General features: G+C 38.1%; 2 protein-coding genes and 1 pseudogene across 5 annotated transcripts; all 3 read left to right on the forward strand.

Annotated features, from left to right (window-relative positions):
• Positions 1–34732: 34732 nt before the first annotated feature.
• Positions 34733–226412, forward strand: MAP4K3 (mitogen-activated protein kinase kinase kinase kinase 3; the record flags this gene model as incomplete). Of its 3 annotated transcripts, none has more annotated exons than XM_079721504.1 (34): positions 34733–35047; positions 98282–98339; positions 129871–129961; positions 141565–141629; positions 151332–151387; positions 151977–152024; positions 155046–155088; positions 156615–156687; positions 167626–167757; positions 167952–168014; positions 168100–168181; positions 168283–168393; positions 173162–173240; positions 177635–177693; positions 178971–179033; positions 187197–187255; positions 192923–192961; positions 193205–193258; positions 196059–196101; positions 197310–197469; positions 198335–198447; positions 201457–201498; positions 203840–203924; positions 205334–205413; positions 210455–210515; positions 210599–210716; positions 212478–212536; positions 213538–213641; positions 217632–217803; positions 219651–219719; positions 219798–219890; positions 223042–223112; positions 225601–225656; positions 226325–226412. In XM_079721504.1, the coding sequence occupies exons 1-34, from the start codon at positions 34952–34954 to the stop codon at positions 226410–226412; spliced, it is 2685 nt and encodes an 894-aa protein (XP_079577630.1). In that variant the 5' UTR covers positions 34733–34951. The 3 variants fall into 3 exon arrangements, with proteins under 3 accessions (XP_079577630.1, XP_079577632.1, XP_079577631.1); XM_079721506.1 differs by lacking the exon at positions 178971–179033 and adding an exon at positions 188814–188846; XM_079721505.1 differs by lacking the exon at positions 178971–179033.
• Positions 226413–247182: 20770 nt separating this feature from the next.
• Positions 247183–247854, forward strand: LOC307064483 (rho-related GTP-binding protein RhoQ-like; annotated as a pseudogene). Its single transcript has one exon. The product of its transcript is annotated as a rho-related GTP-binding protein RhoQ-like (transcript).
• Positions 247855–248140: 286 nt separating this feature from the next.
• Positions 248141–279817, forward strand: CDKL4 (cyclin dependent kinase like 4; the record flags this gene model as incomplete). The annotated part of the gene is given in 12 exon segments (XM_079721078.1): positions 248141–248235; positions 248821–249044; positions 252457–252578; positions 263891–263963; positions 270387–270467; positions 270471–270477; positions 271589–271786; positions 273257–273339; positions 275046–275102; positions 277403–277537; positions 279717–279756; positions 279759–279817. Coding segments are annotated over 11 exon segments (1023 nt in total). The 5' UTR covers positions 248141–248235; positions 248821–248876.
• Positions 279818–288358: the final 8541 nt, after the last annotated feature.

The following is a 288358-nucleotide window of genomic DNA, read 5'->3' on the forward strand; positions in this document are numbered from 1 at the left end:
CTCTTCATTTGTTTGGTCTGGTGTGTTTTTTACCTTGCTTCTTCATCTGCTGTGTATTTCTCTGCCTTCTCATTTTGCTTACTGTATTTGGGGTCTCCTTTTTGCAGGTTGCAGGTTCACAGTTTCTCTTGTTTTTGGTGTCTGCCCCCAGTGGGTGAGGTTGGTTCAGTGGGTTGTGTAGGCTTCCTGGTGCCTGTGGTCTGGTGGTTGGGGCTGGATCTTGTCTTTCTGTTGGGAAGGGCCGCATCTGGCAGCGTGTTTTGGGGTGTCTGTGAACTTAGTATGATTTTAGGTAGCCTCTCTGCTAATGGGTGGGGTTGTGTTCCTGTCTTGCTAGCTGTTTGGCATGGGGCGTCCAGCACTGGAGCTTGCTGGCCATTGGGTGGAGCTGGGTCTTAGTGTCTAGATGGAGATCTCTCGCCAATTGACATTACGTGGGGCCAGGAGGTCTCTGGTGGTCCAGTGTCCTGAACTCGGCTCTCCCACCTCGGAGGCTCAGGCCTGACACCAGGGCAGAGCACCAAGACCCTGTCAGCCACACGGCCAGATATGTGGGGATTTTCTTGCCTTTTGGGAAGTCTGAGGTCTTCTGCTAGCGTTCAGTAGGTGTTCTGTAGGAGTTGTTCCACATGTAGATGTATTTTTGATGTATTTGTGGGTAGGAAGGTGATTTCTATGTCTTACTCCTCCACCATCTTGCATCCCCCTACAATAGGAGACTCCACTGACGCTGCCAACCTCTGCAAGAGCTAGAGGTGCAGAGGCATTTTTTCAGAGGGTTCGCAGCTTGCCTTTTTTCTTTTCTTTTCCTTCGTGCTTCGTCTAGTTTCACTTGTTCACAGGGTGCTTCATGCAGAGGCCTCACACCCAGCACTTCAGATCAGAGTGCCTAGGGAGAAATGGCTGCACTGTCACCTCAGCTCGGCAGGCCAGGCCATGTTTGGAAGCACTGCCCCAGACACTGCAACTCAAGATGGCAGTGGAAGGCCATGCTCAGCCTGCCCATTTGTATATGGCCATTTAAGGAGCAAATATCCCTCCCTGCCAGGTGAGGGAACGGAATGGGTAGTGGGGAAAAGAAGGGAATCCAAATTACTCTGATTCACTACATCCTAGAGATACCCAGACAAGGTTGCTATATGTCTTAGTTCATTCAACTTGCTATAACAGAATACCATAGACTGGGTGGATTATAAACAACAGAAATTTATTTCTCACCGTTCTGGAGGTTGGAAAGTCCAAGACAAGGTGCCAGTACATTTCAGTGTCTGGTGAGAGCCCACTTCCTGGTTCACAGATGGCAGTCTTCTCATTGTGTCCTCACTTGGGGTAAGGGGCAAGAGAGCTCTCTGGGGTCTCTTTTATAAGGGCACTAATTCCACCTTCATGACCTAATCACCTCCCAAAGTCTCACCCCCCATATACCATCACATTGGGGATTAGGTTCCAACATAAGAATTTTGGGGGGACACAAAGTCTATTGCAACATACTTGAAAGCGTAAAAGAGGCTTACTTTCTTCCTAGGCTCCTCATTACTAATCCAAAGGTCAAAACCAGTAAGTACATTACTTATTGTGTTAAGACTGCATTGTAGTTTAATCTTGGTTCAAAGAGAATGCAACAGACTGATGTTTTAACGTCAGAATGGTAGCAAGAAAATCTGGTGCCAAATATGAGAGTTTATTATAATCAGAAGTAGGATGGGAAGCAAAGAATTAACAGGAACATAAGTAACACATACGCCCCTAAATTTTCAGTTATCTCATGATGAGTATATTTGTTGAAAGCAGTATTTCAGGAGGGCTACACCATATTTCAGGGCTATGTTAAGTAACAGAGTGAAGAGGAAGAGAAAGGAAATAGAATCTTATCAAGAAGGAAATGAGTCAAACAAAAGCAAAAAAGAAATCTCTAGAATACTTTTGAAGTAAATTTATTTAGAAACCTCAGAGTCCCTTAAGCCTTTGGGGAGGAGAACCATTAGTCTAGGAGACCCATTAATCTAGGTCCCTTAAACCTTTGGGGAGGAGAACCATAATCCGGTTTATCATTTACAGTTCTGAAACTTGGCCAAGTTCAGTGAGAACCACAGGATTGTGTGTGTGTGTGTGTGTGTGTGTGTGTATATATGTAGTATTACTGGAACATCAACTTGTCATTGAAAAAAACAACAAATTTCAATGGAACAAGAAAAAGATGATGTAAAATCAAATACTACAACATTCAGAAATCAATTTATTTCTAAATCAAAATGTTTCTAGCTCCAGCTGGAGATTATTACCTGTCCCAAGAATATTATTTAGACAATGAAAGTTGAGCCCAAAGATACAACTCACATTATTGGTAGGGGTTTGTGAAGTGGCTTACAGAAATAAAATTAAACAAATATTCTACCTATAGCGAGAGTAAGTTACACATACTGGATTCTGTTTACCAGGCAATTGTTATTGTCCTAATTTACTGCTTGATTCTTAACTCTTCATTTCAAAAACAATAGTGGCTTATCTAACAAAATTCTATTCATTCCCTCATGCTATAATTGTAGAAATTTTTCCCTCTTGAATTCCACTAAATTCCATGAATTATCATTAAATTAGTAGATTAAATTTTGTGGAGACCTTCTTTATTGAAATGTTTTTTTCATCCAATTCTGCCACTTGTTAACTCAAAATTCCATTATCCTTATTCCCACCTCCCCTAATTCTAGTCGTATCTATAGATCCCTAACACTAGGCAAGTGCTACCTCAAGCTAACACATCCCGTATAAAATTCATATAAAGGAAGGGACCTCCAGACCCTCTCTCCCTGTCTTACATTATTTCAAAAGTACCACTCAAGGCTCAATGGTACACATTTATTAAGGCCACTAGCGATTTTTTTTTTAATTTTTAAAGAGATCATCGAACATTCGAGTTGATTATACTTGAACTGCAGAATCATGGAGTTATAGGCAACAGCCCTCTCTTTTTACCTCAGAGGTTAAACGACTTGTATAACACAGGTCAGTAAATACAAGGCTTGCACCAGAACTCAGGTCTCACTCCCAGGTGAGTAATCCTGAGTGTGTGTACTATAAGATAAACACAAGTAACAGTGTCGGGTTCTTTACTGAAGGGAAAATGAGAATCAGCACTCTAAAATACCATTCAGCTCCATAAGTTTCCAGGCTATTCCAGTTCTGTTCTAAATGAGTAGGAATTTGTAGATTTTATAAAGAGAGCCAAATTTTCAAATAAGGGAATAAGACAAATGCAGCCGCATAGGAGGTATGTGTGCTAAAAACAGAATATGCCTCTCCTTATCTCAGAAACACTTCATATACATTTTCTTAACTTGAGCAAGTCAAGCTAAATTTGATTAAGCACATTTCTACATATCTCATGAGCCTACCACTAGTACAGAAGAGAGTGGAAACCAAAAGAAATGCCACATATTTCATGGTGTGATTCAGTTTCTTTCCAAATGACACTTCCTTTGAAAAGGCATAGATTTGAAATCTCCCTTTTGGAAAATGCTTCTTTTCAATTTTCAAATATAATTGTGATGTAATTGATCTAATCTGCATTTCAAAGCTTCTAGAGCTGAGCTTACTACCAAAACTAAGCATGAGATCTCCTTTTATGGACCAAAATAAAGAACAGTGTATTGAATTATTAGATACGCTTTTGTTCTTTTCTTCAAATATTTGCATTAATTATTCAGGCCTTGTATGGATGGAGCTTTGAAATATTTCATTATTTAAGGTTCATACTTATTAAATCCTGTAGGATGTACTTTTCCTGTGAAAGTGCACATTCAGTTCAGTTATTATTTCTTCAGTAGAGAGTGTATACAGAGCAGAGTCTCAGGTGATAGAGGAGATACAAAGATAAGCAAGACAATCTTTGGAGATTTTACCCACAGGGGGAATACAAAGCTATAAAATACTTATAAACCACAAGTTATAGAGTTTATAAAGAGAAAGAAATACCTTCCAGCCAGGGGCTACAGGAAAAACTTCAGAGAGCATCTGGCATGTCAAATGGGCCCTGAAAGACTGACAGGAATTTCACAAGTAGGAGAGCCATGAAATGACGGGGCTGAGATCTCCATTTGACTCATGCTCTCAGTTTCATCTATGAAACCCCTTTTAGATATGGTAACCCATGCAGTCATCTTCCCAGCCATGATGCTAGCTCCTCTGGTCTAAACCTTGATTTGGTCCCCTACCAGGCAAACACATTCTGACGATCCCAGGAGCCCCTTTTTTCCTGAGGGCTGCGCCTGCATTCCTTCTCCACAGATACTCCCCCATTCAGCAATTCTGGTCACAAGCAGCCCTAAAGAAGCAGTGCAGAGCAGCAATCACAATCTCATCAGAACCCTTAATACATAGCCATTGCTTCTCTCCCTTAAATCCTGCTTAGCAAAAGATGCAATCCAAACAGCTACAAATGCGGCCATGTTACCCCACGCCCACTTCCAATGCATCCATGATCCCCCAAAAAGTAGTCCTTAACTTGGTGTGGAAAGCTTTTCTGTCCAGCTTCATTTATCTCCATTCTCCCTGGCTCACAGTGACTCTTTGTAGACCCCAACACACACACACACACACACACACACACACACACACTCACTCACTCACTCACAGGCACCATGTTATACTTCGGTTTGCTTATGCTTCCCGTTCTGTCTGGAATACAAGCCTCTCTTCCCCGGGTTGTCAAAATAGGTTGTCCTACTCATCCTTTAAGTCTCAGCTCAAGTGAATTTTTTTCTGTTGATAGTGTCTTGCTCTTTCTAATAGAAAAATTTAGCCTTTCTGGACTGAACCCACAGTGTGTGTGATCAATACAATACAACAGTCTTGATGTTTTGTCCATACAGTAAAGGATTCTTCCTCCTCATTAGGGGTAAGGTGGCAGGGAAGAAAGGTATGAATATTTATAAGTTAGGTCTTTTCTGGAAGGGAGTTTCCAGAATCATAAACTTTGACACAAACTCATCAAAATTCTGCCACTTTCAACTATCCTGCTTTGTTAGGAAAACATTGAAATGGTCTAAAAGAGGAATGATAGGGGCTCACAGCACATGTGTGAACAGTGCAATGGCAAGAAAGAGGAAATTTAAGGCAAGAGGATCAATAGAATGTGTAATTAACCGGCTCTAGAGAAAATAGGAGGAATCAAGGATGGGTATGACTTTAACCCTTAGAAACTAGGAGATGGAATTGGGAAGATTCAAAAAGGGAAGAAATTTGATGGAACAGCAAGACATCAAGTGGAACTACAACAGGCAGATGGATAGCTATAGAACGCAGGCAGAAAAAGTCCTGGGGTAAAGATAGGGACTCCATTTTAGAGATTACTGAAGACGTGAGAATGTGTAAGGGTAAAAGAGAGAGTGAAACCAGAGGTCAAAGGCCTTGGGGACATCTACAGTTACAAAATGAGGGGAGGAAGTGAAAGCAGCTTAAAAAAAGGAAGAGTCAGGGCTTCCCTGGTGGCGCAGTGGTTAAGAATCCACCTGCCAATGCAGGGGACACGTGTTCCAGCCCTGGTCCAGGAAGATCCCACATGCCGTGGAGCAAGTAAGCCCGTGCGCCACAACTACTGAGCCTGCGCCCTAGAGCCCGCGAGCCACAACTACTGAGCCTGCATGCCGCAACTACTGAAGCCTGCGTGCCTAGAGCCCAAGCTCTGCAACAAGAGAAGCCACTGCGATGAGAGGCCCACGCACCACAACGAGGAATGGCCCCCGCTCGCCGCAACCAGAGAACACCTGCGTGCAGCAATGAAGACCCAACAACGAAGACCCAATGCAGCCAAAAGTAAAATAAATAAATAAACTTAAAAAAAAAAAAGGAAGAGTCAGAAGAGGTAGTGAACCAGGACAGTGGAGCACTGTATTAGCCAAAGACAGAGAGGGGTAAAAGGAAGAGCGATTAACATTGCTGGATGCTGCAGAGGAGTGAAGAAAAATGAGGACTGAAGGAAAAAGCCATTTAATTCGGTGACTGAGTAATCACAGTGGTGACCTCAGAGAGAGCAGTTTCTCAGAGAAAGGTGGGATGGGAGGAAGCTAGATCCTGAACAGTAGACAGAGCAAATGGGAGTGGACTTACAGTGCTCTGAGGACCACTCTAATCCAAAATGATAGTGATAACAGATGAAATATAAAATAGGAGAGATGTCAGACATGTTTACACTCAAAAACACCTCTGCTGCCCAGAAATGGAATGGAAATAATACAGTAAGTGGCCTAGAGCTGTAGACCTGCAGGATTCGGCCAAAAGCCAACAGAGGCATTCAGGAACTGGACTCATGCAGGGTATTAAGGGCTAAACATCTCCCATGTGAGGCACCTGAAATCAAGGGCCGGACAGGGCTACCCCCTTGAAAGCAGCTGCCTAGGGCTACGGACTTGAACAAATTGACATACCTAGGGAGGGTGGAAGCGTAAGGCATAGTGTCACAGCCAGAATTTGATTCTGGAGAAGGGATTGGATCTACAATGCTATAGGATAAGATCAAGGTCTGGCCTGGGAGTCCCAGGAACTAGATGGAGAAACCACAAAACTACTAAACAGGGAGGCTTCCCTGGTGGCGCAGTGGTTGAGAGTCCGCCTGCCGATGCAGGGGACACGGGTTCGTGCCCCAGTCCGGGAAGATCCCACATGCCGCGGAGCGGCTAGGCCCGTGAGCCATGGCCGCTGAGCCTGCGCGTCCGGAGCCTGTGCTCTGCAACGGGAGAGACCACAACAGTGAGAGGCCCGCGTACCGCAAAAAAAAAAAACCACAAAAACTACTAAACAGGGAAGGTTGAATTTGGAGGGACATAGGAAGGAAGAGAGGCAGGAAGGAAGGGAGGGAGGGAGGAAACTAATGCTAAGAAAGCAAGCCAAAAATAGAAGCAACAACATGGAGAAGAATTCACACCAGACAAAAAATGGAGGGGAAGGTTATAAGACCAAAGAAAAGAAATCAGAGGTTTAAATATTGAAAATATTGAAAGAGGCTTAAATATGGTAGTGGACAGCTCCTGTTTTCACTCTACCCAGCATCTATTTCCCCTTCTTTTGATAATGGCATTCCAATTTTCCTTAGAGAACCAGTCTTACTTTCTGTCTATATGCATATTCTAACACACTGACTGAAATGATTGGTTCAGAGATGAGCATGTGACCAAATCAACGAATCAAAACCATCCTAGAATTTTTGCAGGTAGCAACAGGTAAACACTAAAAAGGAAGTTCTGGCTTTTGCTGAGAGAATATATGATGTAAGCCATCTTGGCACCACAGGGATATACTGACTAGAAAATGGGGCCAAGACAGAGGGAAGTACACTAGAGGGACAGAGAAAGCAAGACCAAGATCTAATGATATTATTTGATAACCTGGATCCAGACACACTGGCTTCTTATTAGTTAAGTGAGCCCATAAGTTTCCCTTTTTTGGTTAAGTTAATTTGAATTAGATTTCTGTTATTCTTACCTAAAAGAATCCTGACAAAACAAATGAAGAGACGTAGTGGTTTCTATTTCCAGATAATATGATCAGTTACCTAGAAACCCAAGAAAATTAGCTGAAAAACTATTAGAACCAATGATGCAACATCAATAAGCAAAAAAAAAAAAAAAAGTCAGTAGACCAATTATTTTAAAAATAGAAAGTGTGATAAGGAGAAAAAAATAGGTTCCATTCACAACAGCGACAAAAACCAGAAAATAGCCACCAAAAAAACTAATAAGATATGTGCCAGAACTACAAGAAAAAGCTATGAAACCTAGATAAAGACCTGAATAGGAGGACTTAATGTTGTCAAGATAACAGTTGTCCCCAAATTATCCATAAATTCAATAGATTTCCAACAGAACAAAAATTGATCAAGAACTCAATGGAAAAAAAAAAAGAAAGCCCAGAAATGGGCCCATGTTTATAGGAATTTAGTATGTTATAAAGGTAGTATTTCAAAACAATAAGGGAAAGAATGGACTCTTCAATAAGTGATGTTAAAACAATTGGCTATTATTAGGAAAACAATTAAGTGACTTTTTTTTTTTTTTTACCTCACATTATTAAAATAAACTCTAGATAGATTTGGGTGAAAAAAACAAAGATATTATCAAACTATTAAAAGAAAATATATAGAAGACCATGTTTCTGATCTTGGGGGTAGGAAAATCTCCTGAAACAATATACAAAATGCAAAAGCCATAAAGAAAAGTATTGAAAAGGTTAAGAAACTTCACTTTGTCAAAACTTTAAATCTGTTCAACAAAAGAAACCATAAATGAGATTAAAATTCTAGTGATACACTGGGTGAGATCATGGTAACATATATAGCAAAGGACTTACTCTTACAGATCCTTAAAAAAAAGACAAACAAAATAGAAAATGGACAAAAAATATGAACAGGCAATTCACAAAAGAGGAAACGTGAATGGCAAACATTTGAAAAGATGCTCAGTCTCACCGTTTTAGGGGGAAATGCAAATGAAAGCATGAGGATACCATTTTCCACAGTTAACTGGCATTAAGTAAGAAAGATTGATATCAAGCACTGACAAGCATATTGGAGTTGAGGTACTTTCTTAAACCACTGCTGGGAATATAAACTGGGCAAGCCTATTTGGAGAACACATTGGGCAGTAGCCCTTCCACCTGTAGATGCATCAATCCTTTCACTCTGCAGTCTCACACCTTGGTATCTACTCTACAGAAATACTTGCATGGGTGCAAGAAGGAAAGTGGTAAGAGGTTGTTCACTGAAGTACTATCTGTAGTAGTGAAAACCTAGAGCAACCTAAATAATCATCAAAAGAGGGACAGTTAGATAAATAGCGATTTATCTGAGTTATGTAAGAGTATGCAGCAGTCAAAAAGAATTAAAACACACGGACACAGAAAAATCTCCAAGAGGCATGGCTAAATTAAAAAAAAAAAAAGGAAAAAAAAGCAAGTTGGAGAACAATCCACACTGTATGATACCATTCAGGTCAAAGCAAAATTCTCTCTCTTTCTAATTCTGTGTGTGTGTGTATACACACATATGTATCTAAATATATAATATACAGATAAATAATACAGGTATTTAAATATCTGAAAAGATGAAACGATACAGTCCAAAGTGAAATCTGTGTTGGCAGAAAGTAGAAACCTGAAATGGAGGTGAGAGGAGAGGTAGGAAGAAACATTCTTTATTTACCTGTAATGTGGGATTTTTTTTTTTTTTTAATAAAGGTGTCACATTTTATTTATTTATTTATTATCTTTGGCTGTGTTGGGTCTTCGTTTCTGTGTGAGGGCTTTCTCTAGTTGTGGCGAGTGGGGTCCACTCTTCATTGCGGTGCGCAGGCCTCTCACTGTTGTGGCCTCTCCTGTTGCGGAGCACAGGCTCCAGACGCGCAGGCTCAGTAGTTGTGGCTCACGGGTCCAGTTGCTCCGTGGCATGTGGGATCCTCCCAGACCAGGGCTCGAACCCGCGTCCCCTGCACTAGCAGGCAGACGCTCAACCACTGAGCCACCAGGGAAGCCCCCTTTTTTTTTTTTAAGATCCCTTGTAGCTCTATGAATGCAGGTCTTCACTCTGTTTAGGAAAAGACCCTCCCCTTTCTAAAGGCCTGCTCCAGATCAGGCACCTGCGCCTCTGCACTGCATTCCTGATGAAGCTGTGACTCAGCCCAGTGTGCCCCAAGCCAGGCCGGGGTGCAGAGATTCTGTGCTTCAGTCCTGGGTCAACATTCACTCAGACCGACCATGGGTAAATCAGTTCAGTTTCTTTCTCACCACCAGCTCAGTTTGGAAGCAGGTACCTCACCATGTGGTGAGAACAAGGGTGCAAGCAAATCGCCACTCTACAAGCTTCCTCCCCCCCATTCTCTCAGTGCCTCTGGCCTTGGCAGTGGGGAGGTGGAGATTTCAGGGAAAATGTCCGGGGACTTTGTGCACTGCTCACAGCAAAAGGGCAAGCTGAGAATACCATGGCTGGAAATTCTTTAGTGCAGTCAAGTGTTCCTCGCCCATTTGGTTGACTACATGCAATTTTTCTTGTACTTTTTTGGTAGTTGTAGGGCAGACAAAATAGCCCTTCACCACGAATAAAGCCCTTGGAGAGACGATTTACAGACCACAAAGACAGATTGAACTGGGAAGGGGGACCCAAATGCTGTGAACAATCTCCTTAGGAGAATGCCATAAAAAAAAACCCTACTTAACGGTCAGGGGTATCCTAAAAGGAGAGGAAGTCAGCATGTATGATAAAACAGCTGTGTAAATTACACAGCTTCCAGGGTACTACTAACCACATCATGCTACTTCCTAAACACTGGATTCCTTTCTCCGTCTCCTCCTCTACCCCAAAATAATCTAAAGCAATCTTACAACAATTACTAAACTAGGGGAAAGGCAAACCACTCTGGGAAGGAAAAAATAGCAGCTGCTCTACATATCTTTTTCAGAGTTTGGCTAGGATTGTTGAAGCTATCTGTCATTTTCCTTTCTTCGTGGCTGCCTTGACAGCCCTTCAGGATTTCAGCTGGTTCCAAGCACCTCTCAATAAAGATCATTCCAGAGAAGTTTCATATTCCTAAGATTCCTTACATCTCTCTGTCTTTAATTTAGGAAATGAGGTTGAAAAAGATGAAAAACAGCCCAGATTTCACCATTTTCTATGCAAGGTTCTTGCAAAGCAAGCTGTGCCTCCCTTTCCAACAAGGACGGAGAGAGGCAGCTCTGATTGGGAAGTAGGCGGTAAGGCCTTTGGAGCAGCAGTAGGACTATGTGTCTTTGGAAAAGGCCCCAGCAGGCCCAAAGGCTGCTTGAAAACTTTTTGTAAAGGAGGGGAAGAAAAAACAAAAAAAGCAGACTTTGGTGCACTCAGCCATTCAAAAAGCCTGTGTCTGCACCATGGACTTCATTCATTCACCAAATGTTTATCGTGCACCTATGCGGTGCCAGGCTCTGTTCTAGATGCTGAGAGTACAGCAGTGAAGACAATCAAGTGTCTGATCCCTGTAGGGAGTTTCTGTGTGAGTGGGGATGGGGCTGATCTATGAAGAGAGCTCCAGAAAGCCCTCTCCCCTGTTTCCTCCCAGCTGGGTGCATGCTGGCCCCTCCCTCCTTTGGGTTCTGGAGTCAGCTTCCTTCTGCTGCGTCCTTGGTTTATTATTCCCTTCACCTTTCCCCTTGATAATCACTGTCCCTTTGTAAACATCAAAGCAGGACCAGGGAGCTGATAAAAGTGAGGCCTGTGACTCATAGGAGGATGTTTTTCTCTTTCTCATTTATGCAACTCTCTTCTCAGGAGAACCTTTTTGTTATGAAACTAGCTTGCCTCCTCTTTTTGAGAGATTCCTCATTTCAGCTCTGATTGTCAAAATCTACTCTCAACTTTCCACTGGTGTTACAACTCGCCTACCACTCACCGGGGCCCTCGGAGTACCCTGGCAATCATTTCTTGTTTCCCTATGCAGCTTTTTTGGTTGTTGTTGTTTTCATCCTTCATTTAGACTATTTCCCCCAAATCTCCATACTCCTCAGAGTTCCCTACCCATAGCCCACCCCAACCTCCCTGCTCACCCAGTAAGCTTCAACAGATGACAGTGCCTGTACTTCACAGAGAACACAGAAACCAACAGAAAAGAACTCCCTCCATTTCCAGTCACCTGCTATAGACTGAATGTTTGTGTTCCCCCAAAACTCATATGCTGAAAGCTAATCACCAGTGTGATGGTATCTGGAGGTGGAGTCTTCGGGAGGTGATTAGGTCATGAGGATGGAGCTGTCATAACTGGGATTAGTGTCCTAAAAGAGGTCCCAGAGAGCTCTCCTGCCCTCTTCCCTATGTAAGGACACAGTGAGGACCAGGAAGGGGGCTTTCACCAGTCACTGAACATGCTGGCACCTTGATCTTGGACTTCCCAACCTCTAGAATGGTTAGAAATAAAATTCTGTTGTTTGTAATCCACCCAGTCTGTGGTATTCTGTTGCAGCAGCCTGAAAGGACTAAGACACTAACTATGAAGTCATCAGCACCTGCACACATTTTTTGCACCCCTGCACAAAGAAACGGTGTCCTGCCATTTAAGGTGAACCCCTGCACCGGAGCTTAGGACCACCCCATTTAACTTTCTCAGGGAGAGCACCCCATCAGTTATCCCTTCTTCACCTCGCCCTCCATTCCTTCCCCTCTGCCAGATCCTTTCCTCCAGCCTAACACAAAGCCCCTAGCCTTTGTTTCTATAAACTAAAAGCAGATCCAGAAACCAGCCAAGGATGACTATAAACAATAAAAAGAACCAGGACAGGGACTTCCCTGGTAGCACAGTGGTTAAGAATCCGCCTGCCAATGCAGGGGACATGGGTTCGATCCCTGGTCCGGGAAGATTCCACATGCTGCAGAGCAACTAAGCCCGTGCGCCACAACTACTGAACCTGTGCTCTAGAGCCCGTGAGCCACAACTACTGAGCCCACGTGCCACAGCTACTGGAGCCTGCTCTGCAACAAGAGAAGTCCCCGAAATGACAAGCCCACACACCATAGTGAAGAGTAGCCCCTGCTCACCGCAACTAGAGAAAGCCCGCACACGGCAACGAAGACCCAATGCAGCCAAAAATTAATTAATTAAAAAAAAAAAAAAAAAAAGAACCAAGACAGGATCTACATAAAGATACTGTTAACTGACTGTTGGATCTTTTGAAATCATCCTTTACTTCTCTCATGTTTTCTCTCATATTCTACTTTTTGGGATATTTATGAGCTCTACCTTCTAACCCTTCCAGTGAAACTTTTATTTTGCCAATCAATCATATTTTCATTCCCAAGACTTCCTCATATTTCTGATCATTCTTTTTATCGCATCCTTGCTCTTGTTTTAGGTAGGTAATATCTTCTCAAGTTTCTGAAAGCGCTAGAGACTGCTGGGTTTTTTAAAAATAAATTTACTTCTGTTCCCTAAATTATTTCTCTGTCAGCCTTGTGAGATCCTCATCATTACTAGGCATATACTGATGAGCATACACATTACATTGCTACTCCAGGTCACACTCCTGAACTCCAGATATTTATCTTTAATTGCCTAATGAAAAACTCTACCTTGACATCCTAAAGGCACCTCAAACTGAACTCATATTTTCCTCCAAATAAAAGTTTTTTCTTTCATCTCACTACATGGCACTACCATCCACTGTTACCTGAATGAGAAACCTAGGAGTAATTCTTGACTGGCCCTATTTTTCCTCACCTATATCCAATACATTAATTCCTGGTGATTCTATCTCTTTAATATCACTCAATGGTATCCTAATGTTTTCTACTTTGTTGAACACACATAGGTGGTGTTAATTCCTGGCATCTCTCCATGCCATTTAACCACTCTGTCTCAGGGAAGGTGGACTGACCCATGATTTATCTGGGTGTGTTAGTTCTGAGCCACTCTTCATCCTCTTGGCTGCTAGTTATAGGGGACAGACATTCTAATCTTCCAGGTATAGCGTTCTCCAGAGGTGTCACAGGTTGGGTTCACTGGGAAGCAGGTTCTGAGATAGATATTAGTGTGCAGGAGGTAGTGCTTCTGGAATCAATACTTGGGGAAGGAAAGGGAAGGGAAGAAAAAAAACAGGAAGGGAAAAAAAAGGATAGGATGGGAACAGGAACAGGAAGGGAAGAGAAAGGAGCAAGATTGGGCAAAGGGAGAAGTTTAGCTGAGAGTCAGTCTCAATAGAGGCCTCAGCTAACCTTGGGGGAGCTCCAAAGCTCGGATGACCTTTCAAAGTTGTCTCAAATTGGGGGTGGGGGACCAAAGCTTTGTATTCCTCACTGATCAGTCATTGGATGCCGGCCACCCCAAGGAGACATAACTGGGCTAGTGGGTTTTTTTAGCCAAGGCCCTCCCTAAAAACAGCTGCTAGCTGAGGGCAGAAGCAGCACTCCAGGCAGCCAGAGGAATAAGTCCTTTATCTCTGAAGAGGGATCCAGGTGGCACACCTCAACATTCAACTCAGAGAAGCCTGCCCTCATCTGGGGGTTTACTTAGCATCTCATCTGGCTCTCACACTAAGCTAAGACCTCTATGGTAGTTTTTTTTTCAGCAATAAATGGCAGGTTTTGGAGTCCATCTGCCTATATATATATTTTGTTTTAAATAAATTTATTTATTTATTTTTGGCTGCGTTGGGTCTTCGTTGCTGCGTGTGGGCTTTCTCTAGTTGCGGTGAGCGGGGGCTACGCTTCGTGGCGGTGCACGGGCTTCTCATTACGGTGGCTTCTCTTGCTGCGGAGCATGGGCTCTAGGTGCGCAGGTTTCAGCAGTTGTGGAACGCAGGCTCAGTAGTTGTGGCTCATGGGCTCTAGAGCACAGGCTCAGTAGCTGTGGTGCACGGGCTTAGTTGCTCCGTGGTATGTGGGATCTTCCTGGACCAGGGATCAAACCCGTGTCGCCTGCATTGGCAGGTAGATTCTTAACCACTGAGCCACCAGGGGAGTCTCTATCTGCCTATCTTTTGTTTTCTTGCTTCATTTTCTCAGAGACCTAGGCTGAAACAAGGGATGCTATTTAAACCTAAGATAATTCTCAGTACTCTTCCTGCTACTCGCTGGGATAAGGCCAGTCTCAAAGCCTTCCTAGACTACAGCTGTTTGCTATCTGGCCATCCTATCTCCATTGTTACCCCTCTCCAATTCTTTCTCCACACTTTAGCCAAAGGGAAATTCCAAAAGCACAAATCTGATCAGCTCACCCCTGCTTTCCCTTTGCCTTCGGAGATAAAGTCTAACCTTCTTAATGAGGCTGAGAAGGCCAACAAGATTTAATTTGAGCTCCCTTGTCTGGTCTGATTCTCTTAACACTCCCTTATCCCTCAGCTCTGTATTCGATGCTCCAGCAAGAGAAAAGTACTTGTAGTCTCCACCAGCAACCCAATGGTTTCTTGACTCTGTGCTTTTAAAATATTTCCTCAGATTAAAATGTATTGAACTGCTTCCTTGTCCATCTCTCTCATTTGAATATGAGCATCTTAGGAACAGAGACATTTCCTTGTTCTTACACTAGGTACTCAATAAATATTAAATGAAAGTGTGAATATATCTGGAAAGGATTTATGGCCTGTTACATGCTTATTTATTAGCAAGGGCCACTGAACATGGAAAAATGTTCAACCTTGCTATTAAAATGGTGCTCTGAAACAAGGAGATACAATTTTTCACTTAGGAATTGGCAGAGCTACTAACAATAATATTTGAGGCTAGCAAGGGTACGGTGAAATGAGCACTCTGATACACTGCGAATATCCGAAAAGCATTCTGGCAATATATGACAAGTCTTAAGATGCTTAAGCCATGTACCCTAATAATTGCACATCTAGAAATCTATCCTGTGTAACCAGAGAGAGAAGTAAAATTTATGTGCAAAGGTATTCCTCACTGTATGTTTTCCTATTATGCTTGCACTCTTAAATTGTCCATATATTCTAAATTGGGTCTGTTACAATTTAAAGATCAGCAAAACGTTAGTAAAATGCTGACAAGGTTAAAGTTGGGAGCCAGCCTACAGGACAGCCTAATGATTCTTGCCTCCTGATATTCACACGCTGTGTGGTTCCCTCTCACATTGTCCCAGAAGTAGTGTCATCACTTCTGCCACGCAACTTTCATGATAAGGTTATAAAAGACTCTACAGCATCCAAGTTAGCCTTTCTCTCAGATCACATGCTCTTGGGGAAAGCCAGCTGCCATGTCTCTCTCTATGGGGAGACACACGTGGCAAGATGTTGAGGCCTCATTTTTTTTTTTTTTGGCCGCACTGTGTAGTTTGTGGGATCTTAGTTCCCTGACCAGGGATTGAACCCGGGCCCCCTGCAGTGGAGTCCTAACCACTGGACTGCCAGGGAAGTCCCCATTGTGGCCTCTTGATAAAACCACATGAGTAAACTTGGAAGCAGACCCCCCAGCCTAAGTCAAGCCTTCAGGTGACTGCAGCCCCAGCTGCCACTTGACTGCAAGCTTATGAGAGACCCTGAGCCAGAACCACATGGTTAAGCTCCACCTGCATTCCTGGTCTAGAGAAGCTATGAGATAACAAATGTGTACTGTTTTTTTTTTGTTTTTTTTTTTTTTGTTTTTTTTTTTTTTTGGGTACGCGGGCCTCTCACTGTTGTGGCCTCTCCCGTTGTGGAGCACAGGCTCCGGACGCGCAGGCTCAGCGGCCATGGCTCACGGGCACAGCTCCTCCACAGCATGTGGGATCTTCCCGGACCGGGACACGAACCCCTGTCCCCTGCATCGGCAGGCGGACTCTCATCCACTGCACCACCAGGGAAGCCCAACAAATGTGTACTGTTTTAAGCTGCTGAATTTTGAGTAGGATGATCAACTGTCCAGGTTTCACCAGGACTGAGAGGTTTCCTGGGATATGGGACTTTCAGTGCTAAAACCAGGGAGGTCCTGGGCAAACTGGGACAGTTGGTTACACTAGTATTTTTATTTATTTATTTATTTATTTTATTTGCGGTACGCGGGCCTCTCTGTTGTGGCCTCTCCCGTTGCGGAGCACAGGCTCCCCGACGCGCAGGCTCAGCAGCCATTGCTCAGGGGCCGTGGCTCAGGGGCCCAGCCGCTCCACGGCATGTGGGATCTTCCCGGACCGGGGCACTAACCCGTGTCCCCTGCATCGGCAGGCGGACTCTCAACCACTGCACCACCAGGGAAATCCCCACTAGTATTTTTAAATACAACTTTATTCAGATATAATTCACATACCATAAGTCGCCTATTGAAAGTTCAACGGTTTTAGTATATTTGGAGTTGTGCAACCATCACCGTAATCCAATTTTAGAACCTTATAAAGAAATCCTGAAAAAAAGCAATCCTGTACTCTTTAGCTATCATCCCCCAGTCTCCCAACTCCCCCCAGACCTAGGCAACCACTAATCTACTTTCTGCTTCTAGACATCCTACTTTTGAATAATTTATTATACAGCAGTAGATAATTACTATAGGGTTATGGATAATGGGATAAAGGATGCTTGCTTTTGCATTAGTCTCTTACCTTACACTTTACTGAATTTTGCAAATTTTTTACAATAAGCATATTTTCATTTAATATAAGAGAAAAAGTAGTAGTATTCTGATTTACTGAAAATATGATGTATGATTTCATGGAACTGTTGTTTGGGCCCACCCAGTATCCTTCTACTCCCTGTTCTTCTAGTAACAACACTACTCCTCTTCCTTAAAGAAGAGCCTTTCTCCAATTCCAGGTTGTTCTGATTTGGTTGACAATCAAAGGACAAGGTGGATACTTGACTCAGGCCAGAATAATCAGATTTTCTCTCCCAATAATTTAAATCTTGAGTAGAGGCACAGGGGGAAAGAAGGTATTTAAAACTAGTCATCAGGAGGCAGAATCCTAGAGAATTTGTTGGGGAACTTCTGTTTCTGAAATCTCTGTAACCTTCTTGGTTCCTCTTCTTTCCTCTTGAGTATTCAGTAATTCCTTCAATTCTGTAAGTTACTCCTGTATGACTCCGTAAGTCTCTTTTTTATTTAAGCTAGTTTCTGTTGCTTGCAACAAAAGAACTCTAACTGATCCAAATAATAGAAAAAATATTTCTGTTGCGCTGGGGCCGGGCGGGGGGAGGGTGGCGGTTATCCCCTCCCCCCCAAATATCCATAAATCTATCACTCCAACAGAAAAGTTTTTTATTTTTTCATATTACCTATTGGTTCATTTTCACATAGTTAGAATCATGGTGTACCCATCATCTTATATTTTTCTACCTAACACTGTACCTGCAAAAATTTTTAGTGTTTCTACAAAGTCTATTCATCATTTTAAATGTATGTTATTATCTTGTACTGGTATATAATAATTTATTAAATCTTGATCCACTGGTTGGATATTTGGGTTGATTTTAGCTAGCAGACATATATTTAAAATGAACATTTTCACAGCAAGCTTTGTGCTTCTGTTGAATTATTTATTTCCTTAGGATAAATTTACAAAATTGAAAAATGGATCTGCTATGGCGTTATCCTTGTTCCTTTCATGCATTTGATGTGTTGCTTTGTAAAGTGAAAGGTGCTTTTGTACAAGTAATTTTCTATTTTGAATGTTTAGATTTCCATTTATAAGATATTCGTAGATTGGGCAAATTCAGATAAATAGAATTTACTTAGTTCAAAATCTACATTATGACAGTTATACAAGTATTCATGTGATTGTAACTATTTAAATACACCTTTTATTGAATATTACATAAATAAAAATGGCACAGATCATAAGGGTAGAATCTCAATGAATTTTCACAAAGTGAACACACCCATATATAACCAGTACGAAGATCAAAAAGGGCTACTGTCACTCTAGAAGCTCCCTTATGCTCCCACCCAATTATAACCTTCTGTCAGATAACCACAATCCTGATGTCTATTACCATAATTTAGTCTCTTCTGTTTTTGAACTTTAAATAAATGCAGCCTTTTGTGTATGGTTTCCTTCACTCAACATTATGTTTATAAGCTTCATCCATGTGTAGCAGTAGTTCATTCATTTTCATTCTGTATAGTATTGCATTGTGCAGATACACATCATTTATCTACTGTTGAATGGATACTTGGGTTGTTTGCAAATTTTGGTTCCTACAAATAGGACTAAAATTGTTGGGTCATGGGTTATGCACATATTCAGCTTTCTTAGAAACTGCCAAATAGTTTCCCAAAGTGGTACCAATTTATATTCTCACCAGCTGTGTAGGAGAGTTCCAGCTGCTTCACATCTTCTGATTTTGTGCTTTTTCACATGTTTGTTGGGCACTTGGATATTCCCTTTTTTGAAGTACCTGTTCAAATCTTTGACCAATTTTGGGGGGGGTCGACTTTATTGAGATATGATTTCCATACAATGAAATTCACCAATTTTAAGAGTACAAGTCTATGAATTTTACAATGTATTCTATAATGTAATCATCATCATACTCATGATATAGTTCCCTTTTGTCCTTTGAAGTCAATTTCTTTCTCCCACCCCATGACTAGCAACACTGATGTGTGTCCTGTCACTATACCTTTGTCTTTACTATAATTTCATATAAGTGGAATCATACTGAAAGGAATCTTTTGTGTCTGGCTTCTTTCACTGAGAATAATGTTTTTGAAATTCTATCCATGTCATTTTATGTATCAGTAGTTCATCAGGGTTTTTTTTAAAGTGCTAAATAGTATTCCATTGTATAGATATGCCACAGTTTGTTTATCCATTCACCTGTTGATGGGACGTTTTGTTGTTTCCAGATTTGGGCCATTGTGAATAAAGTTGTGATGAACATTCAAGTATATATGTTTGTGAATACACGTTTTCATTTCTCTTAGGTAGATATATCAGAGTGCGATTGCTGGTCCTATGGTAAATATATGTTTACCTTTATAAAAAAACATCCAATTTTTCCAAAATGACCATATCATTTACATTCCTACCAGAAGTATATCAGTGTTACAGTTGCTCCACGTCTTTGCCAACACTTGGTACTGTCAGTGTTGTTAATGTTAACCCTTCTAGTCGGTGTGTACTGGTATCTCATTGTGGTTTTAATTCCATTTCCTCGATAACTGAGCATCTTTTCAGATGCTTATTGCCGTTCATAAAATATTTATTCAAATCTTTTGCCCATGTCATAAATTGAGTTCTTCTACTTTAGTTATGAGTTCTTACTGAACTGTAAGCATTCTTTTGAATTCTTGACACAAGTCCTTTATCAGGTATGTTTAATAAATATTGTCTTCCAATATGTGGTTTGAATTTTCATTTTCATAACAGTGACTGTACTTTTCTATAAGTTTAAACTTATTTCAAAATAAAAGACTACCAAAAAGAGAAGAAATTACTAGTTTGCTAAGAGTTTTAAATCATGAATGGATATTGAATTTTATGAAATTCCTTTTCCGTATCTATAAGGATGATCATATACATTTTATTTTATTTATTTTTATTTATTATTTTAGATTTTATTTATTTATTTATTTATTTTTGGCCGCGTTGGGTCTTTGTTGCTGTGTGGGTTTTCTCTAGTTGCAGCAAGCAGGGGTTACTCTTTGTTGAGGTGCACAGGCTTCTCATTGAAGTGGCTTCTCTAGTTGCGGAGCGTGGGCTCTAGGCGTGCAGGCTTCAATAGTTGCAGCACACAGGCTCGGTAGTTGTGGTGCATGAGCTTAGTTGCTCCGCAGCACGTGGGATCTTCCCTGACCAAGGATCGAACCCATGTATCCTGCACTGGCAGGCGGATTCTTAACCACTGCACCACCAGGGGAGTCCCTACATTTTATTTTATTAATTTGGTAAATAATAAGACTACCAATGTTAAACCAACCTTTAATGCTTGAAAGAAACATACATTTTATATATTATATATTACTGGATTTGTTTTGCTGATATTTAGAATTTTTTTCATCTCTGATAAGAGAGAGACTGGTCTACAGTTTTCTTTTCTTATAATGACCTTAGGTTTGGGGATCAACATTTTATTGGCCTCATAAAATGAAGGTATTTTTGTATTCTCTGAAAGAGTCTGTGCACTATCGTTTTCATTTCTTCCTTAAATATTTGGAAGAATTTAATGGTGAAGTCATAAGAATCTGGAGATTTAGTGTGTGAAGATTTTTAATCACTATTCAGTTTCTTTAGTAGATATAGAACTATTCAGGTGTTCTTCTTTCTTTCTTTCTTTTTTTATTTTTTGGTGTCACTTTTTATATGTTGGGTTGTCTAGAAATTTCCCATTTCATCTAAATTTTCAAACTTACTGACTTTAAGCTGTCTAAAATAGTTTTACTTCAAGTTTGTGGTATCTGTAGGATTCACAGTGATGTCCCCCTTTTCAAGCCTGATAGAGAATATGTATCCTATTTGGGGTTTTTTGTTTCTGCTTTGTATGTGTGACCAGTCTTGCTAGGGATTGGTCAGTTTTACTATTTCTTTTCATTGACTCTTCTCTACTGTACATTTTTTTCATTAATTTTTTTCTCTTCACTTTACTATTCCTTTCTTTATACTTTTACTATTCCTTTCTTTATACTTTCTTCAGGTTTAATTGTTCTTTTCTAGGTTTTTGAGATGGATACTTAGGTAATTCTTGTTTAACACTATAAATTTCAGCCTTTAAAATTATAAATTTCTCACTAAACACAGTTTTAGCTGCATCTCAAAAATTTTTATGTCATATTTTCATCATGATTTAGTTCAAAACATTTTCTAATTTCTACTGTGATTTTTTTTCTTTGACTGATGAATTACTTAGAAATACATTGCTTAGGTTGTATGTGTTGGGGAATTTTGCAGTTGTTGGGTGCAATATTCCATATATATCCATCATGTCAATTTTGTAAGTCATGTTGTTTAAATGTTTTGTTTCCTGTTCTATCAGTTCCTGAGAGACGTGTTAAAAGCTCCTACTGTGATTGTAGATTTGTCTATTTCTCCTTGAAATTTTGGCAGTTTTTTTTTGCTTTATGTATTTTGTAGTATATTGTTAATTGTGTGCAAAATTAGAATTGTTTTATCTTCTAGATGGGTTAATATTTTTATTATTGTTAAATATCACACTTTATTTCTAATAATGCTTCTATCTTTAAAGTCTACCTTATATGTTATTTATAGCTATACAAGCTTTCTTTGGGCTAGTGTTTGCATAAAATGTCTTTCTATTCTTTTACTTTTAACTATTCTGTGTCATAATTTTAGATTATTACTCTTGTATCTTTTGTACAAAGCACATATATTTTTAAAACCAGTATGACAATCTTTGTTCTTTTTTTTTTTTTTGCCGTACGCGGGCCTCTCACTGTTGTGGCCTCTCCCGTTGCGGAGCACAGGCTCCGGATACGCAGGCTTAGCAGCCATGGCTCACGGGTCCAGCCGCTCCGCGGTATGTGGGATCTTCCCAGACCAGGGCACGAACCCATGTCCCCTGCATCGGCAGGCGGCCTCTCAACCACTGTGCCACCAGGGAAGCCTCACTACTATTTTTTAAATAAATGTATTTATTTATTTTTGGCTGTGTTGGGTCTTCGTTGTTGTACGCGGGCTTTCTCTAGTTGCGGCAAGCAGGGTCTACTCTTTGTTGCAGTGTGCAGGCTTCTCATTGTGGTGGCTTCTCTTGTTGAGGAGCACGGGCTCTAGGCACATGGGCTTCAGTAGTTGTGGCTTGTGGGCTCTAGAGTGCAGGCTCAGTAGTTGTGGCACAGGGGCTTAGTTGCTCCGCGTCATGTGGGATCTTCCCGGACCAGAGCTCGAACCTGTGTCCCCTGCCGTGGCAGGCAGATTCTTAACCACTGCGCCACGGGGGAAGTCCATACTTTTACTACTTCTGAGATAACATATCATTGCTGGCATCCCCATGGAGGTCTAAACCATTCTGATCTGTTATTTGGAAGTGAACATGGGTCTTCACCATTTATGGAAACTGACTCTTGTCTGGTTCTCTCCTCCTTCTGGGCTCAGGAGATCCAAACTCTCCTGAAGTCAAGCCATTCCCATTTTCTTAGAACCCTTCTCCTTCCCGATAACTGAGTCTTCTGTCTCCCAAAGACTTTAGAAAATCACCACATTTTAACCTTCCCTCTAGAGAAGAGAAGGGAAAAGTACTCCTTGTCTTTTCATGGCAAGCCCAGAGACAAGAAAACAAGATGTGATTTCTTAATCAACTGCCACACCTATTAATATTATTTCGATTTTGTGGCCTTGACTTAGAATGTAACCATAATCAATCACACTATTTCCATGGGAAATCAATTCCAAGTTATAAACACTTTTCTTTTCTTTTAGGGAACTTTGAGAACCCAATATATTCATTAGATATATTCTCTTTATAAGAGCATTTTTCTTGCTTCTCTTTAAGGAAAGGAAAAATTGCAGAGAGCAATGATAAGATTCATCATTAATATAAAAATACTCTGGTCACTGCTTTAAGGCTTTGCTTCAGCATTAATGCCCACAAATGATGTGAACATGAGGGAATATATTATCTCTTACCAAACGGCAAGATATTTTCTTCGCCAGGACACAAATGACATAGAGATAGAGATGTTAATCATTTTAAAGATATAACCTCCCTGAGGTACACTGTAGAGTTAAGAATACCATCATAAATACAGATGTAGGTAAGGTTTAATTTAAGGAACTGTATTTTGGGTATTGTAGCACTTAGGCCAAAGAACCATGAGATAGTGGCCTGGTTTAATAAAACATTACAAAGGTCCATTAGGAAAACTCACCAGGGAAAAAATGGGGGTAGTTCTGAAATAGACCATAGGAGCTGCTGCTTCTGCTAAAAGTAACTACACTGATTCCTAAATTTATCTCATTCTGTGATAACCGACTTTTCATTCTGAGGAGAGACAACGTAGTCCAGACCTCTTACCATTTCCTGTGCTTATCAGCTTTCATCCTGGGCCTAGTATAGACTAACCTTTCACTCTGAGGTGTCAGGTGAGGTGGTTGCCTCAGATACAAGCACTTTTTACCAGATAGACTAAGGGTAAATTGAACTCAAAGTAATTTTTTTTTCTCCAAAATCCTTCCCTGATTCCATAGGTGGAAAACCTTTTGTTTTTTAGTTTCATCGGACCACCATTCCCATGTCTAGTCCAATAAATACTGGAATGAAGGCAGAATGATAACAAGGTACATTTGCGTGTGATTATGCAACATATCATGAGAGGAAATATTTTTTCAAAATAATTTGTAGGGGCTTCCCTGGTGGCGCATTGGTTACGAGTCTGCCTGCCAATGCAAGGGACACAAGTTTGAGCCCTGGTCTGGGAAGATCTCACATGTCACGGAGCACCTAAGCCCGTGAGTCACAACTACTGAGCCTGCGCTCTAGAGTCTGCGAGCCACAACTACTGAGCCCGCGAGCCACAACTACTGAAGCCCACGCACCTAGAGCCCGTGGTCTGCAACAAGAGAAGCCACCACAGTGAGAAGCTCACACACCGCAATGAAGGAGTAGTCCCCACTCGCTGCAACTAGAGAAAACCCGCGTAGTAACAAAGACCCAATGCAGCCAAAAATAAGTAACTTTATATAAAAAAATAATTTGTAAGTTTGGCCTAGGATTGTCTGAAAACTGGAAATAACTATAAAACAATTCAGTAGTCATAAAACGAATTTTTAAAACCTGCTTTTCCCAAAAGAGATTATCCACATTTAATCATTCAAGAGCTGATTATCCAGAATGTGTAATATACAAACCCGTTATTTCTTCTTTTCCCTTCTGCTGCCTGATTTTTGGTCATTTCACAGCTCATTGGTATTCTCTCTCTTGGAAAATAAAGGCAAATATAGCACAAACTAGTATTTTCAACTTTCTATGTAAAGGTTTTGTAGGAAGGGTTATGGTTTATATATCACTTTTCTTTAATAAGTATCTGGTTAGGCTCTACTGGGCACTGGTGAAGAATTAAAGACATTTAAGACATCGTCCCTGCTCTTAAGGCTCTTACAATTGGAGAAACAAGGTTTATGTATAAAGTCAAATATTAATGCAAGACAATGTATATTTAAACAACAATATGAAAGAATCTGGTCATAAATACATAGTGTACAAGAGAGCTTTATAGATCTATCATGGTTTTGAAAAGGGAGAGCAATAGTTTGAACTGACAAGATGGTCACAGAAATTCTCAGTAAGGTAGTGAGACTTGAGCTAGGTATCAAAGACTGGATGGAATCTTAGCATGGGCAAAAGAAAAAAATAGAAAATTCTGCACAAAGTAAAAAACACAAGAAAATCCCAGAATTCCAGGGTTCAAGGCCCACAGATATTTTTAAATGGAATATTCCAAGCATACAGAGTATAGAAAATAATATAACAACTTCTTTTGTCTTTCCCGCCCAGCTTTGTCACATATTTACTTTTTGCCACATTTGCTTTAGATCCACGTCTTTGTTTTTGTTTTTAAATACAGATTTGGCTAAAGGCTTCTACATACTCGTTATCATTATCCTGCTTTCTCAGTAGAGGTAACAACTATCCTGAATTTGGTAATTTATCATAACCACAAATATTTTAAAATGTTATTACAAATGGAAATATGCAGTATTGTTTGATGTGTTTAAAGTTATGTAAACAGTAGCATACTTTATGTATCTTCTGCCACTTGGTTTTATTCACTCAATATTCTATTAGTTGAGATTTATGCATATTCTAATTCTAGTTTTAGTTCATTTAACTATAATATTGTATTCCACTGTGTGATCAGACACCAATTTATTTATCCATTCTCAGGTTGATGAACATTTAGGTTGTTTCCAATTATTTTCCTGTTTTAGATAATGCTTCAATGAACAGTCATTTACATGTCTCTTTATGCATTTGAGGGAGAGTTTCATTTATACATGTAGAAATGGAATTGTTAGATTGTAAGATTGTAAGGGCATCTTTAGCTTTGATAATGAAAAATTGCCTTCCAACGTGGTTGCACCCGTTTATTCTCCTCCCCACAGTATACGAGATTTCCCATTTCTTCCTTACCTTTGCAACTCTGATGACTACATCATAGGCATGGAACTGGAGAGTAGCCCGGAGTCAGTTCTTGCTATAAACTAGCACTCTGTGTAGGTGATGCTCAGCTTTGGATCACACCATGAACCTGCCCAGCCCCAGCTAAGACGGGATATCAAACCTCTGGGAGAGAACTGGAGAAGAGCAAAGAAAGGACTGGTTGAGTGGCTGAGGATTGGGAGCACATTTTATTCATTTTTGCAACCCCAATATCTAATATAACCTGAAACTCAGTAATCAAAGCTCAGTAGGTGTTCAACTGACTGAAACTAATTATAAACCCTGATCTGTTTCTGATTTTCACTCCTCTAAGCTTCAATTTCCCCATCTGTAAACTAAGGACGATAATAAATGAAGGAGTCTTTCCAAAGATAAAATGAGACATAAATATGAAAATATTTATAAATGCTAAAAAGTAATGCAAATTAAGTTATAAAAGATTTCAAAGCTGCTTCTGTGTCGTGACTTCTTACATGTAACCAGATAATATTTTAGCAGTTTGAAAGTATTGGCAAATTTCTCATTGGCGTTCTTCTTTTAACCTTAATTAATCCTGGGATTCCCACCTACCTCAGACTCTGCTCAGGATTACATATAAAGATACACTGTAATCTTAAAAAGGTATTCCAATCCTTACTGGCAGCCCTCAAAGAGCACCTATGAGGAACCCATTCATGGTTACAGAGCCACGCTTGAGTTCCATTCTATTCTCTCTAGTCCTAAAACACAAACTCTTTCTCTAGGACCCAGTTTATTGGGCTCTTGGTTATTTTCTCCCTTCTCTCTTTCTTCCAACACCTGAAAGGTTGATTTAGCTCCTTTCTGGCTAAATTATTCCCCTTGTCTTCCTGCTTCCCCACCATCACGTCTCCACTATCCTTTCCTTAAATTCCACATCACAAATATAGCAAGCAAAGACAGGCTGGAAAACACTGCCTGGGGAAGAATGGATACATATTCATATCTTAATAAATTATCCCACAGCATAAATTCTTATTATGGAAGTTACATTATTTTCACTTTAAATGTTTAAAAAACAAGGCCCAGAAACATTTTCTATTCCTTTTAAGTGGCCTTCATTAAAAAAAAAAAAAAAGATTGCTCACCATTGCTCTACACTCTCAGACTGTCACTTAGAGATCTCAATATTCTACCGTCTTTATTTGTATGACTTAAATTTACACGTGATGATCTAATTTCCTCTTGTACTTTCTAACTCTGTCACTATCTTTGCAATGGCTGCTCCTTAATGCCCTAATGCCCTTAATATGCCTAAAAGTGAGCTCACATTCATTCCAAATCTAGCTTCCCCCCGAGACTTCCATATTTCCACTGGCATTTTAAGAAGCATATTTCTTGGCCAGGTGCGGTATATCAGAAGAAGAGAATGGGGCCAGAGAGACTAATTAAGAGGCTTGTACCCCGTAGCAAAAACCAGACTGCACTCAGATTTGCAGACATGGTGTTTTGGATCTATTTGGAAGGACCAAAGGGGGCTCTCTTTAGATCAGAGGTAAGCCCTAAATATTGGCATCAGCAGTGTAAGAGTGTTATACTTTCAGGTATTGAAAGTTCATACAAACATTTTCAGATATTGATGCCCACTTAATGGTATTGATGTTGAGACAGAGAGAGAATGCCTGTACAGCTCCACACTTATGCTTGAAAAGGACTATTCACAAATTTCATATAAGAGCTTAGCCATTTGTAAATGAAATACAAAGCAGTGGGGAAATTTTCATGAGTTTCCTTCCTTTTATTCCTTTTACAATGAGAATAATTATTCCATCAACACGTTTAAACTATTTCTGATGGCATCGGGTACTCAGCTGGGAAAGTTTATACTACCAGATGAGTCCTAATTTAAACATAATTTAAAAAAAAGTATCTTAAGTAACCCAGATGATCAGATTCCAGACTGAAGCTTTGGCTCTAATGCTGAGAAGAGGCCCTGATGCAGTTGGGCTTTGCCATGAGCTCAGACCCAGGATGACCTATTTCCTGGGGCAGAGATCTGGGTCAGTTTAAGAAATGAGTCACCTTCACATCTGCCTTGAGCTATGAGCAGAGGGTAAGGAATAACGAAAAACTCCTGGCACATGTTATTTCAATTACTTAACTGGGCTTTTATTTCTGTTGTTATTTTTGTTTTTGCTTTGCCTGTTTTGATCAAGAAAAACTCCAGTCCAGGTTTAAACCAAATTCACGGATTTTTTTCTCCAAAGAGATGAACTTTTTAGATCTATGAGCAGATTGCTTTCCTAGAGGTTTTGTCGAGAGCAGGGGCTAGACTCCTCCTAAGGGAGTAATAGCGACTAGAATAAAGCTTCTAAAGAACAGGCCAGTAGGATAGCACTCTGGGCAGTAATCTACCCTGGAAACACAGTGTATGTAACTGCATTTGTTCTGGGTCAACTCGATCCAATCTGGCCCAACAGTGGCCTCACTCTGTATTTGGGAACTAGGGGACAGGGCAATACCCTTTAACTGAGGGCACCTAAGGGGAATTTTAGGCTAGATGTTATATGAAAGGGAACCAGGGAAACACTGTGCTCTGACCTATCAGGGGATAAAAGGTGAATATAACCAGGATTTTTATCGGTAGATTATCTCAGCATCTCTTGATCTCTCACCCAGACTGTATTCAGCCTGCCCCTCTTTACAATCCTTTAGCATTTTGTCTATGTTTCACAGAGCCTACACCCATCAAGGATTAGTTGGGTCTAAAAAGATAACAATTCCCTACAGTGCAGGCCCAAGAGCACCCCCTTGAAATCCTGGCTTCTCAAGAAGATAGGAGGTTCTTGTCTATCGAGACAAGGTTCTTGTCTAACTTGCCTTTGCAAGATCTCACCTGATAGCAACACTATGCCCTGTTTTGTTGGTGTGTTTTATCTGCTTGGTGATGAGAAGATGCTATTTGATCGGATAAACTGTTAGCAGGAATTTTACAGTAGGATCTATGAGATCAGGTTCTTGTCCCTGGCACTTTATGGCAATGGGGGTTCAAGAACACCTCTGATGATCTGATTCAGAGGGGAGCAAATATGTTTTTTGGAGATGTTACTTGATGGAGACTCAGGGGCCAGTTGTAGTTGAGGATTATATAATTATAGATTATAATCTGATCCCCTGGAGTTGGGCAGCACGGTGGCCCTGAGTTTGTTGCAACTATAAAAAGCTGAATCAAAGTTTGGGCTACGATATAGTGTTGAGATAATAGGTAGTTATAGTCTTCCTGTAGTCAATACTGACCAGACTGCATGTGGCATATACTGAGCTCAATGCTTAGTGCCAGAGTTTAGAAAGATATTAATACATTACATGTGTCTATATGAGGGGGGTCCAGATGAAATGTATGAAGATCATGATGTATGAGAAAGGCTGAAGGGGATCTGGGAGAATATAACTAAGAGGACACACACTAGCAGGAGAGGAACTATGAACATCAATAGTTAGGTCAGCACTGACCGCCATGATGACAAATCTAATGATACTTTTATATCTCCCTCCTCAGTCTCTCTTTGGCAGTTAACACACTTGATCATTCTCTTCTTAAAATTCCCTCCTTCTTTGCTTCATTGATACTAATTGTACTAATTCTGTAGATGGTAAAATTGAATTAGAAGTGCAAGAGACTTATCTGTGGAAATACCTGGAAGGATGAAGAGGAATGGAGGAGTAAGCGGGACGAGTCTCAGACTGCAGAGCAGCTCTGAGAAAGGATCAGTGAGGCCAATGAGGAGCTCAGAGCAAAGACTGCTCATTAGACGATACTGCATTACATATTCTCCCATCTTGTCTCCAGTCTTGCCATCTGCCTTCAATTCATTCTCCACCTGCAGCTAGCAGAACGTTTCTAAGGCACAAGTAAGATCATGCCACTCCTGTGCTGATAACCCATCAATAGCCCCCTTGTGTTCTCAAAAATCCAAATTATTTAACACAATTTACATGCCCCTTAATAGACTGGTCCCTGTTTACCACTCTAGCCTCATCTGTTGTTCACCCCAAACAGAACTACTTTCACTTCTTTGAATGTAAACTTTCTACCCTCAGTATGGAATATACCTTCTTGCCTGGCTAATTCTCTAACTTGTCTTTTAAGTCTCAGCTTAGAGTTTCCTTACTCTGCGAAGACTTCCATAACCTGCAAAGACTAGATTTGTTGCCCTCTTATGTGATCCCGGAAACTACATAATAAAGGGCAGGTGGAATCTTGGTTGTGCATCTACAGAGGGCAGTGAAATATCACTTGGGTGCTAAATATTGGAAATGTAATAAAAGGGACAATGTTTATATATCAGGACTTCTCTCAGGGAATATGCTACATGAAAGATAAAGGAATTCTATGATAAATAGTTTGGTGTGCGTGATAGTTTTCCAAAGGGACATGATAGGCAAACATTTTCAATCTAGTCACTACCTTCACCCTCCAGCCCAACCCTAGGCATTTGGAAATGTTGTTGATGTCAGTATGGCTGGGAGCAGTACTGATGGCGGGGCAGGGATGATATAATGCTTGGGGAGTCCCATGCAAGCAAGGATTACCCAAAATGCTAATGAAACCTCCACTGAGAAACACTGTGCTAGGACATATGCAAGTCTGGAAGCAGAGCTGAATTGCTCAGAATAACAGAGAGGAAGCTGAGAGCTGACACCTGAGGACTTCCATCTCCACCCACTCCCCATGCAGGGTTCCACCTCACCTGTAAATAAATGTTGAGTACATGCTTTCAAAAATATCCATTTACTATCTTAAAAAAATTAAGAAATTCATTTAAAGAAATTAAAAATATATATAGGTTGAAAAAGAACCAAATTATTAGCCCGAGTGGCATCTAGTATCTTCTTCTTGCTTTGCTTCTCTGCACCTCAGTACTTATCTCACTGTCAAGAAATTATCTGAGAACTTGTCTGTAGCCCCCACTTGAGTTCAGGGACCTATTGCATTGCCAGAACCTAATATATGTTTGGCACCTAACAGATGCTCAACAAACATTTCTGAACTATGGCTCTCCAAATTTAAAAATTAGCCCCGAAATTTTTTCTAAGTTTCAACCCTAATTTTTATTAGTGATAAATGTAAAATTTATCACTTATTTCACATTTCTATTTGAGCACCTCCAATTTAACAGATACAAAACAGAATCATCTATTTTGACCCAGTGTTATAACCCTCCCCCAAATAACCCCAGTTCCTCTTACTATGGCAAATGCTATTACCTTTTTGGGATCTTCCCAATTGTCTGAGCCAGAAACCTGCTTGTCATCCATGTCACTGTCCGCTTCCTCACCGTCCAATTATTTCCTAGTTTCCTTCCCTTTTCTCCATCCTAGGCCTCCCTGGCCTTAATTCAAGGTCTCTTATGTTATTGCATTTGCTTCCTAAATCATATCTCCAACCCCATCCTCATGACTGTCAGCCTTTAAAACATTCTAAAATGTACTCAAAATAACAGTAATTAATACTTTGTGGGATTACTGTGGCACCAGGTACCGCTGACTTTTACAGGTATTTTCTTTTCGACTCTTCATAATAGCCCCAGTTTGAAATAACTTCCCAAGGTTGTTCAGTAAGGAGACAGAGACAAGACCTGAACCCAGGTAGCCAGGCGCAGAGCTGTGTTAGGCTAGGTTATATAACCTCCTGGAACTTTCTGCCATATTGTTTCACAGACAAGTTTGAGTCTGATTCTTCTGCCCTGGCAGATGGCCTGGTTGTAATGAGTCTTTTCTGAGTGAAGTTTGGCTCAGTATTCCTTTCCCAGAGCTGGTGGTATACTGAAAATGTGAATGGTGGCTATATGGTCAATAAACCAAATAAGTGGATCCAGTGGGTTATTAGACAAGAGGTCCTGAGGATGAAACTGAAAGCTGGGGTGGAGAGCAAGGAATTTCTAAGCTGCAGATGCACGAGGGATGGGCTAACAGAAGGGTGGTCTGGATATGGTGGCAACTGCTACTGTCCATCTTAGCCTTATGTGCTCCCTACTGTGTGATGCTTACATGGCTGGATGCTTTAAGGATCTGGGGCTAAGTGGCCAGCCTGGAGTGTACCACCTCCCCCGTTTGTCTGGCAAACTCTTGACATATTTTTCAAAATTTACTTTAGCATCATTCCTACATCTTTCTGTCTACATTTCGGTCCCTCCTTTGTTCTTCTCACACTGTTTTGTGAGGCTGCAAATTCCTTGAGGTCAGGGACCCTGGTTTTTCCTCTTTATGCTCTACACCACTAGAATCTAATAATCACTGACTCCAATTTTTTTTTTTTTTTTTTTTTTTTTTTTTTTTTTGTGGTACGCGGGCCTCTCACTGTTGTGGCCTCTCCCGTTGCGGAGCACAGGCTCCGGATGCACAGGCTCAGCAGCCATGGCTCACGGGCCCAGCCGCTCCGCGGTATATGGGATCCTCCCAGACCGGGGCACGAACCCGTATCCCCTGCATCGGCAGGCGGACTCTCAACCACTGCGCCACCAGGGAGGCCCACTGACTCCAATTGAGTAACAGGGAGGCAGATTTTGGCTTAGCATAAGAGAAATTTTTTAAAGTATACTTTAACTACAGACTAGTGGCTAAGAGCTTGGCCTTTGTGTCTTACTACCTCTATTCAAATTTCAGCTTTCTGTATTACCTTGAGCAGCTTAATCTGTCTGTGCCTCAAAAAATGGAGATAATAATATCTATGTCATCAAGTTGTTGTGAGAATTAAATGAGATAATACATGGAAAGTACTTGGCTCAGTTCCTGGCACCCTGTAAGCACTTGGTAATTTTAGATATTTTTTATTATTGTTATTATTCACTAGCACTATCTTATCCTGAAGCAGGGTCCTTCAGAAGCAGTGAGTTCCCTTCTACTGAAGGTATTCAAGCAGCAGTAAGTCCAGGAGAGATGCCATAGAAGCAGTTTAGGACTTCTAAGGATGCTTCTAATCATAGAAGAGGGAAGTTATTTCTCTGATTCAAAGAAAGTGTGATCATTAGTGTTACTTCTAGTGAAGCTGAGGAGTGTTAGAATAGAAAAAAGACATCAGATTTGGCTGTATGTATGTATTACAAACAGCAAAATATTTTATTCTTTGTTGATTGCAAAAGCCCTTTTATGTTGTAACCCATACGGCAAATCAGGCCCTTACATGCAAATCCATGTCTTTTCAAAAGGACTAGCTTGGCCTTGCCAAAATGGAACAAACAAAACTTTAAAGACTGTTTCAGCCCTACTGAAATGTCTTTTCCCTTTGAAAGAAGTCTATTAGTGATGCAAATGCAAAGTTATCTGCACAGATGATAATCCTCGCAAACAAAACAGTGAAACCATTAGAACTTTCTTGTGCAGCATTCAATCCTGAGAATTTGGCTTTCCAGCATTAAAAAGGCAGAAAAAGAGAGCAGAACTGGTTCCTATTTGAGATAGTTTATTAGGTCTGCTTATCTGAACCCTGGGCTAATTATCCTCGTGTTTGGCTTAAGGAGGCCAAACAATTCTCCAAAAGTGGACAGGCTGAAGGAAGGCTTGCCTCTGGGCAAGTGCCTTAAACAGGCAAAAAACAGGGTCCTTAGCCATGGAATAATATTTATAGTCAGGAGTTTAATTCTCAAGATACCAGAGTCTTTTAAGGTCGATACATCTAGAAGAAACCCAATGATAAGCATTCATAGGGCAGCAGTGTAAGTAATATGCTCCTAGTACTGATGCTTTAAAATAATTAAAAACTAGATAATTGAAGGTCTACTTGTATAGGTGAAGAGATGGTCATTTTCCAACATCTTTTAGTCAACAGATAGGGCAAACAACTTCTTTGAGAATTTAGTAAACATGCAATCTGACTGTAGGCAAAGAGATGGAAAAGATAAAAATGTACGAGGCAGTTAACTGTAAATAGTTCGCTTGACTATTATTTGATTATACTTATTTTATATTTAACAAGTTTGATAAGACCTAGTTTTTCGGGGAGCCACGAGGCCTTAGGGAATATTATCGGTCAGAAGGTGTGGTGCCTAAGGGTACTAGAAAACAGCTTCTGAAGCAAAAATCCAAAGCGGTATTGCCGAAGTGGCCATCACCTACCTACTTGATTAAAGCTTTTGGAAATGCCTAGTGGGCAGTTTATTGAGAACAGAAAATTAGCCCTACATACCCAGAGGCTTTCTTGGACAGATAATAAGATTTGAAGCTGGTGTCCACACACATGGGATGCAAGGCTTGCAATCTGGGTCTGAAGCAGGGTGGGGCTTTGGGTAGTTAAGCTGTAGAGCTTGCGGACCATCACAGGTTGACATTTCAGATATGGGAACGGATCTCGTCCACGCTCCACCCTTCACCCCCACCCCACCTCTCCTTTGCAAGGTTGCTAGACAGCTTGCTGGTCCCCTCCCCCATCTTTGATAATCCAGACGCCTCTGGTGAAGGTCAAGCACTGCTTTAGTTCTGGCCTCTGGCTGCCTCCCACGCCCTCCACGCGGAAGGGCTGGCGGCCGTTTGGCGTGTTTTTCCTCCAGAGCTTCCCACGGCCTACCCACTCCACACGCCTCCCTGGCCGCCCTCCTGACCTGTCCTTTTTTGCACCCTGGCAGGTCAACTCCAAGGGCCCGAGTGTCAGGGGTCGCAGCAAGCACAGCTCACTTTTTTCAGGGGATTTCCTCAGGACAACAACCCCTTCCCCGCAATCCCAGAAAGTCTGTGGGACTCGTCTGTGCCCTATGTATAGTTGCTTCTAAAAAAAAGTTCGGGACACGGGCCGTCTTGCAAATTAAAACTATACTACCTGCTTAGGATGGGGACCTGATGCGGCGACGTCAGACTTTGTCGCTGGGGAAATGAGAAGCGAATAGGAGCTCCTTTCTGCCTGCCCCCCCTCCGCGGTCCCGGGGGCAGGCGAGCCTTTGCTGGCACGGCACAGCGGCGGTCGCACGCGGGTTCCCCGTGCGGGGAAGCCGCGGCCGTTTTCGCCGAGTAGGGCCCGGGGGCCGGGCCTCGTCAGGCAAGCGCGCGGAGCCGGAGCGCGCACGGGGAGGGCCGCGCGCGGGGCCGGAGAGCGCTCCCTCCGTGCTCGCGGCTGCGCAGTCGGGCGGGAGCCGGGAAAGGGGAGGAGGGTGGAGGAGCCGGAGTAAGGGGAGGGGGAGGAGCGGCGAAGGCGGAAGCCATGTTGGAGTTTCACCCCGAGCGAGGGGCTGCGAGCGTCGTCGGCTCCGTGTGGGTGTGACCCGGGTTCGGCGCCGCGGCGGGCTGCGGGGGGCGGGGACGGTTAGGCCGGTCGTCGTCGTCCGCGGCGGCGGCCGCAGCGTGGAGCCGGGCGATTGTGACCGCCGGGGGAGCAGGGGGCCCGCCGCGGCTCCCACTCTCCGTGTGGCCCCCTGAGCGCCCCCCCTCCCCTGCCCGGGAGGGAGGCGGGGGGCACCCGGGGCCCGCCATGAACCCCTGCTTCGATCTGTCCCGCCGGAACCCTCAGGAGGACTTCGAGCTGATTCAGCGCATCGGCAGCGGCACCTACGGCGACGTCTACAAGGTGAGGGCGAGGGGCCGCGCGCCGCTGAGGCTGTGGGGCGCTGACCCGCCGCGGGGAGGGCGAGGGGCGCCGGCGAGTCGGGGCGCCCGAGTCTGCGCTGCCAGTCGGCGGGAGTCGCTGGCGCCCGGGAGCGGTGGGCGAGGAGGAGCGGCGGGTGCCCAGGGCTCCGCGACCGTGCAGAGAACAAAGGGCCAAATGTTTAATCCCGAGACCTCCGGGTCCTTACCTGAGCCTCCCCCGGACGCGCATTTCCCGGGAAGCGCTGAACGGCGGCGGCAACTCCGCTCCTCACCGCGCGGAGAGGGTCTGCGCGTTTGTTGCATTGGCAGGGTCAGTGCGACGAGCCGGACAGCAGGGGTTTGGCTTATGTCAAACCTGCATGCTCTCCACGGACCTGGGATTGTTCGCGGTGGGTTGGCAAATGCTGCCCACCAGACCCGGCGATAGTCATTTCACTGGGCAGCGTCCATCGACAGCCCCTCAACCTTTAGCCTCCTAGCATCCGCATACCAGTTTCTTTTAATTTTCCAAGTAATGACTTTCTTTTGTAAAAGAGATCTGGTTAGCATGACTTCTTTCTTCCTTCCTCCGTTCCTCCCTTCCTCTCTCCCTTTCTTTCTCCCTTTCTCTCTCTTTCTTTCTTTCTTCCCCTCCCCTCCCTTCTTTCCTTCTTCTTTTCTTTCGAAAGAGCAACTTTTTCTCCAACTCGAATTGGACTGTGATGCCTTATTAAACTGTTTTTGTCAGGGACACATAGGATTCAGCTTTTTTTTTTTATATGTAAGTGAATTGAATACTTAGGAAGGGTACTGGTTTGGCAAGGTTAGAATTCAAAGCCCATTAGTAGCATAGCATTCCTGTTGTAGAGGGACCACTTCTAAATGTGGCAGATAAATCATGCTTCTCTGGCCAGCTCAACTCTTGGCCTCACAGAGACTGCCAAGAAGAGCAGGCTTGTGCCAAATGTGGCAGCAGTCTTGATTTGGTTGTGTATCTTCTTACTGGTAACTGAAGTGGAACTCTACCTGTTTCACATAACACCTGAGGATGCACAAAGAAACTTAACTTTACTTTGGAAAGTTGAGTCTTAAGTTTATTTTGCCCACCTTTAAGCAGTAGGTTTTTACTTTTACTTCACTTGTAATGCATATGGTAACTTAGATATTTAATACAGTGCAGCCAGTATTCTGCATTAGTCTTGTTTTGTGGATGATTTGCTTTCCATCATCAGTTATATCACCACTTTTCTCCATAGACAACACAGGTGTCTATGTTGTCACCTATGTGACACACCTACTGTGTATAAGGTACTGTGCATCTATCTAAGCACTTGGGTTGTAGCACTGAAAGAGAGACATGTTCCCAAGTCTTACTCGTTTATATTTTTTGGACAAGAACAACATTAAACAACCATTTAAATAATTATTTTATTGATTTTCTTCGTGCTGCAGAGAGGAGAGGATTAGGATTAGGGTTAGGAGAGCGTATAACAGGAGGACTTCATCTCCTCTGGGGAGTCAGAGGCAATGAGGAGAGGGAATTATGCCAGATAGAGGAAGCATGATCTGTGCAGGCTTGGAGGCCCCAAGGAGCAGGGTGAGGATTTGAAAGAAGGCCTATGTGGCCTCAGTAGCCAGAGAGGGAGGATGACCCTAGATCATGCAGGCCTCTTTGGTCTTGTAAGGAGGTGGGACTTCTCTTTAGGACAGTAAGGAGCCATTGCAGGGTTTTAAGTAGGAGAGTGAAATTAGACTTGGATTTTTACAAGCTTTCAAGCTTTACCTACTGCAGTGTGGGGAGTGGAGATGGGGGGCAGAGGTAAAGAGCAGTTAGGAGGCCATTGTAAGCATAACCATTACGGTATTGTGCTTGGAATTTGTAGTGATTGTGAAAGTTGAAGTGAGTGAATCCAGGTAGCTTAGAGTTGGTTAAGGGAGTCTGGTTAGGGCTTCTCTGATGGCACAATGGTTAAGAATCCACCTGCCAATGCAGGGGACACAGGTTCGAGCCCTGGTCTGGGAAGATCCCACATGCTGGGGAGCAACTAAGCCCATGCGCCACAGCTACTAAGCCTGCGCTCTAGAACCCGCGAGCCACAGCTACTGAGCCCACGAGCCACAACTACTGAAGCCCGCGCACCACAACTACTGAAGCCCACGTGCCTAGAGCCCGTGCTCCTCAACAAGAGAAGCCACCGCAATGAGAAGCCTGTGCACTGCAGCAAAGAGTAGCCCCCGCTCACCACAACTAGAGAAAGCCTGCGCACAGCAACGAAGACCCAACACAGCCCAAAAAAAAAAAAAAAAAATAATAAATAAATAATTTTTTAAAAAAGGGAGTCTAGTTATATTGAGATGAAAAGTTAACTGAACCTTTGCTAATGTATCAGGCTTAGGTGGCAGTGTAGACAGTTCTTTTTCAGTTCTTTACAAGAATAATTGGCCATGTATTTACTATATTTAGAAAAAACAGCTGGTAGTTAAGCCACATGATTAAAACGTAAAAAAATTAGGCCTGTAATTTCCTAAGGACATCTAAGTGCAGTGCAGGTATAAGTTGATTAATCTTGTCATCTGTTTAAAATAATGATAATGGAAACTAACATTTATAGAGTGCTTATTACTTGCCAGGCAGTGCTCGAAGACTTCTCCATGTATTACCTCAATCCTTACAATAGCCCAATGATAGAGATGCTGTTATTAACTCCATTTTGCATCAAAAGAAACTAAGGCACAGGGAAGTTACAGTAACTTGCCAAAGTTCGTAGGTGGCAAAGCCAGAATGTGAACCAGTTTGCTCTAGCTACTGTGTCCTTAACCAGCATATGGGCAGATAATGTATTATCGAATTTCCAGTGGAGAAACGGAGGCACACACTTAGTTTAGCATGTTAATTGCAGCCACACTCTGAGGTAGAGTGGATCTTTAAGTAGTAGTTAGAATACCTGACTCCTGCTGTGCAGCCAGGCCTCACTGTTTTTGTAGAGTCTGCCAAGTGGACATCAGATAATAGATGCTTGATCCCTGCCTGCCAGACTCTTCTAATATCAGGGGCCCAAAGCAGAGAAACTCTGTGTGGTTTTTGGCATCATATCCTGTTTGCTGAATGACCCAAAGCTTAAACTATTTGTATTTTTGTCTGTACATAGTCATGTTCATGCTATAAAGATAACAAATTTTTTTGTATTTTGCTGTTTTCGATTTTCATTATTTATACAAATGGTGTTGATTAGAGAGTAGTGCCTTAAAGAATTTTTTTCAAAAGCCAGTACATATAATTTGCTCCTTAATTTGTCAGTATTTAGGTGCTAAAAATGGAATGATCCGATTAAGTAAGTAAGTTAGAGGCCTAATTATTTATAGTCATTCTTAGAAGGTTGGTGTTTTAAGTGATTTTTATTTTGAAAACTATATCCTATGCAGTGTAATAATATGCTTATTATATTTAAGGTGGCATGGTTTAGTTAAAAAGTACTGAGCTAGGATGTGGAAGATCTAGAATTTATTAGCTCTTTGGCCTTATAAAATCACTTAGCCTCTCAGAGCTGTTTTGTTGTGAAGGTATTATTACCATCATATGCCCTTCTGTTTATGCTGTTGACTTGTTTCACTCAACAAATACGTTTTAATTTTTTTGAGGCCAAAAAAATGCAAATATACATTTCCTCTGCACTGTCTTAAAGTACATGAAAATATAGTTTAAAAAGAAAAGGCTGGGCTTCCCCGGTGGCGCAGTGGTTGAGAGCCCACCTGCCGATGCAGGGGACACGGGTTCGTGCCTCCGTCCGGGAGGATCCCACATGCCGCGGAGCGGCTGGGCCCGTGAGCCATGGCCGCTGAGCCTGCACGTCCGGAGCCTGTGCTCCACGACGGGAGAGACCACAACAGTGAGAGGCCCGTGTACCGCAAAAAAAAAAAAAAAAAAAAAGAAAGAAAGAAAAAAAAAGAAAAGACTTACATACTTTTAAATGTCCTGTAACTCTGGGCTTTATCTGTCAGATGAACTATCTGTAGCAGGAGTTACTCAGGGACTTGGGAGTTGACAGCTAGAAAGGGCTCTGTGGTTGAGCCTCAGGGGGCCCATGAAACCCTTGGAAATTTATAGGCTTAATGTTGTATGTGTGTGTGTTTTTCTGGAGAGATGGCTTTTGGTATTTATTACATTCTCAGAGAGTTCCATGATCCCAAAAAAGAAGAGAATGAATGATCTATAGGTTTGTCACTTGAAAGCGATTACTTGGAGAAGTTAGGTCTTTGTATACCATATCACATTATCAACATTTATCAACATTAGTATGATTTTCACATGCATTATGCTATTTTTTCTCAGGCAGTTTTCCAGTTTAATTTGTATTATTCCTACCCTTAGAGTCTTCATTTACGGATGTTTTTCTAGATTTATTGCTAGAGAGACAATACTAAAGCTAGAGATAGGGTAAGGCAGGGTTGTTTTGAAGTATTGGTCTTCACGTGTTTCTCAGGGAGTATCTCATCTGGTCTTGTGGTGTTAGCTTTGTCCCTGTGAATGACTCCCAGATGCCTCCAGCTTGTGCCTTCTGAGTTTTAGCCCATTATCTCCAGCTGACAAATGGAGGCAATGTCAAAAGCCCCAGTAGAGTCAGTTTGTTAAGGCTTGAAGCCTTGGAATCATCTTTTACTTCCAGACTGGACTTCATAAGCATTTTCCAAACTGTGACCAGGGGACTTCCCCGTCAGTCCAGTGGTTAGGACTCTGCACTTCCAATGCCGGGGGCACGGGTTCGATCCCTGGTCGGGGAACTAAGAAGATCCTGCATGCTGTGGGATGCAGCCAAACAAGCAAACAAACAAAAAACTGTGACCAGGATGCTCCAGGGAAAGCAGTACTATGAGTGTATCAGAGACCGAGAAGTCCTATGGTAAAGAAACCTGGTAAACTTTGCTTAACCCAGCAAACTCCAAAGTTACTTGATGATGGGATTCTTCTCTGTAATACCAATTGCTTGTCCTTAGAACTGGTGTCTTGTAGAACATGCTTTGGAAATGTTGATATTGATTTTATCTGTGTGTGTTTGGAAGCCATTCCCTCTGAAGCAGAGGCTGTAATGTGGCTAAGCTCCAAGGTAGCATTCACATGGTGATCTATGTAGAGAGACTCTGAAAGCTGCCAGGAGAAAAATTGAAGGTTGGATAGTGAAATCAGGAAATTAATTTGTATGTTCAAGTATTCAGTGAATTATGTGTTGACTTGTTTGTAACTCTGCGTCTCTCATGGTATTCCGATTAATATCATCAAACACTAATTCTTTCATCATAGTCAGGATTTATAAGAACTTTTCTGGAAAACTCAGTTCTGAAACCTCGCCTCCTATGAGGGACGTGAAGACCTTAAGCATTTAGAAAAGAACAGCTGAAGGAAAATAAAACGTGTATCCAGATTGTGCCCATTTTTACTTTCATGGAGGACAGAGTCTAGAGGGACCAGAGGAAGTGGTCCTAAACTTCAGAATGATTGTTTGAGTATTTAAGGTAAATTAAAGTAGAGTTTCCTCGTATCAGTAGTTATTTGAGGTGGAAAATGACAGTGGAACAGATTGTGGGATAATTTCTGTAGGTACAAACAGCTTACCTGACTTTGATATGGACCTGATTCCCTAAAGGAGGTACTTACCTCCAAGATTTGATTTGTATGTATATTTACTTGTGAAACAACATCTAATTATTTTGTATTGAGAATGAATAGTTAGTCATTCTCTCATGAGAGTCCATTTAACATTCATCCTACACTGAATAGCTGTAATATGAAAGGAAAGGTCCCAGGGACTGTGTGTGGAGTAGGAAAAATGACAAGACTTGGTACTTTATTTACAGGGACATAAATTGTGAACCTACTTTTAGCTATCATAATTTGAGATCAAAACTGTGTTGATTTCCTCTTTTCTAGCACATTAAATCTCTTATTGGCTGAGAGATTGTCTTGACACTCCATAATCTAGACAACTGACTTCTCTGTAGCACAGCACAGTGATTTTTTTTTAAACATCTTTATTGGAGTATAATTGCTTTACAATGGTATGTTAGTTTCTGCTTTATAACAAAGTGAATCAGGTATACATATACATATATCCCCATATCTCCTCCCTCTTGAGTCTCCCTCCCACCCTCCCTATCCCACCGCTCTAAGGTGGTCACAGAGCACGGAGCTGATCTCCCTGTGCTATGCGGCTGCTTCCCAGTAGCTATCTATTTTACATTTGGTAGTATATATTCAGCATAGTGATTTAAGACCAGGCTCTGGAGGCAGACTGCCTAGTTTCACCACCCACTAGCCAATTACCTAATCCTTCCCTCTGTGCCTCAGTTTCCTCAGTTGTAAAATGGAGATGCTTAGAAAAGTACTTGGGGGACTTCCCTGGTGGTCCAGTGGGTAAGACTCTGCACTCCCAATGCAGCGGGCCCGGGTTTGATCCCTGGTCAGAGAACTACATCCCGCATGCGTGCTGCAACTAAGAGTCTGCGTGCTGCAACTAAGAAGCCCGCGTGCCACAACTAAGACCTGGCACAGCCAAAATAAATAAATAAATAATAAAGAAAGAAATATTTAAAAAAAGTACTTGGGACAGTGCCTGTCACATAATACTCAGTAATAGTTAATTGTCGGCAATACTGTTTATTATTATGTATTTCTCCTGCTCCTGTCTTCCTAACCTACTCTGCTCCTCGTGCTGCTGCCTCAGTGGTTTTACACTTGCTGTCTGTGCTTGTAACCCCCCCCATATCTGTATGGTTTGTTTCTTCATTTCCCTCAGGTCTCAGCTCAAATGTCACCTTTTAATGTGCCTGTTCCTTATCATCCTATAAAAAACAGCTCCTCCCCACTTCTGTCTTTACCAGGTATGGATCCAGATTTTGTAGGCCCTGAACTTTATACAGTAATTTGGGTACCCTCGTTGATAAAACAAATAAATTAGAATAAAAAGTTTGGTGTGAAAGTGAATAATTATTTAGAGTTAGAAAAGATGTCCCAACAAAATGCTGTAACCTTAGAGTCAGGTCCCTTTCTTCTGAGGTCTCTTTAGGCATTTGATCAAAAATGCTGTCATGTAGTGCTTCTTGATAGCCACCGGGCTTCTCTTCCCCACCAACAACATTCTACGTGTCCCAGTAACTTTCATCCCTCATAGAGGCCCCGGGGAAGTGAGGAGGCCTGAACTGTAAGTTTTATTAGCTTTATAAAAAATTCAGCTTTGCCTCTTACTCTCCCTAATTTTCATTGTGGCATGTATCACCTTATATTTATTTGTTTATTGCTTTTCTTTCCCCGCTAGAGTGTAAGTCCAGGAAGCTGGTGGTTTTGTTTTGTTCATGGCTGTATCCCCAGAACATAGAAAAGTGCCTAACACATATTTAGACTCTCAGTAAATATTTGTGGAATGAATGAATGAACTGGCATGAGAGGAACAAACCGTGTGCTACTACCTAAGTTTAGAGGAAGGAAATCATTATTTCTGGTTGGGAGAAATCATAGCAGGTTTTAAAGTGGAGATGACATTGGGCTTGACCTAGATCTCTGGCCATAGTGGGTATAGAATGAATTAAACATTGTGGTTTATTATTAGACCTAATCTAAATCAGTGGGTTTAATGTATCTTCTGCATAATAAGCAATGTTCATAACTTACATACATATGAGAATACTCTGTCATTTTAAAGTAAAGACATTTAGAGACTAGTGAATATATATAGCTATTACATACTGGTTTTTGTTTTTTGAAAATATGATTAAATTGGACTTCTAATCAGGAAGAGGACTTTGTTCACCAATACCAAAAGGCCTTAGATTTGAGATATGAAATCATGTTTGTTTTCTACTTTTGTTTTTTACAGTTTTTTTGGTTCTGGAAGATGCCATGTTTCAGAGTTCCAGCTGCCTTGACATGAGATTTTAGGTTTGGATTTCTAATGTGACAGTGTATCACCTCCCTTAGTCCTTAAAGTCTATTGGAAAAATCTTAGGTTTGACCGTAAATTTAGGTATGTCCAAAGAAGACATTTATTTAGTTTGTTTAAACTCTTCTTAGAAACTTGAGGTGGTAAGAAAATTCTTTCTGTATAAATCATCCACCTTCTGCTCAAAGAATCTTCTCCTCATGGCCTATAGACTAAAGTACACACCTTTTTTAAAAATTGAAGTATAGTTTCTGTACAATATTATATTAGTTACAGGTATACAATATAGTGATTCAAAATTTTTAAAGATTATACTCCATTGGTAGTTTAAGCCTGACGTTCAAGGCATTGTCCTATTTGCTCTCTGGGCCGTTACGATGAGAAAGTTTAGATTGGAGGAGGCAGGGCGAGAGGAGGAAAGCAGAGGAAGGAATAGGGGCTGGGGGTGCTTTCCAGGTGAGCGTTTAACCACAGGAGTAAAGGGTTAGAGACTGAAAGGGAGGATTAAGTAACATGGAGACTTGTGTTGGGGAGCATGGAGAAGTAAAATTTGCTAGATAAGGCAGGGCCAATTTATGAAGTTCTTGGAAGCCAGGTAAAATTGTGTAGATAGGAAGTGACAGGATGTTGGGAACGCTAAGGCTTTTGTACAAGAAATAATAATGTTGAAAGTGCCCAGGATTATTCTGGCAATCGTAATGAGAGTGGATCAGAGAGGAAGGACAGAAATATCTGTAAAATAGAGTCTGTTTCAGAATCCTTTTGTACTCTTAAAAATTATTGAGAACACCAAAGTTGTTTATGTTAATTATATCTATTGCTATTGACTATATTAGCAATTATACCTGAGAAATTTTTTAAAATATTAATTTATTAAAAAGAATAATAAACCTATTACATGTTAACATAAATGACATTTTCATGAAAAATAACTGTTTTCCAAACAAAAATTGAGTGAAGGGAGTGGGATTGTTGTACATTTTGCAAATCTCTTTAATATTTGGTTAAATAGAATACAGCTGTTTCTCAGATGTGTTTTTCATTCATCCTATTGGGATATTTTGTTTTGGTTGACATGTGAAGAAAATCTGGTCTCTCACATGTATTTATTTGGAAAAGGAGAATATTTTAACAGCCTTTTCAGGTAATTGTGGGTATTTTCCTCTTATACATCTCCACAACTTGACAATTAAACATTAGTTGTGGAGAGAAGATGGCGGAAGAGTAAGAGAGAGAAGATGGTGGAGGAGTAAGACGCGGAGGTCACCTTCCTCCCCACAGATACATCAGAAATACATCTACACGTGGAACTGCTCCTATAGAACACCCACTGAATGCTGGCAGAAGACCTCAGACCTACCGAAAGGCAAGAAACTCCCCACGTACCTGGGTAGGGCAAAAGAAAAAAGAATAAACAAAGACAAAAGAATAGGGACGGGACCTGCACCAGTGGGAGGGAGCCGTGTAGGAGGAAAGGCTTCCACACACTAGGAAGCCCCTTCACTGGGGGAGAGACAGGGTGGTGGGGAAGAAGCTTCGGAGCCGCGGAGGAGAGCGCAGCAACAGGGGTGCGGAGGGCAAAGCGGAGAGATTCCCGCACAGAGGATCGGTGCCGACCAGCACTCACCAGCCCGAGAGGCTTGTCTGCTCCCCAGCCGCGGCGGGCGGGGGCGGGGAGCTGAGGCTCGGGCTTCGGTCGGATCGCAGGGAGAGGACTGGGGTTGACGGCGTGAACACAGCCTGAAGGGGGCTAGTGCGCCACGGCTAGCCGGGAGGAAGTCCAGGATAAAGTCTGGACCTGCCGAAGAGGCAAGAGACTTTTTCTTGCCTCTTTGTTTCCTGGGGAGCGAGGAGAGGGGATTAAGAGCACTGCTTAAAGGAGCTCCAGAGATGGGCGTGAGCCGCGGCTAACAGTGCGGACCCCAGAGACGGGCATGAGACGCTAAGGCTGCTGCTGCTGCCACCAAGAAGCCTGTGTGCAAGCACAGGTCACTATCCACACCTCCCCTCCCGGGAGCCTGTGCAGCCCGCCACTACCAGGGTCCTATGATCCAGGGACAACTTCCCCGGGAGAACACACGGCGCACATCAGGCTGGTGGCCTCTGCCACCACAGGCTCGCCCCGCATCCGTACCCCTCCCTCTCCCTGGCCTGACTGAGCCAGAGCCGCCAAATCAGCTGCTCCTTTAACCTCATCCTGTCTGAGTGAAGAACAGACGCTTTCAGGTGACCTACACGCAGAGGCGGGGCCAAATCCAAAGTCGAACCTCAGGAACTGTGCGAACAAAGAAGAGAAAGGGAAATTTCTCCCAGCAGCCTCAGAAGCAGCAGATTAAAGCTCCACCATCAACGTGATGTACCCTGCATCTGTGGAATACCTGAATAGGTAACGAATTATCCCAAATTGAGGAGGTGGACTTTGGGAGCAAGATATATTATTTTTTCCCCTTTTCCTCTTTTTGTGAGTGTGTATGTGTATGCTTCTGTGTGAGATTTTGTCTGTATAGCTTTGCTTTCACCATTTGTCCTAGGGTTCTGTCCGTCCGTTTTTTTCTTTTTTTACTTAAAAAAATTTTTTTCTTAATAATTATTTTTTATTTTAATAACTTTATTTTATTTTATCTTACTTTATTTTATTTTATCCTCTTTCTTTCTTTCTATTTTTTCTCCCTTTTATTCTGAACCGTATGGATGAAAGGCTCTTGGTGCTCCAGCCAGGCGTCAAGGCTGTGCCTCTGAGGTGGGAGAGCCAACTTCAGGACACTGGTCCACAAGAGACTTCCCAGCTCCACGTAATATCAAACAGTGAAAATCTCCCAGAGATCTCCATCTCAACACCAAGACCCAGCTCCACTCAACGACCAGCAAGCTACAGTGCTGGACACCCTATGCCAAACAACTAGCAAGACAGGAACACAGCCCAATCCAAGAGAGGCTGCCTAAAATCATAATAAGGCCACAGACACCCCAAAACACACCACCAGACGAGGACCTGACCACCAGAAAGACAAGATCCAGCCTCATCCACCAGAACACAGGCACTAACCCCCTCCACCAGGAAGCCTACACAACCCACTGAACCAACCTTAGCCACTGGAGACAGACACCAAAAACAACGGGAACTACGAACCTGCAGCCTGCAAAAAGGAGGCCCCAAACACAGTAAGATAAGCAAAATGACAAGACAGAAAAACACACAGCAGATGAAGGAGCAAGGTAAAAACCCACCAGACCTAACAAATGAAGAGGAAATAGGCAGTCTACCTGAAAAAGAATTCAGTATAATGATAGTAAAGATGATCCAAAATCCTGGAAATAGAATAGAGAAAATGCAAGAAACATTTAACAAGGACCTAGAAGAACTAAAGAGGAAAGAAGCAACGATGAACAACACAATAAATGAAATGAAAAATACTCTAGATGGGATCAATAGCAGAATAACTGAGGCAGAAGAACAGATAAGTGACGTGGAAGATAAAATAATGGAAATAACTACTGCAGAGCAGAATAAAGAAAAAAGAATGAAAAGAACTGAGGGCAGTCTCAGAGACATCTGGGACAACATTAAATGCACCAACATTTGAATTATAGGGGTCCCAGAAGAAGAAGAGGAAAAGAAAGGGACTGAGAAAATATTTGAAGAGATTATAGTTGAAAACTTCCCTAATATGGGAGAGGAAATAGTTAATCAAGTCCAGGAAGCACAGAGAGTCCCATACTGGATAAATCCAAGGAGAAACAACGCCAAGACACATATTAATCAAACTATCAAATATTAAATACAAAGAAAATATATTAAAAGCAGCAAGGGAAAGACAACAAATAACACACAAGAGAATCCCCACTAGGTTAAGAGCTGATCTTTCAGCAGAAACTCTGCAAACCAGAAGGGAGTGGCAGGACATATTTAAAGTGATGAAGGAGAAAAACCTACAACCAAGATTACTCTACCCAGCAAGGATCTCATTCAGATTTGACGGAGAAATTTAAACCTTTACAGACAAGCAAAAGCTGAGAGAGCTCAGCACCACCAAACCAGCTTTACAACAAATGCTAAAGGAACTTCTTTAGGCAAGAAACACAAGAGAAGGAAAAGACCTACAATAACAAACCCAAAACAATTAAGAAAATGGGAATAGGAACATACATATCGATAATTACCTTAAATGTAAATGGATTAAATGCTCCCACCAAAAGACACAGATTGGCTGAATGGACACACAAAAAAGACCCGTATATATGCTGTCTAAAAGAGACCCACTTCAGACCTAGGGACACATACAGACTGAAAGTGAGGGGATGGAAAAAGATATTCCTTGCAAATGGAAATCAAAAGAAAGCTGGAGTAGCAATTCTCATATCAGACAAAATAGAGTTTAAAATAAAGACTACTAGAAGAGACAAAGAAGGACACTACATAATGATCAAGGGATCGATCCAAGAAGAAGATATAACAATTGTAAATATTTATGCACCCAGCATAGGAGTACCTCAATACATAAGGCAAATAGTAACAGCCATAAAAGGGGAAATCAACAGTAACACAATCATACTAGGGGACTTTAACATCCCACTTTCACCAATGGACAGATCAGCCAAAATGAAAATAAATATGGAAACACAAGCTTTAAATGATACATTAAATAAGATGGACTTAATTAATATTTATAGGACATTCCATCCAAAAACAACAGAATACACATTTTTCTCAAGTGCTCATGGAACATTCTCCAGGATAGATCATATCTTGGGTCACAAATCAAGCCCTGGTAAATTTAAGAAAATTGAAATCGTATCAAGTATCTTTTCCGACCACAACGCCATGAGACTAGATATCAATTACAGGAAGAGATCTGTAAAAAATACAAACACATGGAGGCTAAACAATACACTACTTAATAACGAAGTGGTCACTGAAGAAATCAAGAGGAAATTAAAAAATACTTAGAAACAAATGACAATGGAGATACGATGACCCAAAACCTATGGGATGCAGCAAAAGCACTTGTAAGAGGGAAGTTTATAGCAATACAATCCTACCTTAAGAACCAGGAAACATCTCAAATAAACAACCTAACCTTGCACTTAAAGCAATTAGAGAAAGAAGAAGAAAAAAAAACCCAAAGTTAGCAGAAGGAAAGAAATCATAAAGATCAGATCAGAAATAAATGAAAGAAACAATAGCAAAGATCAATAAAACTAAAAGCTGGTTCTTTGAGAAGATAAACCATTAGCCAGACTCATCAAGAAAAAAAGGGAGAAGACTGAAATCAATAGAATTAGAAATGAAAAAGAAGTAACAACTGACACTGCAGAAACACCAAAGGATCATTAGAGACTACTACAGGCAGCTGTATGCCAATAAAATGGACAACCTGGAAGAAATGGACAGTCTTAGAAATGCACAACCTGCCGAGACTGAACCAGGAAGAAATAGAAAATATGAACAGACCAATCACAAGCACTGAAATTGGAACTGTGATTAAAAATCTTCCAAGAAACAAAAGCCCAGGACCAGATGGCTTCAAAGGTGAATTCTTTCAAACATTTAGAGAAGAGCTAACACCTATCCTTCTCAAACTCTTCCAAAATATACCAGAGGAAGGAACACTCCCAAACTCATTCTACGAGGCCACTATCATTCTGATACCAAAACCAGACAAAGATGTCACAAAGAAAGAAAACTACAGGCCAATATCACTGATGAACATAGATGCAAAAATCCTCAACAAAATACTAGCAAACAGAATCCAACAGCACATTAAAAGGATCATACACCATGATCAAATGGGGTTTATTCCAGGAATGCAAGGATTCTTCAATATATGCAAATCAATCAATGTGATACACCATATTAACAAATTGAAGGAGAAAAACCATATGATCATCTCAATAGATGCACAGAAAGCTTTCGACAAAATTCAACACCCATTTATGATAAACACCCTGCAGAAAATGGGCATAGAGGGAACTTTCCTCAACATAATAAAGGCCGTATATGACAAACCCACAGCCAACATCATCCTCAATGGTGAAAAACTGAAAGCATTTCCACTAAGATCAGGAACAAGACAAGGTTGCCCACTCTCACCACTCTTATTCAACATAGTTTTGGAAGTTTTAGCAACAGCAATCAGAGAAGAAAAAGAAATAAAAGGAATCCAAATTGGAAAAGAAGTAAAGCTGTCACTGTTTGCTGATGACATGGTATTATACATAGAGAATCCTAAAGATTCTACCAGAAAACTACTAGAGCTAATCATTGAATTTGGTAAAGTAGCAGGATGCAAAATTAATGCACAGAAATCTCTGGCATTCCTATACACTAATGATGAAAAGGCTGAAAGTGAAATAAAGAAACCACTCTCATTTACCATTGCCAGAAAAAGAATAAAATATCTAGGAATCAACCTACCTAAGGAGACAAAAGACCTGTATGCAGAAAATTATAAGACACTGATGAAAGAAATTAAAGATGATACAAATAGATGGAGAGATATACCATGTTCTTGGATTGGAAGAATCAACATTATGAAAATGACTCTACTACCCAAAGCAATCTACAGATTCAATGCAATCCCTATCAAACTACCACTGGCACTTTTTATAGAACTAGAACAAAAAAATTTCACAATTTGTATGAAACACAAAAGACCCCAAATAACCAAAGCAATCTAGAGGATGAAAAATGGAGCTGGAGGAATCAGGCTCCCTGACTTCAGACTCTACTACAAAGCTATAGTAATCAAGACAGTATGGTACTGGCACAAAAACAGAAATATAGATCAATGGAACAGGATAGAAAGCCCAGAGATAAACCCATGCACATATGGTCACCTTATCTTTGATAAAGGATGCAAGAATATACAGTGGAGAAAAGACAGTCTCTTCAATAAGTGGTGCTAGGAAAACTGGACAGGTACATGTAAAAGTATGAAATTGGAACACTCCTAACACCATACACAAAAATAAGCTCAAAATGGATTAAAGACCTAAATGTAAGGCCAGACACTATCAAACTCTTAGAGGAAAACATAGGAAGAACATTCTTTGACATAAATCACAGCAAGATCCTTTTTGACCCACCTCCTAGAGAAATTAGAGTAAAAACAAAAGTAAACAAATGGAACCTAATGAAACTTCAAAGCTTTTGCACAGGAAAGGAAACCATAAACAAGACCAAAAGACAACCCTCAGAATGGGAGAAAATATTTGCAAATGAAACAACTGACAAAGGATTAATCTCCAAAATTTACAAGCAGCTTTTGCAGCTCAATAACAAAAAAACAAACAACCCAATCCAAAAATGGAAAGAAGACCTAAATAGACATTTCTCCAAAGAAGACATACAGATTGCCAACAAACACGTGTAAGAATGCTCAACATCATTAATCATTAGAGAAATGCAAATCAAAACTACAATGAGGGGCTTCCCTGGTGGCACAGTGGTTGGGAGTCCGCCTGCCGATGCAGGGAGCATGGGTTCGTGCCCCAGTCCGGGAGGATCCCACATGCAGCGGAGCAGCTGGGCTCATGAGCCATGGCCGCTGAGCCTGTGCGTCCGGAGCCTGTGCTCCACAACGGGAGAGGCCACAACAGTGAGAGACCCGCGTACCGCAAAAAAAAAAAAAAAAAAAAAAAAAAACCTACAATGAGATGATATCTCACACTGGTCAAAATGGCCATAATCAAAAAATCTAGAAACAATAAATGCTGGAGAGGGCGTGGAGAAAAGGGAACACTCTTGCACTGTTGGTGGGAATGTAAATTGATACAGCCACTATGGAGAACAGTATGGAGGTTCCTTAAAAAACTATAGATGGAACTACCATATGACCCAGCAATCCCACTACTGGGCATATACCCTGAGAAAACCATAATTCAAAAAGAGTCATGTACCAAAATGTTCATTGCAGCTCTATTTACAATAGCCAGGACATGGAAGCAACCTAAGTGTCCATTGACAGATGAATGGATAAAGAAGATGTGGCACATACATACAATGGAATGTTACTCAGCCATAAAGAGAAAAGAAATTGAGTTATTTGTAGTGAGGTTGATGGACCTAGAGTCTGTCATACAGAGTGAAGTAAGTCAGAAAGAGAAAAACAAATACCGTATGCTAACACATATATATGGAATGTAAGAAAGAAAGAAAAAAAAAGGTCATGAAGAACCTAGGGCTAAGACGGGAATAAAGACAGACCTACTAGAGAATGGACTTTAGGATATGGGGAGGGGAAAGGATAAGCTGTGTCAAAGTGAGAGAGTGGCATGGACTTATATACACTACCAAATGTAAAATAGATAGCTAGTGGGAAGTAGCCGCATAGCACAGGGAGATCAGCTCAGTGGTTTGTGACCACCTAGAGGTGTGGGATAGGGAGGGTGGGAGGGAGGGAGACGCAAGAAGGAAGAGAGATGGGAACATATGTATATGTATAACTGATTCACTTTGTTATAAAGCAGAAACTAACACACCATTGTAAAGCAATTATACTCCAATAAAGATGTTAAAAAAAAAAAAAGTTAGCTGCAATGTAGAATCCAAGACCTACCAGTATGGTAAAACACTTATTATTGGTCTGTGACTTAAAATGGATCATTTTTACCCACGTGTGATTTTTTTTAACATCATACATTGGTCATTTGGAAAATATGGATTCATGATGTTATCCAGATCTTCCCAACGTTGCCATGTTTCATTACACAATATTGTAAATCATCACTCACCTCATCAGAAAAGTCTTAAAGTATTGATGGTAGATACAAGTTTTCCAAGATTCAGATTTCTCTTTGAAAGTGCTAAATGCATCACATGCAGCAAATACTGTTGTTTTTCATTGAACTGACAGGTTCATTTAGTTTATTTTCAAGAAAATGTCAGATACCTAACCATGAATAATCATGGTTTGTCAGCTGTTCTCTCAAGTAAAAACAGTGTTCTGTGGAAAAAGTGGCTTGTTCGGTTTGCAGCTCAATCACCAGTGCTGTTCTCTGAGATAAACCAGTGGACGTTTATGCATTTCATCGAATAGAATATTAAAATGATAAGTATTTAAGGGTCAAGATTTAATAAAATTAATAATGTTTATGCTTCAATAAGGGCATTCTTAAGTGAAACTGGCTTTTATTTTTTCCCAGCGAGTGCCTGGCAGTGAAGAATACACTTGACTACTATACGTTGTGGGTCTGCTGCCTTGATTTGTGCTAAGGCACCAGCCGTTTTACCACCATTGCTTTTGTATTATTAGTACAAATGTCAACACAGTGAAAGGGGGCCAATAAAATTTCAGTATTATTATGAAAATAGTTTTGACTTTTCAGACCCTCAGAAAGGAATGCCAGGGACCTCCACAGTTCTCCTCCACAGAACTGTGCTAGAAGATTATGTGGAGTAAGCTAAGGGTAAGGTAAGTGGTGATGGATCAGACAAGGCAAACAGTAGTGAAGAACAGAAAGGAACAACAGATAGGTGATAAGCATCTTGGAGAGAAATTCGACAAGGCTTTGTGGAGAAATACAGGGATGGAGAGAGATGATTCAGAGAGGACTTAACAATTTTAAGCCTGATTGAGGAGCACGTAGTTGGTGCTTTATAAATACTTGTTTAAATCAATTAATAGTGGGAGAATGGCATCAGTTACAAAGACAGTAAAGTTGAGAAGGGGGAGCTCTGATGGAGTTTGGATTTTCTGTTAGAAAATAGGTATCTGTGAGGGTTTTTTTTTTTTTTTCATTATTTTCTTACTGTGGTTACTCTGAAGAAACAGTAGTAATAATTACTTCCCTTCATTTTTCTGTGGAGAATAACAATTCTTTAACAGTGTCTTTAGGACTAATAGAGGCTGATAAGAGCCAGAACCTTTCTCCCAGCTCTTACTGAGGGATTACCAGGAGGACGTGCAAAACATGTCCTCCTACTGAAGAAAAATGCTACAGATTGGGAGGGTAATTGGTATAGGGGATTAGTGAACGGAACAGTAAAATATGAGCTAGCTATTTTTATTCTGGCATAAATTTGAAAAGTGTTTTGTATTCTGATTATAACATGTACATTTTTAAAAGAAAAAATAGACAATAAGAAAACTATAAGAAAATAATTAAAATGATGAGTAATCTTACTCCCAAGAGGTGGATACTCTTAGTATTTTGATGTTTCTTTGTAGACAGATATTTTAGAACACTTGTATGTTGTTGCATATTTTAAAAATTAAATTATGGCTTACTTAGAGTGAATGCATAGATCTTAAATCTTTCAGTTTGACAAGTATGCAGCTGTGCAACCCATGCCTTTATTAAGGTAGAACATTTCCTTAACCTCAGAAAGTTCTTTTATATCCATTCCCAGTCATGCTGTCCACCCTCTTCCCCCCAGCCGTTGGAATCACTGTTCTGATTTCTATCACTATAAAAGCTCTTCTAGGGCGTGATATAAATGAATCACGAATGGATTACCTTGGCACCTGTGACAAAAATCAGTTGACAGTACATGTGTAGGTATATTGCACTCTGTCTTGTCCTGTTGAGCTGTTTGGCTATGTTTTCAGCAATACCTCAGTCTTGCTTACTGTAGCCTCATAGAAAGAAAGCCTTGAAATCAGGTAGTGAGTCCTACAACTTTATTCTGCTTTTTCAAAATTGTTTTGTCTATTCTAGGTCCTTTATTTTTACCATACACATTTTAGAATCAGCATTTCAGTTACATGAAAAAGCCTTCCAAGATCTTACTTTTTATTTAAAGTAATTAAAAACTCATAGGAAGTTGCAAAAAAAGTACAAAGAGGTCACATGGACCCAACACCCAGCTTCCCCCAGTGGTGATATTTTTGCCTAACTGTAGTGCATTATCAAAGCCAGGAGATTGATTGACACAGTGCAGTTAACTAGAGCTTAGTCAGATTTCATCACTTTTTGCATGCACTCATTTTTTTCATGCCTGTGTGCATAATTTTGTGACATTTTATCATGTATATAACCTACTGGGATTTTATTGGGATTATGTGGGATCTGTAGCTCGATTTGTGGAAAATTGAGATCTTAACAGTTTTGAGTCCTTTGATCTGTGAATACAGTATCTCTCTACATTTATTTAGCTCTTCTTTAACTTATTAATGTTTTGCCTTTTTTTTCTTTTTAACTTATAAATTTCATCCTTCGCCTTTTCTACTAATATTGTAGTAAAAGATAACTATTATGTAATACTTCTTCAAAGTGGTACAGTAATTGTAATGTGAGGCACATTTTCAGTTTTTATTAAAATCTTCACTGTACTAGTGGTGTCTGACTTCCTTTGATTTAACCTTGAACATTTTTAGCCCTGAGCATATGGACTCTTTAAAGTTGGCAAAATGAAAACAGGGGAAATGACTATTTAAAAAGGTATCCACTTCAACTATATTATCTAAAGATTAAAACAAAGTCCTTAGAACCTGATTTGTTTTTATGTATGAGATGTATCTGTTTATTGGTGCATATTTTGCAAAAATTAATATTTTTTGTGCTTATTAAAGGAAAATAACTTAAAGTTTTCTACGTCCTTAAGTGAAAAATAAACAACATTGTGCTTGATTGTTTAGGAGATCCTAAAGAATTTCGTTCTGATCTTGAGGAGCTTATGATCTGATTTGAGGAAACAAAATATGCCTAAATGGAACATCTAAAGAACATTTATAAGGCAGTATTTTAACAATTAAAAGAGCAATCACATGTTTTAAATACTGCAGAAATTCAATTTTAAGGGAAAGGTGTGTTGGTGTTAATTTGATAAAGATTTTCTGGAAGAGTGAATCTGATCTGGGAATCAAAGAAATAATTGGGTTTTCATTTGTAGAGAACATTTCATTTATAGAGAACCTTTCATTTGTGCGGGAAGCCATTCCAAAAGAATAGATATGGATAAAAATACAGCTGTGGGACAGAAGTGGGCAAAGAGATACTAGACATTCTGACTAAAGCAAGGGTCCACATTTTTGAGATGTGATAGATAATGTTTCAAATATCCAAGATACAAACAAATGCTTGGAGAACGTGCAACTCATTTGATTTACAGTATAATATTTTCCAGATTCATTAGGGCCACTCTTGTCTTTCTGATCTTCTTGTGTCACTATTTGGATGGTATAAGTAAGTTTTATTTCCCCCCTTTCCCCTCTGTTGGGTTAAAAGTTATACATTTCATTTTTATACTTTTGGTGTCAAATTTCAATATGCATAATAAACTAATACATCTCTCTCTGTTCCCTTTCTGGTCACTACATGGACTTGGGAATGATTCAGTTCAATTACCACTTTCCTATTTTGTGGTGTTGTCTGTTATTTTGGTTCTATATTGCTTTCTTGTCTCCCAGATGAGTGTTTATTATCATTGTTTTATACATACAGTGTTGTTTTACGGTCACCCATATGTGTTTTCAATTTCTTTGCTCACCATTGTTTCTTGGCATCTTGCTCCATCATTCTGGCTTCAGTTTTCTTCTTCCTGGTGAGCATTATTTGGTAGGGTTCTTCCTCCCTCCCTCCCTCCCTCCCTCCTTTTGACTGTGTAAAGGTAAACTCAGTCTCTTTTTTTCAAAAATGTCTTTTTCGTCTTAACCTTTAAATCATAATTTAGTGTAGTGTAACTAAGTTGACAGTTATTTTCTCTCAGAACTTTGAAGATATTCTGTTGTTGATGCTAAGAAGTCTGTTGTCAATTTAATTGTTCCTTGTAGCTAGCTAATCAGTGTTTTCTTTCTAATTGTCTTTTAAGATTTTTTTTCTTTGACTCTGGTGTCCTTCAGTTTTACATTGATGTTTCTAGATATGGATTTAAATAAAAATATTTGTTGTTTTTCTTTCATCTAAAGAGTAACTTGTTTCATCAGTCCTGGAAAATTCTAAGCTGGCATGTCTTCGACTATTATTTCTTTCCTATCCCTCTGTTGTTCTTTCTTTAGAACTCCTATTGTATACTTTTCCTTCTGTTTCTTCATGTCTCATAATGTCATGACTTTTTCAGCTCTGTATTCTGTCTTGTATTATGGTTCATATCTTCAGTATCTTCAATTATATCTATGTCTCATCTGCTATTCAAAATATCTGTTGCTTTAAAAAAATAATTTGAACTCACAGGAAAAGATAGAAGAATAATATAAAGAACTCTTATATACCCTTTTCCAAATTCACCAGTGGTTAACACTTTGCCACATTTGCTTTATCATTTTTTTCTTCTCTCTCTCTCTCTCTCTCTCTCTCTCTCCCCACACACACACATATTGTTTTTCTCTGAACCATTTGAAAGTAAATTACAGACATCATGCTCCTTTACCCATACACAACTCAATGTATATTTCTCAAAATAAATATTTTCACTTAAATAAAACCATTGTACAGTTATCAGAGACTTGTAATATTAATATAATAATATTATCTAATCTATAGACCTTATTCAGATTTCTATCAATGGTCTTAATAATGTCCATAAGAGCATTTTTTCCTCCTAGTTCAGAAACTAATCCAGGATCATAGATTGCTTTTAGTTTTCAATCTCTTTTCATCTAGAATAATTTTTTAGCCTTTCTTTGCTTTTCTAGACACTGATATTTCTGATGAGTATGTGTCATTTATTTTGTAGAATGTCCTTCATTTTCAGAGTGTCTGGTGTTTCCTTTTGGTTAAATTCAGGTGACACATTTTGGGCAGAAAAGTATGTAAGTGATGATGTGTACTCAGTGAATCATATCAGGAGGCACATGATGTTGATTTGTCCCATTATTAATGTTAGTTTTGATCACTTGGTTAACTTGGATCTGCCAAATTTCTTCACTATAAAGTTGCTATTTTTTTTCCTTTTGTAATTATTATAATAAGTAATTTGTGGGGAGATACTCTGAGACTATATAATATCTCCTTCCTCACCTAACTTACACCCATTAGTTTTAGCATCCATTGATGAGTCTTACTTGAATTATTAACTATGATGTTTGCAAAATAGTGGTTTTCTAACTCCATTAATTTCTTCTATATTTATTGGTTGGCATTCTGTTGTGATGAAGAGCTTTTACTTCTTGATTTATTTATTTTTGGACTCTCGGATTCTTATTTTATTCATTGGGTTCCAGTTAATCACTGTCACCTGTTTTGATGGTCAAACTATTTAAGCTTTAGTTAGCTAGGTTCTGTCTTAGCTCAGGCTGCCAAAACAAAATTCTATAGACTGGGTGGCTTAAACGACAGAAATTTACTTTCTCACAGTTCTGGAGACTAGAAGTCTAGGATCGAGGTGTGCCAACACGATTGGTTTCTGACGTGGGCTCTCTTTCTGGTTTATAGATGGCACTCATCTGCTTTCTTACTGTGTGCTCACATGGCAGAGAGGGAATGAAGCTCTCTTGTGTCTCTTCTTTTAGGGCACTAATGCCATATGAGGGTCCCTACCCCCATGACCTCATCTAAACCTAACTATCTCCCCAGGGCCCTGTCTCCAAACACCATCACCGTGGGATTAGGGTTTCAACACATGAATTGAGGAGAGGGGCGGACACAGTTCAGTCCATAGCAGATTCAGTTGCTTTTTAAATTTTAATAATTATATTTCAGGAAATTATATTTCTTTTTCAAGTCTGTATTCTTTTTGCATAGTTTCTTGTTTTTAGAGTTTTGACCCTTTTTTATAACTTTTGATTATTTTAACATACTTATTAGCATTCTCTTTCAAATTACAATTCTGTCTTTTCAAATTGGCGGGGATGTTAATCTTTCTGTGTGTTGGTTTGTTGTGTTTTCTGACTCTCACTTGTGGATTTTTATTTTAATTTTGAATTCATCTGAAATTTCTCCAAGAATCTTTTGTGGCTTAAATTATGGGAGTGTCCTTCCAAAACACTTTTGCTTTCGCTCCTATCAGGAACCTCATGAGTCTCATTGGTCTGGGACTAATCTTTATGTTAAGTGCTCAGTTTGGAATTCCCCACACCTCATGGGTAATGCAGATTTGAACCCCAGACCCAAACGAGTAGCAGGCTCTTGGTTTTGAATTCTTTAAGGGGCTTTGTTCTTTCCTCCCTGCTTTAAGCATCTGTGTACAGAGGTTTTTGTGTGGACATAACTTTTTAGCTCTTGGGTAAATACCAAGGAGTGCAGTTGCTGGATTGTGTGGTGAGACTATGTTTAGCTTTGTAAAAACCTGTCAAACTTTCTTCCAGAGCGGCTGTACTGTTTTGCATTCCCACCAGCAGTGAATACTGTTCCTGTTGCTCCACAGCCCTGTCAGCATTTGTGTTGTCTGTCTTTTGGATTTTGGCTATTTTTAATAGGTGTGTAGTGATTATCTTGTTTAATTTGCAGTTCCCTAGTGACGTTGATCATCTTTCCGTGTGCTTTTTTGTCATCTGTTTATCTCATTTGGTGAGTTGTCTGTTCAGATCTTTTGTCCTTTTTAAAATTGGATTGCTTGTCTTCTTACAGTTGAGTTTTAAGGGTTCTTTGTATATTTTAGATACAAATCCTGTATCAGATACATGTTTTGCAGTTATTTTCTCCCATCTGTGGCTTGTCTTTTCATTCTCTTAACAGTGTCTTTAGCAGAGCAGAAGTTTTTAATTTAGTGAAGTCCAGCTTATTGATTATTTCCTTCATTGATCATGCCTTTGGTGTTATCTAAAAACCCATTGCCAAACCCAAACCAAGGTCACCTAGGTATTCTCTTCTAGAACTTTTTTAGTTTTGCATTTGACATTTAGATCTATGATCTATTTGAGTTGATTTTTGTGAGAGGTGTTAAGATCTGTGTCTAGATTTTTTTTTTTTTTTTTTGCATGTGGATATCCAGTTGTTCCAGTACCATTTGTTGAAAAGATCATCCCTTTTCCATCTAATTGCCATTGTTCCTTTGTCAAAGATCACTTGACTGTATTTGTATGGGTCTATTTCTGGGTTCTTGTGTTAGTTTGCTGGGCTGGCAAAACAAAGTATCACAGACTGGATGGCTTAAACAACAGAAACTTATTTTCTCGTAGTTCCTAGTTCTGGAGGCTAGAAGTCTGAGATCAGGGTGTCAGCAGGGTTAGTTTCTTCTGAGGTCTTTCTCCTTGTCTCATAAATGGCTGTCTTCTCCTGCTGTCTTTGCATGGTCTTCCCCCTGGAACTGTCTGTGTTCAAACAAGTGTAGTTTGAGATTATTATTAAAGAGTGGTAATTTGGAGTCAGATATAGCATAGAACTAAGGGAAGTAAGGACTGGGAGTCCATTGAGTCTAGTTAGGAGGACGTACTTGCTGTCTATAGAGTTGTTTTCTGGAGTGGTTGGAATGGTTGGCAAAGTATCCTGTTTACAAGTGATTCAGAAGGTAAGAGGAGGTGGTGACATCTTCTATAGTCTCTTGTTGAGGAGGTTGATCCTGTTACTTCCTCCTAGTATCGTATCATTTATATCCTTCTCTTAGTGTGTTCCCCAGGAGGACTTGTTGAGCATCTCTGCTGAGCTCTGTACCATGGCTGATGCAGATGATGTGAGCCCTCTTGTCAAGGAGGTGGCAGACTAGGTATGGGCATAGTTCTAAGTAATTTAATTACAGCATTAACTTGAAGCATTCTTTGATTTATGTATTGAGTTATGTGATTCTTGATAGACGTTCAGAAGATCAGAAAATGGTTACAGTCCATGGCCAAACAGAAAAGGCTTTTTAGAAGAAACAGAATGAAAGCTGGTCTTTAAAATGTGATTTAGATTTAAATTGGTGAAGTGGAACGACATTGTAGTTGAGGTGAATATTGGAAAATGAAGACCTGCTAGGGGCAGGAGTAAGTAAGAAGGGATCATGCAGGAAACAGGTCAGACTGCATCAGATGATTTGTATTGGAGAATAATGGAGAATATTGAATATTAATAACAACAATAATTATAATAATAGCAAATAGTGTTTATGGAGTACTTACTGTGTACTAGGCATGCCCCTATGTAAACAATGCCTAAACAATCCAAGGGTGAATGGTAATGATGTGAATGAGATTAATGACAGGGGAAGTTTTGGGCATAGGTGGCCTGGAGAGATGGGAAACTTGAGTAGAGTTAGATTTTGGACAGATCGATTGAGAGAATATATTTAAGTAGAAAGGTGTTGTCCCATTACCCTCCCCATCCCCATCCCTACCCCCACCCCCTGCAGCGGTAGACTAGCAGATTTGAAGGGACCAGTGGGGACATGTGGTAAAGAAGGAAAGAGTGCACGTGAGAATAAGAATTCTTCAGTGACGGGAGCCAAGAGAAGGGACGTCTTTTGCCTGGAGTTTTCAAATGAAGAAGAGCTCTCAGCTGACTTCCTCCTCACCTTTAATGTCTAAGGAATTCAAAGAATTCAAGATTCATGGTTTCAGTCTTTCTTTTGAGGTGTCATATTTGAGTGAGTGAGTGAAATATGCCATGAAAGACCTATGCTGTAAGTACACATGTATGTGAAAGTTATGGTCTTGAGGAAAAGGTCTGGTATTACAAGTTACTGAATATGTTCTAGTTGAAGCAGTTAAGAATAATGGAGAGATAGTAAGAGATTACCCACCATTGTTGTTATCAGAGTTTTCTTTCAACACCTGTGCCTCCTTAAAATCCTTTTTTGGGTTCCTGTATTCCTTTCAGTGCCTCAGGAATTGGTGACTTATGATCTCCCGCTGTCCCTACACAGGAAGATTCACACTTCTCTCCCTCCATGTCATCCTTAGGAGGTGACAGAGTTGATGGAGAGAAGAGAAACATTGAAGGTACCAAGTGATAGGAAGCCCAGATGGACATGGTCGTTGTTAAGACTTGCTCATCTTTCCCTTCTCTGCTTCTTGCTGCGTCTATCCCCACCCCTTGCTCCTTCACCCTTTCTCCCTTTAATGAAAACTCAAACCCCAAACCTTTAAAGAGGGTTGAGTAGAGACTATAAAGCTTTTTGCAGAAACAGGCCACACACACAGTTATGTTTACTTTTTGTATGTCATTCAATTTGAACAGTAATAGGTCAGTCAGTCACTGTCATTTCTATTTCATAATCATTATGTTGACATTTTTCTTGGGGGTCTCATGTTTCTAGTTAGTGCTGTGGTGTTCATTCGCTAACACTACTGGAGTCTGCTAATCATATAAGATGTTTTGATTTGGAACGTAGACTTTTTTTCTTCAGTAAGCTGTGGTTACATGAGGCTTGACACACTTTTTTCTTTTAAAAACCAAAATTGAAGGTTACTGTTAATTACTGGGCAGAGTTGCTATTTTTACAAAAGGTTTGTATTGTTTGTGTTGAGATTTCCTTAGCTGCTTCTATCACATTATAATATAGTATTTGAATTAAAATTTAAAGAACATTTCTATAACATAACCTATATTGTTTTATAATAAGTGATCATATAAAAGGTGTGAAATTTAAATCTGTTTTATAAGATTTCAGACAAAGTGCTTTAAAAGTATAATTTAACTTATTTTGGTGGGTTTTAGAAAAGTCTGGAAACCAACTTTACTTTATACGGCAGTAAAGGGGGTCTGGGTTTTCTAGCAACATTGTTTGCAGAAATTATTCATTTACCTGATATGATCAACTGTTTTAGGAGACAAATACCTTTTTGTTTATCTGGCCAAGGTTTAAACTCACCTTTTTAAATTCATACCATTTAAAAAATTTAGTTTATTTTTTAATTCTTTGATAATTGAGATTAAAAAAACTTATTTTAGAATATTTTTAGATTTATAAAAAGTCACAAAAATAGTAGAGAGTTTCTGTAAACTCCTCACCCAGTCTCCCCTTTTGTTAACATCTCACATGACCATGGTACATTTGTCACAACTAAGGAACCAACTTTGGTACGTCGCTATTAACTGAACACCACCTTTTATTTGGATTTCACTGTTTTTTCCCTGACTTCTCTTCTCTGTGCCAGGATCCCATTCAGAATAGCACGTTAGATTTTCTCATCATGTTTCACAGACTTTGTGATGACCTTAATAGTTTTGAGGAGTGCTGATCAGGTATTCTGTAGTGTGTTTCTCCATTTAGGTTTGTCTAATGTTTTTCTCATGGTTAGACTGGGGTATGAATTTTGGGGAGGATGAAGTATCCACGCTATTAATTTGACTTTCCCTGGCGATGTTAACCTTGATCACCTGGCCGTGGTGATGTTTTCTGGGTTTCTCCACTATAAAATTACTTTGTCCCACCTTTCCATGTTGTGCTGTCTGAAAGCAAATCACTAAACACAGCCCCACACTTAGTGGGTGTCAAGTTAAGCTTCATCTTTTTGAGAAAGGGAGTAGCTTCATAAATTACTTGGAGCTTTTCTGTATGGAGATTTGTATCTTTGCCCCTCAGTTATTTTATATCAGTATGGATTTATCAATATTTATTTTATATCCTGGGTTATAATCCAATACTCAGATTGCTCAAATTGTTCCAGCTTGGCCATTGAGAGCTCTTTCACATTATCTCCTATATCCCTTTGATATGTCCCCATCATTTTGTTTTGAACACTTCCTTACTCTCTGGCAGTATAAGATATCTCAGGCTCATCATGTATATTCCCTTCCCCAGCCTTAGGATCAGCCATTTCTCCAAGGACCCCAGGTTCCTTTTATTGGAGAGTAGTATAAGAAACCAAGATTTGGGCTCTGAGTGTGCTTGTTCTTACTGGTGTGTCACTTCTTCTAGGACCTCTCAGTAGATGGATCTAGGAAATATATATATCTATATATAATGTAGAGTTAATATATAAAATATGTATTAATAATATATATTTATAACATATGTTGTATATAAGTATATGTATTACTGGTTCATGTATACATACATATCTATAGTTTTTTCTGTATTTATATAACTGTATCCATTTTAAGCTAAAGGTGAATTTGTACTGATGTCTTTGAATCTAATCCAGTCCCACATGGTTCATTCTAGCCTTCCCCAATGCTATCTGTAGCCTTCTTCTCTAATAGTAAGAAACCTGGCTCCCACCATCCGCCATCCATTTATGTTTTTGTTCAATTTTAGTATATCTGTACAGCTTTTGAGGAATTGTCACAACTGTGTTTTACAAGTTTTCAAACCAAACTGTTCTCATACTTTAAGTTGCTCATTTACTCTTTGAAGTAATAATTATTATATATCATGTGCTAAGCATTTTTCTATGAACTTTTACCTATAATAACCAGTTTTAATCTTAATCCATACTATGATGTGGGATCTTTAATTATCCCTATTTTACAGATGAGAGTAGAGGGACACAGAGAGCTTTAGTGATTTGCCCTAGAGTTCCCAGCTGGTAAGCGGCAGAGCAGCAGTTGAACACACAGTCCGCCTGTGGAGTCTGTGCACTCAGCTACACTGCCAGAATTAGGTGTGTGAAAACACAGAGCTATACATCTGTTGTGTTGGTTTCTACTTTTTTAAAAATAATATTTTTTTTGCCAAGGAAGGAGGATTGGAAGTGATTCAGTGATATCAGAAAAACCCCGAAGTATCTCACTGGACGTGAGAGGGGACGGTGGTTAGAAAAGAGTACATTTCCTTAAAAAGGCAGCCATGCAGTGGGACTGTATATTTACTAAAGGAGAAGGTTTGTTATCCTCTGGTTAGTTGAAATTGAGTTTCTGAGGAAAGTAGTTTACGCTTTTGAAAATGTTCTGGCGTGAAACATGGACAGCTCCCCCTTCTCCGCCCCAAACCTTGCACCATTGTTGCCAGAGTATTATTTCTTCCTTCTAGTAGAAGCTCGTGGTTCTCACCCTCTCCAAATATGTCCCTTGCACAGAGGGGAAAGGAGTGGGTCAGAACTGCAGTTAGCAAAGGTGTTTAGCTGGCCACTGATCAAGTCAAGAACCCAATCAATTGAAGGGATTTCTTTATTAAAAGACCAGAAGCATTTGGGCTTCCCTGGTGGCGCAGTGGTTGAGAGTCCGCCTGCCGATGCTAGGAGACACGGGTTCGTGCCCCGGTCCGCGAAGATCCCACATGCCGCGGAGCGGCTGGGCCCGTGAGCCATGGCTGCTGAGCCTGCGCGTCCGGAGCCTGTGCTCTGCAGCGGGAAAGGCCACAACAGTGAGAGGCCCGTGTACCGCAAAAAAAAAAAAAAAGAAAAAAAAAAGACCAGAAACATCAAATCTGTTCTATTTCACCAGAGCCTGTTTAGCTTTCGGTTTCATTGGTCAGCTTATATAGAAAAGCTTAGTTATTCTGGAGCTTTATTTTCAGACACTGCCGTCCACCCTCCTCGCTCCCTTCTCCCAACCCCAGCTTTTGACTTAAAATTTTTTAATGGCTTTATTGAGATTAAATTCACATACCATACAACTCACCCCTTAAAAGTGTGCAATTCAGTGAGTTGTACAATGATCTGACTTAAATTTGAGTTTTAAAATCAGAGACAAGATAGAGATAGAATTTATTCTTCCGAATTTATATATTTTATATAATATTTTATATAATTCATAATTCTGTTTTTACATTAAGTACTGTTAAGGCACACCAAAGGTGACTATTCTTGCCTAACTTTGTTAACTTTTAAGGATTGGAGAGACATTAAAAGCCATTAGAAACTATCAGAATGTGGCTTTGTTTAGTCCTCTTTGAAATAATGTACATAATTGCCTTGTTTTCATCATAATTCCATTTTCCTTTCTTTACTGGCTGTCTCCTTTTCTCCCACTCAGTTTTAAAGGGCATTCAATCCTGTAAACGTGTTTCAGCTAAGTCATAATTAAGCTGAAGCTAGATTCTGTTTATTACTTGTCTACCAGTAGATGCAAAGGGAAGAGGTCTGAAAATTCCCATTTCTTTAGTGTGGAACATGTTAAATTTCTCTTGTTGCTTAAGAAAAGTCAGATCAGTTAGCATAGCAAATCTGAAGGAAACTTTAATCATTAATTCTGATGCTTGTTCAGGTGGGCAACGTGCTTTTAAAATGACGACCATACATTTGGAACTGTTTGAGAACCGTATCTTTTCAAAAAGCACCTTACTTCCTAGAAGGAGTTTGGACTTTACAAGTACCAGCTGTCATTTCACAGAAAAGAGAACCTGATTGTGAACCACACCCAAGTTGTGGGCCATTGCCCCTGGCTTGTAGAATCGCTTATAGACTCTTGAACTTCATAGTTCTTCCCAAGATTGTTGGTGACATTAGTTAGGATTCTATATGAATTTGGTGGTTTCATTTCAAATAAATGAATTACCATTTATGTAATGAATTACCATTTACATGATATTTGGTTTTCATACAACATTCAAAGTATTAGATTAGTACATACTCTTTTTTTGTTGTTGTTTTTTTGCGGTACCTGGGCCTCTCACTGTTGTGGCCTCTCCCGTTGCGGAGTACAGGCTCCGGACGCGCAGGCTCAGCGGCCGTGGCTGACGGGCCTAGCCGCTCCGTGGTATGTGGCATCTTCCCGGACCGGGGCAGGAACCCGTGTCCCCTGCATCAGCAAGTGGACTCTCAACCACTGTGCCACCAGGGAAGCCCTGGTACATACTCTTAAAAGAATTGAGGCACAGTAGGCAGTGTAGGAAGTAGAGATCTGCAAGCAGGTGGCAGTGAAGGTGGGGCGTGGGGGCAATTTCTCAAAAACATTACTGACAAATTTTCTTAAGAAAACGTATTCTTCTGAAAAGTTTGCCTCATATTGTAAGTAGCGATTTTGAATTACTGCTTGCCTCTCATTTCCCCCAGAATGATATGTAAAAACTATTTAATAGAAGATTTTAATGTAAAATTCTAAAATTCCCATACACTGGGATTTGACAGTAAGGTATTAATGTTAAGAGCAGGATTTTCTTTTTCTGTTTCTTTTTCTCTATTTTTCTTTTTCTTTTCTGCATCTGGGCACCACTAATGTTTAGAGAATATTGGTGCCTCTCTTTGCTTCTTGTTTTTGGCTTCTGATGCAGAGGTTGGGGTGTATGTTTCTGGTTTCCAGACTTGTCTGTTTCTGTAAAGATTAGCAACACGTAGCTTGTTGTAAATGTATCAAGAGAGAAAGGAACAAAATCATATTTAACTGTGACAGAAAGTTTTAATGCTGACCATGAGAGTCGCGTTGTTTGGCTTGCAGATACTCCTCGAGCTGCTCTTCTTTTGGGGTCACCTTGGGAAAGTATAATGGGAGAGTGTGAATAACTGTGTGTGCTGTTAATTTAAAGATGCAGAAACTGATATGAGGGGGAAAGGAATGATGTGCTTTGGGAATGTATCAGAGTCTTGTATGTACTCTGTAAGAAGCAGGAGATTAAAGCCCCCATGAGTGGCGAAGTGATCCAAAGCCGGGCTTTCCCAGGAACTTCTTAGTCAGCGTGTATGTGGTGCAGCCTGGACATCTTAATCCAAGAACTCTCCAGGTAGCTCTGGGAAAGACAGTTGAGAGCAGACTCCTTTGTCTGGTGGCACAGTGTGCCTGCCTCTACCTGGTCTTGCCTTTCTTATGAATTTTTCTGATTGTGTTCTCTTCTGTTTAGTCCCTGTTCCTGACACCTGCACATCTACCATGTTTGCTGTTCCATGTGCAGCAAATGGATTCTTGCGGTTAATCTCAGTCTTTGTAGTTACTGGCTATGACCCACTTTTGGCTGTTAGTCTTCGGTTTCATGTATTTTGTGGTTGTGCTTGTTTTTATCACCAATACCAGTATCTGACCGCTGACTATCCCCAGTGCGTCCTCCAGGCTGCTCTGGAGTTATCAGATTTCTGCCCTGACCTGGGCCCCATCCTCCAGGTGTGAGGATAATGGTGGAGAGACATTGAAGAGAACCTTGGTTCCGCTCCTAGCTCCTGCAATACTTAGATAAATGATTGTGGTTCAGTTACTTAACTACTCAGGACTGTCGTCTTCTCATCTCTTGCTAAGTCCTCTTTAGCGTGTGTTGGAACTTGGTCGTTCCTGTCATTCATTATCTTCTGGTCCGAGGACATTACCTTGGCTCTTTCACTGCCACTGTGTCCTCTTTGATGAATTCCTTTATATCCTGGGTAAAACTGAACATCGGGATACAGTTTCTCCTTTTGCTAAGAAAAAACCATATAATCCTTTGTTGGGTCTCCCCACTGGTAAATTTAGGGAGGTAGACAGGAGTTAGTTACGTGTGATAGACAACGAGAAGATGCAGGAATCTTTGGCCGTGCGGCACCACTTGCGGGATCTCAAGTTCCCTGACGGGGGATCGAACCTGGGCCATGGCAGTGACTGCGCTGAATCCTAGCCACTAGACCACCAGGGAACTCCCAAGAAATCTTAAAAACTGTTGAAATAGCAGTTTAGTATCAGACAAGTAGATACTGCCTGGTTAGATGGCCACATAGTTAGGAAGTTAGCCTCTTGAACTGGTGAGTTGGATTTGATTTTAAGCTCTGCTAGTTTTTTAGCTTTATGACCTTGGACACTTAATTTATCTTCGTTATACCTGGTTTCATTTGTTAGATGAAAATGATGAAATAGTACTTACCTCAAAAGGTTATTGTGAGGTTTAAATAAAGCATTTAAATCTTAGTATTTGTTCCTATTACTTATTATGTAAATTTGAGCCTGTATTCATGGGTCTGTTTAGCAGAGCCCTTCTTAGTATTTCCAGGGGTTTTTTGGGTTTGTTTTTATTTTAGTATCAGCCTGTCTCAGTCATACTGTCTCTGTCACATCATCCAGGTTTTGTTTGTTTGCTTTTCCTCCTACATAGGACTAATCAGTCTGATTTTTTTTTTTTTTTTTGCTTGCTTGTTTATTTCCCACAGCTGGAATGTAAGCTCTGTGGGATCAGGGACCTTCTCTGTCTTCTTCATTGTTATATCTCCAACTTCTAGTGTAGTCCCAGGAACAGTAGAAGCTCAGAGGAAGACATTAATTGCTACAGTTACCTGTTCAGTGTATCGCTGCGGGGAGATGGCAGTGACTGCAGCTAGGAATTGCAGGCATTTCGCCTCCTCTAGAGCTATTTTGTCATCTTTTTTCCAAGTCCCTGACCTTCTGGCCATCAGCTGACTTTGCCTCTGGAAGTATGTTCTCCTCTGACATGATTCTTACCTCATTTGGTGCATTAGTGTAGTTTCCCCAAATTTCTTTTCTGGAACATTAGATTCTTAAAGTGATCCTTAATTAAAGGATTAAAGATTCTGTGATCAAATGAATTTGGGCAACACTGCTATTCCCTTCCTCCACATGGAGATTCACATTATATATTGGCGTATTAAAGACTCTGAAAAGTCCCATGATAGATGTACTTTTAAACTTTGATCAATTATTTTCCTAAATTAATTGATCCTAAATGTAAACACATTAATTTCTTAATTTTTTTACTTAATGACTATAATATCCCAATTCCACAGAACACACTGGGAAATGCAGGGCTAGCCTACTTCTAAAGGCCTGCTTTACCCTCTCTCAGTTCCTTCCTATGTAAAATTATAAGGCCAGGAAAATTAAAATGAAGTGCCTTAAGGTATTCATTGTTATAAAACATTTAAACAACCTTCTTTAGCCACCATGTGAATATGGTAACCAATATTGTTGGAATCTGAAGGTGTTATGTCTCCCTATCTGCAGACCTCCAAATTTTTTCAGTGCTAGTAGTCCCAGTTGTCCTTTCCTTTAGATTTGTTTTTTCGACTCGAGAAGACTTCTGTGCCCATGTGTAGAACAGAGATACCTGACATACCTAGAACAAAGTGAATGATGAGCCCTTGACAGATAAAAGTTCACTGGTTCCATCCACTTTCTCACCAATCTCACATGGTCATCCAGGGGAATGGACTTTCAGAATTTTAACATTATAGTTTTACCATTTAACAAAGACACTAAGCATGTGCTAACAGTAGCTTTGTGTCCCAACACCTAGCACCATACCTGGCATGTATTTGGCTCCCAGTAAATATTTAGTGACTGAACCAGACACTGAAATCATACACCACTCTTTCCTCGTTCTCATGTAGTGAAATGGAGACACTGGTTAGAGAGGGAATATGAATTGGTGCACTCAATCTGGAATATGCATCACAAGTTTACAGTATAATTTAAGAAGGAAAAATGTAAGCAAAACACCTGCATTTATACCAGAAGTAAGGGAGTCAAACTTACTGTCTCTCTGTACTGTGGTTTCAAGTTGGATCTCAAATAACAGCCTTTGCTAAAAATAGAGGTCAAGAAGATTTTCTTCTTAGATGTAGATGTCCATTTATTTCCCAGTCCTCTTAGGAAATCTACTCTCAATTTAAGGCATAAAATTATATGGAGTATATCTTGCTTTAAAAAATTACTGTTTAGGGGCTTCCCTGGTGGTACAGTGGTTAAGAATCTGCCTGCCAATGCAGGGGACACGGGTTGGACCTCTGGTCCGGGAAGATCCCACCTGCTGCGGAGCAACTTAGCCCGTGCGCCACAACTCTCTAGAGCCCGTGAGCCACGACTACTGAGCCCCCGTGCTACAACTACTGCAGCCTGCGCGCCTAGAGCCCGTGCTCTGCAATAAGAGAAGCCACCGCAATGAGAAGCCCGCGCACCATAACAAAGAGTAGCCCCTGCTCACCACAACTAGAGAAAGGCTGCACACAGCAATGAAGACCCAACACAGCCAAAAATACATAAATAAAATAAATAAATTTAAAAAAAATTACTGTTTAATTACTGTCTTATATTTAAGAGAATGTTGGCTTCTGTCCATTTTTGTATAACTTTAAGTAAAACAGTATAATGACATAAAAATATAACATAAAAACATAAAACATAAAAATAAAAAACATAAAAAACATAAAAATCTGTTCTTTTAAACACATTATTTCTAAAAGGTGAATGCCTATGTGAATGATATGGTGTGGTCATATTTCATTTGAATGAAAAAATAATATAGAAAAGCATTGCCAGAACATCAGTGTCATATATGATATATATATATCTATATCTTTAATGTCATTATTTCATATAGCCTTTTATATATTTCAAATGGCTATTCCATACACTTTGGTTTAATTGCTAGAATAAGAAAGTTTCATTTTTGAGAAGCTAGAAAGAGTTTCAAAAGTTAGAAAAATGTTATTGTGTTTTATATTATTAAAAGTACTAGTTTATGATATTTACCCAGTCGAAAGTCTTAAAAAAATAATCCTTTAAATATTATTTTCATTATTAAGTAATGAAATTAACGTTTACCTCTTGAAGACAAATTCTGGTTTTCTTCACACATTGTTTGTTTGTTCCAAAATCAAATAATAAGATTTTTGGCTATTACAATTAAATGGCTATAGTGGTTTTCAGTAGAGTTTGTTATTACAATGTGTGGGCATAGAATCAAAATTTATATAGATACGAAGTTTTACAAACACTTCTAAGATTTTTTTAATAATACCACTTGGCTTTATGATTATATTACTCTTAATTTTCTAGAACTGTGAAATTCCGTTATTAAAATGTGTGCAAGTTGTTGCATGATTACAGGGCACTCAGAATTCTTTATTCCAGCTATTTGTGGTATGTCCTGCCAATCCAGCGAGGGTTCTTCTGCTTCTCTTACCTTAAAGCAGTGACATGTCCCTGAACTGCAAATCAGCCTTGTTGTTAAGACAGATCAGCAGCCTCTCCTCCAATATTCTAAATTACTGTCCTCCCACCCAGACCTAGATGTAATAGAAACCAAAAAGAGATCAACCAAAGTTATTTCTCTTGATGTAATCAGGAAAAAAAGGGCGAATGTTGGACATAAACAGTATTTTGTGGAGAGAAGTTTTTTCAAAGTACATTTAACAGTTGGAATCTCTTTCTGCTATTTTCAGTGCATTGTTGGAATTGGCACTTAGAAGCTATCCGCTTAAGCATTATTGACCCTCATAAAGCTGTTTCTTCCCTTAACCACACTGTCCTTATCTTAGGGCCTGTGAATTAGAGGTCTGTCTTTACATTTATTATAGTACTAGGTAAATAGGCATTTATATAGACTCTAACATAATCAGTGATTGCATGTGGAATATGGATAATGATTTTGTTTCTTTCTGCCCACAGTGTTAAATTACTGTCTTCCTTGGTTTTTAACTCTGAATTTATCTCAGTGTCTACTATATTTTACTTTTTCCTCTGATTTCTGCTCTCTGCACATTGAATTTTTTCTGGAGAAGTTTACAAACTGGCTGTTTATACTGAAGCATTGAATACAACTTCAAGTAGATTTTTGTTGAGATTCCCATCCAGTACCTATTTTCATATCTTCAGTTGTGCTTACTCAAGATTCTACATTTGGTTTTTAAAAATTAAATAGAAATTCAACTAATTGTACATGTATTGTGCACTTATTATGTATAAGCACTACCCTACTAGGTCCTGGGTATAAAAATATAATTAAGACAGTACAAGAGCTCACAGCCTTAACAAGGAAGACAGACATACAAATAAGCATAACAACAGTATGATTTTATTTTAGCAGTAAATTTTAAGTTCTGTAGTGTGGTATGAATACAGATTCTGTGTAAGGATACCAAGAAAAGTTACAGTGTGGAAACGACCTTTAAGGGTTTTTTTTTTTCCTTTTTAAAAAATGCTTTATGGAGGTGTAATTGACATACAGTAAACTGCACATATTTAAATTGTATGATTTGGTAAGTTTTGACATATGTATATACCCATGAAGCCATCACAGCAATCAAAATATTTAATAAACATATCCATAATCCTCGAAAGTTTCTTTGTGCCCCCGTGTAATCTTTCTTGCCCCTCACGTTTCTTGCCCCTAACTAGTCTCCAGGCAACCACTGATCTGCTGTCAGTTTAGATTAGTTTGCAGTTTCTAGAATTTTATATACATGGAATCATAGAGTATATAGTATTTTGTCCAGCTTCTTTTTTTTTTTTTTTTTTTTTGCGGTACGCGGGCCTATCACTGTTGTGGCCTCTCCCGTTGCGGAGCACAGGCTCCGGACGAGCAGGCTCAGCAGCCATGGCTCACGGGCCCAGCCGCTCTGCGGCCTGTAGGATCTTCCTGGACCGGGGCACGGACCCATGTCCCCTGCATTGGCAGGTGGACTCTGAACCACTGCACCACCAGGGAAGCCCCCAGCTTCTTTTACTTACCTTCATTATTGTGAAATTTATCCATGTTGTTGAGTGTGTCAGTATTCCTTTTTATTGCTGAGTATTGTTTCACTGTAGGGATAGAAGACAATTTGTTGGGGCTGCCCTGATGGTGCAGTGGTTAAGAATCCACCTGCCAATGCAGGGGACACGGGTTTGAGCCCTGCTCTGGGAAGATCCCACATGCCGTGGAGCAACTAAGCCCGTGAGCCACAACTACTGAGCCCATGCCCCGCAACTACTGAACCCCGTGCGCCTAGAGCCCGTGTTCTGCAACAAGAGAAGCCACCGCAATGAGAAGCCCGCACACCACAGTGAAGAGTAGCCCCCACTCTCCTCAACTAGAGAAAGCCCACGCGTAGCAGCGAAGACCCAAACACAGCCCAAAATAAATAAATTAAATAAATAAATTTGAAAAAAGATAAGATATTTTTTAAAAAAAGACAGTTTGTTTATTCATTCATGGTTCTTATTCATGCTCTTTTTATTTTATTTTAGAAATATTTGCCAAACTCAAGGTCACTAAGCATATCTCTTATGATTTCTTCCAAAGAATTTTTTGAAATAGTTTTTCAACTTCGTTGAGGTATAGCTTACAAACCATAAAAATTACCCAGGACTGTATGCAATTGTGCAGCTATCTCTACAATCTAATTTAGAAGGCTTCCCTCGCCCCTGAAGGTTTCTTTATGTGCCTTTGATCTCAATTCAGTTTGATTATGATGTGCTTTAATGTTTTTCTGCATGTTTCTTGTGCTGGGAGTTAATTAAGGTTTCTTGGATCTGTGGATTTATAGTTTTCATCAAATTTGGGGGAAATTTGACCATTATTAAAAAATTTTTTCTGATGACCTAGGCTGCTTGAAGTTGTCCCACAGCTAACTGATACTCTGATCATTTTATTCCAGTCTTTTTTCTCTATTTCATTTTGCATAGTTTATATTTGCTATTTTTTCGAGTTCATTAATCTTTTTGTCCATGGTGTCTAATCTGCTGTTATTTCTAGCCAGTATATGTTTTACCTCAGTTATGTTAGTTTTCATCTTTTAGCATGATTTGTGTCTTCTTCATATTCCATGTTTGTAGTTATCTTGCTCAATCTTTGCTTTGTTTAACATACGGAATTTAGTTATACTGTTTTATTTCTTTTTGTGCTTTACTATCCTAATAAATTTTTATTTATTATCTTATTATATAATATTATTCTTTATTATTTTCTTGACTCTGTTTTTTATCCATTTTCCTTCTCATTTTACAGGCTGTATTTTCCTACTTCTTTATGTGCTTAGTAATTTTTACTGGATTCTAGACATTGTGAATTTTGCCTCAAGTGTGTAAGATGTTTTTGTGTTCTTATTAGTGTTCTTGAGCTTTGTTGTGTGTTGCAGTGAAGTTACTTTGGAAAAAGATCCTTTTGAGGTTTGTTTCCAAGCTGAGTTAGGTGGGAACAGCAGCAGCCTGTAGCTTAGGGCTAATTTTTCCCAATACTGGAGTAATATCTTTCTGAGTACTTTTACCCACTGCCTCTCAAATTATGAGGTTTTCTGCTAGTGGGAACATGAGCTATTCTGCCCCTTAATGAGCTTTGGGAGTTGTTCTTTTTCCTCCTTTCTGGTGGTTCTGTTTTAGGCCTGATGCACTGGGGATCAGTACTGAGCTGAAAACTTAAGATGCAGATGGACTCTCTACAGATCTCTGAAGCGGTCTCTCTGTGCAGTTCTCGGGTACTTGTCCTATGAATTCTAGCTGCCTTGGTTTTCCCATGTTCCCATCTCCATCTCCTCAACTCAGGGAGACCATCAGACTCCATCTGGATTCCCCCTCCCTGCACTGAGGCATGAAAATTATCTCTAGGCTATAAGCTGGGACAGTTGTAGAGCTCTGTAGGGTTTTGTTTTTCTGTTTTCAGGAAACACTGTAGTTTATTGTCTGATGTTCATTGTCTAAAAACCATTGTTTAAGATTTTACTTTTTTAGTTTTTTCAGAGGGAAGGGTAAAACTGGTCCTGGCTACTCTGTCTTGGCCAGGTACCATACTTTTGGAAGCTAAAAAACCACTTCATTACTCATTCGTTAAAGGAGGAATTACAATAAAAATTAACAGTAATCTTGTCAGTGAAACATTGTCAGAACTATGGATGGATAAAGCAGGATAGATAGATAATTTGCAGTTGCTAATTTATTTATTAAAAAACGAGAGAGAAAAAAAAAAATAAGCATTCACCCCAGGAATTAGAAAAAGAGCAAAGTCATAGGCGCTGGAAGACATGTAAACAAAAAGGAGGGACGGAAATTAAATAGAAAAACAAGAGTAAGGGGAGGGGGCCAACTGACCAGTAAAACCTAAAGCCGGATGTTTGAAAAGACATGTAAACATGACAGGTTTCTGACAAGACACCTAAGAAATGGAAGAGAAGGCATACACAGCATTCATTGATTGATTAGTATTGAGGAAACAAAGAGGGCGTACCGACTAATCTAGCAGATGTTTTTATTTATTTATTTATTTATTTTTGCTGTGCTGGGTCTTCGTTTCTGTGCAAGGGCTCTCTCCAGTTGCGGTAAGCGGGGGCCACTCCCCATCGCGGTGCACGGGCCTCTCACTGTCGCGGCCTCTCTTGTTGCGGAGCACAAGCTCCAGATGCGCAGGCTCAGTAGTTGTGGCTCACGGGCCTAGTTGCTCCGCGGCATGTGGTATCCTCCCAGACCAGGGCTCGAACCTGTGTCCCCTGCATTGGCAGGCAGATTCTCAACCACTGCGCCACCAGGGAAGCCCCTAGCAGATGTTTTAAAACTCATAAGGAAATACTGTGAGCAATTTATGCTGATAAAAGTAAAGGCCTGCTAGATGCATAAGACAGAGTCCAGGCTGGAGATAATCACAGTATTCCAGAGAAGAGATGCTGGTGGCCAGAAGCCTAGGGCACTAGGATTGGAAATGGAGCAGTAGAAAGATTCATTCAGCAGACATTTATAATCCTGTGAGTGGAGAGGTGGAGAGTGTCAGAGAAGAGTTAAGGTGTTGGGTTATAGGATCCTGTCTTGGATGGTATTGTACAATATCATTACACCTGAGGAATAGCAAAAATTGGGGGGGTGTTGAATTTGAGGTATATGAGGGACAAGTGGCATTGTCTTGTTGGTTATATGGGTCTTGAACTTTGAAGAGGGGTCTGGGTAAATTGTCTGCTTATGTTGCCACCGGATTGGGTTCTTGTTTCTAAACTCACCAGCTTGTTTTTGTTTTTGTGAACATGCCTTTAAAAGTTCCCAGAAATATAAAATACCTTTTTTATCAGATTAAACCCTCCTCCATATAAGTATTATTTACCCAGTTAGATCTTAGATACAAGAACAAAGATCCTACTTAGAGCAGTCTCTTCTAATAAACACTGAAACGTATGCCTGTAACAGGAGCCCTTACATTTTTGGCACAGTTCTATATATGTACTCAGATTACTCTAAGTGATGTGGCTGTGACTTAGACTCTGATTCTCTGGAAGTCATTGCCAGGCTTATCTGACCCTGATCCTAGGCAGCTGGGGCAGCCTTTACTAGACTATAGTCCTTTCATTTTACCTTTCATTTCACTAATTGGTCCCTAAAATACTTTTTAAATGAGCCACTTTCACTTATGCTAGTGAAGTGCTCAGTGTAGACTTTTCTTTCCTCTCTTTCTGGTCCTAAACAAAACTCCCAACCACCCCAAAGATGGAAGCAAGATGGTTTCCATCTTCTTTTTTGTTCTCTTTGGTAGAAGAGACTGACAGATATTGGAAGTGGCCTTTCCTTATGCTTTCATTCCTTCACTGGTTTGAAGGCTACAGTTTACCGCCTCCACCCTGCCAGTTGTAGCATCATCCCTGCCTGACCTGCACTGAGCTGGCTGTTATTAAAACCTTTATCTATACTGTCACAAGTATTTACTGCCTGTCCCAAGCGTTTGCTGTTACTGCTGACTTCTTGTTGACATGTAAAGAGCAACTGTGTCTCTGACCAGGCGAACAGTGTGCTTTTGGCCACAGAGTGCAACGTGAATATTCAAAGTGCAAGACGTGCTCTGAATTTAATAGATTGCTTTGAAATTTGCTATGAGCATACAGACAAGTGTGAGCGTGTTTGTGATTCTGATGTTTCACACGGTGATTAGTACTGCTGTCATTTTAGTTATTCCTTTAAATATCACTCAGAAGAAGGGCTTACACAATGCTCCAATAAATTTTTTTGACCAAACATTAACCAAGTCACCAGTTTCTTTTTATCTCTTTATTTCAAACGTAATTGTTAACTTGTAATATTTTGAATAGGGAATATATTTATTTACAGGGTTCAAAATCAAAATGCTATTTTTAAAAATGTATAGGGGCTTCCCTGGTGGTGCAGTGGTTAAGAATCCGCCTGCCAATGCAGGGGACACGGGTTCGAGCCCTGGTCCGGGAAGATCACACATGCCACGGAGCAACTAAGCCCGTGTGCCACAACTACTGAGCCCGCGCTCCTGGAGCCCGTGCTCTGCAACAAGAGAAGCCTCCGCAATGAGAAGCCCGCTCACCGCAACGAAGAGTAGCCCCTGCTCGCCGCAACTAGAGAAAGCCCGCGCGCAGCAACGAAGACCCAATGCAGCCAAAAATAAATAAATAAAATAAATAAATTTATTTAAAAAAAGACTAAAATATAATGAAAACAAAGCAGTGTTATTAAATTCCAGCTCTGTAGTATTGCCTGTGAAAGCAGAGGCCAAAATCACCTCTCTTTAAAAAAAAATAAAATAAAAGGATGTACCCTGAGAAGTCTTGCTCCTCCCCCTCCCTATCTACCACTTCTCCCTAGCCCATTACATGTAACTATTTTTACAAATTTCTATTTATTCTTTCCAACTTCCTTTATGCAAACAGCTAATTCAAATATATATTCTTGTTTTCCTCCTCCTTTTACTCAAAAGGTAACATACTGATATTTTTCACTTTGTTGTTCTGTTTTTCATTTTTACACCTTGGAGCTTTCTCCATATTAATACAATAAGATCTTCCTTTTTTTTTTTTTGACTGCATAGTATTCAGTTGTGTATATGCCATAGTCTATTCAACTAGTCCTCTGTTGCTGAGCCCTTGAATGTGTTCAATCTTTTGCTATTACAAACAGTTTTGTAGTGAATTACCTTGTTCATGTGTTATTTCATATGTGTGTAGGTGTCTTGTTTAGATTCCTAGAAATGTGTTTGCTAGATGAAAGGGTAAATGTATCGGTGATTTTGGTAAGTATTATTATAGTCCTTTCATAAGGGTTGTACGTTTGCATTTACACCAGCAGTGCCTAAAGATCCTTGGAGCACCTGATTCTCCACAGCTTGATGAGAAAGTGGTTGGACTTAGATCAGATTTTGCCTCTGATAAGAAGTGCTGTCTCATTTCTGTTTTCATGAGTTAGGTTAAGGATTTCATGTTTATGTTACCTTATTTGTATTTCTTTTTTAATGTAATCTGTCCATTTTTCTATCAGATTGTTTCTCTGTTTCTGAAAACTATATTGGTCTATTTCTGGACTTTCTGTTTTGTCCCATTGGTCTGTCCATTCATTTGCCACTTCTACACTGTTTTAACTCTTGAGGCTTTAAAAAATATGCTTTAATATCTGTTAGAGTCATTTGCTCATCTTTTTTAGAGTTTTCTTGGTAATTATTGCTTATTCGTTTTTCAATAATTAGTGCAGTATAATTAGTGAAAACCCGATGGTTGACTGTATGTAATGATTGACAAAGTAAACCAAAGCCAGTATCATCAGTAATGGAAAAAGCTACTTACTACGGCCTGGTTAAAACAATTATGAGTTTAAAATGTGTGTGGAAGAGTGAGGGGAGTTGTGTGGTAAAGTCTACTTTTTATGTACTTGTTTTAGATTTGTCAACAGCAAGTTATTAGTTTCCACTCTTAATTTCTGCAGTATTTTTCACACGTTGAGAGCCCGGTGCAGATGAGTTTATTGCACATTATGATATTAGTACTTCATTATGAGTTGGTATTATTTCTTGAATGGAAACAATGGCATCAGCTTTTTTTTTTTTAATGAGTGTCAGAATGCTAGAAAGTTGATTAATTTCAACAGTGTATGGCTGAACTACTAGTATTGTGTCTGCTCTTAATATTAACTCAGTTGGACTTCCCTGGTGGTCCAGTGGTTAAGACTCTGCTTCCAATGCAGGGGATGCGGGTTCTATCCCTGCTCGGGGAACTAAGATCTCACATGCCATGTGGCATGGCCAAAAATTTAAAACAAAACAACAACAACAAATAATCCACTGACTCAAATGATAGATTCTGGTTGCTGTCACAGTGGAATCAGTGCTTTGTTTTTTCCTTCAGATTATTAAGAATTAGGAAATAAAAATGTTTTTTATTTTTGTGTGTTTGTACTTTAAAGGTACAAAATTTTGGTCAAAAAACATGTTTTACACATAATATCAGATCACAGTTGTATCATTAGGGAATCCCTCCCCGACTTCCTTAGTATCTAAAGAAGATTCTCTTCCATTTATTCTCACAGCACACACATCACGATTTCCAGTCCTGCATCTGTTTTTCTTCCATGTTAGACTATCTTCCCCTAAGAGCTCATTGTAAAGAACGTCTTGCACAGAGCTTGACACTCTGTATTTGTTAAGTGAAGCAGTTGATGCATTTTTAAGCTTTCTCTAATGTTTTCCTCAAAAATGAAATCTAGGCACAAGTGACATTCACAATTGAATCTTTAATTTTTATGTCAGGCAATTGAAAGTGTATATGGTGTCTGCATAATGAATATTCATTTTCAAAGAATCTTTTCTGAGTAACATTCCTGGTTATGGGTAACTTGGTGATTAAAAGCATAGCTTTTTGGAATCAAGACAGCCTGGGTTCAAATTTGTTAACTTATCTGAGTGCTAGTTATGTCATTTATAAAGTAGATTTAATAATGGTGACTACCTCATAGGGTCATTGTGGAATAAGTGAGCTTTACACATAAAGCTCTGACACAATGCCTGGCACATAGTAAGTGCTTGGTAAGATGCCGTTCTTTAGTGTTTACTGCTGGTATGGTATCATCATCCTCATGATGTTCTGAGCAGTACTACCATAATTCATATGTTGAATCAGGGACAAAACATTCCCAGGTAGGAAAAGTGTAAAATTACATAAAACGAATATCCTGCTGAGTTAGGATGCTAAAAATATACCATTGGTATGAGTTAATATTTTATTAAAGATATCCCCTCCGCCAAAAAAAAAAACCCTTTTGGGAACAAAAAACCCACCTTGTTCAAGCATCATTAGCTTGTTCTAAGCAGATGTACTTTTTGAAGGTTGTAGGATATTTTATAATCATCAAAGATTGATTATCCTTTTTGAGCTCCTCTGATATTATTAACACACATAAAAGAGGTTACTGGTTTTCATCTGCTTCACACTAGCAATTGTTACTAGAGTGGAAGTTGGCAAAAAGCGTTTTAAGAGCCTGGTATCTGCATTGCAAAACTGTTGAAGAGATAGACCATGATCTGAAATGAGTACGTTGACAAAGTAACATAATCCTTCTGTCAGTCTCATGAGTTGTTTTTTGCCTTATAATAGTTAATCTTTAAGTATGCTTACTTTGAAATGCCAAGATTACTAACTGGAAAATACACGTAGATTACTAACTGGAAAATACACGTGGTTTAGCAAAGTTGCATTTCTTCATATAAATCTTTGCCTTTTCAGTTAGAAGCCTTAGGGACATTCTCTCATGTTTTCATGGAAAACCATAAAACTAAAATCTTTGTGCTTTTATTTGTCACTATGCGTGATATGGTACCACTTAAAGCCTTCAGAGACTGAGAATCTGCCAGTACTCTGAATAATTTCGCTTAAATTGTAGCTGAATTGCATCCTCAGTTTCTTGTGTGCAATTCTTTATGTTGTATATAGATTGTTGTGGTGCTTTTAAAAGTTATTAGCACAACTTTTTTACACTTCTGCTTTTCTTTTTCTGTTCTTAATCATATTTAAAAAAAAAATTTAAAAAGTATGGGGCTTCCCTGGTGGCGTAGTGGTTGGGAGTCTGCCTGCCGATGCAGGGGACACGGGTTCGTGCCCTGGTCCGGGAAGATCCCACATGCCTCGGATCGGCTGGGCCCGTGAGCCATGGCCGCTTAGCCTGCGCGTCCGGAGCCTGTGCTCCGCAACAGGAGAGGCCACAGCAGTGAGAGGCCCGTGTACCGCAAAAAAAAAAAAAAAAGTAAAAAATACTGAGAGTCCCTTCCTTTCACCTCCTCCTTCCTGTTACCTATATGTAACCATGGGTTACTGGTATGCGTACATTTGTAGAGCTTTTCTATATGTATGTGAACTGTCTGTGTGTATGTCTGTGTATGTGTATGCTGCATTCTCATACATGTAGTTTTATTTTTAATACTGTATTATCATGCAACTTGTTCTTCTAATTCAACACCATGTTATGGACATCTCATTATGTCAGTACATAAGGCTTTACTTCTGTGGTGTTTCATAGTATGAATTTACTATAATTTTATTTGATCATTTTCCTAATAATGGACATTTAGGTTTTTAGTTTTATTAATATTGCTGCAGCAATCATTAATATACACATATCTTTGTACATTTTTTAGAATATTTGTGGAACAATTGTTAGAAGTGAAATTGTCAGGTCAAAGGGTTTGTGTTTTTAAATGGTGATATTAAAAATTGTTCCTTTAAAAATTATTTCTCCAGTATATACCCCCATCCTGAATATGTGGGAATGTCCATTTTCCTCACGTTTTTTCCATCCTTTCATGTCCTTCATTCATGTCATTCATTCATTTGAAGTTTTCCAAACTGATATGCCAAAATAATGTATTAAAGGTGTTAATTTACATTCTTTGATATTTACTGAGGTTGATAACTTCTTAATAATATTTATTGTTTAGATTTCGTCTATAAATTGCTATTTAGTATCTTCTTTTGTCCATTTTCTACTTAATTATTTTACCATGTAGAATTCTTAATTTGTATGTGGTCAAGTATATTGCTATTTTTCTCTGTGACTTCTGGGTTCATGTTATGTTTGAGAGGCCCTCACTCCCCGATTATCAAAATGCACTCTTCTTCTCTAGTATTTCAGTAAGTTTTTTTAAAATTCATTTTTGGCTGCGTTGGTTCTTCACTCCTGCGCGCGGGCTTTCTCCAGTTGTGGCAAGTGGGGGCTCCTCTTTGTTGTGGTGAGCGGGCTTCTCATTGCGGTGGCTTCTCTTTGTTGCAGAGCATGGGCTCCAGGCGTGTGGGCTTCAGTAGTTGTGGCACACGGGCTCAGTAGTTGTGGTGCACGGGCTTAGTTGCTCTGCGGCATGTGGGATCTTCCTGGACCAGGGCTTGAACCCATGTGCCCTGCATTGAGAGGTGGATTCTTAACCACTGCGCCACCAAGGAAGCCCCTATTTCAATACTTTTGCTTTTTATGGTTAAGTCTTAAAATATCCGAATTTATTTTTGAGTATAACATGAAATAGGAGTTTAACTTTTTTTTTCCCAACTGAATAGACAGTTGTTCTAAAAATGTTTTTCATCAGTGATTTAAATTGCTATCTTTATCATATTGTAAATTTGTTCCATTGATCTGTTTGCTTATTCCTGTGCCAGAAATACACTTTTCTAAATACTGTACCTTTTAGTATATGTTTTAATACTTGGTAAAGCAGTTTATCCTCTTCACTAATCTTTGAAAAATTTTCCTTGGTTAATCACACATTTTCACTTCGAGATGTGTTTAGAGTTTGTGTAATGGGATGTCACGCCCTTAAGCTATTTGTGAATGTAAGACTTTTAGGCTCAGGTACTCTGCACTTATACAGCAAGGCTTTGATCATATTTATTCTCTGACTTATTTCCCATGTCTGTTATCACTGGCTGTTACTGCCTCTTACCCTTTCTGTTTACCATTCCATTCTCTTTTAGTTGCTTACCAGTACATCCACTCGATTTGGGTTCTTTGCTTCTGCTTTTCAGCTTTTGTATGGAGCATCTAACCTAAGCTTCTCTACATCTCACTGGCCAATCAGCAAACAAACCATCATAGTACATCTGGTTATGATCTTAGGTTTCTTAATTCTCAGCCCTTTCATTATTGCTGACTACTTAGAGCACACTTCACAAATGCCAAACAAACCTTCTTTAAAAAAAAATCATGCTTTTGGAGCTATTTCATTTGCTCAGATTTGCAGGAAGTCTGTTCTAATAACTGAGATATTATTAGATAGTCATATGGTAGCGTGTTTCTGTCATGCACAATTTGAGATAACATACTTACTTGTTTTGCTACCCTTGCCCTAACTTTTCGGCTAAGTCCTTAAATGTTGTATTAGGATATAACAGGCCAGTGTAATCAGACCAAGTTTGTAATTAACTGGTACGATTAACTACACAGTCTCTACTGTTGGATAACAGCTTCATGTAAGTTTGTCTTTCCAAACCAGATAATTTTAAAAGATTTAAAGTATTTTATCTAATTATTTGGTTTGCACAAATGTTATCTAACTAGACACCTATGAAGCTCCTACTTGATTTTAAGTGCTTTCTTAAAGAAATTGGAATTAACCGTTTTTCCTAAATTCACCTAGTATAGTCCATTTAAAGCATATAGATTTTTCAGTATTTTCCCAGTTTATCCAAATTTTATCCACTGAGTTGAGACAGTGGAAGACAAAACTACTGACTAATCCTCACAACTACAATGAGGTCGTTTACCTCACTTATTATCTTCATTTTGCAGATGAGGAAACTGTAGAAGGTTAAAGAACTTGCTCAATGTCATATAGGCTGCTAAATGTGTTATGTATGTATTCATAATAAATGATGGAGCTGGATCCAACCTCGTAGAACATACCAAGAACCACGATGCTGTATTGCCTTTGTATATATTTGTTTGCAGTTTAGTGGATTCAAATTCCATCTGACTCAGGAACATCCCTTTCTGGACTTTGGGAGGAGGATATATAACTGGCTAAGGGTGTCAGAAACTCATTGTCCAGTTTCCTTACTTTAGCCCTTGCAGACCTCTGTGAGATTATCATGGGAAACCACAAGCTGTCCCGCCAGAATGCGGTACCTGAAAATAATATTCATCAGTACTGGCGAGATCAGTTTCAGTTATTGTCAACAATCTGGGTTTCTAGCCGCTGCCATGCCTGTCTCTGTTTGGTCTTGTCTTTGGCCTCATAATTACATTCTCCCTGTCTTAGTCTCTGAACTGGTCTTCTTTTTTCTGTAATCTGCTCTTACATTTCTTTTTCGTGTCCATCTGGCCAAGCTCTTTTTGAGGATATGCTGTCTTCATACTTGGCAGCCTGCGTGAGCTCAGGTCCAGCTTTGTTAGAGAGGAGCAGGCCTGCTCCATTATGGTCCTTTCTTGGAGGACTGTCTTAGACACCCCTGGATTGACAGTGCAGCAGAAATCATAGCTATTTATTCCTGAAAATACTGCTTAAGCAAATAAAATGTGGGTCTTGTTAATTTTGGCTCTGGACAACCACAAACTGGAAAACATGGAATAAAGTAGAATTTTAACCATTTCTGTCCACTCCCGTTAAATTACTTTAGTTCAGGCAGTCATTGTTTCAGGCCTGCTCTAACACCGTGTCCTTAGAGATTGTCCTGCCTTCTCTTGGCCCCTCTTTTCAGTTTATCCCCTGAGATCACCAAAGTATAATTGAAGTAAAAGCCTAGCAAGAACAGAAGCAAATGAGATGAGGTTGGAGGGTTCGGGGAACAGAGGAGGAATGTGAAAAAAGTGGTGTATTCATATTGGTCATTCTCCTGTAATAATAGATGGATTTTTAGTGAAAGGAGGAATAATAGTAGAAAAAATTTTATATAATATGATAACAGAAAAAATGTTTCTAATATCATTGATAAGAGTGCTTTGTGAAAGTAACATTCATAGATTTCATGAAGCTAAGTTAGTCTATTTGTCTTGTAAATATATTTAAGTTTGGAATTTTGTGTCAGGCAAAAAGCATATGTATGTTTTACTAATAGCACTGTTTTTAGTGAAAGATATAAATCTAGCCCTCAAATGCAGGCACATTTTCCAGTAATTTGTTTACTCATCCCAGATCTAAACAGAATTTTAAATTTAAATTTAAAAGATGAAGTTGGCTTTTCCATTTTTTTTTCATGGATAGATTCTGATTATTGCAGGCAAAAATGGGGTTCTCAAATGGATAAGTGCTAGGTTTCATGACTGATGTATTTGAAGGATATATTCTTTTGTAAGATAAAAATTATCTTAACATATTTAAAAATAAACAGAAGGCTGCTAATGAGACAAAGATTTTATTGGGTAGAATATTTTGTGTCTTTTTATAATTAATCTGTACCACCAAATATCTGAATAAATAAATATTCAGTTTATTTGACATAATATTTGCCACCAGTCAGTTTTCATGGTTTTATTTTTTTATTCACTGTATTTGTAGGTGAATCCCTCAGTGATTTAATGAAAACGCATTTTCTAACAAGCTCACTTATTTTAGCCCAGAGCAAACTAGGAGGTAGGCATACCCTAAGCGACACACTGACAGTAAGGAGTAACCTTCGACAATCTGATGAGACAGGAGGAAACCGAAACCCTTCAGATTCAACAAGCAGAGCAGTCAGATTTATTTGGAGAAGTGCATCTTAAACCTTGGTGTGTATGTACACCTTTGAGATATCTGATGGAAGCTGTGGACTTTCTTCCCAGAAAGATGCATAAACATGTATCCGGTTACATTCAGTGTCAGGGGATTCTTGGGTTCCCTGAAGCCCATCCTTGGGCCCCACGGTAAGAATCCATGATTTAGTAAATGAGCAAATAGCTTTACATACCTCTGTAGCCTTTAAGAGCATCACTGTATGACGGTTTATGGATAATTGACAATACTAAGTTTACAGAAAATGTTAAAATTTGTGCCACCCTCTTAATAAATATACAATATTTCTTCTTTGAATTAAAAAATTTACATTCTCCACTTAACGTTTATCCCATTATCTGGAAACCTCAGTCTTCATTCCTTAGGGGTACTGGTTAGTGAGGTGGTATTCTGTATTTGCATAAAATAAGCTACATTTTAGCATTTTAGTAATTGATGTCCCAGAGCCTTTTGGTGTTAGTGAGATTATGAGCATCTCTTCCCAAGCCAGTGTTCAGAGATGTCAGGTTGGTAGCTTGTGATCGCCTCGGTGGGAATGTTTACAGTGCTGAAATATGTACTGCCAGGCAAGGCTTGCTCTGCCTCTATCCCCCACTCTGGTTTTTAAACATATACTACATGCAGTTGATTTCAGTTACTCATTCAGCGAACATTTTTTGAGGGCCTTTTGTGTCCCAGATACTGTTCTAGGTACCAAGGATACGGCAGGGAATAAAAAGCATTTACTTAAATGAATATAGTTTTCTAAATCTTAAATTCCCAAATGAAGACAGGGAAGTATTGGGAGTTCCTTAATCAGATCATGGAGGGAAATGTGGAGTCAAACAAAAGTAAATGGATGTCCTTGCTGTAGATCTTCAGAATCTTTTAATGTGCTCTTGTTCATTGTTATGCTCTACGAAGAAAATATAGTATGTACTATTTTCAATACTTACTTCACCAAGGAACTCTTCTTTTTTTTTTCCCAGAACATATCTAACATCTTTTAGAAATATGTTCTGCTGCTCCATGGCAGACACATCCCAGATGTTAGGAATTGATGTATGAAGGGCCTTTACCCAAGGGGTGTAGATCAGAGTGTGGCCAGGATTTCTGAAGACAGACCTTCTCACCATCTGGTTTATGGGCGGTCCATTTGTAGGTTGTAGATTGAATTATTTTACTGATGGTGTCCTGAACCATTCTATTGTATTTTCATTTCCAGTATTTAAATGAAAAAGCATCTTATATAATGAGAAAGCACTGTGCCACTTATATTGTTACTAATTTTAGAAAAATGCTTTCCCTTCTACTCTGCAGTTTCTGATTTGGGGACACCTAACGGTATGTGTATGTGAACTTCTGCCCCCACCTACTCCCTGCTGCTAGATTTCTCCTCAGCACTGGGTATCGCTTGCTCCAGATCCTCTTCCTATATGGGGGTCTCTGAAACCCCATTCATCTTCCACTTCACCCTCACTAGGCTGTAGTGTTTCTCAGCAGTGTGGTTGATGGACAGTTGCATCACAGTCACCTGTGTGGTTATTAAAATCATAGGTTCCTGGGTCTCACCTCAGAACCTGTTGATTCAGAATCTGTTATATATGGAGCCCAGGAATCTGTGGTTTCAAGTACATCTGCAGGTGATTGTTATTGAATTAATTCCCATGTTGAATTGGAAATCCGTTTTTGGCCAGTGTATATAGTGTTTCTCAGTTGTAGGTGCTCTTGGCATTTTGGCCAGGACTGTGTCACTGTGTGGCACACAGCAGGCACAGCAGGACATTTAAAATCCTTGGCTCCCACCTGTCAAATGCCATTGTCATCCCCAGGTACTGGTACGACCCAGAATGCCTTCACACATTTCCAAAGACTTCTTCTTCTACCGTATGGAGGTAGTATCCTCCTTAATTAAGAATCACTGCTATATACTACTTTCATTACTCTAGAAGTTACTCTTAATAATTATATACATATATCTAACCTAAGACCCTAAATTACTAACTCTGCACTTCCCAAGCAACACGAGGCCCTTAGAACACTTTAATGTCGATCACACCTCATTTACATGCCATTTTGTTCAATATTTGAATTCCAGCTTTTTAAAAATTACATAAATTAGACATTATTATTATTATTGCCCTGTATAGTCATCAATATTTGTTTATATTGACCCAAGATTGCCATTTTATTTGATTTTTACTCCTTGCATTTTAGACTTTCCTTCTGAGTCTTTTTTTTTTTAATCTTGAAATATACTTTAGAAGAATGTATTGCATGCTTTTTGGTGGTAAGCTTGGTTTTTGTTTGGCAAATAATATGTTTTTGGGAATGATGTTTTTACCTGGGAATATAATTCTAGATTGACTTAATTTCTCTTAGCACAGTATTCTGATTTTTATTGTTTCTCCGAGAAGTCTAATTTATTGTTCCTTTGTAGATAATCTGACTCCTTTTCTCTGACTGGTTTTAAATATCACCTCTTTGTCTTTGGTTTTGCAGCTTCATATGATGTGTCTGGATGTAGATTTCTTTTTTAATTATCCTCCTTATGGCTTGTTGTCTCCTGAATCTGAGGTCTTATGTCTTCTATCTATTCTGGAAAATTTTCAGCCGCTGTCTCTTGAAATATCGCTTCTCTCCATTTTTTTCTGTTCTTTTCTTTTGAAACTTTAATTAGATGTATGTTCATCTCTCTTTCATGACATGTCTTTATGAGATGAGATGATTTTAAAATGTCTCTTAATCTCTCACATCTTCTGTCTTTGTCTCTTTTTGCTGTTTCAGATCTGTCATTTGGTTTACTAATTCTGTCTTTGTGTCTGCTCCAATTAGGTTTTTAATCTCAAGAATTATATTTTTTATTTCCAGAAATTCTGTTAGGTTCTTTTTTTCCTATCTTTCAAGTCATTTTTGTTAGCCTCTTGTTTCTGGTCCATGTATTTAATACTTTCCTTTAGTCCTGTAAACTTTTAAAGCATACTTAACTGTAATTTTATATTATGTATCTGTTAATTCCAAAATTTGAACTTCCTGCAAATTTAATTCTGTTGTTTATAACTTTTGCTGCTCTTGTAGTTTGTTTCCTTGTGGTTTGATAATTTTGTTTTAATTTCATATTTGGCTAAAGTAATTTAGGAATCTCCTGGGGCATGGATTGAGGGTGCATTTCTCTACAGAAAATTTGCTTCTCTTTCTGTCAGGTGCCTTTCATTACCACCAACCCAGAAACAGCTTAAATTCATTTCTCGGCTTGAGGTTCCTGGTCCTTGCAAGAAGCGTAGATTTATACTCAACTAAGAATAGGCTGTAATTATGAATTTGAATTTTCAGGGAACCCCCCTTCATTCTAGTGATTCAAGCAGTTGTTTTTTTATTCAATCATTTTGTCAATGGACAGACACCCCCTTCCTCCCCTCCGTTCACTGAGAGGTGTGGCCGTTCAGGGGCATTGTTGGTTTTATGCAGTGGTCTCAATTCCAGCTTTCACTACATCCAATAAAAATCAAAGTTTAAGTCTCTAGAGTCTAAGTTTAAGCTAAGGTCGTGCGTGGCTTTAGCTCTTGCTTACCACTCTGATTTCCTTCATTAAATGCATTCAACAGATACTTTTTGAGCGAATGACTGTTTTCTCTTTGTTTTCACTTCCTGTGGATTTCTTTCCTTGTGTGTCCAGCAGTGCATTTAAAAGAGTACTTGTTCTATCTTATCTGCCATATCTAGGTATTTGTAATGGGAAGGACTTTTATATATAGTCTTACATATTTCCAAAAGCAAAACCTCAGGTGATTTTTATACATACTGGAGTTTGAGCACCTTTGGGTTAGAGATGCTGCTTCCATCACTTCTGTAGTGGGAAGTGGGAATGTGGTTACATGGTCCCTTATGTTTTCCCAAACTTGATACCACTATTAAGTTTTATCCATATTATTAGTTCATTTGATATTTGTGGTCTGCCAATTACCATTTAAAAGTGTTATTGAGGGGGCTTCCCTGGTGGCGCAGTGGTTGAGAGTCCGCCTGCCGATGCAGGGGACACGGGTTCGTGCCCCAGTCTGGGAGGATCCCACATGCCGCGGAGCGGCTGGGCCCGTGAGCCATGGCTGCTGAGCCTGCGCGTCCGGAGCCTGTGCTCCGCAACGGGAGAGGCCACAACAGTGAGAGGCCCGCGTACCGCAAAAAAAAAAAAAAAAAAAAAAAAAAAAAGTGTTATTGATATGGAACAAGTCCAACTTGAATTCCAAACAACTTAAAAAATAAACTTTGAAATATAACTTGTTGCTGTTTGTCTTTTATCAGTCATAGATTATTTTCCATGTCTATATACAATCATTAGCTGTTAAGTGCATCTTTTTTAAAAGTTAGTATGGTAGTCTCAATCTGTTTTTTTCTTTTTTGAAATTAGCATCATACAGTCCTAGAAATTTAGATCTTTAATCATCTGTTTTTAAGAAACAAAGAGCCATTCAAGTTAATTCAAGAAAAGAGAGGCTATTGTGAAGATACATGTGATAGGGAACTGGAAAGCTGTCAGGAACTCAAGGCAGCTTTGGAGATACGTTTCTTTCTCATGGTCTCTTATTTTTTTCTGTGCATTTGTTCTGTTCTCTGCTCTTTATTGTCTGTCTCCTCACTGTATCTTTCCTGTTTCTTCAAATCTTTATTTGCCCAAGGTCCTACTTGCTAAGACAGTGGCACAACTTTATGGCATCATTTACACACTGGGTTATATTGCATGGTGGTTCAAACTTCTTAGAGCTGTGATGTCTAATACAGTTGTCACTGGCCACACACTGCTTTTAAAATCAAAATGTGTAGGATCTATGTGCTGAAAATACATAATATGTAGGATCTATATGCTGATAATGTTTGTATAAAACATTCATGAAGGATATCAGAGAAAACCTAAATAGAGGGTAGGGTTCATGGACTGAAAGATTCTGAATAGTAAAGGTGTCAGCTCTCCACAAATTGATCTATAATTACAATCAGAATCTCAGCAGGTTTTTTAAAAATTAAATATAGACAAGGCGATTCTAAAATTTCTGTGAAAAGGCAGAGGGCCTAGAATAGCTAAAGGAACTTCGAAAAAGAAAAATAAAGTTGGAGGAATCACAATATCTCATTTTTAAGACGTAACTGTAAAGCTGTAGTAATCAGGACTGTGTGTGGTATGGGTAGGGAATAGACACAAGATCTATGGATCAACATAGAATCCAGAAATAGACCCACACAAATATGGCCAATTGATTTTAACAAAGATGAAAGGCAATTCAATGGAAGAAAGTCTTTTCAACAAATAGTATTGGAAGAGTTGGACATATACATGCAAAAAACAAAAAAAGGGAGGAACACTGACCTAAACTTCACAAAACAAAATTAACTTAAACAAAAATTAACTCAAAATATATCATAAATCTAAATGTAAAGCTTCTTCTTTTAGAAGAAAGCATAGGGAAAAATCTTTATGACTTGAGGTTAAGTAAGGTCTTGGACATGATACCAAAAGCATAATTCAGAAAAGAAAACAGTTGATAAATTGGACTTCATCAAAGGTAAAAACTTTTGCTCAGTGTGTTAGTTTGCTAGGTCTGCCATAGCAAAATACCACAGACTGGGTGGCGTAAACAATTGAAATTTTATTTTCTCACAGTTCTGGAGACTGGAAGTCCAAGATTAAGGTGTTGTTAGGGTTGGTGTCTCCTGAGGCCTCTTCTTGGGTTGTAGGTGGTTGCCTTCTTGCTGTGTTCTCACATGGCCTTTTCTCTGTGCACACACAACTCTGGTCCCTTCCTCTTATAAGAACACTGGTCCTGTTGGATTAGAGCCCATCCGTATGGCTTCATTTAACCTTAATTACCTCTTTAAAGGCCGTGTCTCCAAATGCAGTTACATTCTAAGGTACTGGGGCTTAGGACTTCAATGCACGGATTTCCAGGGCACACAATTCAGTCCATAATGCTCTGCAAAAGACACTGTTAAGAGAATGAAAAGACAAGATACAGACTGGGAAAAAATATTTGCAAATCATATGCCTGAAAAAGAACTTGTATCTAGAATATATAAAGAACTCTCAAAACTCAACAATAAGAAAATAAGCATCCCAATTAAAACATGGACAAAAGATAGAAGACACTTCACCAAAGGATGGCAAATAAGCACATGAATAGATGTTCAATGTCATTAGCCATTAGGGAAATGCAGACTAAAACTACCATAAGATACCATCACCTACCTGTTAGAAATGGCTAAAAAGTACAATCCCAACTTCTAGCAAGGACGTTCTGGAAGAACTGGAGCTCTCATACATTGCTGCTGGAAGTGAACAATGGTACAGCCACTCTAGAAAGAACTGGACAGTTTCTTTAAAGATTATACATATACCTACGATATGGCCCAGTCCCTCTCCAAGGTATTTTTATAATCTCTACATAGATGTTTATAGCAGCTCAATTCACATTTACCTAAAACTGAAAACATCCAATATGTCCTTCCAATGGTAGTGAATAAACTGTGGTATGTCCATACAATGGAATACTGTGTAACAATAAAAAGGAATAAACTAATGATACATGCAGCAACTTGGTGAAAGAAAATAGTCTCAAAAAGATATATGATGATTTAATTTACATGAAATTCTTGAAAAGACGAAACTAGGGGCAAAGAACAAATCAGTAGTTGCCAGAGGTTGGGCTGAAGGGAGAATGTAACTTTCAAGGGAGGTTTTGCAGTGATGGAACTTTTCTGTTTCCAGATGGTTGTTAACTCATTTTATGCAAATCTATGCATGTGTTAAAACTACTAGAACTGTATTTTTAAAAGTTGATTGTTTTCCAGTTAAAGCTAAACGAGTCTTGGGGATGTAATGTACAGCATGGTGACTATAGTTAACAGTACTGTACTGTATATTTGAAAGATGCTAAGAGAATAGATCTTAAAAGTTCTCATCACAAGAAAAAATTTGTAGCTATGTGTGGTGATGGATGTTAACTTATTGTGGTAATCATTTAGTAATATACACGTATATCAAATCATTATGTTGTACACCTAAAACTAATACAATGTTATATGTCAATTATATCTCAAATTTTTAAATATTTAAATATCTCAAAAACATTTAAAGCCTTTCCAATTTAAATATTGCATACACAAATAATTAAATACAGTTCAGTTCTTCAGTTGTATTAGCCACATTTCAGTTGATCAGTAGCTCCATGTGGCATGGGGCTACAGTAGTGGACAGCACAGGTATAGAACATATCCATTAATGCAGAAGGTTCTATTGGATAGTGCTGTTTTAGAGTGGGGGTCTGCCAGTTTTTTCTGTAAAGGGCCAGATAGTAAATACTTCAGGTTTTGTGGGCCACATGGTCTCTATCTCAGCTGCTCAACTCTACTGTTGTATTGTGAAAGCAGCCATAGACAATACTTAACCAGATGAACGTGGCTGTGTTTCGGTAAAACTTCATTTACAAAAACAGGCACGTTTGCTGACCCCTATTTTCGAGAATCTGATTGGCCTATTTCCTTTCTCATGTCAGCTCACGGTTTATTGGTAGAGTGACCTTATAATTTACCATCCAAGTTAAATAAAATTTTAATTATAAATTTGAGAGTGAAAGTGGGCATTGTTAATAATTCTGCTAGGACAGTTGGCATAACCCACAAATGTCCTGGGCAAACCAGGAATGTACATCACCCTGGCTATCAGTCTTCCTATGAAGTGGTTGCCTTTGTAGTAGGCTCATACCTAGTCCAAGAAACTGTGGAAAAGCAAACAAAACTATTCCTTCAGCAGGGGCTGTGGGTTAGCCATTTTTCTCTGAAATGAGTATTTATATGGGAGGCACCCTGAGGTTTGGCCGGCCCAGTACACTCAAAATAGCCTGTTTTCTGTCGCTGTGCCTTTGTTCATGCTTTTCTTTCTATGCCCTCTTTCCCATCCCTCTTCTGTGTTTGTTGTAATCCAGCCCATCTCTCAAACCTCTGCTTAAGTGGTATCTCCTTCATAAAGCCATCCCTGTAACACCCCTTTCAGACTTAAAAGTTGGTACTTATATTTTATAAAATTCACATGGCACAGTGCCTTGGACCAGGTGCCCAGACCTGGCTGAGCACCAGAAGCAGCACTTCAGTAGCTTTAAATACAGATTCCTGTGTCTCATCCTAAATCTGTTGATTCAAAAATCAGTGGCAGTGTTTTTATTGTTTTGTTTTTAAACTCCTCATATGATTCTTGTATAACCAGCCAGCTGGTTCAGTATTTGGAATCTGTTAATTTAGAGTTAAAATATTTGATGTAAACATTGGCTTTCAGAATTAGAAGGAACCTTCTTAGAAATAGTCTTTTTTCACTTTCTTATTTTTAAATTGGGGGGAGAAGACACAAGGAAAGTACTTGCTCAGATCCCATGGCTTGTTACTGGCAGAGCCAGCACTAAACTTTGCATTTTTTCACTCCCATTTCAGAACCTTTCTTCATATTCACGTTGGACAGCCCCTTCTGAATAGTAAGCTTTGAATACCAGAAGGTGCTTGGTATATCGTAGATGATCAGATTTGTTACTGATAGTTAGTTAACTCACTTTATTTAACACATAGCACTTTTTTTTTTTGGCTGCTTAATGATCCATTCTTGATTATGTTGTTTACTCCCATTCCCTCACTCAAGGAATACTTTTCTGATAGTTGGAGATAACTCAGCAGTTTGCATGAAATCATCTCAGAAAACCCTTTTCCCAAATTAATGCTAATATGAATGGCTTCTAAAAGGCTGACTGAATCAAACTGAATTTTGGGACAGCTTTGAAATGTAATAGTTTCCAAGAGCTCCTCTAAAATTGAGATCAGCTCTAGATCTGCAGGATTTTTCTCACCAGGTCCACTCCCATTTGAGAAAGGTTACTGAGGATCTGTGGGAGTGTGTGTGTGTGGGGGGGGGCGGTGCCTAAACTTGAGAGGGAATCAGGAAAATTCTTGTGGGAAGTGATAATAACCTAAGTTGAGCTTTAAAAGACATCTAGAAGTTAGGCCAGGGGAGGGAGTTAGGGAAAGCGTTTGTCTAGGCATTAAGTGCCAAAGGGCAAAAAGTGTGGATAGCATTGGAGATGGCCAGTTGTTTAGTTTGGCTAGAGCATAAAGTGCAAATTAAGGAATGACTGGAAATATAGACAGGGGCCAGGTAGTGAATGGTTTTACAGTTAAAATGTATTTCACAATTGGCTATCCACATGCAAAGGAGTGAAATTTGAGCCCTGCCTGACACCATATAAAAAGTCACTCAAAATGGATCAGAGACCTAAATGGAAGACCTAAACTGTAAAACTCTTAGAAAATAACATAGGGAAAAAAATCTTTGTGACCTTGGGTTCCAGGCAGTGGTTTTTCAGCTATAATACTCAAAGCACAAGTAACTAAAAATAGGTAAGTCGGACTTCATCAAAATTTAAAAGTTTTGTGCTTCAAAGAACACCATCAAGAAAACGAAGACAGCTCAGAGTGGGATTAAATCTTTGCAAGTCATGTAACCAATAAGAGACATATCAAGATTAATAAAGAACTCTTACAAGTCAGCAATAAAATTGACAATTAAAAATGAGCAAAGAATTGGATACACATTTTTCCAAAGAAATTCAAATGACAAACCAGCATATGAAAAGATGCTCAAGATTGTTAGCCATTAGTGAGTTTTAAGTCAAACCACAAAGAGATAGTACTTCACATTCACTAAGGAAACAAAAATTAAAAAGCCAGGTAATAATAAATATTGGCATGGATGTAGAGAAATTGGAATCCTCATACATTGCTGGCGATAATATAAAATGGTGCAGCCACTTTGGAAAAAAGTTTGACAGTTCTTCAAAAAGCTAATCATACAGTTACCGTGTGATTCAGCAATTCCACTATTAGGTCTGTATCCAACAGACTTGAAAACATAGGTCCACACAGTGTTCATAAAAGCATTGTTCATAATAGCCCAAAATGGAAACACTGCAAATATCCTTCAGCTGATAAAAGGGTAAACAAATGTGGAATTGCCATGCAATGAAATATTGTTCAGCAACAAAAGGAATAAAGTACTGATATGTGCTGCAACATGGATGAACCTGAAAACCTTATGCTCAGTGAAAGAAGCTAGTCACAAGGGACTACATTTTGTATGATTACATTTATATGAACTATCCAGAATAGTCAAATCAATAGAGACAGAAAGTAGACCAGTACTAGTTGTCAGGGTCTGGGAGGGGGAGGAGTAGGGGAGTGCCTGCTAATGGGTCTGGGGGTTTCTTTCTGGAGCGATGAAAATGTTTCAAATTTAGGGAGGAATAATGGTTACATAATTACGTGAATATACTAGAAACCGCTGCAGTTTACATATTAAAAGGGTGAACCTTATGGTGTGTGAATTATATCCCAATAAAGCTGTTATAAAAAGTGCTGTATTTAGTAAGTAATTTAAATTCTCTGATAGGGAATTTGAATTTGTGCCTTTAAAGCAATGGTGTGTACTCCTGAAGAGTTTTAAACTCAAGAACAACGTGATCTGAACATCACTTTCAGAGCATGTTAGGATGGTGGTCAAATCAATGATGTGGCAGAAGACTGGGTCTGGAAGCTGAGAAATACGTATCCTCAGTTTTCTGCCCTGGGCAGATCTGTAAATTTTAGGTTACTGATACTGATTTAGAAATTTCTAACTTTATACACGGTAATATTTTATAATATTTACCTTGCTCTCATTTTTATCCTAATCAGTTTCTCTAGGTGATTGAAAAAAGAATAGCAGGTACAGAGTATTAGAGTTAATATTGATTTTTAAATTTACCTGTGTGTAACCTTGGCTGCTGTGAGTTTAGAGACAGCAAAATATGACTTATTTTAGCCAGAGGACGAAGATTCTTGATGAGCCATAATGCTTTGAACACCTTCCATTAATAAACGTAAGGATTTTGATGGGGAAAAAGCTCAGAAATTCAGGTTTACTGAGGGTTTTTTATTATTCTTCTTCCCTTTTTGTGAATTATCTTGTCTGTCAAATAAGTTACATATTGGAGAATTCCAATATTTTAAAACTTTTTATCCTTTAGAAAATCCTAGACTGAATCAAATTTTGAAAAATTGTATTCATAAGTCAAGCCTATAGTAAATAATTGACTTTAGTAAACTAATTATCACTAGTTTACTGTCATAGTTTTTCTGTTAAATATGTGCTGGTGTAACCATTGATAAGTCTATTTTTAGAAGAGTACATTGTGTACTGCAGCCATTTTGGACACTTTGTGTAACTTGTGTTGTCAGTAGAGATCGTGCCCTCTTGTGGTAAGCTGGGAACAGAGTTTCAGCTGTAAAAGTAATCACCCTAGCTTTCTTTGAGTTCATATTTTTTGCTAGTGCATACTCTGAGTTTATTTTCAATAAACAGAAAACAAAACTATAGCAAGATTTTTAAATGGAGAATTGAGAATTGGAGAGGGTAGTGTGTTTTGTCTTATTTTATTTGGAGAAGTGCTAAAAAGGTGTGGGTTAACGGACAGAGTATCAAGGAGGAGCCTAACAGGGAAGAGATATCTCAGTGTGAGGAAAGGCAACGCGTTCTGAGAGTGTTTGAGAAGATGTATGACTAACGTTGATGGGATATCCTGAATATTTTACAGGTACACTCTGCCTCATCCTCCTTAGAAAATGCTCCCAGAATTTCTATTCCGTGTGTGTGTGTGTGTGTGTGTGTACGTGTGTGTACCTTCTCATCCTAGGGAAGGGAATAGATACTTATGTGGCACTATTTGAACTGTCTGTCTCATATAATGGAAATTAAGTTTAGTTTGAAATAAATGTTGAAATCTGTTTTGAACTGCCTGTAATAAGTTGGCATCCTAAGTGTTTATTAGTCATGGGGATTTTTTTTCAAAAGGAATGAATTTTCCCTGAAAATTTTATTTTATTTTATTTTATTTTATTTATTTATTTTTTTTGCGTTACGTGGGCCTCTCTCTGTTGTGGCTTCTCCCGTTGCGGAGCACAGGCTCTGGACACGCAGGCTCAGCAGCCATGGCTCACGGGTCCAGCCGCTTCACGGCATGTGGGATCTTCCCAGATCAGGGCACGAACCTGTGTCCCCTGCATCGGCAGGCGGACTCTCTACAACTGCGCCACGAGGGAAGCCCTGAAAATTTTATTTTAATGTTTTCTTAATTTATATTTTTTAATACCTTTGTTCTTCTTTGAGTTTAAAGGTTAAATTTTACATTTCAGCAGTGACTGTGTCCCATATATATCTTCTTAGAAACTGATTTTTTTTTTTTTAATGCTCCAGTATTCTTAGAAGGATTCCGATGTTAATGCTGTTATCATCCCTTGTGGGTGATTCACTGATCTTTACCAATCCATTAATAAGAAGTGTTACAACTAAGTATTATTCTCATCACATGAATGAATTTTTCTGTGATCAGGGAATTGCATATATTGGTCTTCATTGGTTGATATGAAAATCAGTTTATTAAGTTTCAGTTCATAGTTTAAAATATTATTTTGAATATTCTGATTCAGTTATAAAACATTTTAAATTGACAAAAATAACTGCCATTTTTATACAAATTGAAAAGATAATTTCTGCGTATTTATACATAATTACAGCTGTAAACACCAACAATCTAATATTATGGATTGATATTTTAATGATTTTTATTTTTAATATGTGGCTTATAAAAATATATTTGGTTTGTATTAACTGCACTTATTTCATTGTACTATCAGGTGTGTTTAAACAGATGCAGGGAGGTTGTTTTTACAGTTAAAAATGGTGCTTGCTTTTCATATTAAGAAGTTTTTTTTTTTTTTTTTTTTTTTTTTTTTTTGCGGTATGTGGGCCTCTCACTGTTGTGGCCTCTCCCGTTGCGGAGCACAGGCTCCGGACGCGCAGGCCCAACGGCCATGGCTCACGGGCCCAGCCGCTCCGCGGCATGTGGGATTTTCCCAGACCGGGGCACGAACCCGTGTCCCCTGCATCGGCAGGCGGACTCTCAACCACTGCGCCACCAGGGAAGCCCCATATTATGAAGTTTTTAAATTTACAAGTTTAAAGCTAGTTAATTCAAAATTTTAACAAACCTTTGAATGAATGGCAATAGAATGTAATGCTTAAAAAAGCTCAGACTCTTAAGAGTTAGACTGCCTGGGTTAGAATCCCAGCCAGCACTGTCACTTACTAGCTAGATGGCCTTGGCAAGTTCTTTAACTTCTTGGTGCTTCAGATTCCTCATCTGCAACACGGGAATAATATTAGTACCTACCTCATAAGATTGTTGTAAGGATTAAAAGAATTAATATAAAAACACTTAGAATAGTGCCTGATGTATATTAAGGTCTGTGCTTCTGTTACCAATATTATTATCACCATTATTAAATTTATACATAGATTAATGTTGAAATTCATTTTGAAGGATATACTGTTTGTTTTGTAAATATAAATCACTTTTGCAGTTCTTGCTTTAAAAAACTTTTCTGAATAATTGAAAATAAATAAAAGCTAAAATGACATCTTATGAAGTTTTTATGAAAGCTTTTTTCACAATTATCTTTTCTTCTCTTTTAGGCACGGAATGTTAACACCGGTGAATTGGCAGCAATTAAAGTAATAAAATTGGAACCAGGTAAATTCATTGAAATTTGGTGTTTCTTATTGCTCTCAGCCACTGGATAGCTTTCAGGCTTGTTTTAATGATGTTTGGTCAACCTTCTCTTGTTGTTCCCAACGTCTGGCAAATAGGCCTGGTGTCTCCTCTTTCCTTCACCTCTTTGAGACCTGTAGACGTGTTGCCCAGTTCTTCCCTGAAAAGTAACTAATAATTGCGGGAGGGAGGGGAGCTCCTGAGGAGACTTTGTTCCTTCTGGATGCAGTTGAGCTCCCTTGTCACACATCGTTAGTGGTGTATTTCCAGGTTAACACTGTCCAGTGATGAGGGGCAGTGTGACTCAGTGGAAAGAATGGGACTGAAATTTGGTGGTTGTAGTCCAGCTCTTCGTGTCCCACTCTCTTGCTCTGTGAACTTGGGCAGGTAACTTAAGCTCTGACTCTCAGTTTCCTCAATAAACGTAGCTCTCACATTTCACAGGTCGTTAATATTGTAATAGCTACCTTCCACCTTTGTAGTTTGTCAAGCCCATAGGACTGCTCCATATTTTTCGTCTGCTTCAACTGTATTCTATCCCTGAATTCCCCCCCACTTCCTGCAAAACCCATGTCTTTCTGAACTAACTACATACCCTTCCCTCTTTTTCTCCCTCCCACCGTAAGTAAGTGTACTAGTGTCTAGACTGAGTTCCATGTTGATGATAGTGCCTTTCTGAGGGTGCCTTTCAGTATGGGCACAAATACATCCAGTAATTTTTCTTTTTTTCAAGTGTAGGCAACTTTTTCTATGAAAGTTGAGATAGTAAAATATATTAGGCTTTTTGGGCCACAGGTAGTCTCTGTATACAGTCTCTCTCTCCTTTCATCCTCCTAAACTATAAAAACCATTTTTTGCTGAAAAACCATTCTTAGCAAACCTGCGCCTGTAGTTTGCCCACCCCTGATTTAGATCATCAGTAGACTTTTTAGAAGTGCTATTAAGATGAAGTTTGAAGGATGTGTTGACTGACTGTGATCAAACCACACTCAAATATAATGAATTAAAAAAATACTTTTTAAGTTACAGGTATTTACAGATTTTTTATATTCTAATTATATTCTAGCATCACATGACAAAGCTTTTTCTGTTCTCTGAATCTCCTGTTGTTTAGTGGAAATTTGAAATTGACAAAATCTGAGGTTAAGAAAGAAATGAAAGGTTTGACATTTGAAGCAGGGCCTCCATTTTTAATCATCAAAAAGTGGCTATGTTATTGATGAGGTAGTCTCTAACTGGTAGCAGTATGTACATACATCATTCCCTCAAATCAGTTTAGTGCCTCCTCTTTCAGGAAGCCTTCCTCCCCTGACCCCTGCCCTAAGATGACTCCTGCAGGAATAGCTCTGGAATAGCACTTACCACAGCTGTGCTTCCAGAGTTGCCTTTCTTTGTTCCTAAGTTTTAATCGAATTTATGTCCACAGCACTCAACTTAGCGTCAGTGCATAGTACACATTCAGGACATCTTAAAATTTCCTTTAAAAAATTAGGAACTTAAAATCTTATTGTTCATCAAGTCATTTGTTTACTGATTAGTGAATTTTTTGTGTTATGTTCATCTTGAACACTGCCTTGTATATATAGATCATTGTAATAAAAGAAAACACAATTAAATAAAAAGAAAAAAGCTTATTCCTATTCTGCCACTCAGATAACAAGAGTTACTACCATATATGTTATTAGATATACACTTAAATTTAGTTTACATTGGATTCCCAACTTGTGTGTTCATAGAAGTCACCTGAATTTTTTTCTTTGGTTGCGTGTGTGGCTTGCAGGATCTTAGTTCCCTGACCAGGGATTGAGCCCAGGCCCCCTGCAGTGGAACCCAGAGTCCTAACCATTGGACCGCCAAGGAATTCCCCCTGAATTTTTCTGTTTAATTTCTTTGTTTTAATTTGTTTATATCCTGTGAGAGATGTTTAACTTGTTGGTGAGCTTGAAGTATATGGCATAGTGGTTAAGTGCACAGACTCCAAAGCCAGACCACTTTGATTCCAGTCTGGCTTGACTACATTGCTTAAGCTTTTTGGATGGACCTCTGTTTCCTCATCCCTAAAATGGGGATAATAATAGTAACTTTCTCTTAAGGTTGTTGTAAGGATTAAATAAGCTAATATATCTAAAGCACTTTAAAAGTTTCTTAATTTGCCATAATGACGTAGCAATTCCACTCTTGTGTATCTACCCACACAGCAACTTTCACACACAAATGTTCACAGCAGTGTTATTCATAGTAGACAGAAGCTGGAAACAACCTAACTGCCCATCAACTGGTAAATGAATAGACAAAATGTGTCCATACAATGGAATACTATTCAGCAATAAAAAGAAACAAACTGTTGATACATGCTGTGACTTAAATGAACCTTGAAAACATATAAAGTGAAAGAAGCCAGACAAAAGAGACTACATATTATATGATTCCATTTATGTGAAATGTTTAGAAAAGGCAAATCTATGGAGTCAGAAAGTGGATTCGTGGGCTGGTGTATATGGCAGGAGAATTAATAGTTAATGGGCATGAGGGATCTTATTGGGTAATGGAAATATTCTAAAACTGATTTATAGTGAACTTACTTGGTGAATTTACTAAAAAAAAATCATTGAATTATGCACTTGATATGGATGAATTATATGATTTTAAAATATGCCTTAATACAGTTATAAAAAATAACCACAATACCATTGTAGTCTCTTACAATATTAATAATAGCTTCTTAATAACAAATAAGTTTCACACATTGTAATTAGTTGATGTGTCTCAAATTTCTTTTATATCCATAGTTTGTGCCTTCATCTCTGTTTGTCTTTTTCCTTGCCTTTTGTTTGTTTGTTTGAAGAAACTTGGTTATTTGTCCTGTAGGATTTTCCCTCAGTCGGGGTTTTGCCAGCTGCCCCCCTGTAGGATCATTTAGTGTGTTCTTCTTCACAGAAGAAGTGGTTAGTGGTTAGTTCTAGAAGACTGGTAAGATTCAGGTTTGATTTGTCACGTGGTGGAAGAGGACAGCTTTGTTGGTGGTGTTATGTTCTCATTTTTCTAAATTACAATTCTGATATCCAGTCTTTAACATTTTGAAAAACAGAAACTAAATCTGAAATAGTCAAGTGTAGTGGGAATGATTTTAAGAACTTGCATCCAAAGTTGTTTTTTTCCCCCCCTTTTTCTTTATAACTGATATCCAGTTTGAACCTGAAGCTAGATGAAAACTTCTTTGGACATTTGGACAAAATTGTTTACTTAAGTGTGAATTTGGTCTAAGTATCTCACTGGGGCTTCTAATCTTATTCCTGTGGCTTTAATTTAGATTTGATTTTCTCAGTTGTTCTTTGATTAAGCATCAGTCTATAACATTTTTTAACTTAAATTGCAAAGACAATGTTTGATCACTGTAATAAAAGTTTAAAAAATACAATTAAACAAGAAGAAGAAGCTAAACATCATTCATCATTCTGCCACCTATATAAACACTTGACTTTTAGTGATTTTCTCCAGACTTTTTTGTGTATTTATGTACAGGCATACCTAGTTTTATTGGGCTTCACTTTACTGTGCTTCACAAATACTGTGTTTTTTACAAATTGAAGGTTTATGGTGATCCTGCATTGAGCAAGTCTGTTGGCACCACTTTTCCGGTAGCTTTTGCTCACTTTATGTCACTGTGTCACATTTTGGCAATTCTCATAATTCAAACATTTTCATTATTAGTATAACTTGTTATGGTCATCTGTGATCAGTGATGTTAATGGCAAAAAGATTACGACTTGCCGAAGGCTCAGATGATAGTTAGCATTTTTTAGCAATAAAGTATTTTTAAATTAAGGTATGTACTTTTTTTTTTTAGATATAATGCTATTGCTTAATAGACTACAGTTAGTGTAAACATAACTTTCATATGTACTGGGAAACCAAGAAATTAGTGTGACTTGCTTTATTGCAGTCTTCTGGAACTAAACCCACAACATCTCTGAGGTATGCCTGTACAAACACCTAACATATATACTGCACACACAGAGACACACACACTTACCTACGCAGACCACAAAGGGCTGGGCAGAGTTCAGAGATGGATAAGAATGTACTGAGATCAGCTTGATTTGCATGCTTACTGCTGAACCGGTAAACAAGCATTGCAAAGGATAAGTAAGAGAAGAATACCATGAGTGGGCACAGCTCCCCAGTGCTTCCCCAGGTCCTCAGAGGTGACCCAGACTGATAGTCCGTGCAGTGAGTGATTTGTCGACCACAAAACACCTGGCTTGCTGCCATTTATGCTATCAGGCTTGTGGAGGGACATCATCAATACTCAGCGAGTGGTGTAACTCCTCTTAGAAAAGGCAGTTATTTGTTGCGACACTGTTCAGTAGTTTTGTGTTCCATTTCTTACCATGTCCTCAGATCTGTAGCTGGCCTGGCCATTGCCTACCAAAGATGCAAACACACGTATATGTACATGAGTGTGTTTTATCCATAAATGGGTTTATTTTTTACATTTTCTTTTCATTTGAAAAGCATTTCATGAATTTTTTCTATGTTAGTATTTCTACACCGCCATTTTTTAGTTGACTGCATAGTATTCAGCAATATAAATTATAGCTGTTTAATCGGTCTCTAATGATTATAACACTTAAGTTTTTACAATTATAAACCACATACCTCTATTTATTATGTATCATGTACCTATGAGGACATCTTTTGTCCTTGTACATATGATTATTTTGTCATGATAAGTTAATTAGCTGGTCAGAGGATATGTACATATTTAAGAGTTTTGACATATACTAGGGATTATGCCTGACATTTCCAGGGTTTGATTTTTTTGTTTTTTGGTTTTTTTTCTATACCTTTGCCCACAAAAGGGTATCATTATAATAAAACCTTTACTATTGATCAAAAACTGATGTCTTACTGTTAATTAACATTTCTCTGTCTTCCAGTGATTGGGTATCTTTTTTCCCCATATACTTCTTGGCCTTTTATTTTTATTTTATGAAGAGCTTGTTTGTGTCAGTCATTTAACAAATATTTATTCATTGTCTGCTACGTGCCAGGCATTGGTCTAGGTGCTGGGCAAATAGTGGTAAATAAGGCAGACTCTTACCCTTGAGAAGCTTATATTTTAGTTCCAAGTGACAGTAAACATGTAAACAGATAAGATAATTCATGAACTAAAATAAGGTAATGTTGAAAGTGGCCCGAGGCTACTTTAGCCAGTGTGGTTAAGGGAGACCTTCAGAGCAGGTGGCATTTGGGTTGAGACTTGAATGATGATAAGACAATAGTCATGTGACAGTCTTGTGGGGAGAGCATTCTAGGTGGTCAAGGGCAAGTACAGTGACTCTGAGACAAGAATGAGTGCTGCAAGGCTGAGGACAGAGAGAAGGTCTTTATGGCTGGATCATTGTGAGCCAGTGGGAACAGGGTGTGGAAGGGGGCTGGAAAGCTAGTCAGGGACTAGATTATAGATGGCCTTGGGCACTGTGGTAAGGAGGTTAGGTTTTACTTGAAGCTCAGTGGAAAGCTTTTGGAGGATTTTTGGGCTGAGCAACTGGGTGATACTTTAGGTACTGTTTACTGACATGGGGAAGACTTGAAGTGTGGATGGAATCAGTAATCCTCTATTTATTATGTATGTTTTAGGTATCTGCTAGATATCTAGTTGGAGATGTTGAATAGGCAGTTTGACACACGCATCTGGAGCTTTAGAAGTTAGGTTACACATACAGATTTGAGGGTCCTCAGCATGTAGGTCGTCCATGAAGCCGTGGAAGTAGATGAGGTTACCTGAGAAGAAAGGAGAGATAGAGAAGGATGGCCCAGGTTGTAACCCTGGGTGATTTCGATACTAGAGGTCCGCTAGAGGAGGAGGTCCCAGCAAAGAAAACTTGAGAACAGGTAACAAATTAGGTAGGAGAAATATCTGCTGAGGGTTTTGTCAGTGAAGCCTTAGAAGAAAGTCTTTCAGGCAGGAGGGAGACTAAACTGTGTCAGATGATGCTGAGAGATGTGGAGTAAGATGAGGATTGAGAATTGGGCATTGGTTTTGATGACTGATAAATCAGATTAGTGGTTAAGGAGAGAATGAGAGGAAAGGAAGTGAAGATAGCAAGAAAGATTCTCCTCTCAAGGCCTTTGGCTGAAAAGGTTAGCAGAGAAATGGGGCATTAGCTGGAGTGGGACCTGGAGTTTATGGAAGGCTTTTCTAGACTACATGATACTCAGTTATGTTTTGTGCCAGTGCAGTGAGAATAAACCAGTAGAGAAGAAGAAATAGATGTTGCAGAAGCTAATGCAGATAACTCTAGGAATAAAGTCTGAGAAAATGAAAAGAGACAGGATCCAAGGCATAAGTCTAAGAGCAAGGAGACTTGATTCATTTTAACAGGAGATAAGGCAGAGGATGAGTATATAAGCAGGTAGGAGGAAGGAATTGATAGTGGAAAGATTGGTTATTACCTGATTGTGCCCATTTTCCTTTTGAACTATAGGACGCAGTTGTCAAAGCTTTATGCTGTGAAAGGCTTGCCAATCCCACTATTTATTTATACGTATGTGTATATTTTATATACACATATAAACTTTTGACTTTCGTTGTACTTTTTTTTTTTTAACACTTAGATCTTAGATCCATGTAGAATTAGTTTGATGTATGATGTGAAGTAAAAATCGAACTTAATTTTTTTTTTCTCAAATAGTTAAATCTAGCTCTTTGGTATAATTGATTCTGTTCCCGGGCTTCCCTGGTGGCGCAGTGGTTGAGAATCTGCCTGCCAATGCAGGGGACACGGGTTCGAGCCCTGGTCTGGGAAGATCCCACATGCCGCTGAGCGGCTGGGCCCGTGAGCCACAACTACTGAGCCTGCGCATCTGGAGCCTGTGCTCCGCAACAAGAGAGGCCGCGATAGTGAGAGGCCCGCGCACCGCGATGAAGAGTGGCCCCTACTTGCCACAACTAGAGAAAGCCCTCGCACAGAAATGAACACCCAACACAGCAAAAATTAATTAATAATTGGTTCTGTTCTGGGCTTTTTGTTTTAATTTAAGGAATTGCCTATTTATTTTGTTGCCAATACCACACTGAAGCTAGCCTTTAAAATAATACTTGTTCCTGAGGTAGGTTGTTGCAAAGAATATTTTTTATAGAACCTGATGAAGATTAACATAATGATTGATAATGACATATTGTTTGGATATCAGAGATAGATACAATAATGTAAGATATTCAATGACATTGGAAAATAAAGGATTCCATAAAGGTGAGTTTTCTAAAATCCTCTTTAAATTGCAAAAATTGTTCTAACCATTGTGTTTGTAAATATTTCTCAAATGCATTTCACCTCAAATAAAATACTGAGAGTAGTGTAGTTATCATAATGTAACCAATAGTTATAAGTTGTCCTCAGCAGCTCATGACAAAGAGAAATGTTGTGGTGCCTCTCAGAAAAAGGCTCTAAATGACAGTGACTGAACGACAATGCCGTTTCCGCCTCTCTCCGTGTCACTAGTTGCTTTTTTTTGGCCACGCTGAGCAGCTTGTGGAGTCCTGACCACTGGACCACCAGGGAATTCCCTAGTTGCTTCTCTTTAGGTCGGTAAACATTTACTGACATACGTTAAGATAAATGGTAAGGCACGTTTCTTGATTTTGAAGTCTAGCCCTTTATGTCTGCCTCCTGTGTCTGTTGTACTGTTGGCCAGGAGATTGGACAATCAGATTTGTTAGAATTGCATCTAATGAAAAAGTGAATATACTGTGAGCTTATCAGAAGAACTTTCCTTTGAACTTTGAGTCATCTTTCTTACCTTCTCAAGGTACTTTTTGTCCATACCTGGTTCTCATTTATGTACTGAAAAGTTAAAGTTACTAAGTAAGTGCTTAGTTTGAAACCTAATCGTTTCTGCGATGGGTAGTGGAAGTCAAAGAGAGAGCATACAGCGTAGTGGTTAAGAATGTGGACTTTGGACCCAGAGTGCTTTGATTAAAATTGAGACTCCATCATAGTAAACTGAGTGACCTTGGCAGATTATTAACCTCTCTACCTAGTTTTCCTTTCTGCAAAGTAGGGGCAGTAATAGTTCCTACCTCATAGGGTTGTTGTAAAAATTAAGTAGTTTAATGTGTTTGAAGTACTTAAAATAGCTGTAATTTTTATTAATAGGGACTTAAAATTGTTATAAATACATTGATGTATTGTGCAATTAAAATGAATAAAATTAATAAGCTATTGTGTTTTCTTGTTCTAGAAAACAAATGGAACAACTGATTTCTTATACTGTCTACTGACTTAATCCTCTCTCTTACTATCCACTCCCCCACTTCTCCCCGCAGTACACATACATACACTCTTACACATGCCATAGAGCTGCTAGAGATACTGAACGTGCTTTGGGTGTTAGACTTTTCTTTGTGATACTCTGGGGGCTGTGGAATGAGGCAAGCTTATATACTTATTTCCTTAAACTTACCTTCTTTCAGTTACTACTCATGTACAGTGAAATAAAGTTCAGGAATTGCCTTTTTTGAACTTAAATATTATGTCTACAGTAGACTATAAAATCCTCGATGGAGGAGGCTTTGTCTCTTAATTATAACCTTGAGACATTGTACAGCTGTACATAAATGAATATTGTATATGATAAACTAAAACATCCAGAATGATTTTTTTATGTGAAAACATTTTTTTAATGTTCAAAAAACCCCACAACTTACCAGTTCTGTTCCTAGAGTTCTTATACTTTGTGGAACAAAGCAACTTTCTAACCTTTTGAGCATACCCATCCTACTTGCTGGAGAAAATGGAGAAAAATATTTATTATTTGTAAGATAAAATCAATCTCCAGGTAAACAAATTAACCCTTTTTGTATGTTTAGTTCGAATCTTTGATATATACATATTTAGTCTTAAAAGTCTATAGGTGTCATGTATATAACTAACATTAATAGGCTCTGAGGTACTGACAGGTCCTTTTAAAATTAAAAACTAGGGGAAACACAGCTATCATATTGAGTTTGCTTTCTATGTCAGAGGCGGTACAGGGGAGAATTTGGCAGCAGAATTCCAACGGGTCCAGAAATCAGTAGAAAATAATGATGATGTGCAGAACTTGGCTTAACAGGAATCCACTTTCTTTTTTTAAATTAATTAATTTATTTTTAGCTGTGTTGGGTCTTCGTTGCTATGCGCAGGCTTTCTCTAGCTGCAGCAAGCAGGGGCTACTCTTCATTGCGGTGCGCGGGCTTCTCATTGCGGTGGCTTCTCTTGTTGTGGTTCATGGGCTCTAGAGCACAGGCTCAGTAGTTGCGGCGCATGGACTTAGTTGCTCCGCAGCATGTGGGATCTTCCCGGACCAGGGCTCAAACCTGTCCCCTGCATTGGCAGGCGGGTTCTTAACCACTGCACCAGCAGGGAGGTCCCAGGAATCCACTTTCTTATTAGTGTTTTTCCAGATGGTAGAATTGTTTTTCTTAAATTCACATATCCACATAACAACTGCAACAGCAACACTAATGGTGATAAAAGTCACAGCAGCCACTTTTTGGATACTTGCTTAGGACAGTGTGCCAGACCCTGTACTAAGCTCTTCATATGCATTGTCTTAGTTAATCCTCACAGTAACAAACGCTGTGCAGTAGGTATGGTATTATCATCCCCATCTCACAGGATAGAAGCACAGAAAGATTAAGTAATTTGCCTAGGGCTGTATGACAGAGGAGCAAATTTAAATCCAGGTTTATGTCTCCCTAGAGCCTGTGCTATTATGTATGTTGCCTTACAGATGCTTCCTGGAATTTTTAGAATAATTCCCAGTTCTCCAGCAATATTTTTTGAAAGTTCGCCTCTCTACTATAGAGCTCATTATTCATTTATTTTCAATGTTAAATCAAATTTTAAGTTTTTATAGTTTTTTAAAATTTATTTATTTATTATTTTTGGCTGCATTGGGTCTTTGTTGCTGCGTGCGGGCTTTCTCTAGTTGTGGCGAGCGGGGGCTACTCTTCGTTGTGGTGCGCGGGCTTCTCATTGCAGTGGCTTCTCTTGTTGTGGAGCACGGGCTCTAGTCGTGCGGGCTTCAGTAGTTGTGGCGTGCGGGCTTCAGTAGTTGTGGCTCGCGGGCTCTAGAGCGCAGGCTCAGTGGTTGTGGCGCATGGGCTTAGTTGCTCCGTGGCATGTGGGATCTTCCCGGACCAGGGCTCGAACCCGTGTCCCCTGAATTGGCAGGGGGATTCTTAACCACTGTGCCACCAGGGAAGCCCTATAGTTTTTATTTAACATAATTTCAGACTTTAGGGGAAAAGTTGAAGGAATAGTACAAAGAATTTCAATATTTCATCAAGATTTCTCAATATTAATATTTTCTACATTTGCTTTATCTTTCCTTATCTTATCCACTTAAAGATACCCTCTTCCCCTGAATACTTGAATGTGTATTTCGTTAGAGCAATGAAATGTTATTCATTGCCTTACATAACAGTACAATCATCAAAATCAGGAAATTAATGCTGCTACAGGGCTGTTATTTAATCCACAGACCTTATTCAGATTTTGTCAGTTGCCCCAATAATACCTTTTTAGGAAAAAGAAAATCTGGGATAATGTGTTGCATTCAGTTTCCAGGTCTCTTCAGTTTTGTTTGTTTGTTTTTTAATCTGAAAGAGTTCCTGAGCCTTTGTTTTGAATGCTAGGTCTGTTTATTGCTACTGATGCATAGTTTCTAGTAGGTTGTCTTAAGGGATAGAGCCAGGAAATAGATGTATGTATGCACACATAAATATGTACATACCCACACACCTCTCCCTTCCCTACCCCCCATCTATCTTTATTGAAAACTATGACTTCATGCTTATACCTCCAATACCAGTCTAACACCATAAAGTTCATTCTCTCTTTTCTTTCCATATGTGTAACTTCCTTCTCCAACAGAGGGAAACCTGGTTTCCATTATCGGTAGTATATTTACTTACTTGCTTAATCCTTGAACATAAAAGTAATTTCAGAATTGTTAACCTATGCCTCTGAGAACTCAGCTACTAACTGGAGGTCATTGTTTAGAATATTTATCTCTAGGTTGAGGACGTATAGTGTTCTAAAATCTGGTTCTCCTTGTCTCTCTCCCTTTCAAAATTGCTTATGTTATTCTGTTGAAGTTTGTATGGTGTATTAGTTTCCAGGCTGCCATAACAAAGTAGCACAAACTAGGTGGCTTGAAACAACAGAAATTTATCCTCTAACAGTTATGGAGGCTACAAGTTGGAAATCAAGGCGTCAGCAGAGTTGGTTCTTTCTGAGAACCCTGAAAAATATGTTCCCTGCCTCTCTAGCTTCTGGTGATGGTCTGCAACCCTTGGCATTCCTTGGCTTATAGGTGGTTCCAGTCTCTGCCTCCGTCATCACAGAGCAGGCACCCTGTGTCCAAATTTCCCCTTCATATGAGAACACCAGTCCTAGAGACTACCATAAAGGCCTCATCTTACCATGATTACAGCAAGACCCTGTTTCCAGATAGGATCACATTCACAAGTACTGGAGGTTCAGTTCACCATATCTTTTGAGGGGACACATTTCAACCCATGATACATGACCAGCTTATTTGTTTCTGTTTGTATTCATTTTGGGGATGCCTCCTTCATCTTTGATTTTATTTCTTTTAGAGTATTCTTTTAAGTATGTGCAACTTGAACATGATTCAGGGAAGTGTCATTCTTCTATCTTTTTTTATCCTATTCCCACTCATCTGCTGTTGATAACCACTACTTTTGGTCTCAGGTTTATCCTTTCCATGTTTTGTTTTGTTTACCCAAATGAGCAGATACATGAATTTTTCTTATTTTCTCTTCTTTTCTTTTACAAAAGGTAGCATACTATAGCTATCCCTTTGAATTTTGCCCTTTTCACTTAACAGTCTGTCTGGGAAATCATTCCACATTAATTCTGACTCTGCATAATACTCCATCATATGAATCAGTCACTGTTCTGTGTGTGAGCCTCTAGGTTGGTTCCAATACGTTACATTTACAAATAACGCTGCTTGTAAAATTTATGTCATCCATATTGATAAATGCTACAAAACGGTGAACCTCGGAAACATTATGCTAAATGAAAGAAACCAAACACAATAGGTCACATACTGTGTATTTCCATTTATGTGAAATATACAGCATAAGTAAATCCGTAGAGACAGAAAGCAGATTTGTTGTTGCCAGAGGCTCTGGGGAGAGGGGGATGGGAGGTGACTGCTTAGTGGGTATGGGGTCACCTTTGGAGGTGATGTTTTAAAATTAGATAGAGGTGATGGTGGCACAACATTGTGAACGTACTAAATGCCACTGAACTGTATACTTTGTTACATGGATTTCACCTCAGCAAAAAGTATATATTATCCATATAATTTAAACAGCCTTTTGTTTTTCTTGCTGATTTGGTGCTGTTGACATTTCGGCCACTGGATACTCAGTGCATCTTTAAACGCCTCCCACAAAGAACAGACCCTGAAGTTTATCATTTTAATGACAGTGTGTGTAAAGTATACACTGTCTGTTCACACCTTTTTTTGGTTGCCCCGTCAGAGTTAATTTACCTCCTCTGTCTTTCACTTTACAGAGTTATGTTTTGTTTTTCTGTTACACTGGAGAAAGTTGAAGTCTGATGATGCTGGCGCTAAAGTATCTGTGTGGGAAAATGGGGGGCATGTTCCAGGATGGGAGTGGGTCATAAAGGATATAAGCCAGAAAGATACTTAGGGCCAGATTGTGTACCATGATACCTTCTATTTCATGCCAGAATATCTAGAGCTGTGGGTCATTGAAGGTTATTAGAGAGAAGACTAATATTTAGTCTGTGTTTTAAAAGATAACAGGCAGTAATGTGGCGAATGTACTGAAATGTAAGTCAGTACTGGAAACAGGAAGACCAGTGAAGAGGTATATTGAGAAGGGTATTAGGAAAAGAATGTGTATGTGTGTATAACTGAGTCAATTTGCTGTACAGCAGAGATTGGCACAGCACTGTAAATCAACTCTACCTCAATTAAAAAAAATTGTTTTTAAAGAAGGGTATTAGGGTTCAGGTTAACTGCTATAACAAAGAAACGCAAAAATAAAGTGACCTAAACAAGATAGACATTTATTTCTCTCTCACGGAATAGTTCTGAGGTGAGTCCGAGTTGGTAGTTCAGTTCTGTTCCACGAGGTCATTCAGGGATACATGTTCCTTCCATTTTATGCCATCACCCAGTAGAGCACTTGTTCATCTGCTTACGTGAGGTTAGGTCACTGGTATGTCCATCCTTAGCTTGCTGGAAGAGAGACAGGTATTTTAAGGCAAGCAGCTTTTCTTTTAAGGAAGTGAGGTTGGAAGTCACATACGCATTTTTGTGCTAGAACTTAACTTCCATGGCCACACAAATGCAAGAGAGGCTGGGAAATGGGGTCTTTAGCTAGGCAGCTACATGTCCAAGAAGAAGGAAAGAATGGCCACTGGAGGCACAAATAGTAGTCTACCCCAGGAGGCAATTTGAGTATTATTATGAGGATTTGAACCAGGATAGTTATAATAGGGCTAGAATTGAGATGTGTTTAGGAAGTAGACTGAAGAGAAAGAATATATTTCCATTCATCTGAGACATCTTGATTATGAGGTATTTAGAGATTGTGTAGTTGTGTACAGTTGTTAGTTTGATCTACAGGTCTGGAGCTCAGGAGAGAGGTCTTGGCTGAAGGGGTGGATTTGGAAATCATTGGTGTTTGGTAGTAGTTGCAGTTGGAGAATTTCAAAAAGAGAGGGGGTCTCTAGTACCAAATATTGCTGATACGTCAGGTAGAATGAGAATTGATAAGAGGCCTTTGATTTGGCTCTTAGAATGACATGGACCTTTGCAAGAGTAATCTCAGCAGAGTCATGGAGTGAAAAATAGATTGTAGTGGGCTGAGGAATGAATGGAAATCATGAAAAGGAAGCAAAGCTCAGACTGTTTTTTGAAGAAATTTGACTGTGAAAGTGGGAACTGGTTTAATATAGGAGGAGCAAGGCTAAGGGAAGGTTCTTCACTTTTTAAAAAAAATTAATTTATTTTATTTTTGGCTGCATTGGGTCTTCATTGCTAAGCATGGGCTTTCTCTAGTTGCAGGGAGCGGGGGCTACTCTTCGTTGCAGTGCACGAGCTTCTCATTTCAATGGCTTCTCGTTGTGGAGGAGGGGCTCTAGGCTTGCGGGCTTCAGTAGTTGCAGCACTTGGGCTCAGTAGTTGCGGCACTTGGGCCCTAGAGTCCATGGGCTTCAGTAGTTGTGGCTCGTGGGCTCTAGAGCGCAGGCTAAGTAGTCGTGGTGCAGGGGCTTACTTGCTCCGCAGTATGTGGGACCTTCCCAGACCAGGGCTCGAACCTGTGTCCCCTGCATTGGCAGGTGGATTCTTAACCACTGTGCTACCAGGGAAGTCCAGGTTTTTCACTTTGAGGTAAGTTTGAGCATGTTTGTAGGCTGAGAGGAAAATGTGAGTGGTGATAGAATAAAGGTATCAAAGACAATATAAATGATGGAGCAAGGTTCTGAGAGGGCTTGGAAGGAGATAGGATCAGGAGGTACCTCTTTTGAAAAGAAAGAAAGTACCTCTTTGGGGATCACACCTTTGTAAAGGGCCAATAGTGGGCACAAAAAAAGATCAGTTTTAAGGTTGAGGAGAAGGTAGTGAAAGAAGATCTTTACATTAGGGTCTCCATTTTCTCAGATGTAGGAAGCTAGGTCCATAGCTGTGAGTGAAGTGGAGGTGGATAGGTATGATATCTGAGGAATAATGGAAATGACTTTTTACTGTTGTTTTAAGAGCCATTGTAGGAAATAGAAGAAACTGACTAGTTAACAGTGGTGGGACTGTTATGCAGTGTTATATACCTAATTGAAGTTAGAAATCAACCATTTTTATTATGCCCATTGACATAGCTATGCTACTATTCAAAAGCTGTTGCTAGAACATTACCTAAAAACAATATGTAATTAATTTTCACCTATTAGAAGATCTTTTCTCTAGAAATTAGAGTTATGGGGAAATTAGTATTAAGAGAATTAGACAAGGTACTACCCCAGGGTAGGTAAACTTGTCTCTATTTTATTTTAATTAATTAATTAATTAATTAATTAATTTTGGCTGCGTTGGGTCTTCGTTGCTGCGCGCAGGCTTTCTCTAGTTGCGGCGGGCGGGGGCCACTCCTTGCTGCGATGCGCGGGCCTCTCATTGCGGTGGCCTCTCCTGCTGTGGAGCACGGGCTCTACGCATGCAGGCTCAGTAGTTGTGGCACGTGGGCTTAGCAGTTGTGGCTCGCGGGCTCCAGAGCACAGGCTCAGCAGTTGTAGTGCACAGGCCTGGTTGCTCCACTGCATGTGAGATCCTCCCTGCCCAGGGCTCGAAACCGTGTCTCTATTTTAAAAACTGCTCATTAGTGCATTTTCTGCCCTGTTACATGAATTATCCATCCATGTTACCTTTTCCCCAAAGTCTCAGAGGATAACAAGCATATATTCGTAAATTTATCTTCAGCCTTCCTCATAAAGTGGGTAAAAAAACAAACCTGAGAAATGCTAAACAGTTGTTTAATGAAAGATAGAAAAGAGAAAAGCAGTACCCAGATATGTCACTTGATGATCTCATCCGCCTGCAGAAAGTCTTCTTGATTCCCAATGTGTAATGCAAACCATTGACTTCTGGCATTTTACTTAAAATGCTGTTAATATAAGTTTAATATTTATTGCACTCCAATAATATACCACTATAGAAGCAAGTCCAATTTCCATTTAAGACTATTGCTTCTAACAAGGCTTACATTTTCTTGATGTTTTATGAATTACATTGTAGTCCCAGAGATCTTAACCATAAAATATTAGCCTACACTTGTTATCTCATATTTTTTATGATAGCCATTCTAACAGCTGTGAGGTGATATCTCATTGTGGTTTGATTTCTGTTACCCTGGTGACTAGCGATGTTGAGCACCTTTTCATACACCTTTTGGCCATTTGTGTGTCTTTCTCAGAAAAATGTCTATTTAGTTCCTCTGCCCATTTTAAAATCAGATTGTTTGGGGGTTTTTTGCCATTAACTTCTGTGAGTTTTTTAATATTTTCTTTGGATATTAACCTCTTATCAGATGTATGATTTTCAGATATTTTCTCTCATTCTGTAGGTTGCCTTTTCATTTTCTTGATGGTCCCCTTTGCTATACAGAAGCTTTTTAGTTTTTTATCATAAAAAAGGCAAGAGATAAGTGTTGGTGAGGATGTGGAGAACGGGAAACCCTTGTGCACTGTTGGTGGGAAAGTAAATTGGTATAGCCACTGTGGAAAACACTATAAAAATTCCTTAGAAATTAAAAACAGGGCTGCCAAATGATCCAGCAATCCCACTTCTGGGTATATATCCAAAGGATATGAAAGGATATCAAAGAGAGATCTGTACTCCTATGCTCATTGTTCACAATAGCCAAGATATATAAACAACCTAAGTGTCTGTGGATCAATGGATAAAGAAGATGTGGTGTATTTATATATACAATGGAATATTATTCAGCCAAGAGAAAGAAGGAAATCCTGCCATTTGCAACAGAATGCATGGACTTTGAGGGCATTATGCTAATTGAAATAAGCTAAAACATTAAATGAGTACATGAACTTCACTGAGGTAGGATATGTTTCTTTAAAACCAGTGTATCTGCCCAGATTGGATATCTTTTGTGGAGAAATTGCTGCATAATAAACAAACCAAAAGATAAATCATCAAGTAACCTCTTTTCTGAAGAGCATAATGTAATCAGTTTAATTAGCAAGCTGTTATTTACACTCTGACATAAAGTGGAGACAGGAAACTCAAATAACAAGAAAGTAAGAATCTGGCCATTTATCAGGCTGGAATAGCAGACACAGATAAAACCTCAAACTTAACAGGAAACCGTATTTCTCACAAGAATGATAGAGCTGTAAAGTGTCATAACAAACCCTGTCTTTGAATGACTATGGCTTGCCTACTCACTGAAAAACTTTGCTCTGGAAAATCAGACTATCAGAAACTTCACGTGTGTAATTATAGCAGCAAGAGTAAAACATCCCATTCTTGCCTAGAGAATTTGCCTGGAGAATCTAAGTGTTTTTGACATAGAGTAGCAGTCTTGATTTACAACCGAAACACACAGCTTCAGATAAGGGGTTTCTAGGCACAGCATCCACATCTATCTTAACTTTGTAGTTCCTAAGGAAAGAGGGCCTTGGCTCACTTTGCAGTCTAGTTCCTTTACACACAGCTCTGCTTTGCTCTAAGCCTATCTAAACACTGCTTCATGTAAATTTCACGTATACTTTACTCTTTCCCAAATCTTTTTTTTTGAACTTTATTTTATTTTTATACAGCAGGTGGTTCTTATTAGTTATCTATTTTATACACATCAGTGTATACATGTCAATCCCAACCTCCCAATTCATCCCACACACCCACCCCCCACCCCGCTTTTCCCCCTTGGTGTCCATATGTTTGTTCTCTACAACTGTGTCTCTATTTCTGCCTTGCAAACTGGTTCATCTGTACCATTTTTCTAGATTCCACATAGATGCATTAATATGTGATATTTGTTTTTCTCTTTCTGACTTACTTCACTCTGTATGACAGTCTCTAGATCCATCCATGTCTCTACAAATGACCCAATTTTGTTCCTTTTTATGGCTGAGTAATATTCCATTGTATATATGTACCACATCTTTTTTTTTTTTTTTTTTGCAGTACGCGGGCCTCTCTCTGTTGTGGCCTCTCCCGTTGCGGAGCACAGGCTCAGGACGCGCAGGCCCAGCGGCCATGGCTCACGGGCCCGCCGCTCCGCGGCATGTGGGATCTTCCTGGACCAGTGCACGAACCCGTGTCCCCTGCCTCGGCAGGCGGACTCTCAACCACTGCGCCACCAGGGAAGCCCCCACATCTTCTTTATCCATTTGTCTGTTGATGGGCATTTAGGTTGCTTCCATGACCTGGCTATTGTAAATAGTGCTGCAATGAACATTGGTGTGCATGTGTCTTTTTGAATTATAGTTTTCTCTGGGTATTTGCCCAGTATTGGTATTGCTGGGTCATATGGTAGTTCTATTTTTAGTTTTTTAAGGAACCTCCATACTGTTGTCCATAGTGGCTGTATCAACTTACATTCCCACCAACAATGCAAGAGGGTTCCTTTTCTCCACACCCTCTCCAGCATTTGTTGTTTGTAGATTTTCTGATGATGCCCTTTCTAACTGTTGTGAGGTGATACCTCATTGTAGTTTTGATTTGCATTTCTCTAATAATTAGTGATGTTGAGCAGCTTTTCATGTGCTTCTTGGCCATCTGTATGTCTTCTTTGGAGAAATGTCTGTTTAGGTCTTCTGCCCATTTTTTGATTGGGTTGTTTGTTTTTTTGATATTGAGCTACATAAGCTGTTTATATATTTTGGAGATTAATCCTTTGTCCCTTAGTTTGTTTGCAAATATTTTCTCCCATTCTGAGAGTTGTCTTTTCGTCTTGTTTATAGTTTCCTTTGCTGTGCAAAAGCTTTTAAGTTTCATTAGATCCCATTTGTTTATTTTTGTTTTTATTTCCATTACTCTAGGAGGTGGGTCAGAAAAGATCTTGCTGTGATTCATGTCAAACAGTGCTCTTCTATGCTTTCCTCTAAGAGTTTTATAGTGTCTGGCCTTACATTTCGGTCTTTAATCCATTTTGAGTTTATTTTTGTGTATGGTGTTAGAGTGTTCTAATTTCACTCTTTTACATGTAGCTGTCCAGTTTTCCCAGCATCACTTATTGAAGAGACTGTCTTTTCTCCATTGTATATCCTTGCCTCCTTTATCATAGATTAGTTGACCATAGGTGCGTGCATTTATCTCTGAGCTTTCTATCCTGCTCGATTGATCTGTATTTCTGTTTTTGAGCCAGTATCATATTGTCTTGATGACTGTAGCTTTGTAGTATAGTCTGACGTCAGGGAGTCTGATTCCTCCAGCTCCATTTTTTTTTTTTTTTTTTTTCCTCAAGATTGCTTTTGCTCTTCAGGGTCTTTTGTGTCTCCGTACAAATTTTAAGATTTTTTTGTTCTAGTTCCATAAAAAATGCCATTGGTAATTTGATAGGGATTGCGTTGAATCTGTAGACTGCCTTGGATAGTATAGTCATTTTCACAATATTGATTCTTCCAATCCAAGAACATGGTATATCTCTCCATCTGTTTGTGTCATCATTGATTTCCTTTATCAGTGTCTTAAGGTTTTCTGAGTACAGGTCTTTTACGTCTTTAGGTAGGTTTGTTCCTAGGTATTTTACTCTTTTTGTTGCAATGGTAAAGGGGATTGTTTCCTTAATTTCTCTTTCTGATCTTTCATCATTAGTGTATAGGAATGCAAGAGATTTCTGTGCATTAATTTTGTATCCTGCAACTTTACCAAATTCATTAGCTCTGGTAGTTTTTTGGTGGCATCTTTAGGATTTTCTGTGTATAATATCATGTCATTTGCAAACAGTGACAGTTCTACTTCTTCTTTTCCAATTCGTATTCCTTTTATTTCTTTTTCTTCTTTGATTACTGTGGCTAGGACTTCCAAAACTATGTTGAATAAGAGAGGGAAGAGTGGACATCCTTGTCTTGTTCCTGATTTTAGAGGAAATGCTTTCAGTTTTTCACCATTGAGAATGATGTTTGCTGTGGGTTTGTCGTATATCGCCTTTATTATGTTGAGGTAGGTTCCCACTGTTCTCACTTTCTGCAAAGTTTTTATCATAAATGGGTGTTGAATTTTGTCAAAAGCTTTTTCTGTATCTTTTGAGATGATCATATGGGTTTTATCCTTCAATTTGTTAATATGGTGTATCACATTGATTGATTTGTATATATTGAAGAATCCTTGCATCCCTGGGATAAATCCCACTTGATCATGGTGTATGATCCTTTTAATGTGTTGTTGGATTCTGTTTGCTAGTATTTTGTTGAGGATTTTTGCACCTGTACTCATCAGCGATATTGGTCTGTAATTTTCTCTTTTTTGTTGTATCTTTGTCTGGTCTTGGTATCTGGGTGATGGTGGCCTCATAAAATGAGTTTGGGAGTGTTCCTTCCTTTGCAGTTTTTTGGAAGAGTGTGAGAAGGATGGATGTTAGCTCTTCTGTAAATATTTGATAGAATTCACCTGTGAAGCCATCTGGTCCTGGACTTTTGTTTGTTGGAAGATTTTTAATCACAGTTTCAATTTCAGTGCTTGTGATTGGTCTGTTTATATTTTCTATTTCTTCCTGGTTCAGTCTTGGAAGGTTGTGCTTTTCTAAGAATTTGTCCCTTTCTTCCAGGTTGTCCATTTTATTGGCATAGAGTTGCTTGTAATAGTCTCTTACGATGCTTTGTATTTCTGCAGGATCTGTTGTAACTTCTCCCTTTTCATTTCTAATTTTATTGATTTGAGTCCTCTCCCTCTTTTTCTTGATGAGTCTGGCTAAAGGTTTATCAATTTTGATTATCTTAAAGTACCATGTTTTAGTTTCATTGATCTTTTCTACTGTTTTCTTTGTTTCTATTTCATTTATTTCTGCTCTGGTGTTTATGATTTCTTTCCTTCTACTAACTTTGGGTTTTGTTTGTTCTTCTTTCTCTAGTTCCTTTAGGTGTAAGGTTAGATTGTTTATTTGAGTTTTTTCTTATTTCTTCCGGTAGGATTGTATTGCTATAAACTTCCCTCTTAGAACTGCTTTTGCTGCATCCCATAGGTTTTGGGTCATCGTGTTTTCATTGTCATTTGTCTCTAGGTATTTTTTGATTTCTTCTTTGATTTCTTGCGTGATCTCTAGGTTACTTAGTAGCATATTGTTTAGCCTCCATGTGTTTGTGTTTTTTACGTTTTTTTCCCTGTAATTCATTTCTAATCTCATAGTGTTGTGGTTGGAAAAGATGCTTGGTACGATTTCCATTTTCTTAAATTTACCGAGGCTTGATTTGTGACCCAAGATGTGATCTATCTTGGAGAATGTTCCGTGTGCACTTGAGAAGAAAGTGTAATCTGCTGTTTTCGGATGGAATGTCCTATTGATATCAATTAAATCTATCTGGTCTGTTGTGTCATTTAAAGCTAGTGTTTCGTTATTAATTTTCTGTCTGGATGATCTGTCCATTGGTGTGTTACTGTCGATTTCCACTTTTATAGCTGTTAGCATTTGCCTTATGTATTGAGGTGCTCCTATGTTGGGTGCATATATATTTATAATTGTTGTATTTTCTTCTTGGAATGATCCCTTGATCATTATGGAGTGTCCTTGTCTCTTGTAACATTCTCTATTTTAAAGTCTATTTTATCAGATATGAATGTTTCTACTCTAGCTTTCTTTTGATTTCTACTTGCATGGAATATCCTTTTCCATCCCCTCACTTTCAGTCTGTATGTGTCCCTAAGTCAGAAATGGGACTCTTTTAGACAGCCTATATACGGGTCTTGTTTTTGTATCCATTCAGTGAGCCTTTGTCTTTTGGTTGGAGCATTTAATCCATTCACATTTAAGGTAATTATCAATATGTATGTTCCTATTACCATTTTCTTAATTGTTTTGGGTTTGTTTTTGTAGGCCCTTTTCTTCTCTTATGTTTCCCCCTTAGAGAAGTTCCTTTAGGTTTTGTTGTAAAGCTGGTTTGGTGGTGCTGAATTCTCTTAGCTTTTGCTTGTTTGTTAAGCTCTTGATTTCTCTGTCGAATCTGAATGAGATCCTTCCCTGGTAGAGTAATCCTGGTTGTAGGTTCTTCCATTTCATCACTTTAAATATATCGTGCCACTCCCTTCTGGCTTGTAGAGTTTCTGCTGCGAGATCAGCTGTTAGCCTTATGGGAGTTCCCTTGTATGTTATTTGTCGTTTTTCCCTTGTTACTTTCAATAATTTTTCTTTGTCTTTAATTTTTGGCAGTTTGATTACTATGTGTCTTGGTGTGTTTCTCCTTGGGTTTATCCTGCCTGGGACTCTCTGTACTTCCTGGGCTTGGGTGGCTATTTCCTTTCCCATGTTAGGGAAGTTTTCGACTATAATCTGTTCAAATAATTTCTCGGGTTCTTTCTCTCTCTCTTCTCCATCTGGGGCCCCTGTAATGCAAATGTTGTTGCGTTTAATGTCCCAGAGGTCTGTTAGGCTGTCTTCGTTTCTTTTCATTCTTGTTTTGTTCTGTTCCGTGGCAGTGAATTCCCCTGTTCTGTCTTCCAGGTCACTTATCCGTTCTTCTGCCTCAGTTATTCTGCTATTGATTCCTTCTAGTGTATTTTTCATTTCTGTTATCATATTGTTCATCTCTGTTTGTTTGTTCTTTAATTCTTCTAGGTGTTTGTTAAACATTTCTTGCATCTTCTCAATCTTTGCCTCCATTTTTTTTTTGAGTTCCTGGATCATTGTCATGTCATTACTCTGAATTCTTTTTCTGGAAGCTTCCCTATCTCCACTTCATTTAATTGTTTTTCTGAGGTTTTATCTTGTTCCTTCATCTGGAACATAGTCCTCTGCCTTTTCATTTTGTGTAGCTTTCTGTGAATGTGGTTTTCATTCCACAGGTTGCAGGATTTTAGTTCTTCTTGCTTCTGCTGTCTACCCTCTGGTGGATGAGGCTATGTAAGAGGCTTGTGCAAACTTCCTGATGGGAGGGACTGGTTGTGGGTTGAGCTGGGTGTTGCTCTGGTGGGCAGAGCTCAGGAAAACTTTAATCCATTTGTCTGCTGCTGGGTGGGGCTGAGTTCCCTCCCTGTTGGTTGTTTGGCCTGAGGCGAGCCAGCACTGGAGGCTACAGGCTGTTTGTTGGAGCTAATGGCGGACTCTGGGAGGGTTCATGCCAAGGAGTACTTTCCAAAACTTTTGCTGCCAGTGTCCTTGTCCCCACAGTGAGCCACAGCCACCCCCTGCCTCTGCAGGAGACCCTCCAACACTAGCAAGTAGGTCTGGTTCAGTCTCCTGTGGGGTCACTGTTCCTACCCCTGTGTTCTGATACGCACTCTACTTTGTGTGTGCCCTCCAAGAGTGGAGTCTCTGTTTCCCCCAGTCCTGCAATCAAATCCTGCTAGCCTTCAAAATCTGATTCTCTGGGAATTCCTCATCCCGTTGTTGGACCCCCAGGTTGGGAAGCCTGATGTGGGGCTCAGAACCTTCACTCCAGTGGGTGGACTTCTGTGGTATAAGTGTTCTCCAGTCTGTGAGTCACCCACCCAGCAGTTATGGGATTTGATTTTATTGTGATTGCACCCCTCCTGCCATCTCACTGTGGCTTCTCCTTTGTCTTTGGATGTGGGGTACCTTTTTTGGTGAGTTCCAGTGTCTTCCTGTCGATGATTGTTCAGCAGTTAGTTGTGATTCCAGTGCTCTCACAACAGGAAGTGAGCGCACATCCTTTTACTCCTCCATCTTGAACCAATCTCTTTCCCAAATGTTATAACTATCTTTTCCTGTGTTTTGTGAGACGGCCCAAGATTCCCCTGGTGTACAGTCTTCCTTGTCGCAGTGGGTCAGTAAACCTACTCTTGTCAGACTGCAGGCTTGTTCCTATGGTTTTTAGTCTGATGGGGCTAGCCCACTGCCAACTCTTGAGACTTAACTTCAAAAGAAAATTAAAATGGATCCAGATGAGAGCTTGTGGCAGAGCTTGGTAATAGAACTCACAGACAGTTACTTTCAGACTTCACTTTCAAGTTCTTATGTTGTCTTTTTTTTTTCTTTTTGAGCTTTAAAGTCAGAATTTTAGAGCCATAAGGTACTTTTTAGGTCATCTATATAGATGGTTGTCAGATTTTTATAGCTGTCAAAAATTTTGGCATAGAAAACTACCTGGTGGCAGGGAAGTATTATTTGAACCATCTCTTCAGCCTAACGCTCACGTTTCATATTGCAGGAAAGTAGGCACAGCATTTGTAATTTACCCGAAGCCACACATCTTATTTGTGGGTCTGATTCCTCTCTTGACCTGTTGTTCTTTAGTTTTTCACACTAAAGAAATAGTATTTAATTAAAGTTACTTGTAATTACTCATTTGTGGTATTGTTTATAGCTCTGGTTATTAAAGTAGAATACAAATGCAGACAGATAACACTGATTAATTAGGTAGCACCTCATGGGAGCACCTCTTCTAAGTGGGGAAGCTCATTCCTCTTCCAACACAATGAAAAATACTGAGATTGATGAGCAGGGAAATTCGTAGTGAGAAAATACGTTATTATGTTTTGTTTCCACAAGAGCAATGTTTATTAAATTGTAGAGCAACATTTTAAAAGTGCGACTAGGTACCAGTAAGACTCCATCCCACAACCTTTTCATGGATCTCTAAAGTTAAATGTTGTGAACCTTCTTTCCTGTCAGCCTCTGACGTGAGTTTTTTCTGTCCTGAGAGGTAGGAGAGTGCTTTCTCTCCCTTCGTCTTGCGTCACAGACTGGCCAGGCACCAGGGACGTGAGTTATCTTCTCCCTTTCCTCTCTCCCTGAGAGCGCTACTACATCCCTTGCCACCAGTTGTTTATTCCTTGCCATGTGTTTATTGCCATCATGAAGATAGTCATTGTTACATCATTCGTGATAGTTACTTTTCAAAGGTTGATCATGGATTGCTTAGCCACGCTTTAACTACTAGAGCCATATTATGTCATAGTCAGCTTGAGGCTGACTATACTGGACAGATCAGATATTTACACATTGCAAGGGAATAGTGCTCAAAAATAAAAAAGACTTTTACTTAGTATGTCTGCCGTTTCTTCCTCCTTCCTAACCCTGTGTCACTTCAGTGATTCAGCTTTATGAATATTTATTTAATACTCAATTTACTGAGAATAGAAGATACATAGACATGGTTCTTGCCTTCAGGGAGCTTGTTACCCAATGTGAAACCCAACCAGAGTGCTTGTCTAAGCAGCCTAACTGTAGGGATTTACCCGTTGAGCAGAGTGTGTGTATATAATTAGTGGTGCTGGCAATAAGGAATGGTGGTGGCTGCAACTAGAAAAACTTTGTCAGTTCACAGGTCTCTGAATAGCTAGCTTTGGCTATTTACTTGTGAAATACTCTAGATAGGGACTATCTAGGCAAGATGGCATGTGAAACAACACTAATAGGACAGAGGAGTTAATATCTCCTGATTCACTTGGTAGGTCCCGTTGAGGTTGTGAGGTTCATTTCACTTGGGGTAATTAAGAAAGGAACAGTTCAGCTGAGTCTTTAAGGCTGGCTGGGATTTGGCTGGCAGTATAAGAGAATGGAGAGTAAGTATTTCATATGAGGATAATGTGAAAGCAAAGGTGGTATTGACTTACTAGGCCTGTTTGGAAAATAGTAGTCTCATTTAACTACAGTGGTTATGCTCTGTTTGGGCATAGTAGGAAATAAGATGTGAAAAGCAGATTGATTATAGTTTATGGAGAACCATAAATGTTATACCCTAGAGATTTAGATTCTACCTTGTGGATGATGGGATTTTTAAAAATAGGTTAGTAACGTGGTCAGCGTACACAGGACAGATTGGAAAAGAGAGACCCTCGTGGTAAGAAGACTTGTTCCTGTTACGGCATCCACAATTGAGTAATATGGAAGGCAGGGATGGACAGGATTTTAGAGTGAAAGAATAGAACTTAAAATGTGACTGATAGGTGACAGGGGACAGGGATAAGTTTTATTCGGTTGTGCTTTATGCCTACATGACCTCAAGAACAGATCAAGAATAACTATAAAACTTTATTTTAAAATCAAGTCTTGGGGACTTCCTTGGTGGTACAGTGGATAAGACTCCATGCTCCCAATGCAGCGGGACCGGGTTCAATCCCTGGTCAGGGAACTAGATCCCACATGCATGCCACAACTAAGGAGCCTGTGAGCTGCAAGTAAGGAGCCCGCGAGCCAAAACTAAGGAGCCCGTCAGCCGTAACTAAGGAGCCCGCCTGCCGCAACTAAGACCCAGTGCAACCAAATAAATAAATAAATATTTGCAAAAATAAATTAAAAAAATAAAACAAAATCAAGCCTTGTGAGTGAGAACCACCAGAACATCCAAGAGCTTGAAGCATCTCAAAATTAGAGCTATCCCTGAATAATAGACTGTTGCTCTCGTTGGTAAGCCTGGTAAAGATAGAAGTTTTACCCGTGTGTCTTGTTCACTTGGTTTAAAATCTGTGCCATGCTTTATTTTTCCTTTTTTCTGTTCTTACTCCAGAAACATTTTTGAGCCTACTACAGACCTACTTTACATACAGAGACTCTAGCTGTGTTGCTGTAATTTTTAATAGAGTAGGCCGACTCATACTGGGAATTCACTTCTGAGTTATGGGTACCTGCCTTATTTTGGATCTTCCATTAGAGCTACATAGATAAACCTGGCTCTCAAAAGAAGAGCTGGATCCAGGTAAGAGAAAAGGAGACCTATCAAGCTAGTCAGGAATCTCAGATTAAGCCATTCTTCCCTCACTACCTGGAGACCATCTGTTCCCACTGGGGAATGTTTTCTCAAATATACCTTTAACATGAGAAGGCGGTGAAATTTGGTTCTCTGAGGATGAAAAAAATCTTAATGTATGAATCACAGATATACATACAGTACATAAACAGATATACAGAATACCTGTGGCATGAAATTTCACAGGGAGAGGTCATTGGGAAAACAAGGTTTATAAACATTGCATTAGGGTAGGACTTTTTTGAGAGTGGGAATCATGTTGTCTTTAAAACAAAAACTAAACCTAATCATCTGATAGAAACTACTTTGGGTATACCAAGCTGGATATATTGATATTTTACTGCTTAGTTTCGGTAAGGGAATTTCTTTTTGATCCTGTTGAACCCACGTTCAAAGTTGATTCATAACTACTTATGCAAGTATAAATGATACTTATCTTAAGCATCGTTAATCATGAATACTAACTAAAAGACAGCCAAATAAATAGGCTGTAAGTTATGTTAAAAAACAAAATTCAACTGAGTAAATTTGTAGATCTAATTAATTGGATTATTTTTTTAAAGAAACTGCCACTTTTTAAAATATTTATTTATTTTTTTGGCTGTGTCAGGTCTCAGTTGCAGCATGCAGGATCTTTTGTTGCAGCGCTTGGGCTTCTCTAGTTGTGGTGTGCGAGTTTTCTCTCTCTAGTTGTGGCGCCAGTTCCAGGGCGCGTGGGCTCTGTCATTTGTGGCACGTGGGCTCTTTCTTTGAGGCGCTCAAGCTCAGTAGTTGTGCCTATGGGCTTAGTTGCCCTGGGGCATGTGAGATCTTAGTTCCCCGACCCGGGATCAAACCCATGTCCCCTGCATTGGAAGGCGGATTCTCTACCACTGGACCACCAGGGAAGTGCCCCCATCTAACTGGCCTTATTCAGTGATTCATGAGTCAGGCAGCATCCCATCTAGCAAGTGGCATGGCCCTCCTAGGAGTTGTACAAAATGGAAGGTTTTTATAGGAAGAAGGGTGGGGCAGGGGACCTTTAGCAAAATGTCCTGTGGCCAGAGAGACAAGTCGGAAAGGAAGAAATAAAATTATCTCTTGTTTGCAGATGATATGACCTTACATGTAGACAATCCTAATAAGTCCAGAAGAAAACTGTTAGAATAAATGAATTCAGCAAAGTTGCAGGATACAAAATCAACATATAAAAATCAGTTGTGTTTATGTACACAAGCAATGAATAATCAGAAAAGGAAATTAAGAAAACCTCAATTACAATCTCATAAAAGATGACTTTCTTTCTTTGGGTGACTCAGGGACCCAGACTGCTTGCATTTTCTGGGACCTCACAGTGTCATGTAGCCTACTAATGGGAAAAGGAAGGGTAGGAAAATGACACATTAGTTTTGCTCACATTCCATTGGCAAGAACTGTTCTCTTGGGCACATGATGTTGACTGGGAAATGTCGTCTATTGACGGGATAATTGCCTCTCACCAGTAACTTCCACACTATGGAAGGGAGAGCACAGATTATTTGTGAATGGCTAGCCAGCTCTGCCACAGTGATGATGTTATAGTAATCATGTATTAGTTTCCTGTGGCTATGTTAACAAGTTCTACAAACTTGGTGACTTGAAACAGCACAAATTTATTCTCTTAAAGTACTGGAATTTAGAAGTCCAAAGTGTGTTTCACTGGGTCAAGATCAAAGTCTTAGCAGGGCTGCCTTCCTCTGAATACTCTAAGGGAGAATCAGTTTCCTTGCCTTTTCTAGCTTCTAGAGTTGCATTCCTTGCATTCGTTCATTCTTAGCCTCTTCCTCCGTCCTCAAAGCCAGCACCGTAGCATCTTGCTCCTTGTCTTCTTATAGTCAAGTCTCCCTCTGCCTCTTCTTATAAGGACACTTGAGATTACATTAAGGGCCCACCCAGATAATTCACGATAATCTCCCCATCACAAGATCCTTAACTTAATCATACTTGCACGCTGCTTTTTGCCATGTATGGTAACGTTCACAGGTTTCAGAGGTTAGGACCTGGCCATCTTTGGGGCCATTATTCGGCCTACTACAGATAGTTAACATTTATTGAACACTTAGTATTGTGTCATGTTTATTCTGAGAACGTTGCATGTGTAAGTCTGTATTTTTCTGCCTGTCTACTTGATTTATTCATGATCTGCTCTACTTGTAGCCTTGCTTATTTTTCTCAGTTAGGTTTTGTTTTTATTTTTGCCATCCTTTGGAAGATGTATTCTTCACTTTAATGTCAAAAATTTTACCGAAAACTCATAGACTCTCAGAATTGGAAAGAATTTTTCAAAATTATCTTGTCTAACCATCCCATTGGGGGGGGCTGTTAATTTATCCTTTAGAATGTATTTCTCTTGAACTTTGAAGAAAGTCCTTTAACTCTGTTAGGCTCCTTTGGATTAATTAATGTATTAAACTGCTTTCTTTTTTCCTACCCAAATCTACCTTTTTTCAGTTACCTTTAAAAATCAAATTGTGGAATTTTTCTTTGGAATTTTTCCCCACAAAAATACTGAATTTAATTTGGCCATTGTCATAATCACATGGAGGTGACTTAATAAGACAAAAAGGATGCACTTTGGATCAAGAACATTTCCTAGGAAAGACGTAGTTGAAGGCTTAAAAAGCCATTCATAGATTTTAGTGAAACCACAGGAGTAGCAAACAATGTATAAAACATGCTAATAACTGGATGAAATTAAACCAAAAGCAGATGCTCCTGATTTAGAGTCATCATGTAGTAGAATTATGTGCTATAATTATGATTATGCTATTATTATGATTCATTCAGGTAACAGCTTCATTGGTTGCATATTAGGTGCTAGGGATACAGAAATGATGAAGGTATCATCCTGTCCTAGACGATGTAACATTCCAGTGAGGACATAGACATGAAGACATTGATGCACTGATGCTTACAGGTATAATAGAAACCACAACTCAAGGTGGCTTAAACAGTATAAGGAGTTTATTGGTCATGAACAGGTATATCTGAAAATTACCAGGCAGATGAGGCTTCCTGTAGTAGCTCAATTACACTGGTCATGTGCCTTCCTCCTTCCCCCCTTTTCATGTTTCTTCTCAGTGTTTTCCGCAGATCAGTGTTATTCTAAAGCTGGCTGCCTTGGAGCTTGTGTGACGACTAACAACTTCAGGGCTGCTCTAGAAAGAGAGCTGCTGTCCTCTACCTATTAAACTAGTCCTAGAGTTCAGGCTGACTGTATTAACTTTGATCTCATGTAACCCAGTCACTGAATTGGGGAAAAGTATAATCGAAAGGCAGGTGAAAAGCAAAATTTAGAACTTTGAAAGTATTTCGTATATCCCTGAAAATTGGAGTTCGTCTCATTATGGCTTTATTATGTTTATCTTGGATTCTTCTTAATATACTGAATCAGAAATTCTTACTGGTGGGAAGTAAACCCAGAAGATCCTAGTTCAGTGATTTTCTTTTGAGATTTTGAAGGCATAAAAATTTTCTATTCTCCCTTTGGAGAACTTTGACTTTGTACTCATTTCATTGCAGAAATTACGAGTCTGACATACTGTCTCTTCTCTACGACTTCTTCCCTTGTCACTGGGGCAGTAAGGTTGGTTTTGATATTGAGTTCAGATGGTTCATGGTTAGGCTACTTTCAAGCCTCAGTTACATTTACAGTAGGAAAATGCCAGGCCAGAAGTGTCAGGGCTTGCCATAACAACCTCATATTTATGATTTAAACTTTAGTTTGGGAAACCTATTTTTGATTTTGCCACTAATATACATTTAATCAGGCTATTCATAGTATATAATGCTTTAAAAACTGAATTCGTAATACAAAGCTGCTTTGATTTCAATGTAAGCACTTCCACGTGTTCTCTTTCTGCTTGGTCTCTGGTTTACCACATTTGCATTCATGGCAGTTCTGTCTCTTTCCATGACAAATATTCATTCAGGAACCAGGAACATGTGTGACACTGTTATAGGATTGCCAGATCTTATTTTGAAGAATTTGGGCAGGGAGGGAGTAGAAGGAGAGAGATACTTGCTTGTAGTCTGACCAGACTTAAATACAATCCCATTCTACATCCCAACACAGCTGGAGCGAGGCACTCGAATACAGGATAGGCCTGTGGGGGAGGGGCCTTCTGGTAAACCAGTACTGCTAGAGTAAGGCCTCTCAGCTCTACCAAGAGAGCTGTGGAGGTACATTTGATAGTCTTGGTGTATAAGGGTTCCTGCCCTAACTTAAAAAAGAATTGCTTCCTTGTGCAAAATTATATTAAATGTTGGGACTTCCCTGGTGACGCAGTGGTTAAGAATTCGCCTGCCAATGCAGGGGACACGGGTTCACGGAGCAACTAAGCCCGTGCACCACAACTACTGAGCCTGCTCTCTAGAGCCCGCGAGCCACAACTGCTGAGCCTGCGTGACACAACTACTGAAGCCCACGCACCTAGAGCCTGTGCTCCACATCAAGAGAAGCCACCGCAAGGAGAAGCCCGCACACAGCAACGAAGAGTTGCCCCTGCTCGCCACAACTAGAGAAAGCCCACACGCAGCAACGAAGACCCAACGCAGCCAAAAATAAATAAATAAATAAAATTATATTGAATGTTATTTGCTAAGAAAGGGAAAACAGAATGTATTTCTAGTGTATTATATGATGATTATATCCAAGGCATAATTGTAATAATAGCAAATGCTTATCTAGTGCTTACTCTGTGTCAGATACCGTTCTAAGCATTTTACATACATTAGCCCACCTAACCCTTACAATAGCCATATGAGATAGATTATTATTAGTTTTATCCCTATTTTACAGAGGAAGAAATTGGCACAGAGAGGTCAAGTAACTTGCCCAAGTTCACACAGCTTAGTAAGGGACAGAGTTGGGATTTGAATCCAACATAGTCTGGGACCAGAGTTCATACTTTTTAATTATTGTACTTTACTTTCTGTCAAGATAGGACTGAAATTGTCATTAAAAATAATATCAATAACATTATTTTTTATGTTTTGAAACAAATCGACATTTTGAAATTTACCTACTAAATATTCAACTTGCTTATTTTTTATTCTAGGAGAAGACTTTGCAGTTGTGCAGCAAGAAATTATTATGATGAAAGACTGTAAGCACCCAAATATTGTTGCTTATTTTGGAAGCTATCTCAGGTACATTGTTTGTTTCCCTTATGAAAAGCAGTAATGATTTCCATCACCTAATACATTTAATAAAATTAAGTTAGCTCTAATACCATGTTTTGTAGTTTTCTTCATGCTTTGAAAATAAGATATTTTCATATGAATGGAATTTTTATTTATGACCTCTTTATGTTAATTCTGTAACCAATACCATAGTCCATGATTTGTCTGTTATACTCTTGGGAATTCTGGGTGTAGTTTCAATGAGGAAGCTGGCAAGTAAAAACTGACTTTTATGATTAGTCTTCCTGTGGTAGACCAGAGCTCTAAATACGCCAATCTGTTGCCCCTTTCTTCCAGTCTTGGGTGAATTTACAAAGTATATCTGTTGTTTTTAGAACCTTTAGAACCTTTTTTTTTCTTTTGTGCTTCTAGCCTCAAAGTATTGCATCATCCCTTCCCTTCATTTTATCCAGAGGACTAGGAATTATAATTATTTTACTAACTTCTTATTTTCCCAGGTCCTAAAGTGAACTTAGAAAGACTGAATTTGCCGCCCCTTGTTTTGGTTTGGCAGGACCAAGCCAGGTTCCCCAGGTCATATTCCATAGGGGATGACCTCAAGGCCAAATCTTGTGTTTCCATTCACTTCTGTACGCAGTTGAGTTGAGCACTGTGACCTAGTTGTTTCCAAGCTTCCTTCCAAAGGGGAAGGATTAGAGAATGTTTTCTTAGGTACTTAAAAAACTCTTCTGTTTGGTTCCCATATACTGTAGGGTAAGAATAAGGATGTATCTTATTACAGCTCCCATTCTGTCTGTGAGCCAAGTACAAAACACTTCTTTTCTGATGCAGGCACAGCATATGGAAAAGACGGGGCACTTCTGCCCTCTCTTCCTTCCAGCTTGTGAAAGGCCAGGGGGACCAGCTCTTCTTGATTCTGACCGCTCTTGGATAGCTTTGATTGCCCACCTTCATCGAGGTCAAAGGGTGGGTTTAATGGGGACTTTAGTTCACGTAGGGACAGGTGCTACCCCGAGGTCAGTGGCTGTTAAACATTTTGAATGGGTTCTTTAACAGCCAGTTTAAAACTGCTTCAATGGTGGGTGGTTCAGACAACAGCCTAACAACAGTTTCTGCATCAGTTTTTATCTTATGGACAGACCCAGCACAGGCAGTTACTCCGTCAGCTCAAAGAAGTCTCTTACAATCATTTAACTCATAATACAAATAACTGATTTCTGCCAACACATGTAAATTGTCACTTCAAAACAATTTGTTTCACTGTTATTGGTCCTAACAAAATGATCCTACTTAGACTCATCTGGAAGAAGCATTACAAAGTTTTCTTCCCCCAAGAGCAAACAGATATTTTTTTAAGAGTTTTTGTGTTTCCCCAGGGACATTGAACTGAGAATTTCTCAAACATGGTCTGAGTCTTCCAGAAGTATGGGACCATCCAAAGCCTAACCTGTTATTCCAGGAGAGCCCCACCCACTTACATGGCAACCTTGGTGTGGTGAAATGCACATGATCTTTTTGCCACAGAGACAATAGCATAGTTGGTGGTTTAGAGCTTGAGTTCTGGAGTCAGGTTGGTTGGGTTGGTTGAGTCCTGACTCCATCACTTACTAACTCTGTGACTTATGGCAAATTACTTAACCACTCTGTGCCTCCATTTCCTCATCTATAAAATAAGGATAATAATAATAGATACATGACGTGATAACTACAAGGGTAATTGGTAAATACAAGTAAAGTGTTAAGAACAAGGGTTAGCATAATAAATGCTCAATAAATGTTAACTTGTATTACTACTACTATTGCTATGATTACTATTACTGTTAACTGTTTTTTAAATACCATCAGGTTAGTGCCTAATTTGATCTTTTCAACAACGCTCTTAGGAATATTACTCTGTGGTAAATATTATTTCCATTTTACTAATAAGGTGTTTGAGAGTTTCACATCGAGTATTTAGTTCACAGTCTCATTTCAAGTTATTGACAGAGGAGGGTCCTAGTTCTTTCTGTGGTATTGTGCTTATGGATCACATGACTTTTGACTTGGCCTTTCTACTTCCTTATCAAAAAAGCTGACCAAATAAACTTCCAGTACTTCACACCCACCCACCCCACCCACCCAAAACTCAAAAAGTAACACTAAGCTAAACTGGACATTTGACTTTCTGGGTTACTTAGGCAAGAGCCTTCCCACACAGGTTAGGCAGCAAAACGTTTGATCTTGTTACCGGAATACAGAATTCCTTTTGGGTTTGTATTCATTTTTGTTGAGACTTGGGGCAAAATAGCACAACTCTGTAGTAACACACTCTTTAACCTTAACCACGAGACATGCTACAAGAGAGCCAATTTGAGGTTATGCCTAACAAAAATTGTACTTACTTTTAGATGTCAGGAACCATGTATTCTGACTGTATATTGAATATCCTTTTTTTAAAAGTAAACCTTTTAAATTGAAGCATAGTATACATACAGAACAGTGTGCAAATTTCTGTTTTGTGTGTAACTCGATGGTTTTTTTTAGAGGATACTTTTATTTTAATCTAAGTATAAGAATACAGAGAGCAAAACTGCCCAGAAACCATAGTGAAACAGACAAAATTAGGGTCTTTTTTTTTTAATAAAACGTGCTCATTTGGAGTTGTATCATCTGATATAGGAAAACTGATTTAAATATATAATTTTATTCTGTAACGTGTAGTTGATGAAAGTGATACGAAAGCAAATGGTAGTATAATGTGGAACAGCGGTTAATCCTCTCTTTCTTTAGCTCTTTTCTTCTATAGAAATTCTTCCCTGCTTCACTAATTAAAGTCTAGACTCAGGCAAATTTGGACTATGGGATAATGATTAGCCTTGTGGGGTGTTAGAGCTAGAAGGGACTAAGAGGTCTTGTCACTTAGCCCACTTTTTTTTTTTTGCTGATAGAAGAGAGACTGCTGGATAAATGACTTCTTTAGGTTATCCAGCTACTCATTGTTGGTGCTGGGATTTAAACCTGGCTCTGCAGGTACCTAGCCAGCAGTCTTTTTAGTGTACATATTACTTAGTCCGGAAATGGCAGATTTAGTCTCAAAGGGAACATGGTTTCTTGGCTTCTTTCTCATTACTGAATGATTTTTCAGAAGGCAAGGAGCTTGTTAGTTTGAACTTGATACAAACCCCCTAAAATATATACTGTTCTTATTGACCTTCTTCCTTCTATCTTGTTGCCATTATAGCCTATTATAACAAATTTGGACAAAAAAATTGAGTAAACTGAAGTAACGTGGTTTGACCATTAATAAATTTCCCTTCCAGGAAATCAGACTTAACCCTATGAATTTACTAAATAGATGACCAGCAAATAATTAAGTTCAGAAGCGTATTTTATAACAGGGTTATAGTGAGCTATGCTCACTTCCCAAAGAAATATTGAGACTGAGCTCCTATAAAACAGAAGCCTAATACTCTTGATGGGGCCTTCCTTACTTGCTCTTCAATATCATTAAAAGCCTGTGTTTATTAAGTGCCTAATTACACACACTGTACAACAAGAACTGGATAGAGAAAACTGTTCTCTGAGAGTTTAGAATTTAAAGTAAATAGTCCTGGTTTGGTATATATTTTTATCTGTGTATTTCTGTGTGTATATTCATAAAACAACAGATTTAAATCACCATAGACCTATTCTTTATTCTCAGTAGAGCTAAACTATTGCTTCTTTTAAGCAAAGAATGATCTTAACTTCAGATTCTTCTAAGCATTCCTTAACCCAGCATATCCTTTAAGAATAAGTTAAGAAAATTGGAACATTCCTTTCTAGTTTGAACTCATAATGCTCAGCTTTGAATAACAGCAAATGATCCTCAAAAGATAAGCTGTCAGAAGATCAGATCCATACACTGAAAACACTTTTATTTAGATCAGATATTTTAAACCCTTGAAATCCAGAGTAGTAGTTTAGATGAACATGATTTAACTCATAGTAATAATATATTTATAAATCATCACCACTCACAAAGTGTTTTTACATTATTTCTTAGGATGTCTAGAGTGCTGTATTGATTTCTGGAGATGTTAAGATAGCTAAAACAGTCCTTGCCTTTAAGGAGCTTACTATTGAATAGAAAAAATAGACATGAGCAAATAATTGCAATGCTAGGTGCAGTAATCATTTTGACCTAAGATATAAAGTGATAAAGATGGTAGTATATCTGATTTTGTCAAAGGGAATCAGAGAGAGCTCTTTGAATGATGTTATTCCCAAATACTGGGTGTTAAAAGATTAGTATGCATTTACTGTGATGTGTATATGTATGTAGAAAATTGTAATTTCTGACAAAGGAAATGGATGCATGAAAAAATCATGAAGTGTTCAGGAGATAGCTAATAATCTCATATTAGAGTTTAAGGGGAAAGGGTGTAGTTCAGCAGGTTAAGGCTGTGGACATTTAGGCAAAAAAGAAACCTTTTATGCCTTAATTAGGACCTATATGTATTGAGCATACTTGTTGGAAGGTTTTAACACAGAGGTAGTATATTCTATGGGGGGATGGACTTGGGGTGTAGGGTATTGAGACAAGGAGTCAGTTAATTTTATACGGTACATTTATTACAGTAATCCAAGAAAGAGATGGTAGTCTCTTGAGTTACATAGAAACTGGAAGAAATTTTCTTTTCTAGAGCCAGAGACAGGACTTGCCAGGGAAACCACAGAATCTTAACTGAAAATGCGTTTTTGAAAGCTCACACTATGAAAATAAAAATTACAGGGCTTCCCTGGTGGCGCAGTGGTTGAGAGTCCGCCTGCCGATGCAGGGGACACGGGTTCGTGCCCCAGTCCGGGAAGATCCCACATGCCGTGGAGCGGCTGGGCCCGTGAGCCATGGCTGCTGAGCCTGCGCGTCTGGAGCCTGTGCTCTGCAACGGGAGAGGCCACAAGAGTGAGAGGCCCGCGTACCACAAAAAAAAAAAAAAAAAAGAAAGAAAATAAAAATTACAGTTAAGTCACTTTAATTTATACCCAGCTACTGTCTTTTTTTTAAAAAAGGAAACTTAATTTTGGCATATGTTAGATTTACATAAAAGTTGCAAAGATAGTACAAAGAGTTCTCACAGCTTTCCCTGGTATTAACATCTTACATAACCCTGGGACATTTGTCAAAACTAAGAAATTAACACTGGTACAATAATATTAGCTAAACTAAGATACTGCATTTGGATTTTACCAGTTTTTCACTAATGGTCCTCTTTAAGTAACAAATTTGGTGGAACTACCTTATGAGATACTTCTTTATACCAGTATTGCTGGGGTATTTCTACAGAACATTTGTTCAGAGGGATGCTGATATGTGAAAAAATGGGTCTATGGAAAAAATAATTTGGGGATGTAGTGAACTAAACAAAATTAGAGAAGTTGCATTTCTTCTTTCTCTTCACTTTCCCTCTCCCCTCTGCTCTGGTATCTTTCCCCCTTCGTCCTCTTTTCCATTCTCCCCTTCCCAACTTTCCATCCCCTTTCTTCCCCTCTTTCTAATCTTCCTCCTCCTTTTCCCACCTTTTCTTCCCTCTCCACACTTCCTCCTTCCCTTTCTCCTTCTATTCTGTGCCCCACTCCCACCCCACAGGATTTCTCAGAGACCTTAAAATACCAGTGGCATTGTTAATTTCCAAGAGAAGAGAAGACTACAGTATATGACATTTCTAAAACTGATTTAACTGTGCAGTGGTTTCTTTGGGGGAACATACTTCACATAGGACTGCTGTCCAGTGACCCGTTCTTTGTCAAATACTATGCCAAACTGGAAGTGTTAAGTATAATTATAGAGAAATAGGTCACCTTGTATCCTCTGAATACATAGCTACCCCTCATTGTTAAAGGGGAAGAAGGTGGATGGGTTACGTATAACTTTTTGGAATGCGGTCGTTTTTGCCTATTTGTTTAAAAATGAACCAAAACATTTTAAATTCAGCACACATTAACATGAGCTATCCTAAATTAAAACATCTAGCAATTATTAAACTTTTCATTTTTCACATTGACAGTTGAGGTTACAGTTGAATTATTTTGCTGAATGTGATGGAGTAGCCATTGGCAAGTGCTTTGGTCAACAAGATAACCTACAGTAAAGTACAGGGTACTGCAGTGTGGGGCATGGCTAGGCATCCTGTCCCAGGGGGAATGACTGGTATGCTAGTTTCTAGCAGACATTTGAGAGCTGTTTATCCTTGGTGATCATGTTCATATTTTATTTTTCTTTTTAAATCATGTTATATTTGGGCAAAATATATAAATAATTATACTTAGTTCAGTGTGGGAAGATTAAAAGGTGTGTTTTAGAAATGATAAGCTCTTTAATTTAATGAAATAGTTATTAGAATGTTAGTTCCTATATGCTCTAGTAAACATTGAACTAGAAGATGAAAATAGTGAACTTTTCCCCCCTCTACTTATTTTTCTATTCCTTGTCAGATAGAAAGATAGTTTTACAGAATAAGAAAGAAGAATTCTAAGGATTTGTTGAGCCAGAGAATTAATAGTGATACATTGTATATTTACCTCAGTGATTAATTTTTTTTTTTTTTTTTTTTTTTTTTTTTTTTTTTTTTTTTTTTTTTGTGGTACGCGGGCCTCTCACTGTTGTGGCCTCTCCCGTTGCGGAGCACAGGCTCCGGATGCGCAGGTTCAGCAGCCATGGCTCACGGGCCCAGCCGCTCCGCGGCATATGGGATCCTCCCAGACCGGGGCACGAACCCGTATCCCCTGCATCGGCAGGCGGACTCTCAACCACTGCGCCACCAGGGAGGCCCCTCAGTGATTAATTTTATTTTAGTTCAAATACCCAGGGACAAAGATTTTGTAATTTATTGGCCTGCATCAAATGGACTGATTCGGTTCAAGTCCTTTCCCGTTAGGCAGATGGCTTGGTGAGTGACCAAAAGCAAGTGCAGATTTACCATCACAAGAGAGACATTCTTAGAACAGATGGAAGTCATTTTTCTAATAGACTCTGAATATTCAGGCATTTTTGATAAGAGCAGACTTAACTAAATAGAATGTTGTAAAGGTAAAGTGTTTTAGGCATCTTAAAAGGTAAAGTGTTAAATATATAATGATGATTTTTTTTCTCAGTCTGTAAGTTGGAAAGTCATTTTACATAGAGTGAACAGAAAATTGTGTTTTTAAGCAAGGTGGGAAAGGGGGTAGACCAGCGTCAAGTAGTGGATGGTATCATACTGACATGTACAAGAAAGCAGAGAACTCAGTTCCTGCATCCATTTTCTTTACAAAGGAGAATTGTTTTCACGCTGGGAAGGGTAGGAAAATAATGCTTAATAAAAGCATTATTAAGAAGGAATTGAAGTACAGATAGGTGAGTAGATAATTATAGAGCACCAGACACTTTAAATGAATGTAAGCCTTTTAGATTTATAGAAATTATATCTCATTACTATACTGAAAATATAGCAGACATGATTGTCATCCACTGTCGGTGAGTGTCTTGACAAATAGGAAGGGTGTCAATAGATTAGTGATCAGCATTGACCAATTTGCAAAGGAAAGGAAAAGGTGATGTCTAGAAAATACAGACCGTTAAACTTGATGTCAGTCACCTGTCCCCAGCAAACATCTAAGGTAATTTTTTTTTTTTTTTTTTTGCGGTGCGCGGGCCTCTCACTGTTGTGGCCTCTCCCGTTGCGGAGCACAGGCTCCGGCCGCGCAGGCTCAGCGGCCATGGCTCGGGCCCAGCCGCTCCACGGCATGTGGGATCTTCCCGGACCGGGGCACGAACCTGTGTCCCCTGGATCGGCAGGCGGACTCTCAACCACTGCGCCACCAGGGAAGCCCTAAGATAAATTATTAATGACATAATCAGTGAGCGCTTATAGGAAGGAAGTGGTGATTAGCATAACTTTAGTAAGAAGTCAAATCAATCCCATCTCTCTTCTATTTTTTTTCTTAAAAAAAAGAAAAAGGCAAGTTTACTTAATTACACCTTCACTGAGTTCCAGGAGCAGTTTAAGGTGCCTCACATAAATAAAACACAACAAGACAAAATATAACAAAAGGAGTAGAAAACAGCTTACGTTTATTGGGCGTATAGTCCAGGTCCTTTACTAAGCAGTTTACATGTTTTTTCATTTTATCCTGAGTAGACCCCAAAACAACTCAGCCAGTTTCTGTGAGATGTGAGAATTCCCTGCCGCCTGTTGCTTAAGCCCTTGAGGCAGGAATTATATATGAAAGTTTCGTGTGCAGCAGATGTGAAAATATTTTAGAGCAGTAGTTCTCAAGCACTTCATTCTTAGAACCCCTTTTCTTTTACACTCTTAAAAATGATTGAGTACCCCCAAAGAGCTTTGGTTTGTGTGGGTTATATCTATTGATATTTACTATATTAGATATTAAAATTGAGAAACATTTGAAACAAGAATACATAAGCACATATTCCAGTAGCTGTCAGAGGGATGACATCATCATCACACTTCCTGCTCCTGTAGCGTCTGGAAAACTCCACTGTAATTTCAAGACAGAGTGCAAAGGGCAAATAATTTTTAGTGTTGTTATGAAAATGAGTTTGACTTTGCTGACCCCCTGAAAGGATCTCCAGGACTTTCAGAGGCCCCCAGACTGCACTTTGAGAACAATTGTTCTAGAGGAAGGACTCAGTCTAGAGAGATCAGGCTATGAAATCCTGCATTACACATATTAAATTGGAGTCTAAGCATCACTTCAAAGAATATTGGTTGATAGACTTGCCAGAGTTTTATACCTCAGTTTAAGCAAAGGCACAGAGAGGTGCCAAATGGTCATTCTGAGCAGTCTACATAGTTAGAGTGCCATTCATGTCACCAGTGGAAAAATTACTCCTAATGTTCCTTAAGCTCATTAGTAAACTCAGTAGTGCAGGTCCACATAGTTTATATGCAAAGCTCTTGCTCCTGATTAGGGGCTTTCTAACCAACGACTTCTGGAGCATGGGGTAGGAGGGGTGTATTTACACTTAGAAATAGTGTCACAATAGTGTCCCCAATTATTTTAAGTAAAATAATTGGAGAGCTAATAAGATGCATGTGAAAGCTTCTTTTTTTTTTTCTTTTAAGGATGAAATTTAACAAATAAGGACAAGGTCCTGTGCATAGTTTCAGTGAACCAGATATACAAATAGGGAGCTAGAAAGGAAACTCACCTGACCACTTTTATGTAAAAAAAGATCTAGAGGTTTTAGTTAACTTCAAACTGCAAACCAGCAGTTGAATGCAGTTGCTAAGACGCTGAAGTTAATAAGAAATAGAAGTGCTCATATGAAGACATAATTGTTCGATTCTCAGGGGGATTTAGATTTCTCCCTGTGTAACAGTCACCAGTCATAAATGCCTTCATCGTTTTGGATGAGACCATGCATCTGCCAGCCCCAGGCATCCATTCTGAGAGTTATTCAAACCAGGCCACTGGGCAACTAGGTCATACTTTACCATCAGCTGCCATGCCTCAGTTTCATTGGTATGTGGACCACCTGTGAATTTCAGGTCCTGATTTCTTTCTCTGGGCTTCACTATCTCCAGCTTTGCCTCTAGAATCATGGTACTTTTTACTCTGTACTCTTTTAAGTTTGCTGACCGTCACACTGACAGGTTGTGTTCCCTTGATATATGGTGCATGGTCCATCACACCCAACCAAGTCAGCTCACCTCTCAGCTCTGCTTAATCACACCACCACTGCCATATGTGGTCCAATCCTGATAACAGCTCCACTTGTTAATGCACTGTCATGCAGTATTCAGACTAGTACTTGATTCTGGGTGCTGCATTTTAAGAGACATTGACAAACTAGAGACTATCCAGATGAAAGTAACTAAACTGAGGAGTATACAAACCATCCATTGTTTTACAGTATGACCTCAGCCTATTCTAGCTTCACTTCCTGCCATTCTCTCTTCAGGTAGCCTGAGTTCAACTCACACTAAATCACCCACAGTCTCTAAAATGTGGCATCAAATTTTCATTCTTTTGCACAGGCCCTTTCCCTGTCTCTTAGTGGTGAATTCCTACTTTAACTTCAAGACCCAGCTCAAATGTTATTTCTTTCCTTAAAATTTCCATTGACTTTCCTAATTATTTTTACCTCTGGGTTCTCACAGAACTTTATACATGCCTGGATTGTACATTAATCAAACTATAATACAGTCCAAGGGTCAGCAAACCTTTTCTGTAAATGACCATATAGTAAATATTTTAGGCTTTGTGGACTTTGTATGTTTCTCTCTGTCACAGTTGCTCACCTCTGCTGTTTTAGTACAAAAACAGACATAGATAGTATGTAAATGAATGAGTGTGACTGTATTCCAATATAACTTTACATGGACACTAAAATTTGAATTTCACAGAATTGTCACATGTCAAGAAATAATATTCTTCTTTTGAAAACCCTCCCTAACCATTTAAAAATATGAAAACCATGGGCTTCCCTGATGGCGCAGTGGTTGACAGTCTGCCTGCTGGCGTGGGGGACGAGTGTTTGTGCCCCGGTCCGGGAGGATCCCACATGCCGCGGAGTGGCTGGGCCCGTGAGCCATGGCCACTGAGCCTGCACGTCCGGAGCCTGTGCTCTGCAACGGGAGAGGCCGCGGCAGTGGGAGGCCCGGTACCGCAAAAAAAATAAATAAATAAAAATATGAAAACCATTCATAGTCCCTGGGCTATACAAAATCAGGCGACAGGCTAGATTTGGCCCACTGGCCATAATTTGCTGACCCTGGATCTAATCTGTTTGTTTATTATTTCAATTACTCATGTATTCATTCATTTATGAAATAAATATTCATTTACTGGTATCCTTCTAGGCACTGTGAATGCAGTGGTAAGAGACACCAACATATTATTAAGGCAGAATCTTTCTTCTGTGTTAGACTGAGCTTGCTGAGTTCAGAGACTTTCTATTCCATCTCTGCCCCCCAAGAATAGTACATTTCCTGTTACATTTTGAGATGAAGTAATGAATGATTCAACAAAGGAATAAGCGATTATGGCTTTGCTAATTATTTCTCCTGTGACTATGTGGTTATGCTGTCTTATAATGTGAATGTGAAAGAGAAATGCTACTAAAGACAAGTGAGTGATAAATTTTTAACAAAGGTTATTTTGGAAAGATCTTTGTTGAGTCTAGATATGAGGGTAAAGTTTACATTTTGTCTGTTTTGTCAATGAGAAGAGCTACCAAAGTGATATACTTTGAGATGTATTGGCTATTCTCTGATGAATCTTCTCTATGTAATTTTTGGTATGAACCCTTTAATTAACATTTAACTTTTATAATGCAGTCATAGGGTAGATGGATAAACTGTGAGGGAGGGGACTTTTTAACTAAAGGGACATTTTCTCTCATTTGGATGTGCCAAATGACATCTATACATCCTACAAATCGTGTATTTTAAGGATTAAAACCTTGGGTTGAGTTATAATAACACATTATGTTAAGTAATTCGTTTACTCATAGATATTAGCTTTTCTCTTAGCACATTGCATTTATGTGGTTTTTCAAGGTATTGGCATACGACCTTAAAATACTTGTTACTTCAAATAACTTTAATGATGAAAATGTGATAATGCATATTTTCTTTTTATAGGCGAGATAAACTTTGGATTTGCATGGAGTTTTGTGGAGGTGGTTCTTTACAGGATATTTATCATGGTAAGACCAAAGTATATGTGAAAGAGATTAAGTAGAATTTCTTAAAATATAGTTATTTACTATGTTAAACATTAATGTTGTTTTGAGAAAAGTGTGTTTTATCATTATGCTATTTGGATACATAAGGAAATTTAAGATATATACAGACGAAAGGAGCATTCACTTTATAAGTTGAGAAATTACACGCAGTTGAATTATTTGCTAATTCTAAAGAAGGCATATTATATATAGTTAGTTCAGTTGGAATAGGAAACAGGAAAGGATAGATTTTCTGGAACTGTTTTAGAAGGCTTAATGAAGAAAGTGGGCTTTAAATTGGTCTTTAAAAGATAGGTAAACCATGGATACAAAGAAGAGACACAAGTATACTCCAGGAGTTGAAACAGCAGCACAGTGATGGGAAGGTGTGACATGTTAGATCACTCTCACTGGTCTGTCTGGGGTGTATTTGGAGAGTGTGGTCAGATCTAGAGAGCCTTGAAAGCCGGAAGGAGGGACTTCCCTGGTGGTCCAGTGGTTAAGACTCCACACTTCCACTGCAAGGGGCACAGGTTGGATCCGTGGTTGGGGAACTAGGATACTGCATGCCAGGCCACATGGCCAAAAGAAAGCCAGAAGGAAAAACATGGGAACATTTCTGCTTCATGAAAAGTTATTTCTGAGACTTCCCTGGTGGCACAGTGGTTAAGAATCAACCTGCCATTGCAGTGGACATGGGTTTGAGCCCTGGTCTGGGAAGATCCCACACGCTGCAGATCACCTAAGCCCAGCTGCCACAACTACTGAGCCCACGTGCCACAACTATTGAAGCCCACATTTGTAGAGCCCATGCTCTGCAACAAGGTAAACCACTGCACTGTGAAGCCCGTGCACCACAACAAAGGGTAAGCCCCGCTCGCCACAACTAGAGAAAGCCCACACACAGCAACAAAGACCCAACACAGGCAATCAATCAATCAATCAATCAATAAAAAAAATAAAACAATGTTTCAAATGTATTTAAAAAAAAAGTGAAGGGCAGACAGCAGAAGCAAGAAGAACTACAGTCCTGCAGCCTGCAGAACAAAAACCACAATCACAGAAAGACAGACAAAATTAAAAGGCAGAGGACTATGTCCAAGATGAAGGAACAGTATAAAACCCCAGAAAAACAATTAAATGAAGTGGAGATAGTCAACCTTCCAGAAAAAGAATTCAGAATAATGACAGTGACGATGATCCAGGACCTCAGAAAAAGAATGGACAAAGATCGAGAAGATGCAAGAAATGTTTAACAAACCCTAGAAGAATTAAAGAACCAACAGACAGAAATGAACAATAAAATAACTGAAATGAAAAATACACTAGAAGAAATCAGTAGCAGAATAACTCAGGCTGAAGAACGGATAAGTGACCTGGAAGACAGAATGGTGGAAATCACTACCGTGGAACAGAATAAAGAAAAAAGAATGATAAGAAATGAAGACAGCCTAAGAGACCTCTGGGACAACATTAAATGCACCAACAATCACATTATAGGGGCCCCAGAAGGAGAAGAGAGAGAGAAAGGACCTGAGAAAATATTTCAAAAGGTTATAGTCAGAAACTTCTCATGGGAAAGGAAATAGCCACCCAAGCCCAGGAAGCTCAGAGAGTCCCAGACAGGATAAGCCCAAGGAGAAGCACACAGAGACACATTGTAATCAAACTGACAAAAATTATTAAAAGCAACAAGGGAAAAACAACAAATAACATACAAGGGAACTCCCATAAGGTTAACAGCTGATTTCTCAGCAGAAACTCTACAAGCCAGAGGGAATGGCACGATATATTTAAAGTGATAAAAGTGAAGAACCTACAAACAAGAATACTCTACCCAGCAAGGTTCTCATTCAGATTTGACAGAGAAATCAGAAGCTTTACAAACAAGAAAAAGCTAAGAGAATTCAGCACCACCAAACCAGCTCTACATGAAATCCTAAAGGAACTTCTCTAAGTGGGAAACACAAGAGAAGAAAAGGACCTACAAAAACAATTAAGAAAAAGGTAATAGGAACATACATATTGATAATTACCTTAAATGTGAATGGATTAAATGCTCCAACCAAAAGACACAGGCTCGCTGAATGGATATAAAAACAAGACCTGTATATATGCTGTCTAAAAGAGACCCACTAAAGACTTAGGGACACATACAGACTGAAAGTGAGGGGATGGAAAAACATATTCCATGCAAGTGGAAATCAAAAGAAAGCTAGAGTAGCAATACTCATATCAGATGAAATAGACTTTAAAATAGAGAATGTTACAAGAGACAAGGAAGGACACTCCATAATGACCAAGGGATCAATCCAAGAAGAAGATGCAACAATTATAAATATATGTGCACCCAAAATAGGAGCACCTCAGTACATAAGGCAAATGCTAACAGCTATAAAAGAGGAAATTGACAGTAACACAGTAATAGTGGAGTTCTTAACACCTCACACCAATGGACAGATCATCCAGACAGAAAATTAATAGGGAAACAAAAGCTTTAAATGACACAGTAGACCACATAGATTTAATTGATATTTATAGGACATTCCATCCCAAAACAGCAGATCACACTTTCTTCTCAAGTGCACATGGAACATTCTCCAAGATAGATCACATCTTGGGTCACAAATCCAGCCTCGGTAAATTTTAAAAAATTGAAATCATATCAAGCATCTTTTCCGACCACAACACTATGAGATTAAAAATCAATTACAGGGAAAAAAAACATAAAAAACATAAACACATGGAGGCTAAATAATATACTACTAAATAACCAGGAAATCACTGAAGAAATCAAAGAGGAAATCAAAAAATACCTAGAGACAAATGACAATGAAAATATGATGATCCAAAACCTATGGGATGCAGCAAAAGCAGTTCTAAGAGGGAAATTTATAGCAGTACAATCCACCTCAAGAAAAAAGAAAAATCTCAAACAGTCTAACCTTACACCTAAAGGAACTAGAGAAAGAAGAACAAACAAAACCCAAAGTTAGTAGAAGGAAAGAAATCATAAAGATCAGAGTAGAAATAAATGAAATAGAAACAAAACAGTAGCAAAGATCAATGAAACTAAAACCTGGTTCTTTGAGAAGATAATCAAAATTGATAAACCTTTAGCCAGACTCATCAAGAAAAAGAGGGAGAGGACTCAAATCAATAAAATTAGAAATGAAAAAGGAGAAGTTACAACAGACCCCGTAGAAATACAAAGCATCGTTAAGAGACTATTACAAGCAACTCTATGCCAATAAAATGGACAACCTGGAAGAAAGGGACAAATTCTTAGAAAAGCACAACCTTCCAAAACTGAACCAGGAAGAAATAGAAAATATAAACAGACCAGTCACAAGCACTGAAATTGAAACTGTGATTAAAAATCTTCCAAGAAACAAAAGTCCAGGACCAGATGGTTTCAGAGGTGAATTCTGTCAAACATGTAGAGAAGAGCTAACACCCATCCTCCTCAGACTCTTTCAAAATATTGCAGAGGACGAACACTCCCAAACTCATTCTACAAGGCCACCATCACTCTGATACTAAAACCAGACGAAGATACTACAAAAAAGAGCAAATTACAGACCAGTATCACTGATGAATATAGATGCAAAAATCCTCAACAAAGTACTAGCAAACAAAATCCAACAACACATTAAAAGGATCATACACCATGATCAAGTGGGATTTATCCCAGGGATGCAAGGTTTCTTCAGTATACACAAATCAGTCAATGTGATACACCACATTAACAGATTGAAGAATAAAAACCATCTGATCATCTCAATAGATGCAGAAAAAACTTTTGACAAAATTTTACACACATTTATGATTAAAACTCTCCAGAGGGCTTCCCTGGTGGCTCAGTGGTTAAGAATCTGCCTGCCAATGCAGGGGACACGGGTTTGAGCCCTGGTCCAGGAAGATCCCACATGCCATGGAGCAACTAAGCCCGTGTGCCATAACTACTGAGCCTGCGCACCACAAGTACTGAAGCCCACGTACCACAACTACTGAAGCCCACGCACCTAGAGCCCGTGCTCCACAACAAGAGAAGCCACCACAACAAGAAGCCCGCACACCACAGCAAAGAGTAGCCCTGGCTCACCACAACTAGAGAAAGCCCACGTGCAGCAGTGAAGACCCAGTGCAGCCAAAAACAAATAAATAAGTGAATTTATTTAAAAAAAAAAAAAACTCTCCAGAAAATGGGCATAGAGGGAACCTACCTCAACATAACAAAGGCCATATATGACAGACCCACAACAAACATCATTCTCAGTGGTGAAAAACTGAAAGCATTTACTTTAAAATCAGGAACAAGACAGGAATGTCCACTCTCACCACTCTTATTCAGCAGTTTTGGAAGTCCTAGCCACAGTAATCAGAAGAAAAATAAAAGGAATTCGACTTGGAAAAGAAGTAAAACTGTCACTGTTTGCAGATGACATGGTACTATACATAGAAAATGCTAAAGATGACACCAGAAAACTACTAGAGCTAATGAATGATTTTGGTAAAGTTACAGGATACAAAATTAATGCACAGAAATCTCTTGCATTCCTGTACACTAACAACGAAAGATCAGAAAGAGAAATTTAGGAAACAATCCCATTGACCACTGCAGCAAAAAGAATAAAATACCTAGGAATAAACCTACCTAAGGAGGTAAAAGACCTGTACTCAGAAAACTTAAGACACTGATGAAAGAAATCAAAAATAACACAAACAGATGCAGAGATATACCATGTTCTTGGATTGGAAGAATCAATATTGTGAAAATGACTATACTACCCATAGCAGTCTACAGATTCAGTGCAATCCCTATCAAATTACCAATGGCATTTTTTATGGAACTAGAACAAAAAATCTTAAAATTTGTATGGAGACACAAAAGACCCCAAATAGCCAAAGCAATCTTGAGAAAAAAATAACAGAACTGGGGCTTCCCTGGTGGCGCAGTGGTTGAGAGTCCGCCTGCCGATGCAGGGGACGCGGGTTCATGCCACGGTTTGGGAAGATCCCACGTGCCGCAGAGCGGCTAGGCCCATGAGCCATGGCTGCTGAGCCTGCGCGTCTGGAGCCTGTGCTCAACCACGGGAGAAGCCACAACAGTGAGAGGCCCGCGTACCTCAAAAAAAAAAAAAAAAAGACGGAGCTGGAGGAATCAGACTCCCTGACTTCAGACTATACTACAAAGCTACAGTAATCAAGATAGTATGGTACTGGCACAAAAACAGAAATATAGATCAGTGAAACATGATAGAAAGCCCAGAGATGAACCCACACACCTACGGTCAACTAATCTATGACAAAGGAGGCAAGAAAAAAAACTATTTTCTGAGAATATATTTTTTTAGGTGTGTGGCTATTCTTCATATTTGAGAAAATTTTCCTTTTTATTAATGACATTTTGATTTCAAAGATTTAGTGAAAATTGAGAAATATTTGTCATCATTTTGCATTGCAGAACATACATGGTATTTCTGGAAGCTTGTTATAAATTCAAAAAGCTATTTTCCCCTTTTTTTGTCTTCATTTGGACTGATTTCTCTACTATTGTTTCCACACTTACTGATTTAATTTCCTTCTTCCTGAAGTTTTTTTCAGCTAGGCCTCTAGTGGTAAACTCTCAGTCATTGATCCTCATTCTCAAATGATAGTTTAAGTGGACATAGGCACATTTTCTCCGTTGACAGGTATTTTTGTTAGCGTTTCAAAGATGCTGCACTATTGTCTTCTAGTTTCTGTAGTTGTTGGTACCTTCTGCTGACTTGATCCTTTACAGGTAATCTTCCTTTCTTTGTAATTGCTTTTAAGATTTTTCTCTTTATTTCTGGTGCTTCTAGTATCTAAATGTAGATTTACTTTTCCTGCTTGGGACTTGAAGTGCTTACGTCCAAGATTTTAGTTCTTTTATCAAGTCTGACAATGATCAATTATTATCCCTTCAAATATTTTCTCCTTCAGGTTCTCTGATCTCTCCTTCTAGAATTTCAGTTTGATGTACATTAGCTCTCCATGTCTCTTAAAGTGAGCTTCATTTTTCCACTTTTTAATCCCTCAGAGCACTGAGGGTACTCATAACCATCTTCCAGTTCACTGATTGTACACCTAATTTGGTGACCATATTTTTCATTTCTAGAAATTATTTGGTTCTATTTCACATCTCTTTCCATTTTTTGTCTTATTCTTTCCTTGTAATTTTTCATCCCTTCTTCTATATCTTTAGTTTATTTAAGCATACTTATTTTTTAGTCTTAGATTGTTTGGTAATCCCATCAGATATACATGATTGGTCTTAGGTGTCTGATTCTGTTTTCTTCATTAAGAAGCAAGAAAGCCAATTTAGTTACAGAGATAGGTTGTCATGATTGTTATTCCATTTCAACCCTCTGATGGAAGTAACATAGTAATATGAATCTGTTAGTACTGATTTGTTTATATAGCAACTGGGTCAGTGGAAGAAATAATTTCGTATTAACTTGGATGCTCTCAAACATGCATGCTGAGAATATACAGGCTTATATGCAGCCCCAAACCCTGTCTTTCTCTGTATGCACACCTTTGATTGCACCCAGGTTTCTACCAGATAACCTCCTCATGGCAACGTATACTCCTCTTTGGCTGTAGTCTACACTGCTGTCTACTTGCATCGCCATATAAAACATATACCTCCATTTCTCCCTGTGCGTGTCTCTTTCCTCCTCTCCTCTCTCTATTTCATCATGTTGTCATTCTATGGGGAGTAGAATAAATATCCTGGATTACCTTATTTGGTGAAAGACAAGTTCTACTTTTCTAATTACCACAGTGCTTGTGGGTTTTTGTTTCTTTGCTGGTGTATACAAACCAAATTTGATCCATCATGCAAAATTTTTTTGATTAAAGCCTCCTTTCTAAAATTATTTCCACTTATTTATAAAGTACCATTAAGCCAAATTTTATATTTTCTCTTATGTCCTTAATTCCATCATTTACTCCAAATTGTTTTAAATTTAACTCTCCTGAAAGGAGAACTATATTAGTTATCTATTGCTGTATAACAATGATCTTAAAATTTGTCATCTTAAAACAAACATTTATTATCTCAGTTACTAAGGGTCAAGAATTCAAGAATGGCTTAATTGGGTGATTTCCCTTGCAGGACAGGGCAAAACATGCATAAGACATTTGGTCCATGCCAAAAATCCTTGAAATTTTGTCCTGTCCAGAATGTCCATGAGCGTATTTGGTTCATGCCACATGGTTTTGGACAGGACCAGATATCAAGGATCTTTTGGCACGGACCCAATGTCTTATGGACATTTTGGGCAGGACCAAATATGAACAAATATCAAGAGCCTTTTGCTGGGACCAAAAGTCTTAGGGAGGTTTGGGGCAGGACCAAATGTCTGAAAACTGGATGATTCTAGCTCGTGGTCACTCATGAGGGTGCAGTCAAGCTCTTGGCTGGAACTATAGTCATCTGAAGGCTTGACTAAGGTTGGAGGATTTGCTTTCAAGATGATTCACTTACATGGCTCTTGGCAGGAGGTCTCAATTCCTTGCCACAAGGATCTCGCTATAGGACAGCTTGAGTGTCTTCACAGGATGGCAGCTGGCTTCTCCCAGAGGAAATGATGCCAGAGAGCAAGGAGGAAGCCATAAAACCTTTTATGATGTAGTCTCAGGATTTGCATTCTGTTACTACCACCACAATTTTTTCTTTAGAAGCAAGTCATTTCTGTCCAGCCCACACTCAGGAAGGGAATTAAGTTCCAGCTCTTGAGGGGGATGTATTAGAGAATTCATGGACATATTTTGACCACAAGGGTGAGGGCAGCAGGGCAACTTTTGACTTTACATTTTTTCATGAGTTCCTTCTCCTCTCCTTTTGTTTACTTTTTCTTTGAGAACTAACATTAGAACCTTTTGTTGTTCCAACATAATAGATTTTTTGTCTCTATTTTTCACTGAACATTTTTCTTTCTGTTTAATATTGTCCTTTAACAACTTTATGCATTCTGTTATATCATTTATGGTGATTTTTTTTTTCTCATTTGTTTCATAATTTTGAGATCATCTTCAGGGGGAATTCTGTATGGCTTTTGAGAGTGTGTCCTTCCGACAGTGTTGAATTTTTTTTTCCCTGGGACCCCAGTGACCTCATTGTTTTCTATATATATTTGAACCCTAAACCTGAGTGAAGAAGAGGCCTTTTAAATTCTAAGAGGAAACATTTTTTCTCTTGTCCACATCCCAGGCCGTGACACACAAATCCCTAGTCATCTCCTGGTGCTAGTCCACTATTTTTTGAGGATTCTGGTTTTATGTGGGTGTTTGTTTTAACTCTTCCTCTGCAGAGCTATAACCTTTTCTTCTGTGCCCATGTAGGGGATAAAACTAAAGCCCTAGCTTACTAAGATTGGCCTTCCCCTAAGAGACAACTAGACTATTTGTCGTTTTTACCATTCTGTTTTTCATTTTCGTTTTTGCGTTTGGCTTCTGGACAAGTCTCTTACTGTTTATGAGCTTAGCTAGGCATTTAAAAGATTATTTAAAATTCTTTTTCCTGGTGTTACTTTCAGGGTTTTCAGGTTATCTTATTTGCTGTATTGTGGGAACACACATCTCAAGAAGGCCTGTCTTACTGGATGAGAGTAGGCTTACAAGCCACAGAAGTTAGTTACTATATGGTTTATCCTCATTTAAACTTAGCCTTGTCCCCAAAAGAATCTAAGTGAAACAGATTTCTCTCTTCCACAATTGTAAAATACAAGTACTCTGAACCACGCATTTTTACAAAGCTGTTAAGTTTAGGTAAATGGGAGATCACTGTCTAGCACGTGATTTCATGGTTGGAATTTGATTCAGTTTCTAGAATAGTTTTTCCCTCCTAACTTACTTCTTTATTCTAAAGTGATTTAATAGTGAGAAAGAGAAAACTATTTAAATGTTTTTCATAGTCGAAAGATGTGCCCAAAGGAAATATTCAAATATTATATGATTAAGCTATGTATATTGATATGGAAAGATGTCCATGATAAATGAAAAGGCAAGTTTCAGAATTGTATGTGTGATATGATTCCATTTATGTTTATGTGTTTGTGCACTACATACCTGTACTATATAAAACATCTATGCATTAAGTCATCTGGTAGACTATAGGCCAAACTATTGGTATTGTTTATTATTGAGTAATACTGGTTTAGATAAGGAAAAAACCTGTCTCTGTTGATTGGAATTTTTTATATTGAACATGTATTAATTTTATATCTATAAAGCTAATAATTTTAGGGAAAAAGTATTGATTTTTAACCTTGTCAATAATACATGTTACATGTCAGTTTTTTTAAAAAGCTTTAATAAAAACTAGCTAAATGTCTTGGCCATGCTTTCTTTCTTTTAACATTTAAGAGGTAATCAGGTGTAAAAATGAAAATGTAATTAATTTCAGTGACTATTTCAATGTTTTATTCATTCCACAAACATTTACTGAGTAGCTTTTCCATGCCAGGCACTGTTCTAAACACTGGGGATACAATGAACAAATCAGATTTTTAAAAATTCCTGCCCTCATGGAGCTTACTTTTTAGTAGAATTTAAGTATATTAAGTCTATTGCTTAGTGGAACTTGTAAACTTTGTTTCTTATTGAAAAACATATTTGACTAATTTTATTAACATTAATTTTCTCCTCTTATAGTAACGGGACCTCTGTCAGAACTGCAAATTGCATATGTTAGCAGAGAAACACTACAGGTAAATTCAATGTTAATTAAAAAGTAATGTTCTTTATTAAACTAAATGTTTAATTATTGTGCATTACCTGTTAAGCAGAGTAAGGATTTAAATATTCTAGTTTGGTAAACTCTTGAATTTAATACATTTCAAAGTTGTGTAGTAAACTCAAATTATATTTGCAAATAAACACGTTAAAGCTTCAGTGTCATAATGTACCTCCTAAAATTTAAGCACTATGGACTTGTTATTTATTTTTATATTCCTCTTAATACCAAAGAAAGGCTTGAAAATTAAGCATTCTTATGGGATTGAAACTCATTCTGATACTAATTGGATATTTACTTTTAAAACGTTATTTCAAACTATTTGCAGAGTTTAGTGAAAATTATTTCTCTCAGGAAAATTAGTGGTTCAAACTGAGCTCTTCCTCTCATTTTCTCAGTTCTTTTATCTTTTCGGATACTCTGGTAAAATAAAGTGATTATCACTAGTGCTTTCTGTAATGAGTAAATAAATAAGTCAGAATACTACTCATTGATGACTTTAAATCCCAAAGTGTGTTCTGTAGTAAAGTCTTGTTAATTTTTCTTTTTTCTTGAAACTCCAGGGATTATACTATCTTCACAGTAAAGGAAAAATGCACAGGGATATAAAGGTATATATCATATGTTTACCTAATGGCCCTCTCTTAATTTTTAAATATTCTGACCCCAAACTGTTGAGCAAAATTATATCAGTTATTCTATTTGATGAATTTGTTGTCTTAATATGTTACTATAATAAAATTGAGTGATACTTTGAAGGGTTTATTCATTTTTTTGTAGCAGCTCTATTGAGATACAGTTCACATACAATAAAATTCACCCTTTTAAAGTGTACAATTGTGGATTCATGTTTTAATAACACATTTTAGCTTATTTGTAGTTAGTTATTTATAAAATGTAAATTAGGTCCATAGCTTCCATTAAGTTACAGTCTTTAGGAAGTTTCATGCTTTGAATATTGTAGTAAACTTTGGCAATCTTAAGGAGCTGTCATTAATAATGGATAAAAATGGATAAACTAAGCCTTGACCTTTTCTGCTGGTCTTTAACTGGCAGAGGAGAGCAGGTACACGGGGCATGCCGTGGTAAACCACTCCTATCGTAGGACTCTGAGGTTATTTCCAAAGATACTGCCGTCTTCCCAGCCTGGATATTTTCTCTGTTCGTTTATTTTTTCTTTTCTTTTCTTCTTCCTCATTCATCTTACCTCCATCTTTTTCTTTCCCCCTTTTGTTTTCTCTAACATAAAGGTTCTAACTCTTTTTTGCGGGGTATGTGGGTGTGGGAATCATGTGCTCTTTGAGTCTCTGATGAAAGCCATGGACTCTCTCCTCCAAAAATGCTCTTATGCACATGCCTTCAAATTTTGCATGAAATTTCACTGGACTCTCAGATCACCTGCTGAGATCCTCTACTTTAAGTATTGTTCATAAACCACTTAAAAGACATAAGCAAAGAGCCTTGGATTCAAAGGTGGGAGAGATCCTAAGAAGATAAATGTATCAAGAAAGATTCTGTGTCATTGGCACTTAAATGATCTAGAAGGATTGATAGATTTTTGTCAGAAATGGAAGTTGGAGTGCCTTCTAAGCAGAAGGAACAGTGTGAGCAAAGATACGGAGGTCAGAAAGTGTGGGGTCATTTTAGGGGGTATAAAGGCTGCACCATATAATTGAAGAGAAGAGAATGTAGGAGAGAGGAGATAGTGTTGGCCAGGAGGTTTGGTGCTCCATTATGCAAGAACTCGTGTGCTGGACTTCAGAGTTTGGGCCTAATTGGATAGATTCTAGCCATCACCACTATTTCTACCCTGTCTAAGCCACCATTATATTATATCTCACCTGGACTTCTGGAATAGCCTTCTAACTGGTATCCCTGCTCCCATTCTTGAGTGATCCTACAGTCAGTTCTCTACCTCACACCAAAGTGACCTTTGTAAATCAGATCTTGTCACTCTCCTGCTTATAAACCACCGTTGGCTTCCCATCATACTCAGTACAGTATTCAGATGTTTTTACTGTGGCCATTAAGGTTATGCATGATCTGGCCCCTGCTTTCCTCTCCGACCTCATCTCATACTCTTCTTCGTTGTACTCATTCTGTTCTAGGCACACTAAACTTGGAGTTCCTGGAATATGTTGAGTTCATTCTGGTTCCAGGACTTTGTATTTGCTGTTACCTCTTTCTGGAATGTTCTTCTAGATTTTGGCATGACTCTGCACCCTCTCTTCAACTAGATCTCTGCTTAAATATCCCTGCCTTAGGGAGGCCTTCCCTTCCTGCTTTATCTTCAGAGTGCTTATCTCTACCTGGCTTTGAATCATTTATTGGTTCATTCATTCATTCATCTGTGTGTGTGTGTGTGTGTGTGTGTGTGTGTGTGTGTGTTCGTTTTTAGATTTTCTTTCTCTCCTGCTTAGATGTAAACTCCTTGAGAGCTGGAACTTTTTCATTACTATAACCCCAGAGCTTGAAGTAGCATCTGGTTACTAGTAGTCTGTCAGAGAGGGATGAATGGACACCTAGATGGATGGATGGAAGAATGCATCATAAGTGCAGGTGACATGATGTAAACTGTAATTTAGAAAAATTAATCTGGAGCTGGAGAAAGACCAAACTGAAGACTCTGGCAGAAGTCTAGATAGCTAGGGCCTAATTCAAGTTGAAATCCCTATTCTAGTTTCTTTTTCCTTTTTCTCATTTCTCCCATTACTCCTTAGAGTTGCAGTAATATCAAGGGGTGCAGGTTTGGGTTATTTCTTCCTCTTTTGGGGGCTGGAAGGGGTTTCCTAGTATTTGTTACCCCGAACTTATATTTACAAAATTGATTGCATCCTGAACCATAGCGGATTACTTTTGCTTCCTCATTTAAAAGTTGCCCAAAGGCGGGGCAGGGGTGGGGAGCCTGTAGTACCTTTGAGAGGCAGTATTTCTACCTCCTCCAAAAGCTCTCAGTTTTTTGAAGATGAAGTCGTTATTATCACCTTCTTCTTTGAGCTTAGGTCAAGAAGCTAAAGTGGATAAAAATGCTGCTAGGTCATGCAAACGGGTGACATTTTAATTCTGTGGGACTGTGCCTAGTTGTTTATGTACTGAATGGCCCCAAACTCTGGGCAGAGACACATTAGGATGGACAGCCCCACAGACTAAGTAGTCAGGTTCAGTCTTACACATTAGCATCGGTTCAACTGATGTTAAGTACCTAGAAAGGGAGATGTGTTTTGGTGGTTTTGGACAGGAAACGGCAATGAAGTTTAACATGTAATTCAAGGAACTGAATAATGCCATTGTAAGGTAACAGTTTAGTATAGTGACAGCACTTGATCAGTAAGAAAATAGCATTCAGATTAAAACTAATATGTCACTTTCATAATAACATTCATATTATTTTAATAGCAGCTTTTTGCAAGGCAGAACATTTTGTAGGGATAGTCAAATTGCCTAAAAAGTGGACAGTAAATTTTCCTATGAATGTAATGGTTTAACATTTTAATTGGGCCTACTATAAATCGTTAGTATTTCTAGGGTTAAGCCTGCCACTTGTGATTATTTTAAATATATATGTTTAAACTTTTATATGTGCTTTCTGATAAAATGTTTCCTACTTTAACTAAAATGTTCTCACTTTGAAGGGAGCTAACATTCTATTAACGGATAATGGTCATGTGAAATTAGGTAAGTAAATTTGAATTTCGTCACTTGCACAAATTTATTCCAAAACATAGTAAGTTTATGTTTTCCTCTATAGGGCTAGGTTTCCCCTCCCTCAGCAGCATCTATATATCTTTAGGTGGAAATCTCACTGCAGGACATGACATATGTAATCTCTCTGTATCTATTTCTTCTTCTCTTAAGTGGGGATAAAGTCTATCCTTCACATGGGACAGATTCATTATAAAGATACAGTGAAATAATATCCCTAAAAAATTCTTTCACCTCTAACCCTAGAAGTGGGACTTCTAGTAAGAAATCTATACGAGATTACCTTGTGACCAAAAAATAAGACAAACAAACAAAAGCCAAAAACTCAATAATGCAAAAAATCCTACCTGCTTATACAAGCTTTTAAAATAAAACACTGTATTAGTTATATAAGAATGTAATTTAGATGCTGAATCGTGCTTTATTTGAAACTGTAACTTTTGATTGTCAAGTTATTAAAACAGTTCAATACCTAAATAATAACTTAATCTGAAAGTTTAAGACAGGAAACATGTACAGTATAGTAACTTTATAAACAAAGTTATGTCTGTTAGGTATTAAATGAAGTATTTAATAACAAATATGAAACAATTATTTTGAACTACATATCACTATAAAATCAAAATTCAAGCAAATATTTATCTTCTAAAAATATGATTAAACTATTTTGACCTATAGCCTATAATAGAGACTAATCAGATTTAAAAGTATCATAATTTACATATAATAAAATTTTCCTAAGCTACCTCTAAATATGAGAAAAGCAGTTATCTAACTATTGATGGCTTAGTGAACAGTTTCCATCTGCAATTTAAAATTTGTGTCAATATTATGTGCCTTACTCAAAGACATCCTATATATAATATGTCTTAGTTTATAAAGATTTAGAAATCATCATTAAAAAACTAGAAAATATTAGAACTCAATATACTTAAAAAATAGCAACATAAAAATAAACTGACATAAAAATAAATTTCTTGACAGTGATTGTTATTGGTATTAGAATATATTGCTAAGGTAAGATTTTTGGGAATATTTTGTTTGTCTTTTCACGGTAGATAGATTTACCAATAGAGATTTTGTTTTTTTTAATGTCAGTTGTTATGTGTATGGCAGGAAGTGAATGCAATGTATTCCTACTTAAGGTCCCTTCCAGTGATTTTCCTTGAATTTCAGGTCCTGGGAATTAGAAATTATAACATTAAATCTGGCAGGTTAGATTCTCTCAGTTGTCTCTTTCTCATCAAAATTATTTGATCTTGACTTTTGTTGTCATTTGATTCGTGTGGGGATGTATGGGAATCCATTTAGCTGTCATACGCACTATTTTGTGATATTTTAATGCTAGTCCATTAGAGTTACAAATTTTAATGTGATGTTTGAGAATATCTCATTTCTGTGAAATTAATTTAATGGAAATAATTATTAAAAATTTCTCATGTTACTTTTAAATAATTTTACTTTATTTTATTTTCTAAACGTGTCTCTTTTTTTAATAGCTGATTTTGGAGTGTCTGCTCAGATAACAGCTACAATTGCTAAACGGAAGTCTTTCATTGGTACACCATATTGGTAATTGTATTTTAATTGATAATTTAACTTTTTGTTTTTCTATCATTATTGTATGCAGCGTTTATTAAAAAAATAGACTGAATGGTCAAAATTATTAGGACTAAAACAGATTAAGGAGGTCAGCAACAGGCTAAGTAATTTAGGCATATACACTTTTGGATGAATTACAATACATAGCCATAGAATATTCTACCATACTATTTTTTATTATGTGGAAAGGGCTTTAAAGATTGATATACTTTTAGAAACCTTGATATAGTTCCAGTTTTGCCCAAAAAAAAACCCAACTCTTGGTCCTACACATATTACATGTATTTTCACAGATTAGTCTGTATTCTGACGAATTTTTCAACATTATCTTATTCACAGTATTCCCTAGCTCAAAACTTTTTGACATATCTTGGTTGCACACAAGATCAAGTACATATTTCTTGGCATTTGGAGTCTTCCAGTGTCTGGCCTCTGTCTGCCTCATTAACTTTATTTTTTTTAAATTAATTTTATTTATTTATTTATTTTTGGCTGTGTTGGGTCTTCGTTGCTGCACACAGGCTTTCTCTAGTTGCTGCGAGTGGGGGCTACTCTTCGTTGTGGTCCATGGGCTTCTCATTGCGGTGGCTTCTCTTGTTGCAGAGCACAGGCTCTAGGCACGGGCTTCAGTAGTTGTGGCGCGCGGGCTTAGTTGCTTTGCGTCATGTGGGATCCTCTCAGACTAGGGATCAAACCCGTGTCCCCTGCATTGGCAGATGGATTCTTAACCACTGCACCACCAGGCAAGTCCCTGCCTCATTAACTTTAAGTTCTACTAGTTGCCTCCACAGACCTTCCTCTCTAGCCATATTTGTCTTCTGGGTGTTCTTTGATCATTCTATACAAACTATCTTATTCATTCATTTATTTGTTCAATAAATGTTTTTACCACTTACTATGTGCCAGATATACTGTTAGTCATTGTGCATATAGTGGTGGATAGGTATAGAGCTTTTTTGCTCACATGATTCCCTTGAAGTAACGGCACTCTGGAAATCTTAATATTCTTCAGCTTAAGTGCTACCATTCCTCCCCCAATGCCCTCCTGATCTGCCTCCTCAGCAGTGGGATAGCACTAATCTGGATGACTTCTTTTCATATTTAAGATATGATGTATACCATTTTTAATATTTGCCTTTTTATCAAACAGGTACATACTTTAAAAGTCAAATAGTGCTAAAGAGACTGATAAATTCTTCTAGTTGTGTCTTCTGCCATCTGTAGCATTATTATTTATAGGCTTTGTGTTACAATAGGTGAAGATTTTATTAATAGTTCTCTTCATTCATCATTCAGTCTTCTTATCCTTTCATTGTACTTGCTGAGTCACTTATTATACTACTATTACACTTACTGTCTTTAAAATTTTTTCTTATGTCTAATAATTTCTTCATTTTTTATTTGCTTAGTTTGTATTTTTTATCCCTGGCCAAGACTTCCATACCTCCCCATATTCTGCAATCTGAAAGATGCCTCTATGTAATTTTCCAAGCCATAAATAGTCCTGATTTTGGGAGATTTTTTTTGCTTTGTTTTAATTTGTTTTGTTTTGTTTTTATTAAAGTTAAGTCTTCCTGGGGTCCTCCTCCATCCTATTCCAATCTGAAATGTTTATTTTCTAGGTTTTTTCCATAGCTTCGCCTTGGGAATTCATTTCCTGGAATCCAAGTCTTCTTCCTTCTTCATAAATTTCTCCCTCTCTCACGTTTTGATAACTTCCTGAGAAATTTGAGGGATAAAAATTTTTGAGACTCTGCATGTCTAGCCTCACACACACACGACTGATAATTTGGATGAATATGGCATTCTAGGTTGGAATTTTTGAAGCATTGCTCTAGTGTCTTTTCTCTGATGTTGATGGAAACTGATGCCATTATGACACATGATTTTTATTTCTAACATCTTTATTGGAGTATAATCGCTTTACAGTGTTCTGTTAGTTTCTGCTGTATAACAAAGTGAATCAGCTATACATATACATGTATCCCCATATCCCCTCCCTCTTGCATCTCCCTCCCACCCCTCTAGGTGGTCACAAAGCACCAAGCTGATCTCCCTGTGCTATGCAGCTGCTTCCCACTAGCTGTCTATTTTACATTTGGTAGTGTACACATGTCAGTGGTACTCTCTCACTTCGTCCCAGCTACCCTTCCCCCTCCCCGTTTCCTCAAGTCCATTCTCTACGTCTGCGTCTTTATTCCTATCCTGCCCCTAGGTTCATCAGAACCATTTTGTTTTTTTAGATTCCATGTATATGTGTTAGCGTACAGTATTTGTTTTTCTCTTTCTGACTTACTTCACTCTGTAGAACAGACTGTAGGTCCATCCACCTCACTACAAATAGTTCAGTTTTGTTTCTTTTTATGGCTGAGTAATATTCCATTGTATATATGTGTCACATCTTCTTTATCCATTCATCTGTCGATGGACACTTAGATTGCTTCCATGTCCTGGCTATTGTAAATAGTGTTGCAGTGAACATTGTGATACATGTCTCTTTTTGAGTTATGGTTTTCTCAGGGTATATGCCCAGTAGTGGGATTGCTGGGTCGTATGGTAGTTCTATTTGTAGTTTTTTAAGGAACCTCCATACTGTTCTCCATATCAGTGGCTGTATCAATTTACATTCCCACCAACAGTGCAAGAGGGTTCCCTTTTCTCCACACCCTCTCCAGCATTTATTGTTCGTAGATTTTTTCATGATGGCCATTCTGACAGGTGTGAGGTGATACCTCATTGTAGTTTTGATTTCCATTTCTCATGATTACTGACGTTGAGCATCCTTTCATATGTTTGTTGGCAATCTGTATGTCTTCTTTGGAGAAATGTCTGTTTAGGTCTTCTGCCCATTTTTGGATTGGGTTGTTTGTTTTTTGACATTGAGCTTCATGAGCTGCTTGTATATTTTGGAGATTAATCCTTTGTCAGTTGCTTCATTTGCAAATATTTTCTCCCATTCTGCAGGTTGTCTTCTCGTCTTTTTTATGGTTTCCTTTGCTATGCAAAAGCTTTTAAGTTTCATTAGGTTCTGTTTGTTTATTTTTATTTCCATTTCTCTAAGAGGTGGGTCAGAAAGGATCTTGCTGTGATTTATGTCATGGAGTGTTCTGCCTATGTCTTCCTCTTAAGAGTTTTATAGTGTCCGGTCTTACATTTAGTTCTTTCATCCATTTTGAGTTTATTTTTGTGTACGGTGTTAGGGAGTGTTCTAATTTCATTCTTTTACATGTAGCTGTCCAGTTTTCCCAGCAACACTTATTGAAGTGGCTGTCTTTTCTCCATTGTATACCCTTGCCTCCTGTGTCATAGATTAGTTGACCGTAGGTGCATGGGTTTATCTCTGGGCTTTCTATCCTGTTCCATTGGTCTATATTTCTGTTTTTGTGCCAGTACCATACTGTCTTGATTACTGTAGCTTTGTAGTATATAGTCTGAAGTTAGGGAGCCTGATTCCTCCAGCTCCATTTTTCTTTCTCAGGATTGCTCTGGCTATTCGGGGTCTTTTGTGTGTCCATACAAATTGTGAAATTTTTTTGTTCTAGTTCTGTGAAAAATGCCATTAGCAGTTTGATAAGGATTGATTTGAATCTGTAGATTGCTTTGAATAGTATAGTCATTTTCACAATGTTGATTCTTACAATCCAAGAACATGGTATATCTCTCCATCTGTTTTTATCATCTTTAATTTCTTTCATCATTGTCTTATAGCTTTCTGCATACAGGTCTTTTGTCTCCTTAGGTAGGTTTATTCCTAGGTATTTGATTCTTTTTGTTGCAATGGTAAATGAGAATGTTTCCTTAATTTCTCTTTCAGATTTTTCATCATTAGTATATAGAAATGCAAAAGATTTCTGTGTATTAATTGTGTGTCCTGCTACTTTACCAAATTCATGGACGCTATCTGGTAGTTTTCTGGTAGCATCTTTAGGATTCTCTATGTATAGTATCATGTCATCTGCAAAGTGACCGTTTTACTTCTTCTTTTCTGATTTGGATTCCTTTTATTTCTTTTTCTTCTCTGATTGCTGTGGCTAAAACTTCCAAAACTATGTTGAATAATAGTGGTGAGAGTGGGCAACCTTGTCTTCTTCCTGATCTTCGTGGAAATGGTTTCAGTTTTTCAGCATTGAGAATGATGTTGGCTGTGGGTTTGTCATATATGGCCTTTATTATGATAAGGTAAGTTCCCTCTGTGTCTACTTTCTGGAGAGTTTTTATCATAAATGGGTGTTGAATTTTGTCAAAAGCTTTTTCTGCATCTATTGAGATGATCATATGGTTTTTATCCTTCAGTTTGTTAATATGGTGTATCACATTGATTGATTTGTGTATGTTGAAGAATCCTTGCATTCCTAGGATAAACCCCACTTGATCATGGTGTATGATCCTTTTAATGTGCTGTTGGATTCTGTTTGCTAGTATTTTGTTGAGGATTTTTGCATCTGCGTTTATCAGTGATATTGGCCTGTAGTTTTCTTTATTTGTGGCATCTTGTCTGCTTTTGGTATCAGGGTGATGGTGGCCTCATAGAAGAGTTAGGGAGTGTTCCTCCCTCTGCTATATTTGGAAGAGTTTGAGAAGGATGGGTGTTACTCTTCTGTAAATGTTTGATAGAATTTGCCTGTGAAGGGTTCTGGTCCTGGGCTTTTGTTTGTTGGAAGATTTTTAATCACAGTTTCAATTTCAGTGCTTGTGATTGGTCTGTTGATATTTTCTATCTCTTCCTGGTTCAGTCTCAGAAGGATGTGAGTTTCTAAGGATTTGTCCATTTCTTCCAGGTTGTCCATTTTATTGGCATATAGTTGCTTGTAGTAATCTCTCATGATCTTTTGTATTTCTGCAGTGTCAGTTGTTACTTCTCCATTTCATTTGTAATTCTATTGATTTCAGTCTTCTCCCTTTTTTTGTTGATGAGTCTGGCTAATGGTTTATCAATTTTGTTTATCTTCTCAAAAACCAGCTTTTGTTTTTATTGATCTTTGCTATCGTTTCCTTCATTTCTTTTTCATTTATTTCTGGTCTTTATGATTTCTTTCCTTCTGCTAACTTTGGAGTTTTTTTGTTCTTCTTTCTCTAGTTGCTTTAGGTGTAAGATTAGGTTGTTTATTTGAGATTTTTCTTGTTTCTTGAGGTAGGATTGTATTGCTATAAATTTCCCTCTTAGAACTGCTTTTGCTGCATTCCATAAGTTTTGGGTTGTTGTGTTTTCATTGTCATTTGTTTCTAGGTATTTTTTGATTCCCTCTTTGTTTTCTTCAGTGATCTCTTGGTTATTTAGTAGCATATTGTTTAGTCTCCATGTTTTTGTATTTTTTACAGTTTTTTCCCTGTTATTTCTGTCTAGTCTCATAGCGTTGTGGTTGGAAAAGATACTTGATACCATTTCAATTTTCTTAAATTTACCAAGGCTTGATTTGTGACCCAAGATATGATCTATCCTGCAGAATGTTCCATGAGCACTTGAGAAGAAAGTATATTCTGTTGTTTTTGGATGGATAGTCCTATAAATATCAATTAAGTCTATCTTGTTTAATGTGTCATTTAAAGCTTGTTTTCCTTATTTATTTTCATTTTGGATGCTCTGTCCATGGTGAAAGTGGGGTGTTAAAGTCCCCTACTATAATTGTATTACTGTCAATTTCCCCTTTTCTGACTTTTAACATTTTCCTTATGTATTGAGGTGCTCCTCTGTTGGGTGCATAAATATTTACAATTGTTATATCTTCTTCTTGGATTGATCCCTTGATCATTATGGAGTGTCCTTCTTTGTCTCTTGTAATAGTCTTTATTTTAAAGTCTATTTTGTCTGATATGAGAACTGATACTCCAGCTTTCTTTTGATTTCCATTTGCATGGAATATTTTTTTCCATCCCCTCACTTTCAGTCTGTATGTGTCCCTAGGTCTGAGATGAGTCTCTTGTAGACAGCATATATATGGGTCTTGTTTTTGTATCCATTCAGCCAGTCTGTGTCTTTTTGTTGGAGCATTTAATCCATTTGCATTTAAGGAAATTATCGATATATATGTTCCTGTTACCATTTTCTTAATTGTTTGGGGTTGTTTTTGTTGGTCTTTTCCTTCTCTTGTGTTTCCTCCCTAGAGAAGTTCCTTTAGCATTTGTTGTAAAGCTGGTTTGGTGGTGCTGAATTCTCTTAACTTTTGCTTGTTTGTAAAGGTTTTAATTTCTCCTTTGAATCTGAATGAGATCCTTGCTTGGAAGAATAATCTTGGTTGTAGGTTTTTCCCTTTCATCACTTTAAATATGTCCTGCCACTCCCTTCTGGCTTGCAGAGTTTCTGCTGAAAGATCAGCTGTTAATCTTATGGGGATTCCCTTGTATGTTATTTGTTGCTTTTCCCTTGCTGCTTTTAATATTTTTTCTTTGTATTTAATTTTTGATAGTTTGATTAATATATGCCTTGCCATGTTTCTCCATGGATTTATCCTGTAATGGACTCTCTGTGCTTCCTGGACTTGATTATTTCCTTTCCCATATTAGGGGAGTTTTCAACTATAATCTCTTCAAATACTTTCTCAGTCCCTTTCTTTTCCTCTTCTTCTGGGACCCCTATAATTCGAATGTTGGTGCATTTAATGTTGGCCCAGAGGTCTCTGAGACTGTCTTCAATTCTTTTCATTCTTTTTTCTTTATTCTGCTCTGTGGTAGTTATTTCCATATTTTATCTTCCAGGTCCCTTATCCGTTTTTCTGCCTCAGTTATTCTGCTATTGATTCCTTCTAGAGAATTTTAATCTCATTTATTGTGTTGTTCATCACTGTTTGTTTGCTCTTTAGTTCTTCTAGGTCCTTGTTAAACATTTCTTGTATTTTCTCCATTCTGTTTCCAAGATTTTGGATCATCTTTACTATCATTACTCTGAATTCTTTTTCAGGTAGACTGCCTATTTCCTCTTCATTTGTTTGGTCTGGTGGGTTCTTACCTTGCTCCTTCATCTGCTGTGTGTTTCTCTGTCTTCTCATTTTGCTTAACTTACTGTGTTTGGGTTCTCATTTTTGCAGGCTGCAGGTTCATAGTTTCTCTTGTTTTTGGTGTCTGCCCCCAGTGGGTGAGGTTGGTTCAGTGGGTTGTGTAGGCTTCCTGGTGGAGGGGACTGGTGCCTGTGTACTGGTGGGTGGGGCTGGATCTTGTCTTTCTGGTGGGTAGGACCACATCCGGTGGTGTGTTTTGTGGTGTCTGTGAACTTATTATGATTTTAGGCAGCCTTTCTGCTAGTAGGTGGGGTTGTGTTCCTGTCTTGCTAGTTGTTTGGCATAGGGTGTCCAGCACTGGAGCTTGCAGGTCGTTGAGTGGAGCTGGGTCTTAGCATTGAAACAGAGATCTCTGAGAACTCTTGCTGATTGATATTACGTGGGACCGGGAGGTCTCTGGTGGTCCAGTGTCCTGAACTTGGCTCTCCCACTGCAGATGCTTAGGCTTGACACCCAGCCTGAGCAGCAAGACCCTGTCAGCCACACAGCCAAGAGGGCTCCGCTCACATCACCTTACTTTTCCCTCTTGGCACTGGACTATGTGTGGACCACCACCCCGTCCTCATCACAGAGGGACGCTTTCATGTAGGTAGATGTGGAAAGAATGCGTCACACACTGGTGGAGAGGCGGGGGGCTGGGCAGCTGATGGGCTCCAAATATGGCTGAAACTGTCAACACATTATATTTGAATGTAACCCCTCCCTACTAGAATCTTTTTGATGGTTTGGTATTCCATGGTGGTGTACTCAGAATTTTTTTGTTTGTTCTTTTGTCATTTTTACTTTTATTCATTGTACTTGGCATTTGTGCTTTTCAATCAGGATTCATGTCTTTTAGTTCTGGGAAGTATTCTTACATTACTTCTCTAATAATTTCTTTGCTTTACTTTTTCCTGCTCTCTCTTTCTGGAACTCATTAGTTATATCTTGGACCACTTGGATTAATCCATTAATTTTCTGTCACTTTTCAAAAATCATTTTTGTTCTTCTTTCTATAAGATTTCCAAAGCTTTTGAGACTCATGCTCTCATGATGGAGGCTTCCCTCAAATGTCTAGTAACCCTTCTCTTCTGGTTTACATTGAAGAGCAAGGCACTTAAAGCTGATTCGTAGCCGTGTGTGCATGGGATGTGGCATGTAAACACAGTTTTTAGTGTCCCAGAAATGAGTAGGTGAAGGAAGCTGAGAAACTCATTGTTATACACAGACTTCTACTGCTCCCAGCCCCTGCTCTCCTTTGTTCCTGATATGTGTGAGTCTGAAGCCCCTCGTCCAGCTTCTGTTGGTCTTTATCCAGTAGGAATGGGGAAGGAGTCATTGCTGGGTCTTAATAGATGGGAAGAGGAATCTGGTGGACTAACTATTCATTATTTAGACTTGACATTTGCAAATATACCTGTTTTCAACCTCAGTCTTAACTCTGCTTTTGTAAGTTTGTAACCCTAATTCGTCAGCCTCTCTGGGATTCTTAGGGGCTAAGAACCAGCTAGTTGGAACCTAGTCATCAGTAAAGTAGTAACTGATGTACATTAAATTTTAAATATTTCTGGGGCTCTTGGCTTGCTGGTTGGTCTTGTCCTCTACACACACTTAGGTTTGTCCTTCCTCCTATTTGCCACATCATTTACTATTATTTCATTTCCAGTCCAAATATGTCTTCTGGATTTTTCAAAGATGATATGTTTATATTTCTCTTTTTTGTTCTTATTGTTTGGGGTTGATTTCTGAGAGGAATAAGAGCTTAAAGAGCTATCGGTTATTATTTTTAGGTACTCTGTCTCCTCAGTTTGATTTTAAACATCTGGAGGAACTCTCATTGAATCTCCAGGGTCTAGCCTGGTTCTCTACACATGCTTAGTAAATGTTTGATATGATGATAACTGATCTCCAACTGAAGCTTCAGAGATTAAAAACTAATGTCATTCTTCTAATGATAGAGTAGGTCATATCTTGGGAGCATGTGAAATTGTGAATTAGGCAAAATAATGTTTTGGAACACTCCGACTCTTCAACTCTCTCTAGTATCATGTCTTTCCCACCTAAACTCTAGGGATGTAGGATAGAATGGAATCTCTCATTCATTGTGAGTAAGGTTGGCAGTTATTCAGTTAATCAAAAAAGTCTGTGGAATTGGCAAATCTCAAAATTAATACACTACACATGTACCTTAAACATTTTATTTCAATTTAAGGGCATGTGAGTGTACTTTTTTTTTTTTTTTTTTTTTTGCCAATCATTTGATATAGGACCAAGGCCTTTTCTTTGCATGGATAACTAGTTAGATGTAAATCATCCACATTTCCTGGTTTGTGTTTCTCTAAAATGCAGTCACATACAAAGCATGTGACTTTTCCAGTCAGGTTTATTGAGGTATAAATTTAGACTTATTAGGTGTACAGTTCTATGAACTTTGAGACACTCTGTGGTAGTGAAAAATGCCACCGCAATCCGTGTAAAGCATAGGTTCCCATCACCCAGGAAAGTTTCCTTTTGTGTGCCCTTCTCATAAATTCTTTTGGCCCGTCTCTAGCCTCTGGCAACACCTGATCTGATTTCTGTCTCTACAGTTATGCCTTTTCCCCCAGTGTCATACAGATGGAATTATGCAGTCTGTAGCCTTCCTAATCTTTTACAGCTATCATTTTCTTAACCTCATTTGCCAGATTTTTTGGTTTTTTTGTCTTTAGAAACTTGTCTTTAACAAGTTTTTCTAAAGCATACACTTTAATTTTCATAACAGCTTACTCTTTCTTCCTTCACAATAAATTAGTTTTTATAATATTTAATTAGATTATGTACATATAATAACAAATATAACAAATAAACAGGTTCAGAGATGAGTCAGTTGATTGCGGTAAGCATGCAACTTAACTGGCAGGAGTACAAGTGCACTGGGTGGAATCTTTCACTCATATTTTCGTAGAGGAAGGGAGAACATCAGCTGCTGTGGCCAGCTAGTTAAGAATATGTCACCAGTGTGTACTTCCATCCTCTACTGGGGCATCTTCACAGCTGGCTGGAATCTAGCTATCAATAAAGATTAAAAACATTTTAAGACCAAGCATTTAGAAAGTTAGAGGGATTTTTTTTTTTGGTTAACTTACTGACATATTTGACTTTCCTGAAATCATACCAGGAAAACAAACATACTTGTAAGGCTGCCTGTTTAACTCACACTTTTGATATGTAAGAGTTCAAATGTTTATCTCAAGTAGTTCTTTTCAAAACTACTGCTTAGAATTTGAAATTTTTTATATTTGAAAATCAACATAATTATTTAATAAAATACAAATTTATAGAGGTATAATTAGAATGAGACTACAGTAAAGTTGAAAGAAATGAAAAATACTGAATTCAGGTAACTTTCATCTGAATAAATATATTTTTTTAAAAGCAGACACTCATTTTTATAACTTTTCACCAACCAATTAAGTTTATAGTAAATGTGAGTTAAGTACTAAATGAAGATTCTTGGTGCCCCAATAAATAGTATTGGTCAAGTGAAAACAGTCGGAGGCCAGATTGCAGTTTATTGACGTAAGAAGGAAGAGCTAAAAATGATAAGTTATTTATTACATGTTATGTCTCTATAGAATTTTGCATGTACAGAGGAAGAGAGATTGGGATGTGGACAAATTGGTACATGTCGCTCTGTTATAGTTGTAAATTTTTATAAACCTTTAATAGTAAATAGCTTAACAAAGTAACAAAGGAGAAATCAGTAGGGGCTTGGGATGGAGAGTCTTATGAGATGTCGAGATCTTGGGAAATATGAGCCTTTTAAGTACTACATACTTATTTTTCAGATGTCAAGGCCTAAATAGGCCTCAGCGTACATAGTGATGGTGTGCTTCTGATGGGAATAAGAAGGAAAATGCAATAAACAGATTTTTCTTTTCTGGACTATTTCCTTCAGGATGGCTCCAGAAGTCGCAGCCGTTGAGAGGAAAGGGGGGTACAATCAGCTTTGTGATCTCTGGGCAGTGGGGATCACTGCCATAGAACTTGCTGAGCTGCAGCCTCCTATGTTTGACTTACACCCAATGAGGTCAGTGTGTCATAGTTAAAGAATCCTGTGCTTAAATTAAGGTCCCCTCCCCCCCCAGTATTATTTATTATGTCATGAACAAGTAATATTCTTAGTCTTGCTTTACCTTATTTGGGAATTATAGTAATAGAATTAATATTATATATTAAAATATGCACTCTTAAAATGCTGTGTAATGGTTGTTGATTTTTCAGAGCATTATTTCTAATGACAAAAAGCAATTTTCAGCCTCCTAAACTAAAGGATAAAATGAAGTGGTAAGTATTTTTGTGTTATTTACTTTTATAGTCATGAGCAAAAAAATAATTGAAATTTTAAAATCTGATTTTCAAAATTTCTTAGGTCAAATAGTTTTCATCATTTTGTGAAAATGGCACTTACCAAAAATCCAAAAAAAAGACCTACTGCTGAAAAGCTACTACAGGTATTATTTTTGCCCTGAAATATGTCTTTTTTCAAAAGATAAAATGTCATTCAAACAGACTTCTAATAAGTGTTCTGTACTGTGTTATGTTATTTTTATAGCACCCGTTTGTCACACAGCCTTTGACACGGTCTTTGGCAATCGAACTGTTGGATAAAGTGAATAATCCAGATCATTCCACTTACCATGATTTTGATGATGATGATCCTGAGGTAGGAACTGTTTTTACCAAGTAGTATATAACATATATGTATATATGTATGTACCTCTGAAAAATCAGTTCTTTTAAGTTCTGGATCTAGTTTAAATCAACTCTTGAGGGAAGAATTAACTCCTTGACTTTGGAAGTCATGAGCTGGATTTTTCCTATTGACTACTTATAGAGACTGTTTTCTGAAAATGGCAAAGGCAGAATCATCTAATCTACTTCTTGAAATTACTGTACTTTTTTTAAAGTAGTCATTTTAGATGAAGTTGCAAATAATCCATTGTAAAAGAGAATGCAAATGGGAAGCACCTACACAAGATGTTAGAATATACATAAAATTTCTATTCCATTTTCTTCTCAAAAAGAATCCTTGTACAATACTTCATGAGTTATTAGTGGTTAGTAGAAAGTATAGGATTGACTTTGTTAGTGACTGTTACCCTAATTGCTGTAGACGTGTTTAAAAATGAGCCAGTGTAGTTAGAGAATTAAATAACCCTAGTATCATGGGAGCGTTGGTATGAATGGAGGCTTCACTTCGGCTGGCATATGTAACATTCCTAACTCAGCTAATAATTGTGGCACCTAAGATAAACTCAGTATATGTGACATGTCAGAATTCTGTTATTGGGTCTGTAACTGAGCTGGATAGCCTTGAACTTGACTGGCTTTTGGAAGGTACTTAAAATGGGGTAAATTCCATTGATGATACTGAAGGAACGATAGCTCTCAGTGGTCAGAAAGGTGGTCTCAGATTGTCTTAGGTAAGAGAGAACCTTTCTATCAATTCATCATTGTTCTAGCTTGTCGTCTTTATACAACTATAAATAAGCTACTATCCCTTTGTTTAAAGGTCTGGAAAAGCATTTGAAAACAAAAAACTTAAGAACTGTAAAGTATTATTGACTTTATACTAGGGAGAAATTGGGTTTTGTTGTTTTGCTTTATAAATTCTTCTGTAATTTAATATACAGGTGTTCCTTCATTTGCATGGTAGTAAAGGACTGTACAAATGACCAAGTAAGGTGAAATCCTGCAAAGCGATCTTTTTTTTTTTTAAAGGATCCAACAGCATTTTTTTGCATGTAAATTTATTTATTTATTTATTTATGGCTGCATTGGGTCTTTGTTGCTGAGCAGGGCTTTCTCTAGTTGCGGTGAGCAGGGACTACTCTTCTTTACGGTGCGCGGGCTTCTTATTGCAGTGGCTTCTCTTGTGGTGGAGCATGGGCTCTAGGCATGAGGGCTTCAGTAGTTGTGGCATGTGGTCTCAATAGTTGTGGCTCGCGGGCTCTAGAGCGCAGGCTCAGTAGCTGTGGCACATGGGCTTAGTTGCTCCTCAGCATGTGGGATCTTCCAAGACCAGGGCTCGAACCCATGTCCCCTGCATTGGCAGGCGGACTCTCAACCACTGCACCACCAGGGACGTCCCCTGCAAAATGATCTTAATACTCAAGGAGAAAAATTATAATTGTTTTGTGACCTTAAAAAATTTTTGTTAGAAGATTGAAAACTCTCTTATTGTCAGTTTTAAATGTATGGGGGAATGAAAAAAATACTAAAACTAATAATTTATTTAGTACATTGTAAAGTATTAGAACCTGTGAGAATTGTGTTTCTTTTCTTTGTTTAAAAAAAAAAACACTTCCATGGATTGTTTCATTATCAAGTAGTCTGTTTATTGAGTAGATTGCATAGTGTTTGCCTTCTTCTTGTCATATAACTTTATGACACAGAACAACTATCTTCTTTATGCTTTGGTGAATGTCAGATTCCTTTCTAAGTTCAGATCAGCTTCCAGTATTTTATTGTTTGAACTTTCAATGCATGAAATAACCTCAGTATTCCTGTGATGTGAAATTTTTTGCTAGCGCCCCTTCTTTTGGGGCACCTTCATCCTTTTTATCAGAACTTCTTTCTTCACTTATATCAGGTTCACCTTCACTAAGTTACCCTGGCTATTGTGTCCACAGTCTCTTGAACAGTGGCAGTGTCAGCATTCTCACAGTCAGCTATTTTCTCCTGTAACTTCATTTATGTTTGATTCAAACTTCATTTCCAACATTATCCAGAGTTATCACTTTCTGTTTCTTTGCAGCAGTTTTATCTTTGTTGGCTAATTTCTTCTTTCAGCTACCAACTTTTGTAAAAATGTCACATGAGTATATTATCACTGAGAGACAAGGAGGCAACACAACTACACACTTTGCTGTCTGTGCATGAACTGAATAACAGATGCTCAGTGACCAGTCACAGACAGACTTTGAAAGTAGTGACGTGATTAGTTACGGATCATGATGTGCATCTGTTTTTCACATAGTGATCTGTGGACTGACAAGCAGGCAGTGAAGTTTGTGTTTTATGCAATTATAATTAATATCCTGAATGTTGATAAGATTAATATACTGAATAATATACAATTAATGTTATATCATATTATACAATTAATAAACTGGTGACTGAAATTTGAACCATGTTATAGAGGACTAGTGTAATTTAACTCTATTGTAGTAACTGAAATTTGTGCATATCAAGACTACAGGACGAGGACTGCCTGTACTCTTTCAGTGCACTAGATGCTGCATTGTTGTCCCTTACTTCATCCTGTTTACTTGTTGTGCTGAATTATAAAGTCCTTTAAGATGTGTTTAAAGAGGAGAAATAATAAACCAAATATAGAAGCAACCTGTGGAATAAAGATTCTTCTGAAATTTTCTCATATAGCAGAGAAAGAAATTTCTCCTTATCAAGACTATGTTATTAGTATTATAATTGTTGGTTAGGGAGGAGGGTAACTTTTCTTCCCACCATAATTTAAGATCATACTTTCCCCAGAGAAATCTATAGTAATTTATACATATATAATACTACAATATATGTTATACATAATATGTAGTATCTAAGTCTTATTATTTGCAAATGATTTGTAATTATAATTGCTAAGTACTGTATTGTCACTCAGAATTTGAATGTGTCTAACTAGCATTTCAGTACTTGCTGTGCTACTATATAATACTGTGTGGAAATTGAATTCTCTTGAAAATATTTAGCACGTGTACTAGTTCTACTTTAGTCTTTAGTTGTTTTAGTTTAGTATACATTATTCACAGTGGAAGAAAGTTGACTTTTCATGTAGCGCTCCCATGTAGTTTCTATTTTAGAAGTACTACACATTGAAGTAATGGTGATTAATAGCATTTTCTTCTCCTGTATGTTAACCCATGTACTAGGTACAGCATTATAAGATTTAATAATTTTATAATTGCACCGTTGAAGCTGGGAAAGTAAAACTGTTCTCGTAGAAAGCATAGATTTCATCCAAGTTCACTGATAACAGCAGTGTGTGTGACTAATCTAACATGATACCTATTTTTACTTGTTTGTTTTTGCTCCACATATTGTGATCAAAAGTCCAGGGTTTTTCTTGTTCTGCGGCTAACTAGCTGAATGTCCTCATCTATAAAATGAAGATTAATACTTGTTTCACAAGTTTATTTTGAGGACAGAATGAGCTAAGGTATATGAAAGCACTTTGTAAACTACAAATCACTGTGTACATGTAAAGTTTAAATACTTAATTTTTAAAATTATTTTTGCGACTGTTTTACTACATTGGTGTTTTAATATTTGGGTCTTAGATTCATATATTTTTATTTCCTGAGAAGTGCCTACACTGAGAATAGTTAACTTGGGTCCTGTTTTTGATTTGCCTTATAGAGTCTTAATTTGAGCTCAAATGTTTATGAATTACATTTTCCAAAAGATATGTGTAAGAGTGTATCTCCTTCAAAGGTAGTAAAACTTCAAAGATAGTGTTTCACACACAGGAGAAAAAACCTATTTGGTACATGAAATAGATGCTGGCATCACCTCTTAAAGTGAAGCCTTAGAGTGTAAGAATGGAGGTGCAGAAGCTTTTCAAATAGGGCCTTTTTTACTCCATAAGGTTGGAGGAATGTCCGTGAATTAATAGTAAGAAGAACACATCCCCACTTCACCTACCCCCCAGGATATTTCTCTCTGAAAGTGACAGTACACATAGAGAGATTTTAATAAAAGGAAAGAAAACAGAGTGCTGCTTCTACAAGAAAAAGCATTAAGGTGGGGAAAATGTTGTGTTTGCTAGGTAAGAAAACCATAAATCATTAATGCCTTTAGCATTATTTCATTTCATTTATCTCATCCTTGATATAAGAAGTTGAGGCAGATTTTTTTTCAATTACAATTTTCTCCTCTGCAACAGGGAAAGCTAGCTGCAGATTTTTTTATTTATTTTTTTTTTTTTTGCGGTATGCGGGCCTCTCACTGTTGTGGCCTCTCCCGTTGTGGGGCACAGGCTCCGGATGCGCAGGCTCAGCGGCCATGGCTCACGGGCCCAGCAGCTCCGTGGCATGTGGGATCTTCCCAGACTGGGGCACGAACTCACATCCCCTGCATCGGCAGGCGGACTCTCAACCACTGCGCCACCAGGGAAGCCCTAGCTGCAGCTTTTGAACAGCTATTGTGTTGTTGAAATATTCAATTTTGAATATTTATTTATATTCAACTCATAGAACATTTATTGGGAACCTGCTGTGGATAATGTATATCCCTAATCTTAAGCTCCCAGTTTGAGGAGTAAGAAGCTTTCAGTTTCTGGTTGCCATTTTTTAAACAAATATTAACAAAGTTGTATTTTGTTCCCATTTTTATATAAAGAGAAGTATTTCTTTCATATTTGGGTAATTCTGTGGACCAGACTGTGGCTTGTCATTGATTTTGTTCTTTCCTAGCCTCTTGTTGCTGTCCCACATAGAATTCACTCAACAAGTAGAAACGTGAGAGAAGAAAAAACACGCTCGGAGATAAACTGTAAGTGTATCCTGTACACAGTTTATAATTTAACAATAAAAATTAAGATTTCAAGTTTTAATTTAGTTGCCATTATTTTTGCTTCATTTTCTTCCAAGTAGTTTTTCTTATTAGATGCTTTGAAAGGTAGAGTTTAATTAGGGCAGTAAGAATTTCATTTTCCTTACTCCTGAGGACTTTCTGGTGGTGTCTGGGGGCGTATATTTATGTTGTTTGGGAAGAGGAATAAAATTCCTAGAATAGGCAGGATAGAAGTAATCAAGGCAGTGCTCCCTAAACTTCCATGTGGATAGAACTTGCCTAGAGAGCTTGCTAAAATGCGGTTTCTGATTCAGTAGATCTGGGGTGAGACCTGAGGTTCTTTACTTCTAACAAGCTCCCAGGTTAGATAGAAGCTGATGGTCCAGGAGAGCCAGGAGGTTCTTTACTTCTAACAAGCTCCCAGGTTAGATAGAAGCTGATGGTCCAGGAGAGCCAGGAGAGGGAGAGGTCTGCACATGTAAAAGCTAAGTAAGGTAAGTAGGGACAGGCACTATCACCATTTAATAGAAAACAAAAAAGAAATGCAGAGATGAATAGATCTGCTGTGGGATGGAGTCGTACACCTGGTTAACAGCAAGCCCTAGATCTCTCGGCTTCCAGCCCAGCAATCTTTCGCAGACACGGCTCCACTTCAGAAACCACGTCAGCACGCCTGTGTGGCTTTCACACTGCAAGTCCTTTGTGAACCTTCCTTTGGAATTTTGGCTGGACCGTACACTGTGTGTTAAGTTCTTGGCAGAGTTTGGTGCTGGTGCTACCTGGAAATGCTCTTAAAAGAAGGAAATTCTTGAAAGAAAGCACCATCTACTTTACAAAAAGCCCGTGACTGGGATTTGTACTTTGCCTACAGTTAGTTGTGTGACCACATAAACTTAACCTTTGTAGCTCCCTCTGAAGCCATGTGATTTAAATTTGCTATTTTTTCCCCAAAAGTATTTTTCTGAAAATGGCAACCTTAGCATGTGAGCATTTCCCATTATTTTTTAATGTACAAAAAGTAATTACAATACATCTTTGTCATTTCTTTAATAATACAAAAGGTGATTAGAGCTGCCTTTGCAGTTAGAAAACCTTATGTGTTCAGTGCTACTGAAAGTCTAAAGTACTTTGTATCTTGTTATCCAATTCTGTTTTTAAATTGTATTGTCAGGCCCTTTACTGCGAAGTGCAGTTTCCTCTTAGTCATTCTTTACTAGTTTATATCAGTGATTCTCAGCTCCTAACTGCATATGTGTGTACATGCTATTTGAAACTATAGATGCCTTTACCCTAGTTTTTCTGAGACTCTGATATGCCCCCCTTTTGATGGACATCTTCCCTTCTCCTGTGTTTGCCAGTAAGAAAGGTGTCGTATCCCTCTAGTATATTGAGGTAGCAACAGGATTAAAACCACCACTTCTTATAATTTGTGGGTTTGATGTTTGAGGCTTTAAAATCTTATGCAGTGTTGTAGTATCTGCTTTCTTAGGATGTTTTATGATTTTATGTGAGATGTGATATATAGAATAATCAGTCATGCTATTGCCGATAAAGGCAGGCTTTAGAGAAAATAATTTATTTTAGTATTTGTATATATTTGTTGCTCTTGATAATGTTTTATGTTTACAATTACATGGTATCTCTCCATGCAACCAAGGTTTTCTCTTTATTAAACTAAATGGTGTTTGGGCAACATATATGTAAAAATTGGCTCACTTGCAGAAAGTTTGTTGCTCTTTCCCTTTTAGGAAGTCCCCTCTGCCTTCAGTTAAATATGATAAGCAAAGACTTGCTTTAAGAAGAAATAATTCTGGGGCCCTTCTTGTCTGCCATAGTAGGATCAGTTTTGACCCCTAATGGCTAGTGATGGGTCAGCAAGTGATCATGTCAGAGCTATTTCAAAGAAGCTAAGAAGGAGGTTTCATCTGGATAGTAAAACATAAATTTATGATGTGTCGCTTGACATACGTTCAAGGAGATGGTAGCAGAAACAGAGATCAAGACCAGTAGACAATTACAGACAAGTAGGAATTTTCGACATTATTAAGAACATCATAAATAGCACTGTAGCCTGAGATGATTGCCCAGCAATTATTTGAACAGTAGTTGGAATGTCCTGTGGCAGAAACTTATCATAACTTTAGGGAATTTGGAGAGAACAGAAGAGTGATACCAGTGTAAGGCATGAAGAATGAATCTCCATAGGGACTTCGCTGTACGGGCTCCTGTCTCTGGAAAAGTGTTCCCACAGAGTACAGGGGTATTGAATACCTGCTACAGTTGGGGTTCTGTCCTTGCTATGAAAGTTAGCCTAGGGACTTCCCTGGTGGCGCAGTGGTTAAGAATCCACCTGCCGATGCAGGGGACAGGGGTTCAAGCCCTGGTCCGGGAAGATCCCACATGCCACAGAGCAACTAAACCCATGTGCCACAACTACTGAGCCTGTGCTCTAGAGCCCGCAAGCCACAACTACTGAAGCCCACAAGCCTAGAGCCCATGCTCAAGAGAAGCCGCCACAGTGAGAAGCCCACGCACCGCAGTGAAGAGTAGCCCCTGCTCGCCGCAACTAGAGAAAGCCCACATGCAGCAACGAAGACTCAACACAGCCAAAAAATAATAATAATAATAATAAAAATGAAAATCTAAGACAGCATCCCTGCACCCCTGTATTTAGTGATTATGCAGTCTGGTGGAAACAGGCATGTTCACATGTGATGATAACACAAGGCAGATAATGCATGAAACTGTCCTCCTGTAATTTTATTACAGATTTAATTTTGCCACTTGATGACAGGTTTAGGTGAGAGTTGTTCAGTAGGGCCTCTATCAACGTGATATGTGTATATATATATGTGTGTGTTTGTGTGTGTGTATATATATGTATATAAAATACGTTTTAATACCTTACTAAAATCTATTTTGCAATCTTTGATATGTGATCATATGTGAACAGGTATGAGGAACCCATTATTGAACAGCCTACTTATCTCTAAGGGCCAGAATTTGATATCTAGTGCATAACAGCTATAAAGCGTGTACATACTTCCTCACCCACAACTGGGGATCTTGTAGGGCTGCGTTTCTCAACCTTTTTTACTTGTGCCTCCTATTGCTAAATATTCACATCTTATGATCGCCTTTATTTGGCATTAACGTTCACAGTAAACCATACATACTAAGCTAAAATCAAAACAGTTATAAAATCATTGTACTTTTAAATCTCACTCACTTCCCTGCCTTGATTGAGAATTGCTGTTTTGGCTGAGCTCTTACTAGTTAAGCGGTGATATTATTTGTGACTGTCTGTTTTTCTTCTTTTTAATGCTTTATATCTGTGCCTCTGCTTTTATCTCAGTGGTCTTGAATGCTGTACCCAGGTTATAAAAGCAGATAATGACAATGATAATGAGATACAGAAATTAAAGGTAAAGGTAGTGAAACATTCATTAAATTAGAATAGCAGGGGGAAAGGTGAATGTAGTACAGTCATATTTATATTAGCTCTAGTATTTAGTTTATAATTTAGCTGCAGAAGTGTAGTTATTTATTGTTGTATAACAAATTACCCCAAAATTTAGCAGCTTAAAACAATAAACCTTTATTATCTCACACATATTCTAAGGGTCAGGAGTCCAGGACAGCCTAGCTTGGGTGGTTCTGCCTCAGGGTCTGTCATGACAATCAGGGTGTCAGCTGGGGCTGCAGTCTGCCGAGGGCTTAACTGAGGTGGAGGATTTGCTTCCAAGGTTACTCATGGAGCTGTTAGCCCAAGGCTTCAGTTCCTGGCAGTGTAGCCTCTCCTTAGGGCTGCTCACAGCGTGACTTCCTCCAGAGCAAGTGATCCAGTAGAGAGAGCCCAAGACAGAAGCCTTATCTCTGACGTTATACGCCATCATTCTGCCGGTTTCGTCTGGTCACATAGACCACCCCAGGGAAGTGGGAAGGAAGTACACAAGTTTATGAACACCAGGAGGCAGGACTCATTAGAGACCATCTTGCAGGCTGGCTTCCAGAAATAACTCTGCCTGAATTGCTGTCTGTATACCGAAGTACTGAGTTAAGATTGTCTCTATTTTATGCTGGGTCACAATGAAGTAGCACCTTAGATCCTGACTGTAACGTACACGTAATTTTGTTAATCATCTTTTTTTTTAACTACAGAAAAGGCCTAGGATTATTAGATTAAGCTTTAACAGCTTAGACTTTCTTGGGTTTTTTCCAGCTAGCAGATTCTTTATTTAAATCTTGGGATTGTGATCAGTCTATGGTAGATGGTAAAATTAAATAGGTTTTGCTATGGGAGTAACTTTTTAAATTATTATATCATTAAAAATATGGAAACAGATGAAGGCTTTACTTTTTTTCTCTTTTAGTTGGCCAAGTAAAGTTTGATCCACCCTTAAGGAAGGAGACAGAACCACATCATGAACTTGTAAGTAGTGTAGTCTTGGAATCTTAACACTGAAAGTAAATGTTTTCATTAGTCTTTGTGATATGTTGGTACTGACTACAAAAGCTAGTTATTAATATTTTCAAAGCATTTGGGGAAATAAAAAGGTAACATTCTAAAATTTGGAATAAATAAATCTGTGTTGCTGAAATTGAATATTTTCAAAATTATTTTAGGAGAAACTTACTAGTTTTACCATTCGCTGATTAAATGTTTTTAATGCTAGCCCTTTTTTTTTTTTTTTTTTTTGCTTTGCAGTTTTTGAGGGGCTTTTTACGTATATATTTATTAGGATAAATGCCACAATTTTAAACTACAGTGTTGGGCCAGTAATAGCATATCTTCTCATTAAATTTGTGGGCAGTTTTTTAAGAGTGTAAACCACCTTTTCTAAATATCAGGACAGAATCCAATCTCTTTGGAGCAACTGAGACTCAGGAGAGACTAGGTGTACAGAGCAGATTAAATTTATCATTTATTTAAAGATTGCTAAAACATTCTTTTCATGATTCTCTTTTGTTAATTTTTTATATACTCCTTTCCAGATATATGATAAAATATTAGGTGCAGTCTCAGAAGCAAAATGCTGTACAAACATTTGAGATGTTAATATTCTATGAAAGAATAAAAAATGAGACTTAAAAAATGAGCAGAATTAATCCTAATGAAATTACTTAACCAAAGCTCCAGATTATATGTTTCATTTTTTCCCCTTTTCTGCTTAATAATGAGAAGAAAGTAACTGTTAATGAGTGCTCAGGATTGAAGTGGGAACTTTCTTCTTAAACTTAATGCTTATTTTAACCCACTTGATTAAAGGCATACAAAGGGAGTCTTTAGCCTTTTAACTTAAGGAGTTGCTCTAATTCAGTATACCAGCATGGAGGAAAGGAATGCTAAAGAAAAATTCTTAAAATGATCATGTTATAATACATAAGCCTGACCTTTATGTAGAAGATGGAGAAGGTTTAGAAGAAAACATAATCATGATGTTAATAAATGCCAATTGTTATTTTCTGCTTCTCTTTTTAACTTACCATTGCATGTATTTAAATTCTGTACTAATTTAGTAACTGTATTATAGAGCAAAGTTGTTGCACTGTTGCTTTTGTAGAAGCTTCTTAATCTGATTTGACTTTGCATTTACCTTAATAAAGTTATGTTAGCAGGACTTACTTCACTTGTGAGTTTCCCGTTGTGAATTTGTGGCTTTTAGTCTAAGTGTAAATAACTTGGGTTTCTTGGTCTCTGCTAAACAGCCCGACAGTGATGATTTTTTGGACAGTTCAGAAGAAATATACTACACTGCAAGATCTAATCTGGTATTTCTCATCTTCTGATTTTCTTTGTCAGCGTTGTTTTAGTCTTAATTGCTTTCAGGGTTTTCTAATCAAACATTTTGTCCAGTTTTAATGAACCAGTTTAAGCATTGTTTTATAAGTTCCTGCCAGTTAGCAACCTACCATATATAAAGGATGATAGCAATTTTTTCTACACGTTAAATAAACATGTTTACTCGAATATATTATAACGTTACAACAAAAAGTTAAAGTTTTTTCTTTTTTATAAGAACACTTTGTTTTCTCACTCAGATATGGATTTTTTTCTTTAGAAATTACATTTGCCTATAAAAATGTCCCGTTTGAATAATGTGACTTGTTTTAGTGAACTAGAAACCATCCATATATATACATATCCATATATTACAAAAATAAAATATATATAATTTTAAAAAATAATTTACCCCTGATTAACAGTGAAATCAGTCTCAGATGAAATTTAACTTTGTAGCATTATGAAGTATCCAGTTTTCTCAGGCCAAAATTTGGGTTATAAAAACTCCCTGAAGTTATAAATATTAAGGCTATCTTACCATAAGGTAAGAAAAGATGGGCAATTAACCCTAGTAAATATTAAATAGTACTTTTAATAGTTGCTATTAAATAGTTTTTTCTAGTTCTGTAGCTGGCCAGGGCCCCAAGTTGCCTCCATATTTACCCCTAGATTCCACTTTTCTACTTTTTCAATCGAATTTTCCTTCTCTTTCCTTCCTTTCTGCCTTAATAACATACCTCTTTCAATTCTGGTTAGTTGAAATGATTCTTTATATAAATTCCTATATCTATGCCCAGTAACATTTGTAGAACATAAAAGAGATTTTAGACATAATTTCTCTTTTAGGAAAGTTGCAGTCTTGGATCAGTGGAAAATACTCGTATATATAAACTCTTAGCCATGCAACAAAATGTACAGTGCACTGCCAAAATTTTTTCTGGTGGTGACTATTGATGAGGAAAGGCTAACATATAATAGGTATGGAAGTCAAAGAAGGAGGAAGGCTTTTGGGTTAATATGGTTCATCTGCCTTCTGGGAGGGACTAAAAGACTGATTCCAGTATTGTATAGGAACCATTATATATTTTCCAGGAAAATAATGGACAATTGACTACTAAGTGTCATGGGAATTAACGTGGGAACAGTCATTGGCACAGTTCTGAGAGACGGCAGATAAAGAGCTGAAATTATGGAATGGTCACACTACTACTAGAATTATGGGATTAGTTCAGAAAAGGAAGATTGAAGTCATCAAAGAGGAAATGATAGATGAAACCATGAGATTGCATGTGTTCCCCAGTTAGGTCTGAAGAAAGAAAGTACAGAAAATTAGTCACCACAGGGGTGATGCCTGTTTTGCAGTCAAAGGTAGAACCAATGCTGGAGGTGGGAAGAAGCAGTTGGAACACTAGAAGAGTCAATAAATGGCCCATAGAGGCCAGAAAGCATGAGGCCAGAATTAACCATGTGAGGGGACAAGTGAGGTGCAGTGCTGGAAGACAGCACTGCCAGTGATTTCTGGACTGAAAATTTCTTCAGGATTAGGCATATGTAGGCTAGAATGACAATAGTGACATTTGTTGTGGAAATAAAAGAACACAGAATCAAAAGTTTAAATTGACTGTTTTAGGTATTAATATTCTCCAGGAAAATACAACACCAAAACCAGAAATATACTACTTTTAGAGTTACAAATATTCTTTTCTCTACCGTGTGTAACTAGCCTAGTAACTTGAGTGAGTTATCATGGGTCTGTTCCCTAGAACTACCTCCCACACCCCTTACATAATCAGTAGTTTCTTATGATAGAGGGAGCAGCTGACAAGGGAGTCTTGTGACAGAGAAGGGCTTTAGGGACAATTAACTTGTGGATAGTTCTGGCAGAAGAGGGATGAATGAAATATTTGTCAGATCCTACTATTTATAAAATCAACCTTTAAAAGCCCACTTTTAATGATAAAAGCTAACACTTACCTAGAAGTTTTTTTAAACCAGGCTTTATATTCTAAACACTTTAAATATGTTAAATTATAATCCTTGTTTTACAAATAAGGGGTTTAAAGTGCATAGAAGCTGAAATCGACTTTAACCACCCAACTAAATAATAGTGGAGCTGGGATTTGACCTAAGCACCCTGGCTCAACAATTCCAACCTAAACCACTATTGCCTCTACCCAACAATGTCAATATTTTTTTCCCACTCATACTGGTCTTGTGCTCATGCTCTCTCTCTTTTTAAACAACATATATGTTCCATAGTTATTTTTTTTATTGTAGTAAAGTATGCATAACATAAAATTTACCATTGTAACCATTTTTCAGTGTACAATCCAGTGGCATTAAGTACATTCATATCGTTGTGCAACCATCACCACTGCTGATCTCCAGAACGTTTTCATCTACTCATGCTGCAACTCCTTACCCATTATACAATAACTCCCATTCTGCCGTTCTATTTTCTGTCTCTGAATTTTTCTATGCTCTAGGTACCTCATGTAAGTGGAATCATACATTATTTGTCGTTTTGTGACAAATAATGTAAGTGACTGGCTCACTTCTCTTGGCATAATGTCATAACATCTTCAAGATTTATCCATGTTGTAGCATGTGTCAAAATTTCTTAAGCCTGGATAATATTTCATTATATGTATAACCACATGTTGTTTATCCATTCATCCATCAACGGACACTATTGTGAATAATGCATCTGTGAACCTAGATATACAAGTATCTGTCAAGTTTCTGCTTTTAGTTCTTTTGGGTATATAACTAGAAGGGGAATTGCTGGATCATATGATAATTCTATACTTGATTTTGGGGGGAATTGCCATACTGTTTTCCATAGCTGCTGCATCATTTTACAGTTCCCACCAGCAATGCACAAGGGTTCCAATTTCTCCACATCCTCTTTGACGCTTGTTATTTTCTGGTGTGTGTGTATGTGTATATTATTGAAGTATAGTTGATTTACAATATTCCATTAGTTTCAAATGTATAGCATAGTGATTCAGGTTTTTTTTTAAGATTATGTTCCATTATAGGTTATTATAAGATATTGGGTATAATTCCCTGTGCTATATAGCAAATCCTTCTTGCTTATCTATTTTATGTGCAGTAGTTTGTATCTGTTAATCCCATACTCCTAACTTTTCTCTCCCCCTTCCCTCTCCCTTTTGGTAAGCATAAGTTTATTTTCTGTGTTTGTGAGTCTGTTTCTGTTTTATAAATAGATTCATTTGTATTATTTTTTAGATTCTACATATAAGTGATGTCATATGATATTTGTCTTTGTCTGATTTATTTCACTAAGCATAATATTCTCTAGGCCCATCCACATTGCCGGAAATGGCAATGTTACATTCTTTTTATGGTTGAGTAATATTCCACTGTATGTATATACCACATCTTCTGTTGATGGGCACCTGGGTTGCTTCCATGTCTTGGCTATTGTAAATAGTGCTTCTATGAACATTGAAGTGCATATGTCTTTTCAAATTAGTGTTTTTGTTTTTTGATGTGAAGTGTCCATAATTATTTCAGTCTCCTATTTTCATAGTTCTAAAACCTTAGCACTGTGAACAGGATTTCAACTCTTAAATACTTACTGCTGGCTACTAGAAACCTGATGGACCCAAAATGTCTGGCTGTCATCTTCGTAGACAATTGGCACCAAGATGACAGCCCTAAATCTTTTGGGACCAAAAAGAAACATTTACCCCTTAAAGACCTTGCTGCCTAAAACTTCCATGTCATCAATGCTTTCTGATTGTTTTAAGTGCCAAGGGTATTCATCTTATGATTTTTGTAAATGAATTTAGAATCATTACTATAGTAAACGGTTTTTTTTAAATCAGGCAATCATAATATATGAAACCAGAGTAACAGAGCTTGAATTTTAACATTGTTAGTGAGTAGAAAGGTCTTTAAATTTTGAAAGATGCCTGAGTTAAAAAAGCAAAGAAAAAACTCAGCAAAATTCCATAATAATAAGAGTTTTGCCCATAACCATAAGAATGGATATAGCCGATCTAGAAGATGCTGTCTTTACGTTAAAAGGTATTACACATCTGTTCAGCTGCTGCTAATTTTTTCTAATTTTCCTAGTTCTACTAGGCATTTTGGCCCATATACCAGTGAAGAATATATTGAAAGGTAAGATCAGTTGACCCTTAAACAACAAGGGGATTAGGGACACCAGCAGTTGAAAATCCGAGTATAACTTTATAGTTGGCCTTCCTGTGACTCTGCATCTTTGGATTCAACCAACAGCAGATCACGTGATATTGTAGTATGTATTTATTGAAAAAAATCAGCATATAAGTGGACTCATACAGTTTAAACCCATGTTGTTCCAGGGTCAACTGTATATGTAAAACACTATGTTAATTGCTGTGGAGAAACATAAGTAGTAACATAAGCATTGCTCTGAAGAAACTTATAGTATACCTGAAAAAGTAAGAATAAAATATTTAGGTTATAATTAAAAACATGTCCAAAAGATAGACCCAATTTATCATTATCAGTACCCATAACAGAAGTACTACAAGATTACCCCTGAATTAGGTCAGAATTGAATAAAGTCTATAAATAAAGTTAAATTTATTCTGGAAAAGAAACATCAACTTTGTTAATTTTAAATCTGTTAAACTATTACTTACTCTAAAATTTATGTTGTATGGTCACTTTTCTTACCTATTATATATGAAGCAATTTCTAGGGAAAACTCACTTCATAATTGCACAAATGCAGGACATTTTCTAGAGTATCAAAACTAACATGCTTCAACTGTACTTCAGTAAAATTAAAAAAGAAAAAAAAAAAACTAACCTGCTGTTATTCATTTCCAACCTTGCTATACAAAAGTCATGTTTATTCACTTTGAGTCCCCTTAAGTCTTCTGCTTTTATTAGTCAGAACACTGCTTGTTCAGTTAGTGTTCTGACCCTACTTGCTTTTCTTTTTAAGAAATAAGAATTATCGAGGGTTTAGTCCCCTTTTACTTCTGTAAATTATCTGCCACATTAAAAGGTGTCTCCTAACACCTTACTCGTGTGCCATATTTTCTCATTTTTTTGATGAGAAAAAAAAATTCTGCTATTCTCTTTTTTCTTGGTTAAAACATATTGTTAAAGTATTTTTTCTTTTGTGTTTTTGTAGCCAACTGTAACAATTCTTTTGACTTCCTGCTGTTTTCTCATCAGGTATAGATAGACTTTGTATTCTCCAGATGGGTTTTAAAAAAAAACAATAATAAGATTTTCTTGGTCATGTATTTTCCTTTTCCAGTGTTCCACGCCACATCCTCTGTTCTTTTTCAGCTCTTGCTGGGACCATGTCTTCTTAGAGGCTCCATCCGAGTTCAGAAGTACTCCTCTATTCATTAAAACACTGAAGTTAGGACTTTCTGACCCCAAAAGATATTTTAATTGGGCTTAGGTTGACCATCTTAAATTTTTTGCTGAGTGTTCAATTTGAATCTATACTGGGCTATTGCATGTTTTCATCCATGTTGTTACTGCTTTGACTTTGTGTAGTTAAACACTGTCATTCATTAATAAGTTGATGCCTGATTTATGCTACTAAATTTTTTATGTCTATCCTGGCATGTTCAAATGTATTCTTATTTAGCTTATAAAGAATGGCCATGTTTTACCATCATTTTATAGGATTATTTTGAGTGCTTTTCCAAGCATAACTTTAGTAGCATTTTTCTGTTACAGAATAGCTTCCAAGTCCCTTTGGAAAGCAGTCTTTCTTAGACTACCCTAAAGATACGTAAATGACTACTAACTTTGCCCAAGTTTCCCTTTTCTTCCTTTCCTTTTTATTTATTCTCATTTTTCTTGTCTGATTTGCTGTCTGAATTCCTGCCATATAATAAGTGCTTAGTAAATAATAGTTGAATTAAATGAGATTAACTACTTATTAGAAGGACTTAGTGCAATCCTTTTCCTTGATGACATGCCTAGCACATGGGTTTTCTGTTGTTTTTTTTCCCAGTGGATGCTGAAACATAACTTGATTTACGGAGAAGGAATTAATAAAGAATGAAACCCTTTCAATTTTAGCTTTCCTTATAGGGCTTAACACATGCCACATTTAATCATCAGACCTGGATCTGTCAGCGACTTCTCCCCATCCTGAATGTTATTCTGTATGTGAACTTACAGTCCATTTTCTATTAAAATATTTCATTAGTTGTTTCAGATTCTTCTCTTACCTTCCTAAATGTATCAGTTGATTTTTTTTTAATTATTATCATCAACCTGGTAATTGTCATGTAGCAGATGAGCTAGCTATTCTTAGGACATATCTATATTTATATAACACAAGCCATGGCCACTCTGCACAAATTACACTTTTGAAAGCTGTCATTTGATTAAAGGCTTAAGAGATTATATTGGCTAAAGAGGTTGCTGGTCCAGTAGAAGGGCCCAGTTATGTGTAGCTGAAGAAAATGAAGTTGAGTTCAGAAAGGTATTCATTGAGATTAGTACTTTTCTTTACTAAATACCAAAGCTTAAAGTCTCCTATATAAAGTCATGACCACTTAAATAGTGCAGCATAATAATTGTGTGGCAGTCTTATGATAATAGCAATTTCATCCTATTAAGATATATCATTACAAATTAAAGAGGACAGGTGTCCTTTTTCATTAGAATATTATGTGATACCAGTGTGACAGTTCACTAATCTTTTTTGTTTATGATGTGTTATCTCTTCTGTCACTGGTAAGAACATATATTATTATGCATGGAAGAACACAATTATTGAAGAAGACAAATTTGAGCCTTGTCTAAACCAGGCTTTTGGCTTTTAACTTTTCACTTAAATGTGATGTATTGCTTAGAAGTCTCATATTTCTAGGCTTGGTATTTGTGTGATCTATAATTATCTATGTGTATCTAAATGAGGCTGAAGTGTTAGTTATCTGTTTACAGTAAAATAAACAAATGGCATTTGAACACGCACTTTTTTAGGGCCTAATTAGTGTGTGCCAGGAATGATGCTAGACCCTAGGCTGTAGGGAAAAAAGATGGATTTAACAATTTTCCTTTGTTTGAGGAGCTTATAGCCTGGTTACTATTTTTATAAACTTGTAAATAAGTTAATTAAAAGTCAGTGTAAATGCTAGAGGAGAACTATGTGTTAAATGCCATGGAGTCGCGAAGAAGGTTACACCTGTCTTCCTGGACAGTCTTGGAAGGCTGCTCCAAGAAGGTAACTTTTGCATTAAGTCCTCATTGTGCATCTGGCAGTATCTTGTAAAACTAGATAGCGCTTTAAGTACACTATATTCTAATGAAAGTAAAATTCATTTAAAATGTTAAATATTCCCCCTTAATCATTAAAACAGTGCTTGAAATACAGTGGGAGAAAAGGAAACTGTACTTTCCGTGGTTGTTGGAAATCATTTTTTTTCCTCAAGAAGGCATTTGAGTCGAGCACATAGATTGTTAGTTCCTTTAAATTTCAGTTCTTAACTCTACAACCTGCAGCGTTCAGTGGAAATGTTTAAATAGTTGAAGAACTGCCTTAATAATATTCGTTTGAAGTTTTGCTACTTTACTCTTTAAAAAATATTAAAAGTCCTTAAATTTAGTTTATAATCCTGTGCAATTTCACATATATAATTTACTTTAAAAGACCACCTTCTTTTTAACCTTTAAAAAATTATTACCTGCATGAAGCAGTAGTAGAAATATGTGAATGTGTATATATACATAATTATTGCAGATTTTATATACAAAGTCAAACCAAGAATTTTTGTTGCTTGTTCTCTTCTGTAATCGTTTTTGCTTCATTATAGCTTGAGCATAAATACCTTATTTCAGCTTTTTTCATTCCAAAAACTGATTTTTACAAATGTTAATTACAGTAGCAATAACCATAAATGAAACTTGCATATAGTGTTCAAACAAGTTCCCAGGAAAATTTTGGTACCTTAAATAATAAAATATATAAATTAGGACTACAAACTTCTGAAATCTTTTATTGTTGGAAGTCCTACCTTGCTTTCTTTTTAAGAACATATAGCAATACAGATTTATTTGAAGTCTGGGGTTTCTCTTTTAAAAACAATATGCGTTAGTGTATCATGATTTGTGATACACTACTATTTTGCTGAATATTTTATTCTGTACTATTAGGATCTACAACTAGAATATGGACAAGGACACCAAAGTAGTTACTTTTTAGGTGCAAACAAGTAAGTAAAATTCTTTTAAAATTAAATTTTAAATCTAAGAATACTTAAATTGCCTTAAAATATGTTATATATTAATTGTATTTTAAATATTTACAGTAGTAAATTGTACTAGTCTGGTAGATATATTTTATAATATGCTTTTAACTTTTCTTTATTACTACCTTGCTAATCATCTACTCAATAATTGTCATATTGGGGAGAGTCACCTTAAATTTTTTGTATCAAGCTACTTTGTAGACCTTACCTGTTAGAGAAAGTAAGTACATTCCAACTAAAGATGAATATATGTTTCAGCAATTTATTTCTTTTATTTGCAAAGTTGACCTGTTTATTACTTACAAAACTTGCTTTGGTACATCTCTCAGATGTGTTGGCCTATGAAAACAGATGGAAATATTCACGCTCTTTAAAAATCTTTGTCTTAACTTTTTAGCTGTTAAGAGTCTTTTAAAAAGTAGATAGCCGTTAGCTGTTAAAATATGTCTAAAGTTTTAAAAATTATTTATTTTATGCAAGAAATAAATCCAACGGTTGTTTAAGGTCTGCAGTATACCAGGCACTGTCTAGGTGGTGCAGCACGGTGGTGAAAAGGCAGCTTACAGGTGTAACAATTTAAGATGTTCGTAGGCCTGAATTAGCAAGATATGGAGACAGGACTCTGCTCTTCCCCGTAGAGTCTCATTTCCTGAGTTCATGGATAAACTATCATTATAAAAGCTAATTTATAGGGAAATATTTAAATTGCCAAAATCTCCCAGCTATGTAGATATTATTTCAATAATCAGAACTACTTAAAATTTCCAAATACAATTTCAGTGACATTAGAGGGTTGAGACATATTATATACCCATATTTTAGTTAAAATATGTTGTTAATATGTTAAGCAGGTGACTAAAAGACAAGCAACTCAGATTTAGAGATAACGCAAAATCATGTTTCTTTTTTTATAGACTAAATGTTTAAATACTCTTTTCTTAACCCAGAAACGGCTTTGAATGACAAGCTAGAGAAATGCATTAGTTTTGATTTTGCTGAAGTTTAGTTAAATAACATGAAGTTTTTGTTTTTGTTTTAAACCTTACGTTTCCTAAAATGGAAAATAAGTCTAAAATTTCCCTGGTTGAAAAATGAAATTTTATCAAAATAGTAACATTTGCTGTTTATAGTTTGTCTTGATTTGTTGATGGGCAACAAAGGAAAGTTTGTCTCATAATGGGTTAGCAAATAAATTCTGACGTGTTTTTGTGTTATTTTGTCTGAGTTTCAGGTCACTAGTTTTAAGGATCTTGTTAGGAAATTTTGATGTATTTTAAGAGATTGGTATAATTTTGAAAAATATTTCAATTACTTTGGTTTATTTTAAATATATTTTTGTATTATATACTTGCAAAAATACCCCAAAAATGGCCTATCATTAAATGCTTTTCTAGATTCCTTAGTTCCCATTGTCTGATTTTTTGATTGTTAGACATTTTCATATTATATAGTTACTTTGGCTAGGTAAATGTTAATAATTTCCCCAACCTTCATTTTTTGATTAATTGGATCCCTGCTTAAGGAACTTTATTCTATATAACGAATCACTGGCAAGGTAGGTTGCCCCAAAGTTTGCCCTTTGGCTGTGTTTCATGTACAGGTATATACATACATGTGACATGAGCATGGATGTAGCACTTCTCTTACTGTACTGCTATGTCTGCTTTATTCTTGTGACTAGGCAGTGTTTTAAAACTCACAGGATTTCCTGCTTTCTCCATAGGTGATCAGGCAGACAGATTTCCATTTATGGGTTTCTGCCTATTCCAGACCACGCAGGAACTAAGTTTGTTTGTTTTTTTAACAGAATGCATATGTGTTTTGACTTATTGGGTTGTTTCCTTTTGAATTGTTATCATTGGGGTCAACTTTTCTGACTATTTAAACCAACAAAATACTATTTTTAAAAGAAAACTCTAAATTATTTCTGATTTTGTTTTTAATGTAGAGCAAAAGTTCTAAAAATAAATTCTCTTCTAAAGACTTAAATAATAGTGAAAAGAAATTCCTGGCATAATTAAGTATAGTAGTAGTAAATGCCAGATCCAGAGTCAGAACTGTCTCTTGCTATAAACTGTGTAACTTGGAGAAATTTACCTCAATTTTCTCTAATAAATGGGGATTATAATAGTACCTGCCTCATAGTATGCTAAGGGTGAAATGGAATAATCATTGTAAAGCATTTAGCACATTTAGGGTTTAATACACATTAGTTGCCCTTATTTGTAGTGTTTACTCAGTAAATGTTGATTGTAAGAGCAAGTGAATATGAGAGAATAAAATTGCTTTTTGGTTTTAAAGAAATAGGGAAGTTTTTTGGTTTGTTCTCAAATATAATCAGGGCAGTACTTACGGACTGTTTTGAGTCAGTTAGGCAATTTTGAATGGTTCTAGTAACCAGCAGCTAATTCAAATATGCCAAATACTTTGGTGGTGGTTTTTGACTTCTCTCCCTATCAGTTTCTTCACTTTATCAGTTAAATCTATGATCTATGTTTGCATGTTTTTCCATTTTTAACCTCTTCATCCAAATTTTCTGGTCATTTTCAGTTGACTTAGTAGTTCAATATGAGGGCATCATTTTTGTTTTGTTTTATTCATTACTTTCTCAGAATTCCATAATAGAGGAATCCAAGTAGACCAGTGAATAGTGACATTATTTATTATGTCACATCCAGTATTGGTGATTAAATCAGTATCACATTTTTCTCCAATGCTCTCAAGATACGGTATAAATGAACCTTTATGCAAATTAGCCATATTTCATTTTCTCTTTTATAAAGGCTGAAAAGCAAATCATATTTTCTACTTTTCATTAAGACTTCATAAATTCTGTAACTTTACTAACAAAATATCTTAACACATAGTAGGAAATTTACAAGTAAATGAATTAAAAAATATACATATGAGTCCCTAGCCTTAGGATATCTGCTTTTTCACGTTCTCTTATTCTTACAGAACCTATACTCCCAGGAAGATAATGTTTTAAAAAGTGGAATGCCATATAAGTCCAATTAAATATGGTAAACTGAAAATAAACTACATTTAAATTCCCCTCTTAATTATTTTCAAATACTAATATTCTCTACTGGAAAAAGAAATGGCTCAAAAAATATTGTCACATGCTTAAGAAAAAGTTTGTTTTCACATCTTCTAAGATGATGTGAAAGCCCACTGTACAGTTCAGAGATACTATGTTTAATTTGGTAAAATAATTTAAAGCAGTGCTTCCGAAATTTTTAGTCTCAGGATCCCTTTACGGTCTTACAAATTATTAAGGATTCCAATGAGCTTTTGTTTATATCACTTATAAATATCAATATTTATAGTACTGGAAATTTAAACTGAAAACTTTTCAAAATATTTATTTACTTCAAATAGTAATATCCTCATTCCATGTTATCATAAAAAAAATTTATGTGTATTAAAAACTTCCTCATCTTTAAGAACCAATTCAGGGACTTCCCTGGTGATCCAGTGGTTAAGACTTCACCTTCCAATGCAGGGGGTGTGGGTTCGATCCCTGGTCAGGAGCTAGGATCTCACATGCCTCGTGGCCAAAAAACCAAAACATGAAACAGAAGCAGTATTGTAACAAATTCAATGAAGACATTAAAAATGGTCCACATCAAAAAAAGTCTTTAAAAAAAAAAAGAACCAATTCAAATGCCATCTCTTAATGGTACCCTCTTTGCAACACCACTTTGTTCGTCTCATGAGACTTAGAAGCAGCTTTATGTATGTCAGTATAATACAGCAAACGTTTTGTTGAGGGCCACAAATAACATTTTTTATGAAGAATAGCTGTTTTTTTCCTGAAACAAAATAATATTAGTAAGAAAGGTGGCATTGTTTTATATTCTTTGCAGATCTCCTTAACGTCTGGCTTAATAGAAGACAGCTGGATTCTCATATCTGTTACTAATCTATTATGATATCATACATCTCATAGTCTCCAGAAAACTCCAGAGTTTCATTCTCAACGAAAGAGTAAGAGTGAAAAAAGAAAGAAAAAGAGTGAATAAGAGTAAAAAAAAAAAAAAAAGTGCTTTAGATTATGAAAATAGTTTTTTACCTTGCAGACCTCTTACAGGAGCCTAAAGGACCCCCAGGATCCCCAGACTGTGCTTTGAGAATCGCTGGTTTAGAGAAATGTTGCTTAGTTGATAATAATAAAGAAAACACTAATTGAGTACTTACTGTGCTCTGAAATACTATTCAAAGAATTAATTAATTGTATCTGCAGATAAACATTTTGACATAGGTACTATTGTAATTCCCATTTTGCTTAGGAAGATCAGAGTAACTTATCGAAGGCCACATAGCTTACAGTGGCAGAGGCAGGATTCAGATTCAGGCTGTCTTTGCTTCACAACCTGTCATCATTTTGCTATACTGCCTCTAGGTAGAAGTCCTGTCTTAGAGCTAGTCCTTGAAGAGCTTTGTGAATAGGTAATATATTTGACTGAAGTACCTTAATTTTTTTATCTGCAAAATAGGATTTGCAATTAGTTTATGGTTTTCCTATGTCATTTACAACTCCAGATTTAAAAGTTTGTCACTTTTTAATACTTAAATTGTTATTAAACTATCCTAACTAAAACGTTTGATGGCTAAAATCTATTCTATTAATTGTTTATACCAGCTAACCATACCTTTCAGTTTCTCTGGTTTTATGCTTTGATAATTCTGAGGGCAGTTTTTCCACTATATATAGGAAAGGGAAATGATTAGAAGGTACTACCTTACAACTTTTGAGGAGAGTAAATTTTCTGCTGAATCACTTTTACCACAGTAATCTGTCAGTAACCGTATTTCTATCTCGTTAGCTTTAAGAAGGCTGTTGAGTTTCTAATGCTTGAAGAGCATAGTATAGGAGGTATGTTGCATGAACTTTCAGTGAAAAGAAGTAAGGGAACTTCAGGAATGCCGTGAGTTCTCTCTTACATTCCTGAATATCAAAGTTTTATAAATTGCTCCTAATGATAAAATCCTCGCACCTGGTCTGATACAGGCTTAGTCTCCCAAAAGTGTAAATGTGTTTGCCAGTACACCACTGGAGAACAGATACTTCAGGTAAGTGAGTGTCTTCTGTGAAAGCAAAGTGCTGCTACATTCATGTATTCACATCACATGCATGCATGCTTTTGCAGAGATCCAACACGTTGAGTTTCATTTTGTAGGATTGCCTGAGAGCATGATGTTTTTTTAAACTGTGTCACCTTTCTTACATTAAGGAAAAGAAAATATAATTTCAGGCGTCAGGTAAAATATTCCAGGTAAAATTTAAATCCTGGAAACCCCTGACTGTGACCCTGCAATTATTGTTTTGTCAGTCCCAATTGTGACATTTCATGGTGGGTTGTCCTTTGTCTGAATTGGTATTTTTCAATAAACACTTGGATTTATTTTGTTCATTTAAAATACATGTATAAAGACATTAGCAACAGAAAATAGATACCTCATTAAATATAACCTGATGTTTTATGGTATAGCGATGATCATTACAGCAAGTTTTTAGTGAATAGTAAAGTGTTTTAAATTTATAGATAAGGTTAAAGTGATGAAAAATTGTACTTAATATTTCTTTGCTTTATTCACATTATTTTTAATTTTTGTTTTTCTCCTAAGGAGTCTTCTGAAGTCTGTTGAAGAAGAATTACATCAGCGGTAACTTTAATTTTTAATTAAGCTTAAAATACTTTGTTACAGATGAGTAAAGTCTCTTTGCCCCCTTCTCTATCGTGTAGCCTAAGATTGTGTTGTTGTTGTTTTAATATCCTGAATCCTGTAAAGACATAGAAATAAAATTCTTTCCTACAGTAGTCCTTCCTGCATTTTCCAAAATTTCTTCTTAAGCTGTTTTAGTAAAGTCCATTTGGTAACAGTGGAATTATCCTTCTTTATCCTTAGAGGGCATGTGGCACATTTAGAAGATGATGAAGGGGATGATGATGAATCCAAACAGTAAGTTCTGTTTCCATTTTTAGTAAAAGAAAAAGTGTCATTTCACCTGATTTAGTAAATCTGGCAGCTTAATATTGAAGTAATTTTAATATCATTAATAATATAGTATCATGGGTTGTACCACGGTTTCTTTCCTTTTCTCTGTTCTAATTGTATTAGTCAGTTCGGGCATCCTTAACAAAATACCATAGACTGGTATTTATTTCTCATGGTTCTGGAGGCTGGGCTGCTGGACAGTTTAGTTCCTGGTGAGAGCTCTCTTCCAGGCTTGCAGGCAGCTGCCTTCTCAGTATGTCCTCAGATGGACTTTCCTCAATGTATACATGCAGAGAGAGAAATCTCTCTCCCTCGTTTTATAAGGACACCAGTCCTATCTGATTAGGACCTCATTCTTATGAACTCAGTTAACCTTAATTACCTCCCAAAAGCACTGTCTCCAAATACAATCACATTTCACTGTAAGCAGTCAGAAAGAACCAAGCCTCTCCTTCAGCACTTTGCTTAGAAATCTCCTCAGCTAACTATCCGGTTTCATCCCTTGCAGATTTTCCTTCCACAAAGCACTAGAACATGAACGCAATTCATCCAAGTTCTCTGCCACTTTATAACAATGATTACCTTTCCTCCAGTTTCCAATAACTCATTCATCATTTCCATCTTGAGACCTCACCAGAATGGCCTTTAATGTCCATTAAAGGACATTGTGTTAATGACTATTTGTGTATTCTCTAAGAAGATGGAAGCTTTCTCACCGGCTCTCCTCTTTTCTCATTGACCTCTTGCTCTTAACGTCTATGCTTCTAGCATGTACCCCCAAACTCTTCCAGCCTTTACCTATTACCCAGTTCCATAACTGCTTCCACACTTTTATGTACTTATTACAGTAGCACCCCACTTCTTAGTACCAAAATATGTCTTAGCTCAGGCTGCCATAACAAAATATCATGGACTGAGTGGCTTGAACAACAGAGATTTGTCACAGTTCTGGAGGCTGGGATGTCCAAGCTAAGGTGCCCGCAGATTTAGTTCCCAGTGAGGGCCCTCGTCCTGGCTTGTAGACAACTGCCTTCTTGCTGTGTCTTCACATGGCCTTTTCTCAATCTGTGCACAGAGAGACAGAGAGAGATTGAGATCGAGATCTCTTCCTCTTCTTATAAAGCCACCAATCCTGTTGGATTAGCTCCCCACCCATATGATCTCATTTAACCTCAGTTACCTCCTAGAAGCCCTGTGTCCAAATACAAGCACATTGGAGGTTAGGGTTTCAACCTACAAATTTTGAGTGGACACAATTCAGTCCATAGCACGAGTTGATAAAAAAAGAACTTTGAAAAAAATTTACAAAGACAGTAAACATATCCTGTAGTTTAATGTTATAAATTAGTCAGTAATTGCTGTAATTATTACTACAGCTACAAAGAGTCTTACTCTATGGGGAGGGGGAAGGGTAAGCTGTGACAAAGCGAAAGAGAGGTATGGACATATATACACTACCAAACGTAAGGTAGATAGCTAGTGGGAAGCAGCCGCATAGCACAGGGAGATCAGCTCGGTGCTTTGTGACCGCCTGGAGGGGTGGGATAGGGAGGGTGGGAGGGAGACGCAAGAGGGAGGGGATATGGGAACATATGTACATGTATAACTGATTCATTTTGTTATAAAAGATTCATTTTGTTATATAACACACCATTGTTAAGCAATTATACTCCAATAAAGATGTAAAAAAAAAAAAGAGTCTTACTATATGGTTGATTAAATTTCATCTGATATGTTTCAAATAAATAATTTAGATATAAATGTATTTTTGAGGGGAGAATATTTTCACTTACGTAATTATTAATATTTAGTCCTTTTAGTTTTGGGGGTTTTGTTGCTTGTTTTTGGTTTGTTTTTAAAGAAAGATGCAGTTTCATGGTAGAGTGACAAAAACACCTGAGAAGCAGCTGGGGCATTGATTTTCCTTTCTACCTCACCACTCTGTGACCTTGAATCAGGCCACTTAACCTCTCTGGGCCTCAGTCTCCTCATCTGAGAGTATATGCTCCATAATCTTTTAATTTTTAGTACTTCTAAAACTCCAGTTCTGAGTTGTAATGAATCTTAGCTTCAACCAAATAAATTCTGCCAGTAATTTCATAGAGTATGTATATAGCTTTTGATGAGCTTCATCAGAGATATTCCATATCTAACAGTAGTAAAAATGAAGCTTACATTGTAATATATTTTTATATCATTTTACGATTTTTCCTTAAACCAACTGTTGCTTGTGTTTTTATATTAACTAGCTTTCAATTGATATAAATTGGAATTATGGCTATCTTTTCCAGTTTTAATTACTAAAATAATATTTGAAAACAAGAAAGCATATCTAGGCCTTCCCTGGTGGCGCAATGGTTGAGAGTCTGCCTGCCAATGCAGGGGACATGGGTTTGTGCCCCGGTCCAGGAAGATCCCACATGCCGCGGAGCAGCTGGGCCCGTGAGCCATGGCCGCTGAGCCTGCGCGTCCGGAGCCTGTGCTCCGCAACAGGAGAGGCCACAACAGTGAGAGGCCCGCGTACCACAAAAAAAAAAAAAAAAAAAGAAAGAAAGAAAGCATATCTACTCGGTTACTTTTGAATAATACTTCATTTAGCATAACTTGAACATTTCACAAAGTATTTTGAAAAACGCTCATAACCTTAGAAAAAGAAACTTGTTTATACAAAATTTTCTTCCATATCTTTAAAAAAAATCATATTTTAGTAATGATTTGTTTGTAAAATGACGAGTTCTGATTCTAAGCGTTTATGATTTTATAGTTCAACCATGAAAGCAAAAGTTCCACCTCCTTTGCCACCAAAGGTAAGCAAATTTGTTTCTCAGTTTGAATTGTGTATGTGTGTCTGCCACTTTAATACTGTATTAATACTTACTCTGTGGCTTATTTTCACTTGGGATCCACAAAGAAAAGTCATGAAGAAGTTACTAACCATGATATAAGTAGACAATTGTGATTGTTTTTGTTTGTCTTTTTTTAATCATCCAACTTGTCATTTGGTGTTTATTCTAAATAATAAGTTCCAGAAATTTGTACATGAAAATGATTAAATTAATGGGTTAGTATTTCACTTGGGTTAGAAAACTCATACTTTTAATAAGATTTTTTTCCTCAAAATCTGTAATCTACTAGTAACTGATTAAGTTCATATGCATAGCAAATTCTAATTATAAAATGAACTGTTTATAAAATGAGTTGTAAGGTTTGAAATCAATTATAAATTGATTTATAAATGAGAATTGGAGTCCGACCAGTCTAGATATCCAGTGTATTACTATATTTTGTTTTTATTTTACTTTTAAGAAAATCACGATTCACCCAGGTAAATAGGACTTCTTGCTTGTTCAGTTTTACATTAGCAGAAATATAGAGATGTGAGTTTCAAAGAGATAAGTGCTGAGCAGTCTTCCTAATAAGGGACATATTATAAGAATTTATAAATTCTCCAAACCTGCAGCTGACTGGAGGTTTTTCCATTGTCTGCACAGAGTTTCCCAGGTATCCCATATTTTTGAGTTAGTATTCTCTCGTTTGATAAAATTTTAATTGACATCTTCTTCTGCCCCCGGTCTGAAAGATTAAGCATTAACATAAAAGATAATGAGTCACCTTAAAGAGACAGTTTAGATTGGCCTTGTAAGGAGGTGAACTTTGATTAGCCTGAATGTTTAAAATAAAAGGAGACTCATTTAAATTGGGCATCATAAAGACCAGAATATTTTTATTTGGCAAGTCTAAGTGGGTAGGCTTGTGAGGAATTAATAGAAACAGGTCTTTTTTTTTCCTGAGAAAATATTTTAGGTGTACATTTTTAGGATATATATTAAGATTACCTGAATCAGATAGTTGAATTAACCCAATAAGAGTTGAAACTCAACTAGTAAACACAGTTTGAAAGCCTCTGATATATAATAATATTTACTTCAGGGCAGATATTCAGTATTTTTCATGTTTAATGAAACAAAAATAATTTCATGTTTAATCATTGGTCTCCTTTTCTGTATTATTTCAGCCGAAGTCCATATTCATACCACAGGAAACTCATTCTACTGAGGATGAAAATCAAGGAACAATCAAGAGATGTCCCACGTCAGAGAGCCCAGCAAAGCCCTCCCAAGTTCCACCTAGGCCACCACCTCCCAGGTTACCTCCACAGAAGCCTGTTGCTTTAGGTAATGGGGGAAGGGAAGGTGAAATAAGAATGTTGCCAGGTTTTCATAATGTGTGAAAAAAATGGAGGGACTCCTTTTAAGAGATTATTTGACATTCCTTTGGGGAAGGGAGAAGGAAGGCAATGGCTCTAGAGATGCTTTCTGCTTTTTGCCTCATAGTTTGAAGTGTTTTTATGACAAGATTACCTATGACCCAGTCTGGGATATTTTGCCTCTTCTTTCTCATTTCATATCTAGCCTTCCCTCTTTTGGAGAATCGTTTGCACCCAATTTGTTATTTATCTAGAGTGTGGCAACAAAAGAAATTAAACTCTGAACAAACAAGGAAAATGTGTTTGGTCCTAGGCTACTTCGGTTTTAGAAAAAGAAGAGGATACCTTGTCTGACTCCTTTATTTTGTTTCATTTAATCATTTTTAGAAAAATGATTGTCAGTATTTGCTAGGTATTTGCCTCCAAAGCAATACTAGAAGGTACTGTTTTAATACTGTAAAGTGTCTTGTGTGTTATGCAGAAGAAGCCATTAAAAAAAGAGCAACTAATGTTTCTTGGATAACAGACTATAAATTGCCCATTTCCTGAAAGTAGTTATGTATTCAATATTTCTTTTCTTTTTAACACAAATATATGTACTTAGATACAGCCTGAATTTTAATTTGCCTATGTGAAAGAAATAGAGATAAAAGTAGAAGAACATATATATAAAAGACTTCTTACAGTAGTAAATATTTTGATAGGGTAATCCCAAATGAAGGCTGAACTGTCTCAGAGATAATATTTTTTGTTTCCTACTTGATAATTTTCTGAATGAAAATTTTCATAAAAATTAATCCTTTTCTAATATATTTACATATATCTTACTGAAGGAAATGGAGTGAGCTCCTTCCAGTTAAATGGTGAACGAGATGGTTCATTATATCAACAACAGAATGACCACAGAGGCACAAACCTTGCGAGGAAAGAAAAGAAAGATGTACCAGTAGGTATTTATATTCATAAGCTCTACTTATACTTGTTTCCTTTTTCACTATTAAATTAGTTTTGCAGTTATAATTGATGGAATTCTAGCAATTATATATTTTAAATTTGTATGTTTGTATTTTAGTATATGAATTATAATAATAGATTGTTTAAATCTTGAAAAAATGACTTCGCTGTGGTAAACATGAATGAAAGCTTTCTACTGTTCAAATTATTTAGGCCAATTTGTTATATTGCCTATTATAAAATGTGACCTCTGCATACAGCTAACACTTAGTATTCTTGTGATTGTTGAGAAAATATTATTCTCGTTGATTAGAATGATTCTTATACATTGCTTTTACAGTCTAATGAACTTACTGAAGGAAGGACATGGACAGATAAGGAAAGCCATAGCTTCTACCTCAGGACAAATTTCTGTTACATAATTTGTGATATTACTACTCTTACTCAAAGCAAATAGCTAACAAGGAAGAAAAATTAAGATTATTTTCTAGTCGATATAAGATATCACTTTAGGAAAGGTGAAGTTAGTCTTACCAGCTATTCCTGTTACAAATGTTAGATAAAACACTATGACATAACTACTAAAACATAAATAGAATTTATCAGGGAGCTTAAAAATCTTTAACATTTGTAAAGAATTTACTCTTAATCATCAGGTGACATTTGTCCATCATAGAACTTAAAACAACAAAAAAATCCTTAAAATTCCCAATTCAGCGGTTGCCAACAAGATCACAAGACAGTATTTTGGGGGAAGTTTTTGTGTATAATAGCATTTGTTATCTTTCTAGAAATTTACAGGACATATGGTTATGTGCATACAGCTATACTTTGTGTACTAAGCACATTGCTAGAGGCTTTTGTTCTGTATCTGTTCAACTGTTTCATAAGATTTCGCTATAGATATGACATACCATTTTTTATAATTCAGTTAAAGCATTTAACTGGGGTTATGCATTGTAATTTGTGAAACTTAGGACATTTTTAACAAAAGTGAAATGTCCTGTAGGAATAATAGGATTTATGAAGTCTGTCCAACTGAGTAGTGCCTTTTTGCTTTCATCAGTTTAAATTTTAGCAGCCCTGCTAATGTAGTAGTATAAAAATGCAGCCTAATGATTTTGCAACACAGTATAATAACCTTTGAGAGATGAATACATTTTTTAATTTATGCACTTTTAATTCACTTTTTCTATTACCTTATTTTATCAGGATAAGGAACTAGTAATTAAACTAACAGTCTCAATAATTCTGAAAGAAATATGTCATGACTGTATCAGGATAAACAGTATCCCTGGTATATTGAAACATGATTACAGTTTGTGCAGCTTCTTGAAATTATTTACAGCCAGTTCTGTCAGTACTTAAGTTAAAATGACAGTTACAACATTCAGAGCTCCCTAATTAAAAATGATGTTTTGCTAAAATAGATGATATGTGATAAAAAAAATAAGTACATAAATCATTTGCAAAATGGAAAAAATTATCAGAAATTGATGGCAGTATTAGGCTGTACATCCTCATAAACATATCTACAAAGTAAAATTTCATAGTCTTAATTTTAGAAATGTCTAAAAGTTACTCATGTAAGTAGTACTACACAGAATATTTCATTTGTATCATGTATATGAAATCAATTAACAGTAGCTTTTTAATTTTGGTCTCATTTAAACAATTCTGATTTATATTAGATTGAGAAAAAATTATAATGTCATTCCTTAAAACGCTGTTAAGATTAACCTCAAAAGGAACCTAGACTTTCATTAAATTTATGTTTAAATTATAATCTCTCCCAAGGAGATTCCTTCTCCAGGGATAAATCATATAACCCAGGAATGTAGCCCCTTGGAGAAATTTCTGGTACTGTTGAGAATATTGTAATAGATGAGCCATGTGCTATTTTTCCTCTCTTTAAATTATCAGTATACTGTGACCAATGATTCATGCATTTGAGTCCATCAAAATTTAAAACTTCACTTGACAAAACACTCTGTAAACAAGGTTAACATAATGTGCAGACTAGGAGAAAACATTTGTAATATATATATAACAGATAAAGTATTTAAGTCTAGATATATAAGGAGCTTCAACAAATAAGAAAAAGGTAACTCAGTTAAAAAAAAGGGGGGGGAGCCGGGGGGGAGAATTCACAGGAGAGGAAAAACTTTTTTTTAATAAGATTCTCAACCTTCCTAGCAATCAGAGGCATGCAAGTTAATGAGAAACACAGGAGAAAACATTTTTTACTCCTGTAAAAACTGTTAATCAGTTTGAGAACATTAAGTGTCTGTGAGACCATAAGGAACCAGGACTCTCGTACATTGCTGGTGGGAGCGATATGAAGTGGGCACTTGGAAAGGCAGTTTGGCAGTCAGTATCCACTAAAATATAAAGGTACAGACCCCATATTCCAGAAGTTTCACTTCTCACAACATATCCATAAAAACCATTCACACGTAGTAAGGTATGTGCAAGGGTGATCATTTCCACATTGTTGTTATGGTAAAAATTTGAAAATAATTTTAAATATCCAATAACAATTAGGGAATTGCTAAATAAAGTATGTTATATTCATACTGTACTGCAGTTAAAGGAAATGAGTCAATGTACTTATGCTGTCCAAGACCCAATGTTAAGGCAAAGAACAAGTTGATAAACAGTAAATAACTGTTTATGTTCTAAAACACACACAAAAACAGTATTTCTGTGGGGACATGTATATAAATATGTGCAAAAAGGTCTGGAAGGATACACAAATACATGAGCATATATAATTGCCTAGAGAAAAGTTTGGAAGGATGTACAATAAACCATTTGGGGGGGGCAGGTACTAGGAATAAGTAGAGTGTGAAAGGATTATAGGGGACTTCAGTATTATCTATAATGTTTTGTTTGACAAAGAGAATGTATTCATGTATTTTATTCTGATACATGTGTTTGAAATACAGTACTGATATACCAAACAACAAGAAGTATAATCATGCATGTGTTCTTTTTCTAGAAGCCTATTAGTAATGGCCTACCCCCAACACCTAAAGTGCACGTAAGTATAAATACCAAATAGGTTAAGTTTTCAAACTAAATACAATGACAAATAATTGCTTGAATGTGTACCTTTGGTTGGATTTTTTTGCCTGTTTGAAACAATCCATCATTATTGAAAAAAATCTAAAAGATTGCTAATTTACATATTAATTGATTATATCTGAAAAGTAACTTTTCAAAAGAAAATTACGATAAATTATACATTTTAAAGCTGCTTTATTCAAAAATTATTAATATTTTCTTTGCACATATTTTTGAAGGAATGTGAAAAATTCACAGTTATCAAAAACAGAATTTTAGAACTAGAGGGAACATTGAAGGAGCATCTGGCCCAAACTCTATTTTTTGCCCATGAATAAAACTGAGACCCAAAGATCTTAGTCACCAAGATCACAAAACAGCACCCAACTCTAACCAGACCTAGAACTAGAACGTAAATGTCCTATGTTATAGTCCTTGTAGGTTTTTTATATCTATATGTACCATGCTGTCCTTTTTAGGATTAAAATGATATTAACTCAATGTAATTTTAGGTTAGTATGGATAGAACTACATTTTCGCTGATACAAATCTCTAATCTAAAACCTTATGTAATACTAGTTTAGACAATGTCCATAATTTTCCTGGTTTTTAACCTCCCAACTCTACTATTTAGCCTTTTTACTTTTTAACTCTACTTTTTAATTAGTATAAAGACCTAAATAATCATACCTCATTTTACAAAAAGAAGTTTTGAGTGTAAAGGGCTCCTGAGTCTAGAGATTTATGTATACAATAGGGATGAGATTTCCTGTTGGGCTACAAGATGAAATTTCTTTATCAGGTATACAGTTGGCAGGGAAGAGCTGATAACTATGGACCAACTATACAAATTAGCTTTAGGTTGGGACTGGTTTGATTGTTTTGTACCTCATTTTGTCATTTGGATTTTTTAGGGGTTTAGCAATACCTTAATATGTGAATTTTGGTACCTATCTTTTTTTTTTTTTTTTTTAATTTGGTACCTATCTTAAAGGATAATTATAAGGGTTAGTTAAGTGATATAATTTCTGCCCTACACCATAAAAACATTTTTTATTGGTCTCCTACCACCTGGTGGTATTGCCAGGCTATTATTCTTTTTTGGGAACTAAAATCTTAAAAATACTGGTTGGGGGGCTTCCCTGGTGGCGCAGTGGTTGAGAATCTGCCTGCTAACGCAGGGGACACGGGTTCGAGCCCTGGTCTGGGAGGATCCCACATGCCGCGGAGCAACTAGGCCTGTGAGCCACAACTACTGAGCCTGCGCGTCTGGAGCCTGTGCTCCGCAACTAGAGGCCGCGATAGTGAGAGACCCGCGCACCATGATGAAGAGTGGCCCCCGCTTGCCACAACTAGAGAAGGCCCTCGCACAGAAACAAAGACCCAACACAGCAAAAATAAATAAATTAATTAATAAACTTCTACCCCCAACATCTTCAAAAAAAAAAAAAAAACTGGTTGGTAGGTTTCTGTGAGTAAAAAGGAAATCTTAAGATTTAATATTTTGATTATTTTGTGTTAATATTTTTAATCCACTGTAGTCAACAGTAATCGCTCACAGTATTATCTCCCTGTTGGTAAAGAAAACATTCCTGCTGTAAAATGATGCACAGTGCTGTCCTTACCACATATTTCTGTATTCTTTTTCCTGCCAAGTTTTTGTTAGTAAAAGTAATTAAATGGGTAAGCGTTCTTGTATTTATTTATTCTAACCAGAACAATAATTTCAAAATTAACATCTTATTCTTTGAAGATCAAAAAATGTTCAAATGAGTGATATTATTTTTCACTATAAGATATTTATTATCTGAAAGGTTTGTCAATAAGCTTGATAAATAAATATTAACATCAAAAAATAAAGCTTTTTGTTGAATCCTTCCAGGGAAAATAATCAGATTGCTCAACTTTTTTTAAAAGTACATCTCTATGTTTTGAGATTAAAGTCCGTATATGAATTTCAAATCAACCATACCTTTTCCACTTTGTAATATTAAATTCAGTGCTTAGTGCTATTTTTAGGCTCATGAAACCAAGTAAGAAAATTTTCACCTTTGTAGAGATTATGATTTCCTTCTTATCAGAGAATATTGTATTACTCTTAATGTGGGACATGTAAGTAATTCTTCTGCAAGCAATTATTGTGCAGAATTAGTTGCTATTACTGCTTTGTTTATTTGAGAAGATAGGAAGAATAAAATGACTCTTCTAAGTAAAATCTTATATCATCTGACAGTTGTGCCTGAAACCTCTGTGATACCACTGTAAGGCAAATGACTAGGACTCGTTAGATTTATTTGGTTATTTTTTGTTTTTTCCAGATGGGTGCATGTTTTTCAAAGGTTTTTAATGGATGTCCCTTGAAAATTCACTGTGCAACATCATGGATAAATCCAGACACAAGAGGTAGTACTATATATTTTTATCTGTTATCTTTCTGATTGTTTAGTGTTTTCATGAGACCAGGAAAGCACTCAGTTTTAATCACTTTCTGCATACCTTTCCGAACAAAATAATTTACAATTTAAAAAGAAATGTTTTTAAGGTAAATATGTTTCTCTATGTTATTAGCAGTGTTTGAGGTGACACATGGTATTAAAATTTCACTGTGTAGTCACCATATCGATACACTGAAACCATATACTCTGTGCCATGTCTGTATAAAGACACACGTAGAGATACGTACAGACATATGTTCTCTCCTTCTCTCTCTTTCTCTCTCTCTCTCTCACTCACACACACACACACACAGAGGTATTCTTACTAAATCTTTCAAAAATCCAAGCTGTAGGTACTTTTATTTCACAGGTGAAGAAAATGACACTCAGAGAGGTTCATTGTTTCACAGCCAATCGGTAGTAGAGCTGCAGTTTGATCCCAATTCAGTCCTGTCTGACCACAAAGCTTATGCCTTTAATCTCCCAGTACTAATCCTAAATACTGGGCAGTATAGGAATGTTCTTGGCATTCTAAGTTGTTCTCAGGATACTTCAGTTTAGCCTGGAGAAGTTCTTCACCTGCTTTTTTATATTATCATAAAAACTGATCAAACAGAACCATGGCCAAACTTCTAATATCTTCTAGAAGATATTGAGTACCCTAGCAAGCATCCAAGTCTTAGTTAACTTTTTAAATAGGCTGTAGTCAGATCTTGGTTTTTTTGATGTTATGTTTATAATAATAGCCCATCTGCAAAAATACTTTGAGTCTGTATCAGCTGTTCTTGATTTGCATTCTGTATGTCAGTTGCACATGTTCCTCTCCAAGAGGGAATTTAGAAAAGTTGCTGCAGATTCTCTGCCAGTCCTTAGCACCCTCTGATGAGTGAGGAGTCCTAGCATGCCATTCTTCAAAACCTCTTTTCATAAAATTTTCTTCACTGCTTTGAGGCTAATATTTGCATATAACTCAATTCCTTGAGCTAGAGTTTCTAACTACTTATTTGCATTAAAATAAAAAATACTGCTTACAGACCACAGTAATTCTTTTTTCATATGTTAATACATATATACTTAATTTATATCAATTCTTTTAAAGAGTATTTTATATATCAAAATCAATAGATTGGGCTTCCCTGGTGGCGCAGTGGTAGAGAGTCTGCCTGCCGATGCAGGGGACGCGGGTTCGTGCCCCGGTCCGGGAAGATCCCGCATGCTGCGGAGTGGCTGGGCCCGTGAGCCATGGCCACTGAGCCTGCGCGTCCGGAGCCTGTGCTCCACAACGGGAGAGGCCACAACAGTGAGAGGCCTGCGTACCGCAAAAAAAAAAAAAAAAAAAAAAAAAAAAAAATCAGTGGATTACTTTTGTCATTTCAGATCAGTACTTGATATTTGGTGCTGAAGAAGGGATTTATACCCTGAATCTCAATGAACTTCATGAAACATCAATGGAACAGGTATGTTATTTTGTATTTTTCCTTTTTTAAAAAAATTCTTAAGTTATTGTACACAGACACTAAACAAGAAATGTTTCAGTGCTATGATTTGTTGCCTCTTTTGTTCATAAAACCTTCCTAGAGCATATTCTATTTACCAGGTGCTAAAGACACCCTCACAAGATTAGTCCTCACCTTTAAGTAGCTCATGATCTAATAGATGAAACAAACATGTAAACCAATAACTGCAACACACTTCGAGTTAGATGTCACACTAGGAGTGAGTACAAAGTATAAGCCACAGAGGTGGGTATCACTAGCACCTCCTGTGGGGAGATGAGAAGGAGAGAGACATTTAAGATGGACCATAAATGATGATGAGTAGAAGGTTAGAGGATAAACATGAAAGAGCATGGCAAGCATGGGGAACTATGAGTGGATAATTCGATTGGAGTATAGAATGAGTGTAGAACAGTAACAATAAATGAAGGTGGATGGGTAGGCAGGTGCCAAACCCCAGAGCTTTGTGTAACATGCTGATGATCAGATCTGTGTTTTAGAAATATCTGTTTGCATTGTGGTGAGAGATGAGACTAGAGATTATGGTTAAAGGGTAAAGAAGTGTTTAGTCAGAGCAGAAGTGGAGAGGACAGAGTGAGGAAAATGGGGTTTGGAATTGTATGGGGACATGTTTGATTGTCACAATGACTTAGAGGCAGCTTTTGGCATTTAGTACCCAGAGACCAGAACTGCTAAACAACCTACCCACAAAAATGATGATAATGATGATGGTATTAATAGCTAATACCTGTATAAATCTTATTACGTGCCAGGTACTGTTTTTAAATGCTATTAATCTTCACAGTGACTCTTAGAAGTAGATACCATTATTATTCTCATTTCAGATGAGAAATCTGAGGCTCAGAAAGTAGCTTTTCAGAGATCCCACAGCTGTTAAGTGGCTGAACTGGGATATGGACCCAGGCAAGCTGGCTCCAGAGTCCATGTCCTTAAATACTTCACCATACTGCCTCTCCCACTTGTATCACTTCTATAGAGAAACACTGGACTTAGAGAATTAAAGAGCTAGAATTGGCCAAACTGAATGACCAGTTCAACAAGGAGGTTAAGAAGTCTAGGTTGACTTCAGTTTTCCAACTCGAGTGACTGGATGAGTGACAGTACCACTTGGCAGGGTGTGGTATACAGAAGGAGAGGTCAGTTTGAAGGGAATAATGATGCATTCAGTTTGGTCATGTTGAGTTTTGGGTGCCTGTGAGATGTATGACTAATTCTCCATTATTAATATAAATCGATTACAAATAAAATAGAAAAATCCATAAGTAATGATAATTTCCTCAAAACCAAACATTTCTATCTTTTCTCATCACAACATTTTTTAAATCAGATTTCCTAACAAGATCCTTAACTGATATACTTACTCTAAATCTTAATCTGGAAGGAGGTATACAGTGAAGTGGCTGAAAAACACATATGAACTAGGGAAAAAAGAAAAAGATCTTGTTATTTATAATAATTAGTAAATAACAGTCAAAAGTGGTAAAGTTTTTTGGATATAATAAGATATCTAAAAATCATAGTACTGGTAACAATATTAATTGTAAGGAACAAGACCACTGTCATGCTTACATGGGGTAAGCATTCATCAACCTAATTTAAGGGGCTGTTAAGCGAAGGTACCTTCAACCCCACCCATTCCCACTCTGCAGTAACTCCCCTTCTTAGGTGCTTTAGCATTTGAAATTACATTATTGCGGTAATATTTTCTGAGCTAAACACGCCCATCAAGGTGAACGTTTTCCCTCCCAGAGGAAGCCTATAAGAGTAGAGAAGATCTTGAGTTTTTCCATCTTCCTGTGAAATTGATTATTAGGCTGGTTTTCTCTGTACTCTAAGGAAAGAAACTGGGTGGCATGAGTCTGCTACATAGGGGAAGATGCTGAAAGGTGAGAAAATGACACAGAACAGGGTCTTGATTTACAAATCTTTTTCTGCTGTTATTATTTATAGCTAGCATTTATGGAGTGCTCAATGTACGCCAGCCTTCTGAGCATCTTACACCTACAAGGAACATTGTGTTCATTCAACACAACAACAGTGTTGGGATAGGAGCTCCATTTTACAAATAAGAACACTGAGACACAGAAATAAGTCAGTTATCCAAGGTCACAGAGTCAATGAGAAAGCAGCTGTCTAAATCTAGGCAAAATGCAGAACCTACTCTTCTTTTTTTCTTTTTTAATAAATTTGTTTATTTTATTTATTTTTGGCTATGTTGGGTCTTTGTTGCTGCATGTGGACTTTCTCTAGTTGCAGCGAGCGGGGGCTACTCTTCGTTGCGTTGCGCGGGCTTCTTGTTGTGGTGGCTTCTCTTGTTGTGGAGCACGGGCTCTAGGTGCACAGGCTTCAGTGGTTGTGGCTCGCGGGCTCTAGAGTGCAGGCTCCGTTGTTGTGGCTCACAGGCTTAGCTGCTCCGCGGCATGTGGGAATCTTCTCGGACCAGGACTCGAACCTGTGTCCTCTGCATTGGCAGGCGGATTCTTAACCACTGTGCCACCAAGGAAGTCCCCAGAACCTACTCTTCTTAAGCACTATATAGCTTTACTAAACTGATTATTTCACCCAGAGCCTATTTTGCTAAGAGAAGTAGGCATTAGAAATCTAGAAAAGCTTTAGAGTTTTATTAAACGTGGCTAAAAATGAAAATCCAAAGTGAAAATGCAACACTTAATAAAACTTTGCATAAATACTCTTCCATTGACCCTATGTTGATATTACCAAAGGAATTTGTGTCTTACCCTGGTACTTTATATATGCTTGTATTAAATAAATTCACTTATATTTACAAATATATAGTCCCATGATAAATTTGTTTGGTTTGGTACTTGCAGTACTTTGTAAATATGTATTTTTATGGAAATAAACTCACTTCAACACTGAATTAAATAAAAATCAGTTTCTTGCTACTTTGGTAACATGTACTGGTATGTGACTTGGAATTAGTCATTGCCCTTTTTTTTATCTGCCTAATTTTCTCAATATAGCCAATGAATTCTCAATTCTTCTGTGAAACTTTTATGAGAGCATAAAGCAGGAAATGTTGTTTATGTTCTTGCAGTCTGAGGCATGGTTATAGGCAAGTTTTCCAAAATTAAAAACCACATGGCAGGGGGACTTCCCTGGTGGCACAGTGGATAAGACTCCACACTCCCAATGCAGGGGGCACAGGTTCGATCCCTGGTCAGGGAACTAGATCCCACATGCATGCCTCAACTAAGAGTTGGTGAGCTGCAAGTAAGGAGCCCACCTGTTGCAACTAAGGAGCCCACATGCCACAACTAAGGAGCCTGCCTGCCGCAACTAAGACCCGGCACAACTAAATAAATACATACATACATAAATACATATTTTTTTTTAAAAACCCACATAGCAGAACTTCCCTGGCAGTCCAGTGGTTAGGGCTCTGCACTTCCAATTCAATCCCATTGAATTGCGCTTCCAATTCAATGGGATTGAATCCATTGAACCCAGGGGGACGTGGGTTCAATCCCTGGTGGGGGAACTAAGATTTCACAAGCTACGCAGGACAGCCAAAAAAAAAAAACCATAGCAGTGCCACATTTTACTTGCTTGGAGACATTAGGTGTTTTATGTGGGTACATTTTGCAAATAAATGAAACAGGTTTTATTAAAAATAGATTTTACTTTGTTTCTCACCCTTTTATTATTCTATTTTAATTATTCAGGACCATCATTGTGACTTTTAAAGGCTTTTTTAAAGTAATGTCCTTAGGGGCCTTGATATGTTTCATCATTAGTCTCTTCCTTCTTTCTGTTCCCTACCCTCATCCCAGTCTGTTTTGGAGTAACCTAGTAGGAATTGCCAGGGCACACCCAGCAACCAAGCTTGTTAAATCACAATGCTTAATTACATTCATCAGTGGTTCTCAAATTTCAGTGTGCAACAGAATCACCTGGAGGGCTGATTAAACTGTAGATTGCTGGACCCACCTTTAGAGCTTCTACTTCAGTAACTCTGAGATGAGGTCCAAGAATTTGCATTTCTCATTTCTAACAATGCCCGGTGATGCTGATGGTGCTGGTGCAATGACCACTTTGAGAACCACTGATATGCATATGAAAGGTGTTAATGAGAGCAGTTGTTTTTTTTTCCTTCAAAATATATGTTTCATGAAATCCTTTTCTTTACCCTAAATACTAATCACCTTAAAGCTTACAGAGAGGTGTCTCTCAGTTCTTATGTGCTAGATTTCAGTAATGAACTCCATATATATGTCCTTTATGATTTATACGTTTTCATCATATTCTCTCTTGGCCTTTTTTTTCCTCCATACCTACTATTTCCATAGCCTGTGTTTCACGACACCGTGATCCTTTTTTCTCTTCTGCTCCCAAAGCCATGCATGTCCATATGCCTAGATAAGACCGTTTTTTGGAAGTACACAGGAGAGTCTTAATTATTTAAAACCCCAGAACCAAAATAAAGGAATAGACATTGTTTGAAAATGTCCTTTTCCCTGTGTGGTTTGGGATTACATAGTCCTAACCATAAGGAGAGTGGAGCTAATCATGTCATGTTGGAACTTAGATAATGAAATTACACTGCTAATTTATTTTTCTTCCATATAAATATGTATGTGTAGCATCTTGTTTTACTTGCCTTATAAAATGAATTTCTACTAAAAATAAGTTTCTGGGCTTCCCTGGTGGCGTAGTGGTTGAGAGTCCGCCTGCCGATGCAGGGGACACCGGTTCGTGCCTCGGTCTGGGAGGGTCCCACATGCCGTGGAGCGGCTGGGCCCGTGAGCCATGGCCGCTGGGCCTGTGCGTCCGGAGCCTGTGCTCCTCAACGGGAGAGGCCACAACAGTGAGAGGCCCGCATATCGCAAAAGAAAAAAAAAAAGTTTCTTTTTTAAGAACTGGCCTAATGATATGATAGCTACATGGTTAATATGTACATATTTACACTGCTATTATCTATTATCCTTTGTAAACTTTGTGTTTTTTTTTTTTAAATCAGCTATTCCCCCGAAGGTGTACATGGTTGTATGTAATGAACAATTGCTTACTATCAATATCTGGTAAGCCTTTCAGTTTTTAAATACCTTACAGTTGTTCCTATTTATGTTATCAGCTTTTATGACATATATATTTTTCTCTGCAGGTAAAGCTTCTCAGCTTTATTCCCATAACTTACCAGGGCTTTTTGATTATGCGAGACAAATGCAAAAGTTACCCGTTTCTATTCCAGCACACAAACTCCCCGACAGAATACTGCCAAGGTAACTGTACATTTAATTATGTTTTCATCCTTAGAGATAATATGTTAATTCATTCTAAAAAATAGATATACTACAGAAATTGAAAAAGCATGCGTTTGTAGAAATCACGTGTAATGAAAAACTGTAAGAAGTAATGTATTTTTACAAGTGTTTATCACATTCTTCTAAAATTTTCTGCTTTATACTTTCTACTTATATCAAACATTTTCTTTCTGAGTTTTTAATTGTTTTTCTACAAGGTTAAAACTAATTTTTTTCCTGTAATTTGCTGGTAATTTTATGTCACATATAGTGTTTTTGACTTATTTGTGTCCGTCTGAATAAAATGAATTTTCTCCAAGTAGTTTCTAAACTTAGAAAATTTAGGTGAGTTATTAAATGAAGATTTTTGTTAGAAGATAATTACTACTTAGAAATCGAGATTTTTGCTTTTCTACTTTCAGGGATTTTTAGTTATGTTCTTTCTTCTTTTTGGTTATTATTATATTGGGCCTCATTTGTTGAGTAAAAATCTTTTGAGTTTGGTATAAATTGTATTTTACAAAAACTTTATAATGTAACCATTCTTTCTCTACAGTATTAATTGTAAAGCAACTAATGTAGAACCTTAACTTTTAAGTACCTTGAAAATCTGTTGTTGTTAATTGCTGAGTTTACAGTATAGCTAACATTTGCCCCTTTGTGCACAAAAACTTTTAAAAAATTAACTTTTGGATGAAAATCATTTTAAAATACACTGCAAGCTTTTCTGTCTTTAAAATAGATTACACTGAGTTTAATTGGATCTTTTCATGATGACTTAGTTATGATTATGAACTTGATTTATTACATTTGTATTATAATATCTGTAGTTGGACTTAGGGATATTGCTCCTATAACTAGTCAGGAAGTTTCTTTCTTCCTGTACAGTTTATGTGCCCCTCTTTTTCTCCCAGCTGCCACTTTGTGCTGTTATTTTTCTGCCTACTTAAAAGTATGACTCCATTCAGCTTTCTAACTTGATAATCCTAAATTCTTGTCGGCATGGAAACTGACCTCCAAGCTTTAAAAGTAAAGAGCCCCCAAAGAATGTAAGGCACATAAATTTTAATGCATTAACTTTTTGATATCGTTTTGTCAGAATAGAGACCTATTCTTTTATCAGTTTGTGGCTCATCTTTTTACTTTCTCAGTGGTGTCTTTTGGTAAACCAAAGTTAATAATGCATTAAACAAATTCATTCAACAAATTGAATGCCACTCATAGTTTGAGGTGCTAAGGATACGGCAGTGAAAGAAATATCAGTTTAAGTTTATCAGTATTTTCCTGTATGATTTATTTTTGCATTTTTAAAAGAAATCCCAGGACTTCCGTGGTGGTCCAGTGGTTAAGACTTTGCCTTCCAAAGCAAGGGGGTGCGGGTTCCATTCCCGGTCGGGGAGCACATGCCTTGCGGCCAAAAAAACAAAACATAAAACGGAAGCAATATTGTAACAAATTCAATAAAAAGACTTAAAAAAAAAAAGAAATCCCAAGGTCAATTCTAAAATGTAAATATTTTATAGTTTTGTTTTTCATATTTAAACCCTTAATCCATTTGGAATTGACTGGGGGGAGTTGAGAAAGGTATCCAATTTATTCTTATTTTTAATAGATGATCTGTTATGTCAGGACCAGTTTTTAAACAACAACTCATCTTTTCTCCACTGAACTGTAACAGTACTATTTTCATATACTAACTTTGCCTACATGTATTATATATTCATTTCCATTTCCATTTAGGAAATTTGCTGTATCAGCAAAAATCCCTGAAACCAAGTGGTGTCAGAAGTGTTGTGTTGGTAAGTAAACTGTCCAAAATCATGTAACTCTCCTGCTTTGCAGAGTGGGTAAGAAGATGCTGAGAGGCACATTTTTAAATCTAGTGGAAAACAGTACTACTCCAGGACGTTCTGCCAGTAATAGTTTATTTTTCCTCTTAAATAAAATAAATGTATTGGCCATTCTATGTTCATATAGTACCTTGCACATGTAGTTGTTTTGCAGATAATTTATTGACTAGATAAATGGAGAATGACTTTATTACAGTACTTGATCACACCCTGTTCTCTAAGGAGCCTGTTACTGATCATTCACCATTTTGCTTTGTAATGGCTTATGAGACTACATTTATTCACCCGGCATACTTATTATTTATTCTCATACCTTTAATAGATGAAACGTTATGCTTGTGATGTGAAGGTTATAGTCTCCCTGATCACACAGCACTAGCCGAAAGTCCTCCCCAACCCCCGTAACAGCTAGCTGGTTGATTTGCCTCTAGGAAAAACCAAAAGCAGTTTCCTTTCCTCCCTTAAAAAACTCTGAGGCAATTCAGTTTTATTGTTTGTAAACCTGTATCTTGAGACTTGATTAATGTCTTCATGTAGTGTGGCCCAAAGCATTACTGCCTCTGAACATGACTACCAAAAAGCACACTGAATCACCTGCCCCTACGTGTGCTGCAGCTATCAATTTGGGAAGTTCTCCCCAAACCTACTTTGACCCTGTCTTCAGGATCTTGCTAATCTTTCTGCTACCACAAGACCTCAAGTTCTTCTTCCCGCCCCCAGCCCCCATAATGACCAGCATTTTCACTTGGGAATACACATAAAAATCCTGCAAGTGATAAAGGAGTTTCCTGCTACTACCTGAAACAGCATTTCTTTTTCACTCTGCAGTCTAATTAAGAAATTGAACTGGCAGTCAACTTTTGTTTGTTTGTTTTCGAAGTATGCAAGTGTTACTGTAAGGACTTTTATGTATTATAAGAAAACTTACATATACTTTTTTGCCTTGACAGTGAGAAATCCTTACACAGGCCACAAATACCTATGTGGGGCACTTCAGACTAGCATTGTTCTATTAGAATGGGTTGAACCAATGCAGAAATTTATGTTAATTAAGGTAAGCATGCCTAAGTCATTTTTAGTATAAAAGCTTGTCAGTTTTCCTGTTCTTTCAGAAACTTTTTTTTCCAGTTAATTCTCAAGATTTAATGTAATAATTTAGGATTATATGGCAGAGTGGTGAAAATCTGCCCAATTATAAAAAACACAGTTGGCCTGATAGAAGTTTTGAAAGAGACTAGATAAATAGTTCAGGGATATGGCAATGGGAGCTGGAAATACTGGATCACATACACAGTCTGATGTCAAGAACAGGAGGTACTAAGAGAGCAGTGAAATATTGTTTGAATATGTTTTCTGGTTGACCTGCTCCATCACAGCAGAGGGACAACCTGCAGCTTGGCATTTGGCCTTAAAAAGTCAAGGGATAACCATAATGAAGGGGAAATTATTTGTTTTGGATATATGCCTATGTATTAATTTGCCCAATCCTTCCCATGGATGGTGTTTTGTGCCTTAGTTTCTCTAGAATCTTTAAAGAAAAAAGAATTTTTTTTGGCCACTCTGTGCTGCATGTGGGATTTTAGTTCCGTGACCAGGGATCTAACCCATGCTCCCTGCAATGGAAGCGCAGAGTCTTACCACTGGACCACTAGGGAGGTCCCTTTAATTAATATTTTTTAAAACATTTAATATTATTTAGCTATAACTTAAATTTAGAGGAAAAACTAACTTAAAATGTATGAAGTGCTGGCTCAGTCACCCCAAGGAAATACCAAATGAATTTTTTAAGCTATTTTCTTCACTATTTTATATAGAGTAAGTAGTCTTATTTCATGAGCATTTGATATCTCCATAGCAGTTGGGATCGGAATATAATTGGAGTGCATTCTTCCTCAGTTATATAATATAGAGTTAGGATGTTTAAAGTATTGGCTTCTGTTATTTAAAATTTTATGAGTGGGGAATCTAGTTTTAATTTTCACATCCTTATTTATTAACCTCAAAATTAACTAGGGCTAAAGAAATGAAAAAAAAGAGTTTCAAGAATTTACAACCCATTGAGGTCATATTTCCACAAATAAATTCACTGAAACAAAAATTCTTTAAACCAAAAACTGAAAGGGAAAATAGCCTTATAAATTATCCAGAGCAGAGCTTCTGAACCCAGCCCATTTCTGGCCACATGGTTTTGTTCTCAGTTCCTCTTTGTTCTTGCCTGTTTGACAAAAAGCATGACGTGTCCTAGATGGAGTGGTAAAGTGTATGTAGTTATTTTTCTACAGCCCTTTCCTTCCCTGTCTTCCTCCTTAGTCTCTTTTAGTATGTCCTTCCTATTCCTTTCATTCCTAACCTCTATCAGAATGAAAACAGTTTCATTACATCAGTTGTTCATGGATACTAATAGTCTGATTAAACCTTAGCATGAATGAATTTTACGTGTTACCTGATACGTTAAACTATTTATCCTAATATGTAGTGAAAGACCCTTTTCTCTGTTAAAGGAATTTTATGTATTCAGAGCATGCAAGAGAGAAAATATACTTTGAAGACATGGGAAGCTTAAAAATTATCCATCCATGTTTTCTCTTTTCTGGGTAGATGGTACCAGGGAGCCTGCCCCTGACTGATGAGGCCTGTTGCCAGTATTCTAGGATGTTAGACTTACAGTACAGTTCTACTTGCAGGCCTCCTTCACGACTTCTTGCTCTTCCCACTTTCCTTAAACTCCCTGAGCTACACGCCCCTATTCATGTCCCTTCATCTTAACCCAGTTCTTTCTCTGTGTCTCTTCTTCGAGATTTCTATATGTATATTTTGTTTCTACGTTTGGCATTATCTCAATTAGTATTTTTGATGTTTTCTATACTACAACTCTTACCAGGTATGTTCAAAAACATTCTTATGCTTTCCATATACTTCCTCCTCATGAGATTTCTGAGTAAGTTTTTGCTTCTCTAGACTACATTTTCAGTATAAATAAAAGTTATAAATTGAAGCAGACATTCATGTACTCATTACAAATCAGGCAGTGTTGTTTAACTAGAGAGATAAAGAGTAAGATATAGTCACTGCCCTCAAGGACCATCACCAATAGCAACTGGATTTTAAACTGTTATATGGGAATCCTCTTCTGTTAATGACTTATACATATTGTTTAGTTATTGTTGGAAGCTAAGTAGAAGTATTCACAAGGTGTTGGTTTTCATATTTACTGAGGAAAAAATACGGAAGCATTTGTTTTCTTCCTGTCTTACTGCTCTCTCCACATTTCAAAGAGAATTATTTTAAATGTTTTACCTTATTAAAAATAGGACAGATTTTATCCATAGCATATCCCCAGGTGGGAATGCTCCCAGAGAGGGTGTTTGGAGAGCGTTCGTGAAGGAGTGTCTAGACCTCTGGGATGGGGGCACTCGGGCAGTCACGGGGAAGGAAGAATGTGGGAACGACAGGTGTGCACAGAGCTTCACGTTCCAGCCATGAGGACCACACTGCATCTTCTGACACTTTAAGACTAGTAGTTACGGGAGCCCCATTTCACCCGTTTATTTTCTCTATCTTTATTTTCTTTAGAATTTACAGTGAGTTACCAGAGTAAAAAATAAATCAGTTTCAGTAGTTTTTAGAGATACTAACGATAGCCACTTGGGAAGTATAATGGAAACACGGCCCATTTATAAGAGCAACAAAAATATAAACTATATTAAGAGTAGACTTAATAAAATGTGTTAAGACCAATATATTTTTTAAAACCTTTTTATCGTGAAGAACGTTGCTAGCGCCTCAGACCTCCCCATGGCACCCCCTACAAAACAGCTGCCTTGTTTTCCATTTTTACCATGTAAGCATGCACTTCTAAATATTAGCATTAATTTTACCTGATATTTCAACTGTATACAAGTGGAATCATAAAGTATATATTCATTTGGGTCTCACTTCTGTGCAGCATGATATTTGTGTAGCTGTTGGATATAGCCATAGTTTGTTCATTTTCACTGTGGTCTAATTTCCCATTGTGTGAATGTGTCATCATTTTATCCATGCTACCATTGATAGGCATTTGGGTTACTTCCAGTTTTTGTTATTCTGAGCAATGCAGCTTGTGAATATTTTTGCATGTCTCCTGTGCGTGCATGTAGTCACGTTCTCTAGAGTGTATAACTAAGAGTGTTATTGCTGGGTTCTAAGAGATGTGTATCTCGGCATTAATAGGTATTGTAATTAACCATTGTGGTCACACCAGTTTATCCTCCCACCATCAGTGTTAGGAGCATTTGTTTGCTCTTCTCTGAGTAACCCTTATCATTGTCGTTCTTCTGGTGGGTGTGTATGGTTATCTTGGTTTTATTCCCTGATTACTAATGAAGTTAATGTTTTCCTCTATTTTTCCAAACTTTCAGAGTGTGGATTTAGTCTCTTTGTAGCAAAATAAAAATAATTTTAAACTTAGGTAAAATTAAAATGGGTTGCATTTTAACTAAGTTAATTTATTAAATAGAACCACTTGAAATACAGGGCTAAATTTCTCTTATTTGTAGTTGTTTTTTTTTTTTCTGTCCACACTTCTAAGGGGAATGTCTCTTGCTCATTGGCATTTCAGTTTTCTCATCCATGTTTGCTCAGCTGGATAAGAAGGCAGAGGAGTAGTACTGAAGCAGCCTGGGATTAGGAGAGAGGAGACTCTGCCACACAGGGTGGGGGCAGGGGGGACCCTGGGCCAGCCACCCAGTTGCTGGGTCTTAGTTTCCAACTCTGAAAAAAGCGGGTTGGACAGGTGATTTGTAAGTCTGTTTCACCCCAATATGTGAAAAATGTGTGGTTTCTAACTTAAAAAATTTTTGCAGTGCTTAACCTGAATTCTTTATAAAGATACTTTCTAATTTAGATTTTCTGCATACCCTGAGTTTCTGTGCGAAGAACCAATCTTTATAGTAGAGAGTACTATTTTATATATTCTCATAAAACTAAAAATTCTTATTAGTGTTCTCATGAAATTTTTTTTGCTTTTGTTTTCCTTTGTTTAATATATTTTGGTTTTTTCTAGCACATAGATTTTCCTATACCGTGTCCACTTAGAATGTTTGAAATGCTGGTCGTTCCTGAACAGGAGTACCCTTTAGTTTGTGTTGGTGTCAGTAAAGGGAGAGACTTCAACCAGGTGGTTCGATTTGAAACAGTCAATCCAAATTCTACCTCTTCATGGTTTACAGAATCAGGTTTGTGATTTTTAATGAATTATTAAGTAATAAATTTACTATATCTTTCATTAGGCAAAGGTTATTTTTAAAAATCTTGCAAAGGCCCTTTGTTCAGAGTCTTTGGCAACTAAGGGAAATGTTAAAGCACCAATTTGCCAGTAAATATTGATTAGTCAGGAGTTTGTTGGAAGCCTGAAAGAGTGTTAACAAAAGGAAAAGAATTGAGACTGAGTTTTTTTGGCATTGAAAAAAAAGGATCACAGACATTCACAAAAGTCTAAAGACAATTTCATGGCTTGCTGAATCCCAGGGGACTTGAAACAGCTTTCCTGTGAGGACACATTACTGAAGGAAAACATGGCCAGCCCTTGACACATTGTTGTGGCTTCTCTTTGGGGCCCCTAAGTTCTCTGTTAAGTTCTCCCTTTAGAGGCCCATCTTCCCTTTGAGACACAGGGTGAACTCCTGCTTTCTAATCTCTTCCTCCCTATTTAACAAGAAGGGATTGTTGGTTGATTAATATTTTATTTAGTGAATTTCAGTTGTCTTAGTTCTCCCAAGCATTTTAATTTTAAATCCTTTTCTACTAATTGTTGAATGAAGGGCCTCATTTCCTGACAAAAGAATTTTGTCCCTTCCTTCCCAGGAACTTTTGATTACTTCTCTTACCATAATGAAATCCCTTTATTAGAAGTTAAACATGACAAATATAATTCATCTCTGGTTTTGAGATGATGAGACAGAGTAAGAGACAGAAAGTATGTTTAGGGTTTTGTATCAGCTGAAATTATAAGCTAGTGGTTTCCTAAACTCTGCTGCACATTAGAATCCACCTGAGAAGCTTTTAACACTCTTGATACCTCAAGTCACACACACCCTGGATTAAATAAGAATATCTGGGGCCAGCAGCTGGGTGTCAGCAGATCTCCAAATGACTCCAGTGTTCGGGAACTAATAGTTACAAGCAATTTGTAAATCTCATTTTCCTGGCTTTCTATCTAGTAATGCTAGACTGGCTTCTTGACTAATTTTCACCAAGTGTGTAAGAGTCACAAAGATCTCGTTGGCCTGATGTACAGGAGGCCTATTCCATATCCTTCCAACCCTGGTTAGTTACAGAAGTACCAGGTCTAAAATACGTGTGAAGGTCTGAAATACAGCCATCCATGGATTTATTAAGATTCTAAATACTGTAGGAAGTAGAAAACAGGCAGGTTAGACTTTGGATCAGACCCACTCTCCAGAAACAAAGGCCTGTAGTTTAGCAGTTTCAGTTTTGATGTTCATACAAAGCTTGGGATATCCTACTTTTTGCTTCTTGGAAAACTATGTCATTTAAACATTTTCAGTTTGTGAAAACTTTCTTAAATCATTATTATAAAAATAGGGCCTCTATGCATTTTTATGGTGCTTCATACTTCTCAAAATACTTCAGGTTTTTTCTTAACTCATTTGGACCTGAAGTTATTTGTTTGACTGTCTGATTCATTCATTCAACAAATATGTATTGCATGTGCTAGGCACCACATATAATGACGTACACAGCACATCCCCTGGCCTTCTAAGCTTAAAAGCAGAAATTAATCATTGCCATAATACAGAAGATTAGACTCCTAATTTCACATATGAATAAAATAGTGGCATCACCAATAGTAATGACAATAGCTAACCCTCCATTAAGCACTCACTTAGTTTAGCTCTTGCATCAAATTTTGAATCCAAGCCACCTGGCTTAACCACTACATATGTATAGTTAAAAATATATATCCATTTCAAATTTAGTGATGTTCAGAATTCTTTTTTTAATGTCTCTGCTTTAAATATTACTGTTTTCTCTAAGTTTTATTGAGTTTTTTGTGTTGTAGATACCCCACAGACAAGTGTTACTCATGTAACCCAACTGGAGAGAGATACCATTCTTGTATGCTTGGACTGTAAGTTTTTATTTATGAATATCTTATCTTAATGAGTTTTTTTAATCTTAGTTTCTGAGTGACTTTTTTTCTTTCTAGGTTGTATAAAAATAGTAAATCTCCAAGGAAGATTAAAATCTAGCAGAAAACTATCATCAGAACTCACCTTTGATTTCCAGATTGAGTCAATAGGTAAGCCAGAGTTTTGTGTTTCTTGTTTGATTGCATTATGAACTGCTTAAAATAATTAGTCTAATACTTATTTGAAATTATAAAAATATATTACTAAGGGCTCATTCTTTTAAATTGTAGGATGTAATGAATATGAGGTGAATATCAGTCTTTGCTTTTACACATTCTCTAAAATAGTTTAACAACTGTGACATAATCTGTAAATAATGTTATTTTCCCTACAGATTTGACATTTTCAAAATAAATAATTAAATATCATTATTCATAACCTAGTTATGAATTTCCATTTTCTCCAGACTCCTGCACAGTTCCCCTATAAGTACTTTAAAATTTAGTACTCAGTATAGTCTTTTGTATTTTTGCTGTTGTAGCTCCTGATCAGAGATCCATAAGTATATGGAATTTCCTTCTTGCCATTTTTACATTTTGCTTGATGAGTTTTTTCTGAAAACGGATTTCTTACACAATCAGTATTCTAAAATGATTACATTCAGGAAAAATAAGGTGAAATGATCATACACAGTTTTTCTGGTGTCCTTTATCAGTAAAGATATTTGCATGTATATGCATTGGCGGATGGTAGGGCCAAGGGCAGATAGTTCATTTGTCTTATTCTTGGTCCTATTTTTATTCTTTCTCCCAGTTAGAATGCCTCTCTCCCAGCAAGCAAACACTGATGATAATAAGTCAGTTTTGAGGGACATCTGCTCAAGATGTTAAAATGGAATCCATATTTAAAAACACATAGCTAGCTCAATAAAGAAGACAAAGAACAGAAACTCAAAGTAGTATGCATTCCTGAGTGGTAAAGAAGACTAGCAGTGTCCCACAGGAGATGGGGAACCAGAGCCAGGCTTGTGGTTTGAGGTGCTTACTAATCAAGACTCTCCCCACATAAGGCCTCGTGGTTTTATAGGGGATTTTTATCCACTGTTGAAAGAAGGAATAGTTCCTGTGCTATACAGACTGCTTCAGATTGTAGACAAAGAAGGAATGCAGAATAAATCAATGTTTAACACTATTGATACTAAAATCAGTTAAATTATACAGAAGACAAAATTACCCAATCTCATGAAAATAGATTTTGGAAAATCCGTATAAAATACTAGCAAATAGAATTCCATATCATCAAATAGTAGACTTTACCTCAGAAAAGCAAAGATGGTTCAACATCAGAAAATTTATTTATGTAATATAGCACATTAAAGATTAAAAGCGAAAAGTTATGTAACTCTTCAGTAGATGCACAAAAAGCATTCAGTAAAATCTGTCATTCATGATTTTTTTTTAAAAAACAACTTTTTAGAAATTAGGAGTAGAAGGAAATGTCCTTCCTCTAGCAAAGCCTATTAAAAGTATTGTGTTTAATGGTTAAACTAATTCCCATTAAGTTGGAGAATGAGATAAGGATGTTTGCTGTCATCACATATCATCACATTTCAACATAGTCTCATTGGACTATGAAAAGGGAACTATGAGGATTAGAAAGAAATAAGTAAAATGTCCTTTTTTTGCTGATGGTATGAATATCTACTAGAATATACAGCTCTAAACTGTTAGAACCAGTAAGCAAATTCAGAGTTGCTAGATATGAGTAACACAGATGGATAGCTTTCTGATATGCCAGTAAGACATGTAATCAAACATATTTAAGACCATCATCTAGGAAATTCCAAATTATTGTTTAAAAGCATAAAAGAAGATTTAAACAAATAAACTACAGCGCGTCCATGGATAGAAACACTGAATATGGGAAAGATGTTAGTTCTTCACAGATTAATCCACACATTCAGTGCATTTGCAATAAAAATCCCAGTAAGGTATTTTCTGCCACTTGATAAGCTGATCTTAAAATTCATATGGAAGGGCTTCCCTGGTGGTGCAGTGGTTGAGAGTCTGCCTGCTGATGCAGGGGACACGGGTTCGTGCCCCGGTCCGGGAAGATCTCACATGCCGCGGAGCGGCTAGGCCCGTGAGCCATGGCCGCTGAGTCTGTGCGTCCGGAGCCTGTGCTCCGCAACGGGAGAGGCCACAACAGTGAGAGGCCCACGTACCGCAAAAAAAAAAAAAAAAAAATTCATATGGAAAAGCTAAAGGCCAAGAACAGTAAAATAAATTTTGACGAATACTTACCCTACTTGATATTGAAGCTTACTATAAATCTATAGTGATTAAGACAGTGTGGGATCAACACAGGGATAAATAGAAGAGTGGAACAGAAGAGAAGGCTCAGAAATAGACCTACGTGTAATTGGAAATTTACATCATATGTCAGTGGGGAAGTGATGTCCTGTTCAACAAATGATGCTAGTACAATTGGTTATCTGCAGGAAACAAAATCAGACTTTTTCCTCGCTGAATACACACAAAAATATATATTAAATATGTAAATACAAAAAGCAAAACTAGAATTTTTAGAAGGCATATATGCCTGTATCCCAGTAATTCTATTTCTAGGTGTCTACCCCAGAGAAAATTTTGTACATGTGTTTAAGAAGAGGTACAAGAATGTTTATTGCAGCATTTTTGTAACAAAAAAATTAGAAACATCATTTGGTTCATCATACTAAATGTATAAAAGTTGGAAACATCCAATATAAAGTTTACACTGATAATGTGAACTTACTGTGTTGTAATAGTAAAAACATGCATGAGAACAACAGATACCAAGTACGTAACAGTGGTTATCTCAGGGAGGAAGGAAAGGTTAGAATACAACTAGAGTAGGAGTTTATAGGGATGCTGGCTGTATTCATTTTTATTTAAAACAAAAAGCAAATATGGCAAAATGTTAGGATTTGAGAGTTAAATGGTGGATACGTGTGTTTTTAGGCTATTCTCATATTTTTCTATATGTTTGAAATATTTTATCAAAACAAAAATTTCTATAGCAAAAAATATTTTCAGTGAATTTTCTTTTTCTTATCAAAAAGATGAGTAAAGTCTGTATAGTATTTATGCTATATAGTAGTATATAGTGTATACTGTGTAGTTCTAGGCAGTATGGTAAAGATGCCATTATAAATATGGAATGACTAACACTAGTTATTAATTGAAATATTGTTATGCAAGGTAGAAAGAGGGATGAAATAATGCTGATCAGTTGAACTCTTGTACTATTAACAGTAACTGAGCTGTTCTTGCCTGCTAGTTTGCCTGCAGGACAGTGTGCTAGCTTTCTGGAAACATGGAATGCAAGGTAGAAGTTTTAGATCTAATGAGGTAAGTAATCTTTTAAAAAATTATGTCCATTAAATAGTCATGAAGCATGATCAAATTCTACATCACACAGTATTCTTTAACTTTGGAAAATTCCTGATTGATGCAAGGAATACTTGATTTGCTCATTTTATTGATATTTTCTATATTCAATCTAGTGATAAAATTAATGGCGCATACTTTATAGCAACCTCTCTCTGTCCATTCAGTCAAACAGTTTCAGTGCCTATTTTATGTGCTTCCAGATAATCAGAACAAGAACTTCCTAAATACTGCTAAAAGTGAGCCAACTCTGATTTTCTTTCAACTTTCCCAGGCCGTCACCTAGAACAAGAGTGCTGATGCAGGCTCTCTCTGTCTTGAAGCACCTTTTCTACTTTGTATTTCAGAAATAATGACCAATGCAGACGATAAGTAAAGGGTTCCACATTTCTCTTGAAGCCACCTTGCCTATTTCTGGTATTCTTACCTCCTTAGTCCTTCCTACCTTAATTTAACTCCAGGAATAATTGAACTCCCAGTCATATGAGATATTTAATTCAGTTCATCATTTATGCCAGAAAGTGCTGGGGTTATAAGCATGAACAAGACTGGTACTTGCCTCCTAGAATATTACAGGCAAGTAAAATCATCCTAAGTTCTTTCAATAACCCCAAGCCAGTCTCAGTAGTAACTTTTACTTGAGCATTGGAGGGAAAGGAAAACATTAGGTGCCTCAAGCAAGAAAATAGCTCATTTGTGTTTTAAACTGTCGTTTGTTAAGATCAGAGCATTCCTTCTAACCAGTAAACAGTATAGCAGAATGATCATGAGCGTGGGTTCCTGAGGAGACACCCGGGTTCAGTCTCAACTCTGCTGTTCAGTAACTGTGTGACCTTGACATATCACTTAACTTCTCTCTGCCTGTATTTTTTCATCTGTGAATTGAGGATAACAGCATAGTACTTATTTCATAGCGTTGCTAAGATTAAACAAAAGGAAGTATGTGATGTGCTTGGCACAATGCCTGGCCTATAGTAAGTATTCAAGAAAGGTGGATGCCAGTATGTTTCTTTTTTTTAAGATTTTTTTTTTTGTTTTAATGTGGACCACTTTTAAAGTCTTCATTGAATTTTTTACAGTATTGCTTCCCTTTTATGTTTCGGTTTTTTGGCCACAAGGCATGTGAGATCTTAGCTCCCCAACCAGGGATCGAACCTGTACACCCTGCATTGGAAGGTGAAGTCTTTAACCACTGGACTGCCAGCGAAGTCCCCTGCCAGTATGTTTCTAAGAGTAATTCCCGCAAGAGGGCTCACCTCTCAGGAAGATTTTTTTTAAATCACCTGAGGGAATGGAGCCTGGAGATAAGAACAGTCAACAGCTAATAAACACCAGGCAGAGAAAGAAAGGCATCATAGGATACAAGAGAATGGTTTAAAAAAGATAGTTTGCCCGAACAATCACCTGAGGGGCTTTTTCACACTACATAAGCAGCCCTTACTAAATACAGCCTCTCCAAAAATGCTATGTCCTTCAAGTAGGCAAATCCCAAAATATTGAATACTTTGAAGATCATGATGATGAACCGTTACTACTGAAGTGAGCATGTTGTATCCTTCAGGTGTGCTAAGTTACAAAAGAAGTCAAGAATCACTGACTGCTGTTTCCAGAATAATTTCAGTTTCAAAATCAAATTGTTTTTTCAGCCTACCAAATTTTGGGGAGAAGCTACTGCCATTATAATTGGGAATGTTTTGCTTTCAGTAAGCAATAAACAGTGGGTTTCTCTTTCTCCTGTAGACTTAGTCTTAACTCCCCAACTGGTAATTGGTCACACTGAGGACTTCTTTAAGGACATATGCCATTAGAAAATATTATTTCAGGAGACTTAGAAAGAAATGGGAAAGAGAATTGTTATCTACTGAGCATTTCCTTAGCTAGGCATTATACCCATTAATACTTACAAAAATACTGCAAGATACCACTGCACAGTAAACATTGTCTATCCCATTTTGCAGAAGGTAAAACCGTTTCCAACAAATTACATACCTTGTGCAATTGTCACAGCTAGTAAGTGGGAGAACTGGGATTTAAACTGGAGTCATGAGTTTGTCCCATCATACCACACTGCAGCCTTTTAAGTGAAAGGACCATACCTAAGTGGCTTACTGCTGCAAGAGTCTTGCTATTAGCATTAAGGTGACTGACAGGAGGTTTCTGATAAATAAAACGAACTAGGTGCTTTGCTTTTAACTTTTTCCATTGAGGTCTGTAGGCCAGCAAATGGTTTACTACTCTCATGTTTTATGATTAATTCAAAATTAGCCAAATTTTTCCTGGACTAACAAATGGATGCACTTATGCGCTGATTTAACAAGTTAACAGTCATACAGGGATCTATTTCCATCTTAGGAATTATGCTTCTTTTCTATAGAGTTATAAATTAAATGCCCATATAAAATTTTGTGCCTTTCATTTCAGAAATTAAATTGATATTTTAATTGAACAGGTCACACAAGAAATTTCAGATAGCACGAGAATTTTCAGACTGCTTGGATCTGACAGGTATGAAAAGGAGTTGTATTAAATACATAGTTCTAAACATGTTTTATAAATCCAACATGAAACTGGTTTCTTTTTTGAGAGAATTGAAATTTCTACAGTAATATATTCAACATTATATTTTTCATAATATAAGAATTCACAGGTCAGAAAGTTATGAAACCTTTGAGAATGTGCCTGATCTTCCAGTTACCAAGAATATATAGATCTGTCAGTACTGCTTTTGCATTAAACGTAATATCTAAAGTATGATTTACAGGACAAGAAAGAGGAGATACCATATGCTAGCAAACAGAAAAGTTTTCAGTTTTAGTACCAATAGGATTTGGAGTTCTATTCTTATTTACTTTCTGATTCTTGAACTACAGATTGTTTTTAGAATTCATGATAAGAATTAGGTTCCCCCAACTTATTCCTAGTACAGGTTTTACCCCTCTGACTCTTAGGACAGCACTGGCTTAGAGGTGGGAGGTGGTGGGCAACAAAGGTGTACTTCCCAGAGCTGGAACTGACTCTTCAATTATACTGATTTGCACATGGTTTCGGCCCACATATCAGATAAGGAGCATTTATTAGAGGCATACAATGAAGAAGCAGTGGAAGAATTTTCTGCTAACATTAGTTTTCAAGAATAACTTTGTTGTATGTTTTTTGTTTGTTTGTTATTTTAGGGTCGTGGTTTTGGAAAGTAGGCCAACCGATAACCCCACAGCAAATAGCAATTTATACATCCTCGCGGGTCATGAAAACAGTTACTGAGAAATGCTGTGCTTTGACAGTTAACTCTAGAGAGAAAGAACACTACCACTGCAACATTAACGGATGCTTGAAGCTGTACAAAAGCTGCAGTTACCTGGCTTCAGTTACTTGTAATTTATTGTGGCATGAGACAAGATGGGGAAATTTTTTGTTTTAAGTGGTATGGATATATTTAGCATATTGAACCACACAAGTGCTTAATTCACTGTTATGTAATCTTTGTACATATAGGCAGTATTTTTCTGTGAAACTTCATATTGCTGAAGACATACACTAAGAATTTATGTAGATAATGTATTTTATGAGATGTACAAGTTAAGTGTCTTATCTGTACAGATGTAAATGTTGATGAAAATGCAATTGGGATTAATATTTTAAGAATCCTTTAGTATATTCTTGGGTGCGGCTATATTACAAAATGGGATGCTGGCAATGAAACCGTACATTTAACACTATTGTATTTTTATTATATGTAATTTAGTAATATGAAGATAAATCTTGTAACTTTTAAAACTGTAATGGAGGCTGTAATCATTTTATAATCTTGTTTTTAATTTTAATGCAAGTACACTGGTGTGTTTATATTTGCACAAAGTATTGATATGTGATGTATTAAGTCACAAAAGTAAGCTGTGACATCGTCAATATGCATTTGGCTCCCCAGCATCTTTTAAAAATGTATTTGGATTGTTTTCTATGTGAAACAAACCAATTAACCCCCTGTTGTAGTAACTGGTCTTTTTATATTTCAGCAGAATCCTGTAAGATTGCTTGTCTGTGCTTAAAAACAATACCTTCGAAAAAATTTTTGAATCACAGAATAGCGGTACCGTGATGTAGCACTGCAGTTGTCTGAATTACGGTATGCACAAAGTATAAGTTAGCATTATCAAAGAGTCCACACTAAACATTTCTTATAATCACTTTGAAGAACTATAACATTCCATAGAGCAAAGTGGTTCAAATTTCTAGTGGGATTTTTACTTTTGTTGGCCTTATTTTATGATCATTTTCATGTTTCTTTTGATTTAGAGTATTAACACTTGGCCAAAATAATTTAGTTACTACCTCATATAAACAATATAATGGTTACTACACATCACAGGAACTTAGTTTTGGTTAAAGTCATTTTTGATTGCTTTTTTCCAGTGGAATATTTATATACCAAGTTTTAGAAAAATGCACACCTTGGCTCTTTTTTGGTATATGTTCTTTATATTTTAATGTGAATATATACACAAAGAACAAACTAAATTGTGATTTATGTTCTTCATTTATTTTAATTGACAGTGCTTTTAAATATGTTCCTGATTGTACATAGTGTAAAATAAACATGTTTTTTAACATGCTGTTGTATAGTAGCTTGTCATCTGGCTTAATCTGTATATAGTGAGACTAAAACATTAAGGAGAAAAAGTTTTTTTAATTATTCTAAAATCCTTAAGTAACCATTCTGATCCTTCAGATCTTGATTTTTTATTTGGTCTGTCTCCTCAATTTCATAAAGGGGTAATATTCCCACATTTGTGAAAAGGGCATCTTTTGTAGAATCTTCAATTTCCTGATCAGGAAAATTAGTGAAACATTCATAATCTTTTGGTTAGAGCGGGGCTCGGCAGACTGCACTTCTCAGCCCAATCCTGCGTAATGCCTATTTTTATAAATGAATTTTATTGGAACAAATTCGTTTGCATGTTGTCTATAGCTGCTTTTGCAAAAAATACAGTTTTCCCCAAAAAACTATATTACCCACAGAGCCTAAAATATTTACCATCTGACCCTTTATAGAAAGAGTTTGCTGACTCCTGGGTTAGAGAAAGGAAGGGAGAATGCAGTTCTGGAGGCAAGCGGGGGAAGATTATATGTGGGAAGAACTGGGTTGGGGATCACGAGGTGACATTTCTACTCTTGTTAATGCTTCTGCCTGTTGTTAGGACCTTGGATAATTAACTCCAGAACAGTTTCCTTATCTAAAAATGACTTCTAAATCATACAGTTGTTAATAATCATAGCAGCTGTGTACATTTATCACTCTGCTCAAATACATTCTGACTAATCTTAGCACTACTAACTGAATAATGACTTTTAAAAACACATCTTTATCAGTATAACATTATCATCAGTTTATTGAAAAACAGACTCATGGAAAAGATTTTCAAGAAATCAATATTCTGTCCTTGGCATTTATTGACAAGGTTGTTGATCCTTTTTCTGGGCCACTGTTTTTTCTAGTTTCCAAGTCCTATAAATTATATAAAGGGTCACATCTCAAAAAAATTTAACTTTCACGTTTAACTGTCAAGCATTTCAAAATATTTCCAGAAGATAACGTATACAACTGGTTGTGTGTTATGTATACAGACCCCTGGAATCAGTCTTTGAGATAGAGGCCCAGTAACCTATGTTTCTATGAAGTTATACAAATGATTTTGATGTGCAGCTCTTCATGAGAACCACTGGCCCAACATTGAATTTAAATCAGTGTTTCTGAGTGTGGTCCAAGTATCACTCGCCTCAGAATAATCTTTGATGACACTTAAGAATGCAATAAGAGGGCTTCCCTGGTGGCGCAGTGGTTGAGAGTCCGCCTGCCGATGCAGGGGACATGGGTTCGTGCCCCGGTCCAGGAGGATCCCACATGCCGCGGAGTGGCTGGGCCCGTGAGCCATGGCCGCTGAGCCTGCGCGTCCGGAGCCTGTGCTCCGCAGCGGGAGAGGCCACAAAAGTGAGAGGCCCGCGTACCGCAAAAAAAAACATAAAAGAATGCAATAAGGATGCACCCACTAACTTCTGATTGAGGATCTTTATTCACTCAAAAGGAAGAGAGCCACTGACTGAAATGTTGGAAAAGATCTGTTTCATCTTCATTGAAGTTTAAAGCTGTCTGTCTTGTTAGCTAGTTTCTTAGACATTGGTGTTGAGAAGAATGAGATCAATTGTTTCTGGGCCTTATTGGCATCATTCATCTTGCTAGTATGTCCCCAATTTCAGTAGAGACCAGGAAATAAAGGATAGGTATCCCTTTTCACCATTACTAGAAGAAGGATAAAAGTGTGCTATACAAAATATAATAATAAGTGCCCAATGCATGTGTTTGTGCTGTTCCACATGCTTTACATAGATTCTCCCACTGAAGTCCCAGAACAGCCCAATGAGGTAGGTAGGTATTGTTAACACCGTTTTACAGATGAAAAAACTAAGGCACAGAAAGATTAAAAAACTTGCCCAAGAATATAGCCGGGAAGTAGTAGAGCTAGGATTTGAACCTAGGCACTCAGTTCAAAGTGTATACTCTTAACTACGGTGCTAAACTCTGTACTACACAGAATATATGCAGTATATTCACCACCCTCTAAAATACACTCTAGCATTTCTCCCCTGAAATTAGACTTATTTTCTCCAGGAATTGGATTTCAAATTCTGATTTTCACTGTCTCTTTGCAGCAAGAGAAATTAACTCTCTGTCTTAATTTTTCACTTTATCAAAAAGGATTTTCCTTATTCAAAGCGTTTTGTATAAGAATAAAAGGATTTGCATATAATTAATTTTACAATTAAAGCTTATGAAATATGTCTAGTCAAAACTCATTACAAAGACTTTCTTTCAGTTTGCTCTTATGAGATAATTATTTAACTAACATACATTCATCATTTACAGTAGATCCAAGCTCTTTACTGGCACTGGGGAAAAGATGGAAAATCGTCATTCCCAGTATTCCAGGAGCACACTTGGATGAATAAAGATAGATTTAAAGAACAATTTAAACGGCCGTGCCTAATTCTGGTTTGGGAAAAGGAAAGCCTTTGTGCAGAACGTTGTATATAAGCCAAGTTGTTAATAGATGAAGAGGAGTGTATCAAGTGCAGAAAAAAATCAGGGTAGGGAGCTGTAGGCTAGACTAAGGCATATGCAAAAATGCTGCTTGTTCAAGGAATAGTGACGTTAAATGCAGCTGAGCTTAGAGTGTGTGGAGAAGAGTAACAAGGCATGAAGCTAGAAAATAGGGATGGGCCTGATTGTGAAGAGCTTTCTAACGAGAAGAGTAGCTCTAATAGTCAACAGTTGTGGAAACTGCAGAGATCAAATACCATGAAGATGAAAATAGCTGTTGGCAAAAAAAATAATAAATAAGGGGGAGGGACTTCCCTGGTGGTCCAGTGGTTAAGACTCGGAGCTTCCAATGCAGGGGATGCAGGTTCGATCCCTGGTGGAGGAACTAGGATCCCACATGCTGCATGGTGTGGTCAAAAAAAGAAAAAAAAAAAAAAAAAACAGCCGTTGGGTTTGTACCTAAGGTTATGTGATCTCTTGTATCCTTACTGAGAAAGTTACCTAAATAGCATGATGAGGGCAAAAATAATAGAGAAATAAGTTGGTGTTAAGCTTACCTGGGAGTATGTTTGGTCTTGAAGGAGGTAAAGGTTTCTGTTTTTGTTTTTATGTCTGTTTTTTGTTTCTAAAGATGGGCAGAGATTAGAACATATTTCTAAGCAAATGAAGGAAATGGAAAATGGAAGATAGATGACAAAAAGGGAGAAACATTACCTCTGAGGGAAGAAGGGAAGTATCGACATCCTAAATCTGGGCATGATGGAGAACATTTTACTGATGCTAAACAAAGTGTGTATGTGCTCATTAACAACAGAGGTAGTGTCTCCAAGTTCCTCTTGGAAACAAGAAGGGTAGACTTTGGCAAAAATTATCTATTCCATTGTTAATACCTATACCTCCATATAGCATTCATCACATTACTTGTTTGCTTGACTTGATTCCCCGCTGGGTGGCAAACATGTCTCTCACTCTGAATCAGCCCCACCTTAACTAGTACGATGCTTGCTGAATTACGAAAATGGCAGCAGTAGACCACAGGTAATACATAAAACTGCTTGTTACCAAAAAGCCTATGGAAGTCTGCTGGAAAGCTCTTTGGACACTAAGGCGGAACCGAAGAGTAAAGATTAATAATAAGAGGATCTGGCCACCCGAAGGTCTCTGCCCAGGCAGGAAAACGAACTTCTGTAACTTCAGCGTTTATATTTGCTTAATTTTAGTGCTCCCGAGGCCTTGGATAGGAACAGGACTTGGTATAATCACAGTGTTATGGAAAAGTGGTTAAAACGTTTCCCGAGTGCCTCCTTCAGGGCAGCTTAAAAGGGTTCTCGGAGGAGAAACTGCTGCTGCGTTCACACTCTGCCGTTAAGGGCTGGCCCAAAGGTGACCCACCGAGATGCTGAACCCGGGCCTTGGGCTTCCCTTGCGGCGGGCGCCGGGGGAACCGGCTCCGGAAGCCGCCCTGCCCCGCGCGGCCTGAGCGTCCGGTTGCCAGGGAGACGCCGCGGCGGTGGCGCACGGGAGTCGCTACGCAGGGGGCGCTGCCTGCGCACTGCGTCCCGCGCTGGAGTCGGGCTGAAGGGGCTGCTCGAGGCTGTGTCGCCGTCGCCCTGTCCGCGCCGTAAGTGCGGCGGTCGGCGGGCGGGGTCCGGCTGTGAGGAGGGTCGGCGCCGGGGGTGATGGAGAAAGAAGTGGAGTCTGGACGGAGGCTCCCAGAGAAGGGAAAGTTCCCTGAGAGAAAGGGCGCTCCCTTGCCGTTCGTTCGGCGGCCTCTGGAGGGACAGGCAGGGGTGGGGGAGGGGCTAGAGGTGACAGTGACTCCCGCTGGCCGCACGACCCACCCGATGCGGGCCCCTGGGGAGCGGAGCGGCTGCGCTTTGGGAGACACCTGTGTGGCGGAGAAGCTGCACTGTCATTAAATGTAGGGTCAAGACTAGTTTAGAGGCCTGGAAATCAAGTGGCTTATGCCAGAAGTCCAGATCTGTTATGTGTTCACATGAAATGTGAGGCTTTTAAACAAAATTAGTTTCTTGGATTATGTAAATTATATGGGCTTTGGTTTTCTGGGGGTGCTTTTAGTTAATCCTATTGTACTATCACTAGGACAAGTTTATAAACACTTGTGTGTACTTTTGAAGTTCTGCGATTCAGTATTATGTTTATAAAACATGCAGAATGGTTTTATAGCCCATTTTCCTGGTCAATTTTATTAAATATAATTGCATGTTTGGTTGCTCTGGAAACAATAATGACAACATATCAGACTGACTTGTAGCCTGTAGAATCTGTAACTGGTCTGGCCTGGTCCTGAAAAGCTCTCCTTACCCCCGCTCATTCCTAATGCCACTATTTACACAAGTTTCCTCTAAACTTTTAGATTAAGAAATTAATGTGTTTTTTCACCCCATTTTCTCTCCCTTTCTTAATTTTGTTTTTCTTCTCTCAGTGTATTCTTTAAAGGCTGGCTAGAGCCTTTATGGCCTGCTTTTGTGATACAATTGTGGAAAATAATCTGCCTTCAAGTGTTTTCTCGGTTTCTATGTGCATCCTTTTGCAAATCCTCAAGACTAAGGAAGTTAAATAGAAAATTTTCAAAGAATTTAATAATCTGCTCAATTATCTATTTTATCTGTCTATCTTCCTATATCCAACAATTGGCCCAAGTCGATACCTGCTTTTGCCTTTGTACACAAAACTTCGTTAACTTAATACTCAAATATTTGGTAACTTCTGAAGTCAGGAGGCCCTGTAGCCAAGAGGTACATAGGTTCAGACTGAAGGTGACTAATGATTAGGAAAAATATTTTCTTTTTTTTTTTTACATTTTCATCTATTCCCTGCAAGTAGCTATCTCACTCTTTCATCTTGATTTCCTGACCAGGTACTATTTTAACAATCAAAACGTATTACTGCCTTTGTTTAAAGAAGAAAGATACTTATTTAGTGGAAAGGTTAGAGAATAAAATTATGGTAGGATTACAACAGACAGGTTGAGCACCTACTATGTGCCAGACAGTGGGCAAACAAGGCACATCAGGTGTAATAAATAATGTGTAAAAAAGGAGTGGGGGAACTTAACTCAGTATGTGTGGAGAGAAAGAGCTTGCCTTTGGGGATTGGGGAGGGCTAAGCAGAAAAGACACTTGAGTTGAACTGCAAAAGATGAAGAGGATTTCGAGGTCAAATCTCCCAAGCAGCGGTTGGTATACGTAGAGACTTAGAGACTTGAAAGTGTTTGGAGAAGAATCTGAGAAGCACTGAGGGAAAGGTCCATTGGGACCAGGGTGGAAAGGACTGTAAATATCATACTACAGTTTGAACTTTATTCTGTGGCAGTAGAGGCCATAGCCACTTTTGAGGAAGGACGATATCTGATTATACTGATGACTGAGAAAGATGTTTTTGTTTTAATTGAAATATGCAGGAAAAAAAAGTGATTCGAGGGGCTTCCCTGGTGGCGCAGTGGTTGAGAGTCCGCCTGCGGAGGCAGGGGACAGGGGTCCGTGCCCCGGTCCAGGAAGATCCTACAGGCCGTGGAGCGGCTGGGCCCGTGAGCCATGGCCGCTGAGCCTGCGCATCCGGAGCCTGTGCTCCGCAACGGGAGAGGCCACAACAGTGAGAGGCCCGCGTACCGCCAAAAAAAAAAAAAAAAGTGATTCGACACTTTAGTCCCACTATCTATAGGTTTTTAAAATAGCTCTCTTTTGATATAATAATTTCAAAACTTCAAGCATAGTACAATTAACTCCCATACATTTACATTCATTAATTGTTTACATTTTGCTTGTTTCTATCTCTCTCTGGGTGTATATATATATATATATATATATATACATATACATATATATGCATATTAATTTTTCTGTACTGGTTGAGGGTAAGTTTGCAGACATCATGTCCCTTTATCCTTAAATAGTTCAGTGTATATTTCCTAAGAACTAGGACACTTACATAACCACAGTAAAGATTACCAAAATCAGGAAATTTGATATCTGATTCACAGTCAATATTTATGTTTCGCCAGTTATCCCAGTATGATTCTTTATAGTTCTTTATTTCCCCATTCCAGGATCAAACCCCAGATTCACATTACATTGCATTTTCACAACTCTTCAGTACTGTTCAGTCTGGAACAGTACTTTGACCTTTGTCTTTTATTTGTTAAGAACACAGACCAGTTATTTGTAGAGTGGTCCTCGATTTGGCTTTGTCTACTGTTTCCTCATAATTATATTCAGGTTTTGCATTTTTGGGCAGAAATATCACAGAGGAGATCCTGTGTCCTCAGTGGCTCATTTCACTCTTCTAGAAATTGCATGTAAATGGAATCACATAATATGTGTTTTTTGTGTGTGTGTGGTTTTTCTCAGATAGCATTATATATGTATTTTTTAATGTTTATCACATTATAGCATGTATCAGTACTTTGTTCCTTTCTGTTTTTTTTAAATTTTTATTGGAGTATAATTGATTTACAGTGTTGTGTTAGTTTCTTTGTTCCTTTCTATTGCTGAATAGTATTTCATTGAATGGATAGTCATTCATCAGTTGATGGACATTGGTTTGCTTTCAGTTTGGGGCTCTCATGAATAATGATACTATAAATATTTTGGGAACTCCCTAACGGTTCAGTGTTTAGGACTCAGCACTTTCACTTTTGGGGCCTGAGTTCAATCCCTGGTCAGAGAACTAAGATCCCACAAGCCACCGGGCCAAAAAATATATATATTGATATATATTTGCAAACATGTCTTTGTGCAGACGTATTTTTTAATTTTTCCTAGATAGATACCGAACAGTAGAATTGCTGTTTACATTTAACTCTTAAGACATTGCCAAATTGTTTTGCAATGGAACTGGGCCATTTTACATTCCCACCATTAATGTAAGAGTTCCAATTTCTACATATCCTTATCAATACTTGATATTGTCAGTTTTGTGGATTTTAACCATTCTAGTGGGTATGTAGTGGTTTCTTATTGTGGTTTTACTTATTTATTTATTTATTGGCCACGCCACATGGCCTGTGGGATTTTAGTTCCCCAACCAGGGATCGAACCTGCACCCCCTGCAGTGGAAGTGCAGAGTCTTAACCACTGGACCACCAGGGAAGTCCCATAACTGTAGTTTTAATTTATATTTTCCTTGGCTAATAGCATCCTTTCATGTGCTTATTAGACATTTGTGCATCTTCTTTGCTGAAATGTTTATTCAGATCTTTTTCCCATTTTTAAATTGGATTGTTTGACTTCCTACTGAGTTGTATGAGTGCTTTATGTATTCTGGATACAAATCTTTTATCAGATATATGATTTGCTAATATATTTGTCTTCATTCTCTTAATGGAACTTTTTTTTTTTGGAAAAGCAAAAGATTTTAATTTTGATGAATTCTGCTTTATCAGTTTTTTCCTTTATGGATCATGCTTTTGTTGTCATATCTTAGATATCTTTGCTTAATAAGATTACAAAGATTTTTTTCCCGTGTTTTTTCCTAGAAGTTGTATAGTTTTAGCTCTTACATTTTGGTCTGTGATCCATTTTGAGTTAATTTTGGTATATTGTGTGAAGTAGCTATCTAAGATTTTTGGTTTTTATTTTTGTTTTTTTTTGATTATCCCAATTGTCCTTACATTGTTTGATGAAAAAAAATATTCTTTCCTCGTTGAACTGCCTTGGCATCTTTGTCAAAATCAATTGATCATTGATCAAAGGGTTTATTTCTTGACTCTCTGTTTTGTTCCATTGATGTATATGTCTGTCCTTAAGCCAATACCATACTGTTGATTTACCATAACTTTATAATAAATTCATTTCGGTGGCTTCTCTTGTTGCGGAGCATGCGCTCTAGGTGTGCAGGCTTCAGTAGCTGTGGCACGCAGACTCGGTAGTTGTGGCACACGGGCTTAGTTTCTCTGTGGCATGTGGGATCTTCCCAGACCAGGGATAGAACCCATGTCCCCTGCATTGGCAGGTGAATTCTTAACCACTGCACCACCAAGGAAGTCCCTATAATAAAATTTGAAGTCAGGTAACGTAAGTCTTCCAAGTTTGTTCTTATCCCAAGTTGTTTTGGCTCTTCTGGGTCCCGTGTATTTTCATATAAATCTTGGATTAATCTTGTCGATTTCTACCCAAGAAGAAGCCTATTTTTTATATAGGGATTGAATTTAATCTATAGATGAATTTATGGAGAACTGACACCTTATTGAGTTTTCCAATCCATGACCATGGCATTTCTCTCCTTTTATTTAGATCTAATGCAATTACTCTCAGCGAGGTGGACAGATCTTGTACTTCACTTGTTAAATTTATCTGTAAATATTTTATTCTTTTGATGTTATTGTGAGTGGAATTGTTTTTTTAATTTTATTTTCAAATTGTTTGTTGCTAGTATAAAAATGTAATTTTTTATTGTATACTGATATTATATCCTACTACGTTGCAAATTGGTTCATTAGTTATAGTAGCTTTTGGCAGATTCAGTAGGATTTTTTATATACAGTAGCATGCCATTTCCAAATAATGGCAGTTTTTCTTTCCATTTCCAATCTATATACTTTTAGTTTCTTTTACTTGACTTACTGCACTGGTGAGAACTTTCAAAACAATGTTAAATAGAAGTGGTGAAAACAGACATCTTTTTCCTCAATCTTAGGGGGAAAGCGTTCAGTTTTTCACCATTAAGCGTGAAGTTAACTGTAGGTTTTTCACAGATGCCCTGTAGGAAGTTCCCTTCTCTTACAGTTTGTTGAGATTTTTATTGTGAATGGTTGTTGGATTTTTGTCATATCTACTGAGATGATCATGTCCTTTGTCTTTTTTTTTTTTTTTTTTTTTTGCGGTACACGGGCCTCTCACTGTTGTGGCCTCTCCCGTTGCGGAGCACAGGCTCCGATTGCGCCGGCTCAGCGGCCATGGCTCACGGGCCCAGCCGCTCCGCGGCATGTGGGATCTTCCCAGACCGGGGCACGAACCCGTGTCCCCTGCATCGGCAGGCAGACTCTCAACCACTGCACCACCAGGGAAGCCCATGTCCTTTGTCTTTTATTCTATTAATATGGTGTTTTACATTATTGATTTTCAGATATTAACCTTTCTTACATTCCTGAGATAAATCCCTCATAGTCATGGCATATATCCATGTTATATGTTTCTACTAATTATTTTGTTGAGGATTCTTGTGTCTATGAGAATAATGATCTGTAGTTTTCTTGTGATTTCTTTTTCTGACTTTGTATCAGGGTAATATATTGGCCTTATAGAAGCAGTTGTGAAATGGTCCCTCTTCTATTTTTTAGAACAGTTTGTGAAGGATTGGTATTAATTCTTCTTTGAATGTTTGGTAGAATTTATCTATGAAGCCATCTGAGCCTGGGCTTTTCTTTGTGGGTAGATTTTTAATTACCAATTCAGTTTCTTTATTTTTTATGGGTATAGTAATAAGATTTTCTATTTTTCCTTGAGTTACTTTGGTATTTTGTGTCTTTTTAGGCATTTGTTCAACCAAGTTGTGTACTGTGGTTGCATAAAGTTGTTCATAATATTCTCTGTTAATCTCTTTAACTTCTGTAGGGTGGTTCTGATTTTAGTAATTTTTCTTTCTTTTTTCTTAGTCCATCTAGATAAAGGTCCATTAATTTTGTTGATCTTTTTAAAGAACTAAATTTTTGTTTCATTGATTTTTTGCTATTGTTTTTCTGATGAAGAGTCAGTCAGTAAGCATATTGCTGTTCCCTTGTATGTGAATGATTCTCTTACTGTTTCTGAGATATTCTCTTTGTCTTTGGTTTTCAGCAGTTTGACTATGATGTATCTAGGTACAGATCTCTTTGTGTTTATCCTATTTGGGGATTTATTTAGCTTTTGAATCTGTAATTAGTGTTTTCCATTAAATTTAAAAAGATTTTGGCCATTATTTCTTCAAATATATTTTTCTGCCACTTTCTCTCACTCCTCTCTTTCTGAGAATCTCATTACAATTTATTTAAAAAATTTTTTTATATATTTTATTTTTGGCTGCATTGGGTCTTCATTGCTGCGTGCAGGCTTTCTCTAGTTGCAGCAAGCGGGGGCTACTCTTTGTTGCAGTGCGTGGGCTTCTCATTGTGGTGTCTTCTCTTGTTGCGGAGCACGGGCTCTAGGCATGCGGGCTTCAGTAGTTGTGACTCACGGGCTCTAGAGCACAGGCTCAGTAGTTGTGGCGCACAGGCTTAGTTGCTCCACGGCATGTAGGATCTTCCTGGACCAGGGCTCAAACCCGTGTCCCCTTCATTGGCAGGCGGATTCTTAACCATTGTGCCACCAGGGAAGTCGCCCATTACTATCGAGTTTTGTCCCACAGGTCTCTGAGGCTCTGCTCATCTTCAGTCTTTTATCTCTCTTTCATATTGGTCATTTTCTGTTAATCTATTTTCAGACTTACTGATTCTGTCTTCTGCCCTCTCAAATCTGCTGTTGAATCCATCTATTGAATTTTTAATTTCCATTGTATTTTTTGACTCTAAAATTTCCATTTGGTTCTTTTTTATACTTTTCATTCTTCTGTTGAGATTCCCTATTTATTGAGTCATTGTCATATTTTCCTTTAATTATTTAAATCATAATTTGTGTAAATTATTTGATCATATTTATAATAGCTACTTTTGAAGTCTTTGTCAGCAAAATCCAACACCTGGATCCCCTCAGAATTCACTTTTATTGACTTTTTTTCTGAGTATCAGTCACACTTTCCTTTTTCTTAGCATGTCTCATAATTTTCTTTTTTATTGAAAACTAGACATTTTGGATAAATATTATCCAGAAATTCTGGATTCTGATTTTTCTCCCCTGAGGATTTTTTTTTTAATGGGTTGATTTTTGTTTTTGCAAACTGCCTGTATTCCAGAATCTATCTCCTCCTAAGTGTATGGCTGCTAATGTTTCTGTTCAGTTTTTTTTTTTTTTGGCCTGGCTTTCTAGAAGTCACCACTGTCTGCATAGCTTAGTGGTCACTAATAATTTTGGCAGTGGTGGTACTCAAACACCTCCAGCCATAAGTCTTTCATCTCTTCTAATGGGTCAGCGTGTGGGTTGGAGAGTGCATTCAGAATTCAGTCATCCTCAAACCTGCCCAGCTTTAACTTTTCTCAAAGCTTTCTCAGGTCTTCCCTATGTATGCCCAGAGTTTCCCAGTTAGCCAGAGATGTGTGGAAAGTTAATCTAGCCCTTCTGTGGTTCCTTCATTTTTAGGACCTTCCCATAAATTTCTGGCTATTCTACACCTCACCCCAACTAGAGCCACATTTTCAGGCTTGAAAAACTGGTTTCTTTCCCATTTGATTCATACTGAGTATTTAAGCATTTCACTGACATTGTTGTCACAGGTTTTCAACATCTGAGCCATATCACACACATCCCCTCAGGAGAGAGGCTGCTGGCTCATGGCCAGTCCACACTGGTAATACTACTACACTCATTGAGCCAAGGTAGAGGGGTAGATGACGGATGGCAGCAGCCTCAGGCAAGAAGCCACTGACTCCCACTGTTCTTAAGTGGGGTTCTAGCAGCTTATCATAAATAAATACTTCTCCATTTGCTTATTGCTTTTGCTCGATTTCCAGATCCTTAAAATTGTTGTTTTTATTTTTGTTTTTGTTTTTTGGAGAGTTTTGCTTGGTCTTATACGTGTGTTTTAGTAAGATTTGCCAATCTCTTTACCCCACCATAGTCAAAGTCTGACCCCTTGTGCTTTTTTGTGGGATTTTTTTTTTTTTTAAGTAACTTTATTTCCTATACTGAAACCAGTCTGAATTCTCAATCCCTAATTGGGCAAATTTTGGTAACCTCTATTTTTCTAGGAAATTATCCATTTCATCCAGGTTTTCAAATTCATTTGCATAGATGCCTGCAAAATAGTCTCACGATTTTTTAAAAGTTCTTCTGTTTTGATGGTTATTCCCTCTTGTCATTTCTTATTTTGCATATTGTTGTTGTTTCTCCTTTTTTCCTTCATTAAGTTAGTTAATGATTTGTCTATTTTAAATTTTTCAAGGAAGCAGGATTTGGGTTTATTAATTAGATCTATTTTTTGTATTCTCTGCTTTATTAATTTCTGTTTCAATTTATTGTTTCCTTTCTTGTGCTTTATTTTGGTTTATTTTGTATAGTTCCTCTTGTATATTTTTAAATTTTGAACTTGATTTGTTAATTTTTAGTCTTTTATCTTTTATTCTATATGTTCATTTTGATCTCTGGCTTTTCTTCTCCTTACTGCTTTATGTCAGGGTACCTCAGCCATGTCATTATCGACATTTTGGATCAGATAATTCTGTATCATGGGGGTCTGTCCTGTGCCTTGAGGAATGTTTAGCAGCGTTCCTGGCCTCTGCATACTCATAACAATCAGAATGTCTCCAGGTGCTGAAAAATTCCCCTGGGGGCCAAAACTACTAGTTGAGAACCACTACTTTAAATGTGTCTCATTGATTTTGATATGTTGTATTTTCTTTATCATTTTTTAAAATTTTATTAGTTTAGTTTGTGTTTCCCTCTTTACCCAAGAGGTGTTTAATAGAAGGCTTTTTAGTTTCTAGGTAGAAGATCTTTTTTTATTTATGTTTTTAAATTTTGTTCCAATTTCTAGTTTGATATTTTATGATCAGAATGTTATTTATAATATTTATACTTTTTGAAACTTCCTGATGCTTTCTTTGTGACCTAATATATAAACAGTTTTTGTGACTATTCCATGTGTGCTTGAGAAGAAGGTATATTCCAGATTACCAGAATGTAGAATTCAATGTATATTTCTCCTAAAGATTTACTTTACTGGTTACATTGTTTAGGTCTTCTACATAGTTAAATATTTTTGTTCACTTGCCTTGTCTTTTACTGAGTGATGTGTTTAAGTCTCTCATTATTAATTTGTTTCTATACATTTCCTTGCATGTCCTACAGTTTCTGCTTTATAACAGTAATTGCTGTGTTATTGGGGGCTATTATATCTACATTGTGAATTTTTGCTCTTAGCATTAAAAACTGCCCCCTTTTGTCATATTTAATACTTTCTTAGCTTTAATTTTACTTTGTCTGACACCAGATCACAAACTCCTTTCTTATTGTTTCCATTTATCCTGTATACCTTTGCCTGTCTTTTTATTTTTATTCATTTATTTATTTATTTTGCGATACGCGGGCCTCTCACTGTTGTGGCCTCTCCCGTTGCGGAGCACAGGCTCCAGACGTGCAGGCTCAGCGGCCATGGCTCACGGGCCCAGCTGCTCCGCAGCATGTGGGATCTTCCCAGACTGGGGCACGAACCCGTGTCCCCTGCATCGGCAGGCGGACTCTCAACCACTGCGCCACCAGGGAAGCCCTGTCTTTTTATTTTTAACCTTTCTGTATCACTTTATTTTAGGTGTGTCTCTTGCATACACCTTGCTTTGTGAACCAAATTGAAAATCTTTCTCATTTAATAAATGACTGAAGCCCATTCATATTTATTGGTACAACTTATTGTGGTCCCTATTGTGCTGTATTGTTTTATGTTATAATTATTATGTACAGAATGTTAAATTTCCTGTGTTTCTTTATGTGTTATGTTGGATTTTTATTTTTTTAATTTCTTTTAGTATTTAGGAACGTTTGTATTTTTGTTTAAGTAGTTACCTTTAGACTAATACTTTGTTTTTTTTTTTTTTGGCTGCGCCGTGCAGCTTGTAGGATCTTAGTTCCCCGACCAGGGATTGAACCCAGACCATAGCAGTGAAAGCGCTAAGTCCTAACTACCAGACCCCAGGGAATTCCCTAGACTAATACTTTTTTTTAAATGCTCTTAGTCCTTGTTTTCTTATTTAACCTTTTATTCTCTGGTTTGTCTTTTTTTTTTTAATGGTATTTTTTTATTCCCACTTATTCAGTTATCAGTGAACTTATTCTGTTTTCCTTTTTCTCCATTCTTTCAACATATTTTTAGTTGCATTACTTGCTACATTATCAAAACTTATAACATCTATAAGTTGTTTTCCTTATGTATTATTCTTCCACTTGTGTATCTACCTTTGTTTTAGTGTTTAATTGAATACATTAAATGTTCACTATAAATCCTTTTGCTGAAGTTTTCCCAATCAACTCTTGGTTGGGTGAAAGTTATCCTCATAGATTTTTTTAAGAAGGGCTCATGAATGTAATATTCCTGGAATTCTTGCATGTTTTAAACTCTTTATCTATAACCTTGATACTTGAAGGACAGGTTGGCTGAGTTAAAATCCTTGGTTTTCACTTTATTCCCTTGAATTTCTTCAAAATGCTGCTGCATTTTCACTTTGCATTGTATGTTGCTCTTGATAAGTTTGATGTCACTCTAATTCTCTTACACTGAAGTTATTTAGTCTTATGTCTGGAGGCTATGAGAATATTTTCTTTATCTTAATAGTTTTATTCAAACATATCTCTGAGTTGATTGTTCTGGGTCAGTTTAGCCAACTACCTGATAGGCCTTTCAATGTGTACATTCAGATCTTAGTTCCAGAAATTTTTCTTGGTTTATAGTTTCAAATATTGGTTCTGTTCCATTGTTTTGTTTTCTTTTTTAAGGAACTCTAGTTATACCTTTGCTGTGTTTTTTTTTGCGTGTCTTCCATTTCAACCACTTTCTCTCTAAACAATCTCTTCCTTCTTTCCCCTTCATTTTTATTCTCTTAACTGCTATTCTGCCTTTCTTTAATTCCTCATATTAAATTTTTATTTCTATTCTCCTGTTGGCATCTTGTTATTTAGTCTCTTTCTGAGATTATTTTCCTTTCTCTTGCATTTCTTTCCTGAGTTCAATCAACTATCATTTTATTTTTTCATCAACATTTGGTCTTATTATTTGAGTTTCCAATTTATTTTTAAATTTTATTTTATTTTATATATTTTGGCCATGCCGCACAGCATGTGGGATCTTAGTTCCCCAACCAGGGATCGAACTCACACCCTGTGAGTTGTCAGCATGGCATCTTAACCACTGGACCACCAGGGAAGTCCCTGACTTTCCAATTTAAAGTGGCTCTTCCTATCTCCAAATGATTGTTAGAGGATATTTAAATCAGATATTGTGTTAGTTTTCTTACGCTTCATGGTTAGGTTTCTTTGGAATGATTTTTTTTGGCCATGCTGTGCAGCTTGCGGGATCTCACTTCCCTGACCAGGGATTGCACCAGGGCCGCTGCAGTGAAAGCTCTGCAATCCTAACCACTGGACTGCCAAGCAAATCCCTCAACCTATTTTTTTACTCCCTTATCAATCACTGTTCCAAGAAACTCCCTGGAATGATTTTTGTCAGCTGAGATATTTAATTCTCATTTCTATTCTGTTCTAATAATAGCTTCGAATGAAGATTGCTTTCCTCTGTTTTATTTCTTGGGCAGGTTTTGGCTTGCAGTAATTGACAGCCATCCCAGTTCAAGGGAACCTACTCTGTCACTGTACCAAAGTGCACTTTCTTTAATGGATAGTGCTTTTTTTTTTCTTAGCGGTGAGAGGAATATTTGCATTTCCTTCAGTTTGGGGATTCTCTTTTGTCTTGCAGGATTGCGAATTTATCCTCTTGTTTCTTTTTCCCTTCACTTCTCTAGTCTCCAACAGAGACTTACGCCTCACCCTTCCCACTTACTCTTCTCTTCCCCAGGAGTAGTGCACCCTGACTGATGCCTCCCGGATACCCTGTACTTTTAAGTCACGTCCCTATAGTGAATGCTCAGATCCACCAGGACACTCTCAGTACTTTTGCACTTGTAATGTATTTTTCTCTTCTGAGGAGTGATTCTAAGTCTATCTTAGGCCCTTCTTTTTCTCTTCTCTCTTCTTTTTTTTTTTAAATTTATTTTATTTTTATTTTTGGCTGCGTTGGGTCTTCATTGCTGCGTGCGGGCTCTCTCCAGTTGCACTGAGCAGGGGCTACTCTTTGTTGTGGTGCGCGGGCTTCTCATTGCAGTGGCTTCTCTTTTTGAGGAGCACGGGCTCTAGGTGCACGGGCTTCAGTAGTTGTGGCATGTGGGCTCAGTAGTTACGGCTTGCGGGCTCTAGAGCGCAGGCTCAGTAGCTTTGGTGCATGGGCTTAGTTGCTCTGTGGCATGTGGGATCTTCCCAGACCAGGGCTCGAACCCATGTCCCCTGCATTGGCAGGTGGATTCTTAACCACCGTGCCACCAGGGAAGTCCTCTTCTCTCTTCTTTATAGTTTTTCCAGATCCCATCCCACTCCTATCTTTGCTCTCTGCAAGGGCTTATAATGGCAGCTCAAGAGGTATCTCTTCCAGAATTGGGGGTTTACTTTTCTATTTAAGTTTGTAGATTCCTCTGTCTTCTTGTAATGTTGAAGGCATTGGGTTTATGTGGTTTTATTGTTCTGGTTGACTTCTGTAGCTTTGTGAAAGGTACATGAAGAGAGATTCGATTTAAGAAGCTGTCGCTATCCTTGGCTGCCTCGAAGTTTTCACCGTACGTATCTTGACAGGCCATTTAGGTGTAATGCGGAGCAGGTTTGTGAACTTTGGGTAAAGGCAGAGGATAAGAAAGAAGGCCTTTGGTTTAGAGTGTTCTGATTTCGAGGTGGTTCTGTCCATTCGTGTAGAGACGTTCATCAAACAGTGAGATATTTGGTCTGGGCCTCTTTTAAGAGATCGGGAATTACCGCTTCTATAAACGCTGGTGGCGTCCTAGTAAACTGGAATTAAAGCCATAAATTCCTTTGTGGAATTCCTGCCTTGTTGTAACTCCTGCCTGTGTATTTAGTTTCATCTTCCATGAACATATAAGGGCTTTAGAAAACAGATAATATTGAGATGTTACCAGATAAAGTACTATCTTCTGGTGCTCTATTTTATTGTATTCAGGAGTATGGTTGATGTGACAGAGATCTAAATATTAGCCTGAGCAATCAGTCATTATTGAACCTGTTGAAAGAAAAGGAAAATCATAGATCAGTAGATCAGATCACCTACTTGAGGAAAGAAAATAACACGAAGACTAAAACTTCATAATTAAGTTTTTGGCATATTCAAAATTTCTCTCAGTAACCATAGTACCTATCAAGTGGGTTAAATTCATAAATCTACAAAGTTTATGCCAATAACTTTCTAAGGCAAATGCCTAGTTTCTTCTGTCCTCTTCCCAGTCACCTATTACTAGGCTACAGAAAGACAAATGTAGGCATGCTTATATCTAAATACCTTTAAGATAATAATACCTATTTTAAACTACAGTGTAATTAATAGTTTTCAGAATATAATCTGTGATGGATTTTCCATGTGTTACTTGAGTGTGTATGCTTAAGTTTTCTTCCTTTTATAAGAGAGAATAGAATCTACAACAACAACAAAGAAATAGCATTTGTAAAATAGTGCAGTAAGTAGTCCTTTACCTCTTTTCCCAGTTGTCTGTTTTTATGGTTGCAAGTGAAAGTAGATGGTTTCTTTCTCCACTGAGATAATCTGTAGGTGGAAAAGACTGAATAATAGTGAAGTAAAAAAAAAAAAAAGTGTACTCATTTGAAACCTGAGAATTTTTTTAAGTGGTCAGCGCTTTCACTTGACATTTCATTACTCCTAATACCTGGATAAAGTGGTCTTCGAATTGTGCATTCCTTTGAATTCACTGAAAGGCAGTATAGTGTAGTGATTCAAATTTTGATCTCTGGAACCCGACTGCCTGGGTTCTCATTCCATGCTAGCTTCACTGTGCCTGTTTTCTCATCTGTATAATTGAATAAAAATAACACCTACTTCATAAAATATTTGTGCAGATTATTTGTAATTTGCATAGAACAATGCTACTTAATTGCTACCTATTATTAGTAGTATTAGATTATATCAACAAGATTCTGAGGTAGGATTTTTTGAGACTATTTAGAATTTGTGTATTTTTAATTGATATATGGATATATTTAATTATGTTGGCCTTATTTGTTATTTAGCATGTAAACCAGTTACCACAAAACTTATGAATGCAAGACAGAAAACTCAAACCTAGTATTTCCATAGAAGTCACTATGGATATATATGAAAACATCCATGATGAATTAGAGAAAGCTGCCCTCATTTTTGTGCTTTATTAGTATTTTCTTTAGGATCTAAGAATTTCAGGATCCGTTCCGTGATACGTATAAAAGCTAAGGGCAATAAATGATGCTCTAAAAAGATTTTCTTTTTGTTTTTAATGGCTGCTTTGTTCAACAGCCCTCTTTCTTCTCTCCACCAGGTGGCAGTAGAGCACTTTGTACCATGTCCTGTTCGCTACTCTTCCTAGTCTCTGCAGTATTGACGTGGTTTAGAAGGGAAAAGAAACACTGTACACCAGAGTATGCAGTGTTCCTTCAACTGGGTTTTACAGCATAATATTTTAATCATTTTCTTGAAGATAATGGCAACAATAGATTGGATAAGGTTCCTGTCCATAAATTCTTTTAGTTCAACCGAAGTACACACAGACCCATTGTAAGAAACATATGTAGAATCTTTGCAGTAGCTGAAATGACTGCGTAGGACTGAACTAAATTAACAAAATAATGTCCAGAAATTTTTTTTTCCCCACAAGGCTTCAAAAAATGGAAGCAACAGTCGTGCTTTTCCCTCCCCCTATGAATTTTTAGTAAAAGACTAAAGAGTCGCTTATGATCCAGTGGATCCTCCTGGGGAGGCCGGGCCGGGGAGAGGGCGCGGGCGCCGAGCGGCGGGGGCAGCGGGCGGGCGCGGCGACCGGGGCCCGGGCGGGGATCCGGGCAGCGACCGAGGCGGCGGCAGCGCCCCGGGCCCGCCGCCCCACCCCTCGGGCGGGGGGAACCGCTGCATGGGGGCGGGGGATCGGCCCTGCTGCGCTGAGCGGCGGCGGCGCCGGACCCCCCAGACGGGCTGGGGCTGAGCCCGGGGCCGGGGCGGGGTCTCCGGGGGGACCACGCCCGGAGGCCGGCCGGCCGCAGCATGGCTCACGGGCCTGGCGCGCTGATGCTCAAGTGCGTGGTGGTCGGCGACGGGGCGGTGGGCAAGACGTGCCTACTCATGAGCTCTGACAAGGACGCCTTCCCGGAGGAGTACGTGCCCACTGTCTTCGACCACAGCGCAGTCGGCGACACCGTAGGGGGCAAGCAGTACCTCCTGGGACTCTGTGACACAGCCGGACAGGAAGACTATGATGGGCTGAGGCCTTTATCTTATCCAATCACTGATGTCTTCCTTATAGGCTTGCTTCTCTGTGGTAAATCCAGCCTCATGTCAAAATGTGAAAGAGGAGTGGGTACCAGAACTTAAGGAATACGCACCAAATGTACCCTTTTTATTAATAGGAACTCAGATTGATCTCCGAGATGACCCCAAAACTTTAGCAAGACTGAATGATATGAAGGAAAAACCTATATGTGTGGAACAAGGACAGAAACTAGCAAAAGAGATAGGTGCGTGCTGCTCTGTGGAATGTCACCTTTAACTCGGAAGGGATTGAAGACTGTTTCTGATGAGGCTATCATAGCCATTTTAACTCCACAGAAACACCCAGTAAAAAAAAAGAATAGGATCAAGATGTATAAACTGTTGTTTAATTACGTGAGAAACGTCTTCAGTGCCCAAGTAAACTGTCCATTTCTCTCAGAAAGCATATGAAATGCTAAAGCTATACCCAGACCTCTTATAAATAATGAAGCAGTTTAAAACTTGAAAGGAAAAAAAAGAAAAGAAAAAAAAACACTTGTCCTCAGAATTCTATAAAGTTGATTAAGAATGTTTCTTAAAGGTCCAAGAAGCAACAAACAGCATCTGAAGCCACAATCTATTATAAATACTTTATTTCAACTAGAAGGTACAATCTCTCAGGGGTTTCATAGTTTAAAAAGCTACAATCACATCATGTTGTAACTACATAAAAAACAGTGCTGTTAAGTGGAACTGCCTGGCTTAGACCATATACATGTCTGCACAGTCTTTATGGAATCGGCACAAAGAAATATCTTCTCCCTTTGCTCCAATTAATTGTTCTTGTATGTAAGTTTCTTTCTATTCCAGTATATCCAGAGTGGTGAAGTAATAAGGCCAGCCACGTAGCCAAAGGTTGCTCCAAGCATGCAGGAGATGGGCCATTCCTGAGGAGAGAATGTATGAGATCGAGAAGAACAAATGTTTTATTATTACTTGAGCACAAGTGTAACCAAAATATTTCTATATTAAAGCTTAATGTGCTTTCTTAAAGAATGCCAGAAGTGTAATAAGGTCATATCTGCATTTATCATGAACACTAAAAATGGACACATTTTAGTTAATGTGCATTCAACTGTAACAAGGTTTCTGGCGATTGTAGATTTAGTTTAATGCTCCCCAAACTGCATGAGATACATGCTGAAATTACAAACTAAAACTTCGGGTCAGACTTTGCCATTAAAAAAAAAAAAAGACAAAAGAGTCATTCAATTATGAAGAGAAGCACGAGTATAGATGTCCAGATATTTTTAAGTGTATTTAAAATTAAGTAGAAATAAACCTTTGGCATCCTGGGCAAATTAGTTTTACATAGTAAACTGTGAGAGCGCTGTCCTTGGTAATGTGGTTAAACTGAGTCATTTTATTTTCCAGGTGCAACACTGTACTGCAAGTCAATCAATACAGTGATTTAAGTCACTTCAACTCAAATGGAAAAGTATGAGAAATTAGCTAAGATTGGAGAGGGGTCTTATGGGGTTGTATTCAAATGCAGAAACAAAACCTCTGGACAAGTGGTAGCTATTAAAAAATTTGTGGAATCCGAAGATGATCCTGTGGTTAAGAAAATAGCTCTAAGAGAAATATGCATGTTGAAGGTAGGTTAACTTCCTCTGTACATCTGTAATATCACGGTACTGGGTGAAATGGGTATGCCAAAATTACAAAGAATTTTAAAGTGATTTTTTTTTCCCATTGGACTGCAATTTCTTTGTATCAGCAATATATAAATTGATCATCACTTTGGACTTTGGCCGCTCTGATGTTTAAGTGATATTATGAGCACAGCTATAGACTGTTAAAATTGAAGTCCTGTTCTGGTTGGTAAATATTCACTGTCCTAAGTCCCCTCATCCCAGTGTTTATCCTCCCCTTCAGCCCTGGCCCTGACCACCACAACCCCAGCCCCGACGCCAGCCCAAGTGCTTCTCCCCATAAACCAGCAACTAAAAGAGCATCCTGTGGCGCAGAGGGACCCAAAGGGCCGTGCCAGGGCCCCTGTAGGCATCCGTATGGATTGGTCCCCGCCTGCGCGCCATTGGTTCCTAGACATTGAATATCACCCCCAGCTACGTATACACATTTTACACAAAGGTTTTGTTTTAAGTTGTTTTTACTCTGATAGGATTTGATATGTAAGATTCACAAGTTCTCAATGTAAATTTTTTCCTATCCTAAAAATCGTACAATTTTAGAGCGATAAGAAATCTTAGAGCTACTTCTCATTCAGCACGCTTATTTTATCGGGAAGGAAACTGAGGCAGAGGGCAGTGCTTCTCAAACATAAACGTGAATCAGAATCCCCTGAGGACCTTGTTGAAATGCAGATTCTGAGTCGAGGTCTGGAGTTGCCCTGAGATTCTGCGCTTCTAACAAACTCCCCGATAGCAGAGATGCTGCTCGTCTGTGGACCACACTTTGCACAACAAAACTGTGATCTCCTTAAGAACACACAGCCACGGCCGACCTTTACTTTTTTTCTCTTTACGAATTTATTTTTTTATTTATTATTTATTTTTGGCTGCATTGGGTCTTCCTTGCTGCACGCAGCTTTCTCTAGTTGCAGAGAGTGGGGGCTACTCCTCGTTGCAGTGCACAGGCTTCTCATTGCGGCGGCTTCTCTTGTTGCAGAGCGCAGGCTCTAGCCGCGCGGGCTTCAGTAGTTGTGGCACATGGGCTCAGTAGTGTGGCTCGAGGGCTCTAGAGCACAGGCTCAGTAGTTGTGGCGCACAGGCTTAGTTGCTCCGCTGCATGTGGGGTCTTCCTGGACCAGGGCTCGAACCCGTGTCCCCTGCATTGGCAGGGGATTCTTAACCACTGCGCCACCAGGGAAGCCCCTGACCTTTACTTCTGACGTGCATCATCTGTTTTAGGAAAACCCCAGTAATCCAGTTTTTAAAGGGAGATAATTATTACATTATCTGCTCTTTTCAAGTATTATTTGTAGCAGCTTTCCTCAACTAAAAAGTTTTAGTGTTTTGTTTAAAATATAATTTGATATGCACGGAGTTTTCCAGAGCACGTCCATCATGATTTTAAAAACAGTTCCCTGTTCCTTGTAGCCAGAAGAGAGCACTGGTCAGACAGCCAGCTCATCACAGAGCTAAGCTACAAGGTGTGTCTGAACCTGGCAATGGGCTGTTTTCTAATAGAAGATGCTTTTTATCCACCCCCTCCCACCAAGTCTTCCAGTAAAGTTAATGCTCAGGTAGCACCTCCCGGGTTACAAGTGCCCAATTTGAGGGTGCACTTGAAGGTAAAAAATAGCCAGATTCCCACTCACTTTGATCTCGGGTGATGGCTCTCAGAAGGTACATCTTTCCTGCCTTTGGCATGTTTCACCCATGCGTGCCCTGAGGAGATCCCTTCCGTGATAAATCTACCTTACTTTCCTCACATACTCCTGTTATTTAAATTCGCTTTGATTTTCCCCTCCTTATTACCTGTTTTACCTTAGACAAGTCATTGTTTTTCTGGGCTAAGTTAATTTGATTTACAAAGAAGATATAAATTGCCGATCTGCCCAAAGACAGGAGACTTGACTAGGTTAAACCTTGCCTTCACATCCAGCTGTGGCATCTGTGAATCCCTGGCTCTCCTGGAAGAGATTATTTCACCCCCATTCTAAAGTTTTTGCCTCAGTACAAAGGAGCTGGCTTACCTGTGTGACCTGTTTCCTCCACTGTTTGCCTTTCTGCTCTTTTAGCCAGTGGAACACATAGAAAACAAATTGATTTGGTGCTCTGGGCATATCCTTAGTGTATAATGGATTCCTTTTCCATATAATCAGGCACATAATCACAGGGTGATTTTTTTTTTGTTCTGTTTTTTTGGTCAAGTTGTGCTTACAGATAAGGGAGAGGATACTGTATGAGGCTCCATACTTAAGACTCTCTACTGGGCCTGCAAAATATTTATTGAGCTTCTACTGTATACAAAATACTGCATTCTCTCTCTTTATATAGCTTTCTGAGTAAATGGTACCAAGGGTTTGGAAAGTAGATTTGTCTACGATACTGGGAAAACAAGAGGAAGATGAGTTATAAGTAGGAGTGATCAGATGTCCTGGTTTATAGCTTTTGTCCCAGTGTTCAGTCTGGTTGGCACCCCTTTTTGTCTGGCTAGCATCTTCTTTAAAAAGCATAGTGGTTCGTATGTGAAATTATACAGTCACCTTACCTATAGGCAGGGTGGCCACACGTGCCGATTTGCCTGGGACAGTCCTGGTTTACATTCGTTACCCTGGTTGGATGATAAATTATGTAGTTACTTTAGTGATAGATTATTTTACTTAATCAGGGTTTTTCCTTTGGTTTACGACATTAAACAGAGGCTGCCTTGTGAAATGCTTCAGTTTGGGAATTGAATTTAACAGATTAAACATCTAAGCATAAGAGAGAACAAGAGACTCAAAGAACAGAGCTGAAAATAAGATAAATAAATTTAAAACACAGACTAACTGTAGGGACTCCTAGAATATGGAGTTTAATGAGATTTGAGGGTTGAAATCTAGTATTTCTGAGAGCCAACACTAAAGTCCAGGCTGGGTTTAAATCCAGCTGACATTTACATTAAATCTATGCCAGTATGTAAGCTAAATGGGTATTGATGCTTTTTATAGTCTTTTACTCAATAATTCCATTACCATTCTATATTAAGGTCATTTTATGACTTGTGTATTTAGAATTTCCACTAAATGCATAAAGGATTTTTTTATTTTAGTGCTTAGATTTTAAGTTGTACTTTATTTGCTGTCTCCAGAGAGATCCAAGCAGCTTAGTTATCCTTTATTATGGGGTATATTAGGTAAATTCTTAAATTTCTTCCAACTTTAAGATTCTGTGTTACTTACTAAGAGTAGTTTCTCTTGTGAGTAACTGTAGTAAAATTCTCTGCAAGAGATGCAGAGAGAATGATGAGCAAGGCCTTTTGCTCTTAAAATTGTAAGGGGTCTGGGAGAAACGATTACAGGAAACACATCACCAAACTTTGTATTTCAATCCTTTGCAGCAATTAAAACACCCAAATCTTGTGAACCTCACTGAGGTGTTCAGGAGAAAAAGGAAAATGCATTTAGTTTTTGAATACTGTGATCATACACTTTTAAATGAGCTGGAAAGAAACCCAAACGGGTAAGTAATCTAGAAACTGAAATTCTGTGTGGCCGGTTCCCAGTTTCATTATGTGTGGGATTAACTATGGCAAATTTCAAATCTGAGCCCCTTTCTACCCAGATGTATCTGCTGGCTCTCCCTCTCCAGTCTCAATTTAGGATGTACTCAAAGGGCAAATGAATATTAACCTAGAGTAAATATAATATATAGTATTTAATAGATAAATCTACTGCAAATATAAATCACAATGTATTTCAAGGCTAAATTATATGTTAGATTATCTGAATTCAAGGAATGAAGCACAGTTCAATATTAGGAAATGTACTCATATAATTCACTAATAGGTTAAAGGAGAAAAAGTACATAAGTTTGATAAAATTGTAAAAGGCAGTTGATAAATTCAACATCCTTTCCTGGTTACTAAAACAAAAAACAAAAAAACCTTAGCAAACTAGGATTAAAATACTCTTTACACACACACACACGCACACACATGCACGCACACACACAAAACTTCTTCAAATAAATAGCTACTTTTATATTCAGTGATAAAATACTAAAGAAACTGTCACTAAAGTGAGAAACAAGACATGAGAGCTCAAGCCAATGTAATGTACTAAGAAAAACAAATAGGATATATAATTTTGGGAAATGAGATAAAATTGCCATTATTTGCATGATATTATTATTCAACAAAATCTAACAGAATTACCTAGAGCTACTAAAACTAATGGAATTCAGTATAGTGACCACAGCACTCCAAATTCCACACACAAAAATTAACAGCTTTTGTATCAATCAGTGCTTTAGAAAATCTAGTGGAGAAGGATCCCATTCAAATATCAACAACAAAAAAGTTTAGGAATAAAGGTAAAAAAGAATTGTTCAGACTCTACCTAAAGACAGTTACAAAACTGAGATACATAAGGGATTTTATTTAAATGAACATATATTTCTGGATGGAAATGTTCATTATTATATAGATTCTGCCTCCCTGATTTATTTGTTATTGCACAACAATCGAATCAGAATGCCAACTGGTTTTTCTTAACTTGAAAAACTTAGACTAAACCAAGAAAAAAAATCTTTTAAAATATTTATTTATTTATTTGGCTGTACTGGGTCTTACTTGCGGCACACAGGGTCTTCATGGACGCATGTGGGATCTTCATTGTGGCATGCATGCGGGATCTAGTTCCCTGACCAGGGTTCGAACCCAGGCCCCCTGCATTGGGAGCGTGGAGTCTTAGCCACTGGACCACCAGAGAAGTCCCATAAATGAATAAATTTTTTAAAAAGAAGAAAGGGAACTCCAACTGCCAAATAATACATCATATTCATTTTAGAGATTCCCTTTGACAAAAAGTACCATAAACAAAACTAAAAAAGAAGTGACAAATTAGGTAAATTATTTGCCAGATGAAGAATTAATATAACTTCATATCTACATATGTAGATTTTGCAAATCATATTTCTAAAAAGATTAACACCCAGTTAGAATATATATTCATTCAGAAAAAATTTTAGTGAACTCCTACTGTTGTTTCAGGTTGGGTGCTAGGGATACAGTAGTGAACAGAACACACAAAAAAAGTTGCCTAATGTGAAAAAGCAAGTCATAAAAAGGGGGAAAATGACCAATACACCTATGAAAAGATGTTTATACTCCCTATTAATGAAAGAAATTCAAATTTTAAAATAAGGTACCATTTAGAATAAGGTGAGAAAATTTCTCACCTATCAAATTGGCAAATATTTTTCAAAAGTCAATATACCCAGCACTGTTAAAGTCAAATCCAGCACTCTCATTCACAGCTAGAGAGAGTGTATAATCAGGAGAGCAATTTGGCAGTATGTGTGAAAATCTTTTAAACAGTTTTCACCCTTTGACTAAGAAATTCCATTTAGAGAAATTTATGGTAAGAAAATAATCAGATAGGTATAAAAGTTATACATACGAATGGTCAACACATCATTATGTACCAAAAACAAGGGGGGGGACTGATATAATCTTCCAATGGTAAAGATTTGGTTAAGTGCAGTTTGATATATCCATACAGTGGGACACTATGCATTCAGTGCATTAAAAAGCAAGCTGTAGAATAGTTAATGTCCTGGGGAAATGTTCATGAAATGGTATGTGAAAAAATGAGGCTGCAAAGTAGAATGTTCAGTGTAATTGAAAGTTCATTTTGCCCTTTCCCAATATTCTAGTGAATGCACGTATTTTATTTTTTAAATAAAAATTAATTTTTAAAACAGTTAAAATGATGAATTAATTCATAGTTCAGCTTTATTATGAGCTAAATAGGATTTTGTATTTTGGCTTTAGAGGACAGATGTGTTCAGCCATCATATAAATTAATTTATAAATTAACATGCATTTTCATAAAATTAGAAATGTATGCTTAACGTCATGTATTGTTCAAGGCCCTGAAAATAAAACCTACAATACATACAATCCAAGTACCAGTTTAACTGAACTGAACATCTTTCTTTTCCTTCTGTGTACCCTAAGCCTTCCTGCCTATAGGACTTAGCTCATGCTCTTCCTTTAACCTAGAATATTCTAACCTTTTCCACTTTCCCTATCTCTCTCATAATCTCTAAAATGTGAAATCCTAGATATTCTTACCATCTCTGAGATTCCTCTATCTGGGTGGAATTGCTTCCCTCCTTTGAATACCCATGGAATTTTATTTTCATCCCTGTTATGGTACTTGGCACTTACTACCTTATATGTTTTTATGTGCATACTCTCTCTCTTCCCAGACTGTAAGTTTTTTGAGTGCAGAATTCATATCTAATTCATCTTAGTAGCGTCCTTAGTGTGCAGCATTCTTTTATTCACTCACTTCAGAAATATTTTACTGAACACTTCTGCTGGTGCAGAGAATAGGAAGATATAATGGCACAATCCTGTCCTCAAGAAGCTTAAAATCTAATGAAGAGACAGATATTCAAAATAGTAATTACAAATGACAATGTAGACCGGGTTACCATTGGTGCTCAGGATACAAGAGAGGAGCATCTCCAACATCTGTTGGTCCTGGGGTATCAGGAAGTTTCTGCAGAGAAGGAACCATTTGGGCTGAGACTTTGAAAAAGGGAAGAGTTGGCCAGGTGGACAATCTTGGTGGAATACCCAGATGTGAGAAAGAACAAGGCATATTCAAGCAACTCTTTTGTTCTGTATGTATTTAGCAACCACAAGGACCTCTGAACTACCCTACTTTCCACTCTAGTGGAAAGCGTATTTGGTGTATTTAGTGTGTTTTACTAGTGTGTATAGCAGTTCCAGTGTATCCAAAGTGCTTTGGGTCAGCCCTGAGACTTGGATCTACATAGAGCAATGCAAATATGAACAATGCAGAATACGCCACTCTTTCTCTGAAATGCTGGGTACTTCCAGATAACAATGATTAATTAAAAACATTCGTCTGTTTTCACTCCCTTCTTAAAATCTACTTAAATAACAGCCAAGAGAGTATAAACCCAGTGAATAGCAAACAGAGGTAAACAACCAGACAGCATACATACCAAGCCTATTCGACCATTGTTTATCAGGGTAAATTCACGGTTTGAAGAAATAACTGGTGTGTAGATATGAGATGATCAAGGTAGTGGAAGTGTGGGATGAGAGCTGTGGGATGGTGAGATAGTCATGAGACTTGAGGACTAAATTGTATCATAAAGAAGAACTAATTTAACACTGAAGTAAGATGGTGAAAGTGTACTGCTTCCCCTGCCAAGTGAAAGCTTCTGGTGTCCTCTACTTGGATAGAGGGAAAAGCATTTGTTAGATCAATGGCTGCATACTGAGTACTGAGACTGTGTTGGATTTGCTCCAGTTAAGAAACTACATGTACTTAAACAACTGCAACTGGTATCATCTGATTAAATTGAAAATAATCTATTCCCATTCTCTAAGATCCTTCTCTGTTCAAAATAGGTACAATAGGAGGGAATTCCCTGGCGGTTCAGTGGTTAGGACTCGGCGCTTTCACTGCCGAGGGCACGGGTTCAGTCCCTGGTTGGGAAACTAAGATCCCGCAAGCCGCAGAGCACGGCCAAAAAAAAAAAAAAAAAAACCAAATAGGTACAATAAGTAAACTAATTGGTAATGTGATAGGAATTACCACCCTACCAACAGGAAGGATTTCCCTTTACTATCATTGCACTATACAAAATGGGCTAATCCTGCCTTCAAGAAGCTTAAAAACTAATGAAGATATTTAAAGGAACAATTATAAATGACTGTCAGGGTATAAAAACTACCATATGGGTTTATAAAACTACAGCTATCCATTTCTGGCTGGTGACAGCACATCATGTACATCTGTAAATCATGTTTCAATTTCTTTTTTTTAAAAAATTCAGCTTTACTGAGGTGTAATTGACATATAAAGGGCTTAATTTCCTTCTCAATTAACTGATCATAGATAATTACCCATGCGACTATGGGTGTGGATTGGTGGAGGATGGCAGTGAATCATGAGCATTAAGAAATGCATTAGTTAGAAGAACACCAACGTCGTGTCCCAGATATGAAGCAGGGAGAGTCTTCCTTTGAAATGGCTTCCTGGTTTCCTGGGGATGATTGGCGCCCTGGATGGCAGAGGCCAAGAAGGAGTGCTTCACTTCCAGAAGTTACTGTAATAGGCAACAGAGCCAGAGTGGTGGGTTCTCCCACACAAAGGAGATGGGCAGGTCACTAAGGTTCTATTTGTTCTACATAAACTAGTAACTAGAGGCCTGGCTTGAGTCACCGTAATAGCTAGTTTGCAGACCCAGGGCCTCATGAATAAAGGGGAGCCAGCAGCTCTCCTTGGGGAATAGCCCTGCAATAACATCATATGTATGTACTTAATTCTTTCTCTTAGCCTACCCCAGAATGGTCTGTGGCCACTTACCAGGATAGTTGTGTACTGGGAAAAGAGAGCTACCCAATCTTTCAGGAATTTCTGGTCAGTGCTCTGCAGTAAAGCCAATCACCAGTGACTTTGAAAGCCACTGTGGTTCACCAGTTTGTGTGTGGGGTGGGGGGAGGGTGATGGGCAGCTTAGTGAGAGTCAAGTGGCAAATGAAATTTTGACTTGAATCCATCTCCCGGCAGTCCTAGAAAGTCCAGGAATCCATCCTTGGGGTTATTTCCCCATTTCCTAACTGGATAGTGGAAATACGTACACTAGCAAATGGAACAAGAGCCACTTGGCTCTGATCCAAGGAATGAAGGCTGCTATGGTGGGAGGAGCCTAGTAGAAGGGTCTGGCATGCTGTCTCTTTACCAAAATAGAAAACTGAAAGCAATACTGCAGATTTGGGGATGAATGTAGATTAGTGCTACCATTAAATACTTTGGAGAGACATAGAGGAGCATGTTGCCTGTGACAAGTCCTCTTTAACACTCCTGTCTCCTCAAAACTTTGGACTTCGTCCTCCTCATTTTACCAATGAATTTCTGGCATTGCAACTTCATTTGGCACAGGCAACCATTTAGTCCAGGTTCCAATCAACCAATGCAGCAATCACCCAATGCAGCAATCAACCAGTGCAGCGATCAACCAGTACAGCAATCAAACCAGTGCAGCAATCAACCAGTGCAGCAATCAAACCAGTGCAGCAATCAACCAGTGCAGTGATCAACCAGTGCAGCAATCAAACCAGTGCAGCAATCAACCAGTGAAGCAATCAAACCAGTGCAGCAATCAAACCAGTGCAGCAGTCCACTAGACTCACTGCTAGCTGCTCCAGGGAGTTTACTGAAACCAGGCTCGCTAGTAAGTGTGCCCATACTGTTATAATCCGCCCAAGTCTAAAATCTTGTTTCCTCCTCTCTGGTCCTACACTTATGAAATCCATTTCCACATACATTCTCCAGTATAAATTAGCATAATTTTATGGTTCTTTTTGCTGTGTAAATCTTCTTTCCCTCTCTTTAACATTGTAATAGTCCCCTTGGGACATGCTGGGATCTGACTTTAGTCAAGGTTTGGAGACCTTGACGGGTAGCAGGGAAAGAAACCTTGAGGAGAATTGGCAGCCACCCCATGCAACACAGCTGCCTCAAGTGAGATCCTTAGGGGGGTCCTCAACCAGGCAAAAGCAACCTCATCACACAAGCTCGGGGGCTATTTCACATGAGAAGAGACCTTTGGCAGGAAGTTGGGATGCTCTTAGTTCTATGAATACTCCCAAAGTGCCACATTTCAATTCTCAAAGTATATCTCTCAGGACTTCCCTGGTGGCACAGTGGTTGAGAGTCCACCTGCTGATGCAGGGGACACGGGTTCATGCCCCGGTCCAGGAAGATCCCACATGCCGTGGAGCGGCTGGGCCCGTGAGCCATGGCCGCTGGGCCTGCGCGTCCGGAGCCTGTGCTCCGCAACGGGAGAGGCCACAACAGTGAGAGGCCTGCGTACTGCAAAAAAAAAAAAACAAAAAAGTATATCTCTCAGTTAATTAACTGAGAAATTAATTAACCTCACATAAATTCAACCTGTGTTGTCACTTAGCACCCTGCAGGACTATTCTCAGCGTCCGATTTTTCAGTCATCTCAGGGTAATTCCAAAGGTCAAAGGAGTGAGTCTTAAAAATACAAGAAATAAGGGCAACCATTGAAACTTCTGGTTTCCTAACTGTGCTTTGAACCAAAATATCAAAGCCCTAAAGCTGTCCTTTTGTTTTTTCTTTAATTTTTCCAGTGAAGTGAGAAGCAGCCAGCCCAGCCTGCTTTTCTTTTATTACTTTCCCATATGTTCCCATATTGTTCAATCACATTCAGTCCAGCAAAGCCCTGCCCTGAATAGGCACTTCATTCCAGATGACCACAGGTGATTATGTAAATAATTGGTTCATCACTGGGTGCCCCATTTACCAGTGTTCCAGCCACTAATGGTAATTAGATCCCCCTGCCTTCAGACCCAACTAAGTCAGATAGCCTACATTCCCAAGGCCTTGACTTTGTTTCCCTTACCCACTTCTGGTATCATATTCTGAACTAATCAGGATTCAACAACAGAATTCACTCTAGCTAGTTAAAGCAAAATGGGATTTATTACAGGGTGTTAGTTTATACAGTTTCTGAGAGTGCCAGCGAAGGAAGTTTAGTTGAGGACCTATTAGGTACCAGTTACTGTTCTAGGCCCCAGAGCTACAATAATGGACAAGGTAAAGCCCTTGCAGAGTTACAAGCCTTTGGAGAACAATAAAGCACACTGAGGGACTAGAGAATGCCTGATGAGGGGCATAGGTGGGACAATAAAAACAAAGCTTTGGAGGTCTGTTCAGGGAGTAGCGGAGGCTAACTGGGCCAGAGTGGAGGTCGGTGGGAATGTGATAGGAGATGGGGGGTGGGGTGGGGAGAGTTAATAGAAGTGAAATCATTAAGAGGCTGATAGGCCACAGTAAAGGTTGGATTTTATTCTAGGATAACAAAGGTTTACAGAGAAGGACTCAATTCATCTTGGGTACTGATAATGAAATCAAGTTTTCCATGTCAAGTTATATAACAAACTAAAACAAAGATAATGAGCTCTGATGTCAGCACCAGGATTCCCCTGAATGGCTAAGAGAGCAGCCTCTGAGTGACCCAGTCTGAATTCCCTGACCCTGTCACCCTTATTAACCCCTACGGGCTTGAACCAGAATGTCTAGTTTTTGCTCTCAGTCCTTCACTATTCCAGTATTTGTTTGTGCACTCACCAAAGTATACTATTTAAACATAGAGTATCATTTGGTTTCTACAGAAGGTTTTATTTCACTCCAAAATGCCTTGAAAAATGCTGACTGTGTCTGAATAATGTTGCAATGCTCTACCTTTCTGGAATGAACACTGTGTGAATCTGTATTCTCTTTGATAACTATCTCCTCTTCCTAAGATCAGCGGTATTTGTTTGTAGTTGTTATTTTGTATAAATGTTGTTTTGCCTAAAATGGAATCTGCCTTCTTGGAATCTGAGCTCACGGAAGGATTCTGTTTTGAGCAGAAGCCATGACTCTTCCTGTGAGGTGCCCTTAAATACCCCTCTTTCGCAACAATAGTTGGGGAGTTTCTTAGGACATTGCTTCATGCCTAATTCGGTGTTACTAACACTAGTAACCAGGGTTCTGCCAGTCTCTGAACCCTTGCCCCTACCTGGTTTCCCAGTTCCAGTACTGGATCCTGGTGCCTAGAGTCCGTGGACCAGCACAAGCGTTCTGTTCCTACATGAATAGGGCCGTGTGTTACTCTTGACAGTTCCTCTCAGGATTTTTCTTTCTTTCTTTCTTTTGGCTGCGATGGGTCTTCATTGCTACTCGCGGGCTTTCTCTAGTTGCGGCACATGGGCTTCTCATTGCGGTGGCTTCTCTTGTTGCAGAGCATGGGCTCTAGGCGCGTGGGCTTCATAGTTGCAGTGTGCGGGCTCTAGGGCGCGTGGGCTCAGTAGCTGTGGCTCACGGGCTTAGTTGCTCCACGGCATGTGGGATCCTCCCGGACCAGGGCTCAAACCCACATCCCCTGCATTGGCAGGCGGATTCCTAACCACTGCACCACCAGGGAAGCCCTCCTCCCAGGACTGAGGTCCACTTCCCTTCCCTCCACCTCTACCAGCCTCATCTAAATCACTAGATCTCACCTGGATTATTAAATTAGCCTCCAAACTAACCTCCCCGTATCCACTCTGCCCCAGAAATCCATTCTCTATATATGTCCCTTGCCTTCTTGAGTCCTTTCAATGACTTCCCTTTGAACTTAGAGTAAAGTGCAAATTCCTGACCCAGATTGAGAAGGCCCTCGAGGGTCTGGCCCCCGCCAGCCTCAGCAACTTCACCCATGCTTTAGCCACACTGGCCGCCACACTCCCAGCTCTTTCACACCTCAGGGCCTCTCCCCATCCTCTCCAGGCTCTTTGTATCTTTGCACTGGGTGTCAGCCCCATCTACTCACCTCGTCTGACCCCAGACCCTCATATCCTGAACCTATGTTTCAATACCCAGGCTCTTAAGGGATAGACTTCTCAATAAACTTGTGAGGTATTATTCCAGGAAAAGTGAAAGCATAAATAACTTGCCGAAGGTTATAAAACTAGGAAGCATCACGGCTGAGATTTGAACTCTGTGCACAAATGGCTTTACTATTCCTTCTGCCTCATTAAAAAAATATAAATAATGTAGTCTCAGGCTTGGCTCTTAGGTAAAGGAAGGAAAGGATAAAGTTATACCAGAATTCAGTATAGGAAATAAAAACCACTCTAGACATTTTAAGTGGAAAGGGACTTAATACTGAGAATTAAATGCTTTCACAATACTGAGAAGAGCTAGAGTCAAAAGGCTGCCACCAGATCACTGATGCCAAGGGCTTGACACCATCACTGTGATCTGAGATGGGGAAACTGCTCTGAGCAAAATAGCTCCATTCAGTGGTTGCTATTTCTTGGTGTTTACCCAGACCTCACATGTCTTGTCACTGGTGCCATACCTGCGTCACACACAGGCCAGCCCACTCTTCTGCAAGACCAGCTCCATCTGCCCGATAATGAGTTCAGTTTTTAAAAAGTGATCTAAACACATGATTTAAATATCCAAATATGATAAAATATTAAAACTAAGTGATGGGAGTGTTTGGAATATTAGGTAATTTTACATTTTTTAATCAAAAAATCCTTACAGTAGAACATTTAGTGAAAAAAAAATCTTGTGTTTTCAGATTTTTGAAAATATGCCAACAACAACCTCATCTCCACGAGGGCTGAAAAGCAAACAAGACACTGAGAAAAATATTTACAGCATCTATGTAGGCTCTGATATACATTGAGTCTTCATAAATCAATTTAAAGAAGAGTAACTAGACCAATCGAAAAGCAATAAAGGGCATGAACAGAAAATACACAAAAGGAGAGAAGTGTAATGTTCAATAATGTGAAAATTAAAATCATTAGTAATTAAATGAAATTAATGAAAACCAAAGTGAGATATCTTTTTATTTTAAACACAGATTGGCAAACATAACACTGGCAAAACGGAATGTTGGCAAGACAATGAGGAGATAGGGACTCAAATGCACAGAAGCTTGGTGGGCGTGTAAATATGTACAACCTTGCTTAGAGAGGGTAGTTTGGCTGTATGTAACTGTGAAGGCATCATCCTGGGACAGTGATGCGAGCAATGGAAAGACATCAACAGAAAAGTTAAAGGGAATGTAATTGCTGCAATTTATAGAAATGGTTACACAAAATACACTAAGTACTCCCAGACAGAATACAAGTTGCCCAGATCCCCAATTCCCCAATGGAAAACACTCCCCAATATTTTCCACAGAGTGAGGAATCTTCAGGGGCAAGAAGCTCCCAGCCTCCCATTCTCAAGGGCCCTTTATTCTCCTCGGCCTCCCCTGGCTGTGTACCTGCCTGCTTACCAGGCGTAGGTAACTGTTATAAAACAACCCTGGCACATGCTTGAGTGTTTACCACCAACGTGAATTGGATGAACTGAAGGTCAACCTTCAAGAATGTCTTTTTTCCTGCAAAACCCAGTCTCAGGTCTACCTGAAGTTCATACTTGCAGGATCAAAATGTAATATGTGCCTACCATAGGTCCCAGAAATCCCACTTCTAGAACTTACCTTAAAAAGATAACTGCACAACTTCCATAGATGGATGAGTAGATATTCACTGAAGCATTGCTTCTAGAAATGAAAATCATGTCAAGCCTAATTGTTCATCAGTGGGGACTAATTATGTAAATTATGATACATCCATATAATGAAATCCTTGGCCACTGAAATATATGTATACATATTAGTATCTGTACCTCAATGTATAGGATGTTTCTGAAAGAGGCAGGGGAAGTTGCAGAGGATGAAATGGTTGGCAAGGCAGGTATGAGAGAATTCTTCATGGATATTCCTTTAACTTTAAAAATATTGAACCATATTAATGTATTTATTTAATATTAAAAGGTAACTGCAGAGAGAGACAGAGAGAGGGAGAGAAAGAGATTCCTAAAGGGACAGTCACTATAAGTTACAGCAATTATTTTGAGCTAGCAAGATTTGAGTCAACACTTTTTATTTCTTTACTTTTCTATATTGTTTGAATTTTCATGATAAGCATGGATCATTTTTACAGATGTAAAAATTTCAAATTGCAAAGCAAAAATTATATAACCAAAAGAAAAAGTAGTAAAGCAATTTTCGTTAAAACATTAAAAAAAAAAAAAAATTCCAAGACTCCCTTTGCATTGCATCCTTTGGCCATGACAAGCCCCGCCCATTCCATTTCTATTCCCAGTTCTGCTCCTGAAACCCTATCTTAGGAGTTTTCATTTCCTTTTTTGTTTTTTCCCCCAGAGTTGCTGATGGAGTGATCAAAAGTGTGTTAAGGCAAACACTTCAATATCTTAACTTCTGTCATAGACATAACATAAGTAACATTTTCTAACGTATTTGCTGATTTCTTCATGATGACTCTTTTCTTCTACTTAGCTTAGGGGTCTGATTTGAAGAGCTAATGACAGAGGGAAAATAAGAACCAAAAGAGCAAAACAAAAGAAAGTTACAGAATATGAGGAAAAGTAATGCATTATTCATGGCCCTTTTCCAATTTCTGTAAGAATCGAATTACTCATTCCTTATGAATTAAAAGTTTGTATAGGGCTTCCCTGGTGGCGCAGTGGTTGAGAGTCCGCCTGCCGATGCAGGGGTCACGGGTGCGTGCCCCGGTCCGGGAGGATCCCACATGCCGCGGAGCGGCTGGGCCCGTGAGCCATGGCCGCTGAGCCTGCGCGTCCAGAGCCTGTGCTCCGCAACGGGAGAGGCCACAACAGTGAGAGGCCCGTGTACCGCAAAAAAAAAAAAAAAAAAAAAAAAAAAAAGTTTGTATAAACTTAATGTTTCTTTTTGCCACAATACTGATTCCTATAATTATTTTTAAATTGGATTAAAATAAGTTTTCGGGATATCAGTAGTGTAACCCTCCATGGCACTTGATTTTGTTTTGTTTTTAATGTCTCTTAAGTCTTTTATTCTATAGCAGTCCCCCTTCCCCTACCTTTTTTTCCCCAACATTAATTTTTTATAGCCATGGGTACCAAACTTGAGCATGCATCAAAATCACCAGGAGGTCTTGTTAAGACACATTTTGCTGGGCCCATTCCCAGAGTTTCTGATTCAGTAGGTCTGGGATAGGACCTGAGAACTGACATTTCTAACAGTTTCCCAGTTGATACTGAAGCTGCTGGTCCTAGAGCCACACTTTGACTACTCCTGTGTTACAGAAATCATTTTGGCCGATTGCTTCCTATGTGTTACTTAACTTGTTCTTTCACCTGTATTTGCTATAAATTGGTGTTTATATCCAGAGGTCTGATCATACTCAGGTTCAGTTTTTTAGACAGGAATGCTTCACATATAGTGCTGTACACTTATTGCATCAACATCATGAGGCATATATAATGTCTGGTTGTCTTTCCCACTTTTGATTGTCTTAAAATAGATTAGTGGACTTCCCTGGTGGCGCAGTGGTTGAGAGTCCGCCTGCCGATGCAGGGGACTCGGGTTCGTGCCCCGGTCCGGGAAGATCCCACATGCCGCGGAGCGGCTGGGCCCGTGAGCCATGGCCGCTGAGCCTGCGTGTCCGGAGCCTGTGCTCCGCGACGGGAGAGGCCGCAGCGGTGAGAGGCCCGCGTACCGCAAAAAAAAAACAAACAAACAAAAAAAATAAATTAGTGGTTTCAGGAGGTGTTCATTTGATCCCCTCCATTATCACTTTCCCTGTCAATCTTTTTTTTTTTTTTTTCGGTACGCGGGCCTCTCACTGTTGTGGTCTCTCCCGTTGCGGAGCACAGGCTCCGGACGCACAGGCTCAGCGGCCATGGCTCATGGGCCCAGCCGCTCCGTGGCATGTGGGATCTTCCTGGACCGGGGCACAAACCCGTGTCCCCTGAGTCGGCAGGCAGACTCTCAACCACTGCGCCACCAGGGAAGCCCCCCTGTCAATCTTTTATTTCATTTTAGCATTCATAGATAATTATTACCTCTCTCCAGGATTTCATTAGGGTTAAAAGGTGGTGATTTTCTAATTCTATTATTCCTTCTGCATTTGTTAACTGGAATTCTATGGAGAAGAATTTACCATCATGGACTCTGGCTACTGTAAAGTACAGTAAGATAAATATGTGATTATTCCCTTTGTTTGTCAGTACTCAAGAGTGATGAGCCAGTGTGTTAGCAGCCTCCAAGAGTGAACAATGAACGGTTTTGGGGAGGTGTAGGGTATCGTTATAAACGAATGGATTTTATGTATTTGATGTGTTTCAATCCTTTGCAATAATTGTTCTCTCTGATGTTCAAATCTTAGGCCAGTGGGAGCTTCTTTAAGTAGGCTCTTGGGTGCTTTTGCTATAATGATAGTTTTTAAAAAACAACTCTAGACCTTTTGCGTTGGTGCCTACACGGAGGCAGTGTTGAGGCAAGGATACAGACTACCATATGGTCAATTTTGATGCCAGCAGAATATCTATCATAGTAGTCTAGGATTGCTGAAAAAGAGTACAAGATCATGGAACTAAATTTTAATACTTAGGAAAAGCTTCCTTTAGCTTTAAGAAAGTCAGTGAAGTTTTTGTTTGTTTGTTTGTTTTGTTAGGATAAGTCAGAAGCTTTTATTTTCTATTGATAGAGTATAGAGGGATATTGTCCACAAGATACATAAACCTGTTTTTCATGATGCAAATTGTACTTTCAAATATTACTAAAGATGATGCTGAATTGAATCCACATCTCTGTTGCTTTTCACCATGCTCTGAGAGGTATTCAAGTTCACCTAAGTTTGTTGCTAGAGTTTTATGGGTAATTAAAATGATTTTTTAAAAATTCGTTTTATCATAAGTGTTGTACATTATCCCTATATAATCAGACATTTTCCTGTGTACTGATTATAAGCTTGAATACAGTGTCTGTGGCTGATTTATCTTTGTATCGCTTCAGCCTAGCATGGATCTTTTTTATATAAAAGGTGCTCAGGAAACATTTATTGAATAACTGGATGAATGAATGAATGAATGAATGAGTGGGTCAACCAATCAACTTACCTACCTGATTACTACTTACTATTTCCAGTGGACCCAAACATTATTGTAGCTCAATGCAACTGCCACCATTTCTTTCTCTGCTTGGAACAACACGTTCTGTACCTTAAACTTTGAAATATTGAAAACCTCCAGTTTATAATCTATGGCCTTTATTAAAAATGGATAATTTTTCAGACAAAATTTCCTCCTCCAACGTGGAAATTACTTCTGAACTCTGGTTATCCCATTTTCTTATGCTATGGTAAGCTTTTATGTATCTTTTTTTTTTTTTAACAAACCTATTGTCTAAAATGCACACAAAGGAAAAAAATTCTAAATCATATGTAAGTTGTTACAATAGTACATCTAAAACCTTTATACTCTCCTTATTTTAAAGGAACCCTCATGATACTCTCAAAGAATAGAAAAGGCAGTCTGACCCAAATGGTGTTGCTAAAGATTCCCAGCTTTCAACCTGTGGTGACCATGACTACCTTTTTATCTCAAGAGTGGTGATCCTACCAAGGAAGGAAGGTTACGGTAGTAAGGGATTAAGGCCTTGCTACTCAAAGTGTGGTTTATAGAGATCACCTGAGAGCTCATTAGAAATGCGGAATCTCAGGCCCATTCAGATCTGACTCTGGACTTATGAAAATACCTACTCATTTTGTTCTTTTTTTACCCTATAATATGGCTAGATTGAGGTAACTAAAGTGACCATTTAGCATCATTGTGAACTCATGAATTTTTATATATTTGACGTATTGATTAGAGAAAAACAACTTCATGTCTGGGAATTCACTGGAGGTCCAGTGGTTAGGACTCTGCGCTTTCACTGCCGTGGACCTGGGTTTGATCCTTGGTTGGGGAACTAAGATCCTGCAAGCCACACGGCACAGCCAAAAAAAAAAAAAGAACTTCATGTCAAAATGACAAAATTACAGTGACTTCCAAAATACGAGTATGTCTGGCTGTAACATCCATCATCATCTTGTTGATGTCAATGACTTAGTTGTCAAGGAGGAGGTTTCTTTCCTCTCTCATGAGTATCCATCCGTAAGGCTCAAAGAACAACCTTCTCAGATGTCCATTCAGGCTATATAAAGAAGCAGCTTCTAGTAGGGAAGCTTCCAGAGATGATTCCTAAAATTAAGGGTCAGGTTTAAAATACCATGGATACCTCTTCTTGCGGGCTTTTGAGATTGTAAAAATGAGATTGCACATCAGCTGCAATAACCCAGTTTAAGCAATGTTTGCTAAAAGCTGTGTATGATACCCAAGTTTATCAAAGTGTTTTGGTTACACTGACTTACAAGTTATTGCTCTTAGGTGGAAAATAAGCTTATTGTGAGAGGCATTACAGAGTTTGCACTGAGTGCAACTTTGCACTGGAGAAAGTGAATGCTGTATGTCTAAGCATCTTCTGTTCTCCATACTCTGCTTCTTACTGTTCCAGTGATTTTTACTCTCTTTTTCTTTCTTCTATTATATAATACTCCATCTATCCTTCTTTATTTGTAGCTTCTCTTACCTGCATTACACTAAAATTTTTTTCAGATTCTTTGGGACATAATCAATACTTCATTTGCCTTTGTATGTTTTGGTTGGAAAATAAGTAGCTGTAAATTTCACATGGATTTGCATATTTAAATAGGCCAATAGACAGGTATCAATGTAAGTCCATTTACTTAGTAATGACACATATAGTACAGGAATTTTAGAATCTGATGCAAACTCACCTGAGGGATATAACCTATTCTTATTAAATCACTAATTATTATAGGTGAATATGATGCAAAGTGTTAATCCAGTTTTCATTAATGTGTTGCTTTAAAAGGTAGGATGAAAACTATGTTGGCTTATATTATAACAATGTGTTTTTAAAAATTGATATCGAAGGCCTTAGGACTTTTAAGAGACCTTAAAAGGTTTCTTCTAACTGCTGGTGGTACAAATTATGAGACAGTTGACAGTAATTGAGACAATACAAACAAGCTTCTAGTACCAGTGCCATTTTTGGGACCCAAAATGAATTTAGGGTTCAACATTTTCTCTTTTTAGATAGCTATTATAGAAGCAAAAAAAATATATTTCAAAATTGTCAATTTGACAGGAATACTTCAAGAGACTGACAGCACAACAGAGAAGTGAGGCAGAAAGAGTTGATTGTTGTGGTACTTAATCCAGAGCCACCTGCAATCACAGGATTGTTGCAAGGATGAACTAATTCATGTGGAAGTGCTCTGAAAAGTTCAGAGCTCTGCCTGAGGGCTGAGTTGTACAAGAAGAGCAACATCATTTTTATCTGTGTGCTTGTTTGGAGGGAGGATAACCTGGAAAGCTAAAGTTCTGAAGAATAGGGCCTGAGTTGTTTTCTCCTGGGGCATCCACAGCGTGGAATAGCCATTTCTGGACTAATAGTGAGTGAAGCTCACTCAGCCCACCTTCACCCACACCCTCAGCTTAGCCCTCTCACATTCAGGAAGGAGCACCTGCTTCACTCAGGGTCCTGGGGTGTTGCAGCAAGCTGTAAGCTCTCCACACATAGAGGACTCGGAGGGGAGAATGCCTCCCGCTGGTGACCCGCCCTCCCAGGGGCAACTCCAACAGCATCCTGTGGTCACGTTTCAAGAAAGCTGTTAATGGTTGCAGATTAGTTGGGGATACTCATCCCCTGAGGCCGAATATTTGGTATCTGTTGTTAATAGGTGACCATTATATCCCAGCTTGCCCAGGACAGTTGTGGGCTGTTGTCCTCCTGTAGTAATTAATAGAGCTCCCTTTCACACATCCTTAATAGAGCTGGATAATAAATAAGATGGTCACTCTAATGAATTTTGTTTTTGCTGTCATTCAAATGTTTTTCCAGTTTCTCCAATCTGCAATATTTGTGCAACCTGCATTGTGATTCTTGGGGGGCAGCCGTTCTTATTAGAAGCACTCTGAGTGTTACCTCGTTCAGGGTTACCTCATACTTGATTTACAAGGTTGTGTTAATTACTGCTGTACAACAGTGACTCCATTATACATATATATATTCTTATATCCTTTTCCATTATGGTTTATCATAGGATATTAAATATAGTTCTCTGTGCTATACAGTAGGACCTTGTCTCAGTCAGGGTTTTATCTCTTACTGTTTAAATAGGGCTCAGTAAAAAGTGGAAAAAATAATTACATGATCCTCCTTTCTCAAAAAAAATTTTTTCAGTTTTCCTATCCAATAATTATTTTAATTTCTTTCCTAATATAGCAACTTTTTCTTCTTTTGGTATGATAAGATTTACAAATAAAAAAATGGCAATTTAAGTTTTTAGAAAAATGAAGGAAAACCGTATTTGTGTTTATCTCACAGGCTTTGTTTATCATTTAAACTAATAGTTAAATGTTCATTATGCTTCGTTGTCTTGATGACTCGGGGAAATAATTAAATATTTTCTTTTTTTTTTTTTTAATTTATTTTTTTTATTTTTGGTTGCATTGGGTCTTTGTTGCTGCAAGCAGGCTTTTCTCTGGTTGCGGCAAGCAGGGGCTACTCTTCGTTTTAGTGCGCTGGACTCTCATTGCCGTGGCTTCTCTTGTTGCGGAGCTTGGGCTCTAAGGCGTGCAGGCTTCAGTAGTTGTGGTACACAGGCTCAGTAGTTGTGGTTCACGGGCTTAGCTGCTCTGTGGCATGTGGGATCTTCCTGGACCAGGGCTTGAACCCGGGTCTCCTGCACTGGCAGGCGGATTCTTAACCACTGCGCCACCAGGGAAGCCCAAATATTTTCTTACAGTGTATTCACAGAGATGTAAAACCTGAAAATATTCTAATAACTAAGCAAGGAATAATCAAGATCTGTGACTTTGGGTTTGCATGAATTCTGAGTAAGTAGCAATTTTTTACTAACTTATCCAATTCAGATGATTATGAAATGATACAGTTAAAATTCTTACTTTAGATACTGAATGTATGCTGATTGTTATATTGTTATTATTCAAAAAGGGAAATTTCACTGTAACCTTTTAGTCAGTACATCAGTTCACACTTCACCTCCATCCAATCAACTACAATTTATTGGATGTCACATTTATGTACTTTGCCCCATAGGAAAGGAAAAGAACTACAAGATGCATTTCTAGTCTTCATGCACTTATAATCTGAAGTAAAAGAAACAAAAGAATAATACAAGATGACTGGCAATAAAGTACTAAAGCGAAAGGGCAGATGGTTCCCTGGAGGGAGATATTAATGTGGTCTAGAGTGGTTGGGAAAAACTTCGTGGAGCTGATGAGACTAGGAGAGTAAACAGAAAATGACAGAGAGGATTCAGAGACAGTGCTGAGAAAAAAGAAGTCATCCCAGAGAGGGAGGAACCAAGGGAAAGGGGGACAGATAATGATGTCTCCTTGAATCTAGAGCTGTGCAGCAGGCAAAAACAGGCATTAACAACAGACACACTGCACGGGGGGCATACACATAATCGATATCCTGAGAGGACCCAGACACAGGTGACTTGACAATGCATTGAGAAGCTGGTTTATAATTGAAGTTACACTGTAGAAATTCTCCCTACCCCCTCACCCCGGTCCTCTCTTTTTGGGATTCTATAGATGTTAACTAGCTCAGGTACCTTTGGAAGTTGAATTTTTTTTAATTGAAGTATATAGTTGATTTACAATATTATGTTAGTTTCAGGTGTACAGTATAGGGATTCAGTATTTTTGCAGATAATACTCCATTATAGGTTATTACAAGATAACGGGTGTAATTCCCTGTGCTGTACAGTGGATTGCTTATCTATTTTATACATAGTATGGGGAAGGTGAATTTACTCTCTGAGTACTGTTTACGCGATGAGTGCCTCACTGCGTGAACTGTTAGGAGTGTCGTGGCTCCTGAGAATTACTGAAGCTGATCTGAATGCCTGACTGCTCTCAGGAGTAGTTCCTCTCTTGGGAGAATGTGACCCACCTGATTTGACTGATGCAGTTGCAGTTCCAGGAGATGCCTACACTGATTATGTCGCTACAAGATTGTACCGAGCTCCTGAACTTCTTGTGGGAGATACCCACTATGGTTCTTCAGTCGACGTATGGGCTACCGGTTGCATTTTTGCAGAGCTCCTGACAGGCCAGCCACTCTGGCCTGGAAAATCAGATGTGGACAAACTGTATCTGATAATCAGAACACTGGGTATAAGTTGCATTTTATGGCTTACAGAGTTGCTAGAGTGTTATAGTAGTGGTATGTCACTGTAATGAACAATAAGACCTTTCTTTTTTCTCCCAAGTGCTACTCAGGATGGCTGTTTTGGGTTGTAGCCAAAGCCCAACCCTTTTCTCAATGTGTAGAGCCATAACTTCTGTCAGTGAGGAGTTTTCAGATGCCTTTCCAAGTCAAGTCAATTAGCCGAGGAATAAACTATAGATTTACTTTCCTTATCAGCCTAAGATAGGGCTAAGGGTATGAGTCAGCTGCATAGAGCTTACTCTAAAGATAATTACTCAAATGCACTTTCTATCCTCTGTAAAAGAGGATTTTTCCCCTTTCCTCTAGCACAGGGGTCAGCAAACTTTTTCTATAAAGGGCCAAATGGTAAATATTTTAGGTTTTGCAGGCTATACAGCCTCTGTTGCCACTCCTCAAATCTGCTTCTTTATACTTAAGAATTTACAAATTACTTTCACACACACCCTCTCTTTCAGTCTTAAGAAAAGCCCATTAAGGACATTATAACATTTTTCATTGTGCCTGTTTTTACCAATGAGGAAACTGAGGCTCTGGGAGCTTCCATGAGTGGCCTAAAGTCCTACAACTAGTTAAGTGCAGAATAAGAATGGACTCAAATGCTCTCTTTCATGAGCTTTCATCACGATGCAGCGTCCTCAGCACTTGTCTACTTCCACCTGGTTGGAAGAGAACATAACCCAAAAGATCAGCTGCAGCTTTACGCCAGCAGCATGGATGCAAACAAAGTGATGGGTATTTATTAATCCCTTCCCATAGGCTCTCCTGGCAGCATGGCTGCTGGGCAAGGGAACTACTGTTGTCTGGTCTGATGCAATTCCCTGTGTGGTCCCAATACATTCTGCTGGAGAATTCCACAGCATGAAAAATGTGGGGTAGCATATCACTACAGGCCACACCTTAAGCTTATGCTGTTTAATTGATTTCCTACAAGTTTGTGGAAATTTACATTAGGCAGATGTTAGACAGACCTGAGTCTGAATTCTGGGTCTGTCACCTAATGACCGTGTGACTTTAGACAGCTGATCAAACCTCTGAGCCTCATTCTCTGACTGGGACAGTATAAATGAAAAATAGCAACGATTGTGAGATGGTTATGAGATTAAATGGGATCATATGTGTAAAGCCCTCCAGACCACTTGCTTACCTCCTCTTTTGGTGGCGGCTGAATGGCAGACCAAACCATGTGTGGCAAAGAGAGATCCTTGGGAGCATTGACCTTACCTGAGAAGGTATGTTTTTGCAGTGACCCATTCCTCCCAAATCTGGAGGGAATGATCAGGCTCAGTATTTCTTTCACATCTGGAACTCAGAAGTTAACCATTTAAGCATTATGTTAAGCATTTAGCACTATGTTAAGCATTTAAGCATTATGTTAGTAAATTTATCATGAGTTATGTGGTTTGTATTTTACAAGAAAACTAATCCCAAGACATCAATCTACCTTTAAAAGTAACCAGTTTTTCCATGGCATCAGTATTCCTGAACCAGAAGATATGATAAATTGCTCGATTCTGGTGTTTTGTTATTTGTGTTGCTACTTTCTTTAAAGGGGTAGTTGTTTCTTCTTTAATGTTTGTGCTTTGGGCTCCTGTTTTCCTTATGACACACTGACACAGGTCAAAAAAACTATGTAAAAACTACATAAAATGAACCAGGAAAATGATTTAAAAGTTTACTTGCCCTATGTATTCAAAGATTAATTCAGGGCTTCCCTGGTGGCGCAGTGGTTGAGAGTCCGCCTGCCGATGCAGGGGACACGGGTTCGAGCCCTGGTCTGGGAAGATCCCACATGCCGCGGAGCGGTTAGGCCCGTGAGCCATGGCCGCTGAGTCTGTGCGTCCGGAGCCTGTGCTCCGCAATGGGAGAGGCCACAACAGTGAGAGGCCCATGTACCGCAAAAAAAAAAAAAAAAAAAAAAAAACAAAGATTAATTCAATTTTAAATTTGAAGTGAAAGTATGCTTAGTTCCTTCATAAATACCATGATCCTTTTAATCAAAACACTCTGGTACCTTGCCCTGAAATAATTATGAAATAATTATTTTCTCATAAACAGTACTTACCATAGTTGTCTCTATTTTGAAAAAATAATGCATTGTCTATCTTCTTCAGCTTCTGAAACAAAGCTCAATAGAAACTATTTCTTCACAACATATATTTCCACATGGAAGGTCATTCCACAAAATGACCCTCGTTGTATCCAAATCAAAACTGCAAGCCACAGTGATCACCTCTACACTCTTCCTGTGGTCTTTGCCTTTTTGTGGGAATCTACCAATGACAACTTGACCCTCTTACTCTCTGTAGTCATTGATTTCCTGTCTGTTACCTAAGTTTGGGCTATGATCTTTAAAACTCTGTATGATCTAGATTCTGCCTATAGAATGCAAGGACGGTCAGGGGAAGCGTGTGCCACGCTCCAGCTGTGCTGGAGGTGGGGAGAGTCTGCAAAGCCAGGTCATGATTTATGGCACCTGTGAACCATCAGATTCAGGTGGTCCCAACTTCTCTAAACACCCTGTTCATCTTAAATTTATTTCGTATAATACCTTGATTTATGTACTGGATTTCTTTTTTATTATATTTGTTAAGGCTTTTAACAAATATAATAGAAGGTTAAAAGTTGAATTACAAGTCTAGAGGTTGAATTACAAAAGATTATTTATATAACATGTTTGATTTAAAGACCAAAATACAACAAATTCACATGTACTTGCTGCCTAGTTAAGGAAGGAGAATATTGCCATTGACTTGGAAGCTTCCCCGTCCCCATGTACTCTTCCTCAATCCCATTCTCTTCCCCCCTTACTATTCTGAATTTTGTGTTCATCATTCTGTTGCTTTCCGTAGTGCTCTTAATTATGCAGCTCAGTGTATTTTCATTAATGCTCAAAGCATTTCTGTAAGTAGATCAGGCATCCCTATAAGTAGATATTAGGGTACTATTGTAGGATTTCAGAAGGGGATATTTAGCACGAACATTTACCAAACACTAATTGCAAAACACTGTGAAGTTAATAGCTTCAATTTTTCCCACTACACTATACAGTCGTGTAAAATTATGTAAAAATATGATTTTAAAAAATCTTCAAAATCTAACCTACTAGGGGGTCTTTCTCCAAAGTATTCTTAATGCTAATATATTTAAAATATCCATTACTTTGTTGTTAGATAACATTGAAATGCTTTACTTTGTTTTTTAGGAAACTCTTGAAGAAAAGTTCTCAGATGTTCATCCTGTGGCTTTGAATTTCGTGAAGGTACCTAAGCATCAATTATAACCATTACTGACTGCAAATCGTAATGATTGAAGCTGGTAACTCTGGGGGGTCGTGGACAGTAGGGCAAATAATGCCAAGGTAAAAATGTAGTCATTGAAACAGTTCAGGAACTGTAAAATAATTACAGTTAAAGGAACATCAGTGGTTTACACAGTAATCTTTCTAACATATCCATTAAAATTAGTAGAAGATGAAAGAGTATAATTAAGGTCTGCCGTGATGAAGACCATACTTCTTCTGCATTCATTAGGAAATTTGACTGTTAAGTCAGTATATTCAAGACTGTGGACATTTATGAGGATAAATGTACTCCTTAAGTTTGAAGATCAAGAACTGTGCTGTAAAAAATAAAACGAATTGTGCTGTAGAGGGAAGAGATATGGGGATATATGTATATGTATAGCTGATTCACTTTGTTATAAAGCAGAAACTAACACACCATTGTAAAGCAATTATACTCCAATAAAGATGTTAAAAATAAATAAATAAATAAAATAAAAAAATTTTAAATAAAAAGAACTGTGCTGTCCAATATGGTAGCCACTAGTTACATGTTACTACTGAGCACTTGAAATATGGCTGATTAGAATTGAGATGTATTATATTTCTATGAAAATTACTTTAAAAAAGAATATAAAATATTTCATTAATAGTTTTTAAAATATTAAATGTTGAACTGATAACATTTTGGATACACTGGGTTAACTAAAATTTTAAATTGCTTTTTAAAAAAATCAGTAGAAGATCAGGCAAAATCAGAACCATGCAGACACCAAATATAGCCCCTGTACCAGGGCCAAAAGAGATAGTCAAACAAAGGACAAATTCTAATAAAAAGCAGAAGAAACTCATCTATGACCAGTATACCATTCATGCTTGACCAACTGAGGCCACGATAGAAAGTGTGCCTCTTCCATTCAGTGTGGACGCTGAAAGCCTTTAGTGGTATAGGGATGGAGATACTAGTATGAGTATCTATCTTTAACAAGCAATTAAGTTATATTTATAGCAATGACTTCCATACCACTGATCAGAATGACTACTCATTAGAATGAGCTTTTTAAAAATATACATTCCAGGGCTTCCCTGGTTGCACAGTGGTTGAGAGTCCGCCTGCCGATGCAGGGGACACAGGTTTGTGCCCTGGTCCGGGAAGATCCCACATGCCGCAGAGCAGCTGGGCCCGTGAGCCATGGCCGCTGAGCCTGCGCGTCCGGAGCCTGTGCTCCGCAACGGGAGAGACCACAACAGTGAGAGGCCCGCATACTGCAAATATATATATATATATATATATATATATATATACATTCCAATAAATAACCTCAGATTTACGGAAGCAGAATCTCTATGAATAGGACCTTGGAATTTGTATCTTTAAGCCTCCCCCTAGGTGATTATGATAAGCAGCCCAGTTTGAAACTCTTCTGATCTAGAAAGTAGAGCCATCTGGATGACCTAGAGTCAACTTTGTAGACCAGCCTTTGTGCTAGTGCTGGTCACTACCCAGGTGCTATCCAGGGTGCTGGATTCCTTCAGTATGAGTCCTCCTGAGACTCGGAGGCCGACACCTCTGAGCTCTCAGACTGCCCTTACCACTGCTCCACTGGACCTCACCTGCCTTCTACCTGTCTCACTGCTCTTACTTGCCCTAACCCAGCACTCTGCAGGCCCTGTCCTGGAAGTCTAATTCTCCAACCTTGTGCTGGACAGGTTGTTCTGACCCACCTGCAATTTAGCAAAACCCCCCGAGGGGTTGGTGGAGAGTAGGTCAAGCCCTGTAAGCCCAATCCATTCTCAGGTGGCTTCTCAAACTTGAACAGGTATTAGATTCACCCTGAAGGCTTGTTAAACACAGATTGCTGGGCCCCACCCCCAGTGCTTTTGATTCAGTAGGCCTGGGGTTGGACCAAAGAATTTGTATTTCTAGCAAGTTCCCAGGTGATGCTGATGTAGCTGGCCTAGGGACCACATTTTGTGGAGCCCTACAAACTATTTGCTTTGACAAGTAATAAAGAAATGTCATTGGTGAAACGCACTTGACCTACATTTACCCCCTTCGAGACATTGAATGTTCATCAAGCCTACCCTCAAAAGACTTTGAAAGGGCAAAAGAAGAGCAATTCCAGTTATTAACAAGTTCCAAGTACTGGATAACATACAAACCTGAAGATTTTCTAAACTCGTATTTGCTCTACCAAGTTATTATTCAGAGTTTTTGGGCACAGTAACAAAACAGGCTCCTCTTTTAATACCTTCTTTGCTCTTCCCGTCTTCCATAGGAGTGTCTGAGGATGAATCCCGAAGACAGGTTAACTTCTGCCCAACTCCTGGAGAGCCCCTACTTTGATTCTTTTCAAGAGGACCAAATAAAAAGAAAAGCATGTAATGAAGGAAGAAACAGAAGATGTCAGCAGGTACCTCCATTCAAAAGTTAAAGTGCTGTAAAAATGATTCTTTATTTTCCTTCTCTACCTTTCAAAGTGAGACTAGGCAGGCACCAAGATCTTCTCTTTGCACTGGTTTAATTGTATTTGTTTGTCTAATAAATATTGGTGACTGATGTCATAAAACCATAAAACTATGAAAATATACAGATTGTCACAAAATCTTATTGAAATACACTTAAGTTATTGCACAACTCTTTTCTTACACTGATTCGATATCCCCCCTGCCAGGTCATATACCCAAAACACAACAGTTTCAAACAAGTAAGCCCCGATTACAGCAGAACTGAGTTCAGCATAATGAAGAATCCCGGTACCTTCTGTAGCCTCCAGATGCCCAGTAAAGGAAACTTGACTCTTCTGTCTTTTCACCCGTGGCAGGCACCTTAGTCTGCCTTTCCTAGGCTTTTCCTGGAAGCCAAGGACAAGCTCTGGACAGATACAAAGAGCTGAAACTCAGATATCTCAGAACCAAATCCTGTCCTAAAATGTGCCAATAGTGTAGAATAAATACAGTGAATATAAAGACGAACACTGATTCTGTAGCTTATTAGGCAACTACCATTTACTTGCAAAACTTTGAAGTTAAAACATAAACTCCATGAAAGTAGGTTTCTTTGAGGTTGGATTTTTTTTTCCCCTCACCTGTATCCCCAGCACCTAAAACAATATCTGTTACATCAAAGGTACTTAATAAATATTATCCAAATAAATAAGTAGGTGAACATTGCTTATTAATAAGCCAAGATGGTAATTTTCCATTTTTCAGAAACTGACACTTGTCACATTTTGCATTTGCTTAATCCTCCACCTCTGATCTACTTTTTTGTTCATTTATCTTCTTATTAGCATCTTTACCATAAAGGAAGGTCTCTTTCAATAGTTAAAATAGAAGTTTGTTGGGAGAGAAAGATGTATCCAAAATAAAAATCCAAATTTGTATTACATAGGTCATTTTACCTTTAACTGTTCAAGTTACATGTTTGCAAGTTAAGCCCAATACAGTTTACTTAAATAACCAAAAAATAAGGGTTTGTTCAAATGAGTCTGAGGCAGCAATTTGAAATACAGTGTGAATTTTGTGTAAAAACACTGTCCCCTCAAAAACATCTCACCAACTTCCCCAGCTTTGTCCTGGGAGGGTGGATGGTGGCCCTGCTCCATCCTGCATCTTGGTCCCTGATCCACTTTCCACCACGCTCGCCTCCATGTGGGTGGGGACACTGCTCTCCCTTTAAGTCTCCAGTTCACAGCTGTGCTCCCCTTTCTTTAATACTTTGTGGCCCAGTTGATACAGATCAGGGATTTTACAGAAGGCCTTCCCAAAGACCCAAGACAACAGAAGGAAAAGAAACACCAAGAGCAGCATGCACCTAGAGAATGTCATTTACAAAGACGATGTCATGTTCTCCGTGCTTAGCCATCTGCATCCTGTCCATCTCTATGTGCTAGCCCCACCAGAGCCCTCACCACGAGACCATGCCTAGCCGCCTCCCTCCACCAGGTGAAGTCCATAGAGAGCAAGGCCAAGAGAAAGACAGGGATGTCTTTCAAGTTCTGGTTTTCTTTCTGAGCACACACCTCTTTCCTAGACATTTTACCATATCAGAAAATAAACTAAAAGTTAAGAAAGATCTTTTCCTATAGGGTGTTTTCACTTTGTGAGTTCAAATTTCTACCTAGATCTTAGTTTCTATATCTCTGAGTGGATAACCAGCAATTTCCCAAAGACTAAATGTTTAAAGTTGATAGTAAAGAGGTTTTAAATCTTTGCTGTTCTGCCAATATCCTAAAATTAATATCCAAAATTAAAAATTTGAGATGGATAGAATGTAGACTCTTAGAATTATTGTTTAATAGCTGGTGGACATCTATCTTTTAAACCCTGAGTAGATACTCATAAATGAGTTTATTGAAATAAATCATAGTACATCTCTGAGAATCCTAGAATAAATCATAGAAACTAATTTTCAAGTATCAGAGAATCACAATTTTTGGAAAAAGTAACCCTGTTTAATTTTTTTAATTGATGTCTTTTGACATCTTTGCACCATATGTATCCTTCTTGTTTTACCACCTTTAAATCAAACTGTACCAATAGGAATTATTTTCAATTTACTTTCCTATTTTTGTCTTGTTCTGCTATTAGAATCAACTGTTGCGTCTCATACCAGGAAGCCACATCTCCCCACACCTGATGGAAGAAAACAAGTCTTCCAGTTAAAATTCGATCATCTTCCAAACATTTAGTTCTTTCAAGTGGAAAGTAATTTAATAGGTACACATTTTTGTACCAGAGGAATAGGGATTCTCAGTGTTTCAAATGCAAATGAGCCATATGAAAATTAAGATGCTTTCTAGAATTGTTTTGCTCTGATCATTACTGATTCCTCTGCCCATGCTTTTTACATGCCAACTTTATCTTTTAGAACATTTTCTTTAAATGTTACAAAGTCTGAACCTGCACATATGGAGGAGACATTTTCAATTTCATCAGAGCAGCCCCTCTTGAAGCAATGTGTATCGAGAATTTGTGAGCTTATACTTTGATTTATGAAAAAGATTTACATTTATCATCTTGCTTCAGCTGACCACATACTGTCTTAGAGCAGTATTAAATAGCTTGCCTAGCTGTTGTTTGTGTAAGGAATAGCATTATGTTTCTGCATTTTAATTCACTCTTATTGTAACCAGGTCTGTTGAGTAATGCTGGTGTTTTATTTTGTGTTTTTTTATTGGTGTAGGAAGGGAACCTTGAAATGTCATCTAGCTTCATCCCTTAATTCCAGGGCAGACTCTACTTTCTCTGTCTCATAAGACATTGACAATTCTATTTTTAAAGCTAGGTAGAGAACATGCCATACATTTACATAGAAAATAGTGGATGAACTGCAAGGAATTACCATCCTTGTGTCATCATGCCCTAGGATAATTGACTGCTGACTCTATTGCTCTCCTTTGATGCATCACGGTTCCTTATCCTTTTCTCCTCCTGACTAAATCATCTCAGTACCTAAACCTGTCCTCCTGGGTGTATTTTCTGCATTGTCAACACTCTCTTCCAAACATTTGCATCCATAGCCTCTATAAACTTGTGCAGCCCTACACTCGGGCATCATGGTCAGGTCAAGTTTGTAAACACTTTTGAGAGCAGGAAGATTATCATTCAATTAACTTCATTTTGTGTCTCTTATCCAAAAAGACACAGACAAACAAAACACCTCAATAAGTGAGCTGAATTTATGTTGGGATATTTTCCCAAGTAAACTTGACACACACACACATACATACATACATATATGTAAATATATGTTTATAATTATAAATTTTGAAGCATCATAGTAGATGCCTTTTATCCTGGACATCTAAAAATGATACAGACTGTTTGAAAGTACTTTGAGTTTGCTAGCAAGGAACTCATGTAAAATAATAGCATGAGGCTGTCTATCATCACTGTCTGGCATAAAGGCACAAAATAGTGATGTCTCTATCAATAAATATTAAGATTATTTCATTAAATTTTTTCTGCTCCTGGGTCTGGCATGCTTACCTGAACATTGTCAGATTTTGTGAATTATGCATAATTCCAGAAATTCCTTGTATTTGGCACCAAGGCACCAAGCATAAATTGTTATTAAGAAAACACAGTTCCACCTTAACATTCATCTCTGTCTGTTGCACATATAAATATGGCTCTGTAAACTTCCAGAGAATCTCATTCAGTTACTTGGGCGCATCTCTTTATTAAGGAATTATGGCATCTAAACAATAGTTCCTTGCTCACTGGAAGGATATTTTAAGTGGGCTTATTTAGCCATTTAACGTACTCAGTGTGAATATAAGCTGCTAAGATCTTCTTTATTTTCATCTTTTAATCAGAATGTGCCTCTTCAGATTTGTATGTTTCTTGCATTTTTAATAAGATGATACCAAAGGTGCAAGGACAATGAGAAATAAAAAGTAAAAGGCAACATTGATTAAAGATTTCTTTTTAGCTTTCATAGTGCTTTTATCATTGAAGCCTTCTTATTGCCAAACCACGCATGCTGCCCCAGCTCTCCTAAGTGTATAGACACATATACACTATATATATATATATATTGGGTTGGCCAAAAGTTTGTTTGGGTTTTTCCATAACATCTTACGAAAAAACCAGAAGGAACTTTTTGGCCAACCCAGTAAAAAATATATATATATATATACACACACATACACAAACATATATGCAGGTATTAAGAAGACAGCACAAGACTCCATTATCCATTTTATAACTGTACTTCAAACAACAGTGGACTTTTGGACAGGGGTTGGTAGGGTGACTGTCTTCCCTTAATTTTTGCTTACATTTAAGAATCAATTCAAACTAGCATTTCTCTCTCAATTTTTTTCCTTAGACAAATCCATCGTTTAGGTATCACTGAGGAGAGGAGAGGGGAAAGCATCTAATGCTTAGAAAAATGTTCCGATGCAGTCATATTAGCTTGAAGAAAGGGAATCTTCTGATGACATTTGCATACTTCTCTCTCCCTGGGTGGCCCAGGCCCCGGAGCACTACAGCTGCCTGTATCACTCAGGGGCACATGTCTCAAAGTGAGACTCTTTTCAAAGTGCGTATTTCTCACCTCCATACTTCACAAATTCCCTCGCATTTCTCAGTCACATGGAAGACAGTTGCACTTGTGCCCAAATTAAGTAATGACTTTTGTAAAAGTTATCCTCAGCAAATAGGCTTGCCCCAGGCTCTGTGCAGAGCCTCACGCGATTCTATAACCATGTGTTTCCTTTTACAGTCTTGCACAGTTTCTGGCTTACCTGGGACTTGTCTCACCCGTGCCAGCTTCCAGGCTTTTTAATTTATTTATAGAGCTCTTTCCCGGTGCTGTCCAAATACTACACTGTCATGGTGAGTGACGCCACCTAAATACTCCTTTTCGCCACCTCCGTGAGACCTCTTGGCTCCCTGGTTTCCTCAGACTTTCCACACACGTGTACCTGGGAGTCTCTAAGCTTCTTGCTTGCTTGCTTGCTTGCTTGCCACAACAGTGAGAGGCCTGCGTACCCTCCCCACCCCCCAAAAAAAAATCTTGAAAAAATTGAAGTGTCAGTATCAGGTATTAGCTAAATCACAAATATGCCAATTTCGAATGCACATAGTTAAGACAAAGATAAAATGCCTCTCACAAGTTAAAGTAATATTCTGGGTATGTGTGTGTATTTGTTTTCTACTGGAATCGTTAACAACTTCATTCTTGGTTTAACAGAAGACTGAAAGTCTTTAAGAGTGGTAGTTTAGAGAATAATAGAAATATCATCTGGTCTGCGAGTTAGGCCACTGGGTTCTAGGCCTGGCTTGCAGCTCTCTGTGTAGCCTTGTCACAACATGTAACTTTATTTTGCCTTCATTTTCTCATTTGTAAAATAAGAGCGTGGATAAAGGAGGTGATTTTTTAGGCTCCCCTTCAGCTCTAAACTTCTATGATTCTCTATAGCACATGGTGTTTGCGTCCTGGACATATCTCCCACTAGAAGAGGCTTTCTAGAGATTGTTTAACAATATCAAGATAAATTTTGCTGTTTATGATCTAGCCAGGAGCAAGGAGATTCTCTCTCTCTCTCTCTCTCTCTCTCTCGCCTGCTTTCTTTCATACTCACACAAACACACACACAACACCCCCTGCTAGTTCTATCAAGTCAATAGCAGTTTACAGACAACCACCTAACAGAGGTTAAATTTTATAAATGAAAGTGGATTTTAAAGCTAACTATCACTGGATTTTAATTAATGTAAACCAAACAGGTATGCTTTCAAAATGCAGACTAATATGTAATCACTCTTTGCTGTTTTAATCTAACTCTAATTAGCTTGGAAATGACATATGCTGTGAAATACTAATTTAAGATAACCATTAAGGCAAAGAACATTCAGTACATCTCTAACTTCAGTAAAGCTTTTAGTAGTTTCAGTAAATGATAACTTAATGGAATTCTACAAATAGATCTGAATTATATCTTTTTTATATTTCAGCAACAGGGACGCAGGCTCAGTCAACCTTATACTTAACTTATTGTTTAAAGCTTATAATCAAGCCAAGAATTGGTTATCCTATTTAACAGGAATATAAATGACTTCTATTTATAAAGTTAAAATTCTTCTTTTCTGTTGTGAACACTAGTCACTGACTGCATCTCTAAGTATTGTTATATTGAAGATGTTGTATGTCTACTTAAGATTTTAGAGCATATTTGTATAAAAACATGTCCATTTCAAATCACATGAAATTATAACTATATTTCAATTAGCACTGATAATTAGCATAATGGCAATTTATACTCCTAGAAACAATTCACTACCAAGCAGTTTTAGCTGTATTATGTTACATATACATAATATTTTTAGAATTTTTCTTAAGGTACTTGGAAAACCTAAGGATGGGATTAAATACTTAGGTGACTTTATGTTTGAATATATAACTTAACCTGAATATGTTCTTTAGCTTATTTTAATAAAAGTTAGAACTATTTCTGTCTCCTAATTTCTGTTCAACTCAGCTATTAGTCCATTGTCTATTACTTTGTATTCAAGTGAGAAAAACTGTCATCTTCATATATAAATTCCAGAATTTGTTATTTAATTTCCTATCAGTTGGAATTTCTGAACAGCTGATGTGGCAGATTATTCCTTTTTTTGCCTGGGGCTGGGAATTTTACAAATGGAAAAACTAGCAAAATCTTACAAATGGAAAAACTAGCAAAATCTTTTCCAGTCTGACTGGCTAGATGTTTATCTCTGAGAACATCTTTACAACTTTACTTTGAGGCTGTAAGATTCTTTTTCTTTCAGTTCAGATATTTCTCTGGCCCTTTACAATACTTAAACTACAAGATATGAAATGTTCTTGTATCTTCAAGCCCAAGTTATCACAACAGTTTCTATTGTAGGTTTAAAAAGACAAAAAGGCTCAAGACCAAACTTAGACTAATGATCAAATGAGAGAAAAACAATTGGTAAAATAATGAATGAGGTCACTATTTAAATATGCTTCAATTCTTTCATTTTCTTTTGAACTAACCTTTCTGCTTTCATTATTTTTAATGGCACTTATGTAAAAAGAGTGCGGTCAGTTATTTCCAGCAGTAACTGCAACAATTTCAACCCACGTCAGTTTTACCATGACACTTTGCTAGTCCTCTTATCAAGAGGTGAAGTCTCCCTCCCTCTCCTCATCTTGTGACCTGTGTCTTCCTTAGATGCCCTGTGCCCTTGAAAGCCCTGGCAGCTTCTGCCTTCTCTCTCTGGGGAAGCCAGCGTCCATGCTGTAAAAAAGTTTGGGCTAGATACTACTAAGTAATAAGATACCACGTGGAGAAGAAGAGGCTGCTGGAGGAGCACCAAGGGGCCAATCATGTGAGTAAAGCCTTCCTGGAACTTCCAACTCTAGTGTAGCCACCAGCTGAATGTCACCAAATGAGTGTCCCTAGCCAGCATCAGGTAGGACAGGATAACTGCCCAGATGAGCCCAGTCAAGCTACGCAACTATTAAAAATAATAAGTCAGTGGTTTTAAACCACTACTTTTCAGGTTGGATTTGTTATGCAGCAATAGATACCTGAAAGAGTATGTTTTTAAATTGTATACCATTGCAGTGGAGAAACATGCTCTCGAATTTTATGCAAACTTAAAGTAAGGCATAAGGTCTGATGTTATTTTTTTTTAATTTTAATGAAGTATATTTGATTTACAATGTTGTGTTAATTTCTGTTGTACAGCAAAGTGATTCACTTATACATATATATATTCTTTTTCTTTTTTTAATTTAATTTTATTATGTGGCTGCATCAGGTCTTAGTTGTGGCACACGGGATCATCATTGCAGCTTGTGGGATCTTGCATTGCGGCACACGGGATCTTTCACTGTGGCGCGCAGGCTTCTCCCTAGTTGTGGCGTGGGCTCCAGAGCACACAGGCTTAGTTACCCCATGGCAAGTGGGATCTTAGTTTCCAAAGCAGGGATCGAACCCACGTCCCCTGCATTGGAAGGGGGATTCTTAACCACTGGACCACCAGGGAAGTCCCCTATACCACATCTTCTTTATCCATTCATCTGTCAATGGACATTTAGGTTGTTTCCACATCTTGGCTATTGTAAATAGTGCTGCCATGAACATAGGGGTGCATGTATCTTTTCAAATTATGGTTTTGGGGTCTGATGTTATTTAACCTAGAATTAAGTACATACTCTAGGGACTCTGAAAATCATTCTTCCCTGTTACCCATTGGCCTCTACCTTTGAATCTCATTTATCTTAGTCAAGGCTGCTATACTTCCAAGGGGGAAATCATCTTCTCATAGAGCATGTATAACCACCCCATGTGGGAAATCTAAAGCACCATAATGAAGAAATGGTCCAGACATTGTAGTCTATGAAATTCTTGCTAGAAATCTGCTTGATTTCTTCACAGTGATTTAAGAGGAAATTTCCTTCTTTTTGCATTAAAAATATTCACATCCATGTTAGATAACTGGATGGATGCCAGAATACTCATTTTCTACCTTTCGCCACCAACCCCCCCAAAAAATAACCACTCAGTCAGTTTGGGTCCTGATGGGTGTTTTTGAAGCAGTGCACTTCACTCGTCTTCCCACTCACTAGACATCACCTAGATCATCTTCCGTCTCTTAGGGGAAAGACTAATCACACTGAAAGAGCTTCTCCTCATAACCAAAGATCTCTAGCACTTTTGACTATTCAAGATAGCTGGTGCCATTGTCTTTCCACATTTCCCCTCTTTCTCTTTTAACTGCAAAGGCATCCAACCAGAGGTGATTTTGGCTTTGCCACTTATAGGTCATGACCTTTGATAATCAGTGTTTTCAACTCTAAAATGAGAATTTTAACACCTGATGTTGTTAAAGTATTAACTGAAACAATTATGTTAATATACTTTGTAACATAAAGAGCTATGTAAATACCGATTATTATTTTTAATACGTTCTAGAACTTTTGAATACATTTACTTCTACAGTTAATATGTGATCCCTTGAAATAAATCTATAGAGTTTTTTAAAATACAGTAGTTGCCATGTTCCCTCCCAAAGAAGTGTGAGAACTCATCCTACTCAATGGCTCCTGTCTTCCATTTGGTGGCTCTTGCATTTCCAACATGAAAGGATCTTACCTTCCAGCAAACAAAAATGTCAAGTTTTTCTATGTATACAATTTAGTTTATTGGCACTATTTAAAATGTCTGCTTATTGCCTAGCAAACACTACCAAGTACTAGGAAGAAACAGAAGTAAAGCCCTCAGTGGAATATGTAGCCACCAAGAAGAATCAGCTTAATGGGATTTAACCAGAAGGGCACAAATTAAAATCTCACCAGAAAACCTAAAGACACCAACACCAGCATCATGAAATAATCTGACCATGACTCCAAGAGACTTCCTAAAGTGTTGGAATCATCAAAGATAGGAGAGTTGGCTGGGGAGGCACAACTAAATTTTGAAGAAAAAGCATTTTAGGTATGGGAATACACAAAACAAATTTAATATTGTGTTTTGTTAAACAGCCCAGGATGATTAGTTATAGGAAACTCAACTAGAGGAAAAGCAAGAGATCCAGGCTAGAGACGTGAGTCTTAATTTAATCTCTGTATTCTGGCAACTGAAGTTATATAAACAATTTTTATTCCTGAGGCAGTGAGGAAGTGCCGTGAATGAGAAGGAAAGTCAGGCCTAATCTTTGAGAAATACTTGCACTGAGAGGAAAAAGCACAGGAGGGAGAACTGTCAGAGGCACCAGGCAGAGGAAGAATCAGTGTTTGTCACTGGTCCAGCAGCAGTCCCCATCTGAAGATCTCCTTTCCACCGTTCCTCCCTTCCTCTTTCCTAATTATCCTCCTCTCTAGCCACACAGCTACTTTTCTTGGATTTGAATCCCTATCCTATGTCTTCAGTTTCTTCCTTTACCAAATACCCATCACTCCACTCTACTCTGGCAAAGACAGGCTCCATTATCCAATTAACTTCCTCCTGGATTTGCTAGTCTCCTACTACCAGTACCTATAATATTCAGGTCAGAGAAAAACATCCTGAATTTAATTTTCTCTAATGTAAGAACCCCCTTTAAAACACCAGCACTATCTTATATAAACTAAATTTGGAAGTAATCTTAGATTGAATTCAAATAGATCTATAAGATATATTTGTTTTAAAGATTGACATCTCATTGGATGTCATACACTCTGTTATTTCTTCAATGTAATCCCCTTTAGGGGGGAAAAAAAAAAACCCTCACCAAAATTGACTCCATCAATGTTCCCTCTAAATCATGAGTTTTTAGCCATGAGTTGGCTTCAAGGGATCCATTGGAAGTTCCCTCCTCCGTTCCCAAATCCAGATTGCAAGTGTAACCGAGGGCTATTATTTCCCCAAACTCCAGAGATCTTTGCTGGGTTAATACCTGGACAGCTCACAGTACCTCTAACCTAGGGCAAAGGACCTCTTCCCCTTTGCCCTGCTACTTACCAGCTTGCCTTTCCCTGCATCTCAAGCTCTTTATGACTTGAAATAGCGCAAAACCATGACTAATTCCACCTTACAGGCTGACTGGCCTAGAAGAGATAAAAACCCCTTCCTCATTCTGCCTTAAATAGTTAACATTTAGAAATGCATCTGGGGGCTTCCCTGGGGCTTCCCTGGTGGCGCAGTGGTTGAGAGTCCACCTGCCGATGCAGGGGACACGGGTTCGTGCCCCGGTCTGGGAGGATCCCACATGCCGCGGAGCGGCTGGGC

This window comes from Hyperoodon ampullatus (genome assembly GCF_949752795.1).
Source record: "Hyperoodon ampullatus genome assembly, chromosome: 15".
Lineage (NCBI taxonomy): Eukaryota > Metazoa > Chordata > Mammalia > Artiodactyla > Ziphiidae > Hyperoodon > Hyperoodon ampullatus.